The 225,770-nt window shown below is 39.3% G+C and overlaps 3 protein-coding genes and 3 long non-coding RNA genes across 24 annotated transcripts; 1 reads left to right on the top strand and 5 right to left on the bottom strand.

Moving 5' to 3' along the window:
- Positions 1-432: 432 nt before the first annotated feature.
- RAP1GDS1 (Rap1 GTPase-GDP dissociation stimulator 1) lies at positions 433-85,458 on the top strand. 5 transcript variants are annotated; one of them, XM_031609138.2, is made up of 15 exons: positions 433-701; positions 29,299-29,409; positions 45,626-45,748; positions 48,397-48,522; positions 60,136-60,282; positions 67,882-68,010; positions 70,356-70,481; positions 73,386-73,529; positions 73,790-73,921; positions 74,340-74,474; positions 75,888-76,013; positions 77,000-77,139; positions 80,231-80,357; positions 81,814-81,942; positions 84,792-85,458. In XM_031609138.2, exons 1-15 carry the CDS (start codon positions 698-700, stop codon positions 84,917-84,919), a joined length of 1,827 nt encoding a protein of 608 aa, XP_031464998.1. In that variant the 5' UTR covers positions 433-697; the 3' UTR covers positions 84,920-85,458. The 5 variants fall into 5 exon arrangements, with proteins under 5 accessions (XP_031464998.1, XP_031464999.1, XP_031465000.1 ...); XM_031609139.2 differs by having other exon boundaries at positions 434-701; positions 29,302-29,409; XM_031609140.2 differs by lacking the exon at positions 60,136-60,282 and having other exon boundaries at positions 434-701.
- On the bottom strand, positions 1,733-58,832 carry LOC149918205 (uncharacterized). Of its 14 annotated transcripts, none has more exons than XR_016466115.1 (10): positions 58,576-58,832; positions 53,533-53,655; positions 44,899-45,001; positions 40,453-43,400; positions 32,976-37,678; positions 30,476-30,563; positions 18,153-23,060; positions 13,503-13,602; positions 12,826-12,866; positions 8,060-12,680 (listed from the first exon to the last, which is right to left on the bottom strand). It is a non-coding gene; the product is annotated as an uncharacterized LOC149918205 (long non-coding RNA). The 14 variants fall into 14 exon arrangements; XR_016466114.1 differs by having other exon boundaries at positions 8,060-11,806; positions 12,622-12,680; positions 12,826-13,602; XR_016466107.1 differs by adding an exon at positions 1,733-5,856 and having other exon boundaries at positions 9,670-13,602.
- Positions 65,611-73,375, bottom strand: LOC149918206 (uncharacterized). Its single transcript, XR_016466120.1, has 3 exons — positions 71,236-73,375; positions 70,932-71,037; positions 65,611-67,739 (listed from the first exon to the last, which is right to left on the bottom strand). It is a non-coding gene; the product is annotated as an uncharacterized LOC149918206 (long non-coding RNA).
- Positions 74,762-80,222, bottom strand: LOC149918207 (uncharacterized). Its single transcript, XR_016466123.1, has 3 exons — positions 78,839-80,222; positions 77,186-77,339; positions 74,762-75,219 (listed from the first exon to the last, which is right to left on the bottom strand). It is a non-coding gene; the product is annotated as an uncharacterized LOC149918207 (long non-coding RNA).
- TSPAN5 (tetraspanin 5) lies at positions 82,530-170,875 on the bottom strand. 2 transcript variants are annotated; one of them, XM_090139312.1, is made up of 10 exons: positions 170,737-170,875; positions 112,695-112,745; positions 103,336-103,482; positions 101,463-101,633; positions 99,428-99,553; positions 94,356-94,403; positions 94,112-94,228; positions 87,764-93,547; positions 82,730-82,818; positions 82,530-82,634 (listed from the first exon to the last, which is right to left on the bottom strand). In XM_090139312.1, exons 1-8 carry the CDS (start codon positions 170,815-170,817, stop codon positions 93,482-93,484), a joined length of 807 nt encoding a protein of 268 aa, XP_089995438.1. In that variant the 5' UTR covers positions 170,818-170,875; the 3' UTR covers positions 82,530-82,634; positions 82,730-82,818; positions 87,764-93,481. The 2 variants fall into 2 exon arrangements, with proteins under 2 accessions (XP_089995438.1, XP_031465003.1); XM_031609143.2 differs by having other exon boundaries at positions 82,616-82,818.
- Positions 170,876-199,251: 28,376 nt separating this feature from the next.
- EIF4E (eukaryotic translation initiation factor 4E) lies at positions 199,252-220,528 on the bottom strand. The gene is made up of 7 exons (XM_031609137.2): positions 220,429-220,528; positions 211,349-211,455; positions 208,271-208,366; positions 206,434-206,497; positions 204,383-204,496; positions 201,880-202,019; positions 199,252-199,978 (listed from the first exon to the last, which is right to left on the bottom strand). Exons 1-7 carry the CDS (start codon positions 220,444-220,446, stop codon positions 199,864-199,866), a joined length of 654 nt encoding a protein of 217 aa, XP_031464997.1. The 5' UTR covers positions 220,447-220,528; the 3' UTR covers positions 199,252-199,863.
- Between the last annotated feature and the right edge of the window lie 5,242 nt (positions 220,529-225,770).

The following is a 225,770-nucleotide window of genomic DNA, read 5'->3' on the forward strand; positions in this document are numbered from 1 at the left end:
TACAAAAACTGAACATCCCAGGGTAGAGAGGACGGGGGAATACAGAGATTCATTTTCTTGTTAAAAATGTCCTCCGCACACAACAACCGCGGGCAGAAGCCTTTCGCTTTCGGCCGCGCAGTTCCCAGCATCGGTTCAGCAAAACGTACGGCTTAAGGCAACCGCAATTCGCCCGGCAGCTCCCTCCCTTCCTCCGCCGATCTGAGCTCGCGGAGCCCATCTCACATCGCTCGCACCCGGCTCAGCCCTCCTTTCGGGTAAAGGGCCGCCAGAGAGAGGAGCTCGCCAGCAACCCCCAACCTCCACGCCGCCCCCCCTCAGCCCCGCTAACAAAGGCGGCGAGGGACCGCCGCAACCCCCGCCGGCACCGCCCTCGGCTCCCTCCTTCCCCGCCCCTCCCGCGGCCGGGCCGGGCCGGCCCCGCACCGCCTTCTCCGTGCCCGCCCGCCCCTCCCCGGCGGCGGCAGCGGCACGGCAGGGTGCCGCCGGGCGGGCGGGGTGTCTCCCAGGCGGCCTTGCCCGGATGTGCTACCCTGACTCATAGCCGCGCCGCACGCAGCCTCCGCGCCGCTGCCGCGCTCGCCCCGCTCCGCTCCGCTCCGCGCACGGCTCTCCCACGCCTCCCCGAGAGGCGGCGGCGGCTCCGGGAGCAGGGGAAGGAGGAGGAGGAGGAGGAGGCCGCCGCGGCACCACCACCATGGGTGAGTCCCCTCTGCGCAGCCCCCGCTGCCGCCCCTCTGCCCCCAGAGGCCGCCGCCCGAGCTCGGTGCAACTTCCTCGCCGGCTGGGGGCTCGGAGCGCGCGATCCCCGCGGCGCAAAGTTTCCGCGGCGGCCCGGCTCCGCGCAGGCCGGGCCGCCCCGATCCGCACGCGGAGGGCGAGGGGGGCCGCCTGCCCGCGTGCCGAGGGCGGCTCGGGGCACGGAGTTACGTAAGGCGGCCCCGGGACCTCTCGCCGATCGCGGCCGGCGTGACGGAGGCCGTCGGGGTAACGCGTTGGGAAGGTTATGCTGCGGTCCCTGTCCGCTGTTGGAGAAAGACGTAAGGATCTTCGTGTTGCTCCGACTGCGAGGAACAGCGTTACTCGTGCCTCCGAATGCAGCCATGTTACCTCTGCTATTTTTTTTTTTCCCTCTCTTAATGTCGTAAATTAAGTAGTATCGCACCGATCGCCACTTGGATGGAGCTTCCAGCGAATCCCGTGTGAACCCAGGGAGCGCAGCGTTTCATTGCCTTTGCAGAGCGCTCGCTGGGTTTCTCCTCGCTTCCCCACCTCCTCCTCTTTGCACGCACAGTACGGCGCCCAGCAGCCACCGTCAGGTTCCCCACACAGCTGGCTGCAGCGTGGGCGCTGGGGCAGGGGTGGCTCCGCCGGCCTGCGCGGCACTGCGCTCTGGGTCGTGCATCCCCGGGGGCGAGGAGCTGTGTGTGCTTTGCAGATTGGGCGAGGGGCTGGCAGTGCCTGACTTCGGTTCAGGGCTTTGACATCAGCACTTCCTGCAGCCTCAGGTGCTGCACTGTTTAGTTTCTTTTTGCAGATCACGCACATCTTTCCATTTCAACTAGAAGTTTCCATGGGAAGAAGCACTTGCAGTGCCTCAGTTTTCCTGGTCGTGGAATGGGATAGATACTTGTTTGCTTCCTTTAAAGCAATGGAGAACTCCTGGAAAACGGTTGCAGATGGAAGCTGTCAGGGTCAGGCGTGGAGGAGAGCTGTCAGGTTTGCTCAGAATAAGGAACAACTCTTAACAGTGTGGCAAAGGCCTTTTTCATGCATGGAGATACCAGAATTTAGTGAGAATGTATTTCCGGTCTCTGTTCACAAAGTCAGGCTGGTAATGTGAGTGTTCTGGTCAAGGTACAGATGTGACCAACTCTATTTTGTCTCCCCCCCAAAAAAAACTTCATAGTGTTAGCTAAAAATATAGTTCATAGTGTTAGCTTCAGAAAAGCTGATGCAGAATTAATGCAGCGCTCTGTTTCAGATGAAACTACATCTCAGTTGCAGACAAGTTTGAAAACAGCTTGAGGATCTGCTCCAGCTTGCTATATAAGTAAGAGTCATTAAAATGTTTTCAAGAAGACTGAATTTTTCTCTAGAACCTGTCATCGCCCATCCATAACTGACCAGAGACTGCTGTGCATACTGGGGCCTGGCTCTCTTGCCCTTATTAAGAATCCAGGCAAACTACAGCCTCTGCAGCTGCTCTTGTTGCTCCAAAGAGCAAAGACTAACATCAGTTTCACCTTGGCTAGCAGCTAACTATGCCTTCTACTGTTCAAGATCTATGTTCAAGCTCATACAATCAATGCGATAGCTTCCCCCATTCTGCTTATAGCGTTCTTTTGGGTACTGTATCACATAACAGCTGCAAATCCTTAGAACTGAAGTGAGAATGAATATTTGCAGTGTTTAATTTGTTCTTCCTATGGCTTGCACTACATTCCATAAATCATGCTCAACAAACAGGCATTTGTAGCAGAGTGCGGTAATGCCTTACAGTTAAATGTATGCTCTATTCTGTGTTCAAAAAGGCAGGCTTAGTATTAGCTGATCTGTGTACTGGTGATATAAAATGGAAAGCCAAGTAAGTATATTTTAATTCCAGTCAAAAGATTTCTGCCACTAAAAATATTTGTGTATATATGGATCTGCATTATCTTTGCTGTATAGAAATCTCTCTGCTTCCACTTCAGCCCCAAGTGTGTATTCCTATGAAGTCATTCTCATGGCAGTCGTTTCCTCCTAGAGGACTGTAGCTTCTTCTCATAAATATCGGTTCTTCTCAAAATTGTCACTTTTGTTGCTTGTACTTATGTAGTTCTTGAAGTCACGTACACAGAATGGCACAGTTTCAACAACATTCATCTCTTAGCTTTGTGAGACAAGTTGCTGAAGTGCTCCTAGTAGCAAAACACTGAGTACTTGAGACAGTGTGTGCTATGCTTCTATTTTTATAAGAACAATTTCAGGTTTTTACTTTTCAGTTGCTGATGTCATGCCTCAATTTCGTGATGAATAGCCCCTTTCTCTGGTCAGTTTTCATCTTTTAACCTCCAAAACCACAATCTGCATGCTCTGTCATGAGCTCCTTGTGGCCAGGTAGGTTTTTTACTGTTTTCAGGCAGCAGTCATTCCACAAATGCGAATTTGTAAGATAAATCAGTGTTATCACTCATTGATCACTCAACACTAATGCACTGGCCCCAAAAGATGGAGAAACATAATTCGTGAGAGTTCATATACTGAACAGAAATACAGATTACACACAAAGTTATTTTTATGGTACATATCAGTTGCAGCTTGAAATATAGATGTTATGATCAATAGCATGAAAGCTCATGAAAAACATTCTTGCATTTCAAAGCACCGGTTGTGTTAGCAAGAAATGGAAGGTGGCCTCTGTTCTGATGAAGCTTAACATGTTCCTGAGTGCTTAGCTGGGCAACAAACCATGAAAGCAACCTGCCAGTTGCACAAGGAGGTTGGAGAACTTTTTAGATTCTCTTAGCAATGCCTAGCACTAATATTATGATGATGAGATGCAGGAGATATACAGGCTATAATGTAAATGGCTACTGTGCATTTAGTTACAATTGTTACAAAGGCTTACATTGCCCCTCTCCTCCCAGGGCACTACATTTCCACTCCCAGTTTCCATGCAGAATTACCGCAGTTGTCAAGCTTTGTCGCCAGCCTGGTGGCTGTGAACTCCAGATCAGATTGTCACAAGCCACTGCCTGTATTCATGATATTGGCTCACTCAGTGAAGATGGCAGAAGGGAGTGAATATTCAGGCATGGCAATGTGTGCAATACCACTTTTGGGAAGATGAGAATAAGCCTGTGTGGTTTTTGTGAGTAATCAATAGCCTCACATACAAGAGGAATGAAAAAGTCATCCTCCTTGAAAACAATTCTGATAGTTTTCTTACAAGAGATGCAAGTCACCTTCATAGATTGCTTGTAAAAGTGATATATTTATTGCACAAAAAGATAATTTCTAATTATTTTAAAGCTTTTGCAAAAACAGTGGGACTTCATATAATACTAGCATATTAGTTGTACCCAGCAGCAATACACCAGTTTAAGCCAGTGTGAGTGAGATGTATTAGCCAAAGACAAGACTGCATTTGGCAAAAACCTTGTCTTGAAAACACAAAGGCAAAAGAAACTGACTTTAGGCTATGGCTCTTCTTCTTCCTCAAATAATGTTCCTCAGAGTGTGCCTCTGAAGCAGCCAGAAAGGTTAGGTTAGTTCTGACTGCTCTACCTTAACAAATACTGTTCCTATTTTCAGGCCGAAGTTTGTGATCTTTTGTTATTACATAAGATGAAAACCAATCAATTTTGTCTCCTGCTTTAAGTTAAAGGCTTATTTCAAAAGTATGTTTCCTAAGAACGGAATATGAAGTGGTAGCTGTGTAGTCAAAATAAAAGTGGAAAGAGAAAGGGCAAAAGAACAGATGAAAACTGAAGGAAACAAAGCACTGATAATGAAAATGAGAAAGGTAGCAAGTCAAGAATAGAAAGAACAAAAATCCCTTAAAGGAAATGTGTGGAGAGAGAGAAGTACTAGAAGCAAAGGAAAGATGGGGTAAGGAATGAATGAATGAATGGAACAACAGAGAACAGATATGTTAGAAGGAAATTAGGAGCTCTCTTCCAGATCCACTCCCATCTCCCCGTTTGATAAAACTGCCAGGGTATGAAAGATGTAGATAAAATCAGAGCATTTTTACCCTCTTTCTTTGTAATTCATTCTGGCTGCAGCTGAAAATCCTTGAGAAGATTCATTATAATTCTCAGTCTTCCTAAAGTAAAGCTGATCTATTTCTGGAAGTTCTGAGAACTTAATTATTTATGAATATGTAAAAGATAAATAAATATGCGATTAACATAAACTAACATTTGTTCAATAAAGGACAGAATAATGTTGTCACCATTTGATGTGAGAGAAAGCTCTGATGTTCCATCTGTGGCACCCGACCAGGAGGTTGGGTATGGTCCTTAATTCTGTTGCAGGATGCAGGTTGAGTGTTAGGGACATTAATTGGTGACCTAATTACTTATGTAAGAGAAAACCCACTTTCTCCTGCTGACAAGTCCACCCAAGTCTCTGTGTTAACAAGAAATATTCCATCTGTCTTTATGCTGTTGTACACATTACGTTTAAGACAGTATCTCACTTCCAGATTAAAATTGATTAGTAACTACATATAAACTTCTGAAAATTAAAAACTTGTGTGCCTTCTCCAGCTACTGGTGAAATTTTCTAATGACTATTTGAATGTTAATTAGGCAAGGAGCTTTTCCTACGAAGGGATTTTGTCCTTGCAGAGAAGCTGCTACGTGTAATCTCACAGGGACTCTTCTTGTTACATACGGTCTAGAAACTTGTTTCTGTTTACAAATTTTAATGATAGCAACCAGATGGAATTGGTTTTGGTAGTGTAAGATGATTGTAAAAAAAAAAAAAACAACAACACAGATTTTTGATCACTGAAGTTCTACTTACTCCAAAAAATATCTGATACGTTTTAGAATTTTCATGTGCTCTAGATATGCCTAACTGAATTTGTAAACTCTCTGAAACAAATGGCTTTGGTTCAAGGAGCTTCAAAGCTGTGCACACAGCCTGGCGACATTTGTTCAGTCTGAGAGTCACAGTTCTGCTTTAGAGAGCTTTGAAGTTGTGCAGAAACCCTGGTGATCTCAGCCCACTCTTAAGCGGTAGTTCAAGAAGATTACAGGCTCAGCAGACACCCAGTAGAATTTGGCAAATCTATAAACCAGATAACTGCCATTCACTTACTTTCAGGTGGAGGATGGGGTTTAGTGAAGGATTCTTTGAGATCTGCAAATAAATACACAGTGCACATTAACTACTTGCTTAAGTACGTGTCTCAGAAATGTCCCTGACTTGAAACACTTTCAGATATTTCTTAGGAGAATTTGAAAAGATGTATCAGGAAATAAACATCTGTGTGTATGTGTCTGTTGCACATGGAATTCAAAACATGTATAAATGGAGGAAAAAGTAGATGTTTATATGAAATTGTGTTAAAATTTGCAACCTAAAATGAATAAAATGAGGGCATTTCAAGCTCTGCATCTCTAGGTTAGACAAACCTATTACAAAGATTACATTTACACATTCAAAAATGAGGAGAAAAACCCACTCTTTTGCAAAGGAAATATTTTACTCGATCCCTTTTAATACTTAGTCCTATTTTCCTCATATTTCAAATTCCTTAACAAATGTACTGCTTTCTAATGATGTATTATGGGAATATCTGAGGCATAGGTCGGTTCTGAGCTTTTGTTGAAACACCAAATCATTCCCTGTGTGAGTGATAGCTCTGTGAGATTCATTATAGTAATCACAGTTGCATACATTCATCAGTTGGTTTTGGCCTCTGATACTTACCAGTCTGACAGTCACAGTCATTTGGAAGAAATTTGCCAAATTTGTTTGTTAATTTCTGCATTATTTTTTTTGTTTACATTTCCTGTCAATTGATTTGGATTTGGCAAGCCATGTCAATATCTGATTAAATGCAGTTAAGCAGGTGTTTAAGGTCACATGGTGAATAAGCAGCCTATCTTTCAGCCTTATCTCCTTTGCTTTTGCAAATATACTTGGGAGTAAGACTGGAAAGAGAGAAACGTGAGTGAGAGAGATGGAGACTGAACAAGAAGGCCCAGGCTCGTGGAAGAGATCAGCTTAACGGCAGGATGTACAGCATGATGAAGATTGAACAGAACTTTGGAGAAGTTTGCTGGGGCTGCCAGTAGTGTAGGGAACAACAGGCCTTTGTTGATGCTTGAGGAGTCTGTCCCCATTGTTAGCTTCCTCTGTGTTTTTATGGCTCTCCTGGTACATTAATGTGGGAGCTCTGGGACACAAAAACCTACAGTTAAAAACCTCTCCTCATTGAATTCTTCACCTTTTTCTCTACTATATCCCAGTCCAAAAATAACCCCACACGTAACAGTATTAATCCGTCTCTCATCATATCTTAAAGTAAGGAGGAGGGCTGCAAAGAAAACTCTCTCATAAACAGCACATTACAAACTCCCATTTGTCCTTAACTATATCCAGACTAGGAACTAGAACTGCTTTGTGTTGTATGGATTAACACTGTGTCAGTGTTTTGTAGCTGGAAGCTTAAAATTTTTCTAGCTTGAGCATAAATACAACCAGACATGAAAGAGGAGCACCTGCGAGGCCTGTGGTCTCCAGGTTCAGTGGAGCGTTTGGCTGAGGTGAGCACGGTGCTGAGTGCGGCCTGCTGTCTGCCAGCCAGGAACTGCTCTTGAGAGCATATTTAGAAACATTTCCTGTCTTTGGTGTTGTACCAGTCTCATGACATGACAATCAGCATTTCTAGCCTTAGAGGCAACCTTACAAGTGCACGTCACTATTTCAGGGCTAATAGCACTTCTGTTCCCTTCCCTGAGTTCGTGCCTGTATCCCTTCTTTGTTGAGAAACCCAAGATGATCTCAATTTGCAGCACCCAGTGCCCAGCAGGCAAGACTGAGTTCAGCACTGCCAAATAGCTCCTTGTGCTGCATGAAGGCTCTGGAACGATTTCCTTAAATCAAAATGCTGTTTTATCTTGACAGCAGGAACAAAGCATGCAAAGAGAAAAGGGCTTTAAAACCAAAGCAGGATGTACACATCTTTCTTATCCAAATCTTCCCTGTCTACAGAATGTTTAACTTACACCTGCTGGGCCTCTGGAGGAACTGACTGAAGTCAGTCTTCTGAGCCTAGTGTACGTAGAAATAGCATCTTCAAAGTTGTGACTCCTTCCCCAGGCATACCTCTTTCTGTGAATTTTATGAGGAAATGGCAGAGAATTGACATGACCATCAGGAGGAACGACACAGCAGTGAGTTGCTTTGGGGATATTTCATGCTTGCCCCTGCCTCTTTCTTAAGTAACAAGTTGCCATGATGCTTCCTCCTTTCACTCCCATCTCTCCTATCTTTATGCATTGAATCAATTTTAGGATCAGGCTGTAGTTCTACCAGAGGGGGGGGGGGGGGAGGGGGGAAAGCAAACTACAACAAAAAATTGGCCTGTGAAGACATTCATTGTAAAAACATCTGCTATGATTAAACGAATTTAGAAATACATTTAATAGGCTTTATATACGAATATATTTGATCTCACCCTGCAAAACCTGCTGAGCCTTTGTTCCTGGATCTCCTTAGAGGGTGATACAGACATACTGGATCCCACCACATGAAATTTGGGTGAAAGCAGAGAAATTTGAGAGCAAGATATGCAACATACCCATAAAAAACGGCTGACAGGAGCCAAAGAAATTCAGTTGTTCTTTGTTGGTGGTGGTGGTTTTAAACAATTGCAATACAATTTCCATCATCTGTTCACAGCAGGATAGTACTTCAGTTAAATCAGAGATACTAATCATTAAGTTTACATGCAGCAGTGCCCAAACTGCTGTGTACTTTCCAGGCAAAAACTACATTTCTCTATCCAATGCTATAATGTCCTCATTTTCTTCAAGTCATTTCTTTTTTTTTTTTTTAACCTAAGAATCATTTCTTACTCTTCCCACTCTCTTCCATAGCCACTCTATTCCTTCAGTCCTTTGCTAAGCCCCTTATTTCATTGCCCAGTTTTCTGTAACATCTTCCTCCTCTTGCCTCCTCCAGTTGTCTGTTCTTTTCTGTCTTTCCTCCCATCTCCCACTCTCTCTTCTTCTGGTTCTGTCCTTATTAATTATGTGACAGCTTCTTCCTTTGTAGCCATCCACTATCTTTGTTAGAGAAAGAATTGAAAAACTGCTGTTCCACTTTCTAATTTTCAAAAGCAGAAGGTTTTTGGTTTTTATTTTCTTAAATATCAGCTAGTTAAAACTAGTATAAAATCAGTTTTTAGTTGTGCCTAACGTACAATAAGCAAGACTGCATGAAAGAATGTATCTTGTAGGAAAGAAACAGCCCAGAATTGGGTCCTACTCATGTAAATGCTATTTATACAGCATTCTTGTACCCACACAAAGCCCACACCGAGTACCACTGAAGTCACTACCGGGATCCTGCTTTTCTGACTCAGCTATTATGGGCCTCAAACTATAGGGTTTGGGTGAAACTGTGCAAAATGGCATGTATTGTCCCATAGAAATGCACTTAGAACTATTGGCTCTCCAACTTATACAATTGGAAGGATGGAAATGTTAGACATTGGGCTAATTTTGAGAAGCACTGTTCAAATGTCTTTTATTGGTAAGTACGGTACTATGCTGGTATATAGCATGTGAAGAAATGAAGAAAGATGCCATATTCTGTGCTGAAAAAGATGATCTGTTGAACTCTTTTTTTCTTAAAAATTGATGGAATTGTACAGCTTATTTGTTATTTCAAAGAAGAAACCAATTTAACATGAAGATAACATTAGAACATCATCCTGTAAAAGGGATAGTAAGCACGATGTCATAAGCTATTAATATACATAAAGTTCTATCTTGTAGCAGCATAGGAAAAAAGAAAAAATATGTTTCAGAAATGCATTTTGCAGCCATTAGATAGTGTCTTTTGGCATTTTCTGATATTCCCAGAAAATGTTAGGAATCCCTCTCTCTAAGACTTACACACATTATGCTTTTAATACCACATTAGAATGTGGATACTTACTGTTCCATGGGAAAGAATGCTGTAGGAGGAACAAAAAGCGATTCAGTACACTTCTTCAGAATGCATCATCATCCCAGAAATGATCTGAAGTGCTTGTTTATCTTTATGAAGGCTATAATTTCTCCTTTTACAAGGAGAGTGAAGGCATCACAGTTTCTGTTTCTGGCTGTTAAGAATAAGGTAGAGTTTAAGATTTCTTGTACAGTCTCTGAAAGAGTTCTCCTATGAACATAAAATTTGAGTTCTGTGCATGTACCCAGTTCAAAACAGATGGCTGGGGGAAAAAATGCCCTAGATAATACAGCACTTTATGTTAGCAAGGGAGGCTTGTTTTGTTCTGCTTTTTTGTTGTTTTCTTTTTCAAAATGTTTATTAGGTCGTCTTTCTGATACTAGATAGCTCTTGTGATAAAAAGCAACAGATGTGAGCTTCTGGATTACTTTTAGCATACTCAGATTCTGAACAGTTCACTGCACTCAGGTATCACAACAAATAAGGTGTCAGTCAGCAGCCAGCACACTTCAGCAACATTTAAACTGCTTGCTTTTCTAAAATCAGAAATGGTCATCAACAAAGTACAGAACTTTGGCTGTACATAGAGAACTTTTTCTGAAAGCTGATTAATAGGCACATTTTACAAAATGACTTAAGAATTGGCAGGTTGTTTGAAAAACGGCCTTTTCTGTTGGACCCTTTTTATGTCTTAAAAATAAGTAGATGAGACTATTATATATTTCTTACAATCAGAAATTTGCTGAGGAGCCTGGATGCAGATTAAGTTTGGACTACATTTGGGGTTGCAGAGATTTAACTTTTAGATCAAATAGATATTAAAATTGAAAATTTGGGAAATCTTGCAAGCTTCCTCCTGATATTTCCCCATTATTTCTCCCCAGACTCCTGTTCTTGCAGAAGCAGCCACTGTGTCAGAATAGGCCTCTTCTGATTTTGGTCAACAGTTTAGAATGAAAATACAGCAGTAATTTTTGTTTAAACACTTAGTGGTTGGACTCGCAGAGAACATTCAGAATAGGTGGTTATTGTATTCATATAACAGTACCAGATTCTGTACTTCTTACTCTTTAATCACAAAGCATGTGTTGAACTTCAGTGTTCATTTCTAATACCTTAAGGATGCAAGTCCAAGTATACAAGGCAAATTCTGCTTGTTTACATGAGCTTAGTATTATTCCACTCTGTACCCACGGAACTAATTTGTCCCCAAAGTCAGCAAAGAAGTCTGGTTGCTCTGATGTGAAAGGTCTGCATGCTCAATGCAGAAGTTCTAAAATTGCATTAATTTAATGAAAATAAAGGTTTTTTTTCCTCTGCTGAGACATCTTTAAATGCAATACAGCAAACTATCAAATAACATTTTTAAGTGCATGTTGTAGATTTGAATGGTATTGCGTTGCAGTGCTTTAACTGACCTGGTTGCAGAGCATTTAGAAAAGGTAATCTGTTGAAACAAGCTTTGCCACTAAAGCCTCTGTGTAGTCAGATTATGGCCTCAGTTTCCATTGTCCTGTATTACGCATAAAGTGACTGCAAATTTGATTTAAACGGTAACTGGGCCTAAATTGTAGTTTTTATATCCTGCCTGAGCATAAACGACCATCGGATAATGGGCTATAAAGTGATGGGTAATAAAATGATGTCCATAGTGCCTTCATATCTGAGATGCCTCGAAGAAGTCTTGTTTGTAGATTCTTGTCCTGGTTTAGTAGAATTAATGGCTAAAGAGTTTTGGGGGCTGCAGTGATTCACAACTGTGGAAGCCAAAAAAAGCTGCAGATGTTCAGTGTGCTGAAGAATTTGTGGCACCGGAGAATTACGAGTTGCATTCTGTAGTCACTGTAGTCACTTCAGTGCATCATGGGATCAGACACAGGTCTGAAGAAATCTGACCTTTCATGCATTAGAGGGAAAAGGTAGATGCACTGGCCATGGGTGAAATTAACAGTCCTCAGCTCTAGCATTAAAAGATTCCTCTTCAGAGGGATTTATAAACACTAATTCATTAAAATAGATTTTCATGCAAGACTTACAAGTGAACAGATTGTAGAAGGCTGCTTTTGACCCAGACAGGGACACAGGAAATAAGCGACAACTGCTTAGTTGATTTCTATCATGAACTCTGAAATATGAAGGCAAACAAATAGCCTAAGAAATGAAACGTAGTGTTCAATAGAGATATTGCTTCAATATTTATGACAAAGTAGTGTATACCATTAAGAGAGGTATCAATGTGCAAATGTCACAATGATTGTTAGAATTAAAAGCAGAATTGTCAGGCCTGAAGGCCTGTGTGCAATCCACAATTCTTTAGTTACCTCAAGACTTAAGGCTTATGGGTATTTTTATAATTATTTCATTATATTCACATCAACTCCTAACAATTAACATGCTACAAAATTTCGGTAGCGTTAATACATTTTTGTAGTTCTACTAGTAAACAGTTTACAGAATTGCCTCTGTAGTAGGCAAATTCCCTTTGTATATTTGTGTCATGTATACTCATGTATAAATCCTCACAATTTTTGCTATTTTTTTTTAAACAGTCACATTCTAAATTGTTTTTCACATTTTAAGTTATAGAAATATATTTTTTTTTCCAAGAATTCCAATCTTGCTAAAATAATTAAGACTCATTCCAGCTATTTTTTCCTGTATTTACAACCAAAGAGGACAATTCATTGGTGTTGTGCTTAGATCATTCTGGAATAATACAAAGGACTCAATCAAGGCATTTATAAGACACTCATACTCTACATACTCCAATGGTAGGACCTACCCTCCATGATATTTTATAGTTGTACTGTCAGTCTCCTCATATGTAGGAACTCAGGCAGCACAAAAAATACATACACTGCTGAGTAAATGCAAGACAAGAATCTCATAATAATACATAACAATATGCTGTTAAGAGAAAGGAAATAATTTTATACATACATATGAATCCTCTCTTGTCCGTGACTGAGCCCAACACTGTAGAACAAAAGGGTGCTTGTCTGTTTAAAAAGAAGAGGAAAAGATCTGTTACCTAAGAGTTAGACAGCAGGAATAGTCAGATCAAGATTTTTCCAGTCTGTGCTCTGTTAATTTATAGCAAGATGAAGCAGTCAACGGTTCTGTCACACAGCAAAACAGACTCACCTATAATAAGGATGTCCTACTTGGATGCTCTGTTAGGAAGCCTGTAGTAGAAACAGTGAAAGTGTTTGAGCTGAAATTTGAACAGATTCACAGACTTGTAGAAGGAAAACAAAACTGTCATTTGGAAGGATTTTGAATAAGGGCTGTAAGTATTTTGAAGAAGGCCAGTGCTATAACCGGGTCAACTATGATTTTATGTAGTTACATCCTGAAGCCTCCATAGTCTTTGTGTCTTCATTTCAGGTAGCTGCAGGGCCACTATTCAGTCACTTTTCATCCTTCTCTTTGGCAGAGTGAGGAAGACCTCCTTCCCCAGCCTCACCTTGGCACATCATGTGCTCTGGGGACAGGCTCATCTTTGGAGCCCTGTCCTACGCTTTCTCCAGTTTCTCAGTATCATTCTCAACCTGGGACATCCAGAGCCAGGTGAAGAATTTTGGGATGTGCAAGTTCCTACCAGGATCAAGCAGAGACTTGACCTGCTGGCCACACTCCTAATATAGCCATAATGCTGTTTGATTTATTTGCATTGAGAACATGCTGCTGGCTCATGTTTTAATTGGCCTCCACTATAATCCCCTGGGTGTTTTCAGCAGGGCTGGTCCTCAGCCAGTCAGCTCCCAGCCTCTCCCAGTGTGTGGGATTGTTCTGTCTCAAGTACAGATCTTGGTCCTTACACTTGCTGAAGGAGACTTCTGGCTATCCAATTCCCAAGTTTCTGAAGGTGCCTCTGGATTGCTATTTGTTGTGTCAGCTGATCCCCCGATTTAGCATTGTCTGCAAAAGATTAACACTGTTGAAATGCATGTCTACCTTCATGCTATACTGTTTTAAAACAAAAAATACCCGACGCTTAAAATCTGCAATTTGTCCAGCCCAAATAGATCTGTTTAGACTCACATTCAATTTTTTTTATACTATAAAGTAAGGCAATGATAAACGCTTCTTATTTGTGACTCTAGAATAGCAGAAAAATGATTACATACTTGAAAAAATGTTTGGGAATATTTGTTAGACTAGCATCTGTAGTTGCAAGTGAACATGAATTATTGGTAATCACTTAATTCAAGTGAATAGAGGATGACAAACCTTGATTTGTAGACACCCATCTGACTAAAGTCTGCAGAATAACACTAATGATGAAATATGGATTCTCAGTGTAGCCTAAATGGGATGTCAGCTTTTTCTTTTCTACTTTACTTAACTGGTGAGAAGTGCAGAGAGAATGACTTGCAGTAGCAATTCATGGGAAACCATTGGGTCCAGATCTTCAGTCATCCTACTGAGAGCCTTATTGAGCATTCTACAGCTCCCATCTTGCCTACATGCTCACTTTTCTTTCCAGCTAATCAGGGCAGAGCACATAACTTGAGTTTTTTTTATGTGGAATATGATAAATCAGAACATGCACTTTGAAGCTCTCCTGACTTCCAGTTTAGTCATAGAACAAATCCTGGCCCATACTTGACTTAACTGTAGAATCTTCTACAGTTAAGCCCCTGCCTAATTTAGATTAATTTACCCAACACATTTTGCCTTTTTACCTGTAGTTTTGTTTTGTGTTAAGCTTAGATTTTTTTTTTTTTTTTTTTTATCAAGCTGGAACAAAAGAAGGCTTTTTCAAGGTAGATGATTCTATTCTAGCAGTGTTATACCTGTTAGCATCTACCACTATTTTTATTCCTCTACAGCACTGTGTAGACATGAATAGGACGATCACAGCTTTTGCTCAACTAGATGAGGGAATAATTCATTGTGACAGTGGCATTTAATACTTCTCTAGTGGGGCATAGACTGCACTATTTTAAGGTATTATCACAGTGTATTCTACACACAGGGAAGACATGCTTCACTATAAAAGGGTGACAGTGCACAGGGCATGCTTCTCCTAGGACAGTGTAGATTCTTCAATGCTTGTAGAGCTTATTAATTCTCTCTTTCTGGGTCTTCATTTAAGCTTTTCCTTGCAGCATTCAAACTAAGATTACAGATGGGAAGTGCTGACAAAGAATAGGGGAGTGTTCAGTCTAAGAATGCCAACCACCTAGAGGAGACACAGAAGGAGCTATGCGTGCCATGTTATCTGCTGTATATATGGGAGATTTAAAATTACCAGCAGCCATCAAACTACTACTCTTTGTGCCTGCTGCTTCAAGTGGGAATGGAAAAAGAAAAAATTCTCTTTATCCTCTAGCTGAAACATTAGCAATTTTCCTGATAAGTATTCCTTTAATGATCAATTGCTGGCTGTATTAATTAATATTACCACAGTAACTTTCTATATGAGGCTTTGGGGTGTTAGTAAAATGGAGAGGAAGAATATTAAAACTGATAATATATATGGGGTTTTTTATTATAAGCAGCTTCTGGAAGTAAATGAAGTATGGCTACCAACAAAGCATCACTGATTTATGCCTGCTGATACTGAAGCATCCTGGTCTTCTCCTCTCATTTCATTAAGACCTCAGCATGTCAGTGGTGGTTAAAAATGGCAGTAGCTTTTGGCACATGCGCAAATCTGCACATTTACTTCATGAACTGTGTCTGTAAGCTTTCCCATATAATGTGACCACTTCTGAAATATTCTTTTCTCCACTTTTCCTTTCTTCTACTTTCAAGGTACCAATTGTAATTGACAAAAAAGCCAAAACAAAACAAAAACAAAACAACAAACAAACAAACAAAAAAACCCCCACAATTGGAGAATGTAATAGGAGAGATTGTTTCCTCAGCTGTCATCTCTTTGCGCTGTTGCAGCAGTGGCTGGCATCTGTGGGAGTTCTATATGCTGACCAAGTAGAATTCCCTCCACACAAACACTGTAAACATATGCTATAGAGAAGACTGTAAAGGTCCTTGATGTTGCTGCAAAATGCCTCCAGGAGAAGGGCTAGGGCACATTGTTAGAGTTGTTCAGACAACTGACTTACTGTTGCAAAGCTTCCTATGCATCTCTTGACTGCCAGGCAGCGTGTAAGTAACTCCCCAGTGCACTCAGTTATGCAGAAATCGCTGTGATATGCAGGAACTGGTCAGGAAATCACCTCTGCCTCTCAGTCTTGCTGGGTTTTGACTTCTGTTCTCTGCTTCTTTGCCTTCTGAACTAGTACTGTATCTCAGCCATAACAGTAAAAAGATTGGCAGTCCATCAGTAGCTCAGTCCTTTAAGTGTCTGTTTTGAGTAGTTTACTGACTCTGTAGAGCAGTCTAACAGTACAGCTGCATTTAACAGGGATGCAATGCTCTGAAGTGTTCTTTGAAAGTGGCATAAAATAACATGGATATTGGGAAGTATGGCAATGGACATTTTTATGTAGACTTGTGGTTAGGGATGGACTGCATTACGCATATGCTCTGGATTTTAGGTGCTAGTTCCCAGTATGGCATTCAAAAATCCAAGGCAGCTGTTTTGGCTCTCTAAACAGTGCCTGCAGAGTTCAGAGTAGGATCAACTACCAAGCTCAGCAGGAAGACACTCATAACTATCATGCATACCACTATTCTATTCAGCATAATTTCCACCACAGGCCAAGGGCATGCAGTTATTTGAGAGATGGGTACCTGCATCTTTTCAGTGAAAGCTGGAGCCTTTGTTACTCCTCCTTTTCAAATGTGAATGAAGGAAGAGGCATTATTTCCTTCATCTTCCTTGAGATGGGCTGCAAACCTCAGTAGACTTTTGATTCACGCATACACGAAAGAAAAAAAAAAAAAAAAGAGGAAAAAAAGGAGAGTAGTCCAGTTCTTTTCTCTGCCCGAACCCAGAGCTCTGCCATGAAACAAGAAGATCCATGGTATGCTTCTTTGAAATTGTATGCAGGGGACAAGACTGAATTTGGTTTATTTTAGTGTTTATGTTAATGAGTAAAATGCACTTCCACTTTATTGTCATTTACTTTCTGTTGATGCTAGTATTTTCACGAAGATTTCCTTTGTGGTCTGTGAGTATGGGGCACAGTGTGGCATGGGGCCAATAGGACTCACTTCTTAGAGATCTCTATCAGGCTAATGCATGGATTTGGCTATGGAGCTGCCTGAGAGGATGAGAAGAATTGTGGATTTGGGCTGAAGGTTAAATTTCTTCAGAATTTGATGACAGGTGAATGGGACCATTGGAAGTAGGCTTCCTAGAGTCTTTTCTGTCTATACATTTAATTTTATTCTTTTCCCCCTGCGATTTAAGGGTTGGTCAAGATCTGCTTGGTCACCAGAGGAATAGATATCTTTGGAGCAATACTGGATGTTCTTCATTTGGGGGCCACGGCATTTGCAGCTGTGCAGCACTGGCACAGGCTGCCCAGAAAAGTTGTGGATGCCCCATCTCTGGAGGCATTCAAGGCCAGGTTGGAAGGGATCCTAAGCAGTATGATCTAGTAGCTGGCAACCCTGCCCACAGCAGGAGGATTGGAACTAGGTGATCTTTGAGGTCCCTTACAACCCAAGCCATTCTATAATTTTATATATCTAGTTGCCAAAGAATTTTGCATCCCTTGTGAAATATATACCAAGGACCTGTTTGTGGTTTTTATCTCTTTAAGCTCTGCCCTTCCTTCCTGAGGCCTCAAATTGCACAGAGAGCCTTCTTCCTTCCAGCTGCTGTCAGTGGCTCCTTACTCAGTCTAAGGGATGGTTATTATGCAGTGAAACACATCCACTTCTCTGCAATACACTCAAATCCTGCTTGCAGAGGCAACAAATTACTTTCAATTTAAGATAAGAAGAGGCATTTTGCAGAAATCTTTTGTCTTTTAAAAATAAATTTCTTTGGAGGAAAGAAAAAATCTTGGTTGCCTTTTTTTTTTTTTTTTAAATTGAGCTTCTTACAGATGTGTCTTATGAGCATTTCACTTCTTTTTGGGATATTGGCTGAATACAGCTGAATACAGGTTGCAGAATGGAGAGTTAACTTTATTAAGAGACATAAGATTTAAGACATATGAAGTACCCTTTGCTTTCAGAGATTTATTTATTATATTTCCTGATTTGCCCTGTCAGACTGTCTTGCTCCAAAACCATATTTTCAGTGGATACATATTGTATCTTCTCATTCATTCAAATGTTCATTGAAATGGTTTGAAATAATCCTGGAGGCTTATAAAATTTGGATGATGATTTACCCAGCTGTGCATACGTGCCTTAATGTGCAGCCTCAGAACATCAGTATCATGTTTACTGCTCTGTCACTGTTGTATAAATTTTACTAAATAAAGCTCTTAAATGCTGTGCAGAGGTTAACGATCACTTATAAATGCAGTAATCATGCAGAATACTTGTGGGTTTTGTGGAAATATTTCTTTTAAATCTTCTATATTAAGCATTTTGCTCACCATTTTAATTTTGCCATCTGATTCATCTCCAGGTTTGTGTCAGCCTTACATGAAAACTCTGTTGAATCCTTTTCCTCTAGAGAGTATCTGAGCTGATCCTATCAGTGCAGTGCTTTATTGATGCTGTATATCCTCTGCATTCCTGAGTGAGAACAAATGACTGCATTAATAGGTAAATATTTATAGCTAGTGGGATTAACCACAGATGCCTATTAATCTTGGTCACACCAGATTTAAGGTGATATGTGATACCTTTAAAAACAAACTTTGGAGTACATTTTGGCCCTAAAAGCTTCTCGATGAGTGATTGAATTCTAAACATTCAAAAGCCAGTTATAAATGACTCAGGGCTCCAGTCTTCAATTTACAATATGTGGGCACCACAGTCTGCCTGCAAGTACATATTGTTTATTTGGGGCCACCTTAGCCAGTAATTTGTGCTAAACCACTATATTGCATCACACCACTAATGGCATCACACCGTCTCACCAGCCAATTACCAGCACTTTCCAGGACTGACTTGTTTTCCTTTGTATTCTTCATTAACTTTAGAAAATATTTTTCTTTGAAGCATGAGGATATCACATTTTATCAGCCCTTCTGTGGTTAAAAGAAGTATTTGAATTATAAGTTTTAACAATTGGGTTTTTAAGAGGAAAGGCTATTCTTATGTCCATTCTTTTCTTAGGCCAAAAATGTTTTACCAAGAGTAACTTAATAGGAAAATACAGACAAGCACTTTTGAACTGTAAGACAATTGTAAATAGAGTCACCTATTAAATTTGCAACCTACGTCTTTCTAACTTACTGTCACAGAACAATAGCACAAGTAGATCAGTTCTTAGAAAAAACTTACAGGAGCTTACAGGAGCGTAGCCGCACAATGCAATGCCTTATTATCTTTTATTTTAGAAGCAGTTTAATCTCATTTCTGACATTATCTATTTGTTTATGCTTTATTTTACTGGTGAAATATATGTATTACATATCTACATGAAGTGTAAAAGAACAGGATACAAAGCGGCCTTTATAACTTCACCAGGCTAAATATTTACTTTCCTTGTTCGGGTTTGACTAAAGCACTCTGTGTGAACCCTCAGTCTTTCAGTTTCCATTTCCTGGTTCTGTGTCAGGTATCAGAAGTTTTTCATGGAGCTAACATGCAAAGAGAACAGCACAGACATCATGATAGCAAGTGCCAAGGAGAAGCTCAGATCAATAGCTGAAGGAAGGGAAAATGCTTTGCGGGAATACTCTGATCAATCTTGAATTTAACAGCCGCAGCTTGAAAATCCAGCATGCAGTACAACTTTGTAGCTCGGAAAATGACTGAGAAATACAAATCTATGTATTTTAAGAGTTTTTAAAGGACTTACTGTTTAGAAAAATGCTCAGGATCCAAACTTTCTTCTAGGATGGTGAGCATTTGTAGGCTAGTACCCTCTGAATCAAGTAATCACATGCAAAAATACTATAGCAAAACAAAGAAAAGGTATTAATAGATTAAAATTTAAGATCTCTGACCATGAGTACCAAAGCAGATTACGTTAATTGTTAATTTTCAACAACAACCTCAGTTTAAGATGTGAAGATATCTCTAAAAATGTAGCGCTGAGTAATTACAGAACATGTAGAAAGATCATTATGCCCTGCCATTCAGTCTCTAATAGCCTTTTCTTAAAGCCTCAGAGCATTTCCTAGATTAGTCACTGTTTTACCATCTCTTGGGCTGTTTTATTTTCTCACTCTGTATTTCTCAAATCCCAGATCAGAGTCTAGTGGAGGACTGAGTATTGCTTTACTCGTCTCTTGACTGGATGTTGCACTCAAGTGGATGGCCAAGATTACATCTGCCAGTCTTGCAATGTTTTGAGTCCTCCTCAACCACCCACTGGAACAGATTGCCCAAGGAGGTTGTGGATGCTCCATCCCTGGCTGTATTCAAGGCCAGGCTGGATGTGGCTCTGGGCAGCCTGCTGTAGTGGCTGGCATCTGCCCACGGCAAGGGAGTTGAATCTAGATGATTTTTGAGGTTCTTTTCAACCCAAGCCATTCTATGATCCTATGATTCACCTATTGCTATGATTATTTTACTAGCTCTTTTGTGTTGAAGTCCTTATACCAGGCCAGACAGCTCAGTTTTGTGTATGGGTGGTGCATACAACCTTATTGGTTGGACTCAGAACATCACATGAAAAAGCAGGTCACTAGGGATAAGGGAGGTCAAGCAGTGCTAACTCTGAAGCTAGATCAGGTGGCTCAAAATTTCTATTTACTTTTTTTTTTTCTCTCAAGCCAATTTTGTTTTTCCAACATAGATTTGAATATAGATTTCAACGCATAATTTATTTTTCACTATTAAATGCACATATTTTAGCACAGTGATGAAGGAATAAATCAATAACCAATAATACCAATATAATTTTGGTACTAAAAGATATGCACTTAATGCATACTGAGTGCAGTACTCATCTGTTGCTGAAATCTCTCTCCCTTCAGAGTGAGATTTGTTTCCCCCATGAAAATATCTGTCACAGGACAGATATTTGTTTAACCTGCTGCCTACTGTGACATTTTTACTACATACTCCCATTCCATTAGCCTCGAGCAGGCTGAGCAGTCTTATTACGTTCACATTTTTAGAACAGCCATGTAGCAGGTCTTCACTTTCACTTTTGTTTTGCCTAAAAAGGAAATCGGAGCAGCAGTAGACTGAACAATCCTAAATGTTAGAAAAAATACGTAAACCCAAGCAACAACCCAAAGCAAAAACTCAGCAGTTTACTTTCAAGGGTAGTTTCAAGCTTACATGCAAGTAAACTTGTTAGAACCTAGCCATCTGTAGTATGTTATTAGGTGTGTATCTGACAAAAAAAAAAAAAAAAGGAGGGGATAAATAAAAAAGCTGTCAAATGACTCTTGAACATTCAAATGGCTCGAAGGCTCTTTGTGTAGTAATGTTGGCACAGCTCCTAAGTGACCAGATGGAATTTTGTTAACACTCAACAGGTCAAGGGCTGAGATTTTGTTTTTAGCTTACTATATTTGAAAAGCTTACACAAAATGTGTTGGGGAGCTTAATATTTTTTCCTACTATGTACAATTACACATATACCTTCCCATAATGCAAGTACGTTGGCAATTTCAGAGGTTGTCACTTCTGTAAGGTGGGTAAGAATACAGATGTGAGAGGCATTTGTTATTTTTGAAACTGATGGCAATTAAAGAAAATGAATACATATTCCTGTTATAGATTAGTCAATTTTAAGAGGTGTTTTTATTTACACAGTTAGTGATTTTGTTAGAAACAATTTAGAAACAGACTTTGTAATAAACAGGCAAAGTCTGTATTTTTGTAAGAGATAACAAAAATATTTTACATACTCAGAAAGCTTGGTTTCTGATATCAGTTACCACTAGCAGTAGTGATGTTATTTTCATTGAAAGACACTGGCAAAGATATAAAATCACATGATTTTTGTGAATCCCCTTCTTCTAGTATTATCATGGCTTTATTGTCATAAGGAATATCTGAAAACTGAAAATTGGCATTGTCTCTAGGAAAGCACTCAGGATGGCTTTCAAACCAGACAACAACAACAACAAAGGAAGAAACAAAATCTCTGGCACGCTGGGGATGCACTGTTTGCCTTTTAAGTGCCTCATTTCCATATTGAAGACTTTCAGGGAGCCCACAATAAGGAGAAGCATGTTGTGTTACAGATTAGTATTTCATAGCTGACTTCTTAGAGTATCTGAGGCTTCAAAAAGAACACTAATGCAACATCGAATCAGGGTTAGCAATATTAGTTTTGAGCCCCAGTATCATATTCAAGCAAAATTGTCACTGTGGATGGAGTAAGATGAGCCTGGGGCCTTTGCATACAATCTGTTCCCATATTTGTTCAATAACTCAAACTGATAGCATACATGTAATTATGACAGACACTGTACTGATTGTATAATTTATATGTACTTACTTGCATAGCGTAGGCCAAAGATCAGATCTAGAGCTTGTTGAAGTCAGTAAGAGTTTTTCTAGGCTTCTTCAGTACTGGAACATTGTATCCTCAGGCTTGTACTGTCCAATTTTCATTTAATGCCCAGGTTCTGTTTATAAAATAGATGGAGGAGAAGATGATGGGCCCAGTATTTTTAAAAGAGTAACAAATAATTTATTAAAAAACTAACAGTAGATTAACTTCGTTGTATAGATGAGAGATGAATACTAACAATCTAAATCCTGCATTACAGCCTCATGTGAATATCCATTCACCTAACTTCGGTGTTATCTGTGTTATTTTGCTGTTTAACAATCCCTAATGTGTACAGAACTTGGGAAAGTATAGAAAATTGGGACACCCATTAAATTATACAAATAAAAAAATCAGTGTTTGTTTTAATGCATCAGGGAAATAATTTGAAGGAAAATTGAAAAACATTTTCCAGAAAGTGTTTTCTTCTTGCTTAATATTTGCTACTTATACTCCGTTAACTTGAGTCAACATTAGGATCAAAGCTTTTAGAGTAGGTGCAATCAGAGAAGGTTATAGGCATACCGTAATCTGTGGAGATAAACCACTTAAATATTGTCTTTAAGAAAGTTTTTAAAAGTGGAGAAGGGTAAGATCCTCTATTCAATAAGATGACTCTGAAGAAATGAGCTGTGGTACACGTGAATTTATGAAGTGAATGTATTTATAAAAATTCACGTGAACATGTGGGAATTAAGCTGGAGTATGCAGAGGAAAACTACATATTTTTTTCTATAATTTTGACTAATCTTGACCCAGCACATAACTTGGGATAAAAGAGGCATCTTACCTGCTTTATTACCAATTTATAACACAACAGTTAATAAATCCACTGAAGGGATTCAGGTTTGCTTGTAGATGATGATGTGCATTTCTGTTTGGAGAAAAATAAAAAACCATTTGTTTAACAAAGGTCCTAATTAGTATTTTACGTTCATGCCCTTCATGTCTCCTGTGTTTTGGTTGTGTGGAAGATTAGGCACCTGGAATAATAAACGATATGAAAAGAAAATGTGCAGTTATTGGTCAAATAAATGTATTTTTTAAGAAATTGGTAGCCATCTTGTATACCATTTTTTTAATTTTATTCCTACTAGTAGGGTACCAGAAAATATCTTTTCATAAACTTACAACTGTATGTCTTCATTAATTGAAATAAGTATTTTTTCTAACATTATCTGATACTAAAAGTTTTATTACCAATTCTCTGAATTGAACAATATATTTCTGTTTTATTTGAGAAAAGATCTATTTCATTTTCTTCTAGGAAATGTTTTAAGCACAACTTTTAAGGGCTTTTGTGTTTTCAAACACCATACACTTCAATAAAGTTGTAATACAGTTACTCCAGGTCTTCAGTGTTTCATTATGAAGTATAAAGATACCTAAATCTGCATCACATTTTCTTTGGGAAGGGACAAAAATCTTCCAGCATCCTTTAGAGTCTTGAGAAGAGTCTGTTGTGTTATCTTGCCTTTTGCAAGTCAGGACTTAAATAAGAAGGAAAAGATCATTGGCATACAGAAACCAATTACAGCAGCTACAGGTCAATGTAAAGATGTTTGTAATAATATTGTATTAATTAAAAGGTTTGACCCTTTTAGTTCTACTTACATGCAAAGGTGTATGTTTCTTACATCTTTTGGGGCATGTTATTGAGGGAGCTCAGAGGTTAAAATAAATAAATAAATAAAGCAGCCTTTTTCGTGTAGAAATGCTGCACAATTCTCAATTGGCAAGAGATTGCAAGTGAATGAGTACTGGCTGCTGCTGTTTTGTTTAGGTTTCTATCCCGGTTTTGAAAACACACTAAGTAGTTGTTAGCTTATATAGGCTGACCTGATAATTATCAAAAATCATTAGGTAGCTTGCTGCACAGGTGGCAGTGAGCCATACTGTATCAGTACTTTCAGGTAATAAAAATGAAGCTCTATGAAAGATTGAGGTGCTAGAAGAACAGATGCTGAAGGAAACAGATAAGTGAAAGAGTAACAAGTCTTTAAGACCAGATGGTATATATCTAAAATTCAGAAAGTGTTTAAGAATGAAGCAGCTGAACTGTTGTCAAAAATAGGCAATCTCATTAAAATTAGCCACTATGCTAGAAAAGTAGAGCAAACGTACCTAAGTTAAAAGCAGGTTACAGCACAAGCCCTGAAAGTAATGATCTATCAGTATTTCCTTAGTACTTGTACAATTGGTTGGGAAAAAAACCTTTAACCCGTCTTTGCACAGGGTAGAAGAGAGACAAACAAGCAGGATTTCTGTTTTAAATTTAACAACAACAAACTACTCCTGGATTGGAAGTCCGGATTCATGGATTTAAGTACTAATCTGGCTTAGGGCCAGGGTCAGCCTCAGGATCTGTTCAGCATCAAAAATGCAGCTGATAACACAGGAATTACCTTTCTCACTGTGGTAAAAGTCATTCCCAGGTTGTTTGGTGGAAACAGATGGCCAGCAAAATCTAAGCACAACTGGGGAGATCTTTTCTTGGTTAACTGGAGCACTGAGGCATGATGTGACAGTGCAAATGCCATACAGCCTCTCTGTAGCCTGGTGCATCATACCATGAGTTGAGGCACCTATTTCTGACAGTGCAAAGTGGTGTATGTCAGGAAAAACACTGGACAGGGCAGGGATGGGGTGGGACAAGTGGCATGCTCCCAGTTTCTAGTAATCTGCAGACTGTGAACTTCCTAATCCAGAATTTCTATGCATATTTCAGTATTAATAGTCATGCATGGATTTTAGTTTCTTCATGAAAAAAAATTCTCATTGAATAAATTAAATGAATCTGTTTACAGTTCCAGCTTCATAACAGTTCCACAGTTTAATTACATGTAATATGAAAATACACTTTCTCCTTCAAGCTTAGTGCTTAATGATTTCATTTTGGTATTCTAGTAGTTGTGTTAGGAGTAATAGTAAATAGCACCTTTCCTTTTATCAAGTTAGTACTGTCCATGATTCCATATATCTCAATCATTTTTACTCACTCGTCTTCTTTACAGCATGGAAGAGCTCTGGCCAACTTAATTTGTTGAGGCACTCCTTACCTTTGCTCAGTCATTCCTGTGCCTTTTCTACTGCCACAGATTATTACTGACCTGGGTGACTGGAGACACCTGCAGATATATCTAGCACCCATGTCTATTTGTCTGCTCTCTGAAATGTGCATCTCTGTGCCTTGAGCACCATCTCTGACATTGTGAACTGAAGGATGTCTGCAGAGCAGTCTGCAGTTCTTGATCATCCTGGTGCAGTACAACAGGAATTCAGAGTGAATAGGATAATTTGCAACTATAATGTGTTAGTCCCTGAAATCACAACAGTATACTGAGTGTCAGTCAAAAGATACAGGAAATATTAATGATACTTGTTATGATGATTGTTATTTTTAAAAAATTCACTATACTGGAGAAAGGTCACAAAATAGAGAAAAATAAATTGTTTGGACCATTTATCCATCTAAATACTCTTCTGAAACATTTATTTATTTGTTTGTTTGTTTGTTTTTAGCGTTAGTCTGAAACTGTATCTCTTCGGTGTACTTTGACTTTCTCTGTGATTTGGATGAAGATACTTTGGACTCAAAGCAAAATTAGCAAGTTGGTTCTTGGACACAGAAGCTGTGTTGCCAGGCACACTACTGGCCACCTTGTAAAACTATCTGTAGCTTATCCAGCATTCCTGAGGCACTGACCTAAAACAAGGATGATGAACTACCAATTTTTTAATGAGATAAAGGAACTGTACTTCTGTGTGAAATAAATTAGTAGCTGAAAATAAGACACATAATAAAGCTCTCATAAATAAGGGCACAGTGAAATGAAACGGAATATTAAACTATTCGTTTATGTGAATCAGGTTCTATTTCTATTCTGTAAAAAATGCCTGCATAAGAGACTGTAGTAATAACACCATGCACCCAAAAGCAACAGGAGTTACTAAAGGATTGAATCCATTTCATTTTACTGAGTGTTTGTATAATCATCAAGGAAAATCAAAATACAGTAGGAGGTGGAATGGCCAGTTGGGTTTGACAGCTTGCCAGACTCCCCTTCCCAACTTAACAGTTAGTATCTTTAGGATATATGGTGTTAAATTCTGTGGGATTCAGGGTTTTCCATGTAAGAGAACTAATGATTCTGACAGCAATCTTGTAAGCCAGGTGTAAATACAAGTGACTCCCTGTACTTGGGATCATCAACAAAACAGTTGATAGTGCTGTTAAACTTCTGACTTGATTCTTCACAAATTCACATGATAACAGATTGCTGAGCAACTATACCATATTAATCACAGCTAGCTTTATTTTTACCTTTACTGTCTCGACCTTGTCCCCTTATATCTTCCCAACCTAATGAGCTTTCACATGACCCTATATATTAACAGAATCTACTTATTCACATTTCTCTGACACTTAGCTGAAAAAAAATACCTTATATTGGTTTTGTCCTGTGGATTTTTTATCTCTGAGAACCTGATCAGTCTCTGCAGTAACAAGCCTGCTGGAAAAAGCCTCTACAGTGAGAAAGAGAAAGAGATGGAAAAGCAAGCAAGAGATGATCACAAGGAAACAACAGGGTTTTTGTATGTGAAAGAAAAGCATCTGCAGCTTCCTCCCTAAATGACAGGTTCAGTGCAACTGTGAAACTGCAGAAATCAGGAAGCCTTGTGTAATTATAGGATAGGAACCCACTGGAGCACTGCTGCCTTTTCACTCTGAATATCCCTGTCAGTGTCATTTCAACTGTAAGGTTTGCTCTTTTCAGAACAATAAAAGGAGGAGGGGGAAGAAGGAACAAAATCTCTGAATCTGTTTAAGTTATATTTGCATATGTCCAGTATTCCACGATGTCAAAGAAAAAATGCGTCTTTTGAGGTATTAACCTTGCTTAGGAGAGAGAAAGCCCTGGCTTTGGCAAGAAGAGACAAAGTGAGCAATAATATGTTTCCTCAAGGGCATTTCTTCCCTCTGTCCCTGTGGCTTTCTGGTACTGTGGCCAGAGGTCTGGTGTTCCTGCAGTAATCCTATTTGTGTTTTCTTTTTTTGCACAGAATAAGAGATATGCCTGAAGATGCAATAGGTTTAGAATTGTAGGCTTGTTAGAAGTTCAAGTAGTATGATTATTTATTTTAAAAACACAGTTTATGTGTATGGTTTCTAATTTAATTTCCCTGTGTCGTATTTTAAAGTACTTAGAAAATCTGATCTCATCTAGCGAATGGCAATTTGGCTTATATTGCAACATTTTAAAAGTAATATGGCATACTGTTGCCACAAGCACTGACTGATTTTTCAAAGTTAGGTGTGCACGTATGTCAGTGAGATACATATGTGCTCAGTATCATGACAAATTGAGTCATTTATCCCAGAGATTGAAATATTTAGTTGATCACATTTGAAAATCACATCATGCTGCATACCACATGTAAGGGTAGAATATTAAAATAGCAGACATTCCCCAGAAAAAGGAAGCAGAAAGTGGGGGTGTAGGAAAAGAGATGGGGAGACACTCTCATTGCCTATTGTACGTTCTGATGTAGCAGTGCATGTTGAGCTGTTTATGGAGTGCCATTCAATAAACATGCTGCATTTAAGGCTGCTGGGCAGTACCATAAGCCAATACTGGAGAATTTTTTCTTTCTGGCTTGTTCAAGGAGAGCGAGGACAGGTGGTAGGGAGCAGAACCATGCACAGCTTCCCCAGAGGCTTTACAGAGTTGAATTTAGGAGAAATAGAGTTCCTGTCTGTAGAGTAGCTAAGAACATGCACATTAGTGAACAAACAAACAAACTGCCTGATAAACAATTTCATACCTAAACACTGGGAACTTTAAAAATGAAGCATCGTACTTTTATCTCTATGGGATATTGGGCTGCAAAATGGAGGTGGGATGAAAGCCCAGCTCCAACTGAGAAGCAGAGCGGCTCTAGGAGGAGTGCGATTTCTCTCCCTCCATGCTGCACCTCCTGATTCTGCAGCAGGCTGCCAGTGCCTCACAGGCAAATAAAGGCAGCAACAGGGAAGCTCCAGCTGTGCCTCCTTTCCTTGGCACCATCCTGTATGTGGGCAAGTGAGGAGCAGGGAAAGTGTGGCTTTCCCTGTGGTTCTGTAGGGCTGGGGTGAAGGCTTTCTGATTAGTCACTCAGGAATGGTAGGCGGGTAGACACTATTTAACATTATTTGTTTGGAGTAACAATTCCTGCCTACTGAGAGAGTTGGCATGGAAACTGCTTCAGCACTTGTGTTTTAAAGGGTAGCCCATTCAGCACCAGGGTAGTCATCGGTGTGCAAAGCAAGGAGACTCAGCCAGCAGCTGCCAACACTGCTGCCTCACTCACAAATACAGAGAATACTCAAAATGGCAGCAGTGATACTGCCCTAACTTTTATGAGAATAAATGGGCAGCTGTTGAGAGTTACATTACATGGTTTGAGTTGATTTGTGGTCGTTCTTTTTTCCTGAAGAAGGAAGGGTTATTTAATTATCTGAAATTTACAAAAGAAGTTTCTTATATCTAGAAGATGCCTTATATTTTTGTGGTTGGATTAAATTTAAAGAGTTAGCACAGTTCATATAAACAGCACTTAGAACAATGTGGAAAATCACATAATCCTTAAAAGGCTGTAAGCTCAGCACTGAGGCTTTGTGAATGTGTAGCCAAGATGGAAACATACACAGCACACAGGAAATGGCACTGTCAATTATTTTCCCATTCTTGATGGCAAAATTTAAAACTGTACTTATTTCCATCATATTTTTTTTCTATGCAGAAGTATACAAGCAGAGATACTGCTGCTGGTTCTTTGAACCAACTCAGCTGAGAGAATATTGATGGCTAAATTGCTGCTCAGCAGCATTTCATAAAGTGCCTGCTGGCGTCCTGCTCTCAGATGCAGGAGGATAAATGCGTGCGTAAATTTGAAAAGTTTAATTTCATGCGTACCCTTTGACTCCCGGCTTTTTATATCCTCAGAATACAGAACATTAATTCCTTCTTTACTGATAAAGAGTTTTGTTTACTTTACAGTTACTGTTTACATTCATTGCTGTTACCAAACGGCTAAGGACACTGATTTCTCTTTTCTTTGTGTTTACCAAGCAGATAATCTAAGTGATGCCCTGAAAAAGCTGAAGATAACAGCCACTGACAGCACAGCAGATAGCTTGGAGGGATGCTTGGACTGTCTGCTTCAAGCTCTGGCACAAAACAGTAAGTTCTATGGACCTTTCAATTTTTAATCGTACCATGGTATCAGTGAATAAAAAGAGAGGTAATAAATTGTGGCTAAAACCTCATGCAAGCAGTGGGCTGCTAGATTGGTTGTTCAGGGCTTTTGTTGTTGTTGTTTGTTTTTAAACACCTATCTGTGACATTTGGGTGGCAACGAAGGCAATGATAAGTAAATACCTATTTGAAACAGTTGTAGTTCAGTCATTTTTCCAGTATTTTGAAGTAGCACAAGAAATTTCCCAACTGAGGATAGGACAAGGATGGACAAATAGGCCAAATAGGACAAGGAGAGGGGATATAGGAGCTGCTTGCTAATTCTGGTGAAGAGTGTTGTTTCCTCTTGGCAGCTGGCTACTGCTCCTCATACATGTGATCAACATTTCTTATGGCCAGTTGTTTCAGGTGGTAGAAATGGGCTGGGTATCTAAATGATAGATAAATGATAAATTAAGAATGAAACAAAATGGTTTTTTTGTTGCATGGCTTTGTTGTTTTTTTTAGTCTGGTTAGTTTTATCCCCCAAAAGCTGTGAAATGTGTGTCCTTACACCGGGTACTACTGATAAGTCTTGTTTCTTCTCCATGTTATTCTACAAATCACAGCCTTTTGGCTTTCTTGGTGTAAAATACTTCATGAGGTTTTTCACAGTAGAACATAAGTCTCATTCGTATCACATCAAAGATGTCATCTGGATAATAACAGTCTTTGCATTTAATAGTAGTGCTTTTTTCATTTTAATTATTTTGCAGGGAGATGTCAGCCAGAGATCAACCCACTTTTTTGAAAACGATGAATCACTTTTGTCATGGGCTTATTTATTAGGCATATCCAATACTTTAATCCAATTTTCTGTTCGTTTTGGTATTTCCAATACTTCTAAATCTAATACTTAATCTGAAGCTTAATTAAAAAGAAATTGAAAAATGATGATGTATTTAGCATAATTAACACAGATTATCATTTTGCCGATGAAAGTTGCATAGTTTTGTAGCAGCACAAGGTTAGCAGACACAAAATAATTTTCTCTAATGTACAGCAAACGTACCAGCGCTTCCTTGCAGCCAGATGACTTTTCTATCATGGTCTGGGGCTTTACTCTTCCTTCCAAAATCTTTTCTCTTCTGGTCTTGTTGCTGCTAAATCAGATAAACAGATTAAGATTTTGACCCATTTCTTTTGGGTAGTTTTACATATACAGCTATAATCCCTCTGGAGTTTAAACCAATCCAACAGATGGGTTCAAGGAGTACTTATATTATGTAATTGTTCTTCTAAACATTGTAGTTATTATTGGGCCAGCAATATATTGTGAAAATCCATCTTCTTTGACCAAGCAGTCAGTGAATGTCCTTTCTAATAGTTCTCATCCATTCAGTTAACTTCCTAACATAGATTCATTTATTTGGCACACTATATATCAGATATATATAGATGGCACATATGGTAATATCATGAAGATATGACAAAAGCTGTACCTCTGTGTCTGTGTATCAGTACATCTCTATGTATCTATATATCTCACACAAAGAAGATTTCGGGCTAAACGATCGCAAATGTTTTACCACTGACAAAGTTTACTGACGTAGATATTAAGAGTAATGTATAAAGCTAAGACAAAGCAAGCCAACATGACAGAATGGTTTAAGAGATGACTTCTATCCCTTTCAGAGAACATAGTTTAAACAGACTGAAGTCAAATAATCATCTTGTCATCTTAAAATGAGGTGTTTTTTTTTTTTTTTTTTTCCTGAAGCAAAGTTTTTGATGCTTTAAATCAATTTTATTTTTTAAATAACTTGATTTGCCTGAAATGAGCTGGAACAGAAGAACGAATGATCTACAGGGCAAAAATGTACCATTATTAAGTTTCTTCCAGACATGTCACATTTGGATACCTTGAGAATAAGCTATTAAAACAGAATTTAGAGGACTAATAAGTCTGATTCTCTGACCTTTCCTGACTGTATATACACATATATATATATTTGCATGTGTGTGTGTATATACATACACATATATGTTTATATATCTATATTTATGATAAGTGAAGTTTTCAAGGACTTCTCCAAAGACTTCATACTACAGATTGTCCCCAGAGTTCATGGAATAATGCCATGATGATTGACTTCTAACTAGTCTGTTTTTTTGAGGGCAGAATTAAATAATGTCTAGGGAGATAACATGGAATATGTTTTATATGGGAAAGTTCCATTATTTATGTTTTCAGATAACATTAAAATAGAAACCTTTCCACCAGGAAGCCTTCAAAGAAATGTAGAAGGTGAGTAATAATAATTAGAAGTCAGATTGTTTATACTAAATTATATATTAATTGTAACAGAGAAAATTAATTTCTCAAATAACGATTCTACTTTCCTTTAGGATATTCCCATGTGTATGATTATATTAATTAAATTTACATTCTGATTATAGTTCAGTAAATCATCATATTAGAGTAAGAATAGAAAAATAAACTATGTGAGAAATAGAGTGTATTTAAAGGAAATTTTTTAGGACTGTGTTTTCATTGAGAGTTCACCATGGTATCTTAAGTCATGTAACTTAAGTTCAATTCACTTCATTCAGACTTAGGAACGTAAATATTATTTTATGTGTAAAATATAGTGTAATATTATTACACTAATGGAACCTATTCCATCTACCACCAGCCAAAAATCCAGTGTAAGATTGTGATTTTAACAAAGGAAATAAAAATGTTTAATTCCCACAAGTTCAATGCAGACCTGCTGCATGTACATAAGAATGTTCCTCAGGCTATTTCACTGCTTTTAGTTGCTGCCTGCATGCATGCAGCATAGTCTTCTGGTTGCAGGAACACGAGGAAATTTCATTTATCAGGAGTACACCAACAGTTTTGGTTCTATTTGCTTTGCATGCAATCTTTGAATTTTTTATTGTTAAAAGGTTACAAATCATTTTCTTCCAATCCCATATTATGTATCACATAGAAAGAGATGGCAAATCTCTTGTGATGAATGTTATAGCTTTTAATTTCTTTTTATTCTATTTTCTTCTATTTTCCTTTTGGTTTTTTTTCATAACTCTTTTGCCAACCCATCTTTTGATAACAGCAGACAGGCTGTAGTGCCATAGAACGTGACACCCCTTTTCTCTAGCCTTATGAGCTACTCTGCTGTTTGTCACACCAAACAAATTAAAGCATGTGCATACACAGAACACAAATAACGATTTGTGATAGCCGCTGATAAACAATTTGCAGGTCAAACTGAAACGTTTTTAGCTACTATTTTGTCTAGGGACATGGCTGTATAGCTCTTCACATCTGACACCTGGGTCTAAAAATCCTGCACAGATGGTTTCTTCAGGAGACATTGTTTGGAGAGATTATTATTCCTGTTTATGCGGACATTTATTTCTTCAGTGTTTCTGACTGAGGCCAGTCATATTTAAACAAGCTAGAGCCACTAGACAAAACTAAGGGCTATAGGCTGTAAGAAGGAATAATGGCAGAGGACTAAGAGGTAAGTGCACATTGCAAATGCTTTACAGTAATGAAAACATACCTTATTTTCTGGACTTCCTTCATCGTTCTCAGTGAAGACAACTGACATAGCTAGGGACTTTGCAGCCATTCTGTCCACCATATTTCTGAAAGGAAAACACAACTGTTTGATCTCTCTCCATCCACCAGCATTCATCACCTCTAAACAGATAAACTTTCTGTGCTTCAGATCTCTAAGTGCAGGCTGTCGTGCATGATGGTGCACTGAATGAAATACTGCCTTCTACCAAATTAGAACGTGAAATTCACTTACTGCGTCTTGCCTTTTAAAAACTATATATTAAACAAGTGACTCCACTGTCTGCCCTGTACATTTTAGATTTATGGGCATGGTTTGGTGTGTTATTGTCAAGAAAGAATTTAGCTGGTCCAGAAGCATGCTGTTTACTGTGATAAGAAGTGCAGAATTATCATAGCAATGGGAAAAGACAAAGAAAGAAGAGAAATTACTTTGTGAGTGAATTTGATTCTGAGGTTCTGTACCTCTTGTTCAATTCAGCTTAAAAAAAACATTAACTGTGCATTGAAAATATGATTTCATTTTGTCCTTAGTATGATAGAATTCCCTCCAGTATAAATTGAGACCTCTATAAACAGGGATTGTTTTCTCCCTCATCCACAAAATAGCCTAGAGTAATGGAAAGCTTATGTTGTAGCTGCTTTTTAGTGTCTGTAAAGAAAAAATGAAAAGAATTAAAATCTGCAGAAAAAAAAATACAGGAGGAAATCAGGAGAAAAAGAACACTAGTGTGTGATTCTGAATGCATTTTTCTTAGAGAAGTGTGGTCATGTCATAGACTCATAGAATCATTATGGTCAGAAGGAGCACTAAGATCCCCTAGTCCAACCACTAACCATCACCACCATGCACACTAACCCATGTCCCTAAATACCACACCTTCACATTTCTTAACTCCTCCAAGAACAGGTGACTCCACCACCTCCCTGGGCAGCCCATTCCAGTGCCTTACCTCATCTGCCTGTGTTCACAGTGGAATGAGGAGCACACTCCTCCCCTGGGACATCAGCCTGCCCTCCAACCCCACTCAAATAGCATAGCATGTCTGCAGCCCAGGGCTGTCTGCCTGCACATCTTGGATGTAGTTAGCAAAGCTGTATATTTGGTCTGATGTTTTTGCTAAACTTTCATCATATTAACAACTTAGAAATCAAAGGGTATTTTGTGTTTTTGTTCTAATTTCAATTACAGAAGGATGTTCTTCCCCTATGTACAAATGGAAGTGAAAGTATCGCTGATGATGCAGGGGAGGTCTGTTTGCTTTCCTGTCCAACTGAAATTGTCAGTGCAACTACTGTAGAAAAATGGCAGTATTAAATACTGTCTCTAGAGGCATCATTAGGCTTGTATTATTGAACGTTATTACTTTTTGAATAACAAATTGTACCTGATTATTACATGTTCAAATTATTTTCTATTTTGGAACCAAAAGCCTTTGTAAAGAAAAAGGAGACAATTATTTGGTTTCAGGGGTTTTGTTTTAAAAGCACAATGTTATATGTTGCATTATTACAATAACTCAAAGGACACAGTAACTTGAACTTAAATTGTTTTATGTAGGAAAAATTCTGTGAGACAATGGATATAATTTCATCCATTTATGATTTTATTGGCTCAGATACTTTCCAACCAGTGACTGCCTAAGTTAATAGAAAAATATAATGTCTGAATGTATGCATTGTGGCTAGGAATTTAGGGGTGTTGCTGTATAAAAATGGGTGGGGGTGAAGAAGGCTAAAGCACTTTTGCACTGGATAAAAGAAGTAGTTTCAAAGGTTATAGACTTATAAACTTATATAATTCTCACTTGTTTTGAGAAGTAGAAAATGCTTTATTTTTGACTTCACATCTATAAAAAACATGACCATATACTGTTGGATTTAGGAAACAATAGGTTAATTGTAAAGAAAATACAAAAGAAAGCAATCTCTTTCACTGCATATCACTATGTAGTGATTTATACTCACTAAGCACTATCTTATAAATATTGCATCTATCAAAAAAAATACAGTTATTCTGAGATCCTCAAATAGACGTCCACAAAAAAAGGACTGCATGAGAAAAAGAAAACAAGAAAGAAATATAAGTTTTCTTTTAAACCACAGACCTTCTGGGACAATTACTGCAGTAATAACAAAAAGAAAAAAAAATGTTCTTGCTAATACAGACATGCTGCGTTTCGATACAAGAGGTTAGAGCAGACATACATAACCCAGATTTGACAGATGAGAAATCTGAAAATCTGCTGAGAACGTTATTTTTGGCTCTGATATACTCAGTATAAGAGGCTGAAAATGCCCACTAATCCCAGCCTTCAACACCTAGCTCTGAAAAGTGTCTGGCATGTGACTGAAGCAGAAAGGCAAGCACACACATCTCCAAATAATTTTTACACTTAGTTTTTTGGAATCCAAGCCTATGAGTTCACACATTTCTATGTAAAAATGCTAAAGCAGAATTACACCAATAGAGATATGCTTAAATGAGAAGGGAAGGGCCTCATTTTTGGAAGAAGTTACGGTGCAAAGAGGAAGGTTTAAAGCAACACACTTTCCCTTGTAGATGTGATTGGCTAAGATACGCAGTTTTCTATTTGAGGAACTATGCTAATCCCTGATAACTCAAGAAGCTATCAAATTACTCATGAAAATTTTAATTTCAACATTGTACGGCTTCTTTGGCATGCCACTTTTTTTCCCATAATGAGTATAATTACTTTGCACTATTTTTTTTTTTTCCTCAAAAATATATTTTGGCTACATACTGCCCTGTTTTGATTTGGATACATTCTCTATGTTGCATCAGAGAAAATATATTATAAACTTCCCAAGCAACTGCTAGTAGATCTCTTCCATCACTTCCTGCTGTTTCAGCTTTCTGGTGTTGAGATCATGAGCTCAACCCTCCTACCTAAACCTTCTGTTCAGGTTTTCTCATGCAAGTCACCAGTAGGTTTTCTAAAACCCCATGGTTCCTACTTGATGGCATCACAGAGGAGGATGTGTTAGCATCTGCTGAAGAAAATGTTGGATTTCAGCAGAGATTACTGATTTCTCACATTCCTTCTTCAGAGATGAGACTTGCTGTCCTATGTCCCAAATCTCTTCCAAAGGCATCTACTTTCCCATTTTTTATGTATTGGTGGATTTCCAGTTCTCACAACCATATGTTAACACAGAGGTTATATCTGAGTTGGAAATTCTTCATTATGTTCTGTTCTTTATAACTGACTTTCATATGTTGTTGAGTTAGTACTTACACTCTTCCTATAATTGACATTACTTTTTCTGATCTTCACTGGCCGTACAAGACAAAACAATTCCTGTACTCAAGCAGCAAAATCACAGAGAATTCAGAGATAATTTTTTGTAATTGCTAAATTCATACTTATACTACAAAGATACACTTTTCTGAAATAGTTCAAATGTCACCACTAATGCCTTTGATTCAAGGAAAAAGTTACTTTTTTGTTTTATTTACCTATATTTTCTATTTCTTTTTTGTACATTTTTAGCAGTTCAACATATGTGCTCTTATTTCATTCTTCACCAAGTCAGACAAGCACCTATAAACTGAATTTTTAGCACATCAAAGTGCCATGTGTTTTTAGAAAAATTCTGTGCCTGTTTAGTTTTTAAGCAGGGGTCATTTCACATTTTGTTCCTATGAAAGTAAAAGCTTGGCTACTCTCCTACCCCAAACACAGAAAAGAATAATTTGTAGAATGTTTTATTCTAGCAGAGTTATTCTAAGAAATAAAAATTACATATAAATTTCATTTGTTCCCATTGTGGAGTCATTTTAAGCTAACTCATTTCCCTTTCTGAAGTACGGAAAAAAACCTGAGCATTTCACAGCTTGCTCAAGCAAACTTGGCCATAAACAACACTAAACTAACCTTCTCCAGTTTTGCAATCAAATTTGAGCAGAGTGAGAGGAAGATAAGATGTGTCACTTCATGTGGATTGTTATCACAATGGTATCTGACATGGGAACTTCTGCACAGCATTAGAGCCTAAAATAAAACAATAACCAGCTATAGGCACTATTTTGACACTCACATGTAGGATTAACTTTTGGATACTGTTATTTCACGTAAGAGCACTCACCGATTTAATGCTCATTACTAACAAGTAAGCTGCAAGAATACAAGCCAGCAGGCAACAATGTCAGGAGAACACAAAATGAGTGAGCAAAAAAATGATATCAGTTAATTGTTGGCTTATTAATAAGTAGCAGAATCAAGGCCAACATTAGAAGTATTTGCCCTGTAGCACTGAGCTACCTGTAGCACCTTGAACAGCACATTTTCTGTGCATATTGGAGACATGAAGTGGTATCTGCTTGGCAGCTGCTAAGTCTTGACCCAGCGTCTTTGTATTCGGTGATGGAGAGATAATTAATTGAATCTGTCTTCTCAAACCAAGGGAGGGAGGGGGAGTAGAAATGGAAAAATATGAAACTAAGTAGAAGAGTAGCAAGGAATAAAAGTAGTGCATGTTTTTAAAGGAAGGAAAGAAATGAAAGAAGGGCAGGACAGATGTGAAGTTAAAAATTTTGAAAGAAAGTCATCAAATTAAATGCAGGTACCTGAGTGGCGATGGATGCTGAATCTCCATAATTTCCACTGCTTTCTGCAGCAGCTGCTCACACTCAAAATTTCTACTGATTTCACTTGGTTACTGCTGCATGAACATTGAGAACAAGGTAAAATTAGTACAAGAAATAGGAAGGATTCTGCCAGCGTTTACCAATATTCTTATCTTTAAAGACAAATTCTTATGTACTGTTAGTCCCATTGAGCCTGAGTTATACATGCATAAGTTGCTCCAAAAATAATGCCTCCGTTTTATTTCCGTGAAAACTGCAACAGCTACAAAGAGCACAATAACACTATTTTATAGAGCAAATTCTCAGCTACAAAATGCTTTTTTTTTTTTTCACTACAGTCACCACTGTTAGCCAATTCATGAGGATGAGCTGATCGAGACACTCTTCATTTCATGGTATGACAGTTGTGCATGGCTGTCCGGAACATAGCTTGTCTTTCATGGCATTCTCACTGCTGTTGAAACACACCACCCACAGCCTCACTGTGCTCACATCCACTCTATGGTCTCCATAAGCATTCAGCAAGTGTCAGTGAATGTCACTGGGTGCCATTTTTTCCACCTGGAGGAATTCAGTGACACACCTTTGCTTCATATATGCACTTCCATGTCAGATACCATTGTGTCAGAGTGCCCCTCTGCTGCCACCTGTTACACTGCAACAGAACGTAATGGAATTGGTTGGGAAGGTTCAGCCTCTGCTGCCATACCACCATCATCTTCTGCTATGAGACAATAATATAGGAGGCATTACTTTCAGAGCAGCCCTTGTGGATGACAGAGTACTTAAAACATTTGGATATAAAGCCGCTCCTTTTTCAAATTCTTTGTTTTGCAGCACCATCGGTCTCGATTCTTATATAACAGCAGGTGTCAAGAAAAGTATTCTTTCTTCAAAGTTTATTTCTCAGTACACTGTCTTTGCTGAGCATCATATAAACCTGGTCTTCATGATGGGGAATATAATGCAATAAAAAGTAAAGCAAAAAGCATAACATAAGCATTCAGCATTTATAGTTGAATTATATTTTACATCTATATTAGCAGAAAATAATATAACATCTAGCATGCTTAAGAGTATTTTGCATGACAAAAGATATTTTGATTGGTCTGTAAGCATAAAATCAGTCATGTGTTTACAGAGATGATAAGTCTAGGTGGTAGCGGATTATGGAGGAAGAAATTTGACAGGAGCGTTTTCATAGTATGGGTTTGTTAGTAGGGAAACTGTCAAACTGAAATGACTGCATCTTAGACTTACATGTTCAGACAAGCTAGAATTTCTAGTCTGCTTGGATGCAGATGATCTCTTGTAGCAGAGCCAGAAGTTCAAATCTGATTGGGCCAGCTCAGCCAGTTAAGCTCATTGAAGTCCATTAAGTATGCCTGATAAGACTTATAGTCAAATGCTTTTCTGAAAACTGGGGATCCCGATGGATATTTTGTAAGGGAGTTTTGTCTCAAATACTGTGTAATAAATTGTTCCTTCTTTTTGCTACAGATGCTTGTTGCATCTTAGCTCATGAAACTGTATTTTCAAGGCACTGTATAACACAGTGCAGAAATGTTTCATCACAAATGCTGTGTACTGTACATTATTACAGTATACATATTTAATTTCAACGTACTAAATCAAAGCAACTGCTTTTTATTGGACTGTCTCCCGGTAAACTGGCTTAGCTTAATGATACTGAATGGTAATCACTGCTGCTTAGTGGGGTTATATTTTACATGAATTCCTCTTAATAGTGATGTGTATTGTTAGTGCCACATCGTTAAATGATGTTTATCCAAGTGTTAAGTTCCAAGGGCTATTCATTGAATATACAATGTGCCAAATAAAGATTAAGTGTTAAATATTTTTTCTTCTCAGAAGACTTCAGTGAAGTTTCAGGTAATAGAATATAAAAAAATTTTTTTAGATTAGATTTTTGAAGTGCAGTGCAGAAACAATGGAAAAGGCTTTCTTTTTTCTTTTTTCTTTCTTTTTCTTTTCTTTTTTTTTTTTTTTGAATAAAGGGTAAAGGATATTTAGAGAGCATGTAATACACCATTTTAAGTTTGAAATTTCATTCTTAGCTTTGGTGGCTCTGTCCCTTATGACTTACAAATATGATTTCTTTTTAGATTAAGCTTTTCCTTAAGCTGCTTTAGCAACAAAACTTTTTTGAAACATCAGTGGCTAAGAAAAAAACCTTTGTGTGTAGGCAGTTGCCCAATAAGCACTGGGGATAATTTTTCAGTAGGCATTTGATCTTGTTTGAAAGCAGTCTTAAGAGATTGCTTTAAAAGAATATGAAACATTTCCCACATATATAATGGACAGCTTTTAAATCTCATTTCATTTTTGAACTAAACTAAATTTGGAAAAAGGATTTTACACTATGGGCCTTGTATCTTTGTTATACAGACTGAAAAACTGAAGCATGAGCAGGTGCTTAAGGTTTTACCCAAGGTCCTGTGATAAACCCAGTTTGTACAAGTAGTGGAGGAGGCAGATTAAAATGTCCACACAGGCTGAGTACGAAACATAGAATCGCTCATGGATGACATTTGTGCTAAGGTGCCAGGCAATGAAGAAAGTAACTAAGGTACTAATTATCAAACCATTTAAACAACTGGGCTACTAAAGTGGTTACTTCCTGTAAAAAGGTGGACAGGGAGAATTAAGAGCTAAAATAAATCCACCAAACCGCATGTCTGGGTGCTAAACTAGATCCAGTTCAGGATAAGAGAATCCTAGCTGTTTAATTTTAATATTCTGCCTTGTGCTGCAAAGCACCCATGGAAGTTTTAATGTGCATATTCTTCATGGGAGGCAAAGCTGATGTGTATGTTTATTAACTTACTTCATTGGTACCTGCAACAGGCTGTTCAAGGCATGGATCTCATCCTGCAATTCACTTTTTTTTCTTTGGATACTGCTTCTGGAGAATTTAATCAGCAGGAATCATGCAGCTAGCTGGTTGGTGAATCGGTCTCTCCATCTGTCCTTCCTTCCTTGTTAGAGCTGAGATTTTAATTATCAACATCTGTGCACTATCTCTGTCTCTTCATTAAAAATAAGAGCTGAAGTTGCCCTATTGCTGCTGCCGTAGACAGAACAGAGCAAACACTATGATAAAAGTGTTCACAAAGCTGAGAGAGAATCCTCCCTCCCTCTCAGGGGTTTAATTTGAAGGATGTGTAAGCGAGCAGATTATATTTATGAGGAGGAGCTGTCAACAGAAGATATATTTACACATTCAATTGTATCTATTCTTTCTTTCTGTAAAAAAAAATTATTGAATTGGAGTGGTCTTTTTGGCTCCTTTCTCTGTGATGTATACCTTGTTGCAGAAGATGACATAATTTGTTTTCCAGAGGCTCTTCACAGTCTACCTTTTGTGTTCATTTAGTCGGATCAAAACTCCATTTTGTGGTATGAAAAAGACAGCAGGAGGGCTACAGAGAGTCAGGAAGGCAGAATACCATGTGAACATCAATACCTGCTCTTGGTCACATGAACCTTTTTTCTTTTTTCTTTCTACTGTAGTGGATAGAGGATGTACCAGTTAGAAATACTTCCCTTGCTCCCTTCATTCTGCTATATGAGTGAGCCGATGAAAGGTTCCTTTCCCCTTATATACATGGCTCATCATTATTTATTCATATGCTCATCCTCCTCTTTCTGATGAGAGCACACGTGGGAGGACATTATAAAGCCACGGTAATTTTCTACAGTGGTTTCTGGAGGTTTACAAAACATCTCTTCAGCCAGAAATACATTTTTCAAAAAAGTACACTGCAAACATGGTTGGCTTAATAAAGAGGACACTGATGAAGCTGCTCATTTACAGTTCTTTTCTCATGTAAAGCTCAACACAGGCATTGCTGCAGTGATAGCCTTCACTTATATTATTTTATACTCTTTTTCTGCTGGAATGAGAAGTTGTATGCACACAAAAAAAAAAACCATATAGTAGTACAATTTAAACTCATTGTTCGAAGGAACTGTGCACCAATATTTTTCTGCTGCTTGTGAGTGCAAAGTAGCAGTATTTGTGACAGACAAGCCTTTCCCTTCCTCCTCCCTGCCTTTTCTTTCACTTGAAGATGTAGAAAATGATGCAGAGATGAGAAAAGAGTGATACAGAGAGGGGTAAAACTTAACAGGAAATAGAGCCAAGAGAGGAGAGCGTACAGTCTAATTGGATTTGTTCCTGTAATGATTTCTGCTATTTAATTAAGCATTCTGATAGCCCCAGCGCTCAGCTCTCCAGCTCTCATCTATGGCATTAAAGAATTTCCTGCTCACACCCTTTATTATTCTGACTGCAGGCACTGCAAAAACCATGAAAAGCAAAGATACTGACATTTTAATCACACTGTTATGACATTAATAAGATTTTGGCACTGTGTGATCTAACATATTCTTCATCTTGATATCTAGTGATAGAAAGAGACATCCAAAGCTACAGGTTTGACCTTAGGGTTTTTTCCCCCAATTATGCTTGCCATGGCACAGCATTATACTGTATTGTGTGCAAAAGGACTGTTTCTAAAGTAGCATTATCACAGCCCTACAGTTCCTTTCCTTCAAGATAAGAGCAGTAGGTACTCTGTGGGTGGGTTGTGCGTGCAGGTTGAAAATCAGGCTTTAAAGAAAAGCAGATGGAATCTGGATGTGTATTTATAGCAAAAAGGATTTTCTGAGGTACAGCACCCTAATATCAGGCAGCCTTGGTTGTCAGGTTTCCTTAGCACAGAAATTGAACAAATTTGTGAGGAAGTATAATTCTGCTGAAGGAGTTAAAATGGCAACTTGTTAATACATCATTAATGTTGGCTATGATTCCTTTTTTCACCATTACAGAAAGTATAAAAGGAGATTACATCGCAGAGGTTTTGTCTAGATCTCACGTGCTCCTGCAGAAAGTTTGTTTTTACACATCTCCGCTACAATTGACAATACAGAATCACAGAATCACAGAATTGTAGGGTTTGGAAGGGACCTCCAGAGATCATCGAGTCCAACCCCCCTGCCAAAGCAGGTTCCCTACACCAGGTTGCACAAGTAGGCACCCAGGCGGGTCTTGAATATCTCCAGAGAAGGAGACTCCACAACCTCCCTGGGCAGCCTGTTCCAGTGCTCCGTCACCCTCACCGTTAAGAAGTTCTTGCACACATTTGTGCAGAACTTCTTATGCTGCAGTTTTCGGCCATTTCCCCTTGTCCTGTCTCCACATACCGCTGAAAACAGTCTGGCCTCGCCACTCTGCCCCACACACCTTAGATATTTATATTTGTAGACCTGGATCAGGTCTCCTCTCAGTCTTCTCTTCTCAAGGCTAAACAGACCCAGCTCACTCAGCCTTTCCTCATAGGAAATACATTGAAACAGTTCAAAAGATGACACCTGAAATAAGATTCCAAAATGGTTTACCCTCAGATTATTTACTAGGAAGCCCTGAATGAAGCTAGCATGCAGCAGATATGCATCTTTTGCAAATATTACTTTTTTCTTGCATACACAGAGAAACAGGAAAGCAGACTTTTTCCAGTCCATGGAGAGAATAAAGGGAAGAGTTCAAGGGTGCCTGTACTAAAGCCATTTCCAATTCTTGCCAAATCCCTGTCTTAAAACCTCCAATTTTTTATTTTTTTCTACAGACATGTTTGAACAATTAGTACCTGAAATGCAAATGTGCAGGAGACTCTTCAGTCAAGTGAAACAATTGCTGAAGATCTTCATTTGGATGTCCTAGTTTCCACAGGGCATGTCCATGTATCATTTGCTTGTCATTAAGTCCTCCTTCTTTAAGAAAAATACAAAGAATATTGAGCAAAAAAGCTAGATATAACAAAGCAACTTAAAGTTTATATATAAGCCAAGTTGTTCCAATTAAAATACTGTTCCTTCTGTAAGAGTTTCAAAAGCCTTGCAAAAAGAAGGCTGAGTTTCTATACCTAAATTGTCTTTTAATTGTATATCTTAAGAAATGAATTAGTATATTTCAGTACATTGTAATTAGCAAAATTTTGACATTGGTGCTCAGCCAGAACCAGTGGGATGTTGGTTTTGTGAAGAGGAGAGTGTATACAGGTGTGGCTCTTGTAGTGCTCAAGATCTAAAAAAAAAAAAAAAAAAAAGAAAGAAAAAAAGAAAATAGAAGTTGAATGTTCTGTTTTCATCTATGTGATACCAGGTAGCTGATATCCCAGTTTCCAACAGGTCTATTATGCACCGTGTTTTTATTGATACACACTTACTTATGAGAATGAAATAAATCAGAGCCTATCTGCTACAGACACCTGGCCTGGAGAAACACTTCATTTTATTTTCCCATTTCTTGCAGGAAATATTTTGTACCAATTGTGTAATTTATTTTTTGCGCAATTGTAAGTCCATCAAACTACAGCTCATAAAATAAGACTGTATGTCTCAGCAGCAGAGAAAAATGCATGAATGTCTCCTGCCCACTAACTGTGGTTAAAATCACATGGGCTCACAGATACCTAAATTTTTGTCCTTTCGATTTTGAACTCAAGGGAGAGTCATCTCTCCTTTAATAGACTATGTCTGGAACAGTCTGTAATCTTGACACGATTTCTCTGAATTCAAACTTTCATTTCATTCTTACATATGCATGAGAGAACATCCCTAACAATGTGTACGCTAATGTCAGAACTTGAAAAAGCTTCCATATTAGTCGGAAGTTCTTTTATAGGGGATCTTCTGAGAGGAGTTCTCAATACATGTTAAAAAATCACCGTTAACTAGATTGCAAAGAGATCAATAATAACTAGTATAGTATATGTATGTTGAAGTTAATCAATCTTTGGTTTTTACCTGATCTGTTGGTAATCAAATGTCATCACCATATCGTAGCTGGGTGGTCCTAGCCAGGGACCAACATCCCAAAGGAACACAACAAATACAGAGCTGAGGCAGAATGGCAAGACAGACTTGAATTCTCCCCCTCTAATCCATATTCTCTGCCAGGGTGAGCCCAAGCAGCTCTCCTGCGCTCAAAGCACGGGTTGTCTTGAAGACCAAAAGGCAATGGCAGTGCTGAGAACAGGAACAGGAGGGAAGAGGAGGACAGAGGAGATGGTGAGCCCAATGACTGTGCTGTTAACTATTTGCAGGTGAAGCACAGCTAAGAAATGATTGCACATTGCTACTCTAAATGACTTCCTGGTCTTCTGTGCTGCATTCTGAAGTGGTAGCTGCCATCTAGTAATCTATCATACTAATATTTAACTCAAAACTGCAAACTATTTGTAAGCATTTGCAAGATAGTATCCAGTACCTGATCTTTAACTGTGAATCAGTGTTCATTTACAGTTTGTACTGAGCTGCAGGCTAGTAATGCTATGTGGGGCCTTTACTATGGAGCAACTGCACAATTCCTTCTGTAAAACAGGCAGAAAGAGAAAATGATTTATTCTGAAATCTGCAATCTGAGTGCTGTTTTTCCCTTTCCCTTCTACTGTGACTGTGTTGGAGCTACCATAGCCTAGGAAAGTAATACAGGAGATACACATACTCAGTATAAATGAGGTCTAGACTAGGATCTGCTTAGCTCTCCTTCACCAGTTTCTGATTTCTGCATTACACTGAGCCCTCAGATGTTGGGATTTCCCCATCATTCTTTGAATATTTTCCATAATTATACATTTCAGAGCATCATTCCTTGATTTTTACCAGTACTTCAAGCTGCTGCACATCATATCACTCCATGGCCTTTAATCTTTCTCCCTCTCTATCCAGTCATGGTTCAGTACATGCATGAGTGTGTTTGTATATTTACTTATAACAGTCACCCATAAAGATTAATTGATTCTGAATGGCAAAGTATAAAGTCCTATGAATGCATCATGCAAAGCAAACGTAATCACTGAAATATGTCTGCTTCTTGTATATTGGAAAGCAATAACTTTGAGAATTACATTTGAGAAGATTTACATTCTTTTTCTTCCTTTTCCTCCTCCAAGGAAGCTGATGCTTAAGTCATTTTTGTGTGATTTGTTTTTCAGATACGGAGACAAGTGAAAAAATCCAGAAAAGTGGAGTTCTTCAGGTGTTCGCGAGTCTGTTGATGCCACAGTCTTCCTGCACAGCAAAAGTAGCTAACATCATAGCAGAAGTAGCCAGAAATGGTGAGGTTTTCTACAAGAACTTTTCTGCTGGAACATCTTCAGTTTTTCACCTCACTTGTCAGTATGTTTTACTTCATTTATGTTTTCATTTTGTAGATTAGACATCTTTCATATCTCTCTTTCTCACTTTTTGTTTTTATTGTGTCAAATTTTGTTTCTCAGTACAATCAAAACAGCATTTGGCTGCTGGAATATTTTTAGTCCTTACTTTCATGCTATTTAGTTTTTAAGATAATCAGTAGTATATGTTATTGGACAGAAATAGCATGTCAGTGGCTTTTTGAAATGTATAAAGAAGAAAAGATATGCATCGTTTGTGCAGACTGTTACACATAGCATGCACAGTTACAGCAGTAATATATATAAGTGACCACCTACAGTCATCTGTCTTTCAAGTCTGAGCACGCTGAAGGCTCAGATGCATTTGCTACCTGGAATTTCTCTTCCCAGCTTTTAAACCCTTTTTCTGAGGTCTTCTCTTTGCCAGCCTTAGGAATAAGAAAACCATCTTTATAGTCTGTAGTACTACTAAACAATCCCTCTTTTAAAGTCTTGTCCTCCATTGGTTTATGTTACTCTGTTGTTCAGTGATTCCCCTCCTAACATTTTAAGTGATTCTTCATTGTTTTCTTTAAAGGATCTGCTTCTTTTTCCCTCCAGGATAGTGAAAACCTAAATGACTTTGCTCTTGGTTACCTTCTTTTTCATCTATTACTTCTGTGCAAATATCTTTGCAGTTTTACTACATACCTGAGACAGCAACAGAGTTTTGCCATGTATGGCACCACTTCTTTTACTTCATACCTTTACATGACCTTGATAAATATAAGCTTCCTCAGTGTATTGCCTATTTTTTTTTTCTGAATGGGAGACTGAAAGCTTGTGTTCACTCCAGATTGAGGGAGTGCAGAAAAAGGGTTTCTTGCCCCTTCTCACTGCTCGAGCAAGACCCTAAACAGCTGCACAGACTGATCTAGATGTTTTAAGGATAGAACAAGTTTCTATTTCTCACAGATCAGAAGTTAAAAAATTATATGATTGATGATGTAGAAACTATGATAAAGTAGTGAGTATAAAACAAAATGATGCAGGGAGAAGCTGAGGAATGGAAAAGAGCTTTCATTGGCAATTAAGAGTGGAAGAAGTTGAGGGGACAGAGAAGACAGATGGGAGAAAGTAATATGTTAAGTAAATAAACATTGAGATAGATAAGAAAGTGAGTGATAAGAAAAAAATAGATAAAAAGTTACAAGGACATCCAATCTGGTAATGATAAGTGATACTGTCACCATTTAGGCCATCTCATTTATCACAGTACAGTATTTGACTACAGTTCTAAAAGTTCAGTATTTTAGTGGAGAGGGTCAATTTTGCTGACTATCATCTTCTGCTAGGCCTGTGCAAATACGAAGATGTTTCTTCATCTGCTTGGTGATATGCCAATGTTTATCAGCACAGGAGGATTGGTTGTCTCCATGCCAATTACTTATTTAGCTAAAATAATACTACACTATGAACTACAAAAGGTACGAATTCCTATAGTAAAGAAACATCAAAGTATGCTTTAAAAGGCACATCAAAGAAAATACCTAAAGTGTTTGGTACTTTTATGAATTCTTTGAGGTCTCGGCTTTTGGGATTCTGTTGATCCAAAGTCAGAAAAGCCTTCTCATCTCTTTGTGTAAGGATTGTACATCCTAGTTCATTCATTATATATGACTAAGCAACACAAAAGTAAACTGTTTGTGAATGATCCAAGATAGTCCAGGATCAAGAAAAGACATAATTTGCAATTCAGAACAAATAAAAAATGTATTGACCTTTTGCCTACTACACTGCTATATCTCTCATGGTGCCTCAAAGTAAACTACTCAGTTTCCACTAGTGTCTGAGTGGCTGCTTCTATAAATTTCCCTTGTAAAAAGAACAGCACAGTGCCTGCCTAACTATAGATCTTCCCGGAGACCAGTATCCAGATTATTTCAGGATAACTGTCTGCCTGTGACTTGCACAGATTGAAGAGAATTCTTTGGTTCCCTGGCACTGAGGGACATAGCAGGAAAGAGGGACAGAAATACAAAAAGCTACCCAGTAGATGGGTCCTTTACTTTTCCTCCCAAGAGGAAAGGCACACGTAAATCCCTCTTGTGTTTCTTATTCCTTACCTTCAAAATAAAGAACCTTTTACTTAGCTTCATTTCTTTTTTTTTTTTTTTTTTCTAAAGCAAAAGCTTTGGGAGAGCTCTGTGGAAATAAACGGTAAAAAATGCTGCTTCTATTGGATAGTTTGAGTCATCTCTTGTGTAAAACAGTAGTTTAATTTATGTTTAGTTTGAATGGAGAAAAAGGATGTGGATTCTCTGTTCTTTTCAGCATTTCCTTATGATTCTAAAAACACGCTCAGCGAGCTCTGTTAAATTAGTTTCCATGGTATCAATTAAATATTCTTAATTCCTTCTAAATTAACAAATAATGGAAACAACATAAGCCCAAATCCTGATGTTGGGTTTCTTCTTTAGAAACTTGCATGTGAACTTGCACTGTTTGACTGTACTCTTACAAAAGGCCCCATTGCAATGCCAGGGTAACTAGAATGGAAGAAACCAAAAATAGCAGGCTTTCTTTAACAGGTATTTCATCATTTGCAGAATTTATGCGGAACCCATGTGTGGATGCTGGATTGATCCCTCCTTTGGTGCAGATGTTAAACTGCAAAGACCAGGAAGTATTGCTGCAAACAGGACGTGCCCTGGGCAATATATGCTACGACAGCCGTAAGTGTTGAAATATGCTGAATTTTGTAGATGATGTTGGTAGAAGGAGGGAAATGTTGAGGGAATTTATGTTGTCTACTGGCATTCATTTTCCTCTTTTCTAGATTTTTATTTACTATACAACTGTTCTGATTTCATAGGATAATTGTACAGCGCACTCACATTATGCCTTTGTGACACTAAGAATAAAAAAACTGCTATGATATCATGATGCAACTGGATATAACATCAGAAAAGATTTATGGGCTTCAGGGCTTTTTTTGTATTAAACTTAACGAACTGGCTTTCCAGAGAGTGCAAGTGCTACATACGCAGTGACCTGAATGGCTAATTATTTTCAAATAGGCTCACAGGGGAAAAGTCAGAGTGAGAAGGGAATATTCATGTCTTGCTAGTCTCTGCACAGAGCTACACGTGTGGCTGAAAGGGAAGCTTCAGCTATGTTGCTGATTCTCGGAATTCTTAAGTGGCTAATCAATTGCAACAGGATTACATGTGGTTAATTTTGATAATCAGGACTTGGGAATTGGTGACGACTTTTAGTTCTTTTGTAGTCAAAATAAATTTTGAATTGCCACACATTAGCAAATTGCAATTCTTGTGACTCCATGTGTGGATTGCATGCAGGGATACATGATTTGCAAAAACAAACCAGCGGTTGCAGTGTTTTGAAAATGTAATCTCTGTATTCACATGAAGTAACTAGAAATCTATGGATGTCTGCAGATGGGAAGTGAAATGCAATTGCATAAGCACTTTATTATCTTCACATATAATGTTTTATTTCACACTGCAAGAATTTTTCTTTGTGATACATTTTGCACTTGCTAAAAGTTTTTGCTGTTCTGAATTGTTGTCTGTTTCAAAACTGGAATTATTGGTAGCATCTTACAATTTTTTTCAATCTAGTTTGGAAATTTGCATTTTATCTTGTTTGAAATTACTTATCTTGTCTTTAACCTCAGGGAAGCTCATCAGATTTTCCATGCTGGCGTTTTCATTTACAGACAGCTACCACTTCAGGATGATAATACTTAATTCTTTCATTTAGGGTTTTATTTAAGGTGACTAATCAACTGAACACCTGCTTCCCTGTGGAAACTTCAAGAAGAAACTATTGAGCTTTCTATAACATTTTACTTACTAAATTTTATTTCAGGGTCATATGTGATATAAAGCTCAGTCCCAGGTTGCAGTGGTTTATTTCATGTTAGTAAAATCTGTGTAACTATTCATGTCATTCTTGTTCAACCCACAATTTTACATGAAATACAATAAGCAAATACAAAAATGGCTTTCAAGTATCAGATAATGTGGATTGCTTCTTGCTTTTACAGTGCAGGACTTACATAGCACAGAAAAGTTGTACTATATGCCTTGTGCTGCTTTTTTGTGGAGCAAAGACCTACAGTACAGTGATGTGTTCTGTATGCCATGTATTGCTGCAGTCCTGTAGGACAGTCACAGCCCTCCCTGTGCATTTAAATAAGAATCACAAATAAGCTGTAATAAAATACCACAAAAATCAAACTAGCATCTCTAATTTAAGTGGAAAAGGCTATTCATGGAACCTATTTATCACATCCACCCTATCCTGCTTTGTTTTGATTGTTATCTTAAAGTGTAATGATTCTAAAACTTAACCAAGAATCTTTGAAGACATGTATTTTAAATATGCTTATTACCATAAAATTTAGTATATTCTCATTTATGACTTATTTATTTTTATATAAATTACTTTTCCCTAACAAAGATATTTAATACATAGCAAAGACAAGATGTGGAGGACAGTATTTCTAATCATGTTCTAGTCAGACATTTTGTATAGATCATCTTTTTCTTTTCAGCTGACACAAAAGCAGATGTCACTTTTCTGATAACTGGGACTGTCGTAGAAACCCGAAATACCTCAGGAACTCTATTTTACCATATGCATGACTATTTTTTCACTTCCATAGCCCATACAGTTATAGCATGCAACAATGGAAAACATTCAAAAGTCCTAAAACCTAAATTTAGTGTTAGGCTAAAAGTCTGAAATCAAGCCCATATTGAATAGCTCATAGCAACATTTCTATTTATTGGAAGCCCCAAATATCCTCTATTTCATGTCAACAAGCACATATCGTTTTGTTTAGTGACAAAAGGAGCTAATAAAGTCTTTGTTTTGGAGGGAAATCTGTACAGTGAAGGATGAAAGCTATGAGTAAAGTGTCTTTTGTTTTTTTTTTCTGTGGGGAAAGCCCCAACAAAATGATCATGCAGAGAAGGACAATTCCCTAATAATCTTCTCTTGATAAAATTAAAATGACACTGTTTCTCAGATCTCCTGCATGAAGGCAAGGCCATTTCCACTGGTTACTTCTGAAACACTGCTGCCGTGGGAGAGGTATCTATTCCTAAATCCAAATGCTCAGGTTTAAAAGAAATGGGAATTACACACCTTCTGGCCAGACACCATACTGAAAGATTTCCGTACTGAAAACAAGAAATGGAAGCTGTTACTTAGTGATGGATTCTCTTATCCATTATGTTTGGGGTAATATGCACAGTGTTATCATCTGCGTGATCCTCAATTTTAGGCCCCTAAAAATAATGCTGAATAAACTCTTTGAGAAGGGAAGAAAAAAAAAAAAAAAAAACAGAATAAAATGCATTTCATAAACAATTAAAAAGAAAAAAAATAGGTCAAATTTATCCCAAGCAGCCATGAGAGCATCCTTCTTAAAGCTTTTATGTTGTGAAAAGATATGTCTCTGAACATCACCAGTACGGGCAAATATAACTGCAAAACAGAGTAGAAGAAAGTCTTGCTAGTTCTGATGAGGCTTCTAGTCTCCCAGCCTTCCTCTGATAAGCATAGATGAAAGAAACAATTGAGGCAGCCAAAAAGATTTTAACTTGGGAACAACCACACTATGCAAACTGTTCCATGCTGTCTTACAGTTTAAGAACAGATACATTACTGCATGTTCCTGTACAGCCTGTAACTGTTCTAAATGTTTTATGTAGTCATGCCACATTTACTTCACTCCCCAAATCTCGGTCAAAGCAGAAATTGCAAAGAAATGGAGGTGTGATCTCTTCATTCTCCCACCTGCTTTCTCTCCCACTACAACTACAGCCTATACCAAATAGTCACTTGAACCTCTGTATGCCCAGATAATGGATTCCACAGCCTCACTCAGGAACAGAATTTTGTCTTAATTTTATTACTAGATAGAAAAATCCTAGCACACTCATTCCTTTTTACCAGCTACTTTCTGCTTACAAGCAAAGCTAAATTCTTGGGCATTGTCTAGTCAGAACATAAGACCTATCTTGTAGTTGCTTTGCCACACTTTCTCCATGAAATAAATCAAAGCTACCTTCCTACTGTTCTCCTTTCCAAAAACCCCACGTCATTCTTCCCAGCTTTTCTGCAGGACGTGCACTGGATCCTTTTCTTATTTCCTAAGTCATTCATTTCTATCAACCTAGTCATACTGCACTGATGGCAAGACCCCTACTATAGTTCACCTATGTGGCCTCTCACATAGACCCAAATCTGTCTTGATTCCACCCTTAACATTAGACCACAAACATTATGCCACCTCTTATGTTCAAAAGAACTTGGATGCTATATATTCTGTACACTCGGCTGCCCATCCTAGAAGGATGTACAGACCTCTTGCAGAAGGAAGGCTATTTACAAAAAATACGAAACTACTCAACTGTACAATTTCGTACATCTTTCAGGAGACAAGTTTAATTTCAGGATCTAAAGCTGAAAACCAGACACTTAAGAATTAAACATACTGGAAACACATCAAATTCGTTCTTCTTCAAAAAAATGGCATAGCCTTTCGTAGTACCATATGGAAAAACAGCAGAATCCTAAAATGCAACTGGTGTCGATAATAGCACACTAGTGGCTAATTATTTTTATGAAAGTCACCCTGATTCATGCAGCAAGACAGCATCTTACCACAGTCTTTCACTTTTCTTTGTACCAGATCTTAAGAAATGCAAATACCACCTACTAATCAAGCAGTATCATGAAACTGAGACCAAAGGTTGTAACTAATTGCTTGAAAATTGATCATTTACAGAGATGTCAAATTCTAATTTTCATAATGCAGCAATACTGTGTTACCACTAGACCTGGCTTCTCTAAGCTATGTCTGAGTCTCGGAAAACTATGCTGTATTTTTTAACCTAGGAGTCCCTGATAATGCAGTATTTTTTCCAAGCCTCAGCAGAACAAGCATTGCATCAGCTAGAAACCAAGTATACCATATGCATGCCAACAGATACTTTCACAGTAATATTTAGTACTTATCAGCAATTAGTCACGAATGTTCTTAGGAAGCTATTAAACAATATAATTTTAATTTATGGTTGTCTAAAATGGAATCAGAATAAATCTTCCTAGAACACTGGAAAGAACCATTTGAAGGGTGACAAAAACATGAATTCTCCTTCTAAGGCTATTACACTTTTCAAACTTATGTTCTACATATTGGCTATATTAAAAAAAGTGACTAAATTCTTATGACTTAAGCCACAACTTAAAAGCAGCCCACATAAGAAAAGTAAATTAATAAATGTAATTTATCATGTATTTGCATCTTCTTCATAAAATGAATCTCTAAGACTGATTTTCTTGCATTTTAAAGAATTCATGTATGGAGTCCTCTATATTTTCTGCAATACTGTTTTTTTTCCTTATTTTTTCCAGGAAGATTATTTGAATATGTAGATCAGTATTCTGTCAGTACAGGAACCAAGACTATAAAAGTAACTGAGAAACAAAGCAGACTTTTTCCAGTTCTTTACTTTCTCCCCCTCCTGCATTTCATTCACAATCTTTAAAGTTTGTGCTTTACTCACATTCCATCATCCCCCTTAATCCTGAGGCTGCTACTCATTTCATCAGTTGTCCAGCCAGCAGAATGGCCTGAGGAGTCAGGGTGGGTGTGAGAAGGCTATCTAGAGTTGTACCTACTTCCTTGCAGAGGCGTTACTTACCTGAGATGGTGTCCAGTTCATTCGTCAATGACATCTTAGCACCTGGCCTCCTGAGTGTGGGCTGTTCAACGGTCATTGTATGATCCTCGTTGCCCTCAAGTCAAATCACTGAACTGTCTTCTGCTAAGGAGGTAAAAGATTTCCTAAAACAAAAAACTTTAGTGGTCTTTCCCAAGCTGCATCCCTTGAAATTGAAGCATCTCCAACAGTCACCAGGCTGAACACTGCTCCCTTTAGAAGGCCAGATCTTCTTGCTCCTTACAGCTGCATACTGCGGGGCAAGGGCAGCACTACCCCAAACCCAACCAAACCCAAGACTCTGCACAGCTTTTCCCAGGGCACTTGTTTCCTCACTACTAAGGGGCTAGTAAGATCTGCAAACGTGCTTTGTGATGTTTTGTTGGTTGGTCGGTTTTGCTTTTTGCCTCTTGGCCTTATTTCAAAGCCCTGTAGGTCACCTACTTTGAATTTGCCTCTCTGACTGCTTTGCTGGAGGACCACAGCTCCTTTCAGCTGTCAGCACTGCTCTTGCACAATGCCAGGCTCAGCTTCATGCTGAGCTTCTTTCAGCAGTACCCAGCAGAAGATCTCTGCTTGGCACTTGGTTTTGGTCTGCTCAGATCCTTGCTCGTGGCCAGATGAAGCTGAGAAATCTAAATCTAAATTAATGTGTGCAGCTTTATTCTGTTAATAGCATGAGATGCTATAATTGCCCACCTACCAGTGTAGAAAAACTGCTTGATGAGTTATGGTATAATTGGATTCCATTATTTATTTCATAATATATGAAGTAAAAAGCACAGGCTGGATTTAGTTCTGACTTATGCTCTCATAAACCTAGAGTAATTTGTTTTGGCTGCAGTTTTTTTTACTCTGGAGTTGCATGGAGTTAGAAAATCAGCAGAAGAATCTGCTGTGAACATTAAAAGTGGGAAGGAAGGCACTTGAGCCAGGGGGGCCCTTGCCTGTCTTTGGCTTAGCTACTGTAGCTTTTTCATACTGTTTGGTTTCCTTGCTTTTTAACAGAATTCATGAGTGGAACTCTGCTTGTTCTTTTGACTGAAATTAGAAACAGGTCATTTTACTTGTATCTGACAGAAGAGGAATTGGAAAAAACAAGATAACTTTTTGGAAATCAATTGAGAATTTCATTGTGGCTTGCCTCTGGCTATTGCCTCAGCATAACACGAGGGACACTGTGATACTGTCACATTTGCCTGTCCCTTCAAATGTTCAGCCGAACTCCTGACTGAAATTACATGATACTTGCCAAGGGAGATGAAGGCTTGTTAGCACTGGTGCCCTATGGTGCACTCAAAATTTAACATATAATAAATCTTCCAAAAATATCATTAGATTTTCAGTTAAGTAGAACATTTTTTAAAGTGATTCGTTGAAATAGAGCAGTTGTGTGAGTGTTAGTGAACACCTGTCAGTTTATTTTAGTAGATGTTTTGTCCTTCATCTGCCAGTCCAGTACCTGAACTGAACCAGGCTTCTGCGTCTGGCAGCGGCCTCTGGGCCCGTGCACCACTGCTTCAGTTGTCACTGCCCAGCACATACGCTGGCAGCGATTTTATCCAGAAAGATTGATGCTACACATTTTCAGTCTTTGAAGACGTTATATTAAAATACAGCTTTCTGTTTGCATTTCAAGCTTACTGTTCATCTCTTTACTATTTTAGCAGTCATTTTTAAGGCAGTACCCTCAATGAAGGTGGAGTTAGAGCTAATGATAGGTGCTGGCAATTTGAGATAACTAACTACAAGACTTCTGTTTCTCTTGGCAGTAGGCATGGCTAGTTGAGGATGAGTTTTTTCTTCATATAAGAAAAAAATTAAGACTATAGTCATTGATTTTAATCAACAAGCAAATTTTAAAAAAATGTACTTCTGGTAATCGCATTCATATAATTCTTGAAGTAATTAAATAAATGGAAAGGAACTTCAGTACAGATAGAGCAATCCCAAATCAAGTTGACCATTCAAGTCATAAAGTATTAATACCAAAGTACAGTGTTGCCATGCCCTGTTGCTTGTAGACAAGTGCAAAGAAGATGCAGAAAAAAAGCAGCAAACAATACAGTCAGTGCAATATAATTTCATGAAATTTCTTTCCTTGAAAAAATAAGATTAATGGAATGCTACTCTGTGTTCTGCAGCGGGATTGTAGACTGCACAGAATTGAGAGTACAGAATCCTCTGATTTAAAGGCATACACAAACAAGATAAAAAGCCTAGTCAAGTATTATTAAAATTGAATGGCAGCATTGCATTAAATGCTTCACCTTCAAAATGTTGAAATAGAAAAATATAATAGTAAACTCCTAGTTAATACAAGTGATTAAGGTTTTCCTAATATCTGCACATATAATGTGCTTTATGCTAGGTAAGGGTTTGCCTCCCAAATTTTACATTTTCTTTCATTTTCTTACTTAAAGTATGGAAGTGGGGCCTTTCTTCCTTTGGAGTTCTGCTCCTGTTGTTCTTTTGTTTGTTTTTTTACCACATGTAGTCATTGTTTTCTGAACGTTACATTATAATTTTCTCTGCAACAACCAGTTTGATGTCACAGAAAATTATGATTTCAGGTGAATGAATAAACACTCTGACAAATAATCCCAGCCTATAAGAGAGCCAGGCATGGGTCCTGAAGAAACCAATCCTCAATGAAAAGAACTTGAGAGTCCTCAGAGAAATGAAGAGCTGCCATAGAGAGATTTTGCATTGGCTTGCTGCATCTTCCAAGGCAGTATTCAAGGGGAACAGGTAGATAAGGCAACTTCCCCTGAGTTTTAAAGATCTTCTAGTCAGGAACTACAAAAATTTTGTTCTTTGGCTGGTGCATCCTTTAGATCCTATAAGAGAGGGCCACAATGAAATTTGACAGATGTGTGCATAGGAGGCATGAGAGCCATCACAGTAATTTGATCCATATTAAAACCCAGTTCTGCATAAAATTCCTGAGAGTAATTAAGGATAGAAGAAGAGACTGTATTCATTCTTAGAGATGGTTGTGTTGGACTGAAGGACATTGGGTAAATAGAATCATAGAATCATAGAATCACCAAGGTTGGAAAAGACCTAAAAGATCATCCAGTCCAACCTTCACCTATTACCAATAGCTCCCACTAAACCACGTCCCTCAACACCACATCCAGTAGCGACTTGTTCTATAATAAATCTCCTATACATTTCATTGTAGAAAGAAAACCATCTCTCTGCTCTCTTGGGTTGTTGTCATTTTGGCATCTTTGAACAGTATGTGTTTACTTAAGAAAAAGTAATAATGCAACATCGTTGCCTTTTGTGAGCTCTACTGAAACATTTTAAAGCAGAAATGTGAATGCTCATTAAAGTGTTCAAACGGTGGTCTCATAGGAACAGCAAATGTTTATTTAAAAAGGTCACATGAATAAACTTGAACACCGCTTCTGGGAGGCTGGAAGCGTTTTGAAAGTGGCAGTTCATAGAGCTGCTGAACTACAAGGTAATAGTTGGACTGAGAACAAGACACAGCAGCATGCTGTGGTCTTGTTTTGACTGTAAATGATTTGGAGTTTGGTGAGTATTCTTGTGCGCAAAATCTGTTTCTTAGCAACGGAGCAGGAAGAAGTGAGGCCATAATAAGCACATGGAGTACTCTGAGTCAGAAATACGCTTTTTGCTTGGGGATGCAACCAAGTGTCATAGCCTGAGCTTGGAGCGAGTTGTCAGGACCTTCTGAGTTTTCCTCCTACACCTGGTATGGAATTCTTTGTGGCCTTCCACTAATGAGCTGAGTTAATCCTCTGAGGCATAAGGAGGCAGCACCAGGAGTTTGTAATTATAGCACCAGCCCAGGTCTGCTCTTCACCAAGCTGCCTTGGGCAGAAAAGCAGCTATACAAGGTGAGCCTAGCATGGGAAAGAGATGCAGCAACAAAAGAGATATAGCAACAAACTCAATTAAGGCACCTTTTCTACTTCAGTCTACCATTTTATGTGGTCATGTCAAAGCTGGCACTTAGATCCAGCCACCTACCTGGGGAGCTGATCCTGCAGTTTATGTTACCATACATTTGGAGTATGCTATATATATCTTATTTCTCAGAGTGAGATTTGTTGCTATATCTTTCCGCCTTAGTTTTGCTGTTGGTACCATGAAAGCTAATTATCTATCTGCATAATAAAAACATGGTGAGGATAAAAAAAAAAAAAAGTATCATACATTGAAGTGAGAGACTACCATGTACTGAAAGATATAGATGTAGCTGCCTTTGATATATAGCTGCTCTGACAAACCAGAGAGAATACAGAACTAGAAGGGTGTTCAGATCTTCATTTGTTCTAAGGTATTATCACACAATAATTTTCAGTGGAGTTGTGTCAAATTCTATCCAGGTAAGGAACTTGGCTTATAACTGTTTTTTTGTGGGTTTATGGTCTTTTTTTTTTTTTTTCCCTTTTTTTTTCTTAATTCTTGTGTCCAAACTCACCAGACTATACCTCTGCCAAAGTATTTTATGTGCAGTTCCATACCAAGACACATAACTAGTTTGACAACTGATTTTTATCACAAGATCAATGTTATCTTGGTTTTAGTTTGATGGTTTTAATTGTATTATAGTAACTTTACTACCACAGTCAGTCTATTTGATGCAGAATCAGCAATTCAATTCTGTTTTGCATACCTATTTTGACTCACAAAAAAGGTGAGTCATATACAAAATCATATATTAAATCTGCAGTCAAAAAAATTCCAGAAGATACATAAAACAGTACACTGGAATATTTTTTAAGGTTTTTTTTTTTTCCTGCTGATTTGATAAACATGAGCACTTAATTTGATTAACTACACTGCCATACTATATTATGATGTGGAATTGTATTTCATTTCAGCATTATGCCCATGTCTGTCATTGCATCAAGGATGTGAGAGGATTACTGCTTTTGTATTTCTCCTTTTTTCACACTCCATCCTTGATACAGATCTTCTTATCTTGAATTTGTTTGACTGTAAACAGATTCTAGTTTCTGATTTTTCAAAATGAAATATACATACCTGGAGCGAATCACAGTTCCCCAGCATCCTGATCAGGTCAGGAATGGAAACAGTCGATGATTTTTTTCCTCTGCTAGAATTTCATGGATACTCTGCAAAACACAACTGTGGTAATAAACTTAACAGTTTAGATCCACCAAGAATTTCCCTTCCCACTCCAGCTCCACTCAGTACATCATCTGAAGTCCCTATATATGTATGTGTGTGTGTGTATATATATACATACTCCTTTAAATATACCAATGTTTATAACTACAGAAGAGATTATATATATATATATTTATAGCTATATATAGATGCTATACTGTATACTTTATATAGAGAGTATTTATATCTATAAAACTATAGTTATAACTCTTTATTTAAATATATATAAATTATATATATATATGTAAAATTAATACACTGTTCCTCTTATACCCCTTACATTCTAATGCAGTATGCCCCTTTTAAATGGTATTGACAAGAAGTGGAAGATTTAGAAACTTTTTGAAGAGCTCTGGACCAATTTTTAGTGGAAGATCATATTATAAATGAGGTCAGCCTTGGTATTCGTGCTGCACATGTTGCAGAATTGGGAAAAACTTAATAGCTAAACCTCCAAGCATCTCCATTATGGGGAGAGAAGAGTGATGTTAAGAGTGCAGAATAGCAAAGGAAAGATGAGATCTGCAGTTGGACCATTAAGAAATGGAGGACTGAGGAGCAGTGTAAGTTTTCATCCAGATTTTCCAGTTGATTCCGATTATAACTCACTTGGAAATCTCTGCTTTTAGAAGCCATGCAATTAAGGTTATTGACTGTTGTCTATTGCCTGCTGGGAAAGGAAGCAGTATAGTTGATTACTGTAATAAAGGACAATTTTTCTTTTATTCATACACTAATACATCAAATTGGATTTGTTGTACAGAGAGTTCCATACAAAGATTATGGTGTGTTATTTATGAAACTTCAGAACACTGTAGTATATTGCACATGAGAATGAATTTTCTTTCAGCCATACAAAAACAACCTGATAGTGGTATTAAATTCCAGGTACAGAAGTATGAAGAACACGCTGCGTGCCAGTGAGTTCGTTACTGGGAGTTGGTAGCTCTGATCTGCTTTTTCATTTTTTTTCCCATATCCCCTTGCTCAAGGGAGCACATTTTTCTTTATTTCAATTTCCCAATCCACATAGCAGTAGGAGTCATTTAGCTTGTCCACCAAGCCTTCAGGATACGTGTAGTTTATTTTGTAAATGCTCAGAACCTTCCTCTGGCAAAATCCAATGCATCATCTGAAGATTGTTTTTCAGCTTCAGGGCCTCTGCATCAAACTAAACATCTGTACAAAGGTATTAGCACCAAGTGGTTACTCCATTTTGTTGTAGGTGTTCTCACTTTCCCAGCTCTGTTGCACTAAAAGCTGGCCTTCAAGAGTCTTTATAAAGGAATTTGACAACACTGAAGAAATGACATCACTGTTTAAAAAGTTGGCTTTGTATGATTGCTGCAATGTTCGGGATTCTGTGGTGGGTTTTGGTTTCATTTATTTTTAATGTAACTCTTTGTTTTACAGATGAGGGCAGGAACGCAGTTGACCATGCAGGTGGTGCACATATTGTAGTAGACCTTATAAGGTCGCTGTGCAGTAAAACAGATCCAGCCAGTGAGAAGCTCTTGACTGTCTTTTGTGGCATGCTGATGAACTATAGCAATGAGAATGGTAAACAACGCGAAAAACTTGCTTTTTGTCTACCAGGAGAACAACCCCATCCAAAACCAAAAAAAGATAAACATTAAAGCCATCTGTAGGTTTATGTTGCAGAAAGTAACACTAAATTATTTTAAAAGATAACCACCTCAATTTACGTATGCAATTTTCTGTTTCTGTACAATTACATTCCAAGAAATACTTGATGTCTTCCTGAGGCAATTCCTAATAGTATAAAGTTTTAAAATCATCATCTGGAATTTTCTTTTATCTAAAAGCAATACATATAGATGCATCATACACCTGAGGAAAAAACAGATTTGCAGAAGTAAACTAGGCTACGTTGCATCCTCTTTTTCATTTAGTATCAAATGGCACTATAATATTGGCTTTTCTCAGGCACACAGTATTGTTTTGTTGATAATCTGGATTAAGGTTTTTCTTAACCATTTTCTCCTTGAGAAATGTATGCAAAACCACATATGGTACCTACGTTACATATGGGGAATAATTTATGTGTATGTCCAGCACTAATCTGTGCCTGCCAGTCTGTGCCTTCACACTAAGTGGAAGTGTTTAGGGGATGGGAGAAGAAAACAAGATAGTAGCTGAAGTTAGAAATCCTAGACCACTGAGGCATAGAAAGTGGTGTTCAACATTAGCTGTACAAATGTCCTGGTATTTTAGTACCTAGTTTCCTTCTGCATGCAAGTGTGGTAATATACCAAGGCAAATTTTGTAGCAATCACTCACTTCCGAGTTTTTCTAAATGGGAATTTTTAAGAAAATGGGTAGAAATGAGGAAAGCTAAATAGAGGCTGTTCTCCTGACTTGTAATGGCACAGATTGCAAACGTAGATAGCTAATCACACTGTTTCTTCAACCATGCTCATCTCCTGATTTGTAGTGCTTTGTCTGATGAAAAAATAGCTTCTTCATTAGCAATTCCCTGTTTCTTTACCATTGTAACTTAGCACTTCCTGTGACTCACTTCCCAAATCTGTGTCCCCAACTCTTCTGCTTTTCAGGAAGGTCCTTAGGCTTAATTTTTTGACCTTTATAGTATAAATTTTTAATCTACTTTAATCTGCTATAGTTTTTCCTCACACATTTTCTGCACCATGTCTCCAGATCTCTCAGCTCTTAGTGTTACCTCTTCACCTGCAAATGCCATTGTTGTATGTGTCTCGTGTCTTTCTCTTGTTCTTGCATTATTTTTCTATCTTCTTTTCCTAGTATCCTAACATTCAAGTATACTTGTTTATAATACTTCTGCCTTAATCAGCAAATAACAACTGTCTAGCTCCTTTATTTCATAGTCTTCAGGAGCTGTTTTTCTTGATGTCTGTGTGTTGTATGTTTCCAAATTTTATAGTGTTAACTCCATTATTTTCTTTGTTTAAACATGTAGAGCAAATATATTTTCGTAAGAAAAAGCTTCCACGTAAAGCTATAAGCTTCCACGATTCTCTGCATTAAGACTAGCAAGCTTCCAGTATATTTGGTAGTTCAAGACAGAGCAGTCCCAAACTGCTGTGCAGAGATACTGAAACAGTTTTGTTTCAGAGACCCAAGTTCTTAGCAAGTCTTCCATAGGTAAACTAATTAGGAGACAAATCTCTGAAACAATAGTTTGACTGTTTTAAACATGGAGTAAATGACTCATCCCATCTAGTAAGCTGGCCTATTCTGATAAAATCTATAAAGCAGTTGTGTAGTTCAGTGATGAGTAGGAGGATTCACTAGCTGTGTTCTCTGCTCTGCTAAAAGACATCTTTCATTTCACATCAACTAACAAACTGATGCAACAGTCAGAGCAGCCACTGAGGCAGGTCAGAAATAGGAAGTACTCCCAGCTCCTAGATCTGGGTGGAGATCTCCACCTCGTGCTAACACCACATCAAGGCAGTATGCTGGAGGCTTACCAACCTTCACCTTCACCCCACATACCTGGTGTCTCTGTAAAGGCTTTCCATAGGGACCCATTGCTATGTTATATAAGACTCATGTCCTGTAGCTCCACTGTAGTCAGTAAATCTGGTAACCACTAAAATGAACGCTGAATAGTCTGCCAAGGAAAAAAAAATATTATAGGATACAATTTTAAGAAGAAAACTCAGTGACTGTACCTGCAGCATGTGTATGGAGAGACAGGTTGGCCTGCTTTCCAGATTTGTTTTAGGAGCCACAAATACAGCTGCACAACTGTTGTGAACTGCTCTAAAAATACTACCTGCCAACCATATTACATTTTCAAGACAATAGTTTATGTCAAATAGGAGCCCAAGAAAACCACTTACTTCCATATATTGCAGCATCAGTTGGATAATATGCTGAGCAAGTGCAATTTTTCACTGACTTGTTAAAGATGAAAACTCAGGTTGCCCTGACGGGGAATTGTACTCACAAATTAGCTGGTGCTGTTTTCACAATTTACTTGCAAAAGCTCAATCCTGTGTTACTTATAAAGAAGACAAACACTGCACTAGTTGTACTGAGGAATGAGAATATGGGATTGTGTCCTAGGGTCTTAGATTGCTTCACCCGTAGTTATGGAAACAAATTGGATGAAAAAAAATATTGGAAGCATGAGGGAAAAAAAGTGTTTCAGTTTTTGGAACAGCACTTTCTGTTTTTACTGTTTCTGTAATCTTTTCCTGCTCAGCATGCTATGTTACCAAGTTACAGGTGGGGACTTTGAAGATTTCCTTACCTTCTCTAGTGACTCACGCTCTCTGAAGTTGCACTAGCTATCCAGATAAGGATGATTAGAGTGCATTTGGTTTAGTTGCATGTAATTATCCGTGAACACCCTAATATTTTCTAATCCTTAGCAATTTATGAGCAAGGAACATATAAATTGTTTATTTGATTCTGAACATTTCACTGTTCACAGTATACTAATTGCCCTCTTTTTACAATAGTGACTGCACTATTTTTAATAGCAATTAACTACCTTATTTTTTTGACGTTAAAGATTCATTCTTAAGAGCTTCACATTTTTTAATGAGCACAGGGCATTTGCCACACATGAATTTTACAAAAATGGCAACTAAAGAGCAGCTATGAGTAATATTTTATTTCCCTAAACAGAGGAATTAATCTAGCATTCTTATCTCTTGTGCTGGTTCTGCAATTATAGCTTCATTCATAATGTCTAAGCTTTAAGATTCTCTTCATAAGGTTCTTGTGCTATCTGCTCATGTTCTAGAATTATTTTTGCCTAATGTCTCTCAGTTCTTTCCTTTGCTTCCTTAGTAGCTTACCATTTCATTAGGTGCTACAATGTTAACAGAACAAACTTGACTTTGGCATCTCTTGCACTTCTTTTAAGCTTAAAAAAAAAAAAAAAAAAAAAAAAAGTGTTCATTTTTAATTGTGTTGCCAGAAAACAGGGATTTTTTGATGGGATACATCCCTTTGTCTTCCGTATAGATTATCTCGATTCTCTCTGCCATAATTCTGTTTTACTAGCGGAATTCAGTCAGAATATCTCATCCCTGCTTTCCATTATTAATTCTCAAAAGGCAGAGTTGCAGGCATGGCTAGGAATGGGACAAGTGTGACACACATTTGTGAATCGTTTTCCTCATGCTGTAATTCTGTTAAGAAGTAAGTCTTGGCAAAAGCCTGTAACAATTCTTTCTTTGTCAAGACATGCAACAGCTGTTCTGGCACCTTTGTGTGTTCAGCATAGCATTGTGCTTCTCCCATTCTGAAGACATATTGTTACATATAGTCTCTGTATAGCTATGGATCTGCTTAACAGCAAGAGGCAAAGCAGGCTTGGATAAAGAGTGAAAAACTAGCAACTAATAATCATATGCAAACAGCCACATAAAAGAGTTAGTGACAAATGGTTATTCTGCAGTTATCATAATCCTGTAGGCTAAAACTAGTTACAAGTTAATGGGATTAATCTGTAAAGTAGCTAATTGTCTCATGAGATTTGCAGAACAGACCATGAAAGTACTTTTAAAGAAATGTAGAAGTGGTTGAGAATTAGGTCAATTGGATTCTTAGGTAGTCAAATTATAGATCAGAAATCAACTGGCTACAGTATGCACGTGTGAAACAACAGAGAAAAAATAATTCTGTTTATAGACTACTTTCTCATTTCATTTCATATTAAAATTCAGTCTGTCGAGGTTGTCTATTTCACTCAGTGCCTTTTTAAGATGTAAAGTGATGATGTTAAGTCATAAAACTGCCAACCTTTTCCTATTATCACAAAACTCTCAGTGACTGGAATGAAGGCTGGGGACTGTCTTGCATTGTTTACTGTCTGCAGAATCTATGTCAATACACAAAGAATGAAAGGGAGACTTACTGCTCCATGATAATAGTCTAATAGCAGTATTTCAGCAATGCTTCCTTCTAAAACTTAACTTTGCTAATTTTCATGCTTGCCATAGTTTTTGTTTCATTTCATCACTGCTGTATAGTGTGCTTTCAAAATCTAAATATACTTTAAATGCAAAGAAACCTAAAGCATGTAAAATGAGGTTGTTTTTTTTTTTTAAGGTAGCAATATAATTTGCTATATAATTACTTAAATTGATGCGATGATAGCAAGCAGGTTTTTGTAGGTTATTAACTTATGCCACCTATTTGTAGATTTTCCTTTAGTGATATAATCACTTAGTAATGAAACATGATGACTGGATGTTTTCTGAAATTTTGTCCAACATCAAGCAGTAGCCTAAATCAGCATTTTGAATTCAAATGCCCCCAGTAAAGTTCTCAATTTGGGATATTCTCCTCAGATCTTACTCTTTGGAGTTTCCATGTGTGTCATCGAAGGACACGGAGCCATTGAAATTCAAGTTTTAGGTAGGTAACTATTTGTGCTGGCGCATGTATTGATTGCCTTTTATCTACCTGTATATGCATCTGTGCAGCATCACTATCAGTGCTTTTCAGCCCCAAGAAAACACAGGCATTTTTCCAGTGCAATATTTGATAGCAATATAATGAGAGAGTTTCTTTTCTGACTTTAAGTCAAATTCTGAAGAGGCATTCAGGTTTTCATGCTTCCTGTTCAGCATGCATCCAGCTCTGCTTAGGAAGCTGATAGAAATGCTGTTTCATCCTGAGACGTGATGTTGCCTGGCCTTGAGCTTTAGTTCAGCCCTACATCAGACAGCTGCTTGTAGGACAGATGCATGTTTCCCCTGAGGTTGCCTCCTGCTCTAATAAGGCCCTAGCACTTTCATGCAGTGAAGAGCTGAGGTTACGCAGTTATTCCAGGTTTTGCCTCCCACGTGGCTTCGTGACTCATGAGGTTGTCCTGTCTTTGTGAGGAAAAAGTATATCCTTCTGCTTACTGTGGTAAGACATCGATATTAAGCCCAGATTTTACCAAAAAAGGCAATTCCTGTTCAAGCTTTTCTACGCTGTAGGCTAGTCCTATACTCAGGTGCTATTCTTCCACACCAGGAAAAAAAGATGGCATGGAGTCAGATACAATATGTGACTTTTGACCTAGTACAATTATTCCTTGATGGTATATTTTCTTTTTCCTTTATTCCTCTTTAGGAATAATGGAGTCCTTTAAACTCATGCGCTCCATGCTCTCTTAAACAATATATCCTTCCATTTGGCTCTTAAGATTCCTTTTTCCTTTCAAGGATGGATATAATTTGCTTTTTGCCCCTTAGATTTTTTCTATCTACTGTGTTAAAAAAAAAAAAAAAAAAAAAGCACTACTCACAATACAGAGTTTATGTTTCTGATGTCAGAACACTTTGCTAAATGAAGCCCGTAGAGATTACTCAAAGAGATAGAAGCATAGTCTAGTAATGAAGCAACTTCTTTTCACATAATTTTCTATGGCATTCGTCGTTTGTGTCTTTGTTCTCCTGCTCTCCATGACTACCATTTTTCCTTCACAATTTTTAAGCACCTGCAAGGGACAATCAAAAATCAAGGAGAAAAACAGATTATTTACCAGTAACTTGAGTTCTCCTACACAAACATTTTCTCCACAGAATCATTCCAGTTCCCTCTCTCAGTTTTTTGATTCAGAGTTAGATCTTTACAGTGAGTTTGGAATGAAATAGGAGGCGTTGTAGTGACTCACACATCTGCTGGAGGTAAAATGGCATTCAATGCATGCGCTAGTGCAATCTGTACTTACCTGAAATTTGACAACTTCAACAGCTCTTTGATGTCTCAGATGGTGTTCTCATATATTTATCTAAAGATTATGAATCTATGGAAGAGGTAACATCCCCTCCCTAAAAAAAAAAAAAAAAAAAAGGAAATTCAGTTACTGGTCAGTAATACAGTTTTATTAAAGATATCATGCCATAAGAATTCCTGTTCGTCCCCAATAACCTGTAATAACTGCGACATTAACTTATTTAGTACATCAAATTGATTATTATTCAAAGAATGTATTATACCAAATATAAATAAACTAAACATTCCAGAATCTTTTCATAATTTTTATTAATGAAAATTTCAAAACACACAGGGCAGAATCTGGAAGATAAAGAGATTTCTGAGCACATGAGATGATACTAAGTCCACTAGACTTCAGCTATAAGATGTTTTTATCTTCCTATAAAAATCTGAAGTTTCTGTGGCTCTGATTCCACAGAAATAAAACCTCCAATTGATTTCAGCTGCTCAGGAAAAAAAAAAAAAAAAAAGAGAGAGAGAGAGAGAACTCCCCTGTAGGTCTTGATCCAAAGTTAAATGAAGAAATAGAATTCTGCTGAATTCACTAGGCTTTGGATCGTACAACATTAAAATGTAGTTGAAGTGCCTAAAAATAGAGGAAAAGAGATACTTAGGAAATCTACTAAATATCTGGTATGTTCACGTCTGCTTCATTCTATTCAACTGTGAAACAATGTTTTTCTTCTTTGCTGTGTTATAGGTAATGTTCAAGATAAAATATGGTTATAAATAATCCTTTAAAACAATCATGTTTCTGCCTAACCATCAAAGCATCTTTCTATTTGCAGACATCTAGGAGCAATAACTTTCTTACTTGTAAATACTATAAGCTTCCATCCTATGCAAGAAATTATCAGAATGGCTTCTAAGGACTTTTCTTAAACCTTCCATTTTTTGTCTTTATTAAACTTTCTTTTTTCTCAAGCTCCTCATAATCTACATTGTGACTTCCTATGTTTATAAAACTTCTCATGTTTATTTCAGTGCCAGTTTATATTCATTCTACTTTTAATTTTCCAGTTTTTATCTTTAAGGGAAAACAGTTGATAGAACTATGCTTTTAAATAAATAAGTTTCTCACTGACGTAGTTTTGTTTTATTTTACTCAGCTAGTCTCAGTCAGCTAAGACTCAAACCCAACTATGTTAGGAGCCACAATGTTACCATTAGCTGCATAATTAACTTACCTTACCACCAGAGCAGGAGGGAACAATTACAAGAATATAACCCATCGCCAGGGGAAAAGGGAAGTCTGAGTCCATATCCCATGTCTGGACCAAATCCTAGTGTAAAATAGTAGAGGAGACAGCCATTTTAATACTGCTTAGCCTAGGAGTTACTCAGCGTGAAAAATGTTGTTCTGATGTAAATAACAGTAGTATAGACACTAATACTAACTCTTTGTTGTGCTTTCTTTTTACATAGATACCCTGCAATCACAGCTTATCAATATGGGTGTTATTCCTACATTAGTGAAATTGTTGGGTATTCATTGCCAAAATGCAGCTCTGACAGAGATGTGCCTTGTTGCTTTTGGCAATTTAGCAGAACTTGGTAAGTCCACAACATTCATCTCAAACTTAGATCCAGTTTTTTAAAGTTCATTCTTATGATTAACAGAAGTCTTGCCTCATTGCATTCCTACTGGTACATTCAAAATTTAAAGCAAGCAATTTCTGCTTCTTACCTCTGAAATCCATAGTTGTCTCTTTTACCTTCAGTAACTCAGATTTATTTGGGTACTTAGTATACTTTCTGTTTTATACTAACGTTCTTCAGCGCAACTAGGCACATTCTAAATCATCTAAATTTCCTGAACACTGCTATTTATAGTGAATTATTTGTTAATAATATAAATAATATATCCTGGTGCAGCTCCACAAAGTTCTATCAGGATTAAATTTGCCCATGGAATTCACTGAGTGAAACTGAAACAGGCACAGTTCATAACTCTGTTTGTACAATATTCTTTTAGGCACTGAACTTTAACATATGCTAGACTACATACTTGCATGTACATGACAGAGATTGTGTTTTTTAACAAGTTTGTGTACTACTTCATTTAATCTGAAGTTTCTGATGATACTTTAATCCAATAGGTTTTTATTGGGATTCAACAAGGTGTAAATCAACAGGTTGTTAGGGCCTGTGTTTTATCACTTGTATTTTACATTGGTGTTGATCTTTTACAAACCTATTTGGTCAAATTTTAGTCCTATTTATTCATTTTTTTATTTACTCTAGAGTGTAATAATATAGCAGCTGGGATTACCATCCTCCATTTCTAAGGACATCCTGTGGTTCAGAATAGGAAAAAGATATCTGTGAGTTGGAATTATTTGAAGATCTGAAATTATTCAAACTGTCCTACATTCATAGTTTTGAAGACCAGAGAGAATATTATGTACCCATCTAGTCTGGTCACACACATAATGCCTTTATTCATAGAAGGAAAGTTTGCAGAATAAAACAACAGAAAGATTCATCATTAGCACCAAAGAAATGAATAGATCACAGATCTTCAAGACAAGCACTAACATATTCTGTCTGTACAGTAAAAAGAAATGTAATACAACCTTTGCTTGAAATTCTTCTGTTACTAAAACACAACAAAATCATAAAGATATTAAATATGATACTGAGAACTACATTTTCTTTCCCTCTTTGGGAACAGCCAGCACTGGCCAGCTGGGCAACAAACACGGGAAAGGAGCTTAAAGCAGCTGCTTCCATTCCTGTTCCTGCACGGTGAAAAGCTGCTTGTTCTTTAAGATTGACACAAAATTAATTTAGCTTTTAATACTTAAATCTCCCTTAAGCAATAGTTTAGCCAATCACACTGCATTTGTAATATTTGATTTTTGCCATGTAACTTCAGGGAATTTTATTGTCAGGTTGTCATCTTTCATCACTTAAAAGTGACAACTGCATTCTACAGATCCCATGAGAAGCATTATATGAAACTGTGTCAAAGTAGGACGAAAAAAAAACCACAATTGAGAGAGTGGTGGTGCTTTTCAAATACCAAAAAGGTCAAAAATCCACTTAGAATATGCACTACAGTCATATATATTGAAAATCAACAATGGGATGTGCACAATAGAGGGTAGGTCTGCAGTTTATGCTTTTTCCCAGTCCTTGATCAATTCTACATTAAAATAATCTCTAACCATCCACTAGAGCGTTAGCAAAGGTGCTGGAAGATTTAATTACAGATGGCCCTCAGGAGGTGGCAACTGGAGAACGCAGAACACCAGTCCCACCATCTGCATCCCTTGTAAAACTGCCAGATAGGAGGAATCAGATACAGGCAATAGAATCAGATGCTTCTGTTGAATCCACAACACATAAAAAACCATAATCCGATGAATAACCTCCTTGTGGCCACCTTGCCTAGTTGTAAAGCTGTGTTATGCTATCTGTGCAGTATGAAACAGCCTTGCAACAGCCATGCACAGATTTTAAAGGAAATGTCGCTGTCACAAGACCATGTAAACACTAAAACTTTCAGTATGACTCTTATCTCTCCTAGGGAAAATACAGTATACGATCTGTTAGTTTTCCTCTTAAGCTGGGGATAATAAAATACCATCTTTATTTTTGTAATGTTACTGTTTCTATAGCTACCTTTACATTCTCTTGGGCAGAAACAGCCCCAACAGCCTTGATCATGTACATAGATCTTTTTGAACAGCCTTATTCATAATTGAAGGCAGTACATTTGCTTTAAAGCATTAGACTATTTTTTTCCTTGTTGTGACAAACATGAGTCTATTGTTCTTGCCTATGAAGTGCATTATTAGTCATCTCACTGAGTAAACCTGGTAAAAAGAGAGAAAAAAAATCATCCTAGCTTTTGATTTGGTTTGTTTACTTGATAGAGAACTTTTGCTTTGCAGAGTCAAGCAAAGAGCAGTTTGCCTACACAAACATTGCTGAAGAGCTTGTGAAACTGTTCAAGAAGCAAGTAGAGCATGATAAAAAAGAGATGATCTTTGAAGTTTTGGCTCCCCTAGCAGAAAACGGTGAGCATTTGATTTTTTATTTTTTTTTATCTTACAGTATTTTTAATTTACAAAAAAAAGAAAAAAAGAAAGAAGAATGGATATGTTTGTCTCTCTCAGGGACTAACCTTGTCTGGCAGTCCTCAGGGTTGATCTATGTGATGACAGTTTCAGCAGAAGTGAATATTTTAACTGTCTGAGCACATGACAGGGGCCTACAAATTGCTGATACTGATTCCACCTCTGATTCAGTCTGCATGTTATATTTTATTTCCTCCTACCTGCAGTGGGACTATCAAAAGCAGATTTTCTTTCTTTCTTATAGAAGAGTTTACAGCATTTATCTACAGAATACTGTGAATATCAGAGATACCCATCAGAGCTGTTACTCTCACTTCAGCATTGTATTCTTATCCTATGAGCATGATGTATTTGCTTTATAAGTTGCTTTTTAAAATCAGTGGCACTTACTATTGATTGTTACTTCTCTGAAGTAGCCAGCGGGTTTCTCTGTGAAATACAGAGAGCTCCATTTCCCCCTGAAAGCTCATGAGAGGCTGCCACAGTTCCGTAAGTCCTGAGGAGCAACAGAATAGGCACAACCATTGGCTGAAGTGTTCATAGTCCGTTGCAGCACCAATAAATCAGTCACTACATCATCTACTGGGATCTCAGAACCCCCCCCCCCCCCCCCCCCCAACAGCTTAATTTCCTATGGAAATATTTTTGCAAGGGACATGTTAGTTGCAGAGCTAGGAGGATATTCTTTGCTTACTTTTCATTGGGAAATCATTTACACTGAGTTTGGTGTTTGATGAAATACATTATCATCAGCCTCAGGAGACTGAAGTTTGTAGTCTGGCTTGAGCAGTGAATGACAGTGACACATGCAGGACCACCCCTCCAGCACGTTCCTCTGAAAAGATTCACAGGCGTTTGTATAACCTTCTATCTGCCCTTAAGGGAAACCAAAACATCAATTAACCTGAGGAGCAGGGTATGAAAGATACAGTATTTGATGGCTCTATACTTCTTCATCACCTCAGCATTAGAACTTGCTGAAATGGAATAAATTCTTAGAAGATAATTGTAGACTCAGAAAATTTAAGTTTCATCCTACTCTTTTCAGTATAAATCAAGACACATTTTGACTTCAATTTGAAGATGTAATAATGTCTACTTTTGGCAGGTCCTTTGTCTTTTATTGCAAGTTATATGTAAAATAGGATTCCTTATTTTCAGTTCTGAAAATGTACATTTTGCCAAAATACATTCATTTATTATATAATTACTAGAAGCAGCTCTAAGAAGTTCCAACCTTGGAGACTGACACAGAATTACTCTAACATTCTGTGACTTCAACATATGTCATTTCAAAAGCTTCATTTTTATCTGTTTTACAGTCACAGTAAACTTTGATAGGTTTACTGTTACTGAATCTAACTCAGCTGCTTGCACTATGAGGCAGTCAACTGAACTCTTCCACTGTGAAGCCAAGGCATACCTAAATGAGTGTGAGACCACTGCGCTAGTGCTGTTAGGTGCTTTTGATTATAGATCATTGACAACCAACCATTAGGCAAAAACATCTAGATGAACTATTGGCAGAGTAGATTGAGGAGGGTTTTCTTGTTTGTTTGGGTGGTGGAGGGGTGTTACTGTTCGGGTGTTTTTGTTCTGCTTTTTTAAGGACACAGATGTAGCAACTTCTACTTCAAGTCACAGCACCTTGATATACTATAACTAGATTGCTGCTGGTTTTCAACTGCTCTGGGAGAAACAATTTTACTCAGACACAAAGCTGAGCAACAGCAGTAAATAGACAGAATCAGGCACATCCTTCAACAAAGAGATGGGACATTTTTCCTCACCCAACTGTTGCTTGTAAATTGTATGAAAAAATTACTTTCACAGGTTTGGCCTTTAAAAATATTTTAACTTGAGCTAAGCTCCTTACACCATCTCATGCAGAAAAGGTCCATATAAATGGCTATTATTTACATTTCTGCTGATCTTTGAGACTATGCTCTCTGAAGTCAGGATGCAAAACTAATGGAATCACTTTCATGTAATAAAAAGAGCTGGCAGAGCATCAGGTGATTTGCCATTCTAACTTAACAGGAAGGGAATTATGTATTATGTATGTATAAAGAGGGAGATATCCAGCTCTAAATTCACAGGGAAAAAAAAAAAAGGTTAAATATTGTGTTCTAGAGACAGAAAAAAGTATTGCTTCCAAATCTTATACTGCTACCTAAACAACCCATTCATCACTTTCCTTAGTTACTAGAAGTGAGGCTTAACAGAGAATGAGCTTGCTTCAGCAGTTTCCAGCTTTTTTTTTTTTTTTATCATAACAAATTTCTCTCCCAGCCCAGACTGCTGGATTTGGCCTTTTTGTACTCCTGAAGCCCTTGGAAAAGAGACCAAAATCTTGGCTCAGCTGAAAGCTTGCTCTGAAATGTCATTTTTAGAAAATCTGTATTTTGTACTTGCACGTCTCATTGAATTCAGTGGCTCTTCTGTACACAAAACAGAAGATGCACTCCTAGGTTGGTTCTGCAACTGAGTCCAAATTCTTTGGAGAGCCCAAGCATAGCCTGTATGAGTGTGCTGTGTGAGGAGCAAGATGTCAGATAATTTCTGCAAAGAAATATGCTCATTTTGAGAAGAGCAGCTCCACACTGCTTTACAGTGCATAATGCGGTCTAAGGGCAGTCCAGAGCTGGGGGTGCACACCTCCTAGTTGAATTATGATGGAAGTTGGCCCTAAGAATGCACAATAAAAAAAAAGTGTGGTTTTAGCTACACAAGTTCTTAGTGAAACACTTAACATTGCTACTAGTTTTGGCTGTTCTGCATGTATGTACAATGGGTGTATTTTAAATTATAATGTTGACTCCTCCTATCCATGCTATTTCACAGATGTCATAAAACTGCAGCTGGTTGAAGCAGGCTTGGTGGAGTGCTTACTTGAGATTGTCCAGAAGACTGTCGACAGTGACAAAGAGGATGATGTTGCAGAGCTTAAAACAGCTTCTGATCTTATGGTTTTGTTACTGCTTGGAGGTAAGTACAGTGTGTCACTTCTGCAAAGCAACAGCAGACACATCTGTCATTTGGCTGCTGAATGTTACTACTTATTAAGCAATTTTCAAATAACCTAAAGAACCTGGCATTTAACATTTAGTAGGTTACCTTAGATTTCATCTGTCATCGAATTCTGGACTGGACTGATTGCAGCAAAGGTAGTAGAGCTTGACAAATATAAAGAAAATAATTTTCCCTAACATTTCTTTGGCTTGCTGACTATCTGCTTTTTATCCCAGATGAATCCATGCAAAAGTTATTTGAAGGAGGAAAAGGCAGTGTGTTCCAGAGAGTACTTTCATGGATTCCTTCCAACAGCCATCAGCTACAACTTGCGGGAGCATTGGCTATTGCAAATTTTGCCAGAAATGGTAAGAATACTCCAGAGTATCTTATTTGTGTTTAACTGTGCCCTTCTATCATGCTACATCTGTACAGATACAAAGAAAAGGTGTACACCCTTGTAAAGCTGGAAGCAAACTGTATAGCAACATCAGTAATTTCATATTTCACTAGCCTGAAAAGCATTACATCTATTTTAAGAAATAATAATGAAAAAAAAAAAAAAAAAAGTTTCACATTTATAATAGATGTATAGGGAATTTCTGCCTTCTGCAGTACTTCTTCTATCACTGTTCTAGATTTATCATGAGCACCACAAATCCCATTGACAATGGTGGTCAAACATTCCAACAATAATATCTAGAAAGGAGCAGGCAACTGAAACTTCTGTTCTTAAAAAGCATTCAAAATCTTTCATTCACAAATGACTTGTCTCATCTTGCACAGACGGAAACTGTATCCATATGGTGGATAATGGCATAGTTCAAAAGCTGATGGATCTGCTAGACAGACATGTGGAGGATGGAAATGTAACTGTGCAACATGCAGCTCTGAGCGCACTCAGAAACCTGGCTATTCCTGGTAAGCCTCCCTTTGCGCTGCTACCTACCCAAGGAGAAATTCTGTTGTCTTGCCTTTATAGCTTTTGCAAGTGATAGTAAGTAGCATTTTTAAGTACGTCACAGATCTATCAGCCATCTTTTGACACTTTGAATCCACAGTCTCATCCCCACCAAGGAAAGGGCAGGGAGCCAAGGCCTCAGGAAGGCAGAGCACTGCTTTTTGTTTGTTTGTTTTTGTTTCACTTGAGTTCTCTTTCACAGCCCAAGGTCCCCACCAGACAACAGTGAGGAATATATTGAAACACTGCATCCCCCTCTAACTTCCTAAAGCTTTGACTATTCAGAAGGTAGAGCTGGAGGTGAGCTGTTAGAATAGCCGGTCTGTTCTGATTAGTTACTGTTTGGAGGCAATGGACTGAATGCTAATTTTGTCATTTTTAATAACTTCATTTGTGACTTTTGATTATGCAAACATAAGAGGCAGAGTATGTGCACATAAAACCCAAACAAATCTACAATACTTGTTTATGCTTTCTAATACAAAGCCACAAAATAATTCTTTCATCCATTTAACCTTATTTTACTATTTTCAGTTTTGACAAACAGTAACTTTCTAAAAATGATTGTGCATACATATTAAACCCATGCAGCTTTTGTGCTACACCATTTGCTTACCTTGCTTAGGTAATTCTGTTAGCTTGCATCAGTTCGAAAGCTTCCCTGTAGCCTGTGCTCAAGAATATCAGCCAGAGACCTACACAGGACTTAATGAATGTCAATATAGAAAAATGAGTAAGGAGTAAATGGCCCCATTGATGAACTGCTTGCTAAATGCTACTCTGAAAAGAAATAAACATTTTTTAACTATAATATTGGATCAAGTTTGCACCTTACATAGATTTCAGGGAGCTCCATGGAAGCAGAGAACTTAGACTAGTGATAAGGATGAAGGAGAGCTCGGGCAGGCCACAGTGTTGCTTGTATTGAATATTGCAAGTGGGGAGAGGTCACTCTGCTAATTGGATGCTTTAGTTCCCTTTCCTATATGAAAGAGAAAAGTGTTGTTGGGACTCAGAGAAGTATCCCCATATTTTGGGGTGTAGGTAAGTACTGGCCTGGGCTTCTGCTTGGTTCATTTTGTGGAGGACTCCTTTCCTAAGATGTGGTGGGGAAGTCTGGTTTCCATGTTTACAGTGAACACTGGAGGTTACAAGTGCATGCTGGGATAAGGCACTTCATTTCACACGTGTGTCTCAGCAACCACAACATCTTTCGTACAACACAGCATTGTCAGCACACACTCGTGTTCCTGAAGTCTGTGTTCACAAGCTATTTTTCAAACTGTCTGAAAAACTGCACCAAGTCTGTCTTGGAAATAAAATGCATCTTCCAAAAATGTTCTCCAGATCATTCCTGTTCTTTATTCATGCAGTTGTAAATAAGGCTAAGATGCTATCAGCTGGCGTTGCAGAAGCAGTATTGAAATTTCTCAGATCGGAGATGCCCCCTGTTCAGTTCAAGCTGCTGGGAACATTACGAATGTTAATAGATGCACAAGGTAAAAATAAACTGTTCTCTATGTTAAGTGATTCACTTTGGTTTAGTCTGTGATATACTGCTAAAACTCTTACACAAGAGAAGCAGAGGATTTTTGTTTGTTTGTTTTATTCCTCAAGTTTTGGAATAAATACATCTACAAAGGGAGAGAAAAATGTGGGTTGTTTTTTTTCCACTCAGAACTCCCAATCTGAGTACAAGGGCCCTCAGAATAGATGTCAAATGCTTATTTACTTTCATATTTCAAACCGCTCCTACACTGTCACAATGTGAGAATGCACTGAGGTGTGGGAGTTGTAAGCTACCACTCCAGTTTTGCTGTTCACTTGCTGCATTTTCTAGCTGTACTGAGCTTCTTGGAACTACTAATACACTTACTAAATGATAAGTTGCAATTTCAAAATGACCAAACACCTTTCAGTTCTGCAGCTTATTCTGTACCTAGAATGTGTATTTTTGAAATTAATATCTGTTAAGTTATTAATGAAATAAATCACCAAATTGTTTTCAACCTTGTGCAGCAGCAGATTTCTGGGGGAAAAAAGGAAATCAAAAGCAACCTCAGAACATTGTAGTTTACCACACCTATTAGCTATTCTATTTCTATGAATAGAAATTCATTGAAGAAACTTATGCAACCTATCACGTACAAGATTTAACTGATGACAGTGGTCCTTTAAATTTTTTAACTAGTTCAACTGGATTGTGGCATTACCTGTATTTTCTCTGCTGTTAGTCAATGCATAAAGTTCAAACTGGGCTGAGTTAACTGAGTTTTACTTGGGAACTGGGTATGAGTGTTTCTGATATTTGTGTCCATTTTGACTGGCTTTAATTGCTTCCATCCAACTTAGATTTTTCACACAGTACAAGCTGGCAAATTTCTACTTAAACTCCTTTTAGTAAGTAACTTTCAGCTTATTTTTCTAGTGCTTGCTTAAAAAATGACAACTTCTCTGTTGTGTTGTTGGCTCTGGCAATATGTAGCAGAAGCAGCTGAACAACTGGGAAAAAATGCAAAACTGGTGGAACGATTGGTGGAGTGGTGTGAAGCAAAGGATCATGCAGGTGTGATGGGAGAATCAAACAGACTACTTTCTGCACTTATACGACACAGCAAATCTAAAGTAAGTTAGTGGTGAAAAAGCTCAGCTTGTAAAAACGAAGAGTTACCTCTGCACTTCATGCTGTTGGCAGCCAAAGCCTCTGGTATCTAAGTCTTGTTGAGAGTTAAATTGGTTGATTTCCTATTTCATATCCTCTCAGCCTCCAGGACCTGCCACTTCGACAGAAGCACCAGGTTTAAACACTCACTGGAACTATGTAGCTAAAAAAATACAGAAGCCAGTCAAGGAACACTGTTAGAGTGCATACAGTTAAGTCTCAACGTGTTAGCATTTGCTCTGTATCCAGCAGAAATTCAGCGTGCCATATTTTCTACTTAATGATAACTTATAAAGAGTCATTACATTCAGTTATGATGATGTTGCTATATAGATATGTATCAAATTACTGAGATCCAGAAATAGGCTGCTCTTTTATGTGGTGTTTCAGAGTTTTAAGATTTTAACAGACTATTAGAAATGATCCTCTTCTCTGAATTCTATCAGAAGCTCGCCTGTACATGGTACAAGGTATGACATTAAGAGAAACTGTGACCAGTAAGTTTTGTCTCACCCATTACCTGTGTATCAACTTATACATAAACAGTTAAGAGTTAACCAAGTTATAAGATCCAAGCACATCCAAGTCTTCAGTCTTTGCTCAGGGGGAAGATTAGATGAAACAGAGCCTTAGAAAGAACACATGCACCTCCCCTACAACCAATCTACTCCAGGCTCTGACTTCATTGGCCGAGCTCACTGATACGAACCTAGGTTGCATCGTGACTGAGCTTAAAAGTAAGTAGCGTGATGTGGAGAACTCAGACCAACAGTGACTTCTTCATTTGTTCATGGTGTTTGCAAAGTGAAAAACAATCTGCCATGTCTCCACAAAAACAAATCAATAGGACTTACAGAGACCTAAACCTTCTCTGATTTCTAGATTACTGTCTCCTGCTAGTGCTCATTCTCCATTTTATGTCCAGTTTTTGATTTTCAGTTTCAATCTATGTCCAGTTTTCCCACTTCAAATTCTATTCCTTCCCCTTGTACCACCTACAATATGCCATGTGTAGATGGTGTAAGAAGGCACAGATGCAAGGTTATTAATACTCTCTACAAGAAAACAGAATTTAATCCTAAATGCAGAGACACAATTAATGGCTTGAAATAGATATTAAGATGGCACTTAATGGAATTATCACAGTTTAATTTCTTCGTGGTTTAGGTACTTACAGGAGAAACTTCTTTGGTAGAAGAAAACAGCCTGAGAAGGTTGCTGGTTTTCTTTTAATGCATTTACTGCCCTCTAGGTTTGGATTATGGACATAACTGGTTCCATAGCACACATTAGATTTGAAATCATATTTTATTTCATAGTACTTGGGCTAATATTGAGAAAGGCAGCATTGGTTTAGGAACTACTGTTCTAACTCAGAAGTACATACTTCCTTTGTTAAGTTGCACGAGCACCCAAACCTGACTCAGCTGACTTATCACCTCTTACCTGCTTGGCACTGCCATTTTGAAGGCAGTGTTCAACTACAGTCATTAAAATTTTGATGTCAAGACAGATAGCCAAAATTCCCCACAAAGTCAAACAGAAATTAGCAGCTCCCAGAGTACTCCAAGAAGTCTCAAAGTCACTTTGGAGTTCCACCAGAAAAAATCACAAGTGAGAAGAACTATCCTTGCAAGTAGGAAAAAATATAGAACTACTTACATACTTGCAGACGTGACACAATTTAAAAACGTTTTTTTCTGAATGACAAATTCTTGAGTCAATAGGTTGTAACTTGTGCCACAAGGATCTTCAAGTATCTTCAATGTGATCATAAGTATTTCAATTTTCAAGGTTGTGATCATATTGTGTCTTTTTCCTTGCACAAAGAATGTCACCACACAGTCTGTGCAAACACTGAAACAAATTATTCTAAACACACATATCAGTTAATGAGCTGGGCTTGTGGTTGGAATTGGAAAGGGACATGTGCTTTAAATGGAAATTCAGTGGGCTTATAAATTTAAATTGGATTCTTATTTCAAGAAACAACTACTGCTTCAAATCATTGCATCCACAGAACAAATAAAAAAATAAATTAAAAAGGCAAACCACATTTTCTTGGAGAGTTGCTCCTTGGCATGCAAAGTTACCTGACTTCCAGGAAAACAATTTTCAAGTATTTTTTGTGCACATAATGATGAAAATTTGCTTTATGTGCAAACTAGCTTTTTAATGATAGCATACAAGTAATCAAAATGCATACACCAGAGATTTTTATTCACCCTTCATTACATATGTAATGCAGATCAAATTTTGAACTTGAAAAGAGAATCCTGCTTGCATATATTTAAACTGTTTAAAGTCACTTAACCCACCCAGCATTTTTATTTCCTAGATCTTAGTCAACAGTCCATTTTAATTGCTGGCTTTAGAACAAAAACTGACTCATCAGTATCTCATAACTGTCCTTTCCTAACCTGCCTCATATTTGAAGCATAAATCTACAATATTTCAAGAGAACATTATTCATATTTCTACCTAATTCTAAATTCTAGTATACAATTTCTATTAAGTAGAAGATATATTTGTGATCTCACCTCTCTGAACTTCTGGAAGAAACTAAAAATCCATGGAGAGATGAAGACATCTGGATGCCAACATTATTAAACTGTATTCTTGTATTTCCTTATCTCAATTACAGAATTTTTTGGGTGGGTTTGATAAGCTGCCCTCAACATGACAACATAAAGGGAAAAATTAATAAATTTTGAACACCAGCTAAGTTCAAACACAGCAAAGGGTACTCACTGTTAGGCAACTAACCATCTGCCATAAGAACTGAAGTTATAGATGGTAACTTGGAAAAATATGTCTCTTAAATATGGTTAACTGGCTTGGTTGAATAAGTTCTATATTATAATTGCCGAGTTAACGGCAGATTATTTGTAGGTTCACATGCACATACGTTTACATGTAACGTGATTAAATGTGCATATAAGCAATGGGTATCCTTACCACGATAACTTTGTTTAAATGCAATATGTAATGTATAAAATGTTTAAACTTTGTATGTAATGCAGAATTTTTTCATTACTGTGCCATTTATTTTAGGATGTAATTAGGACGATTGTACAGAGCGGTGGCATCAAGCATTTAGTAACCATGGCAACCAGCGAACATGTAATAATGCAAAACGAAGCTCTCGTTGCACTGGCACTAATAGCAGCTTTAGAGTTAGGTGAGTATCCCCTTAGCTAACTCTGCCTGAGCACAGCTCAAAAGAAACCCTACAGGGAGTGTCCTGTGAGTTTATTTTGCAATGTAGAACAGGCTGCTGCTTCCATCTCCTTTTTCGTTGCATGGAAATACACGGCAATTCATGCAAAGAAATAGGCAAGAAATAAGTTTATGCAGAAAATTGAAGTTTGCTGGTTATACTATATCTACTTCTCTGATAGGTGATCACAGAATCTAGAACAACCTCCATGAGATTTCAGATAAAATCTAATAGTAATTTAGAGTGGAAACTATGTGACTGAGGCCTGTGTACACTGAAATGACCAATCCCCTCTTGAAAGGGCTTATCAAAGTAAAGCTTTCACTTACCTCATTAGTGGGAGCTAAAGAATACGTATAGAGGTAGATGAGGCCCCCAAATATGTTAAATTCCACAATAGATGGAAATAGATGCTAGAGTTGCCATATGAAGGCAGAGATGGTTACATGCCTCAGCTTCATAGAATAGCATAGGTTGGAAGGTATCTTAAAGATAACCACTTCCACCCCCTCCTGCCATGGGCAGGGCTGTAAACCACTAGATCAGGCTGCCCAGGATCCCATCCAACTTGGCTTTGAACACCTCCAAAGATGTGGAATACATAACTTCTCTGGGCAACCTGTTCCAGTGCCTCACCACCCTCTGAATAAAGAATTGCCTCCTAACAAGTAACTTAAATCTCCCCTAACTCAGATTACCAAACAAAGAAGAGTAAATGCCCAGTGGGGGCTTTGTCCTGTTTGTTTGCTTATTAATTAATATCTTGAACTAAACAAGTATTACATACTTTTGTTCTCGATTTCATCTCTCATTGCGTACCCACAGAATGCTACATTCAGCTTCCAAATCACTGCCAGTAATGCATCAGAGAATTTTTTTTTTTTTTTTTTTTTTGACTGAAAGGAAATGATATTCACATGAGTCTTCTAATCCTCCAGACATCTAAAGGTTTCAAGCCTGAATTCAGTATGTTTCCTAGAAAACTACGAAGGAAAAAAATCATACTCTGATTTTGCAAAGCCTTTCACAGTCTTAATAGACCTTGAGTTTTCCTACCATGGAGTCAAGAATTTCACTGTCTATATTAAACTCAGACAAACTTTCTAAAGGGAAATTCAGGCAGTAGAAGTCTTCCATGCTTAAATGTTGCAGGTGTTGGCTTAAGTAGCTAGATTTTCTATTAGCTCACTGCACATTTAAGATTGGATTTTATCATTGAACATAGTGATTGTCTTTTCAAGCAGATAGGTTATTTTGCATTTTTATAGCAAGAGCTGTGATTCCTATCTCCATGCCATCTAACATGTTCTACCACAGCACCAGTTTCACTACAGTTAGAGATCCATGCTTCCATAAAACACAAAAGTATCAAATGAAGCACCAATTCCACTTTCACAAGCTTTCACTTGTATTTCAGTCACTGCTGAAAAGGATCTTGAAAATGCTCAGCTTGTTCAGATTCTATACAGACTGCTATCAGATGACAGGAGTGCTCCAGAAATAAAATACAACTCCATGGTGCTGGTCTGTGCCCTTACAGGATCTGGTGAGTATTTGAGAGGGACTGCTTTCCTAAAACATTTATATAATTAATCTTTTTGTAGACTAAACATAGGACACGTCCAAATACACTGAGATTGGTTCCCTGTTCACTATGAATGTGCACAGAACGGCTCAGTTTACTGTGACACTTTATTTATAGACTCAAGAAAAAGAAGCTGTTAATTCTGTTTTGGATATTAACTACAGAAATCAGATTCTGGCTTCTGCAGGATGCAGATAGCTCCCAGAAGTTTGAGCTATCTGGAAATTTGACAGGAAAAAGATGAAAGACATTTTAAACTGTATGGTATTGGGCTCTTTGTGCAAGCATGCAGATTACAAGTTAATTTTCACCTTTAGCTATAAGTTCCCTGTAACTGACACATAATGGCTCCTTTGTTGTTTTTCTCTAACTTACTCAAGTAAAATTAGGTGAAAGAGAAGTTTGCAAGGTACTTTTTGACTTTAAATTCCTACAAGAATTGCAGGAAGATAAAAAAAAAGACAAGGAATACTTGCAGGGACACATACAAATGAGAACTTAGTACAACATGTAGATGTAGTCCTGCACTAGGAGGGATCCTCACTCACCTTGCTAGGAAGGGTTCTTCCCTTGGCAGCCCAAGCACGCTCCAGGCACAACTGTTTGTGGTTGTTTTGGATGATGAACAGGAGGTGCTCCAACATATGCAACTTCTGGAAATGGTGATACAGGGAATGGAGCAGGATATCACAAGGAAATTTGATCTTCAACTAAGGATTCAAGAAGTGGCTACGTTTCTTTTACTCACTTGATGTTCTTGTGTGCACTGACAACAAAAATAATCACCTCAGAAATTCTGCCTGACGCTTGCATTTTCACTTCTCCGAGTCCTGTCACCTGCAAGATTGACCAACAGCATTATTTAAAGTCAAATAACTGTCTCCCTCTTCCACCAGAATAAGGGAGCAGTCTTCCCTTATTTTTCCAGGGTTATCCAAGTGGCAGAGATCGGTCTGCCACCACACTGTAAAGCTTTGCCTAGACGTTGGGCATCTTGGCATTCTCCCAGGGAGCAGACAGTACTTTATTGCAGTGCACAGCTGTGAAGAATTCAGAGCTGCCCCAATGTTCAGCCCTGCTTCCTCATGAATAGACCCGTGTAAAAATAGCCAGTATATAAGAGCAACAACTGAGCAACTCTAGTATTAAGTTTTGTTTACCAATTGATTTTAATCAGAGAAGTGAAATCACAAAGAGCGAAGTCCACTCTTGCATGTGAAAATATGAAACATATCTCTTCCAGCTCTGTTGCCTCTAACATTTTCCCCAGTCTCCACATTTTTCATTTACAAGTTTCCATGTTTTATCATAAACAGGCCAGTGTAGCCATAGTTATGTAAAAGCTAGAAAGTGGTTGTACTGTTTCAATTATTAGTAAGTTTAATTCTCCAGTGTCCACTCTTGTTACTGTCCTTAGTTATAGGACAGTACTTGATACTGCCAACAGCTGTGTTAGCAGAAAATAGACATGCATAAATACATGATTTTTGCCACCTGAAGTTGCTGTTGCAACTGAGTGAATGGGTGAGAAGAGGCAAGAATGAGGGCAGTGGACAATGGAAGCGTGTAACCTAAGGAATAAGCAAAAGCAGAGTATTCCTAGCTAGTGCAGTGACTTGTGTGCAATGGTCGCAGAAATGTGCAGAGCACAACTAAATCACAGCAAGCTCCTAAAAGGCAGTTCAGTAACACTGCTTAAGCTTGATGATACCTTAGAAAGGGGAATGAAAGTGCCTACACAGCCTAAGTACCCAACAGCTTCACTGACACTGCTGAATATATAGTGGTTTCCAGGTACACAGCAGTGTGAGAGTTCCCAACACACAAAGACAGGGATAACTACAAGGAAAAAAAAAAAAGTGAAAACATGTGAACAAGAAAGTAGGAAGGGAAAGAAATGCCCAAGTGAGCTGTAAGGAAAAGCCTTAAATATGCATAGCATATATAGCATAGTTAATCTGAAACAGCTGGTTGGGATTCTTTTTTGGGAAGCTCAGGGATTAAGCTCCTAACAGCACCTGGGAAGCAAAAAAAATACATGTAGGTGTTTGTTGCTGAGTGAGTTCATTAGAATGGACTGAACAGGACAAACAAAACCAGCTGCTTTGGCTCTTTAACTGTGGGAAGTCCAGAGCATAGGGCTTTGAGTAAGCTCCCTACTTTAAAAAAAAAAATAAATGAATTGCATCAGTTTTGAGTATTGTTCCCAACCTTTCCTTTTTGACATCAAGAAGAGTGCTATCCAGGATGAGAACTATGAAACAGTCTCAAAGTTTCAAGTCAAATATAAATGCTGTATACATACGCACAATGTTACCTGATGCGTTGTACTTGTGACAAGTTCAGAGCTGAACTATAAATGGGCAGCTACCAGTGACCAGGTGGTGACATATCCTCTTCACACTCTTCACACAACCAACCAGAGATTATTTGAAACAAATGAGCTATGCAGTGAGCCCTTCAGGCAAACTTGTTCACTCCATCAAAATAGTTTAAGGAATCAAACAAAAACATTCAATTAAAAAACTTCTTAAGCGTCTTTTTTGAAAGGCATCCCAGGTGTATTTTTGTAATTGCTATGCAGAAAATTCATCCTTGATCTCTAGCTGAAATCTCTGGGGTCTGGGCAAGTCCAAGGCTTCAGAGACTTCATCAATTCTTAAAAGCAATTCAGAACAGTAAATAAAAAGATGACATTTATGGGCTTATGTGTATACGGTGAGTACAGTGCTGACACTTTCCTAAGTGCCTCATACTACACTTTGCCCATCTCATACGAAGCACTGTTTCTTCTACTGTTTCTTTTCCAGAATCTCTCCAAAAGGAAGTGCAGAACATGGCGTTCCTAGAAGTTGTATCAAAACTCCGCAGCCATGAGAACAAAACTGTTGCCCAACAGGCCTCGCTAACAGAGCAGAGACTTGCTGTAGAAAGCTGAGGAAGGTCTTGTTTTCATTGCATTCATCACAGATTCCACCTTCATCCTTTGTCCTGCTGTCGCTCCTGCTATGTTTTCCACTGTATCACTTGTGCATGCGTGTAATGTCCCCACACAAATTGATGAACAGCTGTAGGTACCCATCCAAAACGATTTCTAAAAATTCATAGGTGGTGTTAACATGAACCTGTCTCTACCCGTAACTGTTCTACTTGTATTCTTGTTGCTTGGGCCACATAGTAGAATGTGCATGTTGTAGTCCTATGATGATGTAAAAGTGGTACTACACAATGACTCTTTCCTCACACCCCCCTAACTGCATAACAATGTACTACTAAATTAGGGACAGTACAAGATGCAGCAAGTCCAGGCTAGTGCACTGACTGTAGGATTAAGAAATAAATCTAGCTCCATTTTTGGTGCTCCGCAGAGGCAGGTTTGAATGCAATGTACTGCTGCTCATTCACTGGTCTTGCCTATTAATGTCAGACTCATGGTACCTAGAGGTAAACAAATAAAAAATTCAGTGCTTTCACTTATCCTGTGATTTGTCCTTTTTCTTACTCACACACAGAAGCTGTGTCTGTACCAGCATGTACTGGTGAAGAGCCCTTGTTCCTGGCTCTGGCCCCAACACAATCACTGACTGCCTTTCAGCTGCAGGAGTACAAAGGAAACAATTCCAGCCTCTTTCACTGTGTACGATCATGCACTGCGATGGTTTAACAATTGTGGGTTTCAATGGCAGAAGCTATGCAATATTTATTCCACAAAGCCATGTATGTACATGTGCTGTTGGGCTTGCTTGGGTTGGGTGGATTTTCGCTACTATACTTAGGTGGGTTTTTTTTAGATGGATTTTAAAAGGCATATCTCGCAGCAGTTTATCGAGAGAACCCGTCAAGTGAGAAACGCATGCAACTCTTCACCTAGGTAAAGGAGAATTCAATGCTCCCAGTGCTATCCAAACGCTCAAGCTCCTTGCTTACCAACACAAGTCAAACCTAGAGCCCAAGCACCCATGTGACTCCACACCATATGGTTGCAAAAGACAACTTCTGACCATCCCGAATTCACTGCCAGCTCTCTGAAATCACTGGGCATCTCACACCATGCCCAGTGAATGGAAGATGCCACTCATGCCAGGAAATGAGTTATGCACAGAAGCTGCATATGAAAAGAGAATGGACACTTTCTTCAGTTTTTTTCAGATGTGAGACTGTGCCAAAACCCAACAGATGCTACAGGAGTATTCACACAAAATTTCACACCCATTTAATCCAGCGCCAGAAATTAACTGGCAACAATCAGTAAAATGCAAAGAAAAAGCCTCAAGTACCAACTGTACAAAAGCCTCTTATTTTTAAATAAATAAATAAATAAATAAATTCAAAATTAGTATAGCTATCAATAAAGCCACCTCCAGATCATATTGCTGTAGACATAGATTATAATCCCATGACATGAGGCTGTGAATAATGCAGAACCACTACACTGGTAAATGCAGCCTGCATGTTTACAATCACAGCTCACAGCAGGCCCATATGAGCCCAAGTTTTCTCAGGCACGGAAAGAATTTCCATTGATTCCAGTAGATTCCAAAATACATTAGAAAGAGCATTTAGCAATGACTTACCCGCTTCTAGATTCTTTATTCCTTTATATACTGGTATAAGCCACAAGTGCTCACATAAGCAGGGCATAACAAAGGGGCGACAACTCCCATTCACCTACTTGTCTAACTGGACTTCAAGTTAAATATCAATAATTCCTGTTACTGAATTTTAATTAGAAATACTGTTGGCACAGCAAGCGTAAAGGCCAACAGTGATACCCTTTAATTTTCAGATGGTTTCCTAGGACAGAATACCAAGTGACTTACACTTCTAGATAAAATCCATGCTAAGCCTGCACAAATGTGAAGATGGTTTTATGCCATGGCAGAAGAAGGCAGCTGAAGAGATTATCCGTTCACAAAAATGCTGCACTGATCTGAGGCACGTGCCAGCCTGCAGGATATTTCTATGTAGTTGGCAAATTGTTTATCCTCTCAATCTCTCTTCATTAGAAAAACAAGATCTAAGAACAACAGTCAAAAACACAGTAGAAATAAGGCCAGGTTTATGCTGCACTTTGATGTTCACGTCTCTTTGTCTGCAACAGAACTAGAAAGAAGCATGTACACTTGGGCAGCATGTAACCTGTCACAGCCAGAAGCTGTCTCAAGAGAAATGATCATGATCACTCAGCCCAATTCATTCTGACTCATTGATCACACCATATCAGTGACAGATGAACAGCTCACTGGCCCATAGACATTCAGAATCTGTATTTCTTGGTGAAACTTATGAGAAATGCCTCTCACAGAGCCCCATCAGCCAGAACTGTACTGCAGGCTTGTACTCAATGCAGAATCCTGATTAAGTCAGGTAAAGGCTAAGATGAAGGCAAGATTTTCCACTGTCGGAATAGTGGTGATAACTACTGTAGGGGGAATTAAATCAGGGCACTGACCTCCATTTGGAAAGTCTTTCCAAGAGGTATTGTCAATCTGTTTTCCAAAGTGCCTCAAACCAACTACACCTATTATTTACTGCAAAACAATGCAGGTTGATGAAACACTATATTTTAGATATACTGAACTGGATTTGCTTTCCCTATAGCTTTTGAAATACTAAGTTTTTTTCCCCCCTCTGCATAAACAAGTATGAGACATCATTACACATTTTTACCTGCACAACTCAATAAGCCTGCTCTCACTATTTCTATTTGAGATATTACACTTAAAAAAACAAAGTTCCCACTTTCCTTTACAAAAGCTTAATGCATGACAAAATGCTATACCCCTTCGTGCTGCTCCCTGCAGAGATACAACTTCTGAACACTTCACGGTCACTAAAATGACTACGGTGGGAGCTCCGACAGCTGTACTGACCAGCAGCCACAGCAGCGTGAGGAACACCAGTGACCTGTCAGAAACAAACAGAGCACATTTGTTAGTTGGACTTCAGTAACAGCTGACACTAGATGTGAGTTTTCATCTCTTGAGGATGTGTTGAAGTATTAGCTTATTACTTATTTAAGGGCAGCCACTGGCAACACACAACACACTTCACAACTACTTCAGAATGTAAATTATATGTGCACATGAGACTCAGGGATTTATTTTCCCTGCTAGTCTGGGGGAGAGAACAGGATGGCTTTTCCCAGAGGAGTTTTTTGCCTGAAATTTGTATCTTCAACGTTGAGTGCTACACCAAGAGTACACAATCACAACACCATATTTCACGCAATTTTATTTATAAAATTGTAATTATCTAACAAATTGCATATAAAATGATTTACTTCAAGTAAATACAGAGTACTGCACAACTATTAAAACTATTGTGTTGTCCATCATAAGTGTATTAAAACATACCTAAAAAATGCATTTATTAAAAAACAAAAACTCAAGAACACGAGTAGCATGACCAAGACCACTTTCAATAGCTTAAAATGAATTACCAGGAAGTTGCATTAACTTCCTAAGTATACTCCAGTTACATCCATTGAGATCAGCATGTGATACAATACCACAGTCTAATGCTAAAGATGACAAGTAATACATATGCACCTGATCTATGCTTTTCTCCTAGACCGAAGATAACCAGTCTGAAATCAGATAACTAAAGCTCAAGTCAAACTCTACTGGGCATGCAGTTCTGTTATACCAATACTTTCAATCAGTAAGTGTAGTTGGCTTTTACAATCAATTTTACATCTGATAAAAAAAGGAACACAAGAGAATACATTCGTATAAAAAGGAATGATACATAAAGGGTAAATATCAACACTTTCCTTGTGCCATCAGATGAACCAAGTGCAGAGATTCAGTTCTAACTGATCTGGAACACACTTATCAGAGATGGATCTGAGCCACAAAACCCAAATCCCATCCTCACCAGAGACCAAGGCAGCATCAGGTCCATCTCTACTGAGTACACAACATGAACATGAACACACATACAGATGGAGCTTCTCATCAACAACTTTGTATTGCTGAAAAACAACAGACATCTAGTAGCGTGGCGTGGCTGAACTCCTGCATGGTGCACGCTAGCAGTCACAATGTTGCTGCACATTAGAGGAAGAAGATTTTTCTTTTCTTCAAGTGGCAAAGTTTGGTACGTAGCAGATCTAACAAAGTAGATTGTTTTGTTTGCATTATACAGTTCTGCTATCAAATACAGACACCCCAAAAAGCTTCAGAGAGAAAACAAAAATGAAAAAGAGAAACTGGAACCTTAACCAGTTCTTGACACCTGTTGAGATTTAAACTCCCCCCTACTCATTTGCAGAACAACCACTACAATGCACCCAAATGGCACACATACAACAAGAAAGGAAATGGAATTTAGAATGCACATGAGAGTTTCTCTTGTGGCCAACATCGTTCATCAGAATCAATTTTGCTAATGGCATCTCTAATGAAGTAAAAATGCAGATTAACATCCAGGACCATGGCAATTCAAATAGCACCATGCTTAGTACTGCTGCAAGTGATATTTACCTCCCAAAACAGGTAGAGGGCGCTGACTCTGATACTCCAGTTTACAATCTAATATTATTCTCCTAATACCAAGTAGCAAAGGAAAAATGCAAGGGAGGTCCTGATACTAACAGAGCTTTCCCTTCTCTTTCCCTGCGGGCTGCAATTGGGCCGGCAGACACTAGGTGGCAGGCGACTAAAGAGCTTCTCACCGCAGGGCGAGGTAAAGCAAAAATGGCCACTTGCTGGGCTCATGTTCAGCCAGCAAAGTTGCACGGTGGATATCTTGCTTGTCAGTATAAACACTTTGAGAGTGAAAAGCAATCATGTGCAAGAATCATTTAATCTGCATGCTATTATTTACATTTCAAACACTATTTACACACCAGAACCACAATTAGCATCTCTCAAGGGGAGAGATGGCTTTCAGGACAGAGCTCACTTGAGCAACATCTCCACTGCTTCAAACTCTAAGGGGTACAATCAAAATTATGGATTTTGAAACAAAGATATCTACTTTCTACCAAAACAAACACACAGACAAACCAAACATTTGTTCATTAGGTATTTAAAAAAAAAAACAACAAAACACATTTAAAAAGGCTCATGAAGATGAAGAGAGAGAATTTAGCAGAGCAGAGGAGCAAGAATTGTGGTGCCCTTTGCTAGGGCTCAGTGGAGAATTCAGAAATGGCTTTAAAATCAGGGTTATCACCAAAGCACAACCAGACCTCTAAGCAGCAACATTCCCATCACATAGGAAGCGCACAGCAAACAGCAGTCTCATGCTTCACAAAGGGCCACAAGCATGACAACAAATTTCTGAGCAACCTCTGCAGATTAAGGAAAGTTACACCGACCTCTGAATTCACTTTATCCACTAGCCCATCAGGCAAGCTAGAGATTGCCAAAAGGTCATACTGCCTACTGTATCTTATTGCTTTGGAAAACAAGTCCCTGTAACTGGCAGTTGTGCTCTAGTTGTGCTCACCTGAAGTTTCTGTAAGGTTTTCTGGAAGAAAGCTTGATTGATTTTGGTAGGTTCTGACCTACCAATCTGTAACAGATTGACCTCCAAGGTTTCCCACAAGCCTTCCAAACTGGACACCTAAGCTGCCAATAGCTGGGGCATTTCTAGGACATCTAATCCAATCTGTAGACAGAAATGTGGGATTTAAATAAGCAATACAGGCAGGTAATCCTGAACATTCAGTGTTCATCCATCAAATAACTGCAAAAATGAGAAAAGTTATAGAGAGTTGAGGGGCAGGGGACGGAACTAGCATCTGCAGTAAAAAATACAAGGCCTGAAAAAATAAATTTAGTGGTTTTTTATAAGAACAGTCACTCTGGGACTCAAAAGATATGTTGCACATTTGTGAGTACATGTGCAAAAACTGAGAAAAATACTTGCTCACCTCAGATTATTTATCTTCCTATCAGTCTGACACTGCCAGTGTACATTCAGCAGACCAGAGCTCACAGAGCAGCACAACGAGGCAGAAGGCCAATACAGAAAAACTGCAGAAATTCAAGTAGAGGAATGGAAGTTGTCTTCAGAAGCCCACAGCAGCAAAAGTAGCATTCAAAATCAGTGGCAATAAGGAATGTTTCTGTAATACAGACTTTTTTTCTTCAAAGAAAAGTGCGGGGTCACATCAAGGCTCTTGAATGAAGGAGTTATTTCCTGAACCAGACTTTCTTGATTTCTCCCCACACCATTTCATCAGTGCAGCATAGGTGCTGATGATCTATCTGTCCTGCTGCTATCAGGCAAAATGATGTGTCCCTTTGTGGGAAACAATCACCAGTAACTCCTCAAGATGAGGAGTGACTAAGAAAAACATAACACTGTGGTGAGGTGGAACCAACTTTATTAAGGACAGTGAATTATAATTGCTTGCAAAGGCTTAAAAAAAAAAAAAAATACTCTGAGTCATGGCTGGCCTTTAACAGCAGATACCAAAGGATATGGAGGCTGCCTGATTCAGAGACAGTCAGTGGGAGTTAACCAGAAGAGAATGAGGTAATACTGAAAGACAGAAGGACCAAAGGACTTTCTGTAGCATCTCTGGATCATCAGTCTGCCCAACGCCAGTTTTTAGAGGGGGGAGAAACACAGTTGACTAAAGCAGAGAAAGGCAAAATATGCAAGAGTACGTATAATCACATGTTTAAGAGTCGTGGAACCAGTAAAGACCTTAATAGGCCACCAGAGCAGCTTCCTATCCATCCACCACAGCAGGGACACTTAGGAAACAACACATTAACTCTTCTACTCCATGTACTCCTCTGAAAAATCATTTCTTGCAAAGAAGTGCTACACAACTTTTTATCGCTGTTTTACCAAAGCAGGAGCAAAGAGCTCATAGCTTTCAGGGCTTATTCTGCAGGAACTGGAGAAGGTCATAAAAAAAGTGTAATTTGTACAAAGTGCAGTGAAACGATCCAAGTCATGGTCAGGTTTGTAAATTCATTATTATTTTTGAAGAACAACAAATCAAACTTTAAGATTAATGGAATCTGATCTTATTCTTCTTCCACTATTTGAGCTTGATTCCAAATTTTGTCCATTTCAAGAGTATGTGTCTTGGCTGATCCTAATACACATTTCTATTTTAGAACTTTTATTCCATTGCTTCAAGATTTTTGTTGTTGTTGTTGCGTTTTACGCAAGAAAGGGAGACTTATCTTCATAGCAAGGATTTGTCCTTTGAAAGTAAGCATTTATTCTGGTAAAAGCTATTCTCTCCAAGTTCCAAAGGAATGGAATATGATCTTCCCATAATCACATGCATTTACCAATAAATAAGTTTGAATTAGACTGTATTAAAACATATGCACAGATTTAAAGCACTGGAGTGTCACAGATTCTTACTCCACAGCTCATGCAAGTGAAAAGAATCGAAGGAAAAAAAAATAAAAGACCAAAGCCTCAAATAGGAACAGACCTAGAAATTATCTTAAAAGAAGTTTTGTACAAGTATATCAAAGCATAATATTAGTGAGATCCCTAAATATATTAGGTTACACTAAATTCCAGAGAAACAAAAGACTTAGCCATATCAGATGCTTTCATTTTTTAAGTTAATATATAATTCATTCTTTGAATAATAATATTCACTTGGACCCAATATCCACGCGGCTTTCATACATTTATACAGTTATATCTCATTCTTGCCTTAAGAGAGTGATGTCCTAAGGTATGGCAGCAAATAAAGGTTCTACAACCCTTGTTTGAAAATATAAAACTCCTTCCCCTTGTACAAGGGTGGAGAAAGGAAGAAAGATGTTGATAAAATTAGGCAGTTCTCCCTGTGAGCTTGCTCATTCCAACTTGAAAATACTACAGGGAGATGGCTGGAACCTTGTGTAAAAAAAAACAAAACAAAACAAAAACAAAAACAAAACAAAACAAAAAAAAAATGACCACACCAAAAAAGTAACTTTCCCTTGTTTTAAAAACAGTTTCATTTACTGTACAATAGATGCATAGAAAGTTGCTTCCTGCTTGATGAGTTTAAGCCTGTAGCTACGTTTATCTGTGAAAATAAGAAGACTGTTCCTTTAGAGTGGTGAGATGAGTAACCATCTCAGGAATACTTGGCAGATACTAAGAGCTCATGACATGAAGAATAAACAGTATATCCATAGATAACAATGATGCAACTCTGTCCCACTGAATACACCAATTTTTAAAAAGTGTCCACTTGTTACTCAGGATCAGGAATACAGTAGAGATTCACAGCTCAACAGCTTTCGAACTGGTGGTTTAAAGCAAAATAAAAATAAAAATAAAATAAAATAAAAAAATTGTCAGTGAGCAGCAGATTTTAAAGAGCCACTCTTCTCATCCCCACCCCAAAGAAATATGAGTTCACTATTTCCCAATATCAGGAACTTAAACTTGAGACTTTGTGGGAGAGAAGGCTTCCCTGTCACCCATGTCCATACAGCTTGGTGTCGGAGAGACACACTGGAGGTTTCAGAGGGTTTCGGTTGTCCAGTGTCTTGTTGTGGTTACTTCAGCAGTTTTACCAGCTGGCTCTGACAGCCTCAATGTCACTAACCAAATTCTGGGCTAAGCAAATCCCAAATATCTGGAAGAGACAACAGTTTATTCATTTGGAGCATTGGACAACTCTTTTCAGGTAAATCCCTTCAGTTATACAAAACTTTGTTAGGAAAACAAGCAACAGAAAGTCAGTAAGTTAACAGTAAGTGTTGGCAGAAGAAAGTATTGAAAAACTCCTGTAACTTTCATCTTTTTATAGCATTCCTGGGTTCCAGGAAATTGAATTGTTCTATATTTGCTTCACAAAAGCAACAGTAAAGGCATTCCACTGCTCATTTAAACACCATCAGAAACTGTAGATCTGTATGGGCTTAAAAATCTCTAGCCAATCTTTATCTAAGAGTGTTGATATTGATCTGTGAACAGCTGAAAAGGAAAATCTTTACTGACAAAAATTAAGTACCTCTTAACACACACAAAAAAAGTCTCAAGCATTTTGCACACCTCACTAAAATCTACAGACCTTATATTTCTAGGTGAAACTCATACGGTATTTCCAATTCTCATATTCAGCCCTCACCCAGCACCTGCATGTTTTATTTCTCTGCTATTCTTCTATGTAACTCATTACAAGGAACACAGCACATACCTGCAGTAATGCTATCCCAATGAATATACCAGCAACTATGGTAAGATTGTCCTGCAACCATTTCTCAAATTGAGGGACACAGCCTTTAGTGTAGATAACAATCTGCTGATCAACTTCCTGCCAGAGAAAAAGGAAGAAAAGAGAGGTTGTTACATTCAATTATCCCACCAGTAAAATAACCTGTTTTTTCCAGAGGGATTCAGATTCTTAGAACACATTAGAAGAAGAAAAAAAAAATGCTTACTGGTTTTTGCCGTGCATCATAGCCACACTGAGTATTAATAACATCTTCCTAGGAAAGAGAGACAAACAGGAGGCAAATGAGTGAAAAGAAATGTCTCCAAAGCATCCTGTCCCAGTTGCCCAGAGCTAGTCCTGTATGTAGTAATACAACCAGCTCAGTTTTGGTCTTCATACTACTTTTTAAAAGATCCTTCTCTCTTCCATTCAGTGCTGCCAATTATTAGCAATAAACAAAACCACAAGGTGTTGTGTTTTACTTCCAGCTTTCAAAGGAGCGCAGTTGGAAAATCAGCCCTCTACCTGGGTAAACCCCACATTCCATATGTAAGCATTTGGAAATCAAAGCAAAAGGATTAGGATGCATCTGCTTGAAGCAAAAGAACTTTCCACTCAAGAAGTTTTGTCTGTTTACAAAAACTACAGTTAAAATTTTTCAGGGCTCAGTCATGAAGAGGTAAGAAGGAGAGATTCTATTTGCAGAAACTGTAAGCTCTTACAGGATGGCTGTAGAAATATATATAAGTACCTAGTTCCTTTCCAAAACAATAGAGGAAAAAGGAGAAATGGGTAATGTTTACTAGTGCCCATTCTTTCTTATAGGATCTTGATAGCAAAGGAGGAGGAGTTTTCATCCTATTGACTGCTTCAGAACTCCTTGAGCACCTTCAGCAGGCTACGACAGACTTTTCTTACTGAACAGGCGCTACCCAGTGGAAGCTGAGGCTGACTGCAGGTATTTCAGGGCAATAAAATGAAGCAACTAATTTGCTGCAAGAACCGCAAAATATTAAGTTATTGGCTCATATAATAACAGTGAGCAGAAGGAGCTGCTCAAGGAAGTCAGAAAAATCAGCCAGTATTAGCTAGGTGTACTGAACATCACAATTTAATCAAACTGTGGGAAAGAATGATCAGCAAAGATAGATTTTAAATAACAGCCATACAGAAAAAGAAATCTCCTCCCATTAGCACTTAAGCTCCTCTAACCTCTTCAGGAAGTACATCAACAGGTATCAATCCTGTTGCCCAAGCTGAATTCTTTCATTGGACCATTAGGATTTGAGCAATTTTTATTTTTTAATGAGAAGAATGTGCCTGTTCCTGGACCTAGCATATCAGAGAGCCAAGCAATTCCGGGCTTCAAAGCAGATAAGCTTTCCTTTTTGTGTTGAGCATCTACTTGCTTTATTACCAATGTCTTCTGTCTTTAAGCTCAGGATCTGATAACTGAAAGAAAGCATGAAGAATGAAATGGAAATACGCCAACTTTTCTAGGCCTTGCCTGTAGAAAAACATAGAACATTTCAACTTGTTAAATGAACTAAAGGAGTCTAAATTTGTTTCAAAGGAGATTTGCTTTGGCTTAGCTTAGACTTATCATTTCCTGATTTAAGCTAAACTAAATGCTACACCACAAGCAAATCCTGTTCAAGAAAGCATGCACATAACTTTCTGCTTCAGTCCAACACTGCACTCTAATTCCAAAAGACACAAATTTGCTTCCCAAGGAATAAATCTGTATATATCATTGCACACAATTAACCTGTCACAGTTTGGTTACATTTAAATTCATTACATGCAGTGGGCAATTTTTATTTTAAAGGCAATTAAGTGTGTTGCTTCTCTACAGTGAATAAGAATGAGACTTATCTTAAAGTTTCTGGTTACTGCATCACCCCCAAAAAAAATGAATAACTATATACACAGACAGAAAACTTTAGCATAGATTATGTATTTATAGGATTACATGGTAGCACTGTCACTGGTTTGGTTTTATAACAACTTTATTTTTAAAACTGGGTTGTGATGCACTCTCTGTGCTGGTAGGTGGGCAGACTGGTGAACATTAGGGGGAAATCCTGAGCTTAAAGTAAGGCTTTAGCCTAACATGCTTTCCACTTTGTTATACTTTTTTAAAAGACACATAGATATTCACAAGAAATATTCAAACTAGTTTGAAGATGCATTCAACTGCAAAGGAACCAGAATGCAGCATGTGCAAATGGTGGGCTAAGGAGGACAACAGCTGAAGCAACTAGATGCCTAAGGAGTAACTGCTTTGCATTAGCAAGGCAGGAAGCACCTGACCTGCCTGCGGGCAAATCACCTGATTTTAATTAGTGCTATGGACTTAGATATTCAAGGATCTAGAAGTCATTCCAGATGGAGAAAAACCACTTGAGCCACAGCTGAACTACCAGATAATACAAGGCTGCTTCTTTTAAACTATATGAAAGTCAAATATATGCAGTGTTACACAGAATTTACACAAAATTGCAGGGGCTGGAAGTGACCTCATGAGATCATCAACTCCAACTCCCCTACTAAAACAGGGTACCCTAAAATGGGTCACAGAGGTAGGTGTCCAGACAGGTATTGAATATCTCTACTGAAAGAGACTCCAAAACCTCCCTGGATAACCTGTTTCAGTCCTCCATTAATGATTCCATAGAGATATTGTACCACATGTTAGTATGGAACTTCTTGTGTTTATGTTTTAGGCCATTGCTTCTTGCCCTATCACTACACATAACCAAGAGGAGCCAAACTGCACCCATTTGCCTCCCACCTCTCTTCAGACATTTATAAACATTAATCAGATTCCCTCCCCCAGTTTTCTTTTCCCCAGGCTACACAGATCCAGGTTATTCAGCCTTTCCTCACACAAGAAATGCTCCAGACCCTTGATCATCTTTGCAGCCCTTCGCTGGACTCCTGCTAGGAGATCCCTGTCTTTTTTGAACCAGGGAGCCCGGAACTGGACACAGTATTCGAAATGTGGCCTCACCAGGGCAGAGTAGAGGGGGATGATCACCTCCCTTGACCTGCTGGCCACGCTCTTTTTAATGTGCCCCAGGACAGTACTGGCCTTTTGGCCACGAGTACACCCTGCTGGCTCACAGCCAACCTGTTGTCCACCAGAACACCCAGGTCTTTCTCCACAGAGCTCCTCTCCAGCAGGTCATCCCCTAACCTGTACTGATGCATGTGATTATTCCTCCTCAGGTGCAAGACTCTACACTTGCACCCGTTAAACCTTATCAGGATCCTCCCTGTCTAACTCTCTAGCCTGTCCAGGTCTCACTGAATGGCAATGCATCCTTCTGGTGTGTCAGCCATTCCTCCCCAATTTTATCATCAGCAAAGCTGCTGAGGGTGCATTCTGTCATAGATCACTGATGAAAATGTTGAACAAAACTCAGCCCAGTACCAACCCCTGGGGAATACCACTTGCTACAGCTCTCCAAATAGATGCTGTGCCACTGATTACAGCTCCCTGAGTTTTGCCAGTCAGCCAGTTCTCAACCATCCTCACCATTCACTCATCTATCCCACGCTTTCTACACTTACCTACAGTGTTTTGGGAGACTGTGTCAAATGCCTTGCTGAAGTCAAGGTACACATCTATTGCTCTCCCTTATCTACCCAGCCAGTGATGACATCATAGAAGGCTACCAGGTTGGTCAAGCATGATTTCCCTTTGGTGAATCAATCTTGACTACTGATAATCTTCTTCTTTCCAATTGCTTAGAGATGGCATCCAGAACAAATTGTTCCATCATGTTTCCAGGGACAGAGGTGAGGCTGACTGGCCTGTAGTCTTCTGGATCCTCCTTCTTGCTCTTTTTGAAGACTGGAGTGACACTGGCTATGCTCCAGTCTTCAGGCACCTCTTATGTTCACCAAGATCTTTCCAAGATGATTGAGAGAAGTTCAGCAATAACCTTTGCCAGCTTCCTCAGCACACAAGGCTGCATCCCCTCGGGGCCCATGGATTCGTTTGAGTTGATTTTAGCTAGATACTCTCTGACCAGATCCTCCTAGACCAACAGGAAGTCTTCCTTTCCCTAGACTCTCTCTCTCTTACCTCCAAGGCCTGAAATTTCTGAAGGCTAGTCTTCATATTAAAGACTGAAGCAAAGAAGGCATTCAAAATCTGCACCTTCTCAACATCCCCCTGTTACCAGAGTATCTGCCTCAGTTAGTAGGGAACCCACATTTCCCCTAGTCTTCCTTTTACTGTTGACACACTTAAAAAACATCTTTCTTGTTATCCTTTACCCCCTCTTTTGCAAGGTTTAACTCCAAGATGGCCTTAGCCTTCCTCATCACATCCCAACAGGACCTGACAGCATTCCTACATTCTTCCCAGGTGGACAGGCCCTCTTCCCACATTCTATGGACCTTCTTCTTTCCTTTTACTTTATCCATGAGTTCCTTACTCATCCACACAAACCTCTTGTTACCTTCCCCAGATTTCTTACTCTTAGGGATGCACCAATCTTGAGTTTGGAAGTAGTGATATTAGCCACGTAACCCATCCTTATTCTAAGCTTCTCACTGTCAGTGAACTGCTTCCCTACACTCTTGATCACGTCCGTACTATTAACGTATAGCCCCAGCATCTTCTGCTTGATGTACCAGAACTATTTAAAAGGACATGAAAATGTATCAAAAGAGCTCTCTCTTCAAACAACGTCTGACCCTTCAAGTCTGATCTCAGGTGACTGCAGGACAAGCTAATTTTAAAAGGAGAGAGCGCAAAAATGTCTGCGGCTGTCTAAAGACTGTAACACAAATATACACCAGTTCTTCAGAACACAGGATGTCACTTATTACTACACCTAGCGCAAACCAGGCCAATATGACTACAGCCTCTGGACACTCCATTAAATAATGAGCAATACATGCTTTAGAGTGTCTGATCTTTAAGTTGTTCTTTAAGGCAGCAAATGAAGCATCCTGATGATAATCAATTAAAAGCTCATATCCTTCAACTCATTATAGACTTCTGCTTTTTATACTTGATAAGATTAACATATACATTCAGCCGAAATTGTGCTTCTCTCATTCTAATGAAAAACAGCAAACATTAAAAGCATACAGTGAAAACTTAAGTTAGTTCTGGATTTTTGCTGGTAGAAGAGAAATTAGTAGTTACGCTGTGCTTCAAGTAAAAAAAATAAATAAATAATGGTAGAAAAGTTAAGATCATGCATGACTTCCAGAAAAATCTCATACAATCGTTTAAAATTGAACAGCAAACCCCTCCTACTCTCTTGACCAACTTACGGCAGGGTCTTTAGTGCAGCAAGAGAATGGCACACCACAGCGCTCTCGACTTGCATTGGAATCTGTGCAATTGAAGTAAATATTAAGGTTCCAGTCATCAGCTCCAAAAGCCCCGCAGCACTGCCACTAGAACACAGAAAGGAGAGCTTTTTGACTTTCAGTATCAACAAATCTCAGCATGAAAGCATGCATAATTACTGCTGGTTACCTTCTAGCTTTCCATAAAGAATCCAAGATACCTTCATTTAATTGGACATAATTTATTTAATTTTTAAAAACCACTCCAAACTACTAAGTTATTCTAAAATTATCATGGGATTACAGTTCTGTTCACACCCTGCAATGCTATTGTTTGGAAAGAAAACTACAGAGCAAACTGATACACTAAAGCCATAGAGTTGCACAGTCCTAGAAGCTCACGCCCCAAGGACAGTATAATGAAGTGTGATATTCTGCCCCGTCTAATGTGCCATGAGCTCTTAACAGATCTGATGAGCAGTAAGTGATGCACTACTGTAGCTATTCCATTTGCCAGTTTGAAGGAATCTTTGCTAGGCTGTATACTAGTCAGTATGAATTCAGCATTTACTGCACATCACAGATTGCACAAGTAACCCTTAACTGAAGGAAACCAGAATCCTTCAAAAAGTAAATACTCTAAATGTTACACTTAGTCTCTGGTAAAAAATCTGCAAAGAACAGACTAGACTTCAGTGGAGCACTGATTGTTTACAACACTCCAGAATCTAGCCCAAGGAACCCATCTATGCAAACTAAAAGCATACTAATAATAAATAAATAAATGAAACTAAGCACATTTTAAAGTGTTGGGAATGGCAATTCTCTCCCTCTGGATGTAAATACAGTTCCATCTGCATTACCAGAAATATGTTGTCTTCAAGCCTCATCTCTCCTCGCTGAAAAAGTAACTTGCTGGCCAGACTCATGCTGCTCTGACTTAACTGTCAAGATTGCTAATCCAGTTATCTAGTGCCAGTCTACTCCAAAACTGGATTATAACCTTTTGGTTGTGTACATATGCCCCCACTGCTTTCAGATCTCTGGCCTTCTTCAAATTGGAAAAGATTCAAATGAGCACAAGGATCCACATTCTGTTACTCACTCACATTTTACCCCAAGGCATATAGAAGCAAACCAAACACTGAATAACTTTATTTGCAGAATATATAAAAATGAAGAGACGTAACGATTTCAACCAACACAGTGATGCAGCTACGCAGGGCCAAATTCAATGTGAAGTTCATAGCATAGACCAGAAGAGAGTACTGGAGCAAGAATGTACTGGCAAAATGGCTTGTGTGTGAAATCCGGTGCAAGACTCCTTTACACACTGGCAAATTTGACCTTTGAGCCTGCACAAGCACGTGCATCTGACTTCACTCTTCCTTCCCCTTCAGATGTTGCTGGAGTGTCTTTTAGAGATTTATAAGGACATTTGGAATTGCCCACTTCATTAAGCTAAATACATTGAGTCTTTTTGAGATAGAACATCGCAGTCTCAACAAGCCCCCACATCTCTGTCACTCAGCAGAGTGGTGTAGCACCTCTAATGTTGCTACATCACTAACATTCAATTCATAACTGAGTAAGTTTCCATCAAGCTTAAAAAATTATGGGTTTTGTTTTTGTTTTTAAACAGAAGTGATAGTTCCTAAAATAAAATATTTTGAAAACAATCTCCCCCCCACCCAAAGTATCTTTATAAGCACATACAAATATGGTCCAACAATCTGAGCACAAAATTCATACGGTACCTAGTCAATTTGACACACTTATCTTTAAAAGCCTTCATGAATAAATCAACCCAACTCTCCACTATAATTGTTTTGCTGAATAAAACAAGAAATAAGCCACTTTTCACAGGTACTGTGTGTTTGCAGAAGGTCTGTGAATATTACAAGAATTACATTCTAGTATATTTTTGTTAGTCCTTGAAGAAACCAAACAGGAAGTAACAAACAGAGAAAGTATTTCATTAAATCAAGCATTAAAAAATAAACATAGTCCTACTTACATATTCCTGCGTAAAGTCTATGAGGTTTTGCAAATCAATGTCATCTCGGTATGCTCTGATGTTGTTGTTTATAAAGAAATACAGCTGGTCCTTGATCCAGTCTTTGAAAACAAATGCTAGAACACCAGCAGTGAGTTCCAAGAAGAAAATAATTCCAAGAAACACAGAAAACTATGAAGAAAAAGGAAAACGTTAAAATTATTTTACTGTCTTGCCAAAAATGTATTTTCCAAGGCTCGCAATTATGTGTGGTGGTAAAGCTTTGTCTGTTCCAGAGCAAACTCAACCTATTCACGCAAACAAAAAAAATTAAAAATACATCTTTTATTTTTTTTTTCATTAGAGCTGAAGCACAATACTCTTAATTTTATTCTAGCAAATAATAAAAATGCCAATGAACGCAAGCATTGGCACCTAAAGCAGGACATTTCACTGGAATTTCCAAAGAAGCCCAAAATTGTTTACTCTAAATTTCAACATTACTGCCTGGCCACCTGCCAGGCTCTTTGAAAACTCATGTAAAATTCCTGTATAGGCACTCCTATTTTCAAAGGTACTGAACAACAAATAGAACAAATTAAATGCTGTCTAAGTGACCTTCTCTTTAGACATCGTCATTGGTAAAACTTTGCCTAAGTGGGTAAAGCAAAAATTCTAACAACAGAAATTAATTAATGACTGAGTCAGAGAGGAATGTCTATGGAATGACTCATATCCACATTAAAACCAAACGAGGCTGTGATGATTAATGCAAATGCAATGGATGCCAAAGGCATTAGTAACGATCTGCCACTTTCTCTAAGCATCTCCACTGAGTCTACAGTGTTTTAAAACATGCTGGAGTCCTCATATACTGGAATTTCATCCCTTTTGCAACTGTGCCTTTAAGTCTCATTTTAATATGCTCTCTATGTTTGCTCAGATGCATTTTTAATTCCTCTGTCAGCTGCTGTATAGGAAGCTATTCCTGGTACAGCAGATGGGTACGTTTTAGAGAATATGAGAGAAAAAAAAAAAGAGAAAAAAACCAAAATTTACAATAGTTTTTCTTTCAGATTTTTTTTGTTTGTTTTTTTTGTTTGTTTGTTTGTTTTTAATAAAAGTAAGAAGAGAGCAAGCTAGAACTATCTTGAGCTGCTTCATAAACGGCTCAGTAACTGTCAGCCTCCTCCTGCAATACAATGTGTCAGTGAGAGCCAAATATGTGACCTGAAGACTGATTTTTCCACTGGAAACCTTTTTGAGTGTATATTAACAGTTAACAGTTAACAGTTATGAAGACAAATAGTATCCTGGCTAAGCACAACTCTGGAAGGTGTGACAGGAGAGGAAAATATCTTGATTTTATTCTGAATCTTAAATTTACATATGGCAATACGGTCTTTTTACATTAGCTACACAGTACAGAGCCAAGTCTTATCACAGCAAGCAATGCCTTCCTAGCAGTCCTATCTCTTCTGTACCATGAGAGAAACTTGCACAGCAAAAATCACATGGTTAACATTCAGTAGCTTATTATACGTTCCTCCTAATTCACAGGCAGCTGGTTATTGACTCTAACTTCAATTCAGGCTCTCAGTGACAGGAAGTCAAAATGTTAGGCTGTACCCGTATGAAAAGCAGTAGTTCCACGTTATGATTCTTACTATCAACAGCCCTAAACATTTTAAAAACAAAACAAACAACAACAACAAAAAAAAACAATAGGAAGCAGCAGAGACTCAAAAGAGATTCAGAGAACAATATTACAATATTCTTACATCAGTAACACCTTCTACTCCCCAAAAGGCCTTTAATATCTTTACACAGTTAAGCAGGAATATCAAGCATGACTTTCCCCATGTAACTACTGAATGCCACAGTTGCTACTCACAAATTTGAGAAGAAAGGTATTTTCTCTCAAAGCTCCAATGCATCCTGCAAATCCCAAAATGAACATAACTCCTCCTACCACTAGGAAGAGCCAAACTGGATCAAAGCCACCCAGGTCAGTGATGGAAGAGATGTTGGACAGCACTCCCTGGAAAGAAGTAACACCAGGAGTTAACACACATGGTCAAGCTTTCTGTTGTAAACATTCAGCTTGCATTTTTCTTTTTAAAAAGGTAGAGGTTTAAAGCAAACAAATGTTCTTCAGCACAACAAGAAAACAAAATCTTTGCATTAAACAGAGAGATAAAAAGGGTGATTGTGATCAATATTTCCAAATCAATGCATGGGAAGAACAAAAAAGTATTCTTCTAGAGTTCTCCGCAAAAAGTCAGATTGAGACATGAGAATAAAATTTAACTTGATTTTATTACCCACTGGGAGATGCATTTTGAGTATCGTATACGTTGTTCATATAAGCACAAACTTACAAATGTTATAATAGAAAAAGTGGTCAATAGCAAGAAAAACCTCTTAAGTTTAGACCCGGTATTTTCAACAACTGACAGAAATTAGAACTGAGCTTCTCAGTTAAATGCAGTATTTTGCAACAAATTTTATGTTATATTTTGACAATTTAAATACCAGGCTGATTAGAACTTCAGTCACCTACATGGCAAAACCTCATTAAGTAAGAAAAGCTTGGCTACTCTCTAATCAGTTAACAAAAAGAAACATTGAAATTGTGTTTTCCTAGTAGGACAGAAGTCCATTTAAAGACGTATCTGAGGATATGGTATGCACCAGCTTGGGTTAGATTTATCACACAGTAAACTATACACGCTGTATTTTAGATACAACAGTCAGCAGAGCCTACTTATGATGCCATTAATCCCTGAGGTACAGAGCTAGGGTTGTCATGCCAGGAGTCTTGAGAACCTGCTTTATTGATCTAAACACATTCTAGCCAGAGTTTGGCTGATGTTGAATTTATGGGCCATAACAAGGAGCAAATACAAAGTCTTCCTTATCCCAGTGAGATTGCAGAGGAACAGTTACAATTCCACAAAGCCTTCTGGCAGCAAAAAGCTGAAGCATCACTGTTCCTTCATTTAACTCCCTGGTGTCATATGTCAATACAAAGCACACTACTGCAGTGGACATTTCTGCACATGTTCCTTCAAAGAAGCCTGAATGCAGGCTGAGTGTTTTGGACTACTACTTTCCCTATTAACTCCTGAGTTGGCTATGGCTTGAAAAGCAACAATACAGATCTTCTCCTCTACAGCTTCTTGTTTGCAGATCTCAAGTTTTTCATCCTTTAACTTGTTCCTGCTCATATCCACTTTGCTTCTTTTGCTCCCAGAACAGCAATAGTTTTAAACAATGTTATCATAACATAATTTCCAAAAGTTGTTAGTAACACTGTTAACAAGTTACTCTTCATAATTGTAGCTTTAGATCCTTGATTTTATTTTTTAACACTCAATTTGGGCCACCCATAGCACATAAATAGTCACGCACCCAGTATCTCTAATACGGTACATCAGTCTGCAATCACTTCCATAATTTCCCCCACACAAAACTGACATTGAATAAATTGGAAATGAAGACAGTCCATAATACTTTTTATTTCTGAATGACAGACTGGATAAAATAGGTGCCTGAATTTCTCCAATGCACACAGCCTTGGAAGAGGCCAGAATACATAAGAAAACAACAACAACAAAAACTGAACACCATCTAACTTACAAACAACGAACAAGAATGAGTCAACATTCTCAGACTAGATTTTCCTCCTACTAGAGAAGGCAATCCCCCTCCAACAGAGAAAAAAAATATATTCACTGCTTTCCTCCTACAGTACATACAGTACTAGACATTCTCATTCATTACAAAGGCAAGAATAGATGCAATGCATAATATAACACAATGCTGCTCAGAACCAGTATTGCTGTCAAACCAGAACAGTTGGTATGCCTCCTTTTCTAAGTAACCAGTGATGAGATACTGGTTACTTAGATACTGGATGAGGTACAAGTCAGACTGAGTTGAACACTTAAATCAATTTGTACAGAAGTTTTTCACTACTGTTTCTTGATTACATGAGCCATGAAAAAAGAAATCAAAAGATACAACTTTCTGGCTAAGAATAATAAACAGTAAGCAGCATAATCTAACACACAAACCTCTGAAAAAGGGATTACTTTGGACATATGCAAGTCAGGAAACACAAGATCTACCTCAAAGAAAAGGTCTGCTATAATGACTTCCAATCATGTTTGGAATCCTTTCTATGTTTTCTCCCAAGAGAACAAGTTATGCCTTAAGCAAAAACTACTCCTAATTTCTTTTAATATTAACTCATTTTTTTCATTAATGCACTACAGCAGAGGATAAAAACAATCACTAGAAAAAGGACATTGCCTAATGCAATTATTTTCCTTAAAAAAAAAAAAAAAAATCCAGAAGGATGAACGGACATTTAAGTCTCTCTTCATAAGACAGAAAGAAAGAAAAGAAAGAACAGTCTAATCAAGTTATTTCCTTTTGAAAGTAGTAAAATTCAAATCAAAGACAAAATCCAAGTGTAATTCAGTTAATGCCTATAGACCCTGCTCTTTGAGAACCTAGTCTTCATATAAATGAGTGTTAATAAGAAGAAATACACAACTTCATACTTTCATTACACCTAATGACAATAAAATTTAGCAAATTGGTTGTATTTATATTCCCTTTCTGATCGTGCCATTTCCCACCTTATTTGATTTTCTAGCACTGGCAGTTTCATGCCACAAGCTGGCTAGTCACTCAGCAAAAGTCACTCACATCTAAACAGAGTTCTCCTCCAGATTCTGACTGCTCAGTACAGCTGTGACCTGACATGTACTGAAGTAAAACAATACAGGCTTTATCTGCCATTGTTCGGTACCCTTGGAGAGCACCTTATGTGCATCTTTTGCTAGTCCACATATGACGATCATAAACCAATCTTGGATAAACTCCAAGTAATACATCCTGACAGCACAAAGCATACTGTGTAATTCTCATTTGTGTTGTGTGCTGTCTGCATACGAATCCTAACTTATCAGTAATCTGGAGATATGTCAGGATAAGCAGTCTTCAGAGTGGCTTTGGCAATAAACAATTGCTAGCAAGAGGAACAACAAACACAGACAATGCTGTGTGCTTACACCAAGAGTTGCACAGAGATAGTGCTTTATTCTGGGGAACATACATTAGTGTCTCAGTTGCTAATTCTGTCTTCATCCCATCTTCAGTCAAAAGCAGAAAGAAATGTGTACGGAGGTGACTGAGCAGAGGAAGAGGGATCTCACAAGATAACACTGCTTATTCCAGAGACTCTCTGAATCCTCAAGGCTACCAGTCATGCATGTGGTGATTGTTCGCCAGCCCATTTCTTCCAGGGATGAAAAACCTAAACACATCACTGTAAAACTTTTAAAGTTGGGCTCTCTGCAAATGAAATTTTTCTCAGCAGCACTACTGCAGAAGTCCAATCTTTACCACAATATAGTTGCAAGTACTATCGATATTCTGGCATCGAACAGGAGAAAAAACATTTTTTGTTTCTTAAATCTATATTCACACTTTGAAAGTATGGCGATGTTTTTGGGGTACACACACAGCAATTCTTTGGTAGTTTAGACATATGTCTAATCTTTACTTGACAGTAAACACTTTGTGCAGAGCCACACATGCTAATACTTTTCTTCTCCCGGTGGCACCAATCCAGGGCTCCACTGCAGTCCCACAAGGAGAGCCAGCAGTACATGCTCTCTGGATGAGCTCCAGCTCATCTGCTTGCTCTGTTCCCCCACCCTCAACTGCCTGCTGTACATTTGGATGTTGAGGTTCTTAATCTTTTCATCCCCTGCAAGTCACTTTTTGTTCACAGTTACGAAGGAACAAAACCATCCATAAATGAATTACAATCAATAATGGTGGTTATGAAAAAGTTGCTTTATTTGTGAAGTGTATCTGATTTTGGTCACTAGGATAGAATGACACAAGTGTACGACTGGAAAGACTGACATATTTCTAAACCACCCGACATACATGAGATAAGTCAAGTGAAACAGCAGGACCTGCTCCTTTCTCCAATGAAGGAGTAGTGGAGAAGCATTAGCAGTGCCTTCTGCCACACCAACAAAAAACAGATCACCAAGCCAGACCCATGAGAAGCTCCTGCAAAAAAACAGGAAGGTGACTCCCTCTAGTATAGGAGCAAACCATTTTAAGAGAGATGCCCGGATCTAGTGACCTGTGTTGTCATGCTGCTTTTTCTACATGGCCAGAACTGTGCACCCTACAAGCTGGATCTCATGCATAGCTAAAGACAAAGGAAAAATACTGATCTTGAAGACAGTTTCTTGATAAGGCCTCTCCCAGTATTATAGCTGCACTGCTGCTTGCTTTTATCCCATGAAAAAGGATGAAGGAAGTGACATTTACATCCACAAGGATTTCTTCATCCTATACAGAGATTACTAGGACCACTTATACCACTTTCCAAAGCTAGATCTCTAACTCCTGCTCTAACCTTTGATATTTGATACATATCTATATTATCTATATTAGCATTGCAGTTCATGTAAAGAGACTCCCCATAAACTATGCTTCAGTCCATATGAAGGTCTTAGACCACACAAACTAGATTACTGACAAATGAAGACGTGCCTCCGTAATATACAACTTGTGCTCAGAAGCTAGGAGACTTTCAGTCCATGGGATCACCTAGAATTAACCTGAAGAAAACAGCAGCACACCCAGCAGTCCCCATGACAAACAATATTCCAGTGGGCCATAAAAAGAAGAAATCAACATGAGTAGGATGGGAGAACTCAAGAGGAAATGCACAGAAATATTTAAGATGGAAAAAAGCCACTAAACTTTTCTGCTGCAGAAGCACATTTCCAGGGTGAAGAAGAAAGTAAATGGTCAGAAAAAAGGTTCAGCAATACAAGACCTTCAGAAACATTTCTTCTCTGCAGCCTAAGAATTAACTTCTCCACAAGCCTGTCTTCCAGGACTTAGAAATGCTGACAAACAAAAACACACAGGAGTGATTTCCAGATGTATTATTTTAAAATGGAAAAAAGATGTACTTTCACAAACTTTTTGCAATTTCTCCATGCTTGTATCTGAATAAGCATGAAGAATAGAACATTGGTCATTGAAATATGCCAAATTAATTCCACTCCAGCATTTAGTCTCTGCAATTTAGAAACTGGGTGAGCAGCGTTGACAGAACTTACTTCTTCGATTTTTATTGGTTTTGCATTTCCTACAGCAAACAGTAATAGCAGCAAATCTTTAATTTCCAAGCTTCTAGTGAATGATACTAGCCTAACTTCCTTACTGCAACAAAGTAGAGTTCAACAGGTGAATAACTGTTAGAAATACATATAAGATACAGTTTTTTTCCATTTTTTAGGATAAATGGTTACAGGGTGTTGGAACACTTCTAAAAATTATTTTAAAACATCTTTAGATAATGAATCTTTATGTACTGAAATCTAAACCTAAATTTACCAGCGAGATCTAATTGACATGAAAAAGTCAAGTTTAAAACTTGAGATCCAGACCAAGAGCTCCTACTCACCAACAGCACTGTGCAGGCACATAGACATACCATATTGTTATTCCAAAGAGTGGAAGTTGGCTTCTGAGCTGGAATATCTTCTATTTATGCTGATTTAATAAGAAAAACTTTGAAACTAAACTTATGCGTGCAACCAGCCTCTTCTACTTTTCCCACTTCATTTCAGTCAACCTTGTAAGTGAACTAAGACTGATCAACAGATTTTTTTCCATTTCCATTTTAAAATCTTTGCTTTTACAACCTATTACCTAATGCAGATTCCAAAACCTCAGTACTTTCTTTCTAAAAGCTCCCACTCTACAGTCCCCAAAAGCCTCAGAGGACATAAGACCAATTCATCATTCATTCTCACTTCACTTACATGTAAATCTCCTGCAGGTAGTGAGAAAACCGCAAAGTTTGTTTTCCTAAGTACCTACTGGCATCATACCACGAACACTCTCAATGAGCCTTAAGACCACATTATTTAATATTCACAACCAAGGAGGGAAGTGGACGTTTTGTACAGGGTGAATTTGTTTGTAAAAGGCAACAGAAAAAATTGCTTGAAGTGGTTTAAAAAGTTAGTGAAATATAATGACCGTATATTTTTTTCCTGCTGCTGAGCAAACACAGTGTAAGTTGCTTGGACCTTAGTATAGCCTTAGTATAGGAGGATGAGGAAGGGGTAGGTGTCAGCTGCTCAATGGATGAACATCTTTTTCCTCAAATGGTACTAGACCAAGTCTAGTGTGCCCGAAAACACTGAGAGTTTGTGAGCTATATAACTCATCTGTGGTATAGAAAGCTTTATTCATCCCTCAAGTTTATTGCCCCCACCTCCAGTTCTCTTTCTGAGTCCACGATTCAGAATGCTAATTGCTCAGATTTTGTTCAGGCCTGGCTGGCTGGCTGTCAAGCCAATTGTACTGCCTGGTTGACAAATGAGCTCTTTTGCCTCCCTGAAAAGGAAGGTCATGAGACTGTGTGTTTTTTTCTTTACTTTTTTTTTTTTCTTCATTTTAAAGTCTAAAGAGAATTCAAACCAATCTAGCAAAAAAGAGAAACCAACCACTAAATCAACTAATCTATCAGTCTCACCTGGCAACAAACAGGCTTCCTGTAAAATGTGGATTACTTCATTATATCCTGCATTTTTAACATGGCCTTGTACACTATTTTTCTGTGATGCAGCAGAACTATATACAAGTCAACAACCAGGACAAAGAACACCACAGCTAGATGTAAAAACAAATTATTAAACATAGAAATAAATCAAAATCCTCCCCGCTAATACACTACCTCACAGTACAGAAGTCCTTCTGAAGACCTAATCTGGCAAAAACGTGATAAATTTATGTTTACATATTATACAATAGTTCTATTAAGTTCAATACTGTCAAAGATTTAGTTCATTGGGACAGCAGCAGTCTTCACAGCACAACAGAACGTTCAAATAAAAAAAAGGCTTGAAAGAGTTTTGAGGCCCTAGTATAGAGCATCACTGACAAGAGCCTGGCTCCATTTTCTTTGCACCCTCCCAACATCTTCTGGGAGAGAGATTCCCCACCCCCACCTTAGTCTTCTCTTCTCAAGTCTGAACAGGCCCAGCTCACTCAACCTTTCTTGTAGGAAAGGTTCCTTATCTTCATGGCCCTTTGCTGGGCTCTTACCAGTATGTCCACATCTTCCATCTACAGGGGCCCAAAACTGGACCCAACACTCCAGCTGAAGCCTCACCAGAGCTGAGCAAAGGGAAAGGATCCCCTCCCTACACTTGCTGGCAATCCTTTGCTCAATGCAGTCCAGAACATAATTAGCTAGAGTTGCCTTTGCAGCATGGGCATGCAGCTGGCTTCTGTTCAACCCACAGTCCACAAGTCCTTTTCTGCAGAGCTGCCTTCCTGTCTTACAGTGTACCATTACAACAGACCATGATGCAAAGAGATATTCACATCAGCCTTACACAAGAAGCAACTAGCTAGAGAAGTGTTTTTCAATCATGTTACAGATCTTCCAAGTGTTTGGCTTCACCTGCTTGTCTGTCAGCTCCAGCTCACAAGCTGCAGTAAGAACAACTCTGTATGGGATGTAGCTGATCCACCTCTCCAGTTGCATGGGCACTACAATTACCTGGCACTTGATCCTAAGTCAAGTCCTGGCCATTTCCTGTCCCGAGGAAACGCTTAAGATGACATGATAATAGATACCTTGAGTAAAAACATGAACCGTGGTTCTTGATTATCTACTATTATGAATTGAAAGCATTCTTCCTTGAAGGTGGGGGTGGTTTCATATACAGACAATAAAAAAAACCAAACCAACCACCTTTCTGTTAGAACAACTTCTGGCTGCAGGGGCAGTGTATTTCAGACTGCACAAACTATAAAAGCTCTTTTCCCTTTACCTGCTCATTTATTCTAAATAGGAATAATCTGTATTACCACAGTAATTATACAAAAAATGTTAAGAACTTTTCTGGTAAGCTTCTCTGAAATATGTTACTTCTCTGAGGCTTAGACACAGGCATCACAAGCTCTGTGAGTATGCTCAGTTAATTCAGCTAAACATGTTTGTACATTTCTGCTGACTGACAGTATCACTTTCCAAATCTATTCAAGGTTTCCAACATGAGCATCATATGGTAGGTAGGTAAATACATGTATATAACACACTTAAATACAAGCTTCTATGTACAAACATGTATATGGTGTGAGATAGTTTACACTCTATTACTGAGAGTTAGTTTTTGCACAGAGCAATTAAAATTTAAGTCAATAACTCACTTCCAAATCAGCAAAATTTGTTCTGAATTTAAGAGGCAAAACTCCAGTGTTTCCAATGTGGTTTTTTTCTGCTGCAAGTGCCAGTTATTACACCTAAAGTAAATATTAGTTTGAAATGAACTTAATGTTTTCAATCAAAAAAGAAAAACATGACTTAACTACATATCATAGCACCAGTGTTATCATCCAGGGTTGGATTTTGGTTTGTTGTTGGTGTTTGTTTTCCTTCATTTTCTAAAAAACAAGGAAGTTCTGGCTTTAATTTTAGCAGTTGTATTTTAGTAAGCCAATGCATGCTGACTTGTTTTGTATGTTATGCTTTGATACTTTATCTTCTTCCTTACTTCTGTAGTGAGCAAACTAAAAATCACACTTTGGTTCACAAGTGAATTCTCTCTCTCTCCACCTTCTCCTTCCTTTATTCCCATTTCCCAGTTGACTTTACAGTCTCAAAACAGAAAGATTTCCAGTGCATAACCTTATATTCTGCATAAGAAAAAAACTAAAATTTATTTTCTTTGCCTCAGGTTTCATTTGGTTTTCCTTAAGAGAAGCAGCAACAAGCAAGCTACGTGCAGATTACAAAGCCAAGAAGGCTCACTTTCAAGAAGTTGCCTTCTGAGACATGTAGGCTACCTCTCATTCCTAGGGACACGTGCAATGGAGACACACTGCCAACACTGCCTTCAGTAGAGCATTCTATTATCTGTGCTGCCGTTTGAGCATGTGTGGATTGAAATGGTTATTTTATGTGCAAGTGTCAGCCATGATTCCTTGCCAAAGCATTCTTGGGAAAAATGCCTCGGATCTTCCCCTAGGTGAACCTAGCCAAGGTTGTGTTTTATTTTTTTGACAGAGAAGCTTGATTTCGTTTCAAGAGAAACTGTGTGGACACACTAAATGTGCAGCATACTGCTATTCCAATATTTCATCAGAAAGAAAAATGTTTGTTTGGTGCTATATTCAACTTACCTTTTCATTCCATGCCCACAATCCAATCCCAAGAAATGCTATGCCAAGGAACTAAAGAGAAAAAGAAAAGAAGAAAAATATCAGAATAGAAACTATAAATGTAACGATTAATTTTTTTTTAAACATACATATTACCTCATCCCCTCTGTTGGATAATCAATTTTATCATGACTTTGGGGGCTTCCTAAGAGTTTTAAAACATGAATAGTTCTGTTTTCTTTATTTTACAGCTCAACCACTAGAACTGGTTGATTCCGCATATTGCACAGTGATATTTCATGCAGAAACAGTAGACACAACAAACATCACTTTCTCAGCATCATGCAAATAAGGCTTCTTGAACTTGACAGACTACCCCCAAACCAAATTTCACAGTCAAGTAACAAATTATTTTCTCATTGCATTATCCACCACCTGTGAGAGCAACTGTCATCAAACCTCTTACAGATCACACACATTAAGAGAAAAGGATTAAAAGAAAGCCCTCAACGCATTTTTACTGTCAGTTTAAGCCATCTTACACACAAACACAGAAAACTGTTAAATGACATGAAAAAATGTCCTTCCCTCCACCAAGAAGAATCAAAAAAGAATATCCTCCCAAACAATGGAAAAGGGAACAGCATTTAGGGTTTTGTACATCCTTGTATTCTCTATTCCACCGAATAATTCAAGTGCATCATTCCCCTCTCAACACTACTGGATTTCCATATAAAACCCACATTAAGAATCTCTGAAACAAGCAGAAAAGGCAGACTCCATCTCCTGACATCACCACTGTATATTTGGCATGATACAGTACCATCATACAGAATACTTAAATGTATTCTGGGTGTCCAAGCACGTTTCTAAACATTCACCTGTCTAAATTTAATCCTTGGTTTTAAAACTTATGTACTGGCTAAAAACAAAATTATATGCACTCTAATTTCAGGACATGTAACAGAATATTCGAACATCAAACTCGTATTTTCTTGTGGTTTCCACACAGTGAGGTGCACAGACTTATTTTGGCACACAGCACACTTTCCCCTAATATCTACATAAACAGTCAAGTATCCTAATGATTTTTTTCTTTTGCAAAACAGGACATTAGTGTTTTTCTTTGTTTAGAAGTGGCAGAAAGCACAAGTATCGACTTCTTTCTCTGAAGTGATTTCAACAACTTCAAAGCAAGACTCCTACTTACTTATATACACTTAGATTTCAGCCTCCATACCACCAAGAACTTCTATAAAGCATAATTCAAAAGGGAATACTCACTGTAATACCCTGAAGTTCCCAAATACCTCTCACATATATGAGATACTCTGCAAATGTACACTGCCTGCCGAGCAAAGAAGGCACATATAAGACACTGCCAGCTCAGCCAGAGCACATCGACACTACTCTCTTTTTTGATTTGAAGAGTCATGCCTGCGAATTTAAAGAGTACTATAAGCCAGCATTCCTCAAAAGAAACTGTCACAGGCTTGGCTATATTAAACACATGATAAATGGAAAAATTTCTTGAATAGCAAAACAGAACTGCTGGTCAAGAAAGTCTGCTATTTCAGAAGCCCTCATTGTCTATAACATACAAGAGATGGATTTGAAAGTATAGCCTCCTGTGACAAACCCATGAGCAAGAAAATGTTCTCTTACCTGTACCAAAAATACCTTATGGTTGGACAGCTTGCCAGAAATAGATAATCCCTCTGACTGAGTGATTATTTGAAACTTGCTGAGATAAAGCCGCACAAGTTTCCAAATAACTTTCAGGCTAACGCAGTTATTTTGCAGTGACAGGCTCCTTTCATTCTTTCTTACACAGACAAAAGCACCAAGGACTAAGGAATAGGAGTGGGGGGAAAAGAAAAACTGGATTTGGAAATTGTGAATTTTTATTTCTAGAGATACAAAACACTGTTTTGTGGGCAGCTGAAAATACTTTTGAACACAGCAAGCAAGGAAAACTAGAAAGAATTTGATCAGTGCCTATATATATGTAACTTAATAGCCATAAACATCAGCTGCTAGTCTGGCTCAGATCCACTAGCTGTATTAAATGTAATCCAGTCAAGTGTCCTTATCATTCACCAGATGTTGAAGCTTACAAGGGTAAGGTATTACTTCATGAGTTGCAAATGGTAACTTGTAGCCTACATGGGTCTCCAGCCAAACTGATCTCATCACCCAACTGTAAAGTGAGATGAGACTGCACTCTGCTAAGCTGGAGCACCTAAAAAAACTGATACTGTCAAGCTCCTGGCAGGCCTGTTAACAAAAAACAGGAAACATTCTCTTGAGAACTCTCAGACAGGACTCAAAGAAATATATGCTGCTCCATCCTCTTCATACTACAAAATGGAAATTTTTGTCCAGTTGCCTTCTGAGCAGCTGATGAAAGAGGAACAACAATTAGGAGAAGAAAACATTCAGGATGGAATCATGAGTTCTGTCACAGGATGCTGTAGAAACTGAACTCTCCAAGGCATTCAGAAGCAGAATTAGATAAATTCATTTAGGATCCACAGCTATCAAAGAGTGACTTAGGCACAGTTTCTGGCTCAGTAAGTTTTTAAACCATTGCTTACCAGGAGAACATAAGCAAGACAAGATGCCTGTGTAGATGCTTTGTTGCTTGAACATCTCATTCCTTAGGCATACTCTTCCTTGCATTAGTTGAGTCAAAACAGTGAGCAAGAAATGCAGTTGGCCTAACTCCCTACACTCGCTCTCCAGAAATGCTTACTCTCACACAAACAGCCTGCTGGGAGGATGAAACTCAGAGGAATGTTCTCAGTAATCCCCACTGGCAGAAGAGAGATGTTTGCTAGGAGACTTACACCTCTTCCCAGGATTAACTTGAGAATTCCTTGACAATTATGAAAGAAACTTTTCAGCAGCTTTTAGGAAGCGCTTAGCAAAAATCCCTCCATATTTTTGCTATTAGAAGCAGAGGTAAAACAGGATGCACACTCTGCTTATCTTGCAATTTTTCAGCAGTTCTCCATGAGTGTTTTATTCTGCTTGTTTGTAATCAAGAAGAAAATCTCTTCACCCTAAGCACATGGGAAGAGAATGGCATAATATGTATTTTCTCAATTAAGTCTGGAATATTTTATTTAAGTCCTTTAAATTATTCCAATGAGTAATCAAGAGGTGGAAGTTTGCCTCATTATTACAGGAAAGACAGCTTTAATTCTCCCCAGATATCTAGTAGGACCATTCAGCCTAACTATGGTGACCGGATCTAGGAAAAAGCTTGTAAAGTCTTGTTTGTTTGTTTCCAAACAATAGTTTGCAAGAGAACATTAAAGCATTCCCCCACAGTATCACAGCATTACAAAAGACTCGCATAATAGCACTTTTTGAGCCGTAGGTTTTGACTCCATAAGCACCAAATAAATGTGTTCAAATTTCTCTTTTCTAAAGCATGTAGCAATATTTGTACTGCTGCTCTGCTCATAAAGTTTATGTGCTGTTTTCAGAAGTGGATTGATGAATAAGTTCTTCAAGCTGCATATATCTTATTCCTAGTCTTAGCTGCATGGAAGAAAATGATTTCTTGTTGCTAGGGATACAGCGTTATGCGGAACACTATTTCATTTGAAGGATGCTGAGGTAAATACTAATGTAAACATGAGATACAACTTCAGAGAGAGATGAGCTTAAGCAGAGCGATTAGACATTTCATATACCAAATTTTTCATTTCAGCTGACACGGTGACTTGGCAGCAGTTTTCAATCAAAAGCACAACAACCACAGACCACGCAGCAAAAACGCTGGTTAATTTTCCATAAGCCAGTGTATGTCCACGTGTGAATGCATTATTAAAGAGTTGTGAGAGAAGGAACTAGAGCACAGCTGCCTTTCTGCCTTCACCACACCATACAAACACACTAGCAAAAAGCATGTCAAACCTGAGAAAGCTCAGAGACGGAACTTCCTAACAACTGCTTTATTAAGTTACATACTTAAGGGAGCAAATTTCTCATCTTCCCTGTGTGCTTCAAGAGCTGTGTGTAGTGTTAGCAAGGAGACTCAGGATTCCTACAACTGGTTCTGTGTTTCTTCCTCGGCAATATCCTGCAGGCTCTTCACACAGCAACATTTCCTCCTGTGCGATTCCAGCCAGTACAACAAGGCACAGCGAGGTACAGTAGTTTACTGATAAATGCAGCAAGAGACCAGGACACTATGAAGAGGTTTTTTTTCACATCCTGAAACACAATCAGGAAAACACAGCACTTCTGAACTTAGCACATGTGTAAAAGCAGCACTGACAAGTTCCTAACCGAGTCCAAAATTCCAGACGAATAATTTTTCCCTAAGCACTTCCTCCGCAACAGCCTGTGTTAACATGCACTCGTAGAAATTTCAAAGACAGAACACTCACTGCCTTCTTTAAAGTATTTTATACGAAATCAACCTCTTGGCTTTCCAAGCAAGGGCAAAAAGGAGATAAATTACTCCATCAGAGCACAAAATATTACTGTTACTTAGTTTTAGGTAGTACTGACAGAGAAAGGATGCCAAAACAGAATTTAAAATAAAGATTTGTGCACTTTGTTTCTGCTTTTTATGCCACTGATGTGCACCCTGCTTTAAGTATGTCAATTGGTATTCTTTCTAACAATTGAAATAAGACACTCTCTTAACTCTTTTGTCAGCCTCACAGCTTCCAGCAGGACCAGTATTGCACAGGAGGAAGATAGTAGAAGTTGTGCTTTGTTCCTGCTTCCCTATGCTCTGGTTCCAGTGTTCTTTCTGTTCTGAAACCAACCTAGCACAGAATTTCATTTTCAGGTGGCTAAATACACGTGCCACAAGAAAGGCAAACTGCTCAAAATGTACACATTCATTTACATATTTATGACAATGCTTATAAAAAAAAAGTGTCCACCTAAAGCCCACCTCTTGTTCCTCTTGAGATATTACCAGCAAGACTACTTGACGTACTACAGTTAATGAACAAAGTTACTACAAATGTGACTAATTACTATTTTGGTTCATAGCAATATTCAGATATAGACTGAATATAGGCTAAAAAAAATGTCCAATTTCTATCCATTTTATGTGTTGCTTTTAGAAAAATATTAAATTGCATTTCACAGATAACTGTCCATGTTAATACCTGTTATAAATCACATATATGAGGAACAAAAAAATCCCAGTTTTCACACTCTTTCTGTTCAGCTCTATTAGAGAGACAATTGATTCTATAGAATCACCCAAAGTAGAAAACCAGATCTGCGAACAATGAGAAAAGCCATCTGTTTATCCTGCAGGACTCTTAGCGTGAAGAATTTTTTAATTCTTTTTTAACGTATTTTCTAATGAAGGATTAAGCGTCTACGAACCTCCATTTTGAGTGCAAGGTGCTGTGGCTGTTAACGCATCTCTAATTTGCACCCAGTATAGGATTTTCTAGTACATTTGTTTTAAAAGTAAGCCAGTTGTACCTCTCCTCCTGCCCCAACCATTTGCCTGTACAACCTCCTGTACAACCATTTGCCATTAGTTTTCTTATTGCCTTCTCCTGTTCTTTAATTGCAAAAGCAAGACATCTGCTTTCTGTTACAGCTGCTCTATGTATTTATTTTATTGCTTTCTGGTGGTGCAATTGTAAGTACTGCCAATCAGCTTGCAGCAAGAGTCCCTAAAGACTGAAGTTCCTCTCCCCTTGTCCACAGAAATTGATATACTGGAAAACATAAAAAGGAGGATGAATTAGACCCAATTTCTCCTGCTCCAACTTTTGAATAACAATTCCCCTCAAGCCTAGATAAAATACACTTAACTCTTTCCAAGCTCACAGTAAGTCTCTGCAAGCACAGTTCCTAAGTGGGAAGACAGAAATTCTACTATATACACCTCTCTGTGGGCCTCTTCCTTAGCCTCCCTTCTGAGCCACACTAAGTGTTCAGTCTGCCTCTGCTTTTCCTCTCCAGCTTTGTTCTCTCATCTGTACCACCTTCACCTCTGGCTCAGACCCATCCCCTGCAGCTTCTCTGCATCTCTGCCTGAAGTCACTTTCTATTTATAAAAACACCCAAAAACTCTGGAAGTGATGCTGCAGCAAAATTTGAAAACAGTATGGGATTAAAACATAACCACAAGGAGCTGAAGTGCCTGGAAGCTTAAAATAAGAGAACTGAATATTGTATCTTTATTCTCTCTGCATGGTCCAACTACTGAAGTCTGAAATGTAACTCTTCATCCTGGTCTACAAGTAAGAAAAAAACACCAAGGTAAAGAAAGCACATCCTCCTTCATGCTAGGCTGAAGTTGAGCGTCTCAGAGCAGTGCAGAGAATGGTTTGCTGACCAGGGTTTGAGACTTCCTCTGGCTCTAATCTTGTTGCTGCACACACCTGGTTTGCTTGCTTCCACCTGAGCAAAGGGGTATTTAGGTGCAGCCCTGCCACAACTCTTCATACCCTTTTTTTCTAGAGCTATTTTTCCACTAGAAAGAGGAAAAAAAGACTACAAAACAAAGCTTACCTGAAACTCTCTTTGTGAAACAGATAGACAAATACTAATTTCAGCCACAGTAACATCTAATTCAGGCATTTGATACAGCAAACAGAAAAGACCTGAGCCAGCTTTTTCCTTGGTAACAAATTGATGTAAGTAGCAGAGCCAGGGAACACAAACAGGTACGTTTGTCAACACAGCAGGATGCTTCCAACACTCAGCAATTCCCCCAGGGACAGCAGCCAGAGCTCCCAGCTGTGCAGGCTGCCCACACAGCAGGAATCCCCCATTCCGCTGTCCCAGCAGCTGCATTCCCACATCCCAGGCCATTTTCAAGCACTGCACTGAAATCCATTTACTAACGGGAAGTCAACATGTGCAGAGTGCGAGGGAGGCATGAAAAGCCTGGGCAGTTCTGGATAGACAAGCACACTAAGTGAACAACACCAGTTTTACAGGTAAACTTGGGCTGAACATTTTAACCTGGCACTTGGTGTACTTTGAGAAAGAACTACACAGAAATTGGAGCACAAGCCAAGTGAACAGTGAATGCACAGCCAGCCTATAAACGCATAGAGCTTTTTCCAGCAAAGCCTGCAGTAGCTTTACTGCCTCTTACCCTCACTAAATATCCCTCCTAGTTCTTTTTAAGGAGTTCCCACTCAGAAAGATATTCAACACCATTTACATAGCAACTGGTACCACATACCCTCTTCCAGGAACAAAGAAGGGGATATAAAGGGACTGCGGTAGGCCTATGGAGTTATTTGACAACACAGCAACTGCTCACTTGCCAGTGTTGCAGCCAGGTGTGTAGGGATGAACAATACTCTGACAACACAAACAAAAACATAACCTCAAAAGTTATGCCAACTGTGTCCATGCATGCCTGTATATCCCTCTTCTTCAGAGGTGTGGGGAAAAGGAATAAAGCCAAAACACTAATTAGCCAGGTATCAAAAGTTATTTCCAATAACCACACACAATTGCTATCAGCCAGCCAGATACATGAAGTTCTGTCAAGTTATTTATTGTTTTGCATCTTGTAGCCCTTGCAATAAAAGCACATGGTTGGCGGTGTTAGCCATTGTCAAACTGTCCACATTTCCCATGTAGCACACTCTAAGTGGCCAGAACTGAAAAGCTCAGATGAAATATTAAGCCTGACTCTGTGCATCTCTCAGCACACGTTTCAGGGGCACTGGTCAGTCTGTGGACCAGAGCTCTGACAAGTTCTGTTCCAGACAATAAGGCAATTTAACCTGGCATTTTCTCTCAGAATGCATTGCTTCTTATTAAATCTAAAGCTACTAGATGCACCCTTGATGCACACCATACAAGGATCTCCACCAAATTAATTCAAATTTTTACTTGATATCAAAATTAATGCTTTACTAGATACTTCTATACTGAAAGATAGCTTCCAAATTTCCAGTGAAAGAAGAATTTACAGAAGTAGGCAACAATTTGTCATTTCATCAATAATATTACTTGGCTGGGAGCAAACCAAACAAAACTGCGATTTCAATTTCTTCTCAAATAAAAGCAATGTGGAACAAACAGGAGATAGCAAATGGTCACAACACCACTGAGCTGAAGGTTTTATTCCTAGGAAAAGTTCTGCAGTTTGGCAGCAAACAAAAGCAGCTATAAAGCAGCTGCTTGCCTAAATGAAACAAGGCACTAACCCTTTGTCTAGTCTGCAGACTAGACAAACAGTACCCCCGTTATTTGTTATTCTCAGCAGAACTGGCTTGACTAAACATGTAAAGAAAATGCTCTTCGCTACCCAAAAGGTGTCCCTTCAAAGAGCTGTTGCCTCATGCGATACACCAGTCTGAGGAAGATTTGCTCCAAACACTTGTGCTGGACTTGTTTTGGAGATTATATGACGCTATCCACTACAACTTAATTTGAGAGCCTTAAACTTGCTTTAAGAATAAATTCATTGAGAAAACAGATCTACGTTGTAAGATTTCTGGCACATTATGCTGGAGCCTATTCTCATACAACTTCAGCTCAGCCAACAGTATGAGCATAATTTTGTAGGTCATATAAAAGGCTCATATATTAAGTACAAATTTTATCCCTCATTTTATTGTCACTTTGAACGACACAATTTCCATAGACTCTAATTCCTGATGATTGCATTATCTTTGCTTAATGTAAAATCTTCTGGCTTGCATAAGTGCTAATATCTAATCTGTCCTGCTGACACCTATCAAGAAAAGAAAGCATTACGAAGTCTGTTTAAGGGAAGTGGAAATGCAGCTGTAGCACATACAGATGGCTCGCTAAGAGAAAAACTATAAAAAGAAAATGACGCTGCCTTACCTCCTGCAGAGCTGTGCTACTGCAGTCAGTCAGTCTTAGCTTACCACTCTTCCAAGACCAGGGAGGTGTGCTGGTATCACTAAGATGCACAAGTCTGCATGTGCCCACCAGACAGCCTCATTTTCACCCTTGCCTGTAAAAGCCAAGTTGCTGCTCGTACAATCCCAGCTTACCTGCATAGTCATCACTGAAGAGGGCAGTATCACAAGATCATTTTTTAAGAAAGCTTTGGAAACAGTAGAATGATCTTAAAAATGAAGTCTTCATTTTATTTATGTTTTTAATTTAGTGCTAGAATGCAATTCCTCCTCAGATGGCGAATATAATTTTCTTGCTATTTTCTTACTTCCTGCTCTGCCCCAGAAGGATTTTCAGGCACAGAGTATACAAGAGCACAAAACAGCCTCTTCATAGAAAAAAATATACATCCTGGGTAATTTTCCATACCTAATCGAGCATTCTTATAGAAGAGAAGAAAAAGCATTTAGTTTTTAGTATTAGGTGCCACAATAGATCTGTTTCCCATGGAACATTCATCCCATGCAGAATCTCAAGCAGAACCTTAGCAATCCACATACTCTCAACATAAACAAAAGCCACTATATTTAGCTCAACAGGTTCAAAGATAACATGACTATGGAGAACTCTGCCTTTAAGAGTCCTAATGGAATTCGCTGACTAGTGCTTCTTTGGGCATTCTTCACAATAGCAATGCATTGGGGTACAAACTGACTAAAACAGCAGACCTCTGTCAGACTGAGGGACTCTGAAGGCCTCCTGATCACCCCAAGTGCAGGCTTCTCATTCCCAGTAAATAAGTCAAGGCTACAAGGAGATGAAGCAACACGTGCAATAATAAACCTGTGATTGAAGCAGATGCACAAAGAAAAGTATGAGAAGATACCATCTCCTTATAAAGTAACTCAACACTGCAAATAACAGCTTATGCCAGTGACACATTTATATAGAAAAGGTGACACATCTCAGCTGTTAAGACAAATAATTCTAGCTAAAAACACCAATGTAAAGAAGATATCCTGGCAGAGTTGGCATAAAAACTTGAGCACAGATGTAAAGGAGAATACATCTACTAAAGCAAAGTTCAACACCTCCCTGCTCGCACTGCAATTGGAATCCAAGTTAGCAGAAAAAATAAACATTTTGCAGCACAATAGTACTGACTTAATGCTACATAGAAAAGACAACTTAGCATTTTAAAAACATGACTGAAGTTTTTCCTTATCGGGAAAAACATAACTTAAGTTTTACCCAAAGGCAATGATTTCAGTTTCACTGGAAGCCCTGCTTTTGTTTAAGAGCAAGCACATTTGGAAGGCACTTCCAAACACTGAAGAAATAAACGCAAACAACAAACACTTCAACTGCAAGGAAAGTCAGCATTAAACAACTTATTCCTGTTTCCCAGTAATTTCACCTATTGATCTCTTTACAAAAGAGCTGAATTTGTGTCTTGTCTAATACAGCCAAAAACATGCAGAACAGTCTGCTTGCTTTCTTTTTCATTTCAGGCATTCCCCTTCCATTTCAGAATACTTTGGAGCAGAAAGCTTCCATCTTCATCCATGTCCCAGTTCAGCCACTAAATACATAAGAAGTCTTTTAGAGTGTAAATTATATTTTTAAATATTTCTTCACTTGAACAGAAGCATTTGGAGATAGGAAAAGACCTTCAAGTCTGGTCCCACCCTGCGGCACAAACATAGCAGTTCATCTGTGTAAGGCTACAGGGAGAAAGACTGAGAGAAAAGGTTTACCCAGTCGGTGGCAACCTGTCACCAGGGCTGCGGAGCCATCAGCAAGAATCCTTCACCAATACTTCACATCCTTCTCTTCCCATAGTGAAGAAAGGTGACCCCAAACAAACTGTGGAGGGCTGAACATATGGGAGGTGCAGATGGAATGGAATTTAACAATCCAAACACAGCATCATATATTTTAGGGATACAAAAATATCTGCTATAAGCTGAAAACTTACTCCCTAGAAAGATGACAGAAAACAGCCTTAGAATTACATGCATCCATCTGCAAGCTAGTAAGGCGATGGGATGTGAAAAAAGGCAAAATAAAGCCTAATGAAATTAAAAAAAAAAAACATTCTCTGAAAAAAAATATATATGATTGCTTTCTGTAAGTTTTCCTCAATTCCCCTAACTCTACAAAAGTTTAAAACAGCCAGCACCACTAAAAATGTCCAGGATGTCTTCAGTCCCCTACACGACTACAGGCTGTTCTTTCAAATGTCACATCAGTACTGTACAGCAGGACCCTGCCAATGCCAAGTGTATGCATTATAACTCCTGTATGAGGCCCCACTATTCCCCATAGTACTCAGTAATGGAATATGGCCCTCAAGATTTTTGGACACGGGCCATAACACTTAGGATGTAGCTGGATCTACTCACATAAAACTTCAGGTTCATTTACTGTAATTTAACATAAGCAATGCTAGGAAGACAAAGCATCCCAATGAGCATACACTTAAATGCAAATACATGAATGCATACAGAACAACACTCCTACCTCTCTAGAGTGCCAGGGTTTTGTTTGTTTTAAAATTAAGCGGTACGTTTTCAACAGCCCCTCCTGTGATTGTCACACTTACATCTCCCTTATTTCTCTAACCCCAGCATTCTTATGTTAGCATTCTCCTGTTTAGCATTTGCCTTTGCATTCAGGTTATAACCAGCCTGAATCTGACCCTTCCAATATTGGTAGCTCACCCAGCTTGTTTCATCACACAAACAATATGTGGAAGACTTTCTAGGACTGGATCCATAATTACTGAGCACTGACACAAAGACGCTTCTCTGGACGCTCTTTAATTCAAGCCTCCATTTATTCATCTGTTGTCAGCCCTTTCCTCTTGCTCCAAATGTGCTTCCAGATTCAAGTAGGTTTCCTCTGTGTATGCCGTATCTCTCCATAAAAATTACAGATTAATTCCAAGATACTGATCCCTATTCACACAGCACCATGAAAGGGGCCCAGTGTAATGTAACCTCAGCCCTGGCACTGATGTGCTCTTCTGGCTGCACTTGTGTGACCTTTGCTTGATTTTGGACACTGCCAAACAGGCAAGGAACAAGAAACTGCAGGGTGGCATGTCAGATCCTTTACCATGATGCACTAAATCAAGCTATTACACTCTTCAGCAGTCACCCTTAGGGCATTAGAAAGGGAGAGACAGGGGAGCAGTGTGTGTGAGGACAGAGTAGCTTTTAGCTTAGCCAATACAATAATTTGCACTACCACCTCTTGCCTCAGTCAGAGCAGAAGGAAAAGCTGCAAATCTGTGTAAGTGATATACCCCAAATTAAGGAAAGGACTTATTTCACTAACGCGTCATTGTAGTCAATATCTGATGCTTATATAACAATGCAGGACAACAAATCTATCGCATAGCTTTCTATACTGTCAGTGTAGTCTATCGCTGCCTTGTTGAGTGCTCCTACTCTTGCCTCTCCTACACAGCTCCCAACAAGACTCACATCCCCCAGGATGCACTAGCGGAACTCACAAGCCCCGTTTCGTTAAGCAAGTCCCAGCACTCCCCCACCATCACCATGTATGTGCACAAAGAGCTTACAATCAGGCATGAGGCCATGTGGAGGCTGGAGGCTGTGAAAGAAGCAGCAGAAGGAGAAGGCCCACACTCTACAATGCTTCCAGAGACTAAAAGAGATTGGGTTTGGCAGCTGGCTAAGTCAGGTGTCTGTTCCCATGAGACACTGCATCCATCAGCAATCAGAGGTATTAATATATAACAATAACGCTAAAGAGGTTGGATCTTTTTTTTTTAATTATGGGAAAAAAGGAGAAAAATTTGGAATCATAAGTTCTCCAGCCAAAAAATGTACAATGTTAAGGATATACAAACATATTAAACCCCGGCATAATTTTCCAGGTTTACCCTTTTGACTGCTGCGGCAGCTGAGAGCTACTAGAAGCTTTTGAAAATCCTCCCCATCATTATTGCTAATGTCTGCTGTACCCAGCTTAAAAGAACCAATTTATTAACACAAACATAGCTAAACCGAAAAGTGATAAACCAGTAAGCTTCTCATTATTCAGAGGCCATCCAGGAAGCTAAAAATAGTACCGCTACATTTGAAGCCACCTGCTGCATCTCCTCTTTGAAGATCTTTTCTTCTGAAAGCCAATTTTTCATCAGAATATTTACCACCATTCCCAGACCTTCTATTCTGTTTCCTTAAACCATAAGCAATCAGTTTTGTGGCTTAAAGGGTTTTACCTCCCAGAATAGCTTCCTCCATTTTTGCATTATTTCATAGACTGCATCAGCTTAATTTATGTTAAATGCTTACCTCCTTGGAAAAGTAAGGCATCTTACAGATCACACTTTTCCAGGAAGAAAGAAAACATCATGTGCAATGATCATCCTTTTCACCAGATTTAAGATTACCTCAGTTCTTGACTCTCAGTAAATGTGAAATAATTTGATGCAGTTTGAGTCATAACAATATATTTCTACATGCTTATTAAATACACTGATTTCTCTTTCGGTATAATTTCACTGATCAATTTAACATACACTTCAACAGAGACACTGATGCTCTTCCTACTGCTGCCATATGAATCAGCAGTAACTGCAGAGGAAATACCAAAGACCCCAAGCTCCCAGATAGCTTGTTTGCACTAAGAAAATGTGTTTTTAAAGCATTTGCAGGTTTTCCCTAAGTCAAGGCTGAGAATGCTGGAAGAATTCTGTATCAAAATACTGGAGAATTTTGTATCAAAATAGTATGACAGCTACGCTGTGGGTCAATCTCACATGACAGAAGCAATACAATTAAGAGCTCAGCTTAAGCTTGGGGATATACTTTCTACTTAATTCACTCTTCCAAATCCTGTCGCCAAGGACTTGCTGAGTATCCAGTCATTCCCCTATTGCAGAGTTACACAGGAAATACAATAACACAGATGACACAATAGTTACATATGGATATATACATATATACTAACCATACACACACTTAAAATTTTGTACAGAACTTCTCTTCTCCTATACAGCCTTATAAGTTAATGCACAATATCAGTAAATTCAAATACCAGAAAAAGCTCTGGCCTATTTTTGACATAATTAATTTTTTCATATTGGTCAGACTATTTCTGGGCTCTAAAGAAAAATCATAATCAGGAACTATTGAAAAAAAAAAACCCATACTTCAGACTTCAATTTTTTCCATCCTTCCCATTTCCTTTTTCTTTTCTTTAAAGTGAGTCTGATTCCTTTCTAATATTTAGACTGTAGTTAAACCCAAATCAGTTTGTTTTCCAATGCTCAGTGAACTTGAAAATTGCCCACCTGAAGAAGTCCCCTTGGAATTACAGTAAACAACTACTATTCTTAGCACAGCCTCACCACATACAGCATGATAAGCTGCATGATAAGCACCCAGGTTAATTCTCACTAGGAAGATGTCTCATTTCATAATGTAACTTAACATACCAGCCTGTAATTTTAATACAAATGATGAAGATTTGTCATAAAAAATGAAAATCTGTTCTTAAAAGCAGAAGAGATGGTCTGCAGTCAATGAGAGACTTGCACAAGTGTCTTGGCCTTTTTCCTCAGGAAATAACATGCTTCCATTTTCCCACACCTATGGTAGGACTGCCAACACACAGGCACCCAGGCTGCTGTTCCAGAGCAACATGAGCTGCTTCAAGTCCTCCAAGACAGCTGCCAGTCCCACAGTGATAGCCTGGATACCCCTCCTTCTCTGAGGTGGTGGTTTCTTAGTACTCTGCCTTAGTAGTCAATGCCTTCCAGATTTAATATACAGTGCAGTCCTTATAAATTAGAATATTTTTTTTTTAATTATCTTAGTGATGCCACAATTTCAGCTTGCCATTTTTTACCCTAAATATGCAGAATAGAAATTGCACACTGTCATGTTATCATACTTGACAGTTTAACTAGTAGTCTCTCATCCATCCCTCTCACATCATAAAAGGGCACTGAGGAAACACTTCTATATAAATCGTCACTATTCACATTGTAGAAAGACAGCTATTTTTAATGCCTTTAAATTAACAAGATTACGGCTATACGTTTTGCACAGGAAAAATTCCTTATGGAAGTAAAATTCTTTCACTCCAATAGCCAACATCTACAAAAAAGAAGCGCCAAATATGTTTATACACAAGCAACCTCATAACCTCCATCAGCTCTCCATTTGCACAGCAGTAAAGTTTTGCCAACAGAATGTGAACCAACTCAAAGTCATCAGCATTTTACTCAGGACAAATTATCCCTGGTCCGCTTCTCAGAGAGCATTCTTTGAACAAGCTGTGTCAGTGGAAGCAAGCATATCTGTGCTGTATGACACTGCCTAGCAATTGCTCAGTTCTGTTCCAGAGGAAGGCTGTAACCTGAGCAATAATTAAAAGGGTTCAAGAAACATCTAATTAATTACTAAGGGGAATGTTTCAACTTTGAATTACTGCTGAGCAAATAAAGTACATCTTTAGATCAAATTACAAAAAAAAAGCATACATTTCAGTACAATTGTATAACGTGGGGTACTTTTAATCCCACAGAGTATCTACAAAAAGGGATTAAGAGCAAGAGCTTGGGCCATTATGGCAAAAAAAAAAAAAAAAATTATTGTAATCTGATCTCTTAATATATTTTAGAGATCAGAAAAAAATCTCAAAGGCGTAACTTTTTTTTTTTTCCTAAAAGCCACTAAAAGCAACATCTCACACTTATTAAACATTTTGCTATATATCACTACTGTATTCCATTGCTGAAACCATTAACTCTAACAGGGCCTCTTATAATATTCCAGCTATGGTTCTAGTAAAATTGCCATGAAAGAAAAGACAAGGAGTGCTATTTTTAATTGATTTATGCTTGGCTGAATGAAAAACAGAACTAAAAATAAATCTGTTTCACATTCCCATGTTCCACTTAGCATTTAGAATGCTTTACACAATATTCAAAAGTCTTATTTAATGATATTAATTTGTAACCCTTTTCATTATTAAAATTTTATCCATCTACTAAATCCAGTTAACTGGGGATTAGGCCAAGAAATTGTAAACATATTTCCCTTCAAAATAAGAGCAGCACAGGCAAAGCTTTAGACAACATGATAGAAAATGAATCTCCACCAATGATTAATTTCTTTTTCTATAAATCCTAGAGCAGAGAATTTAACACAGATGAGTACTGTCAGTCCCATTGGTTTTATATTCTTGTGGTGAGTTACAGACATCAAGGACCAACGCAGCAGCTTCTTCAGTTTGAAAGTTAACTGCTCCCAAACATTTGGATTAATTTTCACTGTATGAAACACAGAGGATGACAACTGCATAAGGACAAGATGCTGCTGCTGAAAATGCAGGAGAGGTGCGGTAACCAATCGCTGGTCTTTGCACCTGTACAAAGGGTGTGCCCTTCAGTTCTGGGCTGTATATCCCAACCGACTTCCATCCTGTTTTTCTCCTAATTCAAAACTCTCATCCCTTCAGTTGAGAGATAGTGGATGAACAAAAAGCATTTTGTTTTTATTTATAGATGAGGACTTTTTTTTTTTTTAATATATCTAAGACCACCTATACTACCAAGTGTGAACTACTCAGTTTTACACATGCAAAGATGCATGCAATTAAATTTCTTTGAACTTTGGTTCAGATCCTAAGCTGTACCCACAATAAGCACAAGAGTTCACTACCATTAAAAAAAAATGCTTAAAAACTACTCCCATACTGTTTAAATCCTTACTATGTCAAAGGAACTTAAAATAACTATGGAAGATGAAATCACCAAAAAGAGGATTACAACATATGGAAACAGTTGCATGCTTAGCAAACTTAAATATTCGCAGCAGCGCAATTCTACAGTTGCTGATAAAAAGCTGTGGGTCTGAACTACAAGGCACTGTTTTCTTCACCTTTCACTGACCTTAAAATAAAAACAACTGCAAAAACGTATATAAGTCTTTTTCTTTTTTAGCAGTAGTAACCTGAATCAAGAACTTTTATTTGTATTCCCTAAGGTCATGAACTTTTATTGACACACCAGACTGTTTGCCACGCAGTGTCAATAATCTGCTGATTAAAGGTCTCTATTAAGTCCCACAGACACGATTGACTATGACAGCTTAATGATCCGCTTATTATAACCTGGTGCAAGATCCTTCTATAAATTAACATTTTCTCATTCCAAATTAAGCTTCAAATTTATGAAGTTTAGAAACAAGACTAAAAAACCTGAAGCTGTAGATTATGTGAGTAGCTAAAAGAACAGAGATGACAGCATCACCCCATTGAAGTCACTGAGCAGCACGACCTTCAGTGCTTGTGTTGCAAGTTGAATATCAAGAGTGCCTGGGAAGCGGCAGCCGGCAGTGACAGCTGGTGGAGCGGCAGCCAGACGGCAGCTCCAGTGCCTGAGCCCTCTCCATGGTTTTGCTACTGACCTGCAACAAGACCTCACACAGGTCACGTCCTCGCCATGGCTCACTTTTTCCTACCGTCTTTTGTCGGCTAAATAGCCTGAGCCCTTTGCAACAAGGCCAGTCTCAAAGCCCTTGGTTGAGCACAATGCCATCTCTATTGTATAGGCAAAAAAAAAAGTAGTTTCTCAGGCTCAGCAAGGGCAAAGTGTTAATGAAACACTGGTTTCTTATTGTTTGCTTCGGCAAGACTGGATTGGGGGTTTTACAACAGATTATTGCTGGTTCGCTTCCACTAACACTTTTATTACAGAACATAGAAGAGAAAGAAAACAGCACGTGAAAAAAACATGTAGCAAAGGGCTCATTATAGCTGTACTGTTAACACTCATTTGGTTTTAGTCATATAGTATTACAATGGGGGGGAAAAAATCCAGCGTTTGATAGATTTTAAGACATCAAAAAGACAGTACTGAAGGAAGAAGGGAGACAAATGTGCTGTTACAGAGTGGCACTGTTGTCACATGATGAAAAGACAAACTGAAAGATAAAAAAAGGCAGGGGCCCATCTTTTCCGGTGGTCTGCCTTAAATGCCACCAGAAAATAAACCTAAAAACAGTCTTATCAGCTGCTCACACCTGACAAACTTTCAACAGCATCAGGACACTAAAGACTGTTGTGATATCTTTTAGTCACAGCTGACAGCTATGCATTAGAAGATGTAATTACCTTGTCTGATAAAGCCAGACGTGTCTTTTTCTTAATAAAAGCCTGAAACTCAAAGGAAAGAGAAAAGAAAAACAAAGCAAAGGAAAGAACATAAAAAGCAGGAAAAACGGGGCTCATGTGACTCACGCCCTCTGATTCCTTTTCTGCTTGCCTGTCCTAATTAAAGTGCATTTGGGATCAGCACAACGAAGACCAGTAATACCACAGCAGATCCCCCAAAAGCGATGGCACTAAGCCTGGTGGTCGCAGGCTGCATGCACCTGCCCTTGTCCAAGTAACACAAAGTGCTGACTGGACTGAGAACTTACCCTTGTGGTATTGGAATTAAAAATCGGGGAGCTTTGGGGTGGTAGGAGCTGAGAGCACTGACAGGACCCAGGCAAGAGAGTGAAAATACGCTAGCAACAGCACAGAAACAAAAGAAAGTAAACCCCCAAATTGTGCAGACTTACTTTCTTCTTCTAATTTCTCTCTCAGACAATACAAGTTACTTATTATTTTTTCACGTCCAGAATTCTCCATCTGGTTTGCATGTCCACCCAGTTCTCAGAAAATGAGAAACTTTATTATCAAATTGGGCTTGGCACAAAACCTGCTCTGGGACAGCAGTTTTCTTCCACTTCATCTGCACCGCAGGCTGCATTCACTGCATTAGATTATTTAAAACTAAACAAAAAAATACCACCACCATGCACAGAAACTTGTTTTGACATGCCTTTAGGCAGCAACTGCCTCTAATCTGCTTCTCCAGAGACACCAAAAAAGCATTCGGTGGCCACATGGCACCCTATGAATCAGCTATTCAGCGACACTGTGTTCTGTTCAGTACTTTCTGACACTGTTAGCCAAGAAGACTGCAAGACCAAACTACACAGAGTTTTCCATATCAGCTACCAACCTGAAGAAGCTATACTAACGTTGTGTCATTTTAGCCGAGCATTTGCTGCACAGTCCCAATAGTTCGAGAATTTAAAGGACATTTTCAGTTTAGAATATTCTTGATGTAATTTTCAGATTTCTTTTTACTTTGAGGGCTGAGTTTTTTGTTGGTTTGAGTAATTTTAAAACAAAACAAAAAAAGTAATCAGATACATGAAGTAGCTCTCAATAAATCTGAAATGGCTGCTAACTTCAGGAGCTAGTGTCTCCTGAAATATTCCTACCTTTTTGAAACCCCTACAGTCCTTCAAGGCATTCTTGGGAAGTCAGTAATTTAAAAAAGAAAGGGATTTTAACCAAATACAGGTTTTTAGTTTACGGAATATACGAAAATCAAACCTATGTTCCTAATGACCAGTTCTATCATGTTTGCCCTACACAAAGACACACTTCTGCCAAGTCTTGCTCCACTTGAAAAAAAACAACAGAACAGCTATTTATTCAGATGTTTATCAAATTTCCAAAATCAATAATGGCTCTGAAACAAATCAAATAATGAGTAATAGCCTCATTTCCTTTCTTCTGAGAAGGGCAAATATAACAAGAAAAATAAATAAAGAAATAAAAGATCTGACAGTTGTCTTTGTGTTCTTTACAAAATGAAAACCGACAGGTTTGTTAGGAGTATTCTTTCCATTTCATGCATCAGGGCTGAAGTTCCATTGTGCACATCAGGTGTACTTACAAGATACTCATGGCATTTTGATCAAAAAATTTCCCTGAGGACACAGACACTGCAGCTGTGCAATGCACCGTTGAAACTATTTGGAATAATGTCAACATATGAAATGGAAAGAACTATTCTTATAGCAGTATCCACCCACAAGTTCTCTTGTACCTGTTCTGGGCCCCATTATCTCCAGCAAGACTAGTCTTGAGCATTTTGTAGGAATTTGAATTAACACCCCCTTATAACCAACTTTGTGGAAGGTCATTTTTACTGAATCCACTAGATAGCAAGGCTGAGGAAGAAGAAGCTAGGCCATGGAGTAATTCACTGGCAGAATGGAAGGCTGTGACAGGCAAGTTTCCAGGGGCCTGTTCTATGTCCAGTACTATTCAACATTTTTGTTAACAGCCAAGATGAAGGAAAAGGGAGCGTTTATCAAGTTTCCTTATGGCACTTACAATGTGACTTCAAGTTTCTTTTAACAGAGTACAGAAATCTTGACAGAATTAAATAATCCATTCAGAGCAGACAGCATACAGGGAATTACCTTCTAGCAGAAGAAGGCAAGTGCATAAGTGCAGCACTAAGAACATCTGGCACATGGCAGTTCCTCAGAAAAGCACCCAAGGCAGGATTACACAAATGACTGATGTCTGTTACGACACTCATTGCAGATAAATTCCGCCCAGATTTTGAAGTCCCATATTCATATGTAGCATTTACACCTTTCTTAGGAGAAGCCCACACTTCCCTTAGCTCTTGCTCTAGGAGAACAGAAGCAAAGCACTTCTACAATTTCAGACACAGTAACAGTATGCTTCTCTGGCAAATCTAGCATCATAAAAACACCACTTCTTGACTGAGAGAATATCATCAAACTTTTTGTTGTTGCTGCTGTTAATCTTTGTTTAAACACCTGTAAACTGTAAGCTGAATGAGTCAACAGTAAGAGGTTTGTACTGGAACCACACTTCTCACAAGAGCTTATAAATGAAGTTAGCCTACCAAACAAAGTAATCCTTACACTATATTTAGTCCATGTAAGGCTTAGCCAGGTGTTACACCTGGTTTTAGGTGCAAAGACATGGATCACTTGGAGCATCTAAGAAAGCAAAGAAATGACTGTTGGCCTAAAAAGAAGAAAGAGACAACTTAGGATCTTTATTTAAAAACACGACAGAGAGAGTGGTAAACACTGCAGAAAGAGGGAATAACCTGTGGCCTGCATTCATGACCCAAACTGCACTAGGCTGAAACTTAATCAAGGAGGTTTTAGATGAGACATCAATGAAAGCTTTCTAACAGAAGGACAACAAAATGTCTCATCTTCTATGATGAGCCCCCGCCTGTTGCTCTCTGAAGGGCGGCAGTTTCCTCCCCAGCCTGAATCAGTACACCCACAGGCCTGGGAGACTGAGGCCAAAAATGCATTGAGTAGTTTGGCCTTCCCTGGGTGAGACATAGCTTAGCTACTTCCCTATTCAACAACAGGGATGTGTTTCTAGGAACTTCCTTTTGATTCTGGTAAACTTGTAGAGACCCTTCCTGCCAGCCTTTATGTCCTTAACCAGCTTTCATTTTAGCTACACTTTAGCTTTCCCTAGTAACTTCCTGGTGCCCAAAGGAGGCTTTTTACACACTTTGTCTTGCCTTTCTTTGATTCTGTTTCCTCTATGCTCTTTTCTCACATTTGAGCTCGCCAAATCTCCTTGCTTAGCTAAACATCCCTTCCCTGAAATGCTTTACACCCCTGTACGGTGGGATGACTTGTTCCTGACCTCTCAATAAGCCTTCTTAAAAGACTACGGTCTGACCATAAAGACAGTATTAACTAGATCAACAAAAGAACAAAAGATACGGCATCAAATCTTTGCTGTATTTTTCTGAGATCTAAGCTACAGGACAGAGTTAAAAATTCTGCAAAGGCAAATACACAAAAAAATCATGTACATAAGTTATAACTAAAGTTCCTAAATATCAACTTACAAGCTCTCATTGTAATTATTTTGCCATCTCTCACCCCATCTCCTACGCCTTCAATGAATAGACATTCTTTGCTTTTGAGCTGAAAGCTCATGTGGCAGGAACAAGTTGAATGTATTGAAAGGTTTTTTGACTGAGACAAAACAGTGCAAACTGAGGAAACCAGTGTGAGACCTCCAAATTAGCAGCCTACACTGAGGATAATACTTTACACATCAACACTTTCAGTGATATTTTTTAAAGGTGGGATTGTTTTCCCTCGCTATAAAAGACTTAATAATTTTTTACCATACACAAATGATCACTTTGAGAAACCTGATGATCCTACTTTCACCCCCAGGTCGAAAAGGGAGATAGTTCATCTGTCCAAACAAGGATCTTCCTGGCTGTACGATTGCCTTTGTCCTCAGACTGGGAAAGACAATAGATTCTCTTAAGTACCAAAGGTTTAAAATTGTTAAATAGATTTTCATGGTGTTGAATCACATCCCAACTATGTCCCACGTATAAGCTTTTTCTTATAAACCTTGCTCCTTCCACACAATACAGAGGTCTAGAATAAAATAAATATTTACAAGTACAGTTTGCCTTGCAGAGATTTATTTTATTTTTAAGATATTACTCCTACCAAAAATATACAAACTGCAACAACTGGAGAAATCTGAGAGAACACACTATTGCAAAATACCAGCAGCTGTCACATTGGTCACCATAATATCAACTTTGTAAACTGTAACCTTCTCCAGGTGTTCCCCAGAGGGGACATTTCTAAGGCTCACATAAGACACGCAGAGGTTATTGTCAAAGCTTATTTGCAACAGCACTGCTTTATCCCATAATTCCTTTACTGAACATAGTCCCCACTCTCATTAGGAAAAATACAACACAGAAAGACATATTTCAGTTACCAGAGGGAAATAAAAGATAATTTGAAAATATGACAGGTGCCTGCTACAGTCACATCTATAAAGGAACATTCAGGACTTTTCTCTCTCTTGAATGAAAAAGACAATTTTCAAGAAAAAAACAAAAAACATTCTACAAACTGTTCCAAGAAAGAAGCAAAGCCAAGAATAAGAAACACCACAGAATTTCTATGATATAAAGCAATTCATACATAAATCAAAAATGCATGTATAGATACATGCATTATCCTACTACATGTCAGGTTATTCCACCATTAATGAGAATTTGCAAGAAACATCTGAATAGTGTGAATAACATTAACACTTTTCCAGCCAGGACGGAAAGTTAGAGAATCTTCTAAGAGGAGTAAAGTGCCATTTTCCCAGACTACTCCAGAAAAGATGATAAAGTGAAAACTGATAAAAGTTTATCTGACATTTTGTATGCAAGAAATGCATCTCCGACCACTGATCAATGTCAGTGGGGCTTTTCCTACCTGGGAAGATAAAGACTGATGTTCTACTTCTCCAGGTCATGAACACTTAACTCTTTTCAAGTAAGAAGGAGCAATAGCACTTGGAAGCCCTTACAGCCTTTCACAGATCTGAAGACTAAAGAACAACAGTCTTCAAAATACAGAGCCACTGACTCATGAGGTTGTTTTACAGACCTCGTGACAATTATGTTTTACCACTAGCTACTAGTAACATGTTATTCGTTACTCAGTGTTCTCAGGTATTTGTTTTCACAAGCACAGAAAATATTTAAAATTAGCAGTCCAAAGTCTTCTCAATATTAGGTTAAATTACGGCTGCCAAAAATCAAAGGATAGTAAGACAAGAAAACTCCACAGAACACAGGTTTTAATCTTTCAGTATGTATATTAACACTCAATAGGAGTCACTCTGTTTTTAGTAGATGCAAATGAAAACAAATGAGACAACAGATTGCACTGAGTGCTGAAGTCATGGGGTTGATGAACAGAGAAGGCAAAGCCCATAATGTGACAAACTGTTACTACATGACCAGGAGCTCTGAACCAAGAAGGAACTCTATGCCAATCAGCAAGCATTTTGAGAGCTTTATAGATAATCTACCGGTCAGCTCCATTGAAAGCAGTTTTGTTGTCTTACACAGCTAAGCAAAGGCAACACCCTACCACTACCTTATGAGTTGCTGACAATGATGATTCAGAATGATTCTGCAGTTGACAATCAGGTTCTCTACTGTCAGAGAAAGACCTAGAAATTAGCAAGAAATTCAAATGGATAACATAAAAGAACATTTTCAAGCGTTAAGGCAGAAATATCCTTGACCTAGAAAAGGCAATGTTTTCATACCCTACCAGTGTATGAAAACTTAACAAAAGGTTTCTGTTCCAGAGCAAGAAATCAACAAGTTTCTTTGATGGATAACCATGAAAGTTATCACCACGGAGTAATTAAGAGCACAGCTGCTTGGAAACTTGCTTGGTATGCAAGAGATTCTGTTCTGTTTAATTCCTCAATTTGTTTGAGCCTGAGACCTGAATCTGATCTGAAGCTCTTCTGCACACAGAGCAAGGAAACAAACCAGGTTACCAGCCAACCAAAAGAATTTCATATTGAAACAACAAAGAATTTAGGAGAATTCTTTCCCCTAAAAATAAAATTTAAAAGTAGGTACATTTTGGAAGTAATTTTAACAAATGGATTTTTTTTTTTTATTAGTAAATTAATTGATCTTAGAAAGGGAAGAATTCTTTTATTTATTATTATCGAAATGGTTCAATTCAGTAACTTACAAAAGCTAGGATCCTTGCCTGGATAGATACAGCTCTAGCAAGCAGAAGCCTTTGATGAGCTCCCAGCTAACTGCTCAAGAGGATTTCTTCAGGACTCCCACTGTTGTAAAACAGCATGAAATAAAGTTACTCTGTTTGTAGGGTCACATGACAGACTCTCAAGACAATCTCGTTTTCAGAGAGTAATGTCCTGGCTAACACAAGCTCCTTCTAGTATTTTTTTCAGCCCTGAGCTGCTTTTGCTATGTGAAACTTCATGTAACACACATAAGTAAAATTGTCAAGGGCCTGACTGACTCATCTAACCACTGAGGATAAAATGTAGTGTCCCAAAGGTACACAGTGCTAGCACTTCTCCAGCTGAGAAACTGTAGTGGCATTTGCTCAAGTACTTCTGCTGCTGTATTTCCTATAATTACTTTTTCAGTCCCTAATCTGTTTTCATTGGTATGGGTCCATGGCTAGCAAGGAAGCTATCAATGCTTCCCTTGGGGAAAGCCGGGATACAGCTTCACACAAAGAGGCTTTTAAATAAGTAGTGCACTTTACAGACCAATTGGCCAGTACTCAGTATATGCTTTTATTTTTTTAAGTATCACTGAGAATACATTAGCAGAATTCTGTTCCTTTCCTCTGGAACATCTCCTTAGTCCGAGTCAGGCCACTTAAAGTGACCTGTATCAGAATTCCTGCCCCAAATATTACCTTAGCTAGATAAGTAAACATCAGCACAAATGTGTAACAAAAATTCTTTCTGCTGCTTCCCTCAAAGATCATACCAGTCAAGGCCTGATCCATGGCTTGTGTCTAGCTGGCCAATTGCTCTTCAGACTAATAAAACAGATGGTTCATGAGCTACTGGATACTGAAAGGCTTAGACTTAGAGAGGAAAGAAAGGATATTTTTATTTAAATACACCCCTGAAAATCCCCAACAAAAGGCAATTGTTCTTACTGGCAGGCATTTCATCTTGATGCTGGATCAGGGCCACTGGTGGTTCAAAGGCTGCTACATTTATAATTCAGAATTGGTTGTCCAGTTCATTCCCAATCCTGAAAACTCTTCCAGATATCTGAAATTTCCCAGTCCACTCAGAAGGCGTGCAAGAGGCAGCCAAGATGACAGCTGAACAAAAGAGGCTAAAATTTTGGATGGAAGCCAGGAGTTCCCAGAAAACAGATCTTCCTTCTGTTTTTCATTCTTCCAAAGCAGACTACAGGACAACAAGCAGCAAGCAATTTCTTAGGGAAACATTAATCCCTTCAGAAATTTGAAGGAGAAAGAAAAGAAAAAAAAATTAAGATTCCTTGAAGATAAAGAAAATAACCCTGAAAGTATAAGTAAGGGAGAAGTGACATTTTCAGGTTTTTTCACTTGATTGGGCAAATACACATCAGCTGTGCATTTTGTGGAGGGCAAGGAAAGACTTGAACAAGATCATGTACAGTAGAAACATTACTTTTTCTTTGCATGATTTCACTTTTAGCTAGGCAAGTGAAAAAAAAAAAAGCCAAACTAAAGAACAAATTCGGCCAAGAGTTTATGTGAGGCCAAACTAGATCTTTAACCTATTTGTGAAACAGAGAAAGACTTAAATGACTGGCTACTTATGAGTAATTATCACAACTATTATAAAAAGATTTGTTAAGAGAATTTTGGCTGTTATATAATTATCCTGTGGGTCACCATCTGTCTTTAAGTCTTCATAAAACTAAACATATGTTGTTTTCACCAACTGCTGTAGTAGATTCACATTCTCATCCTGCTTACGTGCTGCAACATGAAAAGTCTATTCATATCACTGGCAATATATTGGAGCCAAATATCAAACTATGCTCTGCGAGCAGGTTGTTTTGAAAGCCAGGCCACTTCCTTGAGTGTTCAGCTCAAAACTCTATGGTGCATAGCGTAGAGACCTTTCACTAACTCAGCATTTGTAGTTTTACACTTTGCTTTGCTGCAGCTTTCCTTTGGCAAAAAAGATACAATCAGAAGTACTGAAGAATACTTACATTATTCTTAGCTTCCCGTACCTTTCAAATTCTGGAAAAACGTAGCTCAGAGTTTTAAGTGATCAAAGAGTTCCTACCTATAAGCTCCTGAGTTAGGGTTCCCACTTCATCTCTTTAGGCAAGGTGGTAATTGTGACAACTCCCAATGCTGCTCAATTGTGTGCACTCCTTTTCCTCCCAGTGAATACCACATAAGTGTTTCAGAGGGTTTCAAAATGATTATAGGAGAAGAAACATGCAGTACATTGCTTCACCTGAATTCTATCCAGCAGATCAGCAAAAGTTTGAAGATTAGTGTTCAAGTGGCAGTACTTGAATTATCACACAAATGCCATCTCTCAGTCCACTGGTAGATGATAGTACAGGACTGAGATGCACAGTTCAGTATATCCCCTCCCCTAAAACAGCTTTAAGTTATCATAAATTTTGCTAGTTGCTTACACATGCTTTGCTCTTTTGAGATACTAAAGTAAAAATAAAAAATAAAAAAGTGCTTGAATGGTGGAACAGCATAAGAAGAGCTGGCTGAACACTATAGAAACAGGATCAAATACAACACAAAAAAAATGAAACAGAATTCTTTACCTATACTTGTGTGTAGTTTTCACTACAAAAAACTCTCAGAAGCAGATCGAGATAACAGCGCTATTGAGAAAGAACAACCCCAACAGAGTTTTATTTGGTAAAGTCAGGCCTTTACTGCAAATTTACATTTCTTTTTTGTGCATATGTGGTTTTTCTTCTTCCCAAAAACATGACTTTGGGAGACTTGCTAGAATTTCCCATAGTCATTAGGTCAGCTACACCATGATTAAATGCAGTAGGATGTCCCTCCTGCCAAGTGCTTAAAAAAGTAGTAAGAATCTCACAACCTGCATTTATTCCCATTTTTATAAATTTGCCAAATGACCATTTTTTAAAACAATGGCTGGCAATTAAATATGATGGCTAGATAGAAGTCAAATTATCTTAATTAAAAATCAAACTTTTGGTTGAGTATGATAATTGAATTATTAACAGATGTTGGAAGCTGATGACAAATCCCTCAAATATCAGCCGCATACAGAAAATTACCTACATGTCTTTAAACAAAGAGGTGCCATACAATGCACCGGATTATAAAAATGAATAGAAAAAGCAGTTACTTGATTCCACTGTACCCTTTAGGGAAGAATTTTTTAAAAATGTATACAGAACCACGCATACTAATGAGTACTGGTGAGAATTATCTTCATGAGCCATCAGCTTCAGGTCTGAGGAATACACAGAATCACAAAATTGTGGGGATTGGAAGGGACCTCCAGAGATCATCGAGTCCAACCTCCCTGCCAAAGCAGGTTCCCTACACCAGGTCGCACAGGTAGGTGTCCAGGAGGGTCTTGAATATCTCCAGAGAAGGAGACTCCACAACCTTCCTGGGCAGCCTGTTCCAGTGCTCCGTCACCCTCACCGTAAAGAAGTTCTTGCGCACATTTGTGCAGAACTTCCTATGCTCCAAAGGGCTTAGTTTGTGTAGTCACATACATGATTAATGAGTGACGATGAGAGAATGATTTTAAAAGCAACATTCCATTCAGTTGAGAAGGAAAGACACCTCATGTGCAGGAGCAGCACCCAGCATGCTTTTGTTCTGCAGGCACAAAAGCAGATTATGAGCGTACAACCCAGGGACAAAATAGGAGCCACCTGGTGCTAAGCCTGTGCTGGATGGGCAAGCAAGGCTCTCAGGCCACTTGGAGTGGTTTCCATCTAACACTAACTCAAAACACTACAGTTTCTGTGACTGTCACCAGGTGGCACAAGACTATCCAGTGCTCAACACACCTTGCAGGCAGCAGTCTGCTGTGCCTTGATGTGAGAAATATGGAACTGGATTGCAATGGGAGTATACTGAGTGGCTACAAGCCTTCAAGCTGTGGAGATGCATTTCTTCAAGGCACTGACTCACCTGGCCCCAACAGACCCCTTACTCTCATGACACTGAACAGCATGGAAGAACCCAAGTGATCCGTATGCTATTAGGACATCTACTCTATTAAGAGATGCTTCTGACAAATCTCCATTAATTCCTTCTCTCCTCCTGAACCCAAGTCAGCTTGTAATTTTTTTGCAATTCACTACTCCAAGAGTAAAGAGGAATACAGATTAGTGAAAGATTTTTTTTTCCAAATCTCTCCTAGCACCAGCATCTCCATGTTAGAATTCTTCAAAATCTAAAGGCAAAGTAATCAAGTAAGGTTTTATTAGCCAGACTGCTGATATACTAAATGCTTGCAGCTCCATCAACAGGGTTGTGGCTGGGAGCAGGTGAGGAGTGAAGTAATAACTGTATATCCAGTGCACCCAGCATTACATCTCAACTCACAAAACAATTTTAATATACTTTCAGCTCTGTAATCTAAAGAGTGCCCAAAATAAAGCCACAAACCAAAAACCCTACAGACAAAATCATCTGCAAGCAGACATACTATTTTTCAAACACCTTTGCTATTAATGCTAACTTTCCCCACATTCATTCCTTTCAGAGAATGCATCCTTTCTAAGAGACTTGATGTAACTTCCCCTTTTGCTCTCAACTGAAATAAAACTGATAGCAGTAGACAGCGCTCAGCAACACTCATCTCTGCCTAAGGTTTAATGTGTAACATAAAACCATTTAGAAAGTTTCTCAATTAATGAGCAATCAGCAGTGGCAATTAGATGAATTCAGGTTTTTCAGATCACATTTCTCATAGGCTTCATTTTCAGGTACAATTACACTGACATACCATGAAGCAAAGCCTCTGGAACAGAAACTGTTTTGGGAGGAGGGGAATTGAAGAAAACCTATTCCACTACCTGCAATTTCCCTTCAACTCTGTAGCTAGTACAAAAATCAGCTTGCAACCTGTAATTCATTCTGGAGGTCACCTTTTACTTGTACCTTGCATTAGATTTCTCAGTTTCAAATGCAGTAATTTCTGCACCACTTAGCTGTTTTCCTACCTCTTCATCATACTGCCTCCTACAATAGGACTTTCTTTTCAAAGTACATCCTTATACATCATGTACACTGCATAAATACCCATTATAGTGCATCTCCCTTACACATTGAACAAAGCAAGGAGTTAGACTACAACTCCAAATTCACTCTTCATGTCACCATACTGCAAGTACTACAGAAAGCCAGCTTTCCAAAATGAGGTATTTCACAAGCACATTGTCACTATTAGGCAATTTTCCTCCAAGAAATCAGTTGATAAAGTTATGTTGGATAACTAAAATTACTGAATTTATCATTTTAGTAAGGCTTGTCTATCCAGTGTTAAGCAACCCTACTGTATGGTTTTTAAGCAAAAACATTCATGCATCTATTACACACTTTAAAAAGCTCAGCCTTCAGTGCTGATATATGTACTCCAGTTTGATCAATAAGGACTGGAACACAGCAACATTTCTAATGCTTGAATAAAATCATCTCCAGTAAATGAATGTTGGAAAACATTACTTCAGAAACAAATCCATTGTTAGAAAAGGTTATTTATCACTGCTTACTACAGAAGTATTTTGATCAGTGCTTCTTTGTTGATCTTCAAATCACTGTGTCTCCCTACAGATTACTCCAAGAGGATAGAAAACAATTTCTTTGAAACAGAACCTACAGACAGAACCTGAATCTCAGCTTTTGCAAAGAATTTAAAAGCATTCACCTGAATTTACTATTAAGCTGTCATATGAAGCAGGCTTCACTAATCTCCCACTATAAAGCAACTCCTAGCAGACTCAGAACTACAGCCTCTGAGAGCAAACATGTAAGGACTCACTCCACTTGATTAAATAAACCTATGCCCTACAAAAGCAGGAATAGCAGCCTTCTCACATGCAGGTCGCTCTGCTGCTTGTGTCAGAAAAATGAAGTTTCACTACATCACTTCCCAGTCACGGTGCTTCTTGAGGTCTGCCAAAGAAGTGAGCAGCTAAGAGCGGTTTGCAAGAGTGACTGAAGAGCTTTGGAGGTAAAAGTACACCTAACGAGATCTGTGTGAACTCAGACCTGAAGATGGTGGACGAACTAGCAAGAAAACCTTTGCAACAACAACAACAACAACGACATCCACCTGCTTCTTCAAGAACACAGGGTTGAATGTCACAGAACATCCTTGCAGGATAAGTACGTTGTTAAGGACAGGATAGGAACACAGCATGCAAGGCTGATCAAGGAAGTGCTGAAAGGCAGCAACTCATAAATCAGCACAAACAACAACCATCCTGTGCTTGAAGAGAAAGGTTATATACCATCATCAACAGGTTTGGGTGTCACCATCCTATTCAAAGAGCTAATAAAAGTGGGTTGTGTACCAGCTATACAGAATCTCTCTTGGCAACATTCACGCATTTATTTTCCATGCTACAGACTTTATCAGAACAGGCAACAAGGTGAAAACATCGATGCTACTGACGAGCCCCCATTAACCTCATAAATCACCACACTGCTACACTTAGTTGTCAAGAGCTGTTCCTGCTGAACATTGCATGGATGCACCTACATCTCCAAGCCCATCTCCTATTTGCTTCTCTCAGGGTATGTGATCTCACATCTTTTGTGAGAATACAGGGTAGGTTATTCTCTACTGCTATATCAATTTTTTTTCTATTAAAAAACTATAATTCATCATGAATGTGTGTCAATAATGCCATCTACACTTTAGTAAATTCAAAGCACCACTTCCCAGTAATGATGCTAAATACAAACAGGGCAAGAAGGTGTTTCCTATCTCTGTATCAGTCTCCCTATTCAGTATATACACGCTGGTCACTGTGCATATATGCACTGTGCAAAGGAAAAGAAAGAAGGATCAAGTTAGTAATGCAACCCCCCCCCCAAAAAAAAAAAAAAAAAAAAAAAAAAAGTCCCCCCAAATTTCATGTCAAAATAACCCAAACCACACATGGTGCTCTGCAGGTCACTCACTCAGCTCTCAGCTCCCCCCCCCCTTTTTTTTTTCCTAGGATCCAGTGTAAAAATGCAGGTCAAGCTTAAAAATGCAGGTCACATCCAACAAAGCTCAAAGCAGATTGCAAAACAATGCTGAAGTGCAGAGGTTTACATGGTATGAAGAACTGCTGATCTACTAAGATGAAGCAGACAACAAAATGAAAGCTCAGTGTATAATTACACTAATACACGGCAATTTACTTGAGAGGAAGAAGGATTAAGTAGTCCTGCAGCAAGCAACTTGTATTAAATGGAGGGGAAAAACAATTGAGGATGAGCAGGAACTACAGTTTAGGTAGATGAAAGGTAAATGAAGCAAAATAGATTTAATACTCACATTAAAAACTACAGTCTTCCATAGACTTGTCAAATATCCATCAGTTATCACACCCGCATGCAAAAGCAGCTTTCTGAAGTTTTTAACATTTCAAATTCATTGCACCATTGCATTTAGCTTGCAAGCAGAAAACCCCGACAACAATACAGAGCAGTGTCACTATGTTTCTCCATGATGGTCCTGATTCTCCTTGCAAAGGTTACATATGGGCACACACTGGAGCCCTTTCTGCTCAGGACTTAGTCTGTGGTTATGTAAATAATTTTTCACCAGCAGTTGATCTTAAGCCTCAGATCTTCCCTCCGTTGCTCATTCCTGCTCCATTCTGGGACAGAGGCTGTTTTTTCCTCGAGGCGCTAGCACATCTCTAACTATTTTCTAAACTGGAACTGTGAATTATGTTTTGTTGTTGTTTTTTAAGGAAATTTAAGACATATAAGCCAAAAAAAAAAAAAAAAAAAAAAAAAAAGGCTTTAAGTATCTGTTTGCAGCCTATATCATTTCACCATTTCAGCTCAGAGGGCTGTCAAACATTTATGTCAGTACAATTAACAGTGTCTCCTACCAGCAGATGCTGGATGAGCACAGCAAAGACAGGGATAAGAATTTCTACCAGATCTACCACCAAGACAACCAGTCACTTCATATTACACCCAGCTGATACTCACTGCAATTATTCTAGAAGTAAAAGAGGATCCTCAAAACAGCCTAAGAATTATTAAAAGGGCAGGATTTTCTGTTTTACTCTTCAAGGAGTTACAGACTCTAATTCAGGGATCTCCTGGAAGCACCACAAAACACAGTATTACTGCATGGAGATTAGCAACTAAAGAGCTGTAATAACAAAGTATTTCAAAATAAAGCGCCAGGCATCATTCACGCCTCATTGCTTTCTTGTATCTCTCTTCTACAGGGACTAGAATATACTTGACGATGATCCAGATGCACACGCAGCACTTAGTAACTAAAGTTTTGATGAACAGACCACAGTCATCAGTGGTGAGGAAAACAGAGTCAGCACACTTGGGAAGAGTCCTTCTTTTCTGCTTCTCCTATCACCACGATGTCTATGCCAAAGGGAATCCCAGCAAGGAAGGTACTCTCTAGCATGCACTGCCACATCCAATTCACTCCAGGCTATTAGAACCCACTAACACCACAGCTGCTACAACACCTTTTCTCCACAGTCCCTAGGAATACAGGACATGAATACAGCTCACAGAAACAGCCCGCAGAAGTTAATTTTGCTTTCCCTTATAAAGCTGCAGTAAGTAACAAAGAGAATGGGAAGCAAACAGAAAACATGCTGTGATAATACCACCAGAGTGGAATGACATTTGGACTGGATCTGCACTTTATGTGCAGATCTGTTCTTTTCTACCCAGAGACATAGCGCAGATCTTCTCTAAGTGGAATTTCTTTAAAATAGAAAAAAAAAAAAAAAAAAAAAAAAGTATTTGACTAGCTTCCTACACTCACATTATTGAATGCATGACAAAAAGCACACTGAAACTAGATTCAGTTGTAATTTTTATGCAAGTGTGAAGTATCTTATGCTGTATCAGAGCTGCTCTGAGTTTTAGACAGCACTGTGGAACAGCTAACACAAAGAACATACAAAGCAACAACTCCTCTGCAAGTTTGACTTTCATTAGAAGAATTGATTCAAATAACAATAACTAAATGCTCTGGTCATGTAATGAATTCTTAAGACCTTTCCATGCATATTTTCTACTGCGGTACAGATCTCATCCTAAGTGCCACATTTGGTTGTTCCACAGAAGAGTGCTTGTGCTCTGTATTCACGTACACAATCAAACACCACTTTACACAAGCACTTCAAATAGACTGAACTACGAAATATTTATACTTGCATAAAAACGACCCGAGAGCAGCAGTGTATTAATATTTTAATAAAAGAAAACCCACACCACACAAATGAAATCAATAAATAAGGTACTGAAGATCCGACAGACGTGAAATTGTAATAAATAGACAGAAGTTACAACCTCATTTGTTACAATCGTCCACAACCTCCTTTCCAGCTGCTCTGGAAAGTGGGAAAAAAAGACAATGGAAGCAAGCACTGAGTTTGGGCATGAGAGGGCATTGAACATTTTGAAAGAAATCAGCTTGCAACAATGTTAACGAATGTACCTTCTGAACAGAGCCTTATTGTACATGTGGCATGTTGCAGTTTGCCATGGTCGCTGTTCAAAGGCTTTAGCTTATCTTGGAATAGGAAGGAAGATCCTCCCTGCCTCATGCTTGATTGGCCTCACCATTTAGTCAGTGCACCCATGGGTAGTCAAAGCATTGAATTCTTGCCAATACTCTCCTACAGCCGTTGGGAAACAGCAAGCTCATCAGCATCTTCTCATGACTGGTTTGTTCATCCACGTGCTGAATATTTACTATGCAAAGGGACAGTTCAACTATTGGCTTAGGTCATGCCATCTAAATATTTTACTATTTAAAGAGATCTGATGCACAAATCTATTTTTTTCTCCCTCTCTTTTCAGTCTTATGGGCTGGAAAAAACTACTTTGGATGTTAAAATTGTGTGAAAATTAGGGACTTATGTTCTGTGTTGAAACTTGAAGTTGTTTGCCTACTATTAAGTCTAGCTGGGAAAGTCTTGCTGGGTGTGCACATCAGTCAAAAACATCAACTGTTTCCACGGGCACACAGCTCTCCCCGGAAGTTAAGATCACATCAAGTGCAGCTGCTTTTACAAGAATCTTTATCATTCCCTTACAGGGATTCTAAAAATAACAATCGTGTCTTCAAATTTGGTTTCAATTTGATCGTGTTCATTAGTAACCAATGAAGAACACAGTGGCATAAAACATCTCTCTCAATATATTTTGGCCTTGCAAGGCACCACAGAGATGACCATATCACGACTACCCCAAAACTAAACAGGAAAACTTGGGAGTAAAATTTAGGAATATGCTAAGAGTGCCAAGTGAAATACAGAAGTGTCAGAATGTCACCAGGTCACACACAATCATCGATGCATGTCACACATCCTTCTAAGAGCAACCTTTCAAACAGCTATGACTATTTATCTGCTCAGAGCAAGGCTGAAAGCTCTGTGGTTCACCATTTTCTTGCTCTGCACAAGTGTAATGATCAGTAACAAATGAGGCAACAGCTACCAAAAAGCAATACCCCCTCTTGGCGAACTCGGAAGAGTTCTCTTTAACCTCCTAGAGCAGCCTGACATCACAGACTGGTAGCTTTATGGTCTATCAGGCCTTGTCACAGCCAGGTGGATGTGGCTCTACACTGGAATGCACTAAGCTGGCTCTTTGCTCAGCCACTCCGCTTTATCCTGCCTTTACCTCCAGTTCTTGCACTGAAGGCACAGTCTCAATACTCACCCTGGTTATTTCAGAACTTTACAGTTTCATTTTAAAGTCTTCCACAAGATTTTTGAAGCCTCATCTACACCTTCAGTGCAGTTTATTATCAAAAGGCACTGAGACTTTTGAAATATATAACCCTTGGGGGAAGACAATAAGTGTGATTATATCTACATTACTGGCAAATACAGTTAAAGAATTAGCTCAGCTGAATTACAAATCCAAAAGCAATAACAATAACACAAGCTTCATTCCCTTCCACATCCCCTACCACATCCACTTATTTAGCTCACCTTTCCAGAAGGCTCATGATAATACACTGCTATTAGCAACCTAACCTTCCCTGAGGACAGGGAAAATAAAGCTCTGGCAGGGAATCATGGAGCTACACAGACTTATCTCCTGACTGAACCATTCCCTTTTCTGGACTGAGAGAAAAGGAAAAAAGATCAGAAGGATAGCTATTGAAGTCTGAAACAACAGCAAGAAATAAATGAAATGTCAAAACATAAAGGTGCAAACAACCCACCCACAGCGAGCCATAGCAACCAAAGTGACACTCTGCCTGCAGCACACAATTCAGGTATCTCTGAGGGATGTCACTGAAAGATTGTCATCACATGCTACACACGGTCAACTTCTTCAACCAGTTCAGAACAAACAGATGAAGTTACAAATTACAAAAGATACAGCTTTATGCAACATGCACCATGGATCAGAGGTCCCTCCATGAGAGCTTTTGAAGCTACAGTGCAAAAAGAAACTGCACTGTACTTTCAAATCCAAGAACTCACTTCCTCTGTGACACACTACCAAAAGCTCACAGACACTAAGCAAATTGAAGGAGAAAGGAATGGGTCTTCTCAAACTCAGCTTCACTCCTCCCATCCATTCTCATTAGTTGATCATTCAGTTCAACCACCTCCAAATCACTCCTTCACTCTCACTGCATTCTCACTCAACATTAGCATTGCAACAGCTATGCCCATCCCTTTTGATGTGTCAACAACAAACACTGAGCTAAACAAAAACACCAACAGAATGACAAATGGAACATAATAGCTTTTACCTTTTTTTTTTTTGTCACCCTCCCGCCAGTCAGCTACCTTCACTGACATGAATACCATTTCAAGAAGTTCACTCACCCCATATTCTGTATTGCTCTGTATTGCTGTTACCATTCCAGGTAATTCAAAATAAAATGCTGTTACAAATATATATCTACAAGTTGCTCAGTGTGGATGACAAACAAGTCACTATTACTAAAGAAACCATCAGTTTCTTTTAGCATGCCCGGAACAGGAACAGATATACGAGTTTCACTAGGGAAGCTATTACAGCACAGAAACATAGATACCCCTACCAAAGAAAATATAAATACATAAGAGTGTCGCACAGCTGAGTGAAAAGACACACCCTTGTGCCATTCTGGTCAATAAAGATGTTTTCAAAAACTCCAGCTCTTTCCCCTTTAAAGCCTTTCACCAACAGAAGAACAATGCTTCCAGACAGGCAGCATTCTCCATACAATAAGTTCTCTACTACACCAGGGCACTTGTTTCCTAGGAAACATGAAAAAAAAAAAAAAAAAAAAGACAAAAAGTATCTAGCATGTTAAATATGCAAATAAACTAGGTCACACCAGCCATATTTCACTCAACGGAGCAAAGAATTCACAACTCATATTTTGGAGCACAGCATTAGTTTTCCAGTAACTGCTCAAAGCTTTATTCTTCCATGAGCACCTCTGAAATACGCTGTTTTTAACAACTAGCAAGGAAGAACTTCAGTGAGAAAATACATGTTGTTTTGATGCCAAGAAAAAATATATTCTTAATGCAAGTGTATTTGTACCAGACAGATATCTGCAAAGCCTACCAAAATCTGAGCAAAGCCAGTCACACCAAACCAAAGCCTGTTACTCCAGTCCAAAACTTAACAAATTACTAAGCAAGTTTTCATCTTGATTATTTATAGCCTGTAAGAGAGCTAGTCAGAGTAATTGTCTTCTTAACACGCAGACCAGGGCAAGCATCACCACAGGAGGACAATGAGGAAACAGAACAGAGCAAATGACCCTTTTGAACAATTCTTTTCAGTATCCTGAAGCAGTTGTTTCCCAGGTTTCCTTAAAAATAGACAGGGTCCAGCAAAAGGTGACAGAAAAAAACACTGTGTCTATTCTTTCTTAAAAAGCCCTCAAAATCCCACTAGCTTCAAGAGAATTCTTGTTTTGGAGAAGAAAACCAAGCTGCCAAACCACAAGATAATATTTTTAATAATTTGCTTTTTATTATTACATTTGGAATGACATTACAAGAATATGCCAGGTGAGAAGGTAAAGCATATTTATCCGCTATGAACAGGACCTGCAGTAGTACCCACAGGCAACACAGACAAGTACCACTAACCCAAATCAAGCGTAACAAAAATCAAAACCTCACAGTCAGCCTGCCTGACAGCATGGCAATCTCCTAGCACAATATTAAATGAACAAAGCATCCTGTGTTGTAGAAGGACTGTGCCAGCAAGCCTAAAAACTGTCAGCTGGATCATACCAGTATCATTTTCCAGAATAATGAATTCTATACTACAACTACGCACTCCCTTTCTGACTCTGTGCTACTGCTAAAAAGTCTCTTCAGCTCATATCAGACAGTGAGTTGTAACAGAAGTGCACTGGTCACAGCTGAGGGCGGAATGAATATTACCTGGAAAAAAAAAAAAAGCTATTTATATTGCTTCTACAGCCTTTACAAATCTCAGTGTAACAGCAGGCAAGTACAGTCTACCGAGTACTTCAGGTACCGCTCCTGATTTTCTAGCCTGCAAAAGAGAACATCAAAGGCAGGTGCCCTCATGACCTCTCAACATCTGTTTTGTTAGCCACGGTATTAAGTAGGAAAAGGATGCAGACACACTGCTCAGTCTTTTTCCTCACCTTTAACAGATAACACAAACAAAGCTATGTCAAAAGTTCAGGGAAATGTTATTTAATCAGCCAAGGGAGGACAGGAAGGAGCTTTATATAAAAGCCAATCTTCTGAACCCAAAAGAAAGTCCAGCAGAACTGGTACACAAAAATGCGTTCAAAGATGATACAATTTCAGAGACAAAAAAAGACGTTAGCAGCATCAGCTGACAGAAATGGTACAATTCCTACAACTAAATTTATGAGTCCTTGGCAATCTTTTTGGGTGTCTCGCCACAACTTATACTTTTTCTATCACAATACTGATTTGGGCTGATCATCATTAAGCAGAAATCTATATGCCTCTGTATCACCACAATCAGAAAAACAGTGTACACAGTATTTCTCATTTTCTCCAGGTGAAAGTTTACTGTTTAAAGAGGAAAGACAAAACATAACATAGCAAAAGTCCGCTAAAACAGCAACTCTCTTAGATGAATAGCTAATAAAGAACAACTTACTCAATCCAAGTGCTAGCTGGCAAGTTCACATCAGAGGCCTGGCATGGTTAGGATGGTGTGGGGTTCCCAGGAAGGAGCTATCAAGACCTACAGAACTATCCTGCCACTGTTCCTCTGCAAGGATACTGCACAGACACTCACTCTCCCACTCATCCTGACGTACCTGGCATAGAGATACAGGATATCAATGTGCAGGACTATTCATTCAGCACATGCAAATAACATTAAATTTACCGAAGAAAAAAAAGCACACACTTTTGTGTATGTTTGTTTGCTTTTATGTAACAGCTTGCTTACTCAATCTTGTCCTCTTGCCTCACCAGCAAAGTAGCTCACAGCAGCCTCATTAGCAAGATAAAAGGAGCAGCAGGAACAAGTCCCAATCCTGCTACCTCCCTCCCCAGAGCTTTAAAATCAATTACATTTTTTAAAAAATAACACATTTTAATGCAATACAAGTGTAGAGAAAAATGGGGATGGGGGGAGGGGGAAGGGGAAGAGATGGTAGGGTTCTAAGCTTAGGTAAGTTTAATTTTTAGGCTTTCACAATGCAGAATATTAAGTATGACTAAATGAGATAGCATATGTATTCATTCAGGAGAGTTATCTGAATTACTGGCATTTGTTCATTGCATCCAGACTTGAGGAAATAGACACAAAGAAACCTTAGTAACAGCTTTATCCTAAACCATTTCAATCTTTTTAGTGAATCACCCAAACTGAACAAGAGTAACCAGCTCCTCCCCATCTAACCTTGCAACAACGTAATCCTACTCTGAGCAGTGGTTACTGAATATTAATTGAAATCACTGTAGGAAGTGAAAAACGCTGTGAAATTCATTTGTTAACAGTCAAAGACTCAAGAAGGTACTGTGAAAGAATTCCCCCCACACAGGCTTCTTAAAAATTAACTAACTACACCCAAGGAACTCTGGGTAAAAAGAAAAAAAAAGCAGCAGCAATTTTCCACTGGTCTTAGAAGACCATTCATCTCAGTGTCAAGCTTTAAAAAGAGGATTTTTTGAGTCTCTGTGTCTGCCACCACACGTGAAAACTGAATAAAGAAATGTGAACATCGACCCTGCTTATTTTGCATACATCTGAGTATCGTATTGCATATAGCTGCAATAGGCATCAGTGAAGACATTCCAGATAACTAATATGTGAGAGAGGGAATGAAAACTGAGCCCAAGAAGCAGTACCACAATAATAGGCAGTCCAGCGAGGCCACTGTTTCATTAAGCAGCAAGGAAGCAGTTAAAGCACTCAGCAGTTGACTCCAGAGGTATTTTGTTCAAAGACATTAAAATAAATCTGATTATGAAGGTAGTAATGGCATTTTGTTCTTGTTAAGTCAAACTGGTAGATATAATAGCAATTCCATGGTTGGTCACATAATTATTTCCAAATATTACTGCATGCTTATACAGCTTCCACAACTATAGTGATATTGTTAAAGAAAAACTTTAAAACAAGGAAAGTTTTCAAAGAGCACTCACATCATTCAGAAATCAGTGATTAGCATGCAACGTGGACTTCAGCATACTGCATTATCAATGAGAAATTCCTATCAGCCTCCTTCAGTCCATAGTTGTTTTCGATGATTGTCACAGCTTCTGATACTTTTGAAAGTTTTGCCTACTTCTTTTTCCTCTGAACTAAGCCTTGCAAATTAGGACTCTTCTTGCACAATGCACAAAGGCAGTGCCAGTGATTTCTAGGAAGGTTTTCTAAGTGCTTGAAGTCCACCCTTGTCCAGCTCAACTCTAAGTAAGTCTTTACAATAAATAAAATTGATGGCTGCGCTTAGCTTCATTAAAGAAAAAGTTCTGAAAAAAATGTTGTCAAGTTATTCCTGTACTGTATCACTTACAATAAAGTACCCTAACATACAAGTATACTGAACCAAAGAACATCTACTAAGTTTGAGACATACAGGATAAAAACATATCTAAAAAGAGCCCCGCTCACTGCCAAAAACCCATATACACAGCTTGGCCAGGAAACCCACATAACCAACCTTGTGGCATTCCATCACATACCACCCTCTGCCCCGTAGGAGTTAGAGACACCCCATATAAACAGTGTAAGATACCAAGCTTTAAGAAAATACAGCCCTATTAGAGAAAAGACTCCACTCACTGCTGTGCTTTCAGTCACTGGCACACAATGGCAATGTAACAGTTCTGTTTCTAAAATTCTACATGACCTCATGGGAAAATGGGAAAGAAATTGGGCCTGTATCTTCAGTATACATAAAAAGAACAAAAATAGTCTGGTTTTTTGTTTTGTTTTTTTTTTTTCCAGAAATTATGAAAAGGAAAAGGATCTGAGCTTCTGATGAAACCCACGTGGATAATTCTTTTCTCTACAAACTGCTTGGACACTCAAGTACATAAAACATTTGGAGTGACTGGATTGCTGCACTTATTCAGCCCAGCATTACAACAGTGACTGATGTAAATGCAGAGGAAATCCTTGAGAAAAAAAGAAGGAAAGCCAAGTGAAGACGATATAGAAGGCCTGAGTTGCCATTGCAGTGTGAGCCAAGAGTGGCCACGGGAGACCTTTGTATTTTAATTTATGCTCTCTGAGTCAGGCTGAGGAGCAGCAGCTGCTGCAGCGAGCAGCAGAGAACGCGTGGCTGTCAGCAGAGCAGACAGGAGAGCAGTGCTTATGCCCACTACCCTGTGGAGAGAAGAAAGATGGAAGGTAAAGATTTCCCCAGCAGGGACCCCTCACTACAAAAACAGATTTTGGCTGGCAAGAGCAAAAGCTTTTCAGCATTCCTTGGAAGTAGGAAAACAGAACCAGTAAAAAAAAGAAAGGAAGAAACTTAATGTCTTAAAGTATACTGCTTACACTGGATATTATCAGTGCTAATAGGAACCACATATTCCAGCAACTACACCTTTGGAATTATGTCTAATCTCAACCATTAAATCTAACTTGCAAAGGTCAGTTTGTTTCTCATTCAACAGAATCTATCACACTGCAGAGCAGGGTATGATGCAAAACAGTTACACATCAAGCTCCGAAGGTGGAGAGGAAATCAAAAAGAGAAAAAGAAAACCCTACACTCAAAAAAAAAAAAAAAAACTTAAAAACAAAAACCAACCACCAAGCCCTGCCAGCTAAACTAAATAACATGCCTTTAAACGATAAGCTTTAAAGTGTTTTGTTCTATTGTCCAAGTTTTCATTGAAGTTCTTCTAAAACAGATCCCATGCAACAAATAAAAAAAGATGTCAGCTTGAGCAGCTTCTAAACTGTTTACTCAGGTCTATACTTCTAAGCAAAGACTTCCTCCAGGAACAGGAATTCAGATTAAAATGTTATTTACCTGGAAATTCAGTTCCTGCTGGGATCAGACCGCGGACGTGGGAACAAGGACTTTCAAAGGCATTCAGAAGCACTTTTTTCTCAGTGAAACAGAAAGTCTCAACACTTTTTGTTTTGTTTTGTTTTCTCAAGGCTAGTAAACTAGCTTAAATCTGAAATGCATCTTCCACCTCTGCAGTCAGCTCACTTTAAAGGAACTATTTATTTTTTTTCTAAAAGCATACACCATCTGATAATCTAGTCCTTGCCTCCTCTTTGTTCAGCCAGATAGAAGTAATCATCTATGCCACTTCTGTTCTTCCTCCCCTCCCACAAATATTGTGCCAGCAAACAAGAAAAGTGTAACTTACTTACATCAGATGTCAAATGCTGTGGTATAACATAAGATGACTTCTACAAATTTGTCTTGATTAAAGAATACACTTGTGCTACAATACAACCTTGTGGGCTTCAGGATGTCATACCTATACAACACCAATGAGTTCACTGTCCTTTCTGACCACCAAATTACCTCATGCAACACTTCAATATCATACCCTGCATGACACCAGTCTCTGCTTCACAAACAGCCTAGACATCACTTCCCAAAATCCGCAAGTATGCTTACATACCTCTCAGGGCCCAGACAAAGCACAAGCTTTCCACTTTGCTCAGAACCCCTGTACCACTATCAGGCAGCAAAGATGCTGTTTCAGGCCTCCCTGTTTGCTAAACAATGACAACTACCACAACAACAGAGAAGAAAGGCAAGTTTCAAGCATAAACAGAGCTATGTTCTTTTCACCCAAGAAGATATATTTAAACAAAAATCGCTTCTATCTAAAGCTTCTGCTTCAGAAAGGCAGACTTAAATCAGAGCATAATGGATTATAACGTGCAAGTTTAAATGAGACATTAAGAACAGGCAAGTTTGAAACAGTGCTGAATAAAGGAAATTTGTACTACGTAAACAAAACTGCAACACAAATGCTTACAAATCTGTGAAACAGCCAAAGTGCTTAACTAAACTGACTGCCAACTATGTATTAGTTTTCCTTCCAAAACATTGGATAGATGATATGGCTGAGCTTTCACATGCTAATAATAGAGAGTCTTCAAAATAATTATGAAAGAAGGGAATAATCTGGTGAGGTAATGAGGTTATTTGGCAGTCAGAATTTCATTTGTCTATCACAAAGTTCTCACCTCTCACCATACAATTTTATTATTTAATAAGGATCCACCACAACCGGTGGCAGAATAAAATAATTTTGGTGGTGTAGGCTTGCTTGTTTCTTCCCTTTGGTGGGCAAGGCAACAAGCGGATGAAAAAAAGACAGAAGTGTTGCTAACTACAAACCTACATTAAAAACTACTATTAAAAACTATTTATTACCAAAGCATAAGAGCAGATACTGCAATATATTGCTGTTAAATATACCCTGGGCTGAAAATGGTTAATTCATAACAACTGGAGGAGCTGTGTAAAGATCCAACTAGGTCACCATCTGCAGACTTTGAACTCTTCTTCCCAGCAGCAAGCTTTTTCAGCTGTGACATCCAGCTGCAGTTTCCTTGGACTGGCACACTTACTTGGCTTTATACGCCTCCAACATTTGTAATTCAACCATCGGAACTACTGAAAAGGAAAGCATCCAACATTCTTTTCTCAGTGGTATTGTATGGAAAAGTCAGGGCTGAGAGAAAAGGTGTTTCAAGTAGCATTTTTTCAGATGCAAGACTTTCACTGCAGTTTCAAAAAGGGTAGTCGATATATTCATCAAAGTTAATAGACTATAATCCACAGAATGCTCTATTACATGCTTGTTGGTGTTCCAACTCTCCCTAAAATAAGCCAAGCCCAACAGAGAAAAGGTACGACTAATAACCGGATGTCAAGTATTTAATGAAGTTAGAGATTTAAGGGGCAACTGGAAAAATTCACAAATTAAAATCATTCTAGAGACACCGAATACTAACTCTGGCTATGAAAGGCTGAGGAGTCACAGCATATTCTCAGAGTTTTATCACTACCTGTCTGCCTTGTCCTAACACTTCTCACCAGATATCTGCCGCTGGCCACTCTTCAAAGCTCTTCTTAGTTCATTTCTTTATCAGGAAATGCTTCAAGCTAACTTTGTACAGGGAGGCAAGAAGGAAGCTTGATCAGGGCAACTCACAGCAGATCATCCAAAAAAGCTTCAAAACAACTGTTCCGTTCAGCCTTGTGCAAGTTTTCATTCTTACATCTCATCAAAATTCACAAATTTTCACACTTTTCTTGAAGGCAAAACATTGATTAATAATTATAACTATAACTGAATTTAAATAATTGTGTAATTATTTTATATATTCTTATTAAAGTAGCGTAATTTTGACAATGTCAAAGCCATCTTTAATTAAGCACACAAAATGACTCTCAATACTTACTTTGAAACTCCAGCTGTTATTTCTTTTTTTTTTTCTGGTTTCTTTACCAACGATAATAAGCTGTTATGAACAGTTCACAAACAACACTTTCATAACCCCACCCTGTTCTCATTCTGATCACTGAGAATTCATTTTGAAATTTCATAACAGTCTACAGAGACCAACTGTGAAGTCTGAATTGCTGGCATTATCTCAGGCTGAGCCAGAAAGAAGAATTCGTATTAGACACATATTCACCCCGAAGCTCAAGAAAGTAAGAAAAGAGTGGAACTTCACCAGCCTTCAGTGAAGTACCCTGGAAATGCCATTCCAGGCACACTCACAGTGTGTTATACCAGGCATCCTCAACTGTATTAATAATTCAGCTTCCAGATCAATATATTCTTCAGATTTCAACACACCTTTCACCACTGAGGCTTTCCTAACTCAGTCTGGGATTAGTCTAAGGTGTTACTGATACATTCAGATTTCAGTGTTCAAGATCTTGAGAACAACAGGGGAAGACAACATACTCACAGACTTAATAGCTAATTAAGGTAAGATATTTTCAAGGGACAACATGTTGTTTATAAGGGAGTGTGGTGACAGGAGAAGAACTGGTAGTTTTAAAATAAAAGAGGGTAGATTTAGGTTAGACATAAGGAAGAAATTCTTCCCTTCAAGAGCAGTGAGACAGAGAAGCTGTGGATGCCCCATCTCTGAAGGCATTCAAGGCCAGGCTGGTGGGGTTTTGGGAAGCCTGATGTAGGTGACAACACTGCCCATGACAGGAGGGTTGGAGCTTCATGATCTTTAAGGACTTTTCTGACACAAATTGTTCTGTGATTCTATGATTGTTCATTACTTTTTTAGATGTTGGTCTATCCATAGAAATTATCAATTATGTCCAATATTCATTGCAGGGTCAGCGTTTGACAAAAACAGTACTTGCACAAAGCCACACAGCTTTTATTCAAGGCAGCTAAACCAGTTGGTGGTTTCAGCAGCAAAATGGTTCAGCAGCTCCCATAGGTCCCATCCTCACTCTGACTGGTGCACTTTCTCCAATCTTACTTTTCACTAGCCCCTGCTTTATGAAGCTGCATCTTACACTGAACACAAACTGTTTAAGTTGTTTTTTGCTGGCAGATACACTGTCCTAACTGCCCTCTTTGACTAAAATGTAAGACCTCCAAATTGCCTTCGTATCGGACAGAACTTCAAATGAAAAATATTTCAAAAGTTGTCTTTTCACTACATCTTTCTTATCATTCAGTACACGGTCCATAAGTATTTAAATACCTAGAACACTTTCTTTAATTTGTCAACACGCAAAGTTAACAGAATCAAGACCATACTACTGATCTTCACAGAAACATTTTTTCACTTCCTTATTATTAAAAGTTCTCTTCAGCTTGTTTTATACAGTTGTTGGTGCACTGAGATAACGTTTCTTCACACTCTAGAGAGAGAAAAGCAGGATTCTTTCCCTTAGGAAGCTGCCTTGCACCGAACTTGATCAAAAGGCAAGGCTCAGCAACTCTCCAAAACCTTGAAGCAATTTTTGGATCTGTAGGTTAATGGTACATTTGAAGATGCCTGACACCAGTAGATTAAGGATTCAGTGCAGCAGCCCAAATAATTTCTTGATCTCTCTTGGTGGTATGACCAGTTTAAAAGGAGGGAATGTTAATCTTGCCTTTATTTTGCATTTTGTTTTATATATATATACATATACATATACACACACACACACACACACACACACTCAATAAGAATCAGATTTATACTTCTTTAAAGCTTTCCTTAAAAGCAAAAAGAAAGGCTGGTTTTCCTGTCCTGTTGCTGTTTTGGTTTTGGGTTTGTTTTTGTTGTTTTTTTGTTTTGTTTTTTAGTAGTATTGCAACTATTGCTATTAGTAAACACTATTACTATCTACACATACTGTGCTACCACAAACTACAGGACAATCCAACAGTAGAAGTCAAATGCAGTATTCAGCAAGTCCCACTTTTAGACAGACTGTTTTTCCATTTTCTCTATCAATCACCTAAATATAACCAAAACTACTCTGAGATGTTCAGTCTCCATTCAGCTATAAACTAGTTTTCAGGTTTGATTTATATACATAGTGACTTTTATGCTTTGTTTACAGAAATTCTTTTATTTGCCACGTTAGCTTACTCAAACACCATTAGCAGCAATGGAACGTATTTCCTGCAGAAGCCGTTATCTTTAGCCTAAGATGTTGTTAAAGTTCAGAAGTCATTAATAAAACATGGTGATTTTGTACATGGCTAATGGTAGACCACGTAAGTAGTACTACTTAACAGATGGGCATTAGTAGCTCCATTGGACACAGATTTACCAGGAATTTGTTGCTATTACATACACGTCTGGCAAAAGCCCGATTCAGTACTCAATACTGTACTAGTTAAAAAAAAAAAAACAACAGTCATGGCCAAGTTGCTGTCCAGACCAGTGGGAAGGAACATAGCCTGCAGAAAACAGTGTTAAGTGATAGCTCAGAGTATGTAATGCTATTTCATACAAGCACATAACTACTTCAAAACAGGAGAACATAGAACAGTCTGCTTCAACAGCTACATTCTCTCAGCACTACAGGTGTTGGGTTCACATGTAGCTCTTGTTATCAAGGACAAGTTTTCATTTAAAAGATCAGGATGGTCAGATGGATACTTACTCTAAGACATAAACAAGCAGAAACGCCTGTCAGGCTCCCCTGTTTGTGACAGAGTTTTTTGGTCACACTAGCTTGTTACCCGTTTGGTCTGCTCTTAACTATTTAAGCAGAACAAAGTAAGAGCTTCAGCTCTTTCCAAAGTTTTTTCCATGTTTTCTTTGGAGGACCTCTTGCAGCTTTCCTCCCACCTCCTCCTTCAATATTTCCTTTTTTTTTTTTTTTCTTTAAGAAAAACAAACAAACAAACAAACAAAAAAAAAAAACACTGCTTGAAAACCGAGGGTCTAATTATGCAGCTGCCACCAAGTGATTCCTATTGAAGTCCACAGGAGCTGCTCTTATGCAGAGGACAAGGCCCCAAGTATTTACAGTGCTGAAAGCCTTTGTGTTCTACACCCTAAGCGGATGAAAGCAAGCTACGCAGGAGGCTCATTCAAAATTAATACTACATCAGGAAGAGGATGAGGGAAAGGGAAGGCACTTAGTAATTGATCCACTGTTTGTTTTCTGTGAATTCTGAAATGTCTTTATGTACATATTTATTTTGGTTTGTCTTTTTGTGTTTGGTTGTTTTTGTTTTGCTCCAAGATAGAGAATTTTTAAACTAGGATAAAGTCCTATTAGCAAAACAGAGTGAAATAGTGAGAGAGAGCTCCCTAAGTGGCACTGTGATACCAGTAAATGCAGAAAAACATCTACCTTGAAGGCAGCATGGAGGTGGAATAATAGGTTTCATTCAGGCAGAATTTGACTACCTTACAACTTCTACAAGATTACATGCTCAAAGTTAAATACCTCCTGTGTTATGATCAAGACATGGAGATTTCTGCACTTCTGCTCATCCTGTGAGAAGTTACAGGATCTTTTCTCCCCATCACTTATACAGAAGCCCCACAATGGAGTCGAAATCCAGCCCTTCACCCTACAAGCACCTTAGAACTCCTGGAAGCCTAAATGTACTCACACCAAAATTTGACACCACAACTGCAATATTGCTCTACCCTGCTCTATAAATGTAGTCTGCAGGCATTTTAAGAGCAGGGTACGCAGGTGGATTGGTACAAAGTGGCGTTTTAGAGAAAATGAAAATCTGACCCTTATACACTAAGATCTAAATAAATAGCAGATTTCACTGAATCTGACAGCTCCATATAGGTACAAAAAAAAGTATCTACACCAATTCTCAAAATATTTTGGACTTACTTAGGATGCATCTAAGAGGCATAGGAACAGCAAACAGCCTTTTTTAATTTCTGCCCTTTACTGAACAAGCAACATCACCATGACTCTGAGCTTCAGAGCCTTTCCACGTGTTTCAAAGAAAAAAAAAAAAAAGACAGTATACTCCTCAAATCCTTGCCATCTTACAGTCTCTGCCACTGCCCCATCCATTCCACCTCACCTGATGCAATTGTTCATGAAGCTAAACTGTGAAATTCTTTAAATCAGAGCCAGAACAGTGGGTATTGCTTTGATATTCATCAGGCTTGTGGATTGACACATCAACTAAGGAAACGTTACCCATAAGGCACTATCTGGGAGGTCTTGCACCAACACTGAGACTTGCTGTTTCAGAAGGAGATGCTTAGGTATCACATTGAAAAAAGGCAATTTATCATAAAACAAGCTGTTTGTCAAGTAAGAAAAATTGTCTTATAAAAGGATACCAAAAAAGCTAGTGCTATTTGTTACTTCCTGCCACTTTCCTGCTGACTTCTGGCTGGATCAAGTAAGAATCAGCAAGCAGCACCCATAAAGAGGCCTCTCCGAGCATCATATTGATCATATAGGGGCTCCTGTGGGCTGAGAGCACAGAACCCAGCTGACATTTGGGTTCCAGGAAAAAGGAGTAAGAACCTTTGTCTGCGCAGACAAATAGGGGAACGCAACAGTGAGAATAGCCTCTGACTGAAAGCTGGAGTGGATCACAAACTGAAAGGAGGGCAAAACCAACATCAATCAGGTACTCACAAGAGGCTTCATAATTTATTCATGAAGTAATCAGCTGCTACAGATAAACAAACTGCAGGTAGTGATGGAGTTGACTGTAACTTTGATGTCATTTACTAGGCAGGGCATTTAAAATATCCAAGAAATTTTGGATGAGAATGAGTTCACTGGAAACCTCACCTATGTACAACATTCTTAGGCAGGGAAAGCTGATAGCAATAGCTTCTGTTCCTCACAGCTGTCCCTTTGCCTCTGTCAGAGTTTAGCACCTCTGCAGCATAGCTGATAGAGTCATGCATCACTGGGAGACAGGAAAAGACTACAACAGAAAACAAGAAAGGCCAGATGAGAGCTGCAACTTACCTACTACAGTGTCAAGAACCCTTCAGTATCTCTCTCATCAAAACTGATATTGGTTTCCTATAAAATACAAACCTATTAACTGTTTCTATTTATGAGCTACCTTCAGAAAAGAGAAGGAAAGCAGAGTCCAGCAAGGATGTAAATCACATAAAAACGTAAGTGGCTTATGTCCTTAAGTCAAGTACCCTAGGCACTAGCATGGAAAAAGATTTTGTACCGTGAAATCTTGATTCAGATGTAACTTTGAACTTCCAGACTACCCAAGAAGGGGTTTTGTCTATCTTCAGAACAAGAGAACACATTTGAAGATAAATAAGATTGCTTATATAGAAAAGAAAGTGGTGCTTTTCAGCCATACTCAGCCCTGTGTGGCTGAAACAGGAACACCACTGATGACCACCTCAGAGCTTCCAGGAGCAGCAGAAGAGTGGAATACAGCCAGTGGAAGATCAGCGCAAAAACACCTTCTTTCCAGGTAACAGAAATTAGGTGAGTTTCCAGTCTCTTCAAGTCCTACTTTTAGGCACATGGATCAATAAATTTCTGCTCTTATAAGTTAATATTTTTGTTTCCTCCACATGTATACACAGTATATTCTCTATATATGTATGCACACATACTTTATATGTTCATACCTTGCTACATGCTCACTACATGTTTCCCAACATTAAATACTTACTACCCAGTTTGCAACAGAGCCATCAAAAAAGACACTCAGAAATGGATAATGATGATAAACATTCCCTGCTCTTCAGAGAGCAGATCATTTGCCACCCCTTCCAGGAGTCCGCTCCAATGAAGTACCTTATTACAGACTGGCAGTGTTTGGAATAACATTTACAGGAAGGAAAAGAAATCAGAGAAGTATGTGATGAAGCTGTACACTTGCATTTAAGTTCACACTGAGTTCACATTACAGGCAGGAAAACAAAACGCTGCAGAAGACATGCAATTCAGTGGGAGGGAAAAACAGAGAACCTGCTCGCAGAAAGATAAATGCCCTCCTTATGCATATGTACACAAAGCAAAGGTGTCCAACAGGGAGAACCTGTGCTGCGGGCTCTGACAAAACGACAGCTGGGAGATCTGCTAGGAGTGCCACCTCTCACACTACATCTTTGCTTAGGACACCAAAGCTTGGTTGAGAGAATCTGCTCTCTTGGTATAGAGAAAGAGTCCTGACACAAAGTAACATTTTGCATCACAGAAGATTTGTGCCTAAACCAAACTAAATTAAGCTGGACTCTCATTAAGGGTAAGCCATAATGCTAGGAAACACCCAGCAGGCTGAATTACTGCAAGCAGCCTTGCAATTTTATTTATACCACATTCATTACCCTGTAACAATAAGACAATATGCTACTGAGCATATGATAGTAGATAAACAAAAGGTTTTAACTCCTTGACATTATAGTCAGCAAAACAGAAGCCTCTACAAACCCAAAATATGTCATATATCCAAAGGGATCTAATTTCCCTTTACTTCTTTCTTTGAACACAATATACAAAAAAAAAAAAAAAGACACTTCTAGGCACAGTTTTTCTTGCCTCTTAAGGGAAAAAAAAAAAAAAAAAACAAACCATATTTAGGAAAAAGCTGCTACAGTCCTTTGATTTTTGTGCAAGCAGTACAGCGGTTGAGAAAACCAGACAGTAACAGGTACAGAATAGGCAGTTTTCTTAATATGTATTTGCCTTGTTACAAAAAGAAGGCTACAAGTCCTCTATCACCACACATCAGGAACTTTGCTTGAAATGATTTTCAATATTATTTGATGTAATGGAGCCTTCACTAGGGATTTTCAAGGCCGGGAAGAGACATATTGATTTTTCCCCAGTTCTGTGGGAAATTGACAGTTCATTCATAAGATCCTCTGTGTGTGCTGAAATGCTTATTCTAAATGCTGTCCAGAGGAAAGCAACTGGAAAGTTGAAACATTAGCTGAAGGTGGAGATTGATGTGTATTAAGATAAACACTGCTACTGCCACTTGCCTCATTTGTTTTCTACTGCTGAAGGAGTGGGATCTGACTGTTCTGAGCATCTCCACAAGTCAGGCCATCTGGAGGTTATGTGTGATCACACTGAGTCAGAGTTTGATACCAAATCAAGCTCCCTTGACTGCAAACCCCAATGTGTCAGTGACATTTTTAAATGTGAGCATAAAGGGGAAGGTGAACGGCTGTAGATTTGGTTACAGAAGCAGCCACACGCAGGGCAATGAGGCAGCAGTGACAGCCATCCCAACCCACTCTTCTACTTGTGCAAAGTCCTGCTGAAATCAGTGGAAATCCACATCCACAGGGAGCCAAAAGGGAACATATTTTTTGGCAGGAGCAGCAGCAGGCTCACAAGAAATGGGATGTTTTCCAAACTTGTACAATAGTACAATGGAAAATAAATTAGGCCTCAAAACAGTAGAGAAAAATCCATGTTTTCCTGGACCTCGCACTATAAAAGTATGCTAGATTGCAGCTCAATACATTAGCAAAAACAAAACAAAAAAACCACCACACAACTTTTTTTTTTTTTTTTTTTTTTTTTAATTCTTTATTGCATTACTGCAATATTTTCTAAGTTTTAATATGGGAAAAAATATGAAAAAAACAGTGTTAAAGTACAAAGTCACTACAAAATCCTAACCATGAAGTCATGTATTTAGAAGAGTTAAAGCCAATTTCCTTTACTGGAATGCACCTCTGTGGTTAATGGTGACAGTCACTTCAGGGTCACTACTAACAGAGTTGGGTTAACTCCTGAATTGCTCAGCTCTTCGCTTCTGCCTACATCAATAAAACAATTAGAGTCCTGCTGACAGGCTGCTAGCCATGTATTTGAGAAATGTGCTGCATATTTTGGGCAACACAAAGAATAAGGCTGAACTTAACTTGTAGCATTGTACTTTAGACTGAAATTCCCTGCCCAGCAGAATTAGGTCACATTTCTTCGGGTCAAAAATATTCTTTCACCCCTTATTTTAACTGGAAGCAAAACAATATTCCAGATACCCACAGCGGATCTTCACTGGTTTGTGGCCTTGGTTCATGGGAGTAGAAACTGCTGAGGTACCTACCTACTGTGAGTATTTAATGATGCCCTGAATTTCTAGACGGTAGTGACCTTGGTGTCAAAAACATTCTATAATGCTCTATCTACAACAAGTCTATTTGTAGCAAGGGAACTTGAAGGAAAATATCCTGGAAGTATTTCACTAATTGTAACTTAAGTGTCTTATCCCCTACTAACTACTACCTACTACATCTTAGAGAGTTTAAGGAATAGAGAATAAATTCAATTTTGCTAAAAAGTACAAATGTACTTCAGAATTATTGTAATCTAAGGAATTAAATGCAAGAGTGCTTAAAAACAGAGTACATACTTGGAAACTCCACTGCACTGGAGAAGACAGAAGTTCCTCACATTTTTCTTATTTCCACTTCCCACATAAGACAAAAGAAAAAAAATTCAATTTGAAAATTACCCCTATATCTATTTGCACTACCTGATATGGGCCCCAAACCCACCTTCTTCCACAGCATAGCAGCTGCTTGCTTTCCCTGTGTGTCTTTGTGTACTAGTTTATGGAGTAGTTGAGTATGCACATACATGATAAATATATTATTGAAGAACCTATCACAAAGAGGTTATCTTAGTGAATTAGGATGGTTGTTTACTTTCACTGAATCATAGAATCACCAAGGTTGAAAAATACCTCTAAGATCATCCAGTCCAACCATCTACCTATCACCAACATTTCCTACTACACCGTGTCCCTCAGTACAACATCTAAATGTTCTTTGAACACCTCCAGGGACAGTGACTCCACCACCTCCCTGGACAGCCCATTCCAGCACGTGACCACTCTTTTGGAGAAGGATTTTTTCCTACTCTCCAACCTGAACTTCCCCTGGAGCAACTTGAGGCCATTCCTCCTAGTCCTATTGCTAGTTACTTGGGAGAAGAGGCCAACCATCACCTCACCACAGCCTCCTTTCAGGTAGCTGTAAGAGAGCAAGAAGGTCTCACTTGCGCCTCCTCTTCTCCAAAGGAGGAGACTCCCCAAGTCTCTTCTTCATCAAATTCAGTGTTCTGGAATATGGACCTACTGCCTTTATTAGAAAAATATTATAAACTGTTTAACTTGCTGAAGTACTCTGCTGCCACTGCACATACTCAGCATGTTGCTCATCAGCTTTTCTCTGACTGGAGTGCTAAAGTTCCAAAATGTATTCTCAGTGCTCTGCGGTAGATGTGCCATCAGGTGAAACAAGGTGGGAGACTGGTAAATACATTTACCAAATCCACCTCTACACCAGAATTATGTAAGCTGTATTTAATAGTTCCAATAATGTTAAGTATGTTGAAATGTAACATAGTAAGTTACACAATTAACCACAATCCGTGCTTTTTCCCTAGTTCTTAGTCTTGTGTCTTTAGGCTTATTCAGTCTTCTGCAAACCCCAACCATAAAAGAGCTTAAAACAATAAGATATTTACAAACAACTAGTTTGGGCAGCACAAATACTTAGGATGGAGGCAGCTTCATCCATGTTCCTCATGTCATTCTTTCTGAATAACCAATGATACGGCCTGCTACAAAGTTACTAGGGAAGGCAGAGCACACCACGTGCTTCTGAATGCATTTAAAGGGCTATGTCTGCTCAAAGACATACCCAGGAATTCAGAGCTCCCAACAATGCATCTATTTTATCAATATATACAATGTACATTGCTACCCTTCAATGTTATGAAACAGTTATATATTTTCTCCAGACAAGAACAGTTCTGTTTCTGGTAGGACCACTTATGAAATGCTCTCCACGTTAGTGGTGATATTAGATTTTAAAACAATAATAGTAATTTGATTATTAAAAAAAGGGGGGGGAAGGGGTTGGAATGAGAGAGACGTGATCAGAATGTCATTCACTTCCACTGAAAGAGCATCTCCCCTGTGCAAATACATAAAGATCAAGTTGATTTACTTTTTTTTTTTTTTTAAGTATTGCGGCCAGGCAAAATTACATAACAAAAACTTCCTTTGTGGATGTCTGAAAAGTAGCTGGCATGAGAAAATGATCTTCTGCCCCTTTGAAAACAAACTACCAACAACGTACAAAATTCAATAAACAGTCTATTTCTTGTCCCTCAAAGGTCAGCACACTTTCCCAACACTTTTCCCACAACACACACACATAACTTCATTCAGTTTTCTTTCTATCTTCTGGTAATTCAGAAGACTACCTAGACCCCCCTACAGTTACCCTCAAAACCAGCACATGTCAAGCAAATTAAAATACATGACTTGCAATATTCTGATGCGTCACATTGGCAGCTTCTTGCATGACTTCAAGTGAATCACCAGATAAAGTAAAGGTTGCAGTCTGAGGAGTCAATGCTTTCCATACATTGTTTCTACTAAGTTAGGGTCAGCAACTTCCAGCTGACATGAAAATTCCAATTTAAATGAAAGTATATATTCACAGATCCCACCAAGCACAGTAAAGCACAGAAAGGAATTTAAAGAACCTCTTGGAACTAAAAGTCGGTTTAAAATTGTCTTACAGAAGTAGAAAGGTAAGAAGGGGAAATGGTTCTTGCCTTTCCAGATGCAAGGCAACCTACTTTTATTTTTTGCATTACACCTTTGACATCATTCTACATGGACGACAACATGGGATGAGGGGAGATATGTAGGTAAAGAATGCAGGTAAACAATACAATTGTTTTCTTTTAACTTGCATTGTGCATTCAGGTCTTATCTAGCTCAGAATACATTATGATTCACCTTGATAAAGACATAAAGGTTCACAGAAAAGCACTGACTCTTCCACCAGCCTACAAAGGTATGCATTATGCTGGCCAAGTTAAAGCACAGGAGTATGCCCTAATGAACAATCAGCAGAATGGCAGCTGAGCAACGGAAAGGAAAGCAAAACACTGACATTACTTTTTCATCACAATGTATTTGTGCCTATTTGGTCTCAGTTCCTAAACATTACACTGGCAAATGCCAAGCAGGCACTTCCACAGAGCACTGCAACCTCAAAGAGCTCCAAACAAGCACTGTCGGTATATTTACCTGCTTCCTAGCATTGGATGCCAAAAAAAAAAAAAGAAATTAAATTGGCAAGTATGCCTAGAACACGAGTTACCACAGTCTTGGAGGATACAGTTCTCTTCTAAAACATTATGAGATGTAGAGACAAGGGCAAGTTGCCTGGGGTGGAGCACAACTATCTCCTTAAGAGTATCGTGTCACCTTTCCTTTAGTCACAACTAAAGACAGAGCACTAGAGTGCAACTTTCCATACTAATTATTCCAACAGATGAACCATGTTTTTTTCCTTTTTTTTTTTTAAAGGAAAGAAATAACATATTAGCACCAAATAAAAACAACTGAAAAAAACATCTGATATTTATTTTGCTTGTATCCTGCAGCAGACAAAGTCCCCAATTTCTGTATTTTTGTAATACCTTCCATTGAACTAACGTTGCAATTATTTCCCATAAAATTTCAGCAGATCTACAATATTTCTTTATTCGAGGCACTGATAATTTTCTTGTCAAAACCATTACTCTTCCAACTCAGTTCTCTTTATTTTTAGACCATTGTTTTATGATGCATAATGGAGGGTATTTTTTCCATTTGTTTTCATTAAAATTTTAAAAGGTTATGTTAAAACCAGCACATAAGAAAGCTTCAAAAGTTTTAACAAAGGTGTTCCACAAATCTAAATGTCTGCAAGACCCCAGGAGAGTGTCACTGGGATAATACAATGACCTCTTCATCATTTCAACCTATCCATAAGAACTATAGTAGTGGCTGTGTTTGATGCTCACTTTCTGTGAACATCCAACCAAGCCTGCAAATTTTCTTTACAGCTTTCCTGGCCCAGTCTTATGATAGAATGTTAAACAAGTGCTATTAATTCCATAAAAACTTTAAAATATATTCTGCAAGAGTCATTGTCTTACATCTCACCACGGTAACAAATGCAGGTTTCCTTATAAAAAGATAAGGGAAGAAATGACTGAAGCCATATCAAGTGCTTTTTGAGCGTGGATCTCATGATGTTTAGCCAAGGACACCGGACGATTTGCATTTTGCAAAACAGGTAATCTGTAAGCAAGGGCCACACAAGCAAGCAAATGGCAGAGCGAGCAATACGCTCAGGTCATTGGATTACCACTCCAGCAGTACAAAGCCACGTGGCCCAGCGAGATCTCCTTTAACCCATTCCATTGCACCAAGCAAAAGCTGCATGTGCCAGCCTCAACAGAGGAATAAGAAAACAACCAGCCACTAAGTGCCATGAAGATATCACTTCCCCATTTCCACCATCTGCAAATTTGTCTTCAGAGAATGAAGTGAACAAAGTTACAGGGTGTCTATCTCATTGCGTGCCTGGAAGAGCAAGATAACACACTTGTGTGTGCTTCATCATAACCTTCCTTCTTTGGTTCAAGGACACGTCACACAAGAGTTCCTCACACTGCCCTGCTCCCTCCTGAAAAACATATGTGTTCTCAGCAGTGTATGCCCATGGGAATCAAAACGAAAAAACAGATGAAGGAAGAGAGCCACAGCAAACTCCACCATTAAACTTGAGCAGATCATAAAAACACAGCATAGTAGGGTCAGGATACTCACCTACAACAACTCATCACCACACGTCTCATTCTTAAGCCAAGCAAACTTTGACATAAAGGTATGTAACTGCGGTCAACTTCATTCTAGCAACACACTTCCTCGATTAAGGAAAGATATTTCACTGTAAGAGTGTCACTGATCAAAAATCTTGCCCCTCCAAATCATCCACACCAGGCATCTTTGCTTCCCAGGCACACGGACAAAAGGTAAATTACAAGTCCTTATTAGCCAGATGAACACCAAGGTAATAATCGCAAGCTTGGTATTGGCAAGGTTTCTCTCCTTCATTCTTCACCACCTACATTCGTAAAAAAAAAATTAAAAAATGGTGGTGGTGGGTCTTTTTTGTTTGGTTGTTTTTTTAATTGACCCAAACCACCTTTATAGTCCACAGCCAATATATCAAATACAATACCAAATACCCAATATTCACACTGCTGGAGTTCATGCACATTTGCTACTGCTAAATGGAATGCCTCGTGAAAAGAAGGGATTGCACACATAAGAGCCTTCACCCAACTTTCACGTTCTACGCAGCGCCAAGAACTCATCGTCCATGCACACATGAGATCAACCGTTCACACCTTCACCCCGCGCTTCCAAAATCTGGAATTTACACCCAAAAGAAGCCGCTTCTCCTTCAGAGCCAACGCGCCGAGAAGATGCTAGAAACGCTAACCTATGCGGGTTCACCCCGCCACACGGCTCTGCCCGCTCCGCGCCCGGTGCCGGAACGGGGCAACACGGGGCCGCGGTGCGTGCAGCGTCCCCCAGGGACCGCTCCGTGCTGACGGCTGAGCAGAACAACGCCGTTCCACGCACAGCTCGGCATTGTGTAACCGTTCCTGCCAACGGCACCTCTCGCAGAACTTGGGGCTTTGATTTCTTGCGTCGAGCGCGTATATATTTTAGTACCGATATCCTCACGGATCCATCCCTTCCGCAGGCCTGCGCGCCTGGCTGCTCCCCCGCCACAAAGCAGCTGAGGGGCTGGGGGGCGAGGGAAAGAAAAAAAAAAGGGGGGGAGGGGGGGCGGTTGAAACAAGAAAGCCCCTCGGCACCTACAACAAAAGCCGCTCGGAGGGCCGAGGAGCGGCGCGAGCGGCGGGCAGCCGTTAGCCGACAGCCGTTAGCCGTGAGGGGCGCGGAGGGCCTCGCCCCCCCCCCAGCCCGCCTCGCGCCCAACTGTCACGCGCCAGCCGCGCTCGGGCGCCCCGCAGCCGCCGCGACCTCCGCGGTGCGAGGCCGGGGGTTGCGCCCACTCACCCAGAAGATGACATTGAAGCCGAAGATGAAATATTTGATGCAACAACTGACTTCAGGCCCCTTGTAGTGCTTCCCGGACATCCTCTGCGCTCATGAAGACACTTTGCTCGCGGCCAGGATGAAAACCGAAGGTGAGGGGATGAAAAAGAAAGAAAGAAAAAAAAAAAAAAAACCAACAAGAAAAAAGCATAAAACGGGCGGCGGGGTGCGGGGGTGAAAAGACTGAGGGAGGGGGCGGCGCGACGGGCAGAGCTCAGCGCGCCGCGGGGAGATGGGGGAGATGCGGCAGAAGCGGCGCGGCGGCGGCGGCTCGGCTCCGGCTCGCCGGACGCCGGGGATGGCCGGCCAGCAGCTCCCGCCTTCGCCTCTCCCGCATGGAGGAGGCCCCGACTGCTCGCAGCGGGGAGAAGGGGACCGGCGGGAGGTGCCTAGGCAGAGGCGCGGGGCTCGCAAGCGCCCGCTTGCACAACGCTCCCTCCCCCGCCCCCACAGCGGCAAGGGCCGCCGCGTGGCCCCGCCCCGCGGTGATGGTGGTGGTGAGCGGGGGAGGGACGAGCCCCGCAGTCGCGAGCGCCGGCGGGATGATTGACGGCGCGCCGAGCCAATCGGGCTTCGCGGCCGTCCCGCTTGAAGCGCCCGCTCCTCGCGGCGGGCGTCCCGGCGGCGGGGTGCCTGCGGGGGGGCTGAGCCGCCGGGGTCGGCCCGCTGCGGGGAGCGGCCTGCGTCGTGTCGCGGATCGGAGGGGTCGGCGCGGCCTCGAGTCGGGGTGAGGACGAAGGGAGGGCGGTGGTGGGCGCTCCTGGCAGCGCCGAGGCGAATGCCCTCTCACTTAGCGCCCGTGGTCAGTAGTAATGACGAGGACGCGTGGCTTCGCGGCGGACTTTTAGGTCGGAGATGGAGGATTTTCATTTTTAAAGGTCAACCAAATCCTTGGCGAAGGACAAATGAGTGGGCAAAACTCATTGATCCGGCAGTCCCTGGCAGCCTGGTTGTGGGCTGGCTGCCGTGATGAGAGGGTGCACAGCCCGAATTGCACCGTGTGCAGCTTGTTGACGGATGTCTTCAGATCACCTCCCACCTGAGTCTGTGTGTGCTACGTGCACAGGAACACAAGAACTATTTTACGGCGTTTTCTAGAGTTCCTACTGAGCGTACACCAACGGTATCTGCCAGCTGTAGCGTTGTATTCATATGCTACTTGGGATTCAGAGTACATGCAGCCTAGCATTAACAGCATAATAGCATTTCCTGGCTGAAGGATATCATCGTCTCAATCTTGCAAGTCTTCAGAGTTTCCTGGCCCGGCAATGATAAGTGCAATACTTTTAATTGAAAAGATGGAAGACTTCTTTGTAATAGTAAATTATGCCTCCCGTTTCTACCAGACTGCAAGATAACAGTCTTCAAAAGAATATTTTTAGAACAACAGTAGTCTTTGGTTCAAGATCAGCTCGTGCTGGTTTTGGAGCCCTGATCATGTGTGTTTTTTGAGGGAGGAAAACATTTCCATCAGGTGTAGCAGATATTGGGAAGAAAAAGCATTTGCTGAAATGGATCCATGAAAATTAGTTGGGGTGTTTGGTGGTAAATGAGAAATGAATGCAAAAAAAAAAAAAAAACTTATAACATGAATATAACTGTATAGCTTACCATACAAATGATGTGATTGTACATGCTGTTAACATGTACAATCTGCAGTGTTAACATGCAGTTGTTAACACTGTCTTTTGCAAGACCATCTGTGGGAAGAAGGTAGAAAAGTAATCAGTAATATATAGATTGTGTACCAAAGAATGAAAGCACATTTCCATCTACAGCATGGTAATGGTAACAGGGTATTATTATTAAGGTGCTGTTTTTACAAATCATTTCAAGTATTGGTGACAACCTGTACAAACATTGATAATATTGCTGTCACAACACCCTACTAACACCACATGTTGGCACCCTTTAGCATTGTAATGCTTCACAGGCAACAGGAAAATATTGCCGAATAATATTTATTACTCTGTATTCAATAGCAGTCTTTGATAACTTGCCTACCAATCCATCCATTCTTGATCAACAATTTAAAAAAATGCTGCCTTTCTCAATTATAGCACCGTATTACATGGCTTCATTTGCATTCTCAATTGAGAATAGCATCACCATTGCCAGGTCATTTCAAACTCAAAAGCTTTTCATGTTTTCCCACCATTTGGTCAGATTAAGAAGAATTAGGGCTTGTAGCATTAATGGTTAAACTGTACACTTGAAGAGAGTATTGAACACAGAGCTCTGGTCTTTTTAATTCACTCTGTGTGTAGGGTTCCCGTGCAGCCTCAGAAATGAGCAACTAGACAGCAAAGGCAGCAGAACAGCTTTGATAGAGGTAATTGATCTTTCAGAGTGCCAGCTGGAACAGAGTCCACTGCACCTGCAACAGCCTCTCTGGTTTATAAACACATTTTATCTTCTGTCCTAAACAAACAGGAATTAAAAAAAAAAAAAAAAAAAAAAAAAAATTCTTTGGCTTTGAGTCGTCACTCGTGGATCCTTTTTTACGTGCTTTGGTGACCTAGGTCTGGAAACTGAGCATGATTGACCGTGGAAACACTTTGAATTCAGTGTTAGTTACTAGACAACACTGAGTTCTAGTGTGATGTTTTGGTACAAAAGCCTAAGGCAATACTCAGCAGAAGTGAGTAGATAATATTACCTTTCTATGTAATATGGTGAGACAGTTATTCAAATTCTGTTGTTTTATAATTCATCTACCTAGTTACAGGAGAACTAAGGGGGAGTATTTCAGTGACAAAGTAATGTTCCTAAAAGCCCAGTGCTTCACAACACTATGCAACGTTTTGATTTACTACTGACATGAGAGAAAAGGTCCTATCTGAATGATTAAATGCATTCTCTGCCCCTAAGTCAACAGTAGTCAACAGACTTCTAACCAAAGGCTGACCAAGACTGATGCTGGTAAGAGCAGGAAGTTTGCTAAATATCTTAGAAGGGGAATAACTGTAGACTCTGAAATTCTTGAAGTAAAAAGCTCTCATCCCAATTCCTCAATTTGGTCATTTCTTAAATCCTGCACTTCTGGTTTTGCGTCTGCCCCTGTTTGTTGATCTCTGAATTTTTAGAGATTTTTCAGGGTAAAAGAAATGCAAGTCTGAGTGACTTCAGATGAGATATGGAAGTTCCATGAGTTATCACATTACTAATGTCACCTTGTGCCACATTTAGGAAGATAAAGAGTTGTGGTCTAAGAAAAGTTCGATGTCTGTGTCCCTAGGTCTAGTTATTTCCTGCACACTCCATTTTAGTTGAAATTTATACAGTAGCAATATTTTTTCCACAAAGAAGCCATAGAGCTTTCTAGAATACAAGATCTATGGACTTAGAGGTACTGCCTACATCAAAATATTTTTCAATCTGTTTATCATCCCAGCCTATGATACCATTTGTATTCACTTAGTGCTCTTGCAAACATAAAAACACTTTTCTGCTTAGCATGTGTCCGACTTCAAAAGAGGGAGGGCTTTTTAGGCTTAAAAGTTCTGAGAAAAGGATTTCACAGGACCGGACTCAGGTGCTGAAATAAGCTGTGCTGGCTTCAGTGAATTTGTGTGCCTTATCCCAGTTGTGAATATGGCTTCAGTTTTCTACAAGAATAAAACAAATCCTTTCAGTTCTTTCACAAGTGCAAGTATTAACTAACTGTCATTAAAGATACACTAGTTAGTGGCTTTCTGGTGAGTATCAAGCTGTTTTTTCAGCCTGAAACTTAGCCTCTGACTACTGAATAATAATATCCTCTTGCAGGATCAACCCAGTATCATTATAATTTGGTAACAAAAGCATCGTTGTTAGGCTGAGTCACAAAGCACTGTGCGTCAATACATCTACAGAGTGAGAGGCCAGAAGCTGAAGTTAGGGCATATCAAATAATAACCGGTAACCAAACACATCACACCCAGTATTACTTTCTCAAGACAATTTGTATTTAAGCCTTAATGTTCTTTTTCCAAAGGCTATACTTCTAGTGTAAAGTTCTATTATTTCTTTTGTTCTCGTGGTAAAAATAATCATATAAAGAAACTGCAGATTCTACTCACAGCAGTTCTCTCTAAAATTTGAAGGTTTTGGAAGAAAGATGAGGAGAGCTACTAACTAGAATGCAAATTTCTTGAAGGGAACTCCAGCAATGGTCACAAGATCCACCCCAGCTGAGCTCTACTGCAGTCTGCATGGCTTGCTCACGATAAGCCCAGACTAGTCTTGCAGCAGTCAAAACAGAAAGACAAGATACAGCCTCAGAAGTCCCTTTGGAGCAAACATCTGCAAAATTAAATATGAAGATCATTAGTGCCAGAAATGCTACTATCAAACAGTAGGGAAGAATAATGCACCCTGCTTTTTCTTTCTTGCAAGCAAAAGGAGTAGGTATGGAAGGTTTGTCTTGTTTGGGGTGTTTTGCCAGGAACCTCAAGCTGACAGCTCTGCTGCTTTTGAGAGGAAGAAGTGAATGCTTCTGCCCACATGCTGTGCAGGTGAAGGCTAAGGAGCAAACAGGAACAGGGCTGCAGCTGCAGTCTCACTTCTTGGAGCAAATGCTCAGAAGCACAGCTCTGCCTCTGTAGTGCACCACTTCAGCAAGCCCTAGCTCTGGAGATTTTTACTTAACACTTCCTCTGACGAGTCTGCACAACACTGAGGCAGGAAAGGTCTCATGTGCTTGATCCATGTCTCGCTATCATACGGTGACTGAAGATGGTTCCAAGCATCTATCTCTTATAGCCAAACAAGCTCTCAAAGAGCATTTACTATTACTTACTTCTTATAATCTTGCATGCAGGACGGTGACAGGACATAATGAGATAAAAACATATATATTATTGTACAAAAGAGTCTCACATCTGCAGTCCTGAATTAGTAGTGGCTGCAATTACTATGTAGGCAATCCCCTGCACCTTCATTATTTGTGTTACAGGGCCACTGTCATTAATACAGAGATAAATGTAGACTTCAGCAAATGCCAAATTTATCCTTTTCATTTTGAATTGCTAAGGCACTGAACAAACTGCAAATCTGGAAACTGTTCGCTTCCTCAACAGAAGCATTTGCTTGTCTGTTTCTGAAGGTTTTGGTGTAATTCTTTCAGATGTTCTGTCCAGAATTGTAACTGATATTTATCCTCTGATGGAGCACTATGCCTTTTTTGTGAGATAAGGTCGTTTTAGCTATCCAACGCCCTCTGAACTGCTCTCAGCCATTCTTCAGCAAATAACACAGGACACCCTCTCTTCACAGCTCAGGTTTAACATACAGTGTTTACTCCATAACAGCACTCAGGACAGTGAGGATTTCCTCTGAGTGGTGGTAAAGTTTTCTGTAAATCCACCATTTTTAATAATCTTTGAATGCATTTCCCTGCAAGGGTTTCCTTAACACAGCCCTAAGCCAAATGAGCTTCCCCCATTCATCTTCCTGTGCAGATATTTTTCTTACCTGGGGGCCTGAATGAGAGCTGTCCAGATGAGCAATCCTTCAGGAATCAACCTTGCATCTCTTTCCAAGCAGATCTGTATTTTCTCAGGTCAGGTAGTGGGAGCAGAAGGTTAGATGAGGGAGCAAACATGGTTGCTGAAGGCCATAAATGCAAGTTGCAGTCAGAGTGGTGGGAGGGGAAGCTAGCAGACCAGTTCATCTTGGAACCTATCTTCTAAAAAAGCTTTCAGCTTTGGGTTCACAGAATGGAGCTAAAACATGTTGAAGTTGATGTTTCACTGATTCAGCCGGGAATTCAGCACACAGCCCTCAGCTCAGACAGCCTCAAATCACATTGCTGAGAACAGTGGAAAAAGCCATCTATACAAGTTCTTATTTTGAATCAAGGCAGCAATTTTTCATTGTTTTCTGATTCAAATAGATGTAGAGATGCCATCTCTACATCTATCAAATAGATAGGGCTCTCTATCTCTGTAGAGCCAGCGCCTTCATAGCAGAATACGGACCCAAAACCCTCAAGGAACAAGGTGCTTGAGGAGCCAGTCTCTAGCAAGAGCATGTTTGCCCATCTCAGCTATGGCAATAGTAGTGCAAAAGGTCCTTCATCTTTGTTGTGACACTGATGACTCCTGCCTTTCAAGCTGTATGACAGAGCATATCTAGGGCCTCTAATCATGTATTAGGATGCTTCTGGATTCCATGAGTGAGCTGATAATCCTAAAGGAAGGTGACTGATACATTTAATATGATTTCCTCATAATTTTGTGTCCAGTTCTTCTTACGCATCTCTATTCACATCTGTCAACAGTTACCACATAGTAGGATCAAAGATACCACTGTTTCCTGTACCTTCAGTATTAATGCTCTTGATTTCTCAGATATAACACAAAGACACCACAGCAAATACCACACTTTTCATACCACAAATTACTAGGACATTCTTAAGAACAAGATAAATAATGCACATTTTTTTAAACATTTCCAGAAGGCCTAAAATAGTAGTACCATAGTCTTTATAAGACCATGCTGTGTTATTAAGGGCTTTTTCTTTTCCATTGTGTCGTGGGAGGAACAGACCATGCCACTGGTAATGCTACATCTTTGGCAGATAGTGCTGCGTTCTCAGTGGCAGCATACTGTTTGTGACAGGATCAAGCAGCAAAAGATAGGGCTCAGGCTAGCCATGATTCCCATACTTACTTGGGAACTGCAGTATTTTGAGAGTCTGGGGGGCCTGTAAGCCAGATTTTGTTCCTAGAACATTTTCAAAGTGAACACTTTATAATAGATAGCCTTCACACATTACCCTTTGGACACCTTTAAAGTGAAGGTGCTTCAGGAAAATATGTAGTTTATTTGTTTGCAAATCTAGTAAGTGGAAATTTTCAGGCATTTTTTATTCTCTCATTACATTTACAAGATCAGAAATGTTCAAGTGAATGAGGAAAAAATAGGAGCCACCAATATTCTTGTCAGGTTTCAGTTGCTTTTGAAAAGTCTTATTTTTCATAGTCTTGTAGTTTGCTGTATGCTTCTCTGTGTTAATCTCTGAGTTGGCATGGGTGGAGCTCGTTTTAATTTCCTGCTTCTCTTTGCTGCAGTGTACCATCAGCTATTTTGCTGTTGTAGTCTTTTAAAGAAATTGAACTGCAAGTGACTGAAACCTGAACCAGTATTTGGAAAAAGAAAAGAAATCTTACCCCAGATGTACTTCTGGATCCATCTCTACCTTACTTTTTCATGTACCACCTATCTTTTAGTCCATCTTCCTTAGCCTTTCTCATAACTGTTGAAGAGCGCCAACATTTCCAAGTTTGATGTATCAGTCACTTAGAGTAGAGGCAGGGACTGCATCTGTCCTTGCTTCTGCAAGTGGTCAACAGACAATGTAATAGCAAAACAACTAAAGGAATCTTAGTTTTAGGATGTATCTCTCTGTTGTTTTTAACTCGAGGATGCAAATATCTATGAGCACATTATGTAGACCCAGTAAATTAAAAGGAATGGATCAGAAAATGCAAAGAAGAGACTGATAAGGGAAGGTGAAAAAAAAAGCAGTAACATCTTCAAGAAACAAATTGTCAGTAGTTTAGGGTCAGATCAGCCACCCAGTTCTGTGACCAATGGCACAGAGGAACTCACCAACCTGCATCCCAGGAGAGGAGGAAGCAAAAAAGGGGAGAAGGTAGGGAGATGGGCCTAAAAACAAACTGTGGCAACAAGCCAAGGGAGAAAACTAATTTACTAAATATGATAGTGGAATGCAAGATAAGAGAGTATGATACAATAGAATTGAAATAGAAGCTGATAAATAAAATGAGAGAGAGTATGCAAAAGCAAAGGCCTTTCTCTAATGCCAAAGGTGAGGGAGCACACAACCGCAGAGACAAGCGGTAAAAGAAGGGGCCATCTCGTTACTCACAAGCAGTTTTATCTTTCCCTCTAAATGGAAAACTGAAAGGGAACAGTGAAAATCTTCTGGGAGATGTAGTTCTTCTTCACTTCTGAGACCAGGTGCCTGGAAATATCAACAATCCACAGAACTTCAGCATTAGCTGAAACATTAACATTAACTCCCAGTGCACTACATGATGTTATGATGTGAAATACCAATAACAAAAACCATAAAGCCATGACACAGATATATACTTTATCTTTTTGTCTTACATGACTTTCAGGGTCCTGCTTGCTCTATGCATTGTATTAGTCTGCGATCATCATGTTTTTCCACCCAGAAGTATTAACTTATAAGTAAAATATTTTTTATTTAGGCAAGGAAAGCTATTTTGGGACAGAAATATCCCTCCTGAGCAAAATACATAAGAATAACCATAAGTCACATCTCTCAAAGCTTTGCAAATGGTGCCTCACCAAATTCACCAGACTAAGATATGTGGCTAAGTCATGACTTCTCAGGAGTATATCATGCTCTATCCCGTTCTGAAAGATTAACTGTAGAATGTGTCACACTCATGCATGCACCTGTGAAACAAAAGACTCTGTGAAATTTGTGTGATATGTCTACTGGAATGCAAAAAGAACGGCAATAGGGAGCTGCTGCTTGTTTGTTTTTGCCTTGTATAATGTTCATCACTTCCTTAGAAATTAACACAGCTCTCAGTTTGTTTGAAAAGTTTGAACTATTCATCTTAAAAGTAAATTTGCTAAAAGCATGAACTGTTAGAAATGTTAAGTTATAAAGGGAGCGGCAAGAGAGTTTACAAAAAGCCATTGTCCTGCTTTAAGCATTGTCAGCTTCAGAAAACTGAGAGCAGGACAAAGAGGAGGTCCAGCCATCTAGTGGTAAGTGGCACTGCTGTGCAACACATTGAAACGGGCATGCTCACAGACAAGTACTCTGTAGAATGAGAAAGTGACATTTTGTCTAACTGTTCCCAAATTTTCATAGCTGCAGGACTCTGCTGTAGTAAGGTGTCTAGCAAGTGAGTAGATCAGAACTAGCAGTTAAATTCATTGAATCATGGAATGGCTTGGGTTGGAAACGATCGTAAAGATCATCAAGCTCCAACCCCCCTGCCACATGCAGGGCCACCAGCCTCTATATCCAATAATAGACCAGGCTGTCCAGGGCCCCATCCAACCTGGCCTTGAACACCTCCAGGGTTGGGGCATCCACTACCTCTTTGGGCAGCCTGTTCCAGCACCTCACCATTTTCTTGGTAAAGGACTTCCCTTTGATATTCAACCTAAATCTTCCCTCCCTCAACCCTGCAGCCTTCTCTTCTCCAGGCTGAACAAGCCCACCTCCCTCAGCCTGTCTTCATAAAGGAGGTGCTCCAGTCCCCTGATCATCTTCGTGGCCCTCCTCTGGACCCTCTCCAACAGCTCTGTGTCTTTCTTGTACTGGGGGCTCCAGACCTGGACACAGTACTCCAGATGGGGCCTCACAAAGACAGAGTAGAGAAGAACAATTAACTCCCTATTCCCTGCTGGTCACCCCTCTTCTGATGTAGCCCAGGATACCATTTGTTTTCCGAGCTGCAAGAGCACACTGCTGGATCACATTAAGTTTTTCATCCACCAGGAGTTCAGAGAAGAATTGGCAGCAAAAACCACATCAAACACAATGTCAACACTTGCTGGACTGAAGCAAGGAAGACCTTAATAGTCTGCAGTCAGCATTATCTTTTTCACTGCTCTAACAACTAAGATATCTGAAGAATATCTGCACTATAGAGGTTACAGCAGCATGTCTAGAGGGTGTGCACAGCAGAACGATACAATGCTCACAGGTCCCACTTCATACAGGCAAAATAGAACTGTGAGCCAATTGGTTGTCATGAAACAAGAAGGAAGCAATCAAACAGCTACACAGAGAAAGCCATATGCTCAGTTCAAACTAGGATGAAAGTTACCTACCAAATTCTGTTGAGACTGAACTCTTTTATATTTTCCATATAGTTACAAACTCATAGAAAAAGCTTGGCAAGACCTGAAGCCATATCGGAACAGAACATGAAATACTCCAAGGGAAGCATTGCCAGAGCTCTCATTTCAAAAGTGATCTGTGCTTTGAAGCCCATATCCGCTTGAAACCAGTCAGCTGCAAGTTCTGCAGGGTCTGATAAGAAACACACTTGAGCACAGAGAATGGGCATCCAGTAGGATAACCTGTGCATTCTGAACATTAAAATGCCATTTCTTTCATTGTCTATCGAACTTCAGTAAATACAAAGCTAGATATCTGATTACCCAATTATGAGATGCAAGTACATTACTTTGTTGATATTTGTGATGAATTCTGCTTCACCACACTTTCAGGGTTGTCTGTAGCCACAGATGTTAGAAGGTGAGGAAGGAGCAGAAAAGCCATGTTTTCTACCTTTCTTACCCTCTAGGAAGTGAAGGTAACAGGTGGGCTTTGATGGACTTTCTTTGTGTCCAAGGAAGGGCAACAAAGTTAATGAAGGATCTGGAGCACAAGTCCTTTGAGGATTGGTTGAGGGAGCTGGGATTGTTTAGTCTGGAGAGGTGGAGGCTCAGGAGACCTTATCACCCTCTACAACTACCTGAAAGATTTCAGCAAGGTGAAGGCTGCCTCTTCTCCCAGGTAACTGGTGACAGAATGAGAGGTAATGGCCTCAAGTTGCACCAGAGGAGGTTTAGGTTGGAGATTAGGAAAAATTTGTTCTCAGAAAGAATGTAATGCATTGGAACAGGCTGTCCAAGGAAGTGATGGAATCACTGTCCCTGGAGGCATTCAAGAGTAGATGTGGCACTTTAGGACATGGTTTAGTGGGCATGATGATGATGGGGTGATCGTTGTACTAGATGATCTTGATGGTCTTTTCCAACCTTAATGAGTCTATGATTCCAGTAAATCAACAGCTAAGTCTGAAGCTGAACCCAGAGGCCGGCAGCTGCTGCCTGTTCATGGCTTCAGCAGTCAGTGACAGGCTAGGGCATAAAGCTAAGTGTGAGCATCCTCCTCTAAAACCTCCCAGTCTGCTTACTCTGGCAAATAATAGGTTTTTGTTTGTTTGGATTTTTTTTTTTGTTTGTTTGCTTGTTTGTTTTTGTTTGGAATTACAATAGTATCCAAATCTGCATTCCTCTGTTGTGTATTTTGGATATTCAATGAATATGGGGCTGTCTGCACTCAGAGCACTACTGCTGTCATATTTTATACTGCTTTGTAGGTTGCCAGCTACACTCTGCAAACACACTCCTCTCCCGTGGTTATTTTTGAAGCAGCTCCTTAAAACAGATGTCCCCATATGTGTCTCTTCCCCTTTACATAAATAACAGTTTGCCTCATGCTCCTGTCATCCTCTCGAACTAGAAAAAAATAAAAAATAAAATCTTAAAAGAGGGAGAAGTATCCCTTCCCACTGGTGAAAGATTTTTTATTCTTGGTCTTCTGCCCTTCCCTGTTTTTTTCCCTCTTTAGTCCCTTTCCAGCTCTCTCCCACTTCTTCTCCTGACTTCTGGAAGCACTTACTAGCACCAGAATTCTCATAGAAACTTCCTCCTGACTAATATTACCAAAACCCACATATAACAGCTACAGTTTGTCTTCCTGGTATCATCCTGCAGTCAGTGGTACCATTGCGTGTTACCTGTGCATTTATGTGCATCCTCTTCTCTTGGAAGAAATCCTTCTTACTCACTTTACCCTTCACTTCTCTTGGCAATATCAGCGTCTGTATATTCCTAAAGAAGTCAATTGAATGTGTGCAAAACAGGCTAGGTCAAAATACATGGATGCTGACACAGTCCTGCAAACACCAAAGAACTAAACCACTAATACCAACAAGAACCATTCCAATTCCAATGCTGGGAATAGCTGTACCCATCTGTTACGCTTTGTCTTCTCAGTAACAAAGGCTGGCAGGCCACTTGCAGCTCTCAGACGATGGGCTCCGGTCTGCCACAAACCAACAAGCCCCAGCTTGAACTTCCGGCCTCCAAAGAAATTGCAGAGAGCTGCCTTGAGTCTGAGCTTATATAACTTTTAACAAACTATTTTTAGGTGTTGAATCTAGGTGAACTGGCCAAACAATCAATCAGTGTAACCATGTGAAAACATGCTCTGATTCAAAGAAAAATACATAGAATAAAATTTCCTTGAGAACATTTGGTCTAAATGATATGTGGTATTGTCAGTACACTTAGGGACTGATTCTGCTAGCCTTGCTCATAGAGCATCTAGAAAGCCCTTTCTATCCCTTTCTAGATGCTCTATCTGAGCATCTAGTCCGAGGAGGACTGATCAATAAGGTACTTTTTATGAGTACAGGAAATACACACAAAGCAGCAGAGGTAGTGGCAGAGTAATTGTGTAAGGCCTAAAGACTTTGATCACACTCAAAATCTCAGCTCTGAGCATATCAATAGGAGTTTCTTTTATTTTGGCTGGGAAAGGAGAAATTTTACCACGCAGCTTATTGAGCAATGCTTCCAACAAAGTACAAACCAAAACCCATTTGCAGAGCCATTGGGCTAGAACAGAAGAATATTTTCCTTTGTAGCCAAGGCCCAACACACCATTATAGCACTGAAACTTCTGACAGAAATGTAGACTATAAGATGCAATATCTCAGTGACAGTCCCAGTAGTAAAACAGCAATCCTGAGTGGCTAGTGCTGGGATGCAAGCAAAGTTTCAACAGCTGATCATGCCACTCAGTTATGTTTGCTTCTTGGCAAATGTAACTCGGGTGATGGGAGCATGCACAGACTGTCCAGCTTCACACATCCTCTTGGATGTCTCTGAGAACAATGTCCTGAACCTGCAGGAGCTTTGTTTGTTTGGCACAGGGATTATAAGACTATAATATATATAAGATCATTATATATATATATATATATATATATAAGAATTTAAATCAGACTAACAAGGATTGGACTTTCTCTGCTTGTATCTTCTGTTTTGTTTTTTTAAACACAGACTTTCTCTTAACAGCTGTGCTCCCCCTAATGCTAGAAAAGGAAAATAGCCTTCTCTTATATTGTCTAAAATGAGATTCAAAAGAAGCTTCATACGCAGACATTTCCACACCCCATGATAGTTCTTAGCCTTAAACTACACCTCTGAGAATGGCTTGGCCAACAGAAGAAACTGAGAACCTTGCCCTCTAGGCACAGCCCTACCCTACTTTGTGAACTACTTCACAGCTGCTGATTTAGCACAGAGAATGGGTTTCAGCTGTGATTTCAGTAGGAAATGATTGAGCCAGCCCCTCAGTAATGGGAAAGGGAAAACTTTAACTGCTGTTCTGCCAAAGGAAAAGAGGAAAAGAAAACTGAACCCAAAACCAATGTGACCCAAATCTGGAGACACACACTAAAGTTACAATATGGAACTCAGCCACTAGGCATGTTGAAGACAATCTCAGATAAATACAAAAAGAAAACAAAATTTCATTAGAGGAGACAAGGTAAGGGCAAATAGCCCTAGGCACACAATGAAGCTGCAGGACATGCAGCTGGGGCTCCAGCCTAGCTTCACCGGCTCTCCAAGCCCATGGGAGATGGAGGGAGCGTGGTTACATGGAGCTGAAAGGCCTTGCTGAGAAGGAGAGGATCAGGCCATGTAACGCACACACATCTTCTCTCCATCTGTGGGGTCAGGGTGAACTAACACTCATTCTGGCTGTAACACCCTCTGTCAGAAGCACAGAAGTTTCCAACAAGTTAGTAAGGAAGCAAAGGAAAGGAAGACAGTAGAGACCTCTTCCTTACCCACTACACTACACAGAATCTTAAAATCCCCAATCTGTTTCAATCACAAGCCAAAATGAGCAGCTCTGCTGTTAACATAGTAGAGGGAAGGAGAGAATTGATGGGGCAGTTGCTGGGGGGCAGATAGAGGATGATGGATGGTAGCACAGAACATACTGTTGCTGGCCTTCTCCCCATCCCAAATAGGATGATATCTCTCTCTATCTCCATTCCCATGCAGCCCATTCTGGCAGCTGGGAAGCTGGGCCAGAAAAACTTATTCTGAGCGGACAAGACATTGTGCCTTTGGCAATGGAGACAGCTTGCAACAGGGTATTTCTCTCCTCACCATGACACACAGATCTGCTCCAGAGCCACCTGCTCTGGCCACCTTCTGAGCTCTGCTGCCAGCAGCTGAGAGAAAACAAACATTCTTATGCTGTTTTGGTTAATTTTAAACCAGTGAAACCCGATTATTTCTTAGCAAGCTTAATCTATGGCTGCTGTCTAAATTTAAAGGGAAAATGTCAGTGTTTTCCTTTATATAACAGAGAAAAGGATTAAATGGGAGGCAAACAGAAGAAAAAAGAAAATCACAAATCAGAGGAGTTGATGAGAGCTGTCCAGTTTTATCCTTTTTCTTCCAATTATCACTATAGCCAGGAGCTTAAATGCAAGTGCACTAAAGCTCTTAGCAAAGTGTGATCAGCTGTGTGCTATCAACACTCTCCTCCTGCAACTAACCCACACTGAAAAAAATATCCCTGAATGTTCAAAGCAGTAAATTTCAAAAGCAGGAGCAGCAGCCAAAAGAGAACCGTGGAAACTCTGATACTTGTGACATCAGAGAACAAAGGTTCAACAATACATGTCATGCTGACTGCATCAAGCCATTTGTAAGAGATGTACTTTGACCACAAGTCCCATTTCTTCACATTTAGGTGTATTAACTGAGTCAGGGCTCCCTCCCACATACCTATCTTCTATCTCCATTAGTACATGGCATTCTGCCATACAGGGAACTAAATGTTAACCCTCTTCATTGGGTCACAAAACAGCCCCAGGTGTTCTTGAAGCTGAGCAGTTCCCTACTGCTGCTGCCACCCAAGTCTCACACATGCTGAAGCTATTTCAGAGGCAGAAGACCTCAAAGTCATATTGAACAAAACCAATTCATTCCTCCTATGAAAATTACACATAAAATAAAAGAGCATGCAAGAATGGTCTGCAAGTATCCTAAAACAATTTGATGTGAGGAGCAGAGCTGGACTGAAGTGAGAGCAATGTGAGAAGGTTGTCCACATCCTTGCAGGCAGGGAACTTGAAGAAGGATGCAGCTTTATCTGCAGCTGTTGCCTATTTGGCCCTCTAACAACAAGACCAGAGAGAAAAGAGTAATACTTGCACTCTGATTCTCCTTCTGCAGATGGCAATCCCTCAGATTTTCAGAGTGTTTTGATATCCTCCCATGCTCCATTGTGGCAAATATTTGCAGAACATACAGCAATTCTCTGTTTGACCTGTGCTGAACACCTCCTTAGGCTCAGATCTTCCATTCAGCCTCTTCTTTTTTTTTTTTTTTTTTTTTCTGGTCTTTGAATGGCACTCTTGGAACCCTTTGAATTTGATCTACTGTAAAACATTTAACTATCACAAGTACTGGAAAATGGCACCAGCACAGCCTCGTAGATCTACATAACCCCTAAGTGGAAGATCTTATGCTAATCCTGGAAGGTTTAAAATCAGTTGCTGAAATAGATTGAATAGAGTTAATGGGACCAAGAGCTCTGTGGCTCGAGCTGCGCTCAGTCCTGGTGCCTCATGACAGGGATATGAAAACCTGTTCTAGAACAGGAAAGAACTCTTAGAGAAACTATTTGATAAGTATCACCCAAATGGGTCTGTAACAAGCTTGATAGCATTAAGTTTGTGGCACAGAGCCAAGGAGTGTCCTTGCAGACTTGCAAGCCAAACCAGTGGTTCTGATGAGAATGAGATCACAAGTACATGTGAACATCTGAAGCTTCATGTCATGGAGTGATAAGAGAAGGAATCTACTGCAAATAGACTCCATCATCAGTAAGAGGGTCTTGTTAAGGTTTATAAGCTTCAAAGAGGTTTCCTTTAGGCAGTATTTCTTTAATCCAGAGTGGATGGGGCTGCCCCTGGAGCCACGCTCCCCTGCAAACTTCCTTCTCATCCTCAGTGCAGCTGCGTTGTTATCAGCAGGGCGCACAGAACTGCCTGCAGAGCTGCAGGCTGGTCACATTATCTGGCTACCTTAAGCTCTCTCTTTCTGACACATAGCATGTGTCCTGCTCTAGGAAGGGACTAACCCTTACTTGAAACACTAATGCAAGCCTAACAGTAACGCTAGAGTCAGGCCCAATGAGTGCATCTAAAGGGAAACCTGGCAGTGTCAGACAGCTAGGCGAGTCTGAAACCTGTATTCCATAAGGTAATATTGCCTGACAGAAACTGCAGATCAGGTCCATTACCCACTGCACGTTCGTAGGCTGTCTGGAGTCACAAGCATGGTGTGAGCCTCTGGCAGTGAGAAGAGGGGTAGCCTGAGTTACAGTGAGGTAACTGGTTCAGGGTAGGTGGAGGCAACCCAGCTGTAGTTCTAGCAAGAGCTGACAGGATGAAGCAACTGATTGATACCAGGAAGTGCTCAGTTCTGCATAACTGACATTAAAGCACAAACTGTTCTGTACTGGATAGAATACAAGCCATCGCATGCAATAACACATCTCTTCTCTCAGCCAAGCGTGTACCCACAGAGTCAGAGGACAGGAAACACATCCTTCTCCTGTTAGGGAAACCCATCCAAAGATTTCGAAGATACATTGCTGTGTCATTTTTTCCACAAGGCCACATCCTGTGGCAGATACATACTTGCAGAGGGCCATCCTGGGATGGACACCATAGGCTATTGCTTAGGGAAATACGCATTGTGATTTCATGTCCCACTGGCCTCACATGGGCATGTTTTAACTTGACTGATAGCAAGAAGACAATTACAAGCTTGCCCACAGACATTACACCTGCATTTCAGTAGTGTAGTATATGTCTTCCCAGAGTCCCTTCAAAGCAATAGCAGCCAATGCAAGGACTAATCACACTTAAGGAAAATCGTAAAGCAATAAAAAGAAATGAGAGCAATTCCTGAAGACAGTGAGAATTTGTTCACACCGTCGATGGTATCTGGCAGCAGAACAACAGCTCAGTTGGTTCTGGTAAGGCATTAAACACAGAGTCAAAATGCCAGGGCCCCACCTGCTGTACCAGGAAGGACGTACACCCAACGGGGCCCTTCCCTCACAGCTTCACAGCAGGCCCAGAGCGCGCTGAGCTGGGGTGGCCTTATCTCCTGCATGGGTGGATGCTCGTTGTCTTCTGTCCTTTGTATCCCCTTACTCTGTGACTGTAACAAAATTACATTTAAAAGCTATTATGCTGAAGGCCTAGTATTTTATGGTCCTATGGAAGCAATAGGAGGGACATTCATTGAGTTTCCCCTACTGGTAAAACTTGTGCTTCAACTAAATTTGTCTAGGAAGGAGTTAAGTTTTATTTCACTAGATAGTATGATACTTCTAAACCCGATAAGACGTTTCTTTAGCAGAGAAAAATTATCTAATAATCCCACCTGGGAAAGTTGCAGATTGGGGCCAGGCTTTTCCTCCCCTGTAGACACTGACTTGATCAAACATGGAAACCTGAAATTCAGGCTCAGTAGTAGAAGAAATATCTAAGAGGAGCGCATTAGAGGTTTTGTACATATCAGTATTTATCATTAACAGCAGTTCCTTCCTTCTTGGATGTCCACCATTAATTAATTTATTCTGGAACAATCAAAACAATCAAACAAAAATAAACAAAAAATACCTTCCTCTCTTCCTCTTAAGTGGATCCATCCTTCACTCTTTTGAATCCACTTTTTTTTTTTTTTTTCAGATTTCGAAGTCAAAGCATTGTCAACAAGGATAGACAGAATGTTAATTTGCAAGGTAAAAAAGCAGAAAATAAAAATCAAAGCGTCCTCACCCATTGCTCTCACTTCAGCCTTCTTTTGCATTGCTAAAAATTAGCTAAAAAACAAGGTCCAGCTGGAAGCATTTATTCCTTTGAAAGCCAACTTTATAAGAAAGAGCTACAGCAACCACTTTTTTTTTTTTTTTTTTTTTTTTTTTTTCCCCCCCCACTCCCTTCCCACATGAAGGATAGAGGCTGAGCTCTGGAAGAAGGCAGTATGAGCGGATTGCTGGAGCCCCATTAGATTGCTCCTCTGATTTGACAGCAGAGCTGAGCCAGTGAGCCCTGATGTTCCCTGGCAAAATGCCTGTTATGATGAAGTAAGACTGGCTTTGTTTATGGCTGTTTCATTCATTAGGTCACAAGGTTCCCAAAGTAATTGAGAACCCCGGGGGGGTGTTTGAAAATAGCTAACACGGTGGGCAGAAGCACAGAAGGCATGGCTCCTTTGCAAATATACAATGTATTTCATTTGCCATTTGAATTTATTCTTAATTGAAAGAGGACTTATAGAGGCAGAAAAGTGAACTATGGACAGCTCTGCCCAGAGAAATCTGGACTTCATGTTCCACCCTTTGCTGGGGTCAAAAAAGCAAGGCTGGTATTTGAAACAAATGCGGTCCTCTTCACGAGCTGAGGTGGATACAGGATGGGGCAACTGGTGCTGTTTGCTAAGTGCTGCTGGTGACCAGAAAAATGGCTCCTACTAATCCAACATCTGGTTTTCTGCTTCTGTCATTCCACTATATTTAAGGTACAGTCTACTAAATTACCTTACTTCTATTTATATATCATAATATGTGATTCGTACAGTCTTAGATGGAGGAAATTAAGTTAACCAGATTTTCAGTACTAAGCAGTTGAATAACCCAAATGAAGATGTGGTTCACATTGAGCTGTAAACAGAACCAGTAGAGGACATAGTTTAAAAAAAAAAAAAAAGTATATGTACATATATATATATGCCTTCTTTAGTAAAGTGGCACATCTACCAGCACAGTAAATTGGAAGGAAGGTTCAACGTGGGACAGACAGGCTTGTTTGTAGAAAGCTGCTGTGGAGGATGTGTAAATATCACTGCCTTCTTGAGAGGCATAATACTGGAAAATCCAGCTGCCATAAGGACATCTGAGACCAATACTATAAAGCTGTTCAGAAAGGGACTGGCCAAGATAGTGCAGGCAGATCAACCAGCAGCTATTACATAGAATGGTCCAGGCGGCTTTTATTGCCAGAAGTTGAGAAGGATCTGTACTGTGATCTTTCATTTCGTAAGCTGTTTTTTTTCATCTGTCTTTAACTACTGTTGGAAGCAGGAAACAACCCTGGTTAAGTCTGAAATATAAGCAAGTTAGGTCAACATTAGAATCAAGTCAGCAGATAGCAGGACATTTTAGTTCTCGGCCCCTTAAAATAAGCATGGTCAAGAATATAGGGAAGGCAAGTGGCAGCACTCTCAGCTGAGCCACAAGAATAATTTTCTGCATGAAATGTTCTAGGTGATAAAACATCGTTTTTGTAGCTTTACTTGCAATAATGAAAAACCTGTGCTTAGAAGGATATTTAAAATAATAATAATAAAAAATCTCTAAAGGGTAAATAGGCCCTGATTTCACCTCATGCAGAAGACTAAAACTTACCATCTTTAGTGACAGCTGAGTCTATGGAAACATTAATTTAATGAAAGAAAATTGCTTGTCAGCTCCTGCCTCCATTACATGTAAATATATTTCGTTCTTTCCACTTCTACCACAGTTGATAGATAGTAATTAAAAACGTGAACAAAAATATCACAGCTTTGTCCTCCTGAACTGAATGGAGAGCAACTGCTACATCAAATAGAATTCTGAAGACTGCACTGACACAGGCACTGTCTGAACCCACCGTGACTGAAGAGTTACCTTTCTAACCACGACGGCTGTAAGGAGCTGCTGTACCTATGGCATTGCCTGTGCTTCGGACTGCAGCAAGGCACAGGAACATTCTTTACAAGTTATTTTCCTTTTGCACATTTCATGCCATTAGATAAAGAGGAACAAGCCATCAAAAGGTCTCAGTGCAAAAGGTACCTCATGCCCCTGTCTGAAGTCTATTGATTTTTCCAAACATTTTTCAAGTTCCTCTTTCTCAGGCAGATCTAAGCACAGGGCATGTTCTGTGTGACCCTGCACGTGTGGCAGATGAACATGATGCCAAGTGGTGGAAAAAGGCAAGTTGCTGCTGGCCTGTCGCTTGCTTCACCTGAGCTTATCAGCAGGGCTGCTATGGGGATGTGCTGCTTGTTGCCTTAGTGCAGAACAGCTACCTGCATTTGTGCACTTACTGTCCAAAACTTTCTGTGTTAATACTTCATTACTGCTGGAGGGCAGATAATAGCTGGTGTCCAGCATCTGGAAAATGTGCTCCTGTAGATATTTGAATTAACATCCGAGTACATAAGCCAGGGAATATGTGGGAGCAGGCCCAGCTGCTCAGCCTCTCCAGAGCAAATCTGAGGTGATAGGTGCACCTGGATGAGCTCTCACACCCTCAGCCGTGGTCTGCAGCTGTAGGGAAACGTGGCCATGCTCCTTTAGCTCTGCTCTTTGTGCAGGAGAGGGAGGGCACCCAAAGCCCAGGGAGACTGCAGCCCAGCTGGGCTGGAGCGGGGGTAACCTGTGCCACTAGCACACTATCTCCCAGAGGGAGCGCTTCACCCTTCTTGAGCTTCCTCATTTCTGCCTCTTTCATTTACCCAAAGAAATTCTTAATCTGTACCACCATATCTCCATCCCTTCTCTGGGGCTCTGCAACAAGATCTAGATCCCTGTGGACCAGCCATGTGAAGTGTTTCATGACAAAGCACAAAAAATAAAACTTTGCAGAAAGGAAAAAAAGAGAAACGGAGTTTTTTAAGCTGCATGGGTGAAAAAGGAGATAAGAACAGGGTAGAAGAACTTGAAGTCACAGGACAGGAATTACTGGAAAACAACTCAGTCATCAGCATTCACTGGTGTTTGCCAACAAACAAATAAATCGTGAGGTCCTACAGGTGACAAAACAAAATGCTCAGTAGCAGCAGTTGCATTTTCTGCTCCAACACTCTGCACGCTGACACAAAGACTGGACAGCCTAAGACCAGTCAGACCTTAAGGGAACTCATGCTTTTGTCCTGTATTTCCTACTTTCATGTCACCGAAGAACCATTTACCAACACCTTAGAAGTACAGAGGCCTCATGACAGTCACAATCTGCCAAGAGGCCAGAGGCCTTTCCTCTTGTGATTGAGGATTCATGTTTCCACGGGGACCTCACTGCACAGAACTGCACACTAATTTCCCCTCATATAGACTTCTGCAGTTTAAAGATCTTCAGTCAATAGTCTCAGGCTCAAGGGAGAGTTTGAGACTAACCTAGAAAATCTGAACTGCCCCATTCAGTAAAACAATTGGTCTGCTTCAGTGAGGGAGAAGCATGGGGTGGATCAGAGCAACCTGAAATATTGCATAAAGATAAGGAATGATAAAGTTGTGCGCTCAACAGTCACCTTATAGAGCAGCTGCCCTAATGACAGGATTTGATGCTAGCTGATGAGGAGTTGTAAAACTTGTTCCTCCTTTATCACATCTGATTCCAGGCTCAGCATCTGCCCAAGAGAACACTGTGGCTCAGCTGCCTTTCATTTGTCTTTGTGACCATCATTAACACTGGTTTCCTTGCTGCAATTAATGCTGAGACGATGCTTGCTTGCCAAGTCCTCTGGCACAAAATCTGCAGAATGAGTCACCCATGCCCTCATGCCATTACGAGGTATGGAACAGCTCACACAGGCTATGCCTCTGAGTTGTTTTGGAATTTCATATCCAGCTAAGGACTGTCTATTGCATGCAGCCCAGCAGCTGCCTTCTAGCCCAGCAGACCACCTGGGAAAGCTTGGTGCTCTGGCTAGCATAAAGGACCACTGCACAGAGCTCCCCTTGTGCTGCCCATATTGCACATCAAACAGCTCCTCAGGACAAAACCTACAGATTCTAATAGCCTTTGGGTTATCTCTTAGATCCAGCAGGAACTGTTCCACTGCCCCAGCAGCTCAGGCACAGCTGAGTCATAGTTTCATTACCCTTTGGCATGCTCACATGAGCTTCTGCTTCTTTTATCTGTTGCTGGACTCTCTCTTCCCTAGATTTTCCTGAGCACTGTTGAAACTGTTACAACTATGTGCATTCTCCACATTGCTGCAGCTCAGCTTTGGAAAACCCCTTCAATACACACACCAGGCCCCATGAAGTTTGGTTTCCCTACTTTTTCCAGCAAGTATACTAACCACCAGACCAAGTTTAACTGTACCCAGCCTGCATGCAGGTGCATTCACCAATGCTGCTCAAAGGTTTTAGAGCTCCACTGCTGCCAATACAACTAGCTGGGGACTGTAAAACACACCAGGCTACAGCTGAAGCTCACTCATGTTAGTGAAGGTGTGCAGACTTCAGGAAAGCCAAATCTGTTGTGTAAATGAATAGAAATTATAAAAATGGAGTAGGACTAAGTTGCCTCAGATAAATTTTATTAGAGGTGACCTTAAATCATATGCTTCAGTGCGACTGAAATGTAGCTGCAAGTGTGTAACTGAGAAAAGGCTGTTGGGGTTGTGTTCTGTTCAGAATTAATCACGTTCTGGCAGCAGACCTAGTATTTCACATGAATACTTGTCCTGGATTGTATCACAACATCAAAAAACCCCCACAGGTGACAGGTTTAGTACAATAACATCAGATAGATCAGACCCAAGAGCACATTCTTGCACTATTCTTACACTTGAGACCAGTTAGAGTACACGACCTTAGAGGGCAGAGCTGAAAACCTCACCTCAATCCTGCAGCTTACTGCGTGTAACAGACAGCATACACGGCAAAAGCTTACACCCAGCTCCACATTTCACAAAAATGTGACAGAACCATCTACTCTTTAACATGTTGTTTGTATCTAAATATTGAAAAACTCATATCCCCCAGTTATTGCTGTTGCAGCTTTTGACTTGTATTCACCACTATTACAAACTCCAGTGCATTAGTAATTCCCAGTGTAGAGATTTTTCACCTTTCACCTTCATTGCAATCTGAAGTGGTCCCATTAACAAGGTGAAACGACCATGATTTTGAGGATTTAGGAACTACTTTTGCAGCCTTCTGTGCAGCACAGTGCAACCTATTGCTGGGAATCTGCTTGAGCAGGGGGGACTGGACTCGATCCCCAGAGGTCCCTTCCAACCCCTACAATTCTGTAATACTTAAATGTTCCTGCACACGGGTATATATTGACTCTAAAGCAGTGAGAAACATTAACTACACGATAGCATTTAAAGAGAAGGGATATTAGTTCTTTGCAGCAGACTTGATCTTGGAATAGCATTGCTTCCCAGATAAACGTGTGAATGCTCAAATCTGTCTGAATTTTTACTTCTTCCCAATATACCTTTGAACAACTCTCATGACCTGAGAAAACCTTAGTTCTGGCCTTATCCTTCACTCCTCCTCACTGTCCCCAGTTTGCATGCATAGGGACATTACATCTCTGTTGATGACTTCTAAGATTTGTATTTCTTTAAAAACCTCCAAAATTTGGAGTGCATGTGTTCCCAGATTCCAGCTTGCAGATGTTTCTACCTTGCTTTAGGGAATGAACCCAAAGATTAATTCATCGGGTCCAGGGAAGCCTTAAAGCAGCATTTTCCACTTCTTGAACTTAATACTCACCATTTCCTGCCTACATAATAATACTGCCACTTCACAAACACAAGACAACTATAATCAAATGAATTTACAGCAGCAGAGTTAAACATCTACACTTGTATCCTGAGAAAGTCTTCAGTATTAAGTGAACAGCTGTGCAATGATATGCCTACAGGGCAAGGGCTTTTTATAGCCCCTCATGGATTGCCCACACTCAAACTAAAACCTTTCCTGAATGTTGCAGGTATTGTCTCCAACTTAAGATTAGCTGCAATGTTCTGCTAGCTGGTACCACCCAAACAAGAGTATTTAGTCTCCATTCCTTCCTGCTGGAGAAACTATGGTAAACAAGGGAAGAGCAGTCAGCAGCATTTTTAGTCATGCTGTATGCATTGTTTGGAACAAGGCTGAGCTGTGGGCAAGGCAAGCTGCAGAAGCCCTCTCTACACAGAAGCTCCAACAAACTGAAGAGTGAATGTATTCCAAACCAGCAGCTTATTCATTTATCCTTGATTTACGTTCCTCAACATTCCATACAGAGTCAAGAAGCCGAGACATTCAGTTCCTCAGAAGCTTTATTTTCATTCAAGCTACAGAAATAAAGTACCACCTTTAAATTGGTCATCAAACTTTCTGCATTTATATGGCTCAGGGTGAAATGCACTAAGATAACTACCCTGTATATAAGAAAGAAAAGGCTCAAACAAAACATAGCTCTAGTTCCAAAAATGCCAAACCTTAGATGTAAGGTTGGCTTCAACTCTTCAATAACGTAACATTAATAGACAAAACAAAAAGAAAAAAAGATTGCTCTAAACTATCTACTATAAGCAAAATCCAAGATTAATTACAGAAAGTCATCCAAAGAAACCTTTTAGAAATAACAGTATTCTACTCTGAAAAATAGAAAAAATAGATGAGTCATTTTTGCTTTTATATGATATATTCACACACATACTTTCAAGTATCATTTCCATTATTATCATACATGGCTAAAAAAAAAAAAAAAAGAAGTGAAAACCCCATAAGTAGACCATGCCAAAGAAGTCACAGTCTTTACCCAACGGGTGGGTTAGCAACAGCTGGAACTCCACACACTGTAGCATTGTAGTGACCAAAAAAGCAGTGACTGGACTCTGTAATTTTTACCTTTAGTTTAAAACATTTTAGAAAAAAATGAAATGGGAAAAGTACAGGCAGTCATAAACCTCATCTACTCGTGGTTAAGCTTGTCACAGGCTCAGTACTAGAAGTGGATAAGAAAACTGAGTTTAGCACACAACTGATACCAACAGACTGACTTCAGCTAGGTTGTTTTTACATTTAAGGCATCACACAAAAAGTGCTGGGAAACAAAACAATCATCATGTTCAGTCACAATTCACATTTAACTCTCTGACATCAGAATCTGCTTTATTTCTAAACAGGAAGGCTTATGGGGCATCCCGTGGCCTTTTGGGAAAATGCCAGGCAGCCACTAGGCATGAGCAGAAGCAGAAATGACCATGGAAAGGAATTACATGGAAAGGAATTTAAGTGCTTATTAAAGGCTTTGTTGCAGAGCTAGATGCCTGCAAACAAGTTCTGGCAGAATACAAAACTTCCACAGATAAAGGACAGTGATACTGTTCAAGCAGCTACACTGTAGAGATCAAAATGCAGTCTTCAAATTTCAGCAGCTTCTGGAGCTTTGAAATGGTAATAGGGAGGTTCGGCAGGTGCACTGGATAGTTAAGACTGGTTGGTTCCACAGCTTGCTAATATGCTCTGCACTCCTGCTCACCTAGCTGGGATAGACTCTTGAAACAAAATGGTCAGGTATAAAATACTGTGATGTCACTTTCAGTTAACTGGAGCTGAGATGGGGATGTGGAGAGTACAGCTGTAGGAGTAGAGAATATCAACAAGTCATCTAAGCAAAGTAAACTCTTGCCATACAACCTGTTCCCAAAAAAGACGACGTCTTGCTGAATATGAGAAGGCACACATTCTCCTTAAGAACTTTGTGAGACCTAATTAAAACCTATTCACTGAAAACTGTGGAAACCATTGACTATTCTTAAGAGGGTAATGGATTCATACAGACAACATCTAAAACTAAGAACCCGACAACCTGAAAGCTCTAAGAGTTTTGCCAGAAAGCTCAACCGCATTGTTTAGTTCTCCCCAGTGCAGACACTAGTTGTAAAACCATCAGCTCCAGACTCAAATGTAAAGCTTCTTGGAAACAAGGTTACATACACCAAAGATGATCCGTGTCACTTTACTAGGTTCAAACTGAATGTTTTTTGCTTTTATTAAGGGTCCCATCACCTATTTTTCTCAGCCTTTCTGTAGGACAAGATATCATTTTGTTAAGTAGAAGTTTTAAGCTCAGTTTAAGTTCTGCTAAAAAAACACTACTCCAAATTTCCACAACTTGATCAACTCAGTAAAAATTAGTTTTCCTGAGCTAGAGACAGTCTGAAACAAGACGGTGAAGCTACAAATGGACAAGAAAGGGATAATGAAAAACACTGCCTATTCCAAGACTTACAGGAGACCCAGAAGCTGTTGATTCATATGTACTCCTCATCTTTTATCCCTGCCTCCCTGGCTATATCTTGGCACATTCATGCACCTCTTTGAACAGTCACTTTTTTTCTTTTCTTTCCTTGCTTTGCTGGTTTTGTACCATATAAAAACACTTCAAAATAGACACTTCAGACATTTATTGTCTAGTCTTCTCAGGCTTACTGAAACACATTTAGGTAAATGGTTAGCTGTTGTCAGTGTTTAATGACATTAAATACTTTGTACAAAACTAGTTATTTAAACAAATCTAAATACTGCCTCTTGTTCTATAAGGCAATAGCTGTTTTATTAATACATAGAATGGACAGCTCTCAGATTTCTCCCATAGTATCCTGTGAGAATACAGATTACACCATCATAACAACATTATGCAGCACAAAACAATTGGCAAGTTTGAGAGAATGAGGTTCATGGTCACTTATCACTTTCTGGCAAGAAACCACAGGCATAAGTTAGATATTTGATAAAGTAAATATGTAATTTAATTTCCACTCGAGTCTCCTAGAAACACAGCAATTGATATTTCAACAATGAAAAGCTTCAAGTCAACCTATTGCAAATTTTCAAACTATGGTGCAAGTCAGTTGGCTTCTTAAGTAGGTTCAGGCTCAGAAATTTGAGACCACACTGAAAATACTATCAATCACCTTCCTAGGTGAGCAAATGCAGCTATTCTGAACAATATTCTATTCAGTCTTGTAGCAAAATTAAAAACACTACAACCTTCTCACAAGAGCATTCATTTTAAACTTGAAGCTCTTCACAGATGGACAGTGCTACCTACATTTTTGAATTATGCTCACTTTAGTGAACCTAGATCCAGTGCTCCCAAATTACATGTACCTAAACACTTTAATGTTACCTCTCAAGAAACTGATTCATCTTAACCTTTCCATGCATGCAAGTCTTACTTATTTAGGATAAATACTAGCTTATTAGGAAGTGTCAAAGCTATTATTAACTTTACTCATCTTGGAGGTTATGATACAGAACAGAAATGGTTTGAAGAAACTTAATTTGAGCTTACTTTAATTGAAAAGATGACTACTGAAGTATTAAGTCTGAAAACAGGTAGAGATTACTATATTCTACAAATGGCCCTATGAAACAAACTCATCTTGCTCTACAATCCTGCTGAATCAGGGCAGGCAAACAGTTACACCAGAATCTATAGAAACCAGCATACAAAGAGCCTAATGGTGCTCCCCACCTTCAACGCCCATTCTAGTCCTAGTTAATGACCAATACTGAGGGCATAGTATCATTAGATGTCATGAGACACAGATACCTGCTATGTGTTTCTTTTTAGATAGAGATTAAGAAGCTAATATAATGCCTTTTTGGTATTATCTAATGCACTACTTTCTTATAAAATGTGCAAGAAAGTGTTTAAGTCTATCTACGCATGTAGAAATACCTAATCAAAGGCAGACCAAAAAGCCTAATTCAACTAAAGCTTCATCACCAGTGAGTGACTAAACTCGCTTTAAGGAATTTAATTGAAGAGCAACAACCAATACGTATCTGCCTTTAAGTTTAAAGAGCTATACTGTCCTGTTAAGATCCTAAAGGACTAAAAATTAAGAACACCACAACACTGATTTGCTGTATGCTCTACTTTTATACAGAAAAAGGTTCTCATATCGTACTCAAAATGAGAATTGAACTCAGTGCCCTTCTCCAAAATTTTCCCCTAATCCTGCATGTCAAACTAACCTGCAGCTCCCACAGGAACTTTCAGATTAACGTTTTGTTTCACAGTAAGACATGCAAAACAGACTGTCTAGTTCCTCATACATTTGTTTTGTTGCCATTTCTCTAGTGCTCTTGACTTTTATTTCACACAGCAATTACATATTTATAGCAGAACCATTCACTTCAGTGCTTCTACTGTAACTGCCACCTGAAACCAGATGGCCTCTTAAGTACCTTCAAATTTCTTGGTATGCACCAAAGCCAAAAGAGAAACCGTGCAAACCACGATCAGTTAGACCAACCACTAAGAGAAAACAGTAGCCACATCAATATAACTTCACTTTCATTTAGGGTGCTATCTAATGGATTTAGTAAAAGTTTCAATAAATCATAGCTCCAGACTCATCTTTCTTGGAAGACACTACAAGAGAAGCCACAGCAGAGACTGCCTTGTCACAAGAAGTACAAATACTTGCTGTGCAGATGGAGAAATAAAAGGACAAATCTAGTTGTCTAAAAGACAATTCACTGTACACATTTTATTTACAGTTTTGTACACTGTCTTAATATGAATGGGACCGCTTTTCTACTTGAGCCATTTTAACCAAAGCAAAATAACCTAAGTAATACAAAGTGTTAAAATACAGCATAAGATACAAAAACAGACATACTATTTCTAGTAAGGAATGTAAATTATGGTGTTACATTAAAAAAATCCACAATTATGATTAGGAAATCACACAAATAGATCACTGAATTTGACTGAAATGCATAAGTTTGTATCAAAGCTTCGATGTTACAAAAAACAAAAAATTACCAAAGAATGCACAAAATTAATGTTTATTCCACCTTTGTCATATTCCCAGATTCTTCACCAATGTTACATGAGCAAAAACAACTGAAATCAATATATCACTAATGTTATCAAATAGGGAAAACAAATAAATTAATCTAGCAGCCATCAGCATAGGTTACAGCAAAGGTGATGCTGTATAAAAAAATTGCTAGAAAACTGTATGCACCATACTCTTTTCCAAACCAGCAAAATGTTACTGCATACAATGCAAATGTAAAACAGAGTAATTTCCTGCAGGTACAGAAATGCAACTTTTCTGAATACTGTGGATAAACAAATGTTTTTTGTAATAGTAATGTTTCTACCAAGCTATTACAGAGTGGGCCAGGAAAACATTTATGACTCAGGGGGGTGTACTAAAATTCTGATTGGTAATGGTTACTTCAGCCAAAATAGAAAAAAAATGAACACAGAAGTACAAGACAAAGGCGAATTAGACTTCTCACAAATCTTAGCAACATTTAGATGGAAATCAAATTTAAATGTAGTCCACTCTGCTTTTGAAGAGGCTTTGGTTCAGCTCCCAAATCTCGATTGCTTGACGCAGTCTCCTATGAAAGAATACTCAGAAGGTGTCTTCTTAAACAACAAACCTATTTTTAGTGGTGGAGCCGCTCTTAGTAGCTGTGTCTGCATGGGACTGATAACCAATCACTATCTTTGGAGGAAGTCCTAATCTTTCCTTGTATACTCTCCTGGAGAAAAGAAACAGAAGAATAATTTAAGCAAAGCTCTTCAAAAGGAATCAGTAACAGGATAGCTGCATTTAAGATCTTCTGCTATTTCCTAGGAAACAGTTGCCTAACCAACTCAATTCACTTAGTTGTCTTACTAACTGAAATGGTTTAGAAAATTTCTCAAGTACAAATGAGGGACTTTAAACATGGATTTGCTAGCTTGTTGAATAAAAAAAAAATCATCTGTATAAAATTCTTGCCAAAAAATAATGTACATAACTGTAAAATACTGATTTTACTGCATTCACATGAATATCATCAACATCAAGCTGTATTCACACATACAGAAACAAAGAACTATCAAGAAGCCATCATCCACAGTTCCAGAATGGCAGAGATGGTAACTTATATCAAATGAAACAGCAATTCCCTGAAATACAGCCAGCTTACCACCACGCTCGTCAATTGAATTGACTTACAGTTCTTTTTTTGAAAACTCACAGAAAGCAGGACCCTGTTGCCCCCAGTTCATTAAAGTACTGTCACAGACACCTACCAAACCAAAGCTTTAGGAGAATCTCAGCTTGGATGTTTTGACTTCAGAGATCAAGTCATTGTTACCCTCCCCCTACACACACTATGCTGCTTGATTAAGAGTATAGGATGTAAGCTAGTGGCTGTAGGTTGCAACCTCAGACTAAGCCACAGAAGTTTTCTCAGCACTGTTAAAATTATTTTAGCTTACCCTGATCGTAATGGGACAGTTTACAGGATTATAGCTTACTCCAGTTTTAACTGTTAAATAAAAGCTTGACATAGTGTACTTGCAGTTATGGCAACATGACAATAGGTAGCTTACTCAAGCTTTTTCAGTTTGCAAAGTCTCAGCTTTTACAGGTAGTTCTTCAATGGAGGCATCTTAGCCATTAACAACATATTAAAGTGCACTAAAATAACCTTACATCAAACCTAGCATATATTTTCCCATCAGCATAAGATGTGTACCACAGTTGTTTGTTTGTTGTTAATCACCTTTCAAGTCTCAATAAGATCATACTGTAATTAAACAGTTTCTGCAAGTCTGACCCTCAGATTCAGAGATTCAAGTGAGGCACTTAGTGTGCTAAGAGCCATCCTGAAAGCTGCCATGCCTGAAAGTTGAATTTTGGCTTAAGACCAATTAGATGAACTGGAAACAACCTGTGTAAACCACTGTAAATATTTAAGAGGCCTTCAGTGACCGAATGAAACAGTAGGTAACTTTGAAATATCAATCAATATCACAGCAAAAAGAATCCATGAGCTTAGCAATACTTGTTAAATAGCAGACTAAATGTATTCTCCTTAAAGATAGCTATTGTCTTTTACAAAAACAAAGACTAGAACACACCATTTCATGCATCAGAAATCCAGAACTTGGTTTGTATGTAAACAGACAAAAAGAAAACCATCTGTAATTTTGCAATGCGTTACTATCCAGCTCTTATCAAATATAAGAATGTGCTGGTGAGTTTCCATCTCCCATTTCTAAGCATCCTTTTCCCAAGAACAAGCTTACCAATGCTCTATTGTTAGTGACTAGCCAGCTTTACAAATTGGCATGCTGCAACAGAATTTACACTATTTACAAAAACTACTTACAATACCTCATTATGGAACTAAAAGCTCCTGCCAAGATCTGTGTTGAACTCGTGATTATTTCTATACTATAGCAAATAGAGTACAGTAGTTCAATGAAGTTGCTGATGCGAGCCCACAAAAACTAAACAGTGAAGCAAACAACTTTACAGTGAGTTACTTGAACTTGGGATACAGCTCTGCTCAGGTTACATTTGCCAAAAGTGCATTTTTTTAATTAACTAGCTGTAAGTGCATTGTTACACTTCACGTTCATTTGAGAAACAAATCACATTACTTACCCTATATGCGTAACAGCATCCCTGTTTTCACATTCAGTTGTCCATATTGCTATTTTATCACCTTTAGTTCTAACATTAACAACAGCACCACATACATCATCGCTGTAGTCATCAAATGACTCCCCAATAAGGCACAGCAGCTACAAAATAAACATTAACAATTAAAGTAGCAGTTTAAAGTCAGAATTCTGCTCCATAGACAAAACACTAAGTGCTTTGAGGATTATTATGTTTTACTGCTTATACCCACTAGTCATATAGCAACAGTATTCTGTTGTCTTATCAAAGTCCCAAATGTTACAAGTGATTGTAAACTCAGTTGGCAGTAGCATCTTCCTCGAGTTTGTCTCTTCTGTTTTGACAGATGCAAGTTCTGACAGATGATCACTTATGTCTCCCTCTCAGTCCTCAATCCAAATAGGTGCAGGAATTAAAGGAATTTATTCTTTATGAAGTACACAGACAGACAAATGGGAAATTTTAGTTTACATTCATTAACTGGAAGGAACCTGTGAGAAACTATTTGAGCAATGCATCACCTGTCTAAGATGTGACTTCAATTCTGAAATGCAACAATTCAAAGGCAAACCACGTACCACTTTTTAAGTTGCAATCTAATGAAGTATTTCCTATCAATATTTTACTTAAGAAAATTCAGAGTTCCTAAAAGCTATGTATTGGGAATCAGTATCCTCAACTGTTTGCAATGCATCAACACTAGTGTACAAATAATACAAGATTCTCTTCCCAGATTTCTAATGGCAAAGTTTGGGAATGACAAAGATGATAACTTGATATGAAGTTTCTAAGGAGTTATGTCACTAACTGAAAGTGATGCTTAAAATCTTCAACTTTCAACTTGCGCAACACAATTTTTAGATATTCAAAGCTGATAAGTTCTTGTAGTTATTGTTCTCCACACTGAAGTACTCATCTCTAAATGGACCTTTTTTTACTTCACTAGCACATTACATTTTAAACACACTGGTCATTATATTAATTTTCTGGAGTCACAACTTCTGGAAGTTCAACACTCTTGCAAAATATTAAATAAAGCAGGTCTTTCAGTGCTCCTGAGAGCTGCAAGGGCTGATTTCATCAATGAAATAAAAAGGACAAAGTGTGCTACTGAATAAATCAGGCATAACTACACATACCAAAGATTACATCCAGCAGCAGTGGTAGAAGCCATAAAGATTAAAGGCTAAACCACATGAACACTCAAAAAACATTGATCAACAGCACATAAGTAAGCAAAGATGACTACAATACTCAATAAGCACCAGTCAAGCAAATTTTTCATGAATGCTACACAAGAGGAAAGTCTTCTCAAATTAAGTTTAATCTCCAGTTAAGAATGGTAAAGACTTATATTTTAACAAAGGAGAGTGATAAACACTGATTTTTATTGGAGATAGTTGGCTACAAATAATTATGGGAATTAGACAGGATTATCTTAAAGCAGGTCTCAGTCACCTGGCCCTTTGGGCTGTGCCATCACCTGGGGGTAAACAAAAAGCAGTGCTTTCTATAGTCCTAAGCCTATATGGACTATGTGTTGCCAATCCATATGAAATGGCTATCAAGAGTCAAAAGGACCTACACGTATGTTTAAATGCACATATCAAGAGTTTCATTTACCCATGTAAAACCATATTTTACCCAGTAGTATAATGTCTAATAATTCTTTCCTCAAATCAGTGATAGTGACCAGAATCAACTTAAATGCTCTTGTATTTTGGATACTTTAACTTTGATTCCAAAGGCCACTCCTCTCTTTTAAGAAGCAGAATACTTTCTTCTCAATGAAGCAGAGAAGAAAAGCTAGCTTGATTAGTTTAGTTTTGATGAAATTGCTTTGCATTATATTGCATATAATAGCTGCCCCTAAAAACCAGATCATATCTTTTAGACTACTTAATTGGTTCCTAGGCAGTACAACAGTATTCTTTTCCAGAACACATCTACTGCGACACACAGTATCTCTAAAAGTATACTTAATGTTTTAAAAAGTATATCCTAGAACAGGTAACAGCAATGGGAAAAAAACATTTTTTATAGTATACAGGAATATTTTGCTATTCCTTCATTATTCTAGTGTTAGGACAAGTAAGAAAAAACAATTCTGAAACTACTCACCTGTAAGAGTATTTATGAACAAATAATTACTTGTAAGCAGCTAAAATAAATTTGAGAATCATATTCAAGACCAAGTATTACTCTAATAGTTGTGCAAATATGTCAAGAACATCCTATGGGAAAATTTTGTATAGCAAACAGCAATCATGAAAATTCTAAGAAAATATTCAATGGCATACAACTACATCAAGCATCATTCCAAAAGATCATGTTTCAAATGCAGCTCATCAATAAAACACAGCCTGCATGAGAATAATATGCTAGCATGAAACTGTAAGTCCAGAATAGCACACAGGAATAAAGAGCAGTTAAAATATTTAACACAAATTTCTTCAGCTGCAACTTTTAAGGCCGTATAACTTACTGTCTCTAGCCAGAAGCGATCAAGGTCACTTCGTCTCTGCTGTTTGGTTAGTGTAATTAGCCATCGGCCTCCTCGCTTGTTTTTTTCATCTTCCCACATGGGTTCAATCCCATCCTGAAAAGAACAGTCAGAAGTTATATTAGAATTGGTTTATACTTTTCCTTGGATATAACCAAAAGACCAACGATAATTGAAACAGCACCCAGAAGTATAGTTTGAAATACATATTTGTCTAGAAATACTCTGGACCAACACTGAAGTTTGCTTTTTAAGAAGTTTTGGAACTTTTCCTAGTGTTTTTTTCTTTTTTTTTTTTTTTTTAGTCATTGTTTCCACAAAAGATTCTCAACCCAAGCTGAAGCCCTAGCTATACAGTATAGCATAAAATACATTGCAAAGTCAAACATCCACTTCGCCCTCTCTGAAACCAGATAAAATTAGCAGCCACATTCTGGAGTCCTTATTTTAAGTCCTGGACTCAGCACAACACTGGCCAAGTACTCCACTTATGTGTGAAGATTACTTCACTAAAAAACACCCTGGCAGTCTCTCTCTGACTTCCTGCACACACGGGGTGAAAATAAGAGAGTTCTAATCACTAGGGCCACAAAAAAAAATTAAAGAAATCAGCAGACCATTTAGAAATAAATTACAGTCTCATTCATGCATTACCAAAGGCCTTGTACCACATCAAATGACTCGGGATACGTTGAACCTTGCAAACAAATCAGCTACCACTCTTGCATCTACCAGCTATGCTGAACTTCAGGAAGGAAGGTCAGTCATTGAAAAAAAAAAAAAAAGCAGATAATTTTCTGGACAGAGAAATTCAGACAAGAAATGGCTATTAAGAGTCACACTATAGAATTTCAGCTGCAATCTAATTAAATGTTCAACCTACAGGATGGAACACTGCCAGTTCACTTTCTCAAATTTAACACCCTCACTGGCAGCTGCAGAGCTCAAACTGCTTCATCACCTTTAAGAGGAACTCTTATGAGGTCACAATTGAAGGACAACAGCAAGAGATCACTCAAGTCCACAACAGCTGACAACTCTATACCTGTTCCATATAGATGGAAATTAAAGTTTCTGTTGATAACATGCAAACACTGAATAAATGCACATAGAGACAAATGTAGGATTCAGACAAAAATACAAGCATGAACTGTATTTTTTTCTAAGATTTGAAGGGAACAGTTTCTCAACATTTACCAGTAAAGTTTCTCACAACATAAATATTGTTATCTTCTCAAAACCAAGCATAAATACCTTTTCACTGCCCAAAGCTGCTGGGATTTACAATTTGCATACAACCTACTGAGGGGTCCCAGCCAGGGTCTGTTTCATAAGCAAAGGAGAAGCCAAGCATCAGTACTTACACAATTATTTACGTATCTGAATCCAGAAAGGAAGCTGTATGTTAGAAGCACTTCGTAGAGATTAGAAATTAATTTAGAGCTCCAAATCAGATGTCCACTCCAGACAAGAGGCAGGATTTCATGTATAATTTCTCCTTGGCATTTTCTATTAGCTACCTTGAATGCTTAATAACTGTCAGCCTTGTGTACAATTTTTTATTTCATGCCTAAGGAATATGGCACTTAACTGGCATCATAAAAATTAATCACAGGAGTGCTGTGCAGCTGGCTAGTAGTGTTCATTCTGAATGCTGGAGTACATTGCAATTCTCCATAGAACTCAACCATTTTAGCTAATTTTATGTGACAGTGACAGAACTGGAAAAATCTCTCTTTTCATAAAATGAAGACTTATTCATATAAACATCTACAAGCTAGAATGAAGATATAAACATAACTACAGATCAAAGTGTTTTGTATTTAAAATGCTGAAGGAATTACTTCCATTTTCAGTATTGGTAACGGTGATTTTCAGAGCACATGTGTTTGGGACTTCCTAAAAATTTTTTTTTAGGACATTTCCAACCGTGTTCCCACATGTCTGAAATGAAACGTTTGGACACTGTCTTGCTTAGTTGGGAAATCATCAATCAACATCCACAACTGAAGAAAAATGGTTAGCAAGCATACCTTAAACAGCGAGTAGTCACAACCAGGCATTAAATTACTAGAGAGCTGGATATGGTTGTATAAACTATTGGAGGGAAAAACAGCAGGATTAAAAACTAAGCATTATTTTAAGGTACAAAACTCTTAAAAAATTTAGGACATGACTGAATAAAATATAAAAATTAAACAGCATTAAAGTTATTCAGAAGCAACCCTGTTACCTAGTTTGCTTTTTTCCCCAGAAGTACAAAAGCATTAGCTTTAAGAAGCTCTAGCTTAGAGAAGCAGAATGGAAACTCGTTTCATCAACACTAGCTGGGCTCTTACACCACAGTATTTTCCAGAAATACCTTTCCTTCTTCTAAACCTAGTTCTAACAGTTAAAAAAAACATAACTAACTGAACTTTCATGCAGCAAAGAAAGTTTTGTGCATGTGTATTCTCTCTCTCTGTACACATGCATGGAGTAACAATATACTCCTATGGTTATTCTCTCTGCAGAGAGAGATTTTAAAAAGCATTCAATTAGATTTTATTGAAGACTGTAGGCCTGATAATTCAAACTGAAATAAGAACTCAAAAGGCAAGAACAGATGACTGGAAGAACAAAATACAGCCAGAATTAAATTCGCAACTACAGAATTCAGAGTTAAAAAGTTAAGGCAGTATATATAGCCTCCTAGCAAGGAGACAGGTGCTTTCCTTTCATGCACTGCTAAGGTGAGACTTCAGAAGACAGCGTGCATCTAACACTAAATTGTAGTCCAAGACCAACTAACACTTAGTTTTCTTTTTAGTACTGGACCGTGCCTAATTACTGCGACTTATTTTATACTTTGACTGGAGACATCTGAACACTTACTTTTTCTCCAGTCTTGATTTTTATCTCAAAAACTTACCCATCACCAACTATACTGATCAGCTTCAAACAACTTATCACATATTCCACTGGGGGATACAAAAACTGGTTTCAAGGACAGAATCCTACTCCCCTCCCTCCAATGACTGTACTGACAATATTAGCCTAAAATCTTCAACACGTTTCTTCTCCAGTGGTGCTACTTTCATTGATGAGTTTTATTACTCCATGCTTAAGAGACCATACAGATCTGAAAGACAACATGCAACAGAAACCCAAAGAACCATAATGTTCAAAGCAGCACATAGCACCTAAGATCAAGCATATAATGCTTTTTTTTTTTCCTCCATTCTCAGTCTCACACTGCTTGCACAGTACATCCCCTGGCCCACATTTCATTATTTTGGAAGGTGAAATCTTCCAGTAAGCAAAGTGAATTTAACTGGAGCATTTGAAAAGCAGAAGCCTCTTTTCAAAAGGGTTTCTTCCTGTTTGACTTTGTTTTTGCAGACTTATAACTTGGAATGAAGGTATTTTCTTCTGAAACGTCTACAATTCTGTCAAGGATGCCTCTACTTTTCTCCAGTCTTCCAAATGCTATGCTTCAGATACAGGCATTCTTGCATATAAGCCAGCTAACTAAGAATGTAACCAACTAGCAAAGTTTGGAACTAAAAGACAATCAGATCCTCTGAGAGTTTACAGATTCATGTCAGTACTGCACAAATGCCATTTTCTAAATGAATGCTATGTACGTGTGACCATAAGCACTGCTAACAGCAAAAATAAGTGCATTTAAAATATGAAGAACTTCTCCAATTACACATAATTCAAAGATTATATTCTAGGTTACAGTCTACCAAATTCTGAAGGATGGAGTAGACCTGGCCTTCAATTTTATAAGAGCTGTGGCTAATGAAGAACTTTATGCCTTCCGATTTTGGCATAAACTTCGCTAACACATATCAGCATTGCACAGACTGAAACACGTTTACTTACGCCCAAAAATCTTCAACAGTATCAAACTTTGAGATCAGACGGAGGTTTGCTTGCCAAGTTTTGCTCTTGTCATTTTTAAAAAACCAGAGCGCCCATCTAGAGGAGAAGAGACAGAATAATAGCATCTAGAATTAAAGTACATTAAAAATAAAATTCAGTACTGATTATATACCAAGTAATTGCAAGCCTCAAGAGATTATTAGTATGGAAAGCATAGCAGGCAACATGAAAAACTCATTTCTAAAATCTAGCACTGCAATATGTATCTTAAAGTTAGTACAGTTATACAAGACTTGATTATTTCATTGGGGTAATTATTTCAAATTTGTTTGGGTCATTTCTAGGACTAAATATCTAAGCCTCAGATGTTTCCCCTTTTTGCCACTGGTAAACTGCGAAGTCTTCCCACCAGTAACGATCATGGTTTGAAGCACTGTCAATTAGTCTAATCAGGAACTCAGCTACCTTTTCCATAAATTCTCTGTAAAAGTCAAAAGCTAATTCTAGCATTCTAAGGTTACATATACAAACGTCTCCCTAGCATTCACACACCAGGAGAACAAATGTAAATATAAGTCACTTTGACTCACTGTTTATAAAACTACCAGCTTAAACTTCACTTCAGGTTTTTAGATCTGCACATGTGAAAACTAAATATAATTTTCCACCCTATTTTCTCCAACATCTCAACTGACTACAAGTTCAACATTATTATAAAAAAAAAATTTTTACACTCAAAAGACATTCCTCAGGAATGCTGGAAGGGAATACCTGAGGAGGCATTTAACAGAACAGGCCTATTCCTTATTTTGATCACTTCAGGAGTATTGAGCTGACTGAAGTTAGCACTAGAATAGATTTATCTTTCCACAGTACTCCCGAAATCATGTGGTGTGTATTTGCTGAGACTTTTTGACTATATCAAACCTTGCTTTAAAAGTTAGCTATTTTCTAGAAAAAGCCCCACACCACTCATAAGAAAGCATCAGCAAGAATTTAAGCAAAGTGCTTACAGGAAAAGGGACAGAAATGGACAAAGAGGACAGTAGAGAACGAGGGGAAAAGATGAAAACGTGCCATATAGTTCTCCTTGTTTGCTCAAAACAGAAGAGAGTAAAAGGCCAGCCACACTACAATACATTCTCTTTAGGGCAGCACTTAATAGCAACGCCACGCCAGCTCCTTAGCTGAGGAGATGAGCACCCAGCTGCTCTGTTTGAGGTATACGTATTCTGCTGCAGTCACTTTGCACATTTAAACAAATTCAACCTGTAAGTTTAAAATTTCTGCAGAAGGTCAGTCCAAGTGCAGTTTTATCAAGAGATTTTATACTCAAGAAGTCCTCGCTGTCTTTCCAACACAGAAAGCAATAGTAGCTTACTAATTTAAGTAGTATCTATTTCCACATGCTAAACAGAGAATTTAGTTAGGAGGGCTTGGATTTTTCAATGTCTCTTTATTTCCAACTGCAGCTCCATGTTTTTCTTGACAGGCCAGTCAGCCTCACCTCTGTCCCTGGAAAGGTAATGGAACAGATTGTGCTGGATGCCATCTCCAGACAACTGGAAGAAAAGGAGGTTATCAGGAGTAGTCAGCACGGGTTCACCAGGGGGAGGTCGTGCTTGACCAACCTGGTAGCCTTCTATGATGTTGTCACTGGCTGGGTGGATGGGGGGAGAGCAGTGGATGTAGTCTACCTTGATTTCAGCAAGGCATTTGACACTGTCTCCCACAACATCCTTATAACGAAGCTGAGGAAGTGCGGGATAGATGAGTGGACAGTGAGGTGGGTTGAGAACTGGCTGACTGGCAGAGCACAGAGGGTTGTCATTGGCGGTGCAGAGTCTGGTTGGAGACCTGTAACCAGCGGTGTTCCCCAGGGGTCGGTGCTGGGACCGGTCCTGTTCAACATCTTCATCAATGACCTTGATGAGGGGGTAGTGGCCACCCTCAGCAAGTTTGCTGATGATACGAAGTTGGGAGGATTGGCTGACACGCCCGAAGGCTGTGCTGCCATTCAGCGAGACCTGGACAGGCTGGAGAGCTGGGCAGTAAGGAACCAGATGAAGTTTAACAAAAGCAAGTGTAGAGTCTTGCACCTAGGGAGGAATAATTCCATGCACCGGTACAGGTTGGGGGATGACCTGCTGGAGAGGAGCTCTGCAGAGAGGGACCTGGGTGTCCTGGTGGACGACAGGTTGGCCATGAGCCAGCAGTGTGCCCTTGTGGCCAAAAAGGCCAATGGCATTCTGGGGTGCATTAAAAGGAGCGTGGCCAGCAGGTCGAGGGAGGTTATCCTCCCCCTCTACTCTGCCCTGGTAAGGCCTCATCTGGAGTACTGTGTCCAGTTCTGGGCTCCCCAGTACAAAAAAGACAGGGATCTCTTGGAAAGAGTCCAGCGGAGAGCCACAAAGATGGTGAAGGGCCTGGAGCATCTCCCCTATGAGGAAAGGCTAAGTGAGCTGGGTCTGTTTAGCCTTGAGAAGAGAAGACTGAGAGGGGACCTGATCCAGGTCTATAAATATCTAAGGTGTGGGGGGCAAAGTGGCGAGGCCAGACTCTTTTCAGCAGTGTGCGGAGACAGGACAAGGGGAAATGGCCAGAAGCTGGAGCATAGGAAGTTCCGCACCAATGTGCGCAAGAACTTCTTTACGGTGAGGGTGACGGAGCACTGGAACAGGCTGCCCAGGGAGGTTGTGGAGTCTCCTTCTCTGGAGATATTCAAGACCCGCCTGGACGCCTACCTGTGCGACCTGGTGTAGGGATCCTGCTTTGGCAGGGGGGTTGGACTCGATGATCTCTGGAGGTCCCTTCCAACCCCTACGATTCTGTGATTCTGTGTGATTCTGTGATAAAAATGAAAATTCAGGTGCCCTACAGCTTTTTCTCTTGATGAGACATTAATACGAGCATATGCATTAGCTCTTCACAGTGTTTCTTCTGCTGTGTTTCCTACACTTCATGACATTATTACTGTAGACACCAGCCATTCCAGATATTTCAAGTCTAATAAGCAGTTTGGCTAAATAAGGCAGCTTTACTACTTTCAGCTCCATATTGCGGCTTCATACTACTCACCTGTTTTGTAGTGGATGCTTTATATACTGTTCAGGGCTGGCAACCTCCTGAGTAGGCGCTGGCTCGGTTTTCTCCTCTTCTGAAGGTTGAGGGTTGGGAGTGGTTTCCTGTTTGAAGAAAGAATTTATTAATAAGTTCCTTCTCAATTTTTACTGATGTACGTTAGCTCTTTCAAGTAACTTTAAGAGCGCAGAACATTAGAACTCCTCTAACTCAAATTGGATTGGGAGGGCAGGGTGTCAAATCACACCACAGAAGCACAATTTGTATCCCTTTATCCTTCAGCACCTGAACAGGCCCTATAATACCAGCTGCACGAGTTCACACTGAGCTGTTCATTGACTTGCTGTCATTTCTTCCCAGCTCTGTTTACTGAACAGGTTTGTATTCAACTAAAACACTGTTGAGTTATTTCAGAAATAAGCAATATAGTATATTATCTAGAATAGGAACCTCTACATTAATTCCCAGAACACCAATAGCCTAAGAATGAAAATATGATGATTTTTGGATAAGACAAGGCATCACTGGAAACAGTTACAAAGTCCTTGCTTATTTAGAAAAATGTGTCATTACAAGTCTAAGACACACCCAGAATCACAGAATTGTAGGGGTTGGAAGGGACCTCCAGAGATCATCGAGTCCAACCTCCCTGCCAAAGCAGGTTCCCTACACCAGGTCGCACAAGTAGATGTCCAGGAGGGTCTTGAATATCTCCAGAGAAGGAGACTCCACAACCTCCCTGGGCAGCCTGTTCCAGTGCTCCGTCACCCTCACCGTAAAGAAGTTCTTGCGCACATTTGTGCCGTTTCTGGCTGTTTCCCCTTGTCCTGTCTCCACACACTGCTGAAAAGAGTGACCTCGCCACTCTGCCCCCCACACCTTAAATATTTATAGACTGGGATCAGGTCCCCTCAGTCTTCTTTTCTCAAGGGTAAACAGACTCGGTTCACTTAGCCTTTCTTCATAGGGGAGATGCTCCAGCCCCCTCATCATCTTTGTGGCCCTCCGCTGGACTCTTTCCAAGAGATCCCTGTTTTTTTTGTACTGGGGAGCCCAGAACTGGACACAGTACTCCAGATGAGGCCTTACCAGGGCAGAGTAGAGGGGGAGGATCGCCTCCCTTGACCTGCTGGCCACGCTCTTTTTAATGCACCCCAGAATGCCACTGGTCTTTTTGGCCACAAGGGCACACTGCTGAAACCCCTCAACGTAAAATCGCTACTATAGGCAGGGGGAAACCAAGCTGGTAAGTAAGTATCTTTATTTGCAACATTACTGCTAACAAAGTTTCAGGCACCAAGCTACATAATTTAAAAATGTATTAGTTCTCAAACATCAAACTGAAATTTAATTCCATATGATTTACCGCAGGTTTGACCAATTCTGTGTTCCCCCCTCCCCTCCAAATCTCTACAGTGTTAGAGATATCAAATATTTTAACACAAAAGAGAAATAACATTCCCTTTGCACGTAACTCCCCCTACCAAGCTTGTCATTTGAGAAACCACTGTGCCAGGTTTGCAATTCTAATACCTTCAGAGCTGGAATACAAAGCTTTATTGTGAGACCAAATGCTCTCTCCAGTTACCACCATCTCTCCCTGATCTGCAATTGATGCTAGAATATTGCAATAAGGCAAGAAATGAGCATTTCCTCCAGTTAACCCAGAAAAAGCTCTTCAGAAATATAAACAAACATGAACTACAGCAGGCCCAAGGACCTTAGTCATTCCTAAACACAGCAAAGCAAAAGCTGTACTTAAACTGAGCTTAATTTTTGTGGTCTTAAAAGAATAATGTAGGAATGGATTAAGTAAATCAGTGGATTAAGTCAGCCATCTAATAAAGGGAGCAATTTCCAGCTTATTCAGTTCATCATGACCAGAGCTGCTGAAAAGTGAAATGGGTTTGAAGTGGTAACAAGCAGCACTTAACCTTCACAAGACCAGCTGACAAACTCTTCTAGCAACATCTAGAAACCTGGCTTAACACAGACTATCATTATCAATACAACTGGTGCTGTTACTTAAGTATAGCAACATAGTTAACTTCAGAGAAACTACACCTTCATGCCTGGGGAAAAAAAAAAAAAGAAAGAAAGAAAGAAAAAAACTTATTTTAACAGTCTGTCCAGCAAAGACATTAGTTCAAAAGCTAAACATAATTTATACCACATTTAAGAAGACTTTCGTACACTCCCATGCTCAGACTGAGATAAGAAGGCCTCATGGGCAGCAACAATTATGGTACTGCTTTGATTTACACACTACAAGGGGTAGGTAGTACAATCTCCCACCTCTTTTAAGAGAATAAATGCTTTCTAAAGAGTCCCTAAAAAGGTCCATCAATATATAACACTGCCTCTGTGGGCCTGTCAATCTGTCCCATCTCCTCCAGTGAAATACTCTAACAAACTAAACAGTCCTTCAAGAAATAAATAGAACACCAATAAGCATTTCAAATCTTACCTAGAGTAAGATTTCCAGTGTTAGGCCCATCTGTTTTTAAACTGATGGGATTAGATCCACACCCTTCCCTTTAATCACACACAGGAGTCCCAGAGAAGAAATTAAGATGGTCAGTGCACAGTGGCTACCAAATACACCAAAGCAGTATTTCAGCAGCTCCCCTGAGTCACACTTGCAATATACTATATGACACCAAGGTGTACACAAAATGCCCTGACTTAATTTGAAGGGTTCAAGAAATATTACATGTGCAAACAAAAAAAAAAAAAAAAGGAAAGATCAGTATTTGGGAAGTAAACTAAGTGCAAGAGTTTGCGCTAACACTTGCTTTCATTCACATTACTCTACAGTTGTAAATCAATTGCAAATAATAGACATCAAGTGCTAAAGACTTTTACATCCAACAGCATTTTGTCAAATGCAGAGTACTTTCCAAACTCATTCATATTTGCTCAGCAAAGAGCTTTCAACATACAAAGAGCTGATCCTAGCATCTCCCAGGTCACTCTTCCAGAAACATAACAATCCCAAGTGGAAGAATTAATACAAAACCAAGCACATGCAGGACTGCCATATGCAATTTCTTGTTTCTAATGGAAGACAACATCAGAAAGGCTTAAGATAGCACCTGCAGACTATGCAAAAACACAATGAGCCTCAATACCTCCCTATATACCAATGGTCACCCTTGACAGGGTAACCACATGAAAGTCCATTTTGGAACAAATGGAGACATCTGACACCACAGAAATGTTTTTAAGTCATCATAATAATAAGTTTCTTAAGATGTTTTGAAAGCGGTGTAACTTTAATGAAATTCAGACTACCTATCCTTTCAAGCTGTTGCCCAAAGCAGCACATGACAACCCACTTCTAAGACTTGGCCATGGTCCCAGCTCAGGACCACACAGTCCCCCTTGAGCACGAGCCCAGCCTTAGGAGGATTCCATCAAGGCACAAATGCACACATCACAGTAAACTTGGAAACAGGTGTAAAGTTGGAAGCAGAGCCTTTTATCACAAAACATTTCTGCTTAATCTCAGGCAGAAGCTTAAAGCAGCTTATATGCACTACTTTTTATTTTCCAGCGCTATCCATCAAAATAAAAAGCACTTTCATTTTTAGTTAGTTAACCATACCGGCTCCCTTTTCTTTTCATCTCATTTATCTCACCATTCTAACCAAACAGAAGTGTTTGTATAGCAAAGTATTTCCCATTAATCAAACACAAAGCATGCCAGTTCAGTAACCGCCAGAATCCCTTTCTTGTGCTCAACCTCTTTCCAGCTACTGAAATCCTACAGCAAACCACAAGCACACACCCAACACTGCCTTTACATGATTCTATAAATATAGTATGAATTAAAGTTATGTTTCATGTATTTTACCAGTTCACACCTTGAAGTCCTGCAATTGCTGCACTATTAACTTAAAGCCAGATCGTCTCCACCCACAGTTTCTAGGCTTCTAGACTTACATTCATCTACAGTATTTTACTATTGCTCATAACTAATTCCTTCTTTAACCTAAAATTGACATTGCGTCTACTATTAAACCATCACCAGGTTTGTTGCTTTTAAAACAGATGTAATAAAAGATGGTAGCATTACCAGCCAGACTGGAAAGCTTCAAATGGCCAATCCTACTCCTCAAACACAATACAGCACGTAATTAGGAATGACATTCGCTACCCACATGCTTCTTGATGTAGGAATCAGCTTGCAGAAGCCTATGAAACATTCACCTACTCAGCACTTAGTGACTGTGCCTATCTGCACGTTACCTGGATTCTGACACTTGCAGACTTAATTGGTGTTATTCATTCCTTCTCCACAGCACATAATGACCAGTGCATGAAAGGAAGGTGTGCATGTTGCTGGGACAGGAAATGGGTGCTGCTCACTGCAAGAACTGCATAGTCAGGTTATTTAAAAGAAGCAACCCGCTTGACTAGGTTCCACCCAGTGTTCGCAGATACCGCCCAGACCACATCCATGATTTAATAATCTACAAAAGTTGTTTAGGAAGTCCAGTTAAAAGAATGACACGTACGTTCCAGAAGGAAGCAACCTCACACCACTATGCATTCTTGGAGAAACTTTAGAGAATTCAGCTTGCAGAAGAAGCCCATGCAGTTTCTTTGAATTAAACCAAACTAAGATACATCTGAATGGTTTCCCCTCCTCACTTCGGGTTTCCAAAAGAAGAGAAATATGTGGTCCAGTTAGCAGATGTCAGTTATCTCCTGGTGCTTCTTGTAGATACCTGTACTGCACTACAGTTAGGACAACTATTCACAAAGTACAAAAATCAAGAGTTATTTATCTCAAATACTCTACACAAAAAAGAATTTAAGCCCACCCACAAACAAATCCTGAGAGAAAACAAAACAAACATGGCATTGTACAGATCAGCAGGACTGATACCCAGCTCAGGAATGACTATACAGAGGTAAAGATCACATGGATTATAAGTACTACTAATTGGAATAAAGGTACCAGTAGCACCCTACTGCAAATCCAGCAAATGGCTTTCCAGACACCAGAACAAAAAAAGCTCTAGGCATAACATAACCAAAGCCTAACAGGGAACATCTAACCTGGCAGCATATGTTGCAATTTAGAACACCACAGACTTCTAGGAGGCATTCACCATTAGAAAACAAACACGGTTCATGATTTTAAGTGAGTGATACCCCAACAAATCAGGAGAGAAATGCAACATGAGTACAGGAGGACAGGAACAAGAGATTGAGTAAGTACTGCCACATCTCACACCGGTCTGTGCTCTGCTGCTGCCCATGCTACTGGAACATGAAACCTACAGGTGGGAAAAGATGACTAGCAACACTTAGCACTAAATCCTAAGACGCACAAAAAGAAACCTCCCCAAAAATTGCTGAAAACAGCTCCGATAACTCAAGGAATAAGAAGTTATGTGTAACATTTCTCATTTCCATAATCAACAATACTACACAACAGACAAAAAAAGCACCCAAATTACTCTAAGTATACAGAGCCATTCTTGCAACCAAGGCTGGAATTGTTGGCTGAAAAGGTAAGATATTCAGTTTTCAGAAATGAATTTTAAAATGTAGTAATGTAGGAATGCTCAGAGGGGTTGTTCCTCAACCACAGAAACCAGACTGATATGCCCAATTAAAGCAGATAACATACACAAGCTAATGGAACAAACAGCACTAGATGCAAGAAAAATGGAATGATGATTAAGAGATTATTCACTTGAACAACTGTTCTACACATTTAGAAAAACTTCAATAGTTAAAATTTTACAGCCTTACATCCACTACATAATAATCAAGGGCAAGTGTCATTTTCAGGCAGTTAACAAAACATTGCATAGCACACAAATCTATAGACAACACTTTTAATACCTTCACAAAATGAACAAAGTAGAGAAATATTACAGTTTAGGATTTGAGAAATTTCCCTTTCATACTTCACGCTGTCTCCTAGTTCCGCTCATTTGATTCCCTGCCCCATCCACTCAAGGCTCACACTGATTTTTACAGAGCTACCAAAGGGTCAGGCTTCATCATCAAAATTTCCTATGTACCTCTAGACCTGCAGGTTGAATCAGCAGAAGCAACATAACACAGACTCATACTATTTTTAATGCATTAGCTCAAAATAAGTTTGAAATTCAATATGTTCTGTGAAACATATCTGTTCTTAAATTGCTTTCAGAAAGATGTTTATCTCAGTTACAAGATGTCCAACACATTCCTTCTCTTAAAATATAGGAGGCTTTGTATTGCCAGAAATGTAATTTACAGTGAGGAGGCCAATTCATGCTAGAAGCTCTCAATTATTCAACAGCACACAAGATACATTTATGTTGACCGTACTAAACCTGAGCACTGTACAGATTTCAACCAGAGAGGGACAAGGCTGTAGCTGAAATACCTCGTAATAGGAGTAAATCTAAAGCTAAACCTGGCCTGCACTGAATTCACATGCTAGCTTTCTGTCACTAATACCTCTCAGCACCTCTTGTATTTGAAGAGGTATTTTGAACTTCCCAGAACTTCAAGACCCTATACCACTATGTTTATATCCCCTTAGGAGTAATACCATTTCATTTAAAGAAAGAACAGCTCAGTTTTGAGTCCTACCTATTGTCTGTTTTGCCTAAACAAGTTTCTCAAGTTACATGACTTGAGTCTACTCTTGAAATGTGATGTTAGATACCTAAGAACCACATTTGACCAAGTACAAAAGTAGCTGTCAGAAAGCAAATCAAAGAACCATAATGTTTGTTTCCAATCTGAGCAATAAGGGATCAACTGCTCCCACATAAATTACTTCCACACAACTTATCCCACTCGCATGTTAGTTTCTCCATGGCTACATTTTAAAGTCACCTTTGGTAAACTACTGTTTACTAAAGCATTACTATTGGTCTTGTTGTTGACTTTGTGGACTTTTGCACAGTGTCATCTGAACACAGTAATCCTCAAAGGCTACAGATGAACCAACTAACAGGACAGGCTTCTGCATATTCAGACAAATTAATCTAGAACAGTCTTAAAAGAGCAACCTTCTGGGATAGCATAAGAGAAAAAAAACTGACAGATACTACTTTTCAATTTTGCAAACCATCACATTTTCCCTGCAGTGGAAGTATAAGCCACTGTACAACAGACTTATACAGAATAATCTTGCTTTTCTTAGCAGTTTCCATTGGACACCCTGCAGTACTCAATATTCCTAAATAGTTTCAGTAAGTTTTTTCCAGTCCCTTAACAAGATATAAAACAACTCTAGAACTTGTATGTTACTGAGAACGTGGAGCAGGACCCAGCTAAACCTTGGACAAGATTTTGAATGTTTACAAGAAAAGAGGCTCCATATGATCACATGATAATCAAATTCCTTACATCCCCATAGAATTAATTTGTTCAGTGGAACATTATGCAGTATTTACGCAACACTAAGCATCTAAGATCTCTGTTACTAAGTAGGTTTGACTCCATGCTTAGGTAGAAATGTGAGCCACCAAGAAGAATAATAAACAAAAGCTTAACTATTAAAAAACATTTAAAAATAAGCAAGCATAGCTGATAGTTATTTCCTGAAGGCAAGCATCTCACTGCAGGCAGACCCTTCGGCAGCAACGCCGTTTGAAGTTCTAAGTGTTGCTCCATCCTCTGCTCTCAGTGGGTCAGCACAACTGTTTACCACTGCATGGCAAACTGGATCTGGGGAACCAACCTCACTGGGAAATAGTGTGACAAAAGCCATTGTTTCTATCCAGCTCAATAAGGCCCCAGATCTAGCTCAGTACGTGATCACACACTTGTGCAAAATCGACAGAGAGCAGCTCGGAGATGGTCACGCTCACACCAGCATCACAGCTAAGGGAGTTACAAAGCTGTGCTCTCTGCATAGCTCCCATTCCCAGTGGCCATCAATATGACACATTGTTTATCCCAACACCTGCCGAGCTCAGCAACCATTACAAAGCAGTAAGCTGACACAAAGCTCTCACCTTTGGAAACGCGGCTACAGCTCAGAAAGATCGGGTATGGGATGCCAAACCCAACACCTAATGCTGCAGCTGATGACCGTGGGCAGAGTACTGCAGCTCGCTGCCCCAACAACTGCTGCTCTGCCTTCCCAGAACTGCCAGGCAATTCACAGATGCTGACCAACCCCATCGCTCCTTGCCAATAAAGGCAGTTTTTTCGTTCATAAAAGAAAATTGCAAGAAGAGAGCCAACCTCCTTTACAAAAGGGTATGTGGCCACCTCCCTCACAAACTACAGTTAATCTTTATTTTAAAACAGCGAAGTGATTACTGGATGTAAACGCCCGGCGCTACAAAGGAGGCACGGGCTCCCCGCGGTCGTAAGCAGCAGCCACAAAGAGCCCTTCCTTCGGCCTCCCTCCTCGCCCCGTCGCCAGGCGGTCACGCAGGGCCCACGGGGCGCATGGGAGCAGAGCAGCAGCGGGCCTCGGCCAGCTCCAGCTGCTCCAGTTCTTCGGGGAAACGCAGGCAGGAACAGCGCTCGTAAGAGCGCAGCACCACAAGCACACGTAGGAAAAAAGAACGACGTTTTTAGTTATCACGAAGTGCCCAGAAAGCTTCCATCGGAGTGCGGGCTTCGAGACGGAAAGGCGCCGTCCGCGGGACGGACGGACGGACGGACAGCCCTCCGCCGCTCCCCCGGCCGCTCGGACCCGTTAGTGCCGCCGTTAGCGGCGGGCCGCGCCGGCCCGGCAACATGGCCACCCCCGCGCGCCGCACGCGGCGCCGCCCGCCTCCCCCCCTTCCCTGTCCAGCCGCCGCCGCCGCCGCCGCTCACCTCCCGGCGGCCCCCGCCCGCCCCGAGCCCGGCACAAAGGGCGCCGCCGCGGCCCGCGGCCCCGCCGCCTCCCGCGCCGCGTTCCCCTCCCCCCGGCGCCGTGCGTGCGTGCGTGCGCCCCGCGCCGGCCCCGCCGCCCTGCCCGCCCCCGGCCCGGCACCGCGCGGCCCGGCCGGCCCCGCCGAGGAACGGCGGCGGAAGGAATAGGGGCGGCGGGTGGGAAGGAGGGGGCGGCGGGGCGCGAGGGAGCGGCGTGCGGCGAGCGGGAACGAGGCACTCACCGGTTCCACGGTCGCCATCTTAGCTCGGTCTGGCCGCACCAGCGCCGCGGGGAGGGGAAGGGGCGGGTGGGAAAGGAAAAAAAAAAAAAAAAAAAAAAAAAAAAAACGGCTACAAACCCGGTTGGCCGCGCGGCGGTCACGTGGGCCCGGCGGCCGTTTGGGAAGGGGGAGGGCGGGCGCCGGCCGTCGGGCGCCGGGCGCGGCGAGGCGGCTGCTGGGAGCCGTAGTCCCCGGCGCGGGGCAGGCCGGGAGCGCGCGGGCACGCGGCGCCGCTCCGCCACGCGGGGAGGCCGCGCGGGGCCCTCTGGCGGCCGGTGGCTCCGCGCGGGGAGCGGCGCGGGGAAGCCGGGCGTGCCCGCCGCCTCGGTCCCGGGACGGTGAGAGCAGGGGTAGATCCAGCCCGCGAGGGGCCTCCGCGTTGTCCTAACGGGATGCTACGGCGGTAGAGCTCATTGTAGGTCTGCGGGAGAGGAAAAGGGAGAAGCGTTCTCCACACAGAGATTTAGGCAGATTGGACCTTAGTCTGGTGCTGAATATTTAGAGGTTACGAGTAAACAAACCTGAGGGCCCTGGGTTTGTTCCGCCCAGAGCAGAGCAGGCTGAGGAGAGGCCTCGTGGCAGCCTACAGCTCCTCGCAGAGAGCGGAGGGACGGCGCTGAGCTCTGCTCTCTGGCAATGACAGAGCCTGGGAGAACGGCGTGGAGATGTGTCAGGGGAGGGGCAGCTGGGTCGGGGACCGGGTCTGCGCCACAGGGCGGCGGGCACGGAACAGGCTGCCCAGGGCTGTGGGCTCAGCCCCAGCTGCCGAAGCTCAGGGAGCGTTTGGACAGCGCTCTCGGTCGTACGGCCCGATGTTTGGGTGGTGCTGTGTGGAGCCAGGACTTCACAGAATCGCCTGGGTTGGAAGGGACCTCAAGGATCATGAAACTCCCTCATCTTTGTGCATCCCTTCCAAGTCGGGATATTGTAAATTGGCAAGCCCTGGGCACACGGTCCAGTCTAGATCAGGAATTTGATCAGAGCGTGCTCTGGCTCATGTGCCCTTATTTCCTTTTTGCATCGTAGGCAGCAGAAGCAGATAACACACAGCTACATCTACTCCCAGCAGAGTGCTTTGGTTGTTGGCAAACGAAGCACAGAGGTTCTCAACTGTTAGACATGCATCTGTCTGGCATAGAACACTCTTCTCAGTAATCATAGTTTGCTCCACAGCCATGCCTGTGCAAGGGCAAGGGCTGCATGGGTTCTGCACTGCTGTAGGACAGCTCCAGAGTCAGCTCCCACCCTCCTGAGTACACGGAGCTTGGTATTTCTCAGCCCCTCTGGCAGTTCGAGGTATGCAAGGCTCACCTGGGCACAGTGCCCTCCAACCTAATGCCTATCGTTCAGTGGGCCACAGAACATTTTGGATTTAATCTGCAGTCATGCTTGCATGAGCTGCCTTGCAGACATGTCACCTTTCCTTGGTCGGGAAGTGTCTGAAACTACAGAGGCAGGCTTACGTTAAACATCTGGTTGCCTGTAAAAACTCTAAAGCTGGTTTTCTGAAAAGCTATGCTTCTGGGAGACCAATCATGTTTTATCCTAGTTTGCTCAGAAGATAATATCTTTAAAAACAATCCCAGGAGGTGGGGTCCTGTTAAAGAGAGATGACAAAGGTGAAAGGACTGTCATTGAAAAACCGAAAGGTTTTAACACTTGATGTTTTGCTCCAGTGTTTTAGCTGACTGTCCTGCTGCCAGTTAGAAGTGTACTTCTAACCACAACTATGGGAGTTGCAGTGGCTGTATTTTCCCACCCCTTGGCCCTTGATTAAATAATTACAAGTCCTGAAAAACTTATCCCAGCCAAGATGGAAGAAAACTACTGCTTTGCTGCGTGCAAATAGCAGGGTGCAGGGAGTCAAGTACAAAATGAGACATACCACAGCTCAGATTGTTGATAGTTCCACAGGAGATTGAAAGAAGTGAAGGCTGCAGCACCCCTAATCTACAAGAATGGTCCAGAAATTAAATGGAGCTATTTTTAGAAATCATGTCCTCACGCAGTAGAGTGGAGCCCATATTTTAGACTGCTATTCATGATCAGAAATGCCACCTGCTCAGATGAACAATAAAAACCCAGCAGCATGAGAGGGATAATAGTATGTTTGAGCCCTATGTTGGTTCCATGGAAAAAGACTGTAGGAGTGCAGAGAGAGCTTCCCTAGAGAGGCATTTCATTTTCCTTCTGAAATGTTTTCATCACAGACAGTCTGGTGTAGGCTCTGCACACTTCCATTCTACTTTACCTGCTATTTGTTAGCAAGCAGGGTATTTTCTGGCTTTGAGCATAGGTTTATTCAAGCACATTCATGCAGCATCCCTTTTCACAGGGAGACTTAGAAGAGGAGGACTAGTGTTTGTAATTGTAGCGGTTAGAATGCTTTCCGGTCTCCCTAGAAATCTACCTTTTATAGCTGTTCCCCTTGAAATCACTTTCCAGAGCCTTGCCAATGTTGCTCATCTCATAAAAGAAAGGAAGTACGATGTTACAGTTTTGAGGGAAGAATAAGCTAGGAAGGTGACAGAGGGACTGAGCAGCATTGCACGCAGCACAGTCTTAAGAGAACTGAGTGTTTAGGAATGTGTTGGGAAGAGGTGAGACAAGCAGCTTTTTAGCTGTTAAGCAATGTGAAATTGGAAATAAATCTTCCAGATACTTCAGTTAGGCTTGCATTCCCTTATCTACTGCAAGCAGATAAATGCAACTAGGCTATACAAGTCACGCTTTTCAACATGCAGGTTGACTCTTCATGGAATTCAGTAGATTCATAAGGCAGAATTTCCCTCTACAAAAGTCATGTTGTTTCTTCAAAGTAAATAATGTTAATCCAGATGTCTACTAGTTGTGGAGAGTGAGCAGGCTTCCTGGCCTAGCCTGTCAGGCTCCCTATCTTCCAGGCAAACATTTTTAGAATTTGGCATCAAGTATGCAATCCTGCAGACACTGCTAGTAACTTCCATCTGTTCCTAATTGTTTCTTACTGCTCATGCTATCAGTTTTAGCAGTTCTCATTGGATATCTGGTGAATCTCGCACAAGGGTTTCCCCTTTCCTTCACTGTGAAAATTGACTCAAGTAGTTTGTAAACTTCTCTGGTTATCAGTGATACTACCAGTCTGGAAGGCGTCCTGTTCCCAAGGTTTGAAGAAAGATTTATTAGTAGTTTTGATTCCTTTTGGAAGGAGGCAATCTGGCTGTTTTCTTACATTTTATCAGAGGGAATCTACATTTAATTCTACTACTTTTTCCCTTCAAGTATTTCTGCACCTCTTCTAAAGATGCTTTCCTGTTTCTAGTGCCCTTCCTTAGCCTGCTGTTTACCTGTGCTGTCTTTTCTTTTGCCTATTCTCAAACTTCCTTAGTAGTTCAAACACGTACTAAGCTTTTTTCCTATGTGCATTATAAAATAGCTTTCTTAATTCTTACAAGGATTTGATCATTGTAGCTGCAGTTTTTAGTTACTTTTTAACTGTCCCATTTTCATATAGTTTCTCTTTTCGAAACTGAGGATAAATTTCATGGGGTTTTTTTTTGACTGTTGGTGATCCCATAATGATATTGCATTAAAGTCAGGTAAGAGAATGCCACAGAATGATTCTCCAAATATGAGATTCTTCAAATATGAGATTTCAAGCCAGATCCTGATTGCTACTCAAGAAATCAAACCTGTCTATCTTCACATGGGCTTTCTAACTAGCTTTTCAAGAAAGAGTGAAAATGTCTAAAAAGTCAGTCTCTTTGTATTGTCTAGATATAACATTGTACATCTGTGTACAAGCAATGCAGTCTCCTGCTCCTATTGTATCTTTTGTCCTTACTGAATAACTTGGTCTTCCATGGTGTTTTGTTATTAGTAAAATTGACCCAATATCAGGTCAGAACATGTCAGCAATTATTTGTACTCTTCTACACTCTCTCTCTTTAAGCTGGATGTAGTCTCTGCACATACTATTTGATTTCTAATAATAAATTTGTTAATTGGATTGATTGAATGAGCTGCTTTTTCAAAACCAAACCTGTTTTTAAGGGGAGGTGAACTTCCTGTTGCTCCAACAAAAAAAATTGCCTGCCTCTGTAAATGGGGGCAGTGGTATTGCGAGACTGTTAGTTGGAAAAGTGTTTGTAGAGGTGCAAGAAAATCCACACTTACAGATATTTCTCTGCATGCACAGTGCACTAGAAAGAGCTTGTGGTATTCAGGCAGCTAACTTAGCTTTAGGACTTCAGGATTTTCTTAATAGGTCTTGAGATGGGTGACATATATGTGAAAGTTTTATTAAAAAGTATTTATCACTGACATAATCAATCAGAACACAATCCCAAAGAGGGGCTAAGCCAGAAGTGTGGTTTAGGGTATTGTTTCATTGTTTTTCTTTTCTACTGGGAGATGCAAGAAAGCTGCCTTATGCTATATTTGTTTGTAGATCACTGAAGTGTCATTGGTTATCACCAAAATGTCTTGGAACAGTAAGTTTCTGATGTATTCTTTCTGCCATTTAATTTACATTAGTGTTTTGTTGTTTTTTTTTTTTTTTAAAGGGAGGGAGTTTAATGAAGTGATGTGTTATCTGCCACATGGTGTCTCTAAATAAAAACACAGCAAAAATATATTGAAGTTCTTAACCTTTTATAATACTGTTATAAAAAATAAATACTGGAAAAGACTCAAAAGAAAATGACTGGGACATGTCTTCTCAGTGATAACACAGAAATCGAGGAAGAAAAGAATGCTCCATTTGCAGTAGAAAGTTAAATCATGCTCAGGTGTTGAAAGAGCACAATCTCTAATTTGTACACTTAGAATGTCAATACATTCAGAAGCATTATTTTTTTTGCCCTGTGACATGCTCTTTGATTTTATCTATTTTATAATATTTGGTTTCTAGTAATTGTTTACAGACTGTTTAATGTGAATACAGTAATTAATGAGCCTCCCTATTTATTTGCGTAATGTGCTGCCAGATGGATCTGATATTCCATTTTACTTGTTTGGCAACCGCGCTCGTGCTTTGACTGCCTCTGTTTTAATCCTGCCTTTGAGCCTCTTAACATAGATAATCCATCCAGAATCCGCTTCCTCACTGATCATTTTCTCTTCCGCTTCTTTTGTGTTTAACTTTGCGTTTTCATTCTTAATGAACTAAGTATACAGAACTATGTTTTATGGCCTTAAATGTCATTTTACTGAAAATAAGTGTGAATGCATGCTAATAATCAAATGATACTGAGTGCCATGTAGTAACTGTCTGCATTCTCATTTTCCTATGCAATACAGCGGTAACTGTGTAAAGTCCCTGA

The sequence above is a fragment of the Phasianus colchicus genome, chromosome 4, assembly GCF_987193195.1.
Source record: "Phasianus colchicus chromosome 4, bPhaCol1.hap1.1, whole genome shotgun sequence".
Lineage (NCBI taxonomy): Eukaryota > Metazoa > Chordata > Aves > Galliformes > Phasianidae > Phasianus > Phasianus colchicus.

Bases quoted from the DNA above. Each gene is read 5' to 3' on its own strand.
- TSPAN5 (XM_090139312.1), bottom strand. From the start codon at position 170,817: ATGTCCGGGAAGCACTACAAGGGGCCTGAAGTCAGTTGTTGCATCAAA. The intron at 99,554-101,462 runs GTAAGTAGGACT...TCTGTGTTCTAG, and splicing joins TAGACTTTACGCAGGAATAT to TGGCAGTGCTGCGGGGCTTT. The intron at 93,548-94,111 runs GTATGTGCTGTG...TGTCTCTTCCAG, and splicing joins TTGGGATAGCATTACTGCAG to ATATTTGGGATTTGCTTAGC.
- EIF4E (XM_031609137.2), bottom strand. The intron at 204,497-206,433 runs GTATGCTTGCTA...TGTTCTTTTCAG, and splicing joins GTGACTACTCGCTGTTTAAG to GATGGGATTGAACCCATGTG. The intron at 199,979-201,879 runs GTAAGTAATGTG...TCTTTTCTCCAG, and splicing joins GATGCTGTTACGCATATAGG to GAGAGTATACAAGGAAAGAT.
- RAP1GDS1 (XM_031609138.2), top strand. The intron at 73,530-73,789 runs GTAAGTACAGTG...TTTTTATCCCAG, and splicing joins GGTTTTGTTACTGCTTGGAG to ATGAATCCATGCAAAAGTTA. The intron at 73,922-74,339 runs GTAAGAATACTC...CATCTTGCACAG, and splicing joins TGCAAATTTTGCCAGAAATG to ACGGAAACTGTATCCATATG.